The sequence below is a fragment of the Pithys albifrons genome, chromosome 3 (genome assembly GCF_047495875.1).
Source record: "Pithys albifrons albifrons isolate INPA30051 chromosome 3, PitAlb_v1, whole genome shotgun sequence".
Taxonomy (NCBI): Eukaryota; Metazoa; Chordata; class Aves; order Passeriformes; family Thamnophilidae; genus Pithys; species Pithys albifrons.
The window spans coordinates 78,896,849-79,140,641 of NC_092460.1; the positions used below are offsets into that span (position 1 = coordinate 78,896,849).

General features: G+C 38.5%; 1 protein-coding gene across 7 annotated transcripts; it reads left to right on the forward strand.

The window, feature by feature from the left end:
- Nucleotides 1-104,583: 104,583 nt before the first annotated feature.
- PTPRZ1 (protein tyrosine phosphatase receptor type Z1) lies at nt 104,584-242,916 on the forward strand. 7 transcript variants are annotated; one of them, XM_071552484.1, is made up of 31 exons: nt 104,584-105,140; nt 145,460-145,525; nt 180,999-181,178; nt 182,974-183,125; nt 184,588-184,683; nt 184,941-185,007; nt 188,511-188,668; nt 189,208-189,358; nt 195,578-195,762; nt 196,503-196,629; nt 202,769-202,812; nt 205,504-209,050; nt 212,551-212,695; nt 219,331-219,422; nt 222,677-222,762; nt 225,033-225,053; nt 225,219-225,315; nt 226,754-226,836; nt 227,510-227,644; nt 228,630-228,764; nt 229,794-229,957; nt 230,651-230,731; nt 232,224-232,359; nt 233,284-233,430; nt 234,077-234,170; nt 234,481-234,554; nt 235,505-235,633; nt 236,822-236,968; nt 237,263-237,405; nt 237,981-238,116; nt 240,289-242,915. In XM_071552484.1, exons 1-31 carry the CDS (start codon nt 105,083-105,085, stop codon nt 240,427-240,429), a joined length of 7,017 nt encoding a protein of 2,338 aa, XP_071408585.1. In that variant the 5' UTR covers nt 104,584-105,082; the 3' UTR covers nt 240,430-242,915. The 7 variants fall into 7 exon arrangements, with proteins under 7 accessions (XP_071408585.1, XP_071408587.1, XP_071408586.1 ...); XM_071552486.1 differs by lacking the exon at nt 230,651-230,731 and having other exon boundaries at nt 240,289-242,916; XM_071552485.1 differs by lacking the exon at nt 225,033-225,053.
- The last annotated feature ends 877 nt before the right edge of the window (nt 242,917-243,793 follow it).

Below are 243,793 nucleotides of genomic sequence, written 5' to 3' on the forward strand. Positions count from 1 at the left end.
ATCTGAGAGCTAACCACTCGTCTGTCTCGCTGGAGAGGGACTGGGAACTACTGGGAACTCACTCCGCAGCCAGCCGGACTGTGACATTTGACACTGCTTAAGTATAACTTTTCCTCCTGGAGGAAAACCTGCTGGGTTTTGGTTTTGTTTTTTTTTTTCTTTCTCTTGTGGTGTTGGGGAAGCAGTTTGCACTAGTCTGTTTATATATAGCAGTTAAGAACAGTTATCCTTCTTCTATTAAAATTCCTTTTTTTCTTAAATTTGATAAAGAGAGGCGTGATTATTGTGGAGAAGGCCCCCTCCCCCGCTTGTGGGTAAACATTTTGGTTTTTTTCCCCTCAAACCAAGACACGGTGTTAATTTTGTTGGTGGACACTCTTATAGGCATCAACTATTATTGACTGACATGTGAGCCTGTGGTATTTAATGTTTTTAGTTAACAGTAAAATCCAGTGAATAAAACACTGAGCTTTCAGGGAACATCTGATACTAACGAGTACTTGGGAGTAACATATCACTCCTGCATTGTACAGGATGTACAGGATCAGACTGTCTATATTTACAAGGCTTGAAGAGACTGAAGGAGACTGAAACAGCCTGAACAATATTTGCTAAGCAGTTGTCAGATTAACATTGCACTCATATGCCAATCAACAGGTAACTGAGATGTTTCCTGTCATTCCTCCTTCTTCTGATGGCCATGACTGCTGTGGAGGCATCACCTCAGTGTTCCATCCTCCCTGCCTGTCACACTCCCATATGTTCCCTCCAGCTCCTTATGTCTCTTCATCTCTAGCTTCCATGCAGTCAGAGCTAAAGTTGTGATAACCAAATGGCTAGAAGGATCATATTACTATTATGGGTATCTTTGCCTATGGAACCTTTCATTCCTTTTTTTGTTTGTCTGCTTATGCTTTCTTTTACCGTTTGTTACTTCACCTTGAAAATTACTTTGACAATGTCTTTGGTCTCAGCCCTGAGTGTAGCTTCAGGAGATAAAAGAATCCTGTTTTCTGTCAGAGATGTCTGTAACTCAAGCAAATAATTCGGTACATACTCCTCTTTACCTTGACTCCAGAGTTCAGTATGAGTGTCACTGGTCAGTAAGCTCGCTTGCAGGAAGAAGTGATACGCACAAAGCATTCATCTCCTCCCTTCTTAAATCCATGGTTGAAGTAAACCTTATATGGCATAAAACACCCCAGAGAAACCAATTGACATGATGGACCCCCCTATCCTCTCTGCTCTGGAAGTAAAAAGACAATAAGCTCCACCAATTTGCCATCAGATGCCCACTCCAATTGAAATCAAAAGCTATTTGAGATGCTCTATGGCATCCCACATTGTCATTAGCTAGTGATCCAGAAAGGCATGTTATCTTTCACAGGTTTTCAACAGCTGTGTTTTATTTGGCATATTAAGCATCTCTCATCTGCCATACTGGAAGCAAGGATGTTACTGGTAGTTTCAGGTAAAAATCTGTCTTAGCTTTTTCCTCATGCAATTTATTTCTCTGATGGCAGAGGAATGCTGTACTTCTGTGAAGAGACTAGAATTTCCCTAAGAACTCCCTTAAGACCAGATCTGCTGCCATACCCTCATTGGCTTCTGAATAAGTATCCTCCAAAATGCAGTTTTCTTCCTGCAGAGCAAGATGGGGACAGGACAGGGTTAGTGTTTCCAGGATTAGGAATCTTCAGAAACTTGAATAAGCTTCCCTACCTCTGGAAAAGACTATCTAAATCTGTATTGTCCCAGGACCTGAATGAGGCCATTCATATTGAAATGACCCCAGAAAAACTTGGAATCTAGATGAAAACCCTCTGCCAAGGGCAACTGAAGATTGATTCCACATCTTCCTGTTTTACTTGGGGAATTCTGTTAACAGGATGCCTATACAGTTGGCAATTCCAAATGTCTCAAAAAGGACTCCCCTTTTTTAGCAACTTTTTTCCCCTTCTATGCTTTTGTTGACTTGCAATTTAAGCAGCTCTTCAGAAAAGGTTTCAGACTTACAAAAGCAAGTCACTCAAGGGGGTGTCCCCTAGTTTTACTCCCCAGTCCATTCTCAGCCAAATCTTTTTACGCCAGCATTGTACTGTGTCTGTCCCTGGATTCAAAAAAAAAAAAAAAACCAAACAAAAAAAAAAAAACAAACCAAAAAAACAATCTGAAAAGCATAGTCGAAGAGGCAGAACATTAGTAAGAGATGGCTGACAAAACCCCTTTGACAGACACTCTTGTATCCACAGAATCGTGTGAAATAAGAAAGTGATAGCAGCATTCATGTTAGGTATATTTTCAGGATCAGGCATGTTAGAGAAGTGGTAAACAACACAAGCATGAATGATTTAGCATGCACAACATGAACCAGAACCTCTAGGGAACAATAAACTTAAATCTGAATTTGTTCTCTGCTTCTAAGATGTGCTACAGGTAGACATGCACAGGATTATAACTATTTTTGCCGGCAGTCTTCAGACCCTCTTATATCTTATTTCTCTTAGGATCCTCTATCCTATATAATCAGTGGTTATCTAAAACTGACTACAGAGGAGCCAAGAAAACATGACAGGTGGCAGAGGAAGACACGAGGTCCAAAGATCCATTTACCACCTGATACAAGCCTGTGTCATGATGCAAACATTCACTATCGCCAAGGCTGTTTGAAAGTTTCTCATGTTTTCTATGATTTCTTGCTTAACCTTCATTTTGTTTTCCTATTACAACCTCCTGAGGGAAGATAGCAGTCCAGTTAACAGATCAACTGCCTCAGTTTCTGCTTGTTTCTTTATTTTCTCCAGTGGATTGCTGGTCTCTCAAACCGAACATACTGTGCAGTACAGACTGCAGACAGTCTGTAAGCCCCACAACTGATTCTGCTGCCTTGATAGTCACAGAAACATTGTTGTCATAGCTCACAAGGCTGGACTAGTGCCAGCTAAATATAGCTTTAATGGGATCACTTTCCCTGGTGACTGAGGCGGCTTAGCTGCCATATGGTCTCTTGGGGCTGCTTTTCCATTAGTGCCATGAAAGTGAATTGCCCTGCCACAAGCTGTAGAAGGGGAGATCAAGAACTAATATTAAGAACGAATATATGAAAGTACAAGATGTCAGGCAGATTTATAGGTTAGCAGAGGAGTCATTTGTCATGAACCCTAAGTCCTAGTGAAAGATGGCGGCAGATGAAGGGACAGAACAAGTGAATTTCACTGTCCTGTAGCATATATCCCTTCTAATATGGAATCTACAGGCAGGTTATTTATCTGTGTTTCTTCAGTGTTTTTAAAACTCTTAATAACTAAACCTTTAATATAACTCAGAGGGGCCTGTAGAAACTGTCCAGCAGTTTTCAGAGAGTGAACTTTGGGAATATCCATGGGAATACTGGAGAAAATAATCCTAGCAAGAACCAGGGCTATCCTGATGAAAGTAGCTATTGACTTTTCATCAAATCCTTGAACTGATAATTAAACTAAGTGAGATAAAGAACAAAGTAAGTGGTATTAAGTTGTGATCAGTGATAAATTCAAATGTCAATAATCTAATTAGTGCTGTTTTCCTTGAGAGGCAGCAAGTAAGAAAATGACGGAAGATTACAGTCTAAGATTCAGACTATGCTTCAGAAGTGCCTGCTGTTTAGCAGAAACCCTATGCAAAGCTAATTATACATTCATACCTGTCCTTCCACCACCACATTTCTTCATGGAAGACGTAGTTTTACTCTGCCACTCCAGAGCAGCGCAGACCTACATGACTCCACAGACACAGCCTGAGAAATGGAGTATCTTAGTTTTAGTTCCTTGTTGTTCAGAGTCAATATCCATATATCAGTGCATTTTCTGATTGATCCTCCTGAGGGAAGCATAGGCAGTGCCCCAAGGAAGATGTTTTCCCTTTCTGAGACACACACACCACCATAGCTTAGAGATATTATCCTTGCCAATGAAAGCACTCCTCCATCAGCCTGCTTCCACCTACATAAGCAGTTTTGCTGGCATAAGGATGTGAAATAGAGGATATGATCTGTTTACCCTCCCTGTGATAGCAATATTTTTAGCACAGCTGAACTCTATCAGTTTAACTTGAGGATCTCAAGCCAAATGTATACAAGCTTTAGCCAGGACAGCAAGTGCTGGCTAAGCCAGCATAGTTCCTAAGGAATTTAGTTACTCCACCAAATGCCTCTTATAGACCTGTTAAATGAAGAGTGGGGATTTTTTTTTTATTTTGTTCGGCTCTTTTGAGAAAACTGTGAGCTGCAGTGAGGAAAAACCCCTCCTGCTGCTGCTTCTCGGCGTCTCCACGAGAGGGCTCTGCTGGCGTGTCTACATGGGTCCAGTGATGAGGGAGTGGGGCCACCTCCTGCAGGCTCCTCAGAGGCCTTGGAACTGCCTGGTTTCTCTAGGACAGTCCCTCGTAAACTATCAGGTTGGTTGAAAAAACCTAAATACACAAAAGTCAAATCTGAGAAGGGAAAAAAACCCCACAAACACAAACCCACCCCCAACCCCCAAAACAAAAACAAAACAAAAAAAACACCTAAAAACCCAAACCAAAACAAAACAGAGGGGGGACAAAAAAGAAAGGAAGAAAAGAAGGCTAATCCACCATTTTTTCACCTGAGGATGTTGGTCTTGACCCTGTAAGGAGGGGTGCCAGTGGGCCTTTTTACAAAATAAGGGTCAAAGTTTGCCATGAGAGGTTGAACCCTGCCATCGGAAAAACCCAAATGGTAAGTCACAAACCTTGATCTCCAATTCCTTTGACTTTTCTTAAATCTTAAAGCATTATTAGGGTTGATCTTCACAGCTGCTGTGTTTTCATCAACAGTGTAAATCCAGGTGAACAGAGTTCATATCTCTCATCTGGACAGTGCAATGTTTAGTCACTTCATAGCAGGAGCAAAACAGTGATTTCGCTTTCTTTCTTGTTTGCCAGTGTACGACTGACCTCATACTCCCTCATAAGTGAAAAGTTCAGTCTGTGTAACTGAGCATAGATGAAAGGAAAACCAAGGCAATGGCCTTCATCAGTGTACTCCTTCCTGCACTGAATGATTAGTTTTCTGAAACAGAAGTTGACTCTGATGTGCACAGCATCAGGAAAGCGAAACTAGGTCACTCTCATGCCTAGAAATAAATCATATGTTTCACCATTGCAAGGGGTTGGCTTTATATATTGGAAAGTTGTGGAATATTATTAGTTTTCTAAAAATATAACTAATTCCTAGTTTTCTGTCTAATAATTACTGAGGTTTTGCATGCCTAAGGCTGAATACATGTGGAGGTTTTTTCTAATTCTGTAGATATAAGAAATATTGCTGTACTCTGCAAACTGTGTTTTCAAGATGTTCTTGTAAAAAGAGCTTCAGCATCTTGAAGTAACTGTAAGCCTACTATTACTTTTTTTTTTTTAAATGAGTGTCATGAATTTGAGACCTCTAAAATTTTATTTAAATCTCATGGACATAACTGAGGTGAAGAAATCTGTGATATTTCTGCAGGAATCAGGAGCAATAATGAATGCAAAAGACTCCTCAACTTGGGCCAAGCTAACTACAGTCATCTTAGTTCATAGCCTGAGCACTCATGTAAGCACAGAACCCACACACCAGTTCATGCTCTGACTCACATCTGGAATGAGACCACTGACTTTCCAGGCAAAAAAACTCATGTCCAGGCTAGATCTGCCTCATGCACTGTCTTTGCCCTTGTAGACAGAATGGATACATCCAGCTTGACCTCCAGCCCAGCAGACAGATGGAGAATAAAAGTAACACCAAATGTCTATTATACTTTAAGTACCAGGGGGAACAAAGCTGTATGTGCCAGTCTGTGGTGTCCTGGCTCAATGACCGCATTGTGCTATGATCTGCCTTGACAACTAATCATAAATTTTAGCTGGTTCAAAATGCAGAAGGCAGCTGCCTGCTGCTTCCTCAGCATATCCCCAAAGACGTGCAGTGCACTGCATCAGGCAGAGCACCCTGTGGCCCTGCTCCTTTGTAACCATGGCCAAATGTAGCTCGTGGAGTGACACATGCCTTTGTCTTTTGTGGTTTTAGAAGGTTTTGCTACTTGCTTAGAGGTTAGTGATGAATCTCATTTTGGGATCAGTAGTAGAATGTTAGCTCTGAAAGAAGGACTGTTCTATGAACTCAAATTATGGTACAAAAGTCTCGCAAAAAATTGAATCGGAATTCTAGAACTTCTTTCCCCATCTCCTTTCCCACATACATATGTCATTTTGGTCTTCATCACAACTATTGAGTTTACCTGAGAGGTCTAATTGAACCCTATCTCAGCTGAAACTCCTGAGTCTTAATGGCTTGGTGGTCTGGAGGAAGGACATTTGACTAACACTTGCGTTAACCCTGGGTAAGTGGCCTGCAGCTCATAATTTCCAGATCATGCTGAAACTCCTTCCACTTCATTTGGCTTCTGATGAAGGATGTTGATGATGAAAAGTAGCATTTTGGAAAAAAACAAAAGTTAAAATCTGATGTTTGGCTTTTTGAATTTTATGTTGTGTCACTCTGGATTTGATTGACTTTTAATATGTAGTTTTTCCCAAATGCTAAGAGGCATATTTTTAATGAACTGGAAAATAAAATTATTAATTGTCAGTGTGACTGTTTAGAGATTGGAGTGCTTAGTCATTCTTGACTCTGTGACATTTTTAAATGTTGCATGAGACTTTTGTTGCATCAGTTCTACTGAAGTCCTATCAAATCAGACACCTTACTTCTTCCCTCTTAGAGACTGACAGGAGGAAAACAGTTACTGGAATTAAAAGACCACACATGAGTCTGAAGAGGTAATGCATAAGGTTTTCTAGAAAATCTAGAAGGGATTAAAATCTTAATAGTCAGTCTGAAACTGTGAAGTGGTGCTTATGGAGCAATATTTTTCACTTGGCAGGCATCATTCCAGCACACTTGCAGCTAGAACTGATTCTAGCCAAGGTATCTATCAGTCCAAGTTTAAATACTGTTTATTTCTGGTGTAAGGGGAATTTATGGAATTGAGTAAACCCTGTCTTGGTATTCATGTAATTATTTTTAAAATAAAAGAGAGAAACAGAAGAAAGAGGAAAGATCATCCATGGCAGTCTGGCACACTACACTCTCTTCTGAGTAAGGAGTCTATGTATCCAGGGACAGACTCAAATGGAAAGCGCCGCTTAGTCACTAGAGCAGTGTCCTTTGCTTTTGAAGTACTATCATTTGGGGTTTCGCCTGCTCTCTGAAATTCCTAGGATAATTCTGCTATAGGTGCTGCTATAAAATTCAGTGTTGAGGATTGTGTTCCATTGTCTTAATGACTTGCTTTTCACATTCTTCTGCACCTAATTAGATTCAGATCAAATGAAGTCATAAGTGCCTAGGGAGAAAGAGAAACTCTTAAAGGGCAATTGGCTCAGATAATGCAAGCCTCTAAGGGGAGTTTGAAGCAGATGCAGTGATTAATTGGTTATTTGGACTTCGTGGCTAAACTGTTCTGACAGGACAGGTATTTTCATGCTAACTCTCCATTGCAAAAGTTGTTTGTCTAAGAATAGTGCAGTATCAAAACGAAGAGATAGCCATTTTTTGTGCACATGGGGAGTGTATAAGCAAAAACAGTATATGGAAGCTGTGCTCAATATTTAATAAAAAGATGTAATAATTAGTGTGGAGAGACTAAGAGCAAATTTCTAACACCTACAGTATGCTGAATAATTGCCCCAAAAGGGGTGATGTTAGGATTGGTATGCCAAGTAATAAACATTTAGCTGAAATTAACTGACATCAGTAATTTGGAAGTAAATGTTGGAAAATGTAAATTCTTCTGTATTGTGATGAAGTCTTAGATAATATGCATCTAACCAGCAGAGCAATGGCACTGGGAGCAAATACACGTTCCAGCATTGAGAAGACATGCCCTAACACTGGCACTTGTTGCCTCCAATTCTTTATGGGAATAAGAGTGTTCAGATAACCTTATGAAGTGTCAGTCTGGCCCTATTCTGTTCTAATTAGACAGTGTTAAAAAGAAACTCCATGCCCTACAACTTCTATTCAGTGTTACAATGCAAACTCTCGACTTCTGTTTCGTTTACTAATTTGGGTGCAAAACACCTTCATCAAGAGAAGGAATTTCACAACTGTGTCCGAGGGAGCTGGAGTTGTTTAGCCTGAAGGTTTAGGTTGGAGAGTAGGAGGAATTTCTTCACAGAAATTGTGATTGAACATTGGATTGGACTGCTTGGAGAGGTGGTGGAGTCACCACCCATGGAGGTGTTTAAGACTAGACATGGTATGCAGTACCATGATCTAGTTGACATAGTGGTGTTGGGTCATGGGTTGGCCTTAATGACCTCAGAGCTCTTTTGCAATCTAGTTGATTCTATGATTCTGTGATTCTGTAACTTGGTCCATTCCAGGCTGTAACTGTATACCCTTTTCTGTGGTATAACTTTGGCCTTTGACTTTTGGTGTCATTGTTAGAGGACAGATTGTCTGGAGTTTAGCCTCTAACAATCATGTCCAGAATTTCTTTGGGCTCTGGTATTGGAAGTACTTGCATAAGAGCCTGTCTTGTAGCTGACTTTTTCCCAACATCCCCCTTACAGCCACATCTTTTTTACAGTCAGTCTTACATCTTGTCATCAGTTCCTTAATTTTTCCTTGTTTTCTTTATTGTTCTCTCTTTATTATTGTTTTGCTTTGCCATTCCTTTTCCCTACTGTACTCTCTACCAACTCATGCCCTCCCACGTTAATGTTGGGGTTGTTTTCTTTTTAAACAAAACACACATGAGTATGCACAATGCCCAGACTAGTAAGATTTCTGAAACAGAGGAGAAAGACACACATCCACACGTCCTATTTTGGTCTTGCTTCTCTTTGTTCCTCCCATTCTTTTGATTTTTGGCTTGATATGTCATGAATAATCAGACCATATAAATACTTTGGAGTAGGAACTACATCTTTTATCAGTACAGCACCTATCAAAATATTGGATGCTATATAAAAGCTACAAGAAGTGGTTAAAAATATTTGCCTTAAGAAGCCAGCGATACAGGTACTTAGCATTCAGACTTGATTATCTTTCTTTTGTTAGGCAATTGGCTCTGAAGTAACAACAGCAATAACAACATACGAAATTAGTCAGCTTATATCAGTCAAGGGACTGCACTTGGTTCATTTATACCTTGTTTATATGGAAAAAAAAAAGCAAGGCACCTTTACTGTTTTTCTGAAAAAGAGTACTTCTACACTCAATGTTATACACTTAATTTATAAATGACAAAGTGCTGAACAAATCTTGTAAGATGCAAATACTGCTCGAATTACATACTATAACATGTGCTTTGAATTTTCCTGTTTTAATATAAGATTTTGCTGCTATGCATGCCCAGTGATAAGCTACGGGAGTGCCCCAGACACTGAATCCCATTACATTCACAGGCCTTGTGCTCCCTTTTACCATATCACATGGTCAGCGTGGCAAACACCAGTCTTGCCCACAACTCATTGGTTAGAAAACTTGTCCAGGATATTTGTTCTGTGGGCCTGAGCTTGTGCCAGGCCTGAAAGACAAGTTTCTTTTCATGCTTGCCAGATTGATGTGACCACTAGAGTATTTGCAAGGCATGAAGGGTGTTACAGCAGGTGTGAAGAAGGCCCTGAACTGTCCTGAGAGGGACAACAGAGAGCTCATACTTACTGCAGTCTCTAATATATACAAAATATAACCAGAACTTAAAATATAAATTTCCTTTGGGGTTTTCATATATTATCCACCTACTTTACACCACCTAAATCTTGATTTCTGTGCCACTAGTCCTCCATTCATTCCCTATAAAATCCTGTTGGGGCTACTGAACACTACTCAAAAAACCAGATACCTAAGTTTTAGCATGGCAAAATCAGAATCCTTCCTTGAAGAAGGCCTATAAATTTGAAACTAGAATAATTAGAGCATGCATTAGACAATGCACAAAGTGAGGTTTTTTCAAATTGATTGGTTGTCAGCTACTAGTAGCTTATTTCAATTATTTTTTAATTTAAAACCCTGATGTGTTGAAAGAAAAAACAAGCCTGATCTTTTTATTTTGTGTCATACTCTTAAAAGGTACGTTGTAGGAATGTTCCATGCAAAATTAGATGCATAACCTTTACAGCATTATGAATAATGCTGCCTTATTAAAAGTGAATCAGTCTGAAAAAAAAAAAAGTATTGCACTCTTGCTCCTGGAAAAAATTTTGCATTTTATTCATCTTTTGTGATGAGCATAGACCTTCAGGTTATCATTTTGTTTCAATCTAGTCTTACCTTTCATGTTGTAGACAGGATCAAGTTTTAGCAAGCACTAAAGGGAATGTGGTTAAACTTCCTTTTACTATTTTTTTAATACAACAGAAATATGTGAATGAACTTACAGCTCTGTATTTCTTTTTTTTTTTTCTGGTGCTATACAACACAGCAAAGCTAGGAAAAATAATCATCCCCTCCTCAGATATGAGGGCTTTGAATCCAAAATAAATGAAATAAATGAAACTTTTCAATTAGATTCGTGCTTCAAGAGCACTTCAGCACAGGGCTGGTCAGCCATGATACCAAATATAACCACCAGTCTTACAGCACCCCTAGGCCTGTTTAGCAGTGCAGTGAGCACACAGGATCAGGGATTCCACCTGATTAGAAACAAAGTAGAAAGAAACAATCCAAACAATATTCCTTCTTTCTATGTCATATAACCCACTCACATCACAACCAGCTCCACACATACACCACCACCACCACCCTCACCTCCCACAGCCAAGGTAAACAGCCTAAGCAAAATCCCTGTTAGGTTAAATCCAGGTCAGGCCCCTGACCACATAGCAACATAGGATAGGTTTCAATTCAGGCTCCTAAATGAACTTTTGTCCAGTGTAGGAATTTAAAGGTGAGCTCCTTACAGGGTGTCTGACCATCTGTGCTGTCAAGAGACCTTGGCAAGAATTCAGTGGGTATCAGCTAATATTCCAGGTACCCTAAGATATTTAAGGTACTTCCATGGAGCTGGCATGTCTGTTGCAAGACCTAAGGGAGACTTATGCCCTTCCAGACTGGTTCTGGAAGGCTGGTGGGGACATGCATAACACTAGATATTTGTGATTAGCCAACTGAATATGAATGTAGACTTTTAAAAGGTGTACCTGTGTTACTCTCAAGCTGAATCCCAACCCTAAACTCACTTAACCTACAGCAGAAAACCACTTAGAATCACACCAATGAGCACTAGGGATAAGGCCTGTGCAAGCTGCAGGTATTACTCAAAAACAGTGGGAGTGGAAACCTTCTTTCTTTACAGCAAAAATACTTACTTTTGAGAGTTAAAGATGTTAAAGGAACTAGAGCCAGACAGTTAAAAAAAGCCACAAGAATGATTAAAGAAGAAATGGGTGCCGAGTCAGAATGTTATTTAGACAATAGCACTCCTTGACCCCTTCAAATCTTTCACAAACACAAGGTATCTTATTTAGCTAAAAACCAAATAGTTTTAGTTTTATACTAAACAGAGAAGTACAGAGAGACCTCTGCAGCCACGCTAACATTCAGTATCTTCAAGCAGAACTTCAATGAATGGAAATCTCTTTGTGTACTAAACCAGGTTTTTTGTAATTGTCATGTTATTAGTAATAGAAATAGCAATAATATTTTACTTTTGGAATAGAAGAAACTATTAGTTCCCCTTAAGTGCTGCAAAGCCCTGTCATGAAAAAGGTCCAGGCCAAGATGAATCTTCTTTTCTTGACTATGGTCTCTATCTATATACATATTAAATTATCCTGGAACATTTTCTATGATTAATTCATGTTCCTTTTTTCCACAGGTTAGAGAACCCTGACTCAAAGTGCTTCTGGACTCAGCCTGTGATAAGCACAGCCCTGAATGCTTAGCTCCCACTGGGGCCATGCTCTCTGGAATTGGAGGGAAGTCTGACAAACGGGACTGTAAGAAAGCTGAGGTAAAGTCCTCTCCAATTTAAAGGACTAAAAGGACATAAGTTCAAATATATGTGATTTAAAAGAAAAAAGCTGTTTTTCAAGAGTGAAAACTGTTGCTCATTATAAGACTCTGCAACAAAATAAGTGGATAACCTGAACTGAGTAAGAATAAGAAGTCTAATTCCCCTGAAATTTATGAGTTTAACCTCAATTCTTTTTTTCTGTGTTTTGATCTTATTTTCCCACCTACTCTCAAAAACAATTTGGACAATAACTTTGATTTGAATATTTCACTTCTAATGAAAACAAGTGTTCACATGTCTTCCTGCTTAGGTGAGATTTCTGTAAGCATCTTCCTACTGTGGGGAAAGGAGAAAAACCAGGACTGTAAACTGCTGGGCAATGTTATAGTAGTTTTTGGAAAGGTCCTCAAGGTTTGTATAGTCCAACTTTTTTCAGCAAAAACATGATCAGGACAAGATGGCCCAACACCTGCACAGGTGAATCTTGGAAGTGCCATGTATCAGGCACCTCTCCAGGCATAACAACAAGATTGCAAATCAAGAAGACATAGAAGTATAATAAAACATGAAAATCAGAAACTCTACCATATGAAAAAGGAAGTCATATCTTCTTTGGAAACCCATGGTTCTCTCCAAGAAGATGGAACCTCTGCAGGTACATTGATTCTTTACCTTCTGAGAATTAGCTTCAACTGCCTACAAGGGCTTCTGAAAGAGATTTCACAAGGACTTAGAAAAACCTAAAAAAAATTTAGTTCCTTGTTAGGCTGAACAGTGTTAGGGATGATAGACACTTCTTCTAATAATTCTGTAATAGTTCAATATTTCACATGAGGAGGTCCAGTCCTTTCAGGAGAAGGCACTTCATTTATCTTCAAACCACACTAACAGACCAAGCTTTTTTTCTGTAACAGATGCATTTTAATGTTACAAGTGCAACTAGAAGGTAGTGAACTTCTACTGAAAACTGTTTCTGAAAAAATTCAGACAATGATGCTTGAACCTGTTTGATTAAACTTAGCAAAGATGTTTAAAATTATTAATTTCACAGTAGTTGGCCTTCAAGCATTGCATGCACAGTCTCCAAAGTTATGAAGAGTGTCGCAAATCTTGTGACAAAGGTAACATAAGATGCAAAGGTAATGGAAATGCTAAATTGTTAGTCTGTTTCATTTGTTGTCAGCTGAATGTCAGCTCACAGAATTATCACTAAAATCAGCTTAGCATATCTGGTTGTTGAGTTCACCTCGACAGCTGCCATCAGGAGCAGAGAAGCCAATGTGACTTTTAACAGTGAGGATAGCCCTGGTCCTGTACCTAACACTAAAACATGGCTATGACACAACAGCAGAAACGGAGCTGGTCAGAGGTGGTCTAAGTTTATAATAAAGAAATTAAGAGAAATTGGATGTTTCAGAAGAGTACTATTAAGAAATGTACAATTAATATTTGAGTATGAGTAAACATAAGACAAAGACTTTTAAACTTTTCTGAAATTTTCAGTATGCCATTACTTCCGTTTTTATGGAAAAAATATTCCGAAGTCTTCAAAGCAATTTGAAATCTTGTATTTATTTGGAAAAGAAAATCATGTCCAATAATTCATTAGAAGTAGGGCATTATTTCTTCCAGATTCTTTTTTATCTTTTTGTTTTGTTTTGTTTTGTTTTGTTTTTTGGGGTTTTTTTGTTCTAGTGCAGTCTCCTAGATGCCTATACTCAGGCTTTTCTCCACACAATATTGCTTTATCCATAAAAGTAAAATACAGACATCACATTGTCAAGGCAGTCATCCTCTAGTTTTTCCACCTGTGTTTTGCTGTATCTACAGAAATTTATTGAACCTGGAAAGTCTTACATTCACAAGATGAAACAAAAGCTCAAAGTTCATTTTAAAAAACCCCAAAACTTGAAAGGATAAGCCCTAATGTTATGAAAGAGCTTGCAAGCCTAAGCTTTAATACTCTGACAAGAGATTACAGAATTAAAATATATTTTCAAGTCAATGCTCAATTACCTAGGAGACCTCTAGTTTCATGTCTAGAAGTGGACTTAGTTCATTATTTCTAATATTCGTTTGTCAGCATTCAACAGTTAAGTAAAAATAGGCATTAAAAGGACCACTTTTAAAATAAATCACATACTTAGTGCATATATAAAGACAGAATAGGGTATAAGGAAATCAATACTGAACACTTGAACCTTCCTATGAGTCAAAAAGACCACTCTTAAAAGGCCCTGTTTCTTCAGATATTTTCAGCATGCAGCACTTTGTTTAGTTTGATTGATCATTCTAAGAGCAATAGGACCTTTTGTGTGCACCAGTGTTTGAAAGATATTACTAAATTGGCAGGAGATAATATATATCTATTCTTAGTTAAATAGACTTAAAATCTCCAACCCTTCTTTAAATCCTTGACAGTTTTGAATTTTTTTTCTCTTTAGCTCAGTTCTCTGCTAACTCAATTGTTTAGGTTGGTTGTCCCTGCCAAATGGAAAACAGCAATTTTCTGTAATCTGCAGCTTTTAAAGTATATTTCCTATGATTATCTGCTGCATGGTGCTCCTCCCTGCAATATCAGCTTTGTAATTTGCAATGGATTTCTAGTTGCTTTAGAGTGATCTGTGATACAAAAGCATTGAAATATTTTTCATGAATCTTCAGGAATATCTGATTTAATAGCAAGGCTATAGATTTTTACAAGCAAATGTATCTTACCTCAATCAATTCTATAGCCCTTTATTATGATATTATTTCAATTCCATCTCTTATGGATAATTAATACTCACAGAAGTTGCATGTCTTCCTTTAGGGACACCTTTTGAAAACCAGTACATTGTAGTATGACAAAGTGGAAAATGCATCAAAACATTCTGGTTTTCTAACTTATAAAAATTCATGTAGTTTGGAAAGACACTGTGATAAACTGGTTCTATTGCCAGCAATATGTGTTACAGAATCTAACGAAACTCCAGAGAGAAAGGGATGCAGCCTGACAAAATCCAGCTGCTTTTCATCTGTAGCCCGCATCAAGATCCTTCTCTTTTAATAGGAAAAGAAAGGTAGTTGTAATAGGAGACTCCCTTCTAAGGGGAGCAAAGGACCAACTATGCAGACCAGACCCAACGCACAGGGAAGTCTGCTGTTTCCCAGGGCTGTGGGTAAAGGACATTACTGGAAAACTCTCCAGTCTAGTAAGCCCCTCTGATTACTATCCATTGGTGATTATTCAAACTCGCAGCAATGAAATAACAAAGGGAAGGCCAAGGGTAATCAAAAGTGACTTCAGGGCCCTGGTTGATTGGTAGAGGGATCAGGAGCACAGATAGTAATTTCCTTGTGTCCTAGTACAGCAAGCCAGGAGCAGTTTATCACCATGTGGGTGTGACCAAAGCTGTGTATTCTAAAACCCTCTATGTCATTTCTCATGAACTGTTAACAATTGACCATTTGCAGCAGCTGCCCAGGGCACACACAACCCTTCAGGATGTAAGCTGGGTCTTAAAGAAACCTGTGAGATAAGAGCTGTGATAGCTCCCCTCCAGGAAGTTGTTAGCACCTTCACACCCAGCCCGAGGGGGCGTGTCTGCCAATGGGCGTACAATGATTCCAAAAATACCCCATGACTCACAGAGTCAGATCACCCCTTGTGAAACTCCCCATCCTGGGGGAGGTACTGGGTCTTCCCACCTGAACCTGAGGGGATATAATCTTGGGGGGTTTTGGGACTGGGGAAACACTCATTGGACCCAGAGGAGGACCAGAACCTTGACCGGAAGAGACCCCCACTCTTCACCAGATTGCGACTGTCATCTGCACCAACAGATTTTTCACTTCCTTTTACCTTGGACTCGTGGGAACCACGTGGGGCTCAGTATAGAGGCTAACCAACCCCATTGTGTTTGTGCCCCAGGGTGCTGGGTTATACTTCTGGGTTTTGTGGGTTAAAACCAATTTCTCTTTGTGTCATTGCATTTATGGTAATATTGTTATTAAATTGTAACTCTTTTGTGTTGGGTTCATTTCTCCTGACAGTTTACCTTTAAACCAGCACACCTTGATTCTTCTGGTAAAAAGGAATAACACTGACAGGAGTAGGCAGATCCATCAGGTCAATGAGTGGCTCCAAGACTGGTGCATTTGGAGAAATTTTGGGTTTGTTGACTATGGAATGATCTGCTCAACATCTGGTCTACTGACTCCACACAGGATGCACCTTTCTCAAAGTGGAAAAAGAATTTTAGCATGGAAGCTAGAGGGACTCATTGTTAAGAGTTTTAAACTATCCTGGAAGGGGGAAAGGGACAAGACCGGGCTCTCCAGTGCTGAGCCATGGGATGGTGTGGCAAAACTTGAAAAAATGATCACCCGTGGGATACCTCAGTCTGCCTTCATAGGATATTGGTTACAATGTACCACACGTGAAAGGTTTCTCTACCAATGCACACAGCATGAGGAACAAACAAGAAGAGCTCCAAGCTCTGGCCCAGTCCCAGAGATTTGACATCATTGGCATAAAATTGGATGAGAGCTGTGACTGGAGTGCCTTGGATGGTTACAGGGTCTTCAGGAGCAATAGGCAGGGCAGAAGAGGCAGAGGGATGGCACTGCAGGTAATAGAAGGGTTAGAATGTATGGAATTCACAGCTGGCAGTGGCACAGTTGGGAGCCTCTGGGTAAGAATCAATGGGCAACCAAATAATGCAGATATCATTGTGTCAGTCTGCTATAGACCTCCCAGCAAAGATGATGGCACTTGAATTATCCTTTGAGAAACAATGGGACATTTCCAAGTCAACCACATTTGTTCTTATGGGGCACTTTGACTTGCCAGAAATTAACTGGGAGCATCACACAGCTGGTACAATCCAGAGCAGAAGATTTATAAAATCTGAGATCTATCAGTGCTGGTCACTTTTCAAAATCACCTTCTAAGGGCACGGGAGCAGGCAGTTCCCAAATGCTGGAAGTCAAGCAGATGAGGCAGAAGGCCAGCTTGGCTAAGCAGGGATCTTCTCTTAGAAATGAGGCAAAAAATTAAGGTGTATGGCTAGTGGAAGCAAGGTCAAGTGACATGAGAAAAATTCAGAGATGCTATTTGCCACTGTAAGGAGCAAATTCATGCAGCCAAAGCTCAGGAGTTGAAACTGGCCAGAAATCTGGGGGACAATAAAAAGAGTTTTTTCCAAATATATTAATGGCAATAGGCAGTATAGAAATATCATTGGCCCTTTACAGAATGAGAAAGGTCACCCAACAATCAGGAATAGAGACAAGGCAGAGGTGTTTAACACTTTCTTGTTTCTGTCTTCAACACAGGTGATGGACCAAGAGGGTCTCAGTGCTCTGATCTGGAGGACCATGGTTGCAAGAATGATCAACTCCCATTTAACCCTTTATTGTGTGGGATCTGCTGCTCCAGCTGGATCCCTACAAATCTCTGGGGCCTGGTGGATTCATCCCAGAATTCTCCAAGAGCTGGCTGATGCCATTACAAAACACCTCTTGCTTTTTGCACAGAGGTTCCAGCTGATTCACCTTGAATATTGTGTGCAGCTTTAGGCACTGCAAATATTAAGGAAAGATATGAAACTATTAGAGAGTGTCCAAAGGAGGGCAATGAAGATGGTGAAGGACCTTGAGGGGAAGCCGTATGAGGAGCGGCTGAGGGCACTTGGTCTGTTTATCCTGGAGAAGAGGAGTCTGAGGGGAGACCTCATTGCAGTCTACAGCTTCCTTGTGAGAGGAAGAGGAGAGGCAGTCACTGATCTCTTTGCTGTGGTGACCCGTAACAGAACCCAAGGAAATGGCCTGAAGTTGTGTCAGAGGAAGTTTAGGTTGGATATTAGAAAGATGCTCGTTGCCCAGAGGGTGTTTGGGCACTGGAACAGGCTCCCCAGGGAAGTCGTCACAGCACCAAGCATGGCAGAGTTCAAGAAGTGTTTGGACAATACTCTCAGGCACATGGTATGACTCTGGGGGATCCTACTGTGCAGGGCCAGGAGTTGGACTCAATGATCCTTGTGGGTCACTTTCAACTCAGCATAATCTGTGATTCTGTCAAATGCCTATTTTGCAATACAAATCATGATCAAACTTTTCTGTGGATGTGAGAAATCAAGTCATGTGACTTATTCCAGTGAAAAGGTAGTCCCATTTTGCTGAGGAGATAGTTTTTCGCATTATTTTATTTGTAATATACTCCTAAAAAACCCTCAAAAACAACTAAAAAAAAACCAACTCCCAAAACCCCAGTGAAGAATCTTTTTTGGATACTTATTGTTCTTCTGGCATCCTTTTATCTTCATTGTCTACATCTTCTTACCTTCCTTTTCATTAGGACAGAGAAGAAGAAAGCATCACAACTGTTGCAGTTTGGCTAAGTCCCTGGGTAGCTGCAAGCTACAAGTTCTCTGCTGTTTGCCATGAAAATGCTGAACATCATCGATTAATATGCCACTAGTCTCACAGATATGTAGCTGAATAGAATGTGAGAAACTCAGGCAACTGTTTGTATTGCATGAGCTATAGCTGGATTTCACTAGCACTCCACCAATAACTCAGTGTATTAGCAGAAAGAAAAGCATATCAGAAACAGGATGGAAGCTGTTATCAGGGTACTTGTATGTTTTCACTCTGGGGTGACAGAGCACAAGAGTTGATACCTCAGTTGCTAAAACTTATGTGCAAGAGTAAAACAGCAAATAATTCATAAATTCAGATGTTTTTTCTAACTGATTATGAAAGTCTATGAATATATTTTTTAATTCTGCAAACCTACGCATCTTCCATTCACTCATTGTAAGATCAGTAAACAAAATGGAACCTGATTCATGTGTTATTTTCCAAATTCCATTTTTATATTGAAACTAGAATGCCGCAAAATGAAGGATTAGTGATGATTGTCACAATGAGTAAAACAATTTCCTACAATATATATTTCTCTTGAAGGTCGGTAGTGGGAAAGAAGGGTTTTTCAAACAGTCACAGGGCTAATTGTTGTGTGCTCTCATTTTGAATGGCTCTTTAACAGAAAAATTTTGGGAAAATGTACAGAGAAACTAACTTAATAGTGGATCCCTCTTACAATTTTTTGGTTGGTTTTTTTTTTCTCTTTTTAATGTTCTTTACTTATGCTAGGCTAATGGGGAAAATTGGTGCAGCTATGGCTGAATTGTCACTGGGACACTGTTAATTCAGTGAAAAGGAAAAATGTTCTTTACAGATGCCAAAAATTTACTTGGGCACTAGGGGAGAGAAGCACTTGAAGAGAGGTTTATTGCAAACTACATCCTCTACTCTGAAAGCCTCCTGGACTGAAAGGGTCAGAGGCTAAGGGGGCTAAGAGAAAGGTTTTAATGATTAAAAATATTTCTGCCTCATAATTAGGGGGAAGACTAGAAAATATTCGGGTGTCTCTAAGAAACATTTCAAGAAAGTTCATTTACATAAAAATGTCAGTTAAACAAATGTAAATTCTTAAAACCTTACTAAGGAGGCCATCCTCATCTCTGAGTTTATAATACACGATGACAGGTCCATAAGTAAGATTCCTCCAGCATATTCCCCCTCAAAAGTTTCATATATTCCTTTTGGTTTTGTCACAGGGATTTTAGAAGCTCACTTACACTGTGAAACAGTTAAACAGTGTACAGTTATATGAGCATTAACAATTAATACTACAATATTCATTCTATATAGAGTCTTTGGTATAGTGTGTGAGTAGTCCAAACTGTAATGCTTTGCAAATGAATATGAATAGTCAGCAGTGAGACTGAGCTGTTACATCACACCCAGGGAATTATTATTTACCATATGTATAATATTTTCGTCCTCAGAGAGTTTCATGATGAGCCACACATTCATCTGTGAAAGACTCCTCAAAGCCAAGAAGGAAAACATTACCATATCTGTTTCTAAACATGAAAGACTAAAAGACAGAAGGGGTAGGGAAGCTAAGTGACTCACCCAAAGGCAATCAATAAAAGAAAGTCAGTATCAGAGACATAATTATAAGCTGAGCACACCTAATTATATCTAGAAAATGTTTAGAGGAGGAGCCTGAGGTCATGCAAGTCTACATGCTTTTGTCAGCATTTTAAATAAGAGGTTGTGGTGACCTTTGGAAAAATCCAGAGAAAGAACTTCTGGATAATATTATCCTTAGTGCAGCCCGCCTGATCCAAACACCTCTGTAACTCCTTTCAGCAATGTTTCCACCACTCCTTGCAGTATAAAGAACATGCACAGAATTATTCTGAGACTTCTGTGCACCTTTGCCCTATGAGTGAGTGGGATTTGTTGACAAAATAAATACTTCTGCTGTCAGCTATATGGATTCACCAGATCAGTTAATGATGGGCAGCCTGCTGTGTTGGACCTGATAATTTCCTATCATAAAAGCATAATGTGGGTGTTGATGCTACCTCTGCTGCTCATGATTTGACAGTGAGGTGCCATTTTCCTATCTCTGTTCCTTTTATCCTGTTACTTCCATCATGTGGAATCTCTCTCTCAAGTTCAGTCTTGGAAACACACTTCCCTGTCTGCCCAACAGAAGAAAAACTCCTTTGCTCATTACTTCATAAAATGTGACTTTGACTGTTCTTCATGATGTGGAGATTCATCTCATCCTCTTAACACCATTGTCATCTCATATCTCTAGTTCTTATTAGCTTCATCACACAAAATGTTATAGGAGTTGTACATTGTTTTACATTCTTTATAGCCCTTCCATAAAGCAAAACAGTTCTATCTCATTTCTCACAAACTTCACTAACAAATTTTCGAAACTTCTTCTGTGCCTTCTATCTCCAATCACACCTGTGCAGTTCATATTGTGCCTCTCTCCTTTCTACACCCACTCTTCTACAGTGCAGCTAAAGAAAGATCTTACTTTCTCCTCTCCATCTTATTCCTTTCACTCAAACCCTCTGCATTCCAGCAAACCTTCCATTTCAGCACTCTTTCCCTGCTCACCAAAAGCTAAATACACCAAGGATCTTAGCATAATTGAGCAAGTAAAATGATTTGCAACCAGGCAAAGGCTTGAGGTTTTGAAAAAAATTTATGCTATTCAGTTTTGCCTGAACCTCAGTCCAACCTCCTCCACCCACATATGATCAACTCCTTGATGATTTAAATCCTACATCTATCTAGCAAGACAAGTTGCACTGTTGATGCTTCAGCAGAATGCTTGCCTTACCTCTACTCATTTTTTAGCACAGTGATTGGCCACACAAATAAATGTTGTACCACTCTCTGTAATTCTGTTCCTTCTAACTTATCATTCAAAGGTGGAAGCATCCAGCGGATCCAGGGAACTGAGTGAAGGAAGGATGTCCTTGCTTTAATGGATGAATATACAAAGCTTAGACATCTGTTTTCCATAGGCAAAAAAGGCAAGGATTACCAAGATGTGCCAGCTTATTTATTCACATGAAAACATAAGATTTCAGGTTCTACTTCTTCTGAGTTTTTGTATTTGTAGTCAGCACAGGGACAGCAGTGCACAAACATACAGTTAACCTCATTAACCATTAGCAAGCCCAATTTAATTAATTCATACTGAGGAGTTTGTGGAAAAAATTACAAGGAAGAAGCCAGCTTGAAGGATTGAATTCCCTACTTTTCAGAAACAGTCTTTGGTTTTGTTTGGTTTTCCTATGCTGTATAACTTTTTCTTTCTTAGTTAATGAAGAATAGTGCAGACTGGAAAGCTGAGCTTATCTCTGCTTTCAATGGAGAAACCTTGTCAGTAGAATTTGTCGATGATTGAAAGAAGTAAGCCCACAGAGACTCTCTGGTGGTATTCTTTTCTGAGATGAGTCTTTTCTGTTTGCAGATATTTCCAACAGTTAAAGGAATTCACTACTGAGAGAGAGTCTGAATGGTTGAAAAACACTTTGCAACCCTTCAGGAATACAGAGGAGACAGTATCTCTAGTACTTTGAATGAACATATCACTCTCAACTTCAAAGAAATTAAGATGTTTTCAACCAGATGAAGATCCAATCCCATAGGAATTGCCTGTTGTGCCAGTGTTTGGTTGCTGTTGCATGTCTGGCTTTAGCTGATCTGGATCAAAAGGGTTCCTAGTCCCAGTTGCTTCTCACTGTCTTCTCTGAAGGGTAAACCCACTATTTCCCATGCTCCCCCTCTGATACATGTACATAATTGTTCCCTAACCCAATTCAATCAAAATGAAACAGGTTAGGGAAAAAACCTACTATTTTAAGTGTGTGAGCTAACCTGGATCATTTTGACTGAACTGGGTCAGGGTGTGATTATACATGAAGTTATACCAGCTGAGTGTAAAGGCAGAGAAGTAATCTATTTGCTTGGCTTAGTAACAGTCAGAACAAGCCATAGGATTGCAGCTATATGTGATTTATTTGTAGACTGACTTTTGATGGTGTAAATTGGCATGTGGCCTAAGAGATGTCTCACAGTGCACAGCTTCCTTCCTTTTGGTGTGGTTTCTGCATAACTGAAATGCCCCAGCAAATGCTCCCTAAACCATAATGGAATGGTCAAGCAGGCATTTCAGGTCTCCCAGCATGCTGGTGGCTTGGGAAGTTCTGCTACACACACTAAGTACTGGCAAAACCCTGTGACTGAAATGGTTTAGAACAGTGAGATTCAGGGTAACAGCTAACATGTATGTCTTTTGAAATCAGCCCAGTGGGTTTTTTTCTGGTAGACAGAGGCAGGCGTCTTCTACTTACTCTGAAGACGAGAAAAGATTTGCTATCACCATCAGCATGCAAATGTTACTGTGCCCTGTCTAACAGATTTAAGTGTTCTTCAAGAGGAAGACAGTTAATGTTGACATTTGCGTTTAACAGAAAGAACAGTCTTTGTCAACAGCTCATTTTATGTAACAAGCTTGTACTCTGTCTGACCTTTAATTGAGTAGAAGGGAAAACCATGGCACACTCTGTGGGGACTTGGATGTGTTTTGTACACACAGAAAGCTAGGCCTTTCCAGTGTTGGGGCTAATATTGTTGCTCTGAAGCCTGTTCCCTGGGAATAAAAATAAACAAACCTCACATGTTTCAGTTTGTTCACTCTGTAGCATAGAAAAATTCTTGCAACTCCTGTTCCTCAGTTTTGTATTATTCAGGTACTGTACTAACAAGAGTACAAAAGTATAGGTAGTGTTCTCCCATATAAAATGACACTCTAGGAACCATCTGGGTAACAGCAAAATTCACCCTGGTGTTCCCATCTTTTGTATAGGTTCCTTTTAAGTACTGTAAGGCTGTAACAAAGTCTTCACAGAGTCTTCTCTTCTCCAGCGTGAACAATCACAATTCTCTCAGTCAGTCTTCATAAGACAGGGGATCCAGGTCTCCAATCATCTTCATGGCCTTCTCTGGATTTGCTCCAACACATCCCTGTCCTTAATCTGTGGTCCTCAGAGCTGGATACAGTACTCCAGGTGAGACCTCATGAAAGGGAGGAGAGGTGCAGAATTACCTCCCTCAACCTGCTGGCCACACTTCTTTTGATGCAGCCCAGGATACAGTTAGTTTTCTGTGCTGCAAGTGCAAATTGCTGTCTCACATCCAGCCTTTCATCCACCAGTACCCCTAAATCCTTCTCAGCAGGGCCACTCTCAATCCCTTCCTTCCTCAGCCTGAATCACCTGAGTTGCCCCAATCCAGATGCAGGACCTTGCACTTAGCCTTGTTAAACCTCATAGTGTTCACTCGAGCCCACTTCTCATGGTCTTAGGTGAATCAAGAGGCTGAACTTCATGCAACTCTGAACATCTAATACAGAAGTCCAGGAAATATTACTAAACATTAAGGGTAGCTGCAAGTTAGTACTGTTTGAAAATACTGTCTGAGAGCTTTGATTCATAGTATTTCTCAAATTCAGCATCTCTTCAGACATAAGGGTTAAGTCCAGCTGTTGGTAGTTTACACAGGTACAGCTCTGTGAGGAGCAGGCACACTCTGTGCTGTATGGACTCTACAGTGGGTTGTTAATCTTTCCCGCAGGAGAAGGGTGGACAGCTGGAGGCAATAACCTCTTTTGCCATTGTAGTTATATCCATCAGAGACTGTGAATCAGAGCTCTTATTATTTTCCACATGAGTGTTCCCCATTTATGCTCTGATGAAATGATGCATTCAACAGAAAACAAAATGAAGTGCTGAAACCATTAAACTCTTTAATAGCAGGAGAATCTGCAACTTTTTGTCATTAATCTGCCATAATTTGTAACTGCTGTTGATGTCTTTCAAAATACATAATATTGAAATGTTATTACTGAAAATGCTACCACAGAATTATATAGATGCACAACCTCATCTACACCCAATTTTGCATTCCTGACCATGTTGTGCATTGATGTAGGAATAACACAAATGTAAACTTTAAACAATATGGTCTGAAAGTAAAGCTTAAATTCCATAAGTCTTTTGGACTTTTTCCTGAAAAGAAACTTTTCAAAATGGGGGGTGGGGGGGTGGGGGGTGGGAGAGGGGTGTGTGTATGAGAGGAACATCACCTGTTTAACCAATGAAAAAGGAGAATCTGGTTATAAGTCCAACTTGAGATGAAGTGAAATTTCAAAATTAATCACAAACCTGTGGCTTATGCTGTGCAATTTAAGACCAGCCTGACCCTAGAGGAGTGGAGAACTGCACCATTTACTGGAATGGGAGCATGCCAGCTGCTACTCTCCTTATGAAGATAATGCTTGCACATCTGGCGTGCTAAGCCAGCTTTGCTCTTTCCTTTGACACAGCACCATTTGTAGAATTACCATAAAAATGTAGGATACAGCAGACCTTTGAAACAGAAGCATAACCACCTCAAAGCACAGGTTTTGTGAGCAGCTCTAGAGAGCAGCAGACTGCTAGTCTTGCAAAATGGCCAAGATTTTGACTACTGTGTGCAGGACAGCCTAGGTTTGCTGCTGATGATACTATTGCTGAGAAAGGGGTCAAGGCAGGTGAAGCAATAGTTGCTGCAATGTGGAGTAACTATAGTGCACTACCTTTTTCCAGATCTCTCATTCTAGCAGCAGTGGTTGTCTGTCCCTGACCTCCCACCTTCTTAACAACAAAACTTATATTTTCCTAAGCTGGCTCTGAAATGGAGAGTATTCTAGAGACCTGTACAATTTATACACTGCTGTGTAGACAGCTCCACATTACAGTTTAAAAGTGAATATATTTAAACAGTACAGTGCACTGTCTTGCAGAGATATTATCTTGGCTCACAGAAGCATAAATTAATAGTTTCCCACTGGGGCAAGTTTGGATGATGCATCATTCTGACATGGCTATAACCCTGGCAGTTTTTGAGTCAGTTCAATTTCAGACAGTTTGGATATTCTGGGCTGTGTGATGTGGATTTATCCTTTGTGATCTCCCTGCCCTTGTAGCCTCAGTACCTGAGCAATGACCTACCCCAGGCAGGTCCTAAATTTGCTAGAGCAGCTCAGACACTGAATATACTGAGCAAGCAGATGGTGTACTCAGAATGGTTTAGATGTCATTTTATGATTAAAAGCTCTGTAGTAAGCATAACTCCTGCAACAGGCTACTCCTGGGAGGCATTTATAAAACCGTATATAAAGGGCAGAGGTAATGCATGTGGGTGGTCATTAGGCAGGAGTTCTAGTGTGGGTGGCCCTGGAGAATGTGGAAGACAGACTGGGAGATCATGTGGCACTCAGAAGTGACATCAGATAGTGGAAGAGTAGGCAGTGATGAAGGATTTGCACACAGAGTAAGGAGTCTGGTGAGTATTCAGAATGGGTTTGAGTGTAAGAAGAAAGGCTCAAGTAAGTTAGGACAGGAATTTAGATCTTTCAGAGAAGGAAAGTGGAGATCTACCCTGACAGGGATGCTGGTACAACTTGTCCACTCTACCAGCAATCATTCTGTGAGACACTCCCTGGTTTTGTTTGCTGGGAAGGCAAACAGCAGATAATAAGTCAAAATAATTTTGTGAGTATTACTTTTCCCTAAAAGGTAAAATGCTAGGTAATTTTTAATAGGTTTTTAGCAATAATTTCATGGAGGGAGAAGAAATAGACTTGTTAATCATATGTAGTATAATCAGGTTTGTTTCTATTATTCTGATTGGAGGACCAGAGAGAGGAAAATGGTTCTTCCATTCTCTTCCCATCCTTGCTGGCACAGGTCACATTCCCAGTCATACAGTGAGGAACTGCTGCAGCAGCATGTGTGTCCTCACTGCCTCTTCTCAGCTTTCTGGTGTAAGCCATCAGCCTCCTCTCCCAGCAAAGGAGAAGCCATCAGTAAATCAGTTTGAAAGGAACATTTGAAGTGACACTGTTACTAGTGTTGTAAGTGCTGCACAATGGCTGCATGGGAAACAGGTTAATTCTTCCTGTAGCGACAGAGTGCATGAGAAGACTCAGAATTTTGTCATATTGTCCTAGTCCCACAAATACAGCTATATATCCCATGCTACATAATGTTCAGAAAAAGTTGTTCAGCAGTTATCTAGCTCTTGTTTTCTACAGAAGCCTGAATTTATCAAACTCCAACCCTCCACTGCTCTTTCAGGAGCTGTGTAAGGGGAAACTGATCAACAGTAGTGGTTCACACTGCACATATGTATATGTACTGATACATATTTTGGTTCTCTTGCCATATCTTCATGAAATTTTACTGTATTAATATGAAGGCATAGTCAATACAAACAACAATGTGCCATGTTTCACTCCCTGTGAGGATATGCCAACTTACTACACATAATGAGGTACTATGACACAGGGGTGTTTTGTCTCAATTCCTAGATTCTCCAATTACTCAGAGTCTCTAAGCTGGAATTTTCAGGAGCTCAGCTTTTTCTGAAAGTTGGGCTTCATGTAGTTTGTTCTGAAAATTGACCTAGCCTGAATCTCTAAGTACTTTTCCAAATGCTCCTGGTCTTTATTTTCTCTGCTTTCAGAATGCTTTGCCTAAATGCCCTCTCATGTAGGACATTCAAGATCCTCCCCACAATGACCACACCTAAAAGGCATAGTATTCAAACAAATGCATAATTAATATAATCAAATATGCCTTTGGCTGCCCTGTATAGAATATTCTTTTGGCCAGACTTTCATTCATAGATCTTTTCTATTCCCTTGCCTTGAGAACATTCACACCTGGAGAGTCCAGCTACCAAGAAAAGAGCCATCAGACTATTACGACCTTTCATCCTTTTTAGTTGAAGCCGGAGTATTAAAGAAATAAAAACATATAAATGTCAGGATGAGAGATTTTGTAGCAGTTTGTTTTATATAATGAAATTCAAAAATCAGATAAACAAACAAAATTATTTAACAAATTTTGATGTTGAAAATTTATTAGTATGTATAAAAATCATACTACCTTAATTATGTAACTATCTCAGAAACACTGCTTTAGAGCAGCAGAGATGATGGTTACTTTCATGTATTTTTTTCTCTTTCCTAATGTAAATACTACATAAATTCACTACTGAAATTATTCTTAAATCATATGCTGATGAATGAGCACACAGCTATTAATGGCACATAATTTACAGTGCACATGTCCACTGGAGTATTTAGCAATCAATGCAGGTCTTATAGTATGCCCTATGTGCTTTGATTTTCTCTGTTAGATGATTGAAAAATATTCATTAAGAGATTTCTCTAATGACCTGTGTTCAAGCATAAAATAGGCCACTCCTTTTATAATTTAAGTGTGGGTTTTGGAATATAAATATCCTCCAATTCCCTATAGGTACCAACTTCAAATAGGGATTTTGTCTTAACACAGATTTCAGGATCTTTGAAGGGTCTTTGAAGTTTATAATTGGGTCCAAGCTGAAATGTGATGTCATTCATGCAAATACTGAAGTTCACACTGCTTACGGTGGGTAGAAAATATGCACTTTATTTTTTTGAGATATATCCCCAAAATTACTTGGATAAATACTTGGGTAGAAAGTTGGGAGAATATTCACATTATAAAATGAGTACAATATCTTCTGACACTCTGGTCAGTTAATCCTGGATCCTATTCATACACTCACATCAGTCTTACTTTTGTTGTTTTCCATTAAGTTATTAAAGAGAAAGATTGTTTAGCTTTAATTTATTCTGTTTTCATTTGCAAGGCACTGAGAATGCTTAAACCCTGAAATTGACAGCTTTTTAGAGTATACATAAAAGCCAAATATTATGAAACCAAAACAGCATTTTCTCATCTACACAGGTGAAAACACAGAGTGGAACCGCCCTCTGAAATACCAAACTGCATTGCTGTTGTGCCTCTCTGAAGTCTGTTAAAAGTAGAAGCCTTTGTAACATGTCCTGAGAGTGTAACAGATCTAAATTTCTGACCCCCGGGGAGGTAAGCCTAGCTGAGGGCATTGCTTGCCAGAAGTGGCATTTCTGAGCTGGATGAGCTCACTAAGATTTGCTGTCCCTTGCAGAGTTGAACAGTGGCAGGCCTGGAGCATTCTGCTTTGATTAAGTTAAATAGCTAGTTTTGTGATGAACTGAGGGGACTGAAGCTCATTTCCTTTACTACTTCCTCTTTAGTCATGAACAGTTCATAGCTGACGCCATATTGAAAACTCACTTCAGCTTCAAGCTCCTCCACAGATATCCAACTAGACTTCAAGCTGAGTTGCTGCACTCATCACTGCTTCAGCTTGCTTTAGGAGAGACAAAGGAGCCTTCACATGCTGGAAAACAAAAAAACAAAACAAAACAAAACAAAAATCAGGGACAGAGAATGGACTTTGGCACAGAAGTTTGGCAGATGTGACACTGGGTCGTGATGCAAAAATCCAAAACCAAAACCAACAACGCTTTGTAGACTCTTGTGTCCATCAGTGGCTCCAGGGATAAGCACAGAATAAGGCTCCCATCAGAAACAGACTGTAACTTTGGAATGAACAGAAGGCAGATCCCCTTCAGCTACTGAGCCACCTAACCAAGCTGGAGAGAGTCTGGTTTCAGATTAACAACTGATCTAGAGAGACAAGCACATAAAGGCTCTGCTCCCACAGGAGTGCTCTAAGCATTAGGCTATAACTACATTTCTTCATGCCTCATCTTCTTTTGTATCTGTGATCACTGGCCTCCAGCTGCGCATTCACATTCTCTGAAATATGGGATGCATGAATTCAAACTACTCTTTAGCTTAGAAATCGGAGTAAGACTTCTTCCTTCCCAGGAGAGCACCTGAGATGGTGAGCTTTATAGTGAAAGATAAAACTTCTGTCACCAAATTCAATTCAGCCATGGTTACAGGTAGCTATCCAAATTAGAAAGAAAAAAACCCCACATTTTTGTAATATATGCAAGGTATTAAGATGATTGAAGTCTACTATTAAGCACAGAAACTTTCTTCTTTTTCTCAGCCAAAAGACTCCGAGGAAACTTCTGACACTGAGTGTATGGTCACATCATAATTTAATCACTTCTGCCTTTTCCTTTGCTGAAAAGTCATCTTGGAGGATGTAAGCTCTGCTAAATGCTACAAAATCAAAATGCCATTAGTTATATTGTCAAAATGAAATTCATTAAACTTCCCAACCAATCATAGGAAATTGTTCTTCAGTGTCATTGGTGTGGTCAGAATAATTTTTCAATTAATTTTCCATAAGGAAAAATTTCAGGTTTGGGAATGAGCAGCAATTCCTGCTCTTGTAAGTCATATTTGTTTTTTCATTGTGTCAATTTTATTGTAAAGGTTCAAGGACATAGTTTTCAATTGCTGTAAACTGGCAATCTATTCACTGAAATACAGGAACACACCAGGTAATTAGGAAAATCTTGACAGGCAAAAATCATCTGTGCCTTCAAACCTGAAATCAGCATGAAAGCTTGTTTCTTGGACCAGAATTCAGAGACAAAAAAGCCATTTTCAAGATGATAACCAACTCATTTGCTTTTGAAGACACTTTCAATGACTGTCTTCTATTTTTCTCACATCACTGAAAACAAGCATGAATTCAGTGCTTCACCTTAAAAAAACTGACAGCTTTATAGCCTGACTAATCCAGAGCTATTTCCAAGATAGACAGCAACTTTAAAGATGAAGTTTGCTGCAATAAATACCAAAACAACTGATCTTCTGCTTGTTCTTTAATTACCATTCAGCCAGGGCTTTACAGTTGCTGCTCACAGTCCTGTGTGGGTTATCCACAGCCACCATTCATTGTGAAAGATTTGGTGTACTTCTTTAGCCATTGTTCATCCTGGCACAGCTTTATGCTTTGAGAACACTCTATGAATAATCATGGAAGTAAATGAAAAAATGCTGGTGAAATATGTACTTCTAATTGAAGAGACCTAAACATTTTTTGAGCTTTTCCAGTGCTTTAGAAACCATGCTGAAAATAATTTTCTATGGATATCTGTCTGATAAAGAGAAAATGGCATTTGGAAGCATTGTCACATAAAGCTTATATTACAAGTTCTAGACAGAGGGATAAAACTGTATGGTGGGACTGGCCAAACATGCCAAAAAAGACACAGTAGCCTTCCTTTTCTCCGCATTCTTTGTAGAAAATCTGTGTTTGAGGGCCCTTCTTCATTGTTATACCTATGATAAAGAGAGATTTGAACTCAGGTCACTACTAATCTGCCACTGTCAGTTTATAATTCAATGGAAAGGAGCACATGCAATGACAAGGTTAGAAGGATTCAGTTCTCCTCTAGTTGTAAGGATTTCATGTGTATGCCATTGAACCAATAGCTTGGAGTCGATACATGAAGAGTTGGTGAAACAGACCTCTCCCAGTTCTCCCTACTTTTGATAACATACTGAATTGCTAAAATGGCATGCCTCCATATTGCCTCAGTATGGTTTATACTCGATTTCTGCACCAAACATGAGAATCTCATCCACTTTTTGAGGATTTCAAGTCTGAGTAATCTTACTCCAGAAATGTTTCACTGTCTATGGCACTTTTACATATTTTTTCATTCTCCTCAACACTCAAACACAGTTCACAAGACAAGTATGGGGTTGCACTTCCTAATGAGTTGGCAGAATTTATTGCTTACTACAGGAAGTTTACTTAACTGTGCGTAAAAGCTGTCCATGCTATTCTGCTCAAGCCTACCACCTCTGACAAGACTGTCACTGTATTTCTACTTGCTCTTTTTTCAAGATGGCTATTTATCTGCAACTGAGGAAGCCCTCATACAGAATCACAGAAGGCTAAAAGTCAGAAGGGATCACATTTACAGGTGTAAGCCCTCTCCTACAGATCTAATTTGAGGGCAAGAGAAGATTCCCTAAAGGTATGTGAAGGCCAATGTTGAATCAGAACATAGGAAATTCTCTTCAGTCTCATGTAGGCATGAAGGTCTGTTAGAGATGATATAGTTGTCAAAGATCCTCTTATCACAAATTCATCAAGAGCAGGACTTGGTAGGAAAAGTTTAAATGGGGGAGAATAAAATAAAGGATTAACTGACCCAGACATGGAGGGGTATAATGGCTTGCATCTGTGTACATTCTATGGGTGGGAGCAGAACCTTAGGGAAAATATAGAAAATTGATTTGGGTATGAAGTAACTTCAGCTCCTGCAGGCTTTTTCCCTCTCACTAGCTAAGAAGAGTTACCACGCTGATGGGCAGACTGGATAAAGGACTGTAGAGAGGCTACAACTGCAGTCAGCCACACTCTCTGTCCATTGAACCTCACCAGGCAATGCCACTGTGTATTGCTCCATGGACACTGCACAGGAGTGTACAGTGACCCCCTGCTGTTACATAATAAAGGCTTCTGTTGGGCTAACAGTGTAAAGGTTGTGTATGAACGACAGCTATGCGTTGTGTGGTTGTCATACTACAGCTATGTGTTGTGTGGAAGCTCTGATCTGAAATGACCTGGAAAATGCATTTTGCTTTGCAAATGTGTTCTGGCATGCTCTAAAGCACTTTAAAACAGTCTCTTGCAAACTGGAAGGCGGTTTGGCACACTACTTCAAACAAACTTATCAAAGAAATACCTGTGGTAGATATGTCTCTAGGCAAAAAGCCCCACAGCACAGAGAATTAAAGTAATGACCGTCCTCTGCATTCCCATGTACTTTACCACTTTGGAACTCAGTGTTTTAGGAATTGAGTTGTAACATTCCAGCAAGCCAGAGAACTATTGTTCTTTACTTTGATAGATGAAGAAGCTGAAGCTCAATAAAGGCCAAATGACTCACCGATATCTAGGAGTATAAAACCTCCCTGAAGTAACTAATACAAGAGTTACAAAGCAAACCTAACAAAAAGTTGCAGATATATATACATATATACGTACATATACATATATAAATATATATTTTAATATATTTTATAAATATATTTTTAAAAATATATATATAACATGGGTCCTGCCACTCACTTTCACCAAAACAATGTTTGTCCTATTGGCCTTGTAATTGCTGTCATTCATCCTGTGTTTTCTCTGTACTAAGTGTTCAATCCAGACATTTCCCAGTTTTGGATTACATAATCTTTTGCACCAGAGGAATCTCAGTTGAATTCACAGCTGAATCTCATTGTAGATGTTTTTACAGAGGGCATCTCATAAATTCTTCTACTCTTCTATTGTGAGGAAGAAAAGTACACTGGGAAAACCATTTTTAGCTAGCTTTATGGTTCTTTCATAGTCTGTGTGGGATTCTCCCTGAATAGTCTACCAGTCTGACTGTTTTCAAAGAAATGTTATGCAATAATTCTATTTCATTTGTAGCTCCCTGAACACCACTGTGTCTAAGGTGTCTCCTTTGTGGCTAAGTGGAATATAAAATCTCTACCTCAATTCATTAACATTTCCCATGGAAGTCCAGCTCTGAAAAACTTTTTTTTAAAGGCTAGCACAGTATATTAAGTGTCCAAAGATTTCAATGCTGTTGCCTTTGGATACTACATAATATAGTTACCAAAATATGAGGAAAATATAGAACGAAAAATGCTGCTCAGAAATCCATTAATTAGATCATTGCTTATTCAAGAGAAGAGATCTTTTATCTCCAGGAACTCAGGCAATTACGTGAGGTCTGTCACAGTACACCACAGGGGCAGTCAGCTGATACTAATGAGTTTTGTGCTGTGGTTGAGTAAACAACCGGTCACCACAGTCTCATTAAGGTTCTTCCATTTCCATGTTTTCTTCCCAGATGCTGGGCTCTGTGGTCTAGTAACATGTTAAGGCCTTGTCATTATTTTGTGTCTGCACATATCATTTCTGTTTGTTCCTTCTGCTCTCTACCCACACTGCTTTGTCTGCAGTGTGGTACTGGTGCTGACCCTGCCCATTCAGCACTCACCCCATCAGTATCATTCTTTTCACATTCTAGCACAGCTACCACTGAAAGAACAGCCATGTTTATAGACGTGCCTCTTGCTAGAGCTTATTGTACCAGCAATGAAAATTCCTGTTACAGAGAATAACTCTTATCATTTCTGGTCAGGACAGCAGTTGTCACAACTGGATGAGTTTTAGTCTGCTTTATAATGATCATTTACAATAAAGTATCTAATTTTTAAGTTACACTGACAACACTGTAACTTCAAGATGTTCAAATACCACAGCATAACTGATTTTCTATATACCTCTAAAGCACCTAGGGTTTTTTCCTGTATCAATTCATATTTTATCAATATATCAATAAAATTATGTGCTCAAAAGAAATAACTAAATATAAATCTGTTTCAACATTTGAATTCATAGAGATAGTAAAGATTGGCTTTAAAAGCAGATACTCAGAGTAGTTTATGGACTCTGGGTCAGACTGTGGGCTCTGGAGTATATGAACCGTAACTTTATCTCAGTGTCAATGACAACAGATGTGTGATGTGAGAAGCTGTAAGAGACCAGAACCTGAAAAGCAGAGCTGGCCAGGGAGATTTGGGTAGCACTCAAAAGCCACTCAGAGACTGATGGAATCAGCTATTCTGCTGAAATCTAAGACCTTGTCAAATTGGATCAATATCACTAGCATTTCATTTCCAAAGAAAATTAGACTATATCAATATACCACTTTACATACTTAATTTCTTAATCAGAATATTTCAACACAGCTCCTTTTATGTAAAAAGAGATTCCACCACTTAAACTGAGGTACCTCTTGCCATTTGAGATGCACTGGCTAACAGCTGCTGCTCCAGATAGGAGTAGGGCTCCCATAGTCCTGTGTACGGTTAATATAACATAGGTAAATAGATACAGTTACAAACATATGCATCGGATGTTTGTATTTAGGTGACTAAATCCCAGCACCGATTGTCAATTACTGGGTTTAATGCCTGGATACATTTCAGCATCAAGGTTATCATCTTTAGACTTCTGTTGCAATTGAAGATAAATATGATTTTTCTTGGGTTTTCATCCTCAAACTTATTCCATTACATCTTCCTTAAAACACATTTGCTCCACCTTTTACATATATATTGCTCGCTCTTGTGCTCCCTGAGCTATAATGCATGATATTGCATTGTTTCTAATCAAGAACAAATTTTTTTCATAAACAAGTATCTCTAATGTCTGTCTATGTAGACTTGCTTTGTGACTGCTTAACTAAAAATAAAAAATCCAAATTAATACACTTATTTCAACAGGAAAGTGTTTTCAAAGTAGATAATGTCAGGAAAATGTACTCTCATTCTGAGTAAGATCTGTGCTTAGACTTAAACAGAATTCAGTTGTCTTGAATATATATATATCCAGTGTATCCAGTCTCAATCCAGGAGAATTATCAGATGCATGCAAAGCCTTAGCAATTTGCACTTAGTTATATGAAACAAGCTTTTTCTTGTCAAATTCTTTTCTTTTTCCAGTGTTTTCTTTCTTGAGGTAACCTATTCCTTTTCAAACTGAAGCCTGCCAGACCACAAACTGTTTTGTCATGGAGAGAACCCTGGGGTATGACTGAATAGGCACAAAGAACATAACAATGCCCAAGAAGTAAATTATACTTCATTTAAGCATGTTTAAGCAGCAGAACCTGTCTCATCTCTCAGCTAGAACATATTTCACAATAAGCACAAAAAAAGATGAAAGGGTGGGAAAAGAAAATACTGGCCGTTTTAATACCATCTGAAATGGTAATTTGCTATGAAATTAACAATAAGGTAAAGAGAAGTGCTCACTAACTGCATGCAAAAAGTACTGAGCCACCAATTTTTTAAAAAACAAAGATTCAGATTATATGTATCTTTTATGAAACACAGGGCTCAAGGGGTAGAGCAAATTCATGAACTGTGAGGGCAGATTCAGGTCTTACCTTCAGTTTCTGCTTTATCATAAGCTTTTTAAATAATTAGAGAAGTCACCCAGGGACTAGACAAATGAAGGGGTCTTTAATTGACCCTTAGGCTTCTGTAACCCATGCCAGTTTAACTGGAGTACACATTGCATTTTCAAAGACAGAGTCAAGCCCAGTCTTATGTATGTGGCTGTTTTCTTACCAAAGACTTAGACCACCAATTAATTGTGCTCAGATAGCCAAAAAGCTGTCAAGGTAACGATTTGTTTTTTCCCACTGATCTTGGCTACCGCAAAAACCACTACAAGTGCGACAGACATATAGCTTTATCCATCCTTAGATAAATTACATGTTTTTACATGTCTTTTCCTAAGGAGTGACCAGCAGTTGATATCCAGTTTTTGAAAATCATTAAAGATAATTACATTTTCATTTATACTAGTGTTTACACTATTGAAGAATCTTATCCACAAACTAATGGCAAATATTTTCTTTGATATGAACACAACCCATTCTTCTGTTATGTAACTTGAACTGATTTTTAGCTTTGTTTCCCTTTGTGTTTTTACTTTTGTTTTGTTTTGTTTTGTTTTTTCCCTATAGCTTTAACATGAAAACAAATGGGAGTTCTGGTCAATATAGTTACTCCTGAGAGAGGAATTTAATCTAGTGGCTCAACTAGTACATAATTTATCCTTCTTCTTTGTCTTTTGGATATTTTTGCCTGTGGTTTAAAAATGGTTTAAAAATGAACTCTTTTTCTTCAGTAGAAAAGGTCATTGTGCTCTTGTAATTTTCATGCTATATCTATAAGGCATACCCATTTTGTTATATCTAGTCATCCTTAACCCAAGCACCAAAAATTGAAAGTACAGCACTGCCTTGTGCATATGTGGAACACAATGAGGAACAATCCAACCAGACATTGAGAATATGAGAGTGTTACAATGTCAAGAAACTTACACATTAATTGCAATAAATGTATTCCAGAAAGACGTTTAGATTCTTTAGCTGATATAAAGGAAAATACAGATACTTATCCAATTACAGTTAAGATACTATTACAATCACATGGCTTCCTAAAGTGCCTTGTTTGGCAGCAATGTCTAGATAGACATTGTAGCAATATATCAAATAACACTCTATGATGCAACATGGAATAAAACAAAACCCCACTGTCTTTATCACAGAAAAAAACTTACGAAGAAAAAGAGGGCATTTTATAGTAAATATTCCATCTATAAACATTCTCTAAAATGCTGCTATTACTTTGGCTATCCTTAAATTTCCAAAGTTATTTTCATGTTAACCTTGTTCTTAATTGGTTATAATGTTCTGAAAGATTCTGTTTTCAGATTTAATGTCTCTGTGTTTTGCCTCAAATCAATAATATAAAGTTTGCATCCTTTAAGGTTAGTTTTTATTATAATATTTATGTCTCCATGGTCATTCTCTCTCTTCTGACCTGGGCTGAAGTGAGTGTAAGTACTATAACCTAAAATTGCATTCAACAGCAAACCTTTGTGCAGCAAAACTGTAAATATGTGCAATGACCTTTAAAGATCATACACAATGAATTTTAAACACACCTGCAATGCCCTGTAAGCCACAAACAAAGAGCAGCTTTTATGAATAACTGTGCAATGATGGGTGTACTGCAAAGGCAAAACATCTAAGTACAAATACTGTTGCAGTTCTCAAGCTGAAAAATAATGGTTTTACATATACAGAAGGGGCTACTTCTAATATTTCAGGATTCATACTCTACCTCCCAATCTGGTGTATAAAACTGCATTTTCTTGGTCCCATTCTTTTGCCTTGAGGGCCAATTGCACCATACAGATCTGTACGGTTAATTTATATTTCTATTACCCCAGCTCCATATCTTTATCTTGTAATATCTTTCCAAAAGCATATTTATCTAGACATATCTGTTTTCAGAGTTAACTAGTGCTTCTGGAGAGAGTGTAGACCTTCAGGAACGGATGAGATGCTTCTTCCCTCAGTATCTTGGATACAAGATACCAACACTGTAAATAGTTCACAGCATCTCCACTCTCCTGTTTAACTTAGCCTGCATACTCTTTGGAGCAAGGATTAGGGCCTGAATCTTCTTTTATACCCCATTCTCAAATCTGAGTAGGTCCTCTGTTCTACAAAAAGTATAACATTGAAGAACATTTGAATAATTTTCTTTCCTATTTTCATCTTTTTTTGCCAACCGTTAATCATCAATGATGTTCAACATAACTAATCATCAGTATGCAGGAAGTGGTGCACTGACATTTAAATGTGATGCTGAAGGCCCATGAAGTAAATGACTTTTGCCTGTTAACATGATACATTTATCTTCTCATGTAATGTGGGTTTTATAGTGGACAATGGAAAGCATTTTCTATAAAGTATGACAACTGCTGCCACTAAAACTAATGGCCAAGTATTCATAAAGGTACCTTTAGGGGGAGGAGGAAACCAAAAATTTTCCTTCCCTTTAGTGACTAAACAGAGGCCTGATTCTGACATTTTTACATCCTTATCAATCATCTTGCACAACATATTTTCTGCTTTTTGCTCTTCCCTGATTACCATTCTGGACAAATGATATTGATTTGGTGTTCATGTCATTGGCCAGAATTTATACCCTTCTGCCTACATAACTTGGGAGTCCTGAGGTATAAAAATCTATCAACACACTTTCAGTGCTCAGTGTGGAATGCTCCCTTCACACAGAATTGCAAACCTGGGAATGATTCCACTAATTAGATAAGTCATGTGTGCTCTTAAGCTTTCTTGGTATGAAGAGAATGAAGCATTTTGCATTTCCTTATCCAAGACTCCCACTCTGGGTTTATTCTTGAGCACATCACGATAACTGAAAATAAACAGATATAAGAGGTTACAAGGTTCCCAAAACATAATTATATTCTATGTATAACAAACACGCAGATCTAGAAAAAAAAACCCCAACACACCTGTCAGAATTCCCCCATTGTGTTTGCTTTCTCTTCAACACTCATTGAATATGCTGGTGTCCTCTGAGAAATCCAGGATCCTTCATGATTTATGTGCAAGCTCCCACTACGCTCATGACCCTCCTTCACTCTCAAGTAGGGAATTTTTCTTTTTTCTTGTCTTCTTTCACCTGCTATGGTGAACTACATGAGACTGGAGTTTAGTGTAGGAATTGATTCACAATATCTAGCATGGAGGAAGTCCTGCCATAAATGGATTTGTGATGAAGATCAACAAGCCACTGATAATGCTTTAACAACTGATGTTTTTAATGTTGTTTGAATGTACAGAATGTCTGGTAAAATGTCTTTTTGCAAAGTCACTGCTTCTTCTTCCCAGAATACCCTGTTATCTCAGGGCTCTGGAGGAAGACTGCGACATGTCTGTTACATGAACCCCCCTCCTATTGAATGTAATCCCCTTACTCCCACTGGCCCAGAGCCAAACTCCCCTCTTGTCTCTTATTGGTGGGTTTGAATCCCTCCAAAGTCCATATAAACCCCTGACCATGAATAAACTTTCTCTTTGTTCTTCTCCCTCTCTGCATGGTCTCTGTGTGTCCTTCTCTGGGGCTCTCAGTGACCGCGTGGTAAGGGAAGGCAGGGAGCACATTTTCTCCTAGGGAGGACTAAACTCCAGGACTAGGAGAAGCATCATACCATTGCAGATTGCATCCCTATAACAGACAGCACCAACGAGGCAGAAAGAACCCACAAAGGGACAGTTTAGTGATGTGATGTAAAGTTGGAGAGTGAAAATTTGCTCGCCCGAAATATATCTGGCTGCAACATCAGAGGATTTATAAAAGAATCATATGATTCACTCCAGTGTGAGCTGCAAAACTTGAAATAGAGAAAGAAATTAAATCCATGTAGTTCAGGCTGCATGAGGATGATTTTGAATATAACTGTAGACAAAAATTTGTGTTGTATGAATTCATGTCCCTTAACTGTTGTCCAGAATTCCTCTGTCAGTGTTACTTCTCTTTGTATACCAGTTTTTAATTATGGTAGCTATCAATGGCAGTTGTTCTCTCCTTGAAGAAATGCAGCAGCTTCATATGTTGGTTTGCAGCAGAACAGTCAAAAAAAGATAATTTTCTCTTGAATTTGTCTTTGCATACTGTTCTCTTACACAAGCAGAAAAGAACCCCATATTCAAGTCAAGGTTCAATCTGGACATGGCACACATGGGTAGTCCCAAATTCACATCAGTGTTAAAATCTACATTTGGACATATTCTACAGATTCTTAGGTGTAGATTAGCATACGTTTGTAGTTTTAAATCCCTTAATCCAGTAGTTTCTTCTGAGTTATTAAATAATAGGTGTTTTTATTACAATAAACGTCAGCAGTGATTGCTTTTTTTATCACAAGATTTACTACAAGATCTCTTAATAACCACATTTCATTTATTGCTTTGAGGAACAGTAAAGAAGCGTAACCCTTTTACATGCTTTCCCAAAAGTTTTCACAATACACCCAAAACATTCACATTAACATCTTTCCTATCAATCACCACTATAATCTTTTTCATACACATGAGCATTTTCTCTCTGTTTCTGCTAGAGACAACCCTTTTTAAAAAGAAATTATTAAATAACGCTAAGTTCTGCTGTTGTTTTAGAATATTTGTTAGAAAATAATTTGCTTTTGTAGAAATAATTTGCTTTTTTCTGAACTGACAGGAAGTCCCTGCCTAAACTAACACTACCCGTACTAAAGGAAATCTACACAAAAAAAAGATCAACTGGATCCTAGTAAATATCTACCTCCAAAGACATGTGAAGAGACTGAGAATACACTGCCCATGTGTCTAGGTTAGGTCACAAGGAGGTATGTAGAAATGGCTATGTGCTTCTAAGTCATTATAAATTCATTTTTCGAATTTGAAAATCTTTTTCTATTTCTTCATTTCAGTTTACAACACTTTAAAGTTTTTTTTGCTACCAGAAAAATAAGGATTGTGACTGTGACCTTTGCCACCATTTTGTGTCAAACTGCTTACTGAATTTCATTTACTTCACATATTAGACAGCAAGTTCTTTGCAGGTAGTATAGTGTTATCTAGGTACTACTACTTCAAAAACTGTCAGCTTCCCTTTCAGAAAATACATGTTGACTTCTTCTTATTGGTTTCTACTGATGTCATGTAAAAAAATCTAGTGAGGTATTTTTAAGGTTTTTTTATATTTCGCTTAGTATTCCACATTGCTATGTTCTACTTGAAAACTGGTTAAGAACAGAAGACATGCCTGTACTAAGGGAATATAATCTCATTGTAAGGAAGGATTTACAGCATCATCTATGGTAGTTTTATACTAAAAGGTAATTAGAGACAGATTGCAAAACTGTCATTTAACATCTCTTTTTTTAGTAAACATGCCTATTCTGTATAATAAAAGACAGTCCAGCTATTAGAAGCACAACACAAAAATAGGTCACTGGTGGATTACTCTGATGCTGTGAAGAGCAGGGGTTTGCAAATGTCAGTCTGTTTTAGTCCTTTGAGAAGGTAGCATGAGAGTGATTTTACTGAGCCAAACTGGATACAGAGTTTCTCAAGTCAGTGTTTTGTAGTAAACATACCCAAGAAACATAGCAGCAATTAATCAGAGTGATTAAAGTCCACAAGAGTGTAATGCAATGACAGCTTCTTTCACTGTTGTCTTTCACTGATTTTGGCTGAATTCAGTTACAAGAACTGAACAAAGATACACATGAACTATTCTGCATATTCATTAAAAATTTCAGATTGAAGATGTTTGTCTAATTGTTCTTTAATTTATTTCGCATGGATACAGTTTCAAACAGGAATGATCACTTTAAAAATGAATTTCTAATAAAATATTAACAAATAAATATATGATTTTCTCCTTGTGAACAAAGATATTTCCATATTTTACTCATCCACCTTGGGGAAGGAACATCATGTGATCACCATGTTCCAGCACAGTTCAGAGTTTGCATATTCCTGCAAGTGGTCTACATTTAAAAAATATTTGCAAAAAGAATCAGGTGAATAAATTTGAATTGCAAAAATCTTTCATTTTTAAATTTAAAAAAGACAAAAGACTCATAATTTTCAGTTTATTTGACTATGAAAAAAAGTTAAAATAACCCATTTATTAACCAAGGATTAGCTACTCAGATTTATCTGAGATATTTTTTATGAGTAATTCTCAGTAGAAATGCAGTTCTTTCTTTTTAGATATCACAGATTATCACGGGAAAAAATCAGTAGTTTCAGATAGTCAAATGATGTCAATTATTACTTTCCTAACAAACCACATGTGTAAATAAAACATAAGTCTTGTTGAGCTGTTTTAGTTGCTTATGGCTTTGTTATGAGGATGATCACTTATAAAGAAGTGAATGTTTGTATTAAAAGGTAAATAACTACTTATCAGATCCCTTGGAAAAGCTGGTAGCCCATGGCCTGGACAAGTGTACCCTCTCCTGGATTAAGAGCTGGCTGGAGGGTCGGGCCCACAGAGTGCTGGTGAACGGAGCTGCATCCAGCTGGCGGCCGGTCACTAGTGGTGTTCCCCAGGGGTCTGTGTTGGGTCCAGTCCTGTTTAACATCTTCATTGATGATTTAGATGAGGGGATTGAGTCCATCATCAGCAAATTTGCTGATGACACCAAGTTGGGAGGGAGTGACGACCTGCTGGAAGGCAGGAGGGCTCTGCAGAGGGATCTGGATAGACTTGAGAGATGGGCTGATTCCAGTGGGATGAAGTTCAATAAGGCCAAGTGCTGGGTCCTGCACTTTGGCCACAACAACCCCCTGCAGCGCTACAGGCTGGGCACAGAGTGGCTGGAGAGCAGCCAGGTGGAAAGGTACCTTGGGGTACTAATTCACAGGGAGCTCAACATGAGCCAACAGTGTGCCCAGGTGGCCAAGAAGGCCAATGGGATCCTGTCCTGTATCAAAAATAGCGTGGCCAGCAGGACCAGGGAAGTGATCCTTCCCCTGTACTCTGCGTTGGTGAGGCCACACCTTGAGTACTGTGTTCAGTTCTGGGCCCCTCAGTTCAGAAAGGATATTGAGGTGCTGGAGCGAGTCCAGAGAAGAGCAACAAGGCTGGTGAAGGAACTGGAGCACAAGCCCTATGGGGAGAGGCTGAGGGAGCTGGGGTTTTTTAGCCTGGAGAAGAGGAGGCTCAGAGGTGACCTCATCACTGTCTATAACTACCTGAAGGGAAGTTATAGCCAGGTGGGGATTGGTTTCTTCTCCCAGGCACTCAGCAATAGGACAAGGGGGCACGCGCTTAAGCTCTACCAGGGGAAATTTAAGTTGGATATCAGGAAAAAATTCTTTACAGAGAGAGTAATCAGGCATTGGAATGGGCTTCCCAGAGAGGTGGTGGATTCACCATCCCTAGAGATTTTTAAACGCAGATTGGACGTGGCACTGAGTGCCATGATGTAGTAAATGAACTAGAGTTGGACCAAGGGTTGGACTCGATGATCTCGGAGGTCTTTTCCAACCCAATCAATTCTATGATTCTATGATTTCTGTAAGCCCAGGCAGGCTATACTGATAAACAGCACATGCATAACTTGCCCGAACAACTTTCTTATTCTGTTTCTATAGGGTGATCAAAAGGTTTTCCTGGGTTGGGCTGGTTGTGTTTCAGCATGTCTTGTATAAAGAATTGACCTCTGTCTTATGTAATGTGCTTGATTCCTTCTTTTTCTCAAAAATGCAAATCTTGTGATACTACATGATAAACAGCTGATTAAAATTAGTATTTCATATCGTAACTTGTATAGTACAACATATTACATCTGTAGCATTTTTGCAAACTATATGAAACTCTTTACAGGCCACTATGAGAGAAAATATATTTCTTCTTTGTAATCTGTCCCAGTTTCATCTGGAATAGAGTTCATTTTCTTCTTAGTAGCTAGTTCAGTGCTGTATTTAGGATTTAGTATGAGAACAATGTTAATAACTCAATGATGTTTTGGATTTTGCTAAGTCAAGGACTTTTCAGTTTCCCATGCTGCACCAGTGAGAGCTGCACAAGAAGCTGTGATGGAGCATGGCTAGGACAGCTCACCTGAAATGGCCAAAGGGATATTCCATAGCATACAACATCATCACCAGTATACAAACTGGAGGGAGTTGTCCAGGGTCCACAAGCTTTTCTTTTTTTTTCTTATTCTCCTTCCCACCAGGGGAGGAAGGAGTGGTGAATGAGCTGGGGTTAAACCATGGCAAAAACCTCACGTTCTTTAATTCTGTGAAATTATAGTCTAAATATATGAAAGTAAGAATATATGAATTTGCTTGAAGGAATGCTTTGGCTGCAGTTTAGGAACAATTCTGTGCATGAAGTAGGAGATGGTTCCCTTTCTCTAAGAAAGTATTAAAAAACTAACCTTGTACAAAGCAGAAGTCATAGGCTCTAAAAAATCAGATTTGTTTTCAATAAACAGATTTAGGATGCCAAATTTTGCAAAGGCCAGTTTTATCCTACCAGGACAGTTTCTCAATCCAGTCAAATTCTAATTTGGGAGATGGGAGTTTTCCCTGAAATCACTCACCCAGATGACCAGTGAGCCACACGGTTCATTTAATTCAGTTTTGGTGCATATCCATGAGCCAATTTTCCAGCATACAAAGAGAAATACCACCAGCAGTTGCAGAAAGCCAGAGGCTATGTGGCTTTTGGAGTAGCAGGGAGAAGTTAAATAGACTGGGAGCTGGCTGCAGGAAGAGGAATCAGTGTCTTGGATATTGGGATGAAAGGCTCAGAGCTGGCACTAGAAACTATATGTTTCTGGCAAAAGGGGCTATAACAGCCATGAAAGAGCCTTGTGGGTGGCCCACTAAAAAGGGAGAGTTACAGCTGGGTCTGAAGGAGACTGGCAAAAGAGGGTTCCTGGCTGTTAAATTCTCCAGTCTGCTATGTTTGTAGCAAGGCAATGACCTACAGGGAACTGGCTGGACAAACTCCGTTTCTACACCCAACAGGCATTGGGCTGTTTTTGGGCTGAATGAAGTGCAGTGATCTAACATTGGCTGGTAACTGTTTGTATACATACACCATGAAAAGAATTTTCTTGAGAAAGGCTTATTTAAACACTACTGTAATCCTCTAGATACTAAGATTGCACAACCTCCATAGACAATCTTTTCTAATTCTTTACTCACATTAAAATTCAAAAGTATATCCAAATATTAAAATAAATAAACATAGCAAATCAATCTATGAACATAGCAAGTTAATCGAGTTACTTGTTTCCCTACCCTCTGTGGACTTACAGTACAAAACAGAATTATTCTGCTAACAAAACAAGTCAAAACAAAGAACTGTTAGGATTGGAAGGTTTTTCACATCCTTTGTCCTTTAGTTTGCTTATATATATGCTGCATATAACCATACCTGTCCAAACATTTTATGGGTACTGTTTTGTAAAACTCTTTTCTTCCTGGCTTTCTCTAGATTTGCTTCAGCTCCATCTTTCTCTAAATAAGATTGCCAAACTAAATATAGTACTCCAGGTAAGTCCTCACCAATGACAGATAAAGCAGAACAGTGACCAGACCACACAAAATGACATCTTTTTACAACAGCATGACACAGTTCATTAAGAGTTAGCATGTGAAGATTTGTAACTTCTAGGCCTGTTCCATGTTGTTGCTGCCAATCAGTTAATGCTCTTTTCTGCATGAAAATCCCCCAAGCAGTATATTGAATTTCACCTTTATTGAAATTCACTTTTTCATACCAAATGATTCTTCAGCTGGTCAAGATCATCTTCAACGAACCTTGCCTACAATCTCCAATCTCTCAGTTTTTAATGAAAGTTCTTTCCAAACTATTTAAAAACTATTCATCCAAGCTATTAAAAATTGCTAAAGAATATTGAGCACAGAACAGAGCTCTAGGGAATGTGACATAATACAAAATGGTTGACAAATAGCTCTGGAGCAGATGTGAACATTTAGCTGTGAACCTGCCAAAATCATCATGTATACATGACTTCCTTGAGAGAGAATGTCATGTGGAAAGATCTCAAAGGCCAGAAGTCAAGATACATCCTTCTGCTGCCCCTTTCTCTCTCTGTTACATGATTTTCTCTGGAGAAAAACGAAATTGCAGTGGACTAATATGTTTAATTCTTGTAAAATGAGTTGTCTTTTTTCTTGGAAGATAATTATTCTTTAAAGACTGAGAATATATTTTTAATAATTTGCTTCTGATTTTTCCAGTCCATCAAAATTACATGTTTTTATAATTCTATTCTACCCTTTTTCAAAATAGAAAATATCTATGTTATCAGTTTCCTTGGTTCCTATGATTTCTGGAAGGAAATTGCTGCAGGATTAGGAGTTGTTATAATACATTTCATCAGGACTTCCCAAATCTGAGAACATCTAAAATATTCTCAAAGGTTTTTGACCCAAGGGTTTTACATTTGATTTTTCATTTTTATTAATTTAATCATAATTTTTGTGATACTTTAAAAAAGACTTTGAATTTCTCTGTTCATTACTTTCTTCCTTCTTCTGGTAAGTACTGGGCTCATTCTTGTATTTTCTTTTCAGTTACTCCTAAGATAAAATCAGAAGATTTTCTTCTTGTCTGCTTTCTCTTGTTAGGCACCTAAGCTTAAGCATTCCATTGTTTTTAATAATAAAATTTTAACAGTAGTAATGTGTCTCAACTAGCTCAGGCTCCTGGCTCAGTTGCATCATTACAGCTTGTTTCTACAGCTTTCAGCAGTTCAGTCTCTGTTTTTTGGGAAGACAGCACATTAAACCTATTCATTTTTGTGTATCACATTGTTATATACATTGTGTTTTCAGCCTCTACTATTTAGTCTGTTGCTCAGATAGTTACATGAAGGTCAGGACAACAGGAGATTCTTGTATCATAACAAGATAGTCTCATAGATTATGGTGATTCATCATCATAAAAATCATAAGCTTACTAAAATGAAAATCAAAAGTGTTTACTGCTTTGAAACTTGCTACTTAAATGAAAAGAGAACTCCAGCTATGTTGAATATCTCTTAACACACACTGGAGAACTACTTTCACTGTAAGCTAAAGTTACTTCCTGCACAGTGAACTGGTCCTCTTTCTCTTCTGTTGAGATTCCCATTCCCATGAGGAAGGAAAGCTGTGTGTCTTTTGTATTTTCCTCTGCCCTGAACAGAAAGCCTTAGGTCTTGCCTGGCATAAAGGAACTGAAGTAAGTAGACAGTGTATGCAATAGGGGCCTCTGGGAATGGTTTCAGGACTTTGTATTTCCTAGTTATTTTGTGCTTTTTTGTAAAAGAGTAAACATTTCAAGTTAATTATTCAGAAGGGATTTAGGTGGTGTTTTCTTTAAGTTCTACTGAATACAAATGTGTGGAGGGAAAGAAAAATCAAGCATTCTGCTTTGGTTTTCTGTTTTTTTCACTGGTTACAGTGAGATCTTTGAGGAGAAGGACTGTATAGATGTGTGGGATAATCCAGTTTCCCCTCTTCCTGAGTAGGCCTTTCATAGGAAGCCACTTTAAACCATTACTGGAAAAGGGCTATCTTGAGCCTACTAAAGGAGAGAAAAGAGAAATACTGGCAAACGAGGAGCCATGATAAAATCAGAGGTGACTCTGCTACCAAGTCTGGGTGTCCTAGAGACATTTCTACAGCTAAGAAAAGACACTGAATACATTCCAGGAGATGGTATTATGGAAATGTGTGACATATTTTAGTAGTGTAATATCAGGATAAGGCCTCAGAGTGCAGAGTGAATTTACTTTCCTGAAAAGAAATTCTTTATATGTAGGTGTAAGAAAGTAACTCCTTAAATGCAAAAATTGAGGCAGAAGGCATCTTCTTCTGGATTATCACACTGAGGATACAATATATGCATGCACACAGATGTTTGAAATTTTAAAAACCCCAGGTAATTACTAGAGTCATGACATGCCCCAGCACACTTAATCTGCATGATGCCAGAAAAAAACTGTTTGACCCCAATAGAGTGAAGCCTCCCCCAAGGACTGTTGGAATTGACATTTTCCAGACTAGTGCTTCTGGCAGTACATGGCAGCAGATGGCCAGCCAGCATCCCTGGGATGTGACTGACTGTAAAACAGTGCCTTGAGTTTGCTTCGTTATTGTAAAGACTCAAAATTCAAAATATATGTGTTTAGCAAACTTGTGAGACTGCTTATATGGTGGTGAATAAGAGGTGAAAAAATGTTGTTTCTTTACAAGATATTGTGCTTTCTAGAGAGACTGAGAACTTCAGACTTGGTTTTTCTAAGTAACCTGCTGAGCCCATGTGTCCTGATTAGGTTGAAAAACACTGAAGGGTCTTAGTAGGGTCACTGTCTTTCTTCAGTGTGCCCACAGTGTGGTTTAGGTAGTGAAAAGCTCACAGTTCCCAGGAGAACAGAGACTGCTTCCTTTTGTGAGTGGGCATTTTGGTACTCTGTCATTCACCCATGCTGAGTATTATTCCACTCCTATGTTTTTATGGATTTGGCCTAATTCTATGTGATACAAAATCATGTGTTTATTTTTCAACACTGAACCACTATGCTGACTGCAATACAATTACTTTTTAATAACTGATCCCAGGGCATTAATTCTATTTCAAAGTATTGTTCCAGATATTTTTATAAGGATATTATTTTATGGTTCACAAAGTGACAAGTGGAGACAGGCATAAGTTGTGCAGGTACTGGCTTTCAGTACATGAGCTCAGGTATACCTCCCTGTCCTCTTCTCATCATGATCAGTGGTGTTTCAGGGAAGAATTTTCAAGCCAGAACAGCTGTTTCCAGGTAGATTTCAGGTGCATAAGTGAGACAGCCTGGCTTCTTGACATTAACCGTATGAAAATAAAATACTGCAAGGGAGCACAGCTCTTCTTGAGCTTAAAATTAAGTACATGTTTAAGAATCTCCCTTACCCGGAGCTTGTGAAGAATAGTCCCACAAACTGAAACCAACAATAAATGGGAGTAAAATACTTACAGCAGAGCCCAGATACAAAATGCAGCATTGAAAGATAAGGATGAGCTTGGTGTAAAGAATGTAAATACATTTAATTCTCTTTATGATAACACTTGTATGTTTGTATCATAGGCTTGGAATGTTGCAGCAACCTTGGAAAAATTGGATGAATTTTAGGGATGTCCTCAAGAAAGCAATGAATTCCTAATTTGCATAGAAAGGGACAGAGGTAGGGACAGAGGTAAGGACAGAGTCAGTGCAGACAGACATGAGACTTGAAAACTTTTTTGGAGGTGAGTTAGAATTATGTTTTGCATTTTTGTTTTTTACTTTTGCCATTTTGTTTCCAACCCTAATATTAAGAATTTAAGATTTTCTCTTGCTCAAATAAGCTTGCTTCAGTTTTCCCCATCATCTTTTCAGTGCTAGAGTTGAGGCCAAAGGAAGTTGACAAATTCAGCTCACGTTCTTTCTCTGAAGGTAAAGTATGCAAGCATCAGTATAATGCTCCCTCCATGAGGTGCACCCTGACATGGTGCTAAAAGCTCTCAGCCAAGCTGCAAGGGTCAACCGGGGCCTGGGAGTGCCAAGCACTGCATTGAGAAAGTTGTTCCTGGCAGACACAGAGAACACTCCTTCTTCCAGGATCAGGTAACAAAGAAAGACCCCTCACAGCAGACCCCTGGGGAACCTTTCAAATCAGTCCATGGCTGCAAGGGAAAATGTAGCAGCTTCCAGCACAGGAGAGAGGGCTGAAACTAAATTAACTAAGATAAAATGTCAGACTCTACTGATTTGTGAGATTGTGATTGAAAAAAAATATTTACAAACACTTTCTGCAAAGGTGCTACTACTGTAAAATATGAAATAGAAGGTGTTTTCATTAGAATTAAGAGGCAGCTCCATTAGTCTAATAATTCCAAGAGAATCAGTTCTCTAGTCAATCCTCTGGCCTGAGATGCCTGCTGTAAAATACTAGTTTGTTCTACCTATTCTGAAAGGTAATGAAAGGTATCTAGTAGTTTGCTCACTCCAGTAGACATTGAAATGATAATGTTGTTTTTGTCACTTCAGTCTGTAAAGCTGCTCTCTGTGTTGTCAGGCTCATGCTTTAGGAAAATCACTGGGGAAACTACTTGAAAGTCTGTTTATAGGCCAGCCCCAGGCTTTGGAGTAGGTCATTAGTGCTAAGGAGCAGGCTATCAGGGTAAAACACTTTCATGGAGACTTCATGGAGACCATAAAAACATGTATTACAAATCCTAAAGTAAAGTGTTTCTTACCTGACACTCATGCCTAGATTCAGCTTACTATCTCCAGACACATCAAAGCTAGACAATAGACCCACCTGTACCCAGTTCTCCAAATTGAAGTTGACTGTTATATCCTTCTCCCCTTCCCCACATGATCCTCTCCTACTTATGAACCATTCAGCAGGGATTTGTGCTTTTTTTACTCAGTGTTAAAATAGCAACATGAACACTGTATTTTCTAAATACAGTGGTGTGAAATGTTTCTATTTGGGATAGTCTCAGACCAGATATCACCAATACTAACAAAAGGAGAATCTCTTTCAGAGCTTATCTGATATTTTGTGTGGTACTCATTTCAATCCTTTTGCCCAACTCAGGCAAAGCATTTAAAATATGAAAAAGTGCTCATGGTGCAGTAAAATAAACACTACCACCATTTGAAAACATGGGGACAAAAGTGGAAACCAGTGTGCAGAAAACCACAGAGTGCATTAAAAATACTTTTAAGTAAAGCCTTTCAGAAATTCTAATAACCGCCTAAACAAGCATCCCAACTCTGTTTGGAAGAAATGGAAAACAACTGTGCAAAAAGAAACCCATACTATGTAGAAGATATTTAAGTGCAGAACATAGGGACAAAGTAAGGGTAATTCCAGCTTGAAATTCGAAGTGTAACAAGTGAAAAGGCATAGCTTAAAATAATAGTGTCAAACATACAGGCCTTCCAAAATGTCCTAATTAAGCAAAACAGGTTACCCAAGAATATTAGCATCAGGAAACAGCTCCAGTAAACTGAGTACCCTAACACTGTAACTGATAAAATATTAAACTAGTATTTTTAATCCAGCAGCAGTCCAGGTTAAGTCATGAACTTGTGGGTTAAGCACATGCTACTGAAACATCAGAACCTGAATTTTACTCATAAAATATACACTCACAGAGAGGTTATCTTACACAGAGTAGGCACATACCTACTGAAAGTAGGCAGCCGTGCATGCAAAATTACCTCCTGTCTGTGCAGCGCAAAGGAGCTACTTAGATCCCTTCTGTGTCTAATAATAGGGCTCAAAGGAGAGACAGCTTGGATACTGTGTATTGCTAATAACTGGAAATGGTGCACTGGAGCCTGCATAACTGACTGTAACAGAAAGCGCTATAGCAATGCCTGTGAGGAACTACAGCAATAAAAACAGAACACTGAGCTGTTAAAAATAGCTCATACTCCTTGTCTTTAAGGCTCTTTCTTACAACCCAAATTAGACATGTGCAAATTGATTTTTCAGTTTGGTGGCAGTTTCAGATCAACTTGAACAGATTTATTTTCTTTTTGCCAGCAAAAAAAAGCAACATTAACAATATTTGGTGTTCAAGCACTTCTATATTTATGAAAATGATTTTGTATCTATTCTTTTAGGATTAGTTAGGAGGACTTCAGTTATTTGTTTGCTTGTTTTTAATAAATAAAGAAGAATTTTACTTCTGCAAGGCACAATCATTAAAAATTTTATTAAAAAATAATTGAAATTTGATCCCAAAGTCCACAAATTACTTTGCTAGACCTAAAATCTTTCCTCTGAGATTTTTCCCCCATTCTAATTTGAATGCAGGCACAGTCTCCATTATTAAAAACCTTTACTTTTTTCCCCCTTAATTTCACATTATTAGAATTAATTCTGCCCTCATGTAAATGGAGCAATTTAGCTTTCACAGCCACACTGTCCTGAATGAGAAAAGCACCTGTGGTATGTCCTTACTGATAAGGAACCTGAGAAGGTATTTGTATTACTTTTTGAAAACTAGGTTAACAAAAAATATTTTAAAATTAGCTAAACATTATTTCACCAGTTTACTCCTGCATTCCTGTCCTTCCTCATTAGTTTCTCCAATAAGTGTCTTAACTCCTATCACTATAAGTCTTATAACTCTGCAGTAACTTCCAGATTTTTCCAAAATCCTCTTTGTGCTGTGGAGGGTCCCCACAACAGACTCTGAGGGAGAAGTGATTGAGGGTGATCTGTAAATTCCCAATCTACACTGCTAATTCCTAAACTGAGGAGTCCTCGGGGTGCTTCTTATCTCCAAGATCCAGATCGATGCTTTTGCCATAAGCTGTTCTTATCTTCAGGTGATCCCTGGCTGTTTACAGCTCTCCCTGCACTGATTATTGTGTGGATGAGATCCAGGCATATGGTAAGGAGTAGTTAACTCTTTACCAAAAAGCACCCCAAAACATCCACAGGAGATGCATAATAAGACAGTAATTGATTGCAGCAGAAATTGAGGAAAATTGACTTTGTGACTTGGACAAAACGAATAAACTGAAGAAGAGGAATAAAAAATAGAAAAAAAAATCAAATTTCTTTAGCAATTTTGGCTGCCACTGGTATCAACAGCTCCCAGGATTTTCTAAGAGTGATAATGATTGCCACACTGCTTCAACAAGTTGCCCAAATGACTTCATATTCTTTCAGTTTCTTTACATTTTTCTTTTCCTTGCTTCAGTTATGCATGACTGAAGACAAGAGTAAAAACATTTCCTCCTATTTAGGGTTGCTAGAGAAAGCTCAGTTCAGGACATTGAAATCATAGCCAGATCCAGAGCCCTTTTTTTAAAACCAGCTTTTGGAGAATCCTGTTCCCTGCTGCTGACTCTTTTCTGTGCTACTGCTTTGGCAAACTGCACCTCCTCTACCCTTCAGAGGATCCTCATCATATGCAGACTGAGAAATCCTCAGTAGGGAATGAAGCACTCCTTGCCATCTCGTCTGCCAGCTCTGCATGTAGCTCCTGTTTCTCCTCTCTGTCTGTTCAGGCTCAGGTTTAGAAGACCTTTCTCCTTATCAGAGAGGGTCTCCATGGCTTTCCTATGGTTAGGTCCAGCTCCAGGTTCCTGGTTCCAGACCCAGTTTCTATTCTCCATTGGCTAAATACAGGTCAGCTTAAAACGACTCTAGGCTCCAGAGCTGTTGACTGAATCTACACTGACTTTTTTGGGAGCTTCGACACCTAGTTAAGTTTAATAAGTGGACACCTAGGCATGTGTCTTATTCTGAGAGCTGTGGCTGGACCCTATAAATCTATGGCCTTTTTCTCACAACATCTTTTCTCTGATAGGTAGGACAGCCTTTAGACTCTGTGACTGAAACTACTCCAGCAATTGAATTTAGAGCCATATAGTCTTAGATCTGAACTGCTAGCTAATTTAGGCAAGCTAGACTGTCAGAATCTAGCCATTATATTTGGATTGTACAAAATCAAAAAAAGTTTATTAGATTTATAGTAAAAACTACCAGATGAATTTATAACAAATGGAAAGAGCTGTCTGTGAGACTTTCGACTGAGAAAAAGGTTGGGTATCAACATTTAACTGAAGTTTCTTGCGGAGGTAAACAGACTTGTATTTATATCAAAGCTACTCATTCAAAACTATCCCACACTATCCAGCCATTCAATATAATGATCCTAGTCTAGTTGCTGCAGCAGGAGTTTTTATCACTGCACAGGGTCCATTCAACTTACACATTGAAAGGAGGTTCAAGAGACACCTGTCACTGATGCTTTTGTTCAGCCTTGCAAGTCTGAGCCACGTTGACCAGACATTGTGAGAGGATAACAAACATTATCTTCCCAAAGTATTTAACACATTTCTTCAACTTCTAGATTGTTAGTCTGCTAGTCTTCACTGTAAAATCAATGCACATAAAATGAACACATACATGAATATCAGCAGCATTAAAAGAAGCAGTGTCAAGAGACGTTGAGAGAAATAGTAGATTATATCTGACAAAAATGTCTGTGAGTTCTTAAATTACAGTTGGAAAGACATCAGAGGGGCAGGGAAATTTAGGTCTTTTTTACTGTTCTGACTATAACTCTAGTGACAAAATTTTCCCTAACACAAAGTAATCTTGACAAAAAATCAGCTCTACATATCTAAGCAATTGTATCTTGAACTCTTTCAATATGATGGCAAGCATTACAAGATAGAAAGGTAAAGACATTTAGCATGGAAATCTGTGTTTTGTTGCAAACAGACAGACATTGTTATATTATTAAGTTGCAGGATTCTTTTCCAAAATAGAAATATTCTACAAAAGAGATTTTCATAAACTAAGTGGTTTATCTTGCTATCTGTAAATTTGACTATGTAAATTCAACTTCCACTACCTTCTCGAAGAGTTTAAATCTGAAAAACATAGACCTGAAATTAACACAAAACAACTGGTAGGGAAAAGGGTGATAAAATTACAAGGAGGAATGAAACCATGCAAATCATCAATGAAATTCAGTGTCCTAATCACAGATTACCCAGAGAGCTGTATGGCATTTGGGGAATTCACTGTAGGGCAGGTTTAGCCTCATACTATCTCCCAGAGCAGGAAAGTAACTGGTGGTGTTCAAGGTCTGTTGAGAGCAGGGGCAGCACCTAGAGGTAAGCTTGGACTCCAGGTTTCCAGGTGGTGATCCCAGTGGCCCAAGCTAATTGCTGTCAGGCTCCTCTATTCCATACTGTGTCTGTTGGGAAGGACTTCCCTGCCTAGCAGAGACCCTCTGCCCTGGAGCAGTTAGAAGTTATGAGCTCCGGGGAAGAAAGGTGAGGGTGACAACAGAATTTAAAAATTCTAGTGAAAAAATACCTAGGAGCCAGGCAAAGAGGAGAGGAGGATGGAGTTGGGAGAACTGCATAATGAATTATAAAGAAGAGACAACTTAACTGCACAATGCTAACAAATAAACATCAGCTTTAGAGGGAATGTTTTGAGAACTGGAGCACTCCTGCAAGTAATGGGTCAGTGCTGCATGTGACAGCAAAAAAGAATGATTCTTGTTTTGAAACCTTGTTCTTGCCCCTGTCTAAGTCCTCTTCACAACATAACACTAGGAAAGACCTGTTAAGTGTATGAAACAGCTGCTACTGTGCTGTGTTGTTTCACAGAGTCCTTTCATCACCAAAATATATAAGGAGAAGGCCAGGTTTATGGCTAAGGAACAGACTGCTTAAACACATACCTAAATTCAACTGTTCATGGTAGTAGGAAAGAAGCCTGTAACTCAGTTTAAATCCACATAAGTGTTTTCTGAGGACAGGTGGGGTATGGAGGTGGTAGTGCGAACCCTCTGACCAACACTGACAATAACACAGGGGAGGTCATATGAAGCTACAGAGACATCAGACTTTAGCTGCTTTCTTGATGCTGCTTTTGAACTCAGTGATCTTAAAAGGCCTTTCTAACCTAAATGATTCTATGATTCAGTCTTAACCACTGCCAGTTAGTCTGTTTATTCATTTTCTGCAGCAGTTCTTGAGTTTCCCCTTCTCATGAATAAGGGAGTAGTGGAGCACAAATGAAATGTGAACATAGCACCTAGAGGGACCACTGCATCCTATAATCCCATTACCACCATTGATGGACACCATGCACTAATCTTTCAGCATCAGGAAGGCTCTAAAGTTCATTCAGTCTCATGGGAAGATTAACTTCCAAGGGAGAACTGTGTTAAATTATCTCTTCTACTAATAAAAAGAGCAGATCAGCCAGAACATGCTTGGAGCCTTCTTGCAGGCATATCACAGAAGAGTAAAAGCAGTGTGAAAACCACAGTCTGACAGGTTGAGTATTTATTTCAGGGCAGGAATGTAATGCTTTATTTTTCATCCTCCTCTAAACATTGCCTTGGCAATCAGTTTCCTTTCAATTACAGTCTTTCACTATATCCATTGTTTTTCCTGTATTTAAATCTCTTCATCATAGGTCACAGAACCACAGAATGGTTTGGGTTGGAAAGGACACTGAAGATCATCTAGTTCCGACATCTCTGCTATGGACAGGGACACCTTCCACCACGTTGCCCAATCCAACCTGGCTTCAAACTTTCAGGGATGGAGCATTCAAAACTTCTCTGGGCAACCTATTCCAGTGCCTCATCCCTCACAGTGAAGAATTTCTTCCTAATATCTAACCTAAACATACCCTCTTTAAATTTGAAGCCATTCCCCCTTCTGTCACTACATGCTTTTATTGTGGGCTTCCTTCAGGTACTGAAAGGCTGCAACAGGATAAACCCAAAGCCTTCTCTTCTCCAGGCTGAATAATCCCAACTCTCTCATCCTTTTTCTCATTAGAAGTGTTCCATCCCTCTAATTATCTTAATGGTTCTCCTCTGGACTCACTCCATTAGGTCAGTGTCCTTCTTGTGCCAGGGACTTCAGAGCTGAATCCAGTAGAGTTCTTCAGGTCCCCTTCTTCTGCAAGATGTGTGTGTGGGGTGTGTGTGTATAAACAATATATGCAATGTTGACAGCTGAGAAAAGGAAAATTAACGAATCTTGTTGCTATAGGACTTATTCTTCCTTACCCAGTATTCTCCCTACTATTTGTTACGTTCAATTCTCATAGCAACGTGAAAAATAGTTAATAAGCATTTGCTACCTGAGAAGTGGAGTACTGTTCCATCTCTCTAATTGTAGTTGATGCTTAAAATCTGTAAAGAAATTAGTTGTTGTAACAGCCACTGAAACTGTGTTAAAAATTTTGGGAAAAAATTAGTCATGTTATAAACATATCACACACATTCACAGTTATTCTATCCATGTTTACTAAAATCTACTGGGGAAATGTATAAAGTATCTCAAGAGGCAACAAGATGATGGTACTGACAACCAGCTGTGTTCTGGGCAAGCATCTTGATGACTGGGAAAGGCACAAATGCTTTGCCAGCTCTGCTTCAAGACAGAGGAAGAAGAGTGAGAAATGCAAAATCTGCCACAGATAGGACCCTTTGCACCTCACTTCAGATGCCTGTAATGTAAATGCCTATATTTGAAGTAGCCATCCCCAGGTAATTTTACCTAAACAAATTATTTGTATGTAATAAATATATGTAATAATATATGCATAGTAATATTAATGTATTATGTATAATACATTAATGTATTATGTATAATACATTAATATACCCACATTACAGTACATTACTTATGTAATATAACACATAATATATGTAATAAAACTACTTTCCGTTGCCAGATCCAGGGATCAGTGAGACTCATCAGTTGCAAGCTATGTGTAATTATATAGGCTAATTGCGGCTGCAATTTCTCTAGTCGTAACTTTGTAATTTTAAAGGTTGGAGATCTTTTCAGTTCCCTTGAACCACACCTACTCAGGGAGCAATTCTAAAATTTTGCCTCATGCATTTATTTATTGACATAATTATCATCCCACTTCAGTTAGCAATGTTTTGATGTGGCTTCTGAGGGCTCAGAGTTGAGCATACAGGGAAAAACATTCTTTCCAAAAAATGCTGATTTTGGCCTACGTAAAATATTTCTCACAAACATGAATGTCTTTCTGGAATAATCACTCTCTTCTTGCAAGTAACAGGTACATTGAAGAAACCTCAATAAGAAGGACAGCATATCTCTGATCAAAGCTAATCACAGTGTAGTAGAAATGCTTAAATTTTAATTTTTTCCTATATTTTCAATGCAATTCCAAAATGATCTAATTCTCACTTCAAGAGATCTGAAATATATTTCATCTTGATCAAAGGCAAAACCCAATGTTTTCATGTCCTTATTTCAACTATCATCTTATACTAAATATTAATGTGCATTCCATCATAATGTTAAAAACAATTATTGTTTTTTATTAGTAGACATCACATTGGAATTAGCATTTTAATCTTATCTACACAGAGCCTTTTGCATGCATGGAGATGGAACATCTCAAGGAGACTTATCCAAATTTTTCATTTTTCCAGAATTTTGAAATATTTGGCTTTTGATCCCATTTCACATCCCAGAGTTCCTTGAGAAATAGAAATTCAGACAAAGCCTGGTGAAGTTTCATGAGGGGAAGTAATACTCAAGTACCCTGAAGTCTACTGAAATTCAACTACAACCATTTGGATGAATTGTAAAGAGTTATTCTTTCTAAAAACTGGTTGAAACTTTAAGTTGTGTGACTGTGGCAATCCACTAAAAATCCATATGATGCAGACCAAATATACTCCTTGAATAATTGTATCTACAGAGAAGACATAAAAATCCTGTGCTATTTGTACAGTAACAAATTAAGAGATGATGCTTCATTCAGGTCTCTCTGAATCTCTGAATAAGACTTCGAAAGATAATAAATTTAAGCCCCAGAAAGATCATTGGTAGTTTCAGTAATTTTAGAAAATGGGAGTGAAAAAACAGCTAAATGGCAGCCCTGAGAACTAAGTACTTAGATGTTATCTCAGACCCTGATTATAAAGACCAAAGAGCAAAACCTTCCAGCAATCATTAGCGTCACAGGAGATTTCTTTACAAAGATCATTTAAATCATACATGTGCACCTAAATCCTTTCTCATGAAAATATCTTCCTTCTGTCTAAATTTTCCCAGAAGTATAAATGTTGAGGCACTGGTCTGCAAGTGGAGCAATTAAAAAGAAGATTAAAAGAAATTTAAAGAATATATTTTCTTCATAACTACTCTTATAACTGCTCTGAAGATCCTCTGAGTCTCATTTGATTTCCCCAATGGATTTTTAGTCTTTTCCTAGTATCAATATCAGTCAGAATCTCTCCCTGCAGTGTAACACATCTGTTCTCAGGGAAAAGAAGAGTAGACAGATACAGAGCTTGTTCTAAATCAAGCCAGAACTTGTTATGCATTTTGTTTTCTGTCTTGCATTCCCACAGCCATAGAAAAGACACAACAGGTAAAGAAATACTCACTATGGAGGAAAAAAAACCCCACAGAGATTATAAACTACAGTGAAGCCATCTAGTTCTCATACAAATCAGGTATATTTGAATAAGCAGAACTCACCATTACTGGAAAAAATAGATTTGGGGTTTCAATTTTTTTTTCCAATGGCAATTTAAGACTTTGGGGTTTTTGTGTTTTTGTTTGTTTTTTTTGTTTGATTTTTTTACTGAGAGTGAAACAATAAAGAATTGCTTTTAAGACTGAAGTGATCACAAACAGTTTATAGAGTAAGGGAATCTTGCTGAAGCAAAATCTTTATGAGGAAAAATAACTGTATTTGTCCAAAAGAATTGCTTATTTCAAAATGTAATAGCTTAAATCCTTGAGGGGTTAGCTGAGCTCTCACTCTCCTAGAAAACAAGTTATATGCAAGGAACACAGAACTGGCCCAATTTGACTTCAAAACCTCCTTATAGCTCTTGTAATTTAGTCATCCAGCTCAGTTGCTACTGAAATGGCTGAATCAAAATTATCTCTACAGTTGTCTCAAATACAAGTTGCAGGTAATGGAAACAGAAAAGAGTTATCACAGTTAGAATTTTACTGTCAAAACCCTTTCCCAGCTTAATTAGCCAGTAATATAAAGTGGCAAAACACCTTCTACAAACTTTGCTGGCCAAAACCCTACATCCCACCTGCTATGAAAGAACATAGTCACAGCCATACATGTTTGCTTTCTCCTACTTGGGTCCAGCTGCCGAGGCAAGCTGAAACCTTCACCTGATGCAGGGTGCAGCAACTCATCTCTGACAGGCCCATATTTTTTTCAAGACTTAGAACCTGCAGTTGCCTCCCTTCCCCTTAAGGACATACCAGCACTGTGGGCTGTCAAATGATTCATTTGTCTTCAGCAGCCTTATTTAATTACCTTCACCTGCTTCTATATTAGAAATTACATCGTCATTCTTCTCTTAGATAATGAAACCTGAGGTACCTGGGGAGTTGCAGGGGAAAAGAGAGTTCTCCAGCTATGAACCAGCATAGGAGAAGTAGAAAGAAAGGTAGTAGGAAATCCGACTGATATTGGAATACACTAAAAAATGTCTGCAAAAGACTTAACAGGATTTAAAAACTGAAGAAAAGACTGGGAAGAATAAAGTAAAAAATAATGTACAAATTCCTGTCAAAAAACTCAGAGAGAAGTAAAGATCAGCGCGCTACTGACAATGCTATGCAATCCATGGGAGTGAAATTATCATGGAGTGAAATTACCTTATCCCTTTGTCACTTCTAGAATTGCTATGCTTCAATTTACATTACCTAATCTACTACTCTTCATCAGAAGATTACAGAACATTGTCTTATGTGACTTTGAACTCAAAATTAATCTGCACCATTTGAAAATTTAGGGGCCTGTTTTCTGCAGAAAAGCAGCAAAATAAAGTTGGTTGCCTTACTTACTAAATGCATGCTATCTTATGAGCCTTTAAAGAAAACCAGAAGAAAAAGAGGCATTTATCCTAAACTCATGGATAGAAAATTGACCTCAATATTATTTTAGTACCTAGACTGGACTGAATAACATGTCATGCACTCTATATCATCTAGATAGTGTATTTAAAACTTTCAAGAGTTTGTACTTAGTTTCCAAGACCTTCAATTTCCAACCTGCAAATGTATGAATGGACTTGGACTGCATCTCTGTACTGAGATATACTTCTGTCCCTTTGCTTGCTGTAGATGGAGCACCATGCAGTTTTGTCTCAGGCACTTCAACACACTCAAGATGGGAGAACAGAAATATGTTCATGATAACTCAGTAGTGAGTAGTAGCAGTTTGCGAGATGAAACATGACATGCTAAATGCCCTTCAAGTCAACTCATTTGTAGGTTTGTTGCCACTGCTTAGCACCAGAACTGACAGTTTCAGGGTTTGGGCAGTCTGATTGGATAACTTTACTGTTTCAGCCTTTGGAGGAAGCACAGAAGATAGGTGGCTTGATGTCCTGGATAATAGCTCCCAGTTACAGCAAACAGAAACTGAAGGTGGGATGGCTAACATTTGCAGTTTATAATAAAGGCATGCTATAAGAGTAATTATGAGACTTAAAAATAATCTTTCCTCCTTCCTCATCAGCACCATGACTCAGTCTGTCAGCTTTCACTAGCACTCCATCTTTCTTCTGACAGACATTGCTGTCCTTTTTCTCCAGAATATACAGGGCAGGTAGTTCCACCCTTTTAATTCCCTGAAACAAAAAATTCTCACTTTCTTTCCAGAGCAAAAACCTATGTACATTTGGAATTTGGGGTACACGGCTGATGAATGAAATGACACATAACTTCATGATGGCCATTACCTGCAATGATCTGCAGGTCGATATTTTACTTGGCAGTCAAATGAGCTCATATTTGCTTTCAACTTTCTGCTTCCTTGGGAAAACAACTCTGACTCAGTCTATGACTCTGTGATGCCATGTGCACTGATCACACAGTTTGATTTGGGAAAAAAAACAAGATCAGTCAGCATTAATCTCCTAAGCTCTGAATGCACTTGCATAAATGGCATCAGTATGACAACCATTCTGCACATGCTGTGCTCTGATGTTTTATAGAACCACTCCTGAATAAATTGTTCTGCTAAGTCACTTACTCATTCTGACCTTAAGTCAGAGTAACTGTCCTAACAGTTTAAGTCTCAATTAAAGAGCTCAAGTTCTATGCTCTTCACCTAACAGTAAAAAAAAAATACAAGAAAGAATTGATTGCTGTGTAACATAATAGAAACTACTATACATTTATACATGCTGAGGCTAATTACATTTGCAATTAACAACCAACGAGTGCAAGATGTAAGTTTGTATGTCATTAAGAAATTCTAGTCATATCAAAATCCACAAGTCCAGAGCTTAGACTTAGAGAGTTATACAGACACCTGAAGCCCTCTACTGAATTATATCTTCAATACTTTAAAGCACGTTTATTTTAAATATTGTATACTAAAAGAGACCTGACTGAGGGCCCATGGCCTGCTTTCAAATCTCCAAATACTTGTTTACAATGCTTCTCTTCAATCTGGAACATAACTTTCATCCCTTCCTAACCAATTAGTACTTTTTTGTTGCCTTCAGAGAGTACTCCTGTACTCCATTCCTGCATTTTAGTGTCATAGAATCATAGAAGGACCTGAGTTGGAAGGGACCTTAAAGATATCTGGTTCCAACTTCTCTGCCTTGTACAAGGACGCCTTCTGTTAGACCAGGTTGCTCAGAGCTCCATCCACCCTGGCCTTGCACACTGCCACAGTAGGTTCCCTGGTCAACCTATTCCAGTACCTCACCAAACTTACAGTAAAGGCTTTTTTCCCCAATATCTGATCTAAACACACTCTCAGTCTGTAGCCAATCCCCCTTGTCCTGTCACTACATGCTCTTGTAAAAGTCCCTCTCCAGCTTTCTTGTAGACTCCCTTCAGGTACTGGAAGGACACAATTAGGTCACCCCTAAACCTTCTCTTTTCTATTCTGAATAAACAAAATTCTCTCATACATCATCCCTCTATTCAACCTCACATCTCTCCTCTGGACTCTCTCCAACAGGTCAATGTCCTTCTTATGCTGAGAATCCCAGAGCTGGAAACAGTACTCTGAGCGGGAGTCATACCAGAGAGGAATAGAAGGGCATAGTTAGTTCCCTCAACCCGCTGGCCATGCTGCTTTTGATGCAGCCCAGCATATGATTGGCTTCTTTCAAAGCTCCCAGTACTTCCACTAAACTTTTTCAAGACACACACTACTACCTCCAGATGCTCGACTTTCTGACTTGCTTTTTACCTCCCCACTGGAATGGCAAGTCCTCTGCTCTAAAGCATCTTCATCTTAAGGAACTACATACTCCCTAACCAAATTCAGATATTATATTTCTACGAGGTTTGCAATAAGCTAGGTGCTGAATTCCATAAATTACTAGAATAAACTAACACTTCTTCAGTATTTTATTCAAGACTCCCTTGAATCATACCCTGCTGCTAGAAACATACTGATGTGCCCATGTGACTGTGTTTCTGATGTTATAATGCATTGAATTTATGACTTATCTCTATTTTAAAGATTGTCAATATGTACACAGATACAAAAATATCAAGAAGCTTGTCACCACTTCACCTTTTCAAATCCAGTTTACATGCAATTTGATGTCAAACACAGAAGGCTTATCAGATCATAAATGGTGAATACTACTGACCATGACTAATTTTTGAAGTCTCATCATGGCAGGAAGATTGAACAAGAAACTGGTTGCACTTTTATTGAAGATATAAATTTGTAGCAAGTAATGCTTATTTAGTGATGTGAGGTATAAAAGAAAAAACAATACACCCTAATCATTCATGTATCAGGTACAGTGTGTCAGTAAGATAACTGCATCCCAACAAAACAACCATATTTCAGAGGTGCATGTTACTGTCAGATTTTACTAAGTTGATGATAACTACATGTGCAAAGTATGTTTCCATAATCAGATGCTCTGATGTGTTTCTAAACCCAGAAGTCAATGACAGGCCCCCTATTCAAGTTGAACAACTTCAAGTCCTAAGGCAATGAATTTTAAAATTGTACATTCCTGAACAAAAAATTCTTCAAGAATAAAGAAATTCTCATACTCTGTTATTTATTTTGCCATAAATAACAACTGAAAAACATCAAATATCAGAAATTTCCAGTGACAACACTGGTTTTCCCAAAACTCAGCTACCTATGTTTTGCATTTGTGGGGTTTTATGTATTTGTTTGTTTACATTTACAATATAGAATGATGACTTGCATCATAAAAATACATACTCCACTTTATTGACAGAAGTGAAACCATGGGGAGTGAGTTCCACCATAGACAAAACTGCATAAATGTCTGAAGTTAAACATGAAGAATCAGAATTTTTGTCAGTCAGAAGTCATGAGACCTAAGAAGGCATATAAGGCAGCATGACCTGTTGCCCAGCACAGACTACAGAACATTATTGTGTGATCTTTCCCCCATGTCAAGTACTAATAGATAATTGATATTCCACCTATTGAAGGAGTTAAGTGAGGGTTAGGGTTAAGCAAAATAATATATAATATCACAGGTGATATATAACCCATTACTCTAGAGCCAAGAGAGACAACAGATCATTGACACCACTGTAGTGAACACATTCCTCTTAAGCATACCAGCAAGGCTTGAAGTTTGAATCACACATCATTTCCCTAGAAGTTTTCTTCCAACTAACACATCAGAATGTTAAAAATATATACCCTCTACCTAATTATCTGTTTTAACTTCTAGACACTGCCTTTGCCTGCTAGATGAAAGACTGATTGCATCTACTGATCTTATATGTGTTTATATAAACATCTAAGTTGTGCCTTAATTTTCTTTTGATCACCTAAATAAATTAAGAACAAGTCCCTCATTGCAACATATGAACACTTCATAAACTCTGTCACCTTTTTGATAAATGATGGCTTTACTGCAATGTCTTCACTGTAAGGAAATAAAAATAGAAGTATACCCTATTCATTTCAATCAAAATTTTAGTGTTTACATCTAGCTTAACTTGTAGCAATTAAAACTATTGCAAACAGCTCTTAGTAGGGTCAAAAAGGTCTTTCTAGTTTTCTTTCTCCAAATGCACATCAAAACCTCCAACTCCCTGCCTAGTGCTGTCAAGTTGCTATATAAATATTTGCTCTGTTGTCTGACAGTAAGGAAGAAGGAATTTTGCGCCGAATAACAGTTGAGTTGCAGTGTGACCATTGCAAAACACAGTACTGTGGATAGAGGAAAGAGAAAGTTTTACTGTGAAGACATCATAAAACTCAACTGTGGCAAAACCAGCTGAAGAATCACCATCCAGATTTAAAAAGTCAGGTGTTCAAAACCACCTTTTGAATCATGGAATATGAACATGAAAACTTGAAAACAAGACATCCCACAACTAAGGCAGCTCAGAGAAGCCTCCCACAATGTCACTTAAAAACAGAATTGTGTCAGATTTCTGCTCATAACTGTTGGAGACAGTCAGCTCTGCCAAGTAGCAAAGAACTTAATGCTCTTTCAAACTACTGAGGTCTTGTGAGAGCCTTTTTTTCAACCTAGCTACATACTCTGAAAGGCTGGACTTTCAGTGAAGTGCAGATCTGAGAGGAAGAATATTTATTGATCCTTCTACTCAGCAGAAAGTATTAATTCCATGCTGTTTGATCTTTCAATGTGGTGTGATCACAACTTCAGATATCCTGACATCCTTAAATCCATAAGATTTACTTAAAATTTGAATGAGAGAAAAGACAGATGATATTATTTTTCTAAAAGTACACCAAATAGGAGTATGCATTGTCCTGGTTAGGCAGTTTGAATTGTTTGGTTCTTGAAGGACAATAGATAATACTATGCTTGACATACTTTTTCCAAAGAGCACAGAATATCTGGTGTTAAACAAGCAATGGCAAATTATGCTGTACTGCACTACACACCAGATATGAACAGATTGTTTCATATATTAAAAAACAGAAAAGAATTGTTTGGCTAAATTAAGATTTCATTTGGACACATCGCTTTCATTCCTTTTTCTCTCCTAGTATCACCATAATATATAAAGTCCTATCGCGAGGGACAACAGATTGTTAAAGACTGCATAACAGATTGTTTCAGCCGTCAATAGAATTAGACCTGGCACAGTCAGCTTGGAGATGCCTTTCCCTTTGTTGGTAAGTCAGATCTTGGCTTTCTACATTCTTAGAGCAGCTGTATAAAAGTTCAGTTATGACCAGTAGTTTCAAAGTTTGCATTTATTTGAATATAACTTACAAGGGGCACACAAATATCTAGATATCCAGATAATATCTTTTTCTTTAGCAGGATAAGAGAGCCTCCATTCCCAGATACTACATTGCAATGAAGGATAGGGGTTTATTATCATGAGGTCTTTGCTGTGTACAACTCCAATAGCAAAATGCACCCTACAGCACAATGTAAAACTTAGGATAGATTGATTCCTGTAAAGGTGGAAGGTATTATCAATGCTTAAGGTAAAAATCTTCAGAAGTGCCTAAATGACAGGCTGTTGAAGTCCCATTTTCAAAAGTGACATAAGCACTTAGAAACAATTCCCACTGAAGCCTCATTATTACTACAGCATAATGGTTACTTCATTTCAGCTGAGCAACAATAACTGCTACACCTGATCTGCTAAACTCTCCAAATGAGGCTTAGGTGGCTCTTCCTTTGCAGGTTAAGTATAGTCAAACTTTTCTTGCATCCCATGTAGCTTGCATGCAGTCTGTTATGACACATGGCAGATGATTAAGCTGTAGTAACTCACCATTAGCAAGTGAAATCATGGGACCTCAGAGCTTACAAATATGTAAATTCAGCTCATGAGAGGTTTCTGACTCAGCCTAAAAAGAATTTCACCCAGAAGCTCCTCTGACAATCCCACAGCAGCTCATTGAGTAGGTATCTGAATGCATTTTCTTGAAAGCTTGCTTCTTTAGCCTAAGAAACAGCTACAGATTTTCAAGACTGAAATATTATTCCAAATATTCTTACACATAGGAATGTATTTTAATATTCTTCCGAAGGCAATGTTAACTAAGAGTCTGTGATGCTTTGCATTCCTTTATTTCTTCTACCTATGTCAGGTTATGTATATTTTGGAGTAGCTATGTCTCTGTGTGAATGCATGTGCACATATGTGTATGTGTTAAAACCACAAATTGTGAAGAACAGTCTAAAAAAAAGATACACTAACGGGTTAATAATCCACCTAAAACTGTGTGGGTGGCTAAATAATTCATTTGAAATATAGCTCACTTCTCACCCACTCACAAAGGTGTTACTGAAGGCATGAATTCTCTTTCATATTTGGGAACAAAACAAGGCTTATTTTTTGTCTTTTTATATGAAATGCTAAAAGCAATGTGAGAACCCGTCTTCTCAAATACACACAGAGTTCTCTCAAGGATTTGTGCAACATCTGCTACTGTGGGCTGAGGCTATCAAACAGTAATGTTAATATGAACTAAAAATATAGTATTGCTAATAATACAAAGTAATAATGTATTTTTAAGGCTTAGGGTATCTACAAGTGTATAACCTAAGGCAAAGCCTGGAGTTCATCTGGAGAGGCAGAAAGAAGACAGTCTCCTGTTTACAGCAGTAACTGTTGTCATTTGTAGCATTTCAGCTTCTCTGCTGCAATGTGATTCTGTAAACAAGATATATTCATTTGTTCTAAATGTATTGCTCTGTACATGAGGATGGATGCAGTGATCCAAAAGGCATGTATAAAGAATCACTGGTATTACTGTAGGATCACACTAGTTAGGTCAGAATATGCTGGATAAAAAGACTTTGTTTTCATTAACATGGTTAGCTTTCCAGTGGTGCTAGCTGCAACTGGATATCTTGCTTTAATGAAAAGTACACAGTATTCTCTATTTACAGAATTTAATTCTTTTCAGATTGCTGGTGCTAGATAACAAAATCTTATGAATATTTTATATTCCTGTGTAATAAAGTTCTCACTCAAACAGGCTTGAAAGGGAGCATCTTGTATTGGTTTTGCTCTTCACATAAATATCTCACATACCCTATCAATCATGACTACCACCCTGTTTTTGCCTCCTCTACTATGATTTTTAGGTAATTTTAGTTTGAAAGAAACATGAAAGTCAGAAATTACAAGGAATTTTGTTTTCAGAAAACATATTCTAAATGTGGTGGTTTGACTATTTTAGAATCGCATTGATAAATACAGGAGAATACTTCTGACACAGGAAAGGTATGCTTAGCCTTCAAGTTTAGGGAAGTGCTAATTGAACTACATGGAGAAACAACCTCAAGGCATTCTCTTTCAACAAGACACTGTCTTCCTGGCAGTCACAGCACAATAAAAGCAAAGTCAAAGTGGTTTGTTTGCACAAGGGTTGACATAATACAATTTCCCACTATACCTTATTCTATGGTGTCTTGCTCATCTGTTCATAAGGTGGCACTGTGCGCAACAGGAAAACTGTTTTTCAGGAAAGCATTTTCTAGTTGATTCTTTTGTTACTTAGAGACTCATCTCTCCCTTACCTATGCTAATAATCAAGGAAACCCATGAAACTGAACTCTAAATCTTAATGCAGCTCAGACCCTTCATTTGTGTAAGTCCATCTACAGCACAAATCCAGTTCAAATCCAGATGGACTGAGAGGGAGTCTTTCCACTCTGTTTTAGATCAGGTTCTGAATCCAGACTTGGACCGATCATTTTTCTGTATAAAAGCCCTTCCAATTGCTTTCAAGTTGCCTTCTAAAAACATCTTTCTCTTCTATGAGAAGAAATTCTGAAATCTTCTCATTTTCTTCATGCTGTGAAATTACAGTACATGGTCTTTATGGGCAGTGTATGATGCAACTGGCAAGTGTTAAATAGCTGGCCACCCACTGTGGAATAATAGTGGATGGTTGCAAAAGCACAGTAAAAGTCCATCAAATAAAAGGCCAGAATTCCTTAGACAACAGTTAAAACCCCAGGGATAACTCAGTCGAGCATCACTTCCTGCTTAAGATAAATGACGTTAGTGTACAATAAAACAGACCTAGACGTATAGGGAAAATGCAAACCAGACCCAAAATCTAGATGTGAATACGCCCCATGAGCTGTACTTGTTATCTCTCCACAAAACAATACATAAATATGTAGTGTCGCCTGTTTGGAAAAACAAAAAAGCACTATATAAACCAGTTTATAATTTTTTTACTAGTTTCTCATTGCAGCTGGTGATTGCTAAAATAGATGATCTCATAGTCTGCTGTGTGGCTGCCAGATAGCTTGCATGCAGATAGCCTTTGTGCTGCAGACCATTGAAACCTGCATAAAATTGGCCTTCTTTCCTTAATAGAGCTGCATGAACAAAGATGAGTTTGTTGCTGACCAAGAACTGAAAGCTTTGTTTTGTAAGACTCTCTGAATGTATTGCACTTTGCCAAAGCAGAAGGTTCTCTATAAAAAAAAGAGAAAGAGGGGCAGAGAGAAGGAAAGAGATAGAGAAAGAGGCAGAGAGAAAGGAAAGGAAGGAAGGAAGGGAAGGAAGGGAAAGGAGGGAGGGAAGGGAAATGAGGGAAGAAATGAAGGGAAAGAAGGAAGAGAAGGAAAGAAGGGGAGGGAGGGAGGGAGGGAGGAAAGGGAAGGAAAGGGAAGGAAAGGGAAGGAAAGGGAAGGAAAGGGAAGGAAAGGGAAGGAAAGGGAAGGAAAGGGAAGGAAAGGGAAGGAAGGAAGGAAGGAAGGAAGGAAGGAAGGAAGGAAGGAAGGAAGGAAGGAAGGAAGGAAGGAAGGAAGGAAGGAAGGAAGGAAGGAAAGGAGAAAGGAAAAGAGAAAGAGAGAGAGAAAGAGAAAGAAAGAAAGAAAGAAAGAAAGAAAGAAAGAAAGAAAGAAAGAAAGAAAGAAAGAAAGAAAGAAAGAAAGAAAGAAAGAAAGAAAGAAAGAAAGAAAGAAAGAAAGAAGAGGAAACCGAACAAAGTGTGTACACTTCTGTATGGATATTTGTGACTAAATTTGGCTGAAACCTTTTCTTTTTTTTTTGAATACTGGTCACATTTCTTGAGCTGAATAAAAATGAAAAAAAAAGGAACTTTAATTAATGGTATGCCTTTTGATTTGTAGAGCAAAACTGCCAGAGCAGATGTACCAGCAAAGAGGATTAGATTGTCCCTTCTCTGACGCGCTGAAAATTTCTTTTTTCCCTTGTAGTAACCCCCATTGAGGAGAGGCTGTCTTTAGTGTCTAAGATTCAGCACTGCTAAAGAAACTGTTGTATTTGGGTACAATAGGTAGCTCTCACAAGACTAGACAGAATATGTGAGGAGAGAGCTAATATTCCTTTAAATCCAAAGTTGATTCCACTTTAGTATTTCAAAAAGCCTAAATAAAAGAGAATTTCTAAGTCAGAGTTCTTTCAAATCTCATCAAATATGTATTAAAGTGAATTGTGAAACAGTCATGATGAATGTTTTTCCTTTTCAAAAGCTCAAATGATTTAAAGAAATAGTCTTGGACCTTTTATTTTTTTAATTTATGTTAGTCTATCAATTCACCTATTTCTGAGATCTTTGTCTCCAGCTGTAGTTCACCTTTAAGCATGGTGGAATGATGAAATGCACATATAACTGATGAATTTTATATACTCAAATCAGGCCTGATTAACAAATTCCTTAAGTATTTGATTTTTTAATATTTAAAATAGTGTATTTAAGACTAGTTTGCAAAAAAACTGATCTCCACTTTTATTTGTTTAACCACCTTTGCACTAGCTGTGAGATAAGGTGTATATCAAAAATTCTTTTTACCTAGTGCTTGCTTAGGTTCATTTTGAATTTCTTCTGTACTGAGAAAAAAAAAATCCAAACAGATTGCATTGTAGAAACATATCAGACTCAGCAATGCATATGCTAAGGAGGTGAGTGTACAGCAGCTTAATTTATCCAAAGAGAAACTAAATGCCTGCAGGAATCACAAGAAATGGGGGGAGGGAGGGGGGGGGTGTTTCACATATTATCTTCTACCTATAAACAACATACACCTACTGCTCCTGCTACTGTAGTGTCAGAAGCTTTATATTGGCATCAAAAGTATGCACAGCACAGAGACCATCAGCAGTGCACACATCATTGCCAAGGAATCAGAACTTTTATTTAGCCAACTGTAAATCCTGTAGAAAACAAATAGAAAGTCAATAAAGTAAACTGGCAAATCAAGTCATCAACTTTACAAAGGTATTAAGCTGTTTTACCAACCTCCCCAACATCAAGACTCTGGATGGGTTTATGCAATGGTATGACCAACATACCAGTAAACAACTTAACTCAGGGAAAGGGCTTATCAACATCAGCTGATTCCAACGTGTAGATAGTTTGTCTGCAGTCCTATCTTCCACAGTTACCTCATATACAAATAGTGGGTAAAAATAAGTATGTGGCTATTTACCAGGGATGCCCTGCTCTCCCCAACCCAGCAGGAAATTGCTTGGTTGTATATCTAACTGTTGACCCTTACTTTCAGCTTTGATATTTGGGGTGGGAAGAGGTGACAGTGGGGGAAGGGACATGAGGGTAAAATTTTTACTTTTTGGCAAAAAAAATGGATATTCTATGAAAATTTTATGTCATGTGTGCAACTGATCCCTTAACTGCCCATTTTAAAACTTATCAGTTCATTACAGCATAGACATTTCACCAGTTTGTAACAAAAATCCAAGATTAGCAGTAACAGGGATTGCAGTTTACATAGTGCACAGAACCAAAGAACAAATACGTAGACTCATTTTAAGAAGTTATTAACATTTCAATTAGTAGCAAGATTCTGGCTGTGAATTGATGGTGTAGTAAAACTCCTGTGATAATGATGAGAAGCAGAGGATTCAGGCAAGGAGAAAATTTTCCTTTCCTGTAGAATTTACTAGATGTCACTAAAATTCTTTTCAAGTTTATTCCTCTTTCACTTTGAACATGTGTTTTCATGTACAATTTCTTCATGTATGGTTCACATTTTTTTTAATGCATTGTATATTATTCATGGGAATAAATATTGGCTATAAAACTGTGCTTTGGTTTGCTTAATTGTAAGTATAACACTTATTAGGAAAGAAAACATACGTTTTTAACATCCAGCTATGGAAAGACCTGCAAAACATGGCTTCCTTTATACTGGGTTTTTTATATCCATAGTGACAGAACTAGACTTAGCATTTGGGACATGTGCATGGAAATTAAATTAGAAACAGAATGTAATGTGAATAAGTTTATCGCAGTCACATTTCTGTAACAGCATTACAAACACTTTACTTGCACTTGCAGTGTAATGAAATTCGTGATTCAGCCTGTTCTGTTAAATTATATTCATGTCTACATATGCAAAGACCTGATTCTTTTCCTTTTTTTTTTTTTTTTTTTTAATTCTGGAGCAGAGTTAAGGTGGAGTCAGTTAAATCAATGCTTGTTTATGAAGCACTACACTAATTCTTTGTTCCTTGCACTTTTTATTTTTTTAACTCTGTGTTGTTCGGTTTGTAATAAATACACTGCTCTACTCCAATACCTTAGCTTCACTACCATGACTGACTGATTGATTGATTGATTGATTGTATCACATTATTTCCTATAGTTAGAAAAGGTAAGATAAGACAATGACGTATATACTGATAAGTTAGTGCAGTATCTACTGATAGAGTAATGCAACCCCTTTATATTCCAATGTATGTTCTTCCAATTAATGCTGCTCACTTGTTGTAGTCTATCGAGGTACTGTAAGATATCTTCCCCTTTAAAAATCCCTCAACAACTTGACGGTTTTGGTTTCTTTATATTCAGCTTCATCCCAGTCTTATTTTTAGCACATCTCTTTGAAACAAACTCCAGAGATTTCAATTCACTTTTAAGTCCAAACCCCATACAGTTATTATTCCATCATTTATCTAAAATGCAGAATATTCTAATTGATTCTGAAACTCCTTCCTCTGCATTTCATGTTATATCTGCTAGGATAGACTTTTTCCATAGTATATCCTATGGTTTTTTTGCCCCTGCCATCAAACATAGCTTTTCAGGTTGTGCGTTTATGGTTTGAGAACTAATTTGTGCATTATGTTATTTGATTCAGACACTGTCCTTGATAATTTATAGGTTTTGCCACGAATTAGAAAATAGTTGATCACTAGATCTGTACCAGAAGTATTCTTACTTCTTTACTCTGTGTGACACAAGAATGATTAGCAACGTAAGACTTACAGATGACTATCTGTCTCCAGCACAGTCTCAGGTAAGTGAAGAGACATCAAACAGACATAGAAACAGGTAATCATGGAAAAAAATTTCCCAGTGGCTCTGGCTATGCCTGCCAAATCAACTTGCAAAGCACAGAGCTGGGTTGTCAGGCAAGTGTTACCCCATGAACAGCAAGGTATCCAAGGTGTCCATAGTTTCTTGGGCAGAGTAGGGCAAACTAGAAGGGTTAGTCAGGGCTGAGGCAGAAGTAAGGAGTGAGAGATTGAAGGTGTTTTACTGCAAGAAAAAAATAAAGCAGGTGGGAGAAAGATCAGAGATCCAGTTGTGTTGCTGTGTGATGGCAGCTCACACAGAGAACCAACATAAAGCTCTTTCCCATGCTCAGCTTCTCTCAAATACTGCAATATGAGAGATAATATAATCTTTGGATACAGAATATATTCCCTTCCCCTTTTTAATGGACAATGAGCCCAACTGAGGCAGGTAATTCAGTCATAGATGTACTTCCAGTTGGGCACCTGCCAACAGCAGAAGGGAGCAGAAGAGGTGTGCCTGAAAGGGGAAGGATTCTGTTTCTTTTTCTGGAGGAGAACATTGGATTTGCTTGCTTTCTACACACTGCACCACCCTTTGCCCCGTGCCATTTCAAGGGAGCCGAGCACACTGTAATCCAGGACAGCACAGGACTGGGGGCCTGGTCACCCTCCAATAGGATCTGAATAAAATAAAATCTTCCTCAGATAAAGAAGACCTGGATTCAGGGTTTCCTGTTTCCAAGAATAACTGGCAGCATATGATGCAAAGAGGACACAGCTGCTGTTTGAGATTTAGGCTTTAGTTTTCAGAGTAGGTCTTAGATTATCAGCTGACTGGAGTTGTGTCAGGCCAGCTGACATTGACTGCTACTGCCCATGGTATTCCATACCATATTCTGATGTCATCTCAAGTATAAAAGTGGGTGTAGGAGATGCCTGGCCAGTTCTTTCATGGGTGTGGTCCTGGTAGGATGCACTTGGCCATCTCAGGAGGGATGGGAGGACAGGCTCAGCGCTGGCATAACACCATGTTATCTTAGGGAAGTAAAATGTTTATTCTTAATTTTCTCTTTGCTTGGGTCTGTCCCTGGGGATGTTGAGCTCTCTTAGGAGGTGTCATTTGGGGTGCTTTGTGGGTCCAGGGTAATTTGTGATTCGTGTTGAGGGGGAGTGGGGAGTTACTGTTCCTTTTTACTTTTGTATATACGTGTTACATTGTAGTTTTACCTTTTAATTTTTGCTCTTCTGTGTAAATATATAAACCTGGTTTAAGTTTTAGGGTTTTTGCTTCTTTCCCTTTTCCCTTGGTGGGGGTGGGGGGAGGGAAGCTCTGCCTCTGTGTTTGGGTCCTTGCCATTTTGCTGGATTAACCCAACACACATGCCTAGGGAGATCAGTGCCCAAGGGCTGAGGTAGGGAGTTAGGCTGGAAAGATGCTACCTTGCTTCATCTGTCTTTCACAAAAAATGTTTTATTTCTATTTATTACAAGATCCAATTCTGCCAACTTAAGTGTCATTGAATTAGCCCCTTGAACTGTGAATAAGTCCATCAAAATTAATCAACTTTTCTAACATACTGATGTTGAATTCACCGTAACCCAGAGTAACAGAGTCATGGCCTACAAAAGAACATGATTTACTTTGTTACCCACCCATCTCCTCCTGCAAGAACCCCACTTACTGTCTGTTTTCTGACATTGAATCTTCCTCTTTTTACAGTTCAATTATTCTTTAAAATGTGCCATAAAAGAACTCTGTTCATTTTCCAACTTTGCTGCTGCCATCAGGGTACTTTATATCCCTGAATGAAAGGTCAGGACAGATTCTAAATTGGTATCAATTGGCAAAAATCCATGTGCTTTCATGGAGCTGAGTCTATTTACATCAAGTGCTTTCCTGGCCTTTCAAGAACAAGATTTTATTGTTGTTATTATTATTATCATTTTAAAGGCTACCAAAGCAGCAACATTTATGCAATTCAGTTCCTGAAATTTGGCTTGTCAAAAGAAAGTAAATTAAAAAAAAAAGCCACTCTACTTTCTCTTTAATAATTTTTAATTAAATCCACAAGGAGAAAATTGCCACTCTAAAAATAATTGGGTATATATTCTTGTTCTTGCATGCATGAAAAATTTTTCAGCAAACATGATTGCATGAAATGTCCCTTATAATAGGCTCAGTGACTCTCACAACTAATTGTGACATTATTTTATAGGAAAAAGTTCATAATGTTCCTTCAGCACTGAACCAAAGAAACAAATGTATTAATACATGCACAAAAGTTATCCTCAAGCTAAACCCCTGCCTCTTGCTCAGAGCTTAAATCTGCCACTATGCCTGTGTTGAAGGGAACAGAATTCAGAAAGAAGTCACAACAGACAGGTTCCATCTTGAATGGATCAGGAGCATGTATGGCTGTTCCTTGGCTCCTACATACTGAGACTTTGGGGTTTACCACCACACTGCAGCTTCACGGTGTGCAGTAAAATGCCATTTACCCTGTTCAGGGGACCCTGGAGATGGAGCAAGCAGGTCCTCGCTGCCACGGCAGGGTTCCTCCTGACAAGTATCTTGCTCTTGGGTTGAATTCCGATAGCTCTTCCTGTCCAAAAGTAGCACAAATTCACATGTGTCTACAACAGTAGGTGCTTGGTTTAAGATAGACTACCAGTTTCCAGGCAACACAGTGACCCTTTCTGTTCAGTGCAATCATTTTGTTACATGTAATTGTATATACTCTCTCTGCTTTAATGAGAGACACCTAGTAAATTATACAGGGAAGCATTTCACAAAGATGAACACAGGCATTCTGAGAAACTCCAGCTGTTACTCAGCAATATTTATTATTCATGTCATCCTGGTTTTCTGTGTGAGGCATTTCACATTGCTACAAAGCAGAAAGCAAAGATAGTATCAAATGAGGCCTTTTAACTCTGGATATAACAGTTTAACTGTTCAACCCTATGTCATTCAGACAGGTTACTCTTGGTTTAATAGGGCTTTGGCCACCTGATGAATAGTTTACAGTATGTGACCACATAAGCCCAAGAAATTCTCTAGTGCAATAATGGGCTACATTTTTCTGATGGATAGTATTATCTCTACACAGTACATTTTCCTTTGTTCTAGAAAAGGGCATAAGTGTATGACAGGTCAAGAAAACTATTGCTTGCCATTGACAGGCAAAAGCATGTGCTCATGTGTTGGATCCAGTTATGTTGTTAATTGAGGGTATTTGCAGGAGAAATGGGAGGTCACTATAGCTCATAGCTATGTGTGTACATGCAACAAACATGAAGAGGGACCATAACAAAAAGGTAGGAGAAGGAGAGAAAAAATAAATTCCTCTTTCTTTCATTTTCATTTCTGGCTGACTTCTGCTCTGGGTGCTGTGGTACTAGAGAAAAGCTCAAAAGCCCAGAGACACATAAACACATCCACTTGGCCCACAGCAGACTGACGTCACAGTCTTTAAACAGGAAAACAGGTAAACTCTGAAACATGAGCCCAGGTGACCTCCAACTTGTTTGATTTCATGGCACACCATGTTGAATGAACATTCCCAGCCCAGTTAAACAAATCCTTTCTGATATTTCTCTAGGATATGCTTTATTGAAAACTGTACTTTTCAAAGATTGCACATTTGGTGACATCTTTTTGCCCACAGACAAGAGTTTTGCAGACGAGGTAAGAATGGATGCAGAGAGGAAAATTTCCCACCTCCTGCAGAAAATGAGTGACGATTGATAACAAAAAATTTGGCATCACTGTATTTAAGCCTTCAGGTCTGTGGAATAAAAGCACTGGATTCATGATTAACAGCCAAAACACATAACATTCTCTTCAAAGTACAAAGTGATGTATTATTCAATAACATTGTGGATATTAGGAGAGTGGGCAGAGCTGTGGTGAGTAGGCAAGAATTATGGTGCCATATGGCAGCTAAGCACACACAAAAACAGCAGCTGCAAATCCACAGCAGCAGCAGCAGCTGCTAGAAGGGACTAAGGGAGAGGGAACCCCTGAAAAAGTCCTGGAATAGAAAAGTGTTATGATGTTAGGAGTGCCCATGCAGCTATAATCCTTCCCAGAGTTCTGAATATGGGTTAATCATTCTTGCTAGTCACTACAGTGACTGCAGTGGAGCAGGGTCAAAGAGGTATTTTCCTGGTTATGACTCTTTTGACCCCCAAGAACCTCTCACCTGTCTGTGTCACTTTTCTGACTCCTGCCCCTCTATTCTTCTTAAGATGTCTCCTGTGCTCTTATGATAGGAAAATAACCTTGTAAAACCAGTTCTGTACCTAGTCTGGAAGTTCTCTATATACAGCTTTGAAATCAGAATGTAGTTTAGGTGTGGCACACAACCAACAGTACAGCAGAGGAGCCATGAGTCACTTCTCAGCCTCCACTCTTCAGCCCCTGTTGGGTGCAGCTACTTGTGGTAAGGGAGAAAGGGAGATACATGCAGATCAGCATTAAAGAACGACACCTTACCAGAGAGTTGCTCAATCAAAATAAACATTGCAATAGCTTCTATGTACATAAAAACCTATTACAAAAAACCAAACAAAAAACTCAGAAAAAAAACAAAACAGAAGGAAACACTGTGATAATGAAAACACAAGCCCTTACAAAAGGAGTATTTTAGCCATAAGAGCAACCAAACTTAAAGAAAATTCCCAGGAAAGGCAAATCCATTGAAACTGAACAAATTGTTCCCTTGCTTAATTAGCCTCATCATAATATGTTAATCAATGGTAAATGATTGTTTGTTAGTGGCTACAACTCTTTGCAGCCTTTAATTATCCACAAACTTCCTGTAAATCACCACCATCTCCAATCAAGCAGTAATGTACCCACTCATAACTCTGAAGCGTCATAAAAATCTTTGGTGATTTAAGTGTCTCATCCAAGAAGCTCAGCCTTTTCCCTCCAAAGTCAGGTATTCACGGCAGATTAGCATATTTGAAGAAAATCAGACTATAGATGGGGATAAAGGCAAGTTTCACACAAATTTACCAGGCAGCTGTTTTTCTCTTTTGCTTAAGAAACACATTTCATTTGTGTTGAAAAAATTTATGTCCTCATTTCATTTTGTATGTGGTACATATGGGAAAAGCTTCCATGTGGAAGCAGTAATCTTAATGGATGCTCCCCTTTGGGCAAACACAGGCTTTTAATGGGAAAAATGCTGAGCAAGATGCCATGTACCTTGTCTTGATGAAGCAAAAGCATTCTGAAATGAAAGTTTAGTTTATATCCAGTGCACCTTTTTTATGATGTTAGCTGTTAGCTTTTATCCTCATCACAGGCAAAGTTTAACTTACAGATATTCATATCAGTGAATGGGAATTTAAATCAGTTAATAAGCACAGTCCATTAAACTGCCAACCTAACCCATGAAACAGGAGATTATAACTCCAGTTTATTCTTCATCTGTCACTCATTTCTTTTTAGGAAAATGATTATTGTTTTCTACATGGAGTCAGACTCAGGGGTGCCTGATGAACTGTGATGAAATGAACCTGGAAAACACAAAGAGTCAAGTCATTCATTACTTTCTCTTGTACACCACTTGTAGACAAGGTGCCAGCTGCAGGAAAATCTCTTTCTGCCCCACACTTGAGTTGTAATAGGCCTATTATTCAGTGCCAGGCTATGGTTTCCTAACTTTTCCGGCATCAGCTCAATAGTAGCATCAGCTGGGCATTATGCCATATACATCAGCTATGCCTCATTTACCCTCCTGCTCCCAATTAGCTCGATCATGATGATAAAACCAGGCAAAAGACCTTTGGATAGAAGGCACATATTTATTTGGCCAACAGTCTAGTAAAAGGAAGGAAGGATGGGGAACTCATAAAGGGGAGGAAGCGTGGATTGTGATCTTGGCTGTTCTGTGAATGCTTTGTGTGGCTGACACTTCTCTCAGCCTTCTCTTCATCTTCCTCCCACAACTGGGATCATTCTTTGCTTTGCTCATGGCAGTTTTGTGAGCCACTCAGACGTCACAGTGATAAGACACAGAAATTACTATAAATAAAGAAGTCCAAGAACCTTAAATAACACTTGTGTTCATAGATCTACCGTTACTTCCTGATGTCTGTTCATCAAAAATCTTTGCTAAATTTCATGTGATCATATTTTGTTTGCTGTGACTGTTAGGCTGTTAGCAATTATCTCAGTTACAATCCAAAAAGCTGAATGTGGTTATTTTGGGTAGAAGTGAAAAACCTGCTTTAAGACCTTTGTCCAAGACACAGGAGCAGACATCCCTAGGTCTGAGATACAATCAGAATTTATTATATGCTGGGCAGCAAAGGGCAATTTGCAATTCCCTGCTATTAACTCCATGGCATTATCTGGCAGTGGAAGTGCTGGTCAGTTAAATGAAAAGAACTTGTATCTCTCTCTGATCTCAGTTTCAAGGCAAATAAATTGAGAAAAAGGTGCTAAATACCTCTGCAACAACTATGAAGAAAATGTGCACCTGGAAATCTCCGGAGCTCATATTTCCTTCATTTTGGCCTTTTGGCCCACTTTCTCTAAGCTGTTGCTCATCCTCTAAAAAAATGCTTTCACCTGCATGATCCATGGTCCCCTGAAATGAGATATTCTTTTTAAAGATAATGGAATTGAATTAATGTTGTGTGAAGTTGTTCAGAAACATTCAAGGCTGGCATAAGCACTCTGGGAGTGCCAGCACCCAACACAGGGCATATTGCAGCCTCAGATTATGAAGACACAGCAAGCGCCAAGGTAAAGGTGCAGACCAAATGTCTGTCCATTACAGGTCAGGAAGGTGGTGCATGTCAGCTGCAGATCCCATCTGATCAGGCCTAGTCCCTGTCCCTTCCCACCATCATTCAAATGGTCAAGTTCAGATCTGAAATGAATCTTGTTTCCTCATCTGCGCCTCAGGCATTTTTCATGTATGTGTGATTTTGGCTGTGACCCTCTATTCATCAAAACAAATGACAGCAGAATGAAAGAGAAAAAGAGAGTGATCTACATGTGATGCCATTTTATGCCATCTGGAAGTAATTATGGAGATGCATATGGGAAAAACACTATTTAGAAGGCTTCTTAAAATGTTTACCTATAAAGATCTACTAGTTCACTGGTGCAATCTTTCCTAGCAAGAATAATTCTCAGAATTATTATATCTTCTAAAACTCATAAGAGCATTTACACCTACATTATTTAAAAGTAATGTCCGTGTTCTACCTAAACAGGCTTTCTGTGGGAGGTACTTAGTAGAGAGCAAATTTCTTACAATGCCTGTGTATTTATATGTGACTTTCATTGTCCTGATTCAAAGACTCTGAATTTGTCATGCATAGCAAGAAGATATCCTACTATTCAACTTCACTGAAAAGTTTTGGTTATTCCTTAAAGATCAAATGCAAATCATTATCAAGTCTGTAGCAATTAATTTCATCTGCATTGTAATGACTATCTTTGCCTCTGTTCACTTCCATGTTTCTTTGCAAATCAGACTAACACATTTGTTTCTTTCTAGCACTCATAATTCCAACCATGTTCAAAATTAACCTAAACTTTCTTTGAGAATCTTAGGTTCTTATCCAGAAGACTGATTTTGCATCTTTGAAATATTCTCAGAAACACTTACCCAAACTCATTCTAGGATTCATGTGATCCCATCCCTCTTTAAAGCAACCATCCAAAAGGTATATCCTGTGATGCCTTGAACATTCCTAATTTTCCTAAGTTTTCTCACACAAATTAAGAGCATTAACTCTCATGTTTGTAGAATTGGGCACTGAATTTCTACATGACCTGAGCATGAAATATAAGTATATAACCTGCTGCAAACCATTGAAGTGAATAGATTCACTTAATTTAAAAAAAAAAGACTACTCCTGTTACTAACATCCCGAATCTTTCCTTCACTACTGTGTGTAAGATAGAATGTCAGTGGAAAAAAATACATTTTAATTTCACCAGTATTTTAAGTGGTTTTAATTTTTCCATCTCTAGACTTTCTACCAGGGCATTGCAGCCTCAAGCACTCTGTCATAATTTCTCAAGTAATTAACAAGGAGATCATTTAACTTGAGCAAAGCTTTGAATACACTCATTGCTCTCTAACATGGGAACATCCACAAAATGCAATGGTTGTGCAATGGCATTTGTACACAATATCAAATAATCTGGAACACCATATGAAGAATATACCAAAAGTCACGGACAGGATGTCTCCTTTGCAGCCAAAATGCCGGTTTTCAACTGAAATACGAAGTGGAAGAAATACTTGCTTTCTTAAAAAAAGTACTTTGGTGCCAAACATTTTAGAGATATTGTTGAAGAACAGTCCTTCCTCACATAGGGGTTATCCCTGTGAAGCTGCCAAGTTCAGTGCCTTTATGGATGATTTGCCAAGTAAGTGCCAGTTGTGTAATATATGCTGTAGCAGGCATGGAAGCAGATTTTACTTTCATACCCGCCTTCTGAATTGGCATTCTTTGACTCTTTTGTGCCAGTGTTGCTTCTCTTTCCCATTCTGTGCCCTCTCTTTTCACTGGAATGCCCTCTCCCCTCACATAGAAGCTGAATGTCCCGTTGTTTGCTAGAAAGCAAGACTTGCTGAATATGGGGTTTATGAAAGTCACACAGGAAAGACAGACTATTTCTTGCTACATACCTTATTTACATGGTTAGCCTACCAGGAGTGATTATTCAAATAAAAAACGCTTATATTTTGTCACATCTAGCTGTCTACCTTATATAATGGGGATGAAAATGGCTCTTCTTTCTCATACACCCTTTCTGTCTGCATGACTGTCTAAATCTTGCTTCATTCTTTTTCTGTCCAGAATCTTGATTGTCTTCAGATGTCTTTCTTTTAGGTTTTCAAATTTTCACTGTTTAGATAAATATTTTCTTACTTTTCAGTTCTTAACCATATGGTTTTAGTCAAGTCTCTTAACAACTCCACACAGAGCTTAAGCACTTCTTTCTGAATACTGGCACTTACGTGTATTCTTTCAAGTGGTAAAACTGGATTTACGAAAGATTTTAGAATCAAGCGATAGTAAGCAGGTAGTTCTATGCAATCAAATCACAAAAATTGTAGCACAATATTAGAATGTTTCAGCAAGTTATATGCAACTTTGTCTGGCTCAGTTGGAGAGTGAGATTCCTGCTTTGTGTGTGTTGCTTTAAGCCCAGGTCTACTGTAGACTATGACATTCTCCTTCTTTGCTATGGTAGCAAAAGGAAGGGCAGGTTGAACAGGAACCATATCTTTAGAGTCCCACACCTACTCCTCAGTGGCCTGAGTAGGATATCAAGTTTGCATCCTCTGAAGTCACAAAGGACTCCTTCCAAGAGCCAAGAATGGGCTGACACACAATATCACTCCAAGGGTTTGGATGTACACAGAGGTTGCATCATCTGTGCAGGTCTTCACTCCTCAGTCAAGGAGTTGTATTAGTGAGCATATGTGCTCTGATCCTGGGGCAAGCATCAGGTGTTTCAACTTAGATTGCATCTTTTTCACTGTGGCCTAATCAAACTCAAGCTTATTCTACAGTGTTTATGTAGGCAACTACTGCCACTCAGACAGCGTTTGGTCACATGCTAAATATAGTGGCATGATGGGATGTGGAGTCTCTGAGTCACGACATCTTTACCAAATGTGTCTAAGTTGGATCATTTAAACTGCTCTCTAGCTCAGAAAAGAGCCTGAATGTTAAGTCAACCAAGCAGACTATTCAAGTATTTTGCATACATCTTTTAGCCAGAAGAAGCAGAAGGACCTCATTGTGCAGGACTCATCAAGCCTCCAGGGATTTGTGAGATCCAGTCAATACATGCACTCAAGGGTGGCTGCTGCCACTGCAGAGTGTCCACTCAGCAGTCATATGCCTGGTATACGCAATGTCAGGAAGTCTTCAGAATGCAAGGATTTTATCATGAGGAATTGTACTCGGGAAATTTTTTCTTTGGAGGCAAGTATTAGTTACTCATCTATTAATGTCTACAATCAATAGGAAATAAAAAATAAAGACTCACTACTGGGGAAGGAAAAAAAAGGAAAAAAATGCATTGAAATGCCTGGATAATATCCTTTTTCGTTTCTGCTTAGAGCAACAGCTTCATCTAAGCATATGTCAAAGTAAGCTATTAAGAAAGTGTGGGTATTACTCAGTTTAGACTCCCTGTCAGGCTTCTGTGTTTCTGGGTTCATGACCACACAGAAACAGAGGAAAACTGAGTACAGCATTTGTATGGGGAGAGAAGGGGGATGAATAGAAAGTCATTAATTTCTTTGGAAATGTTATTAATAAATAAGTCACTTCCTTTAACATGAAGGAGAAAGCCTGCAGATGCTAATCTTTGATGTGTTTTGAATCAGACTTTCCCTTGCAATGCACTTTGCTATAACTGACATCAGAAGAATTGCTGGTGTAGCCATCCACTATTCTTTTCTGGACTCTAAACAGATAGAAACCTGGCACAAGCTTCTCAGTATTTCTTCCCAGAATTTGAATGTACAGCAGAACTTTTAGCAGTTTAAATAAATTTGGAGGAAAAAAAAACCAAATCAAACTTACAGGACACTTGAGAATGTATTCTTGCTTATGGCAAAATATATTTTGTTCTAATTTAAAATTAAATTCTGTTAAGTCAACTTTGTGAGTTACTTTCTCAGTGGGACATTTTATTTCTCCAGCTCTTCCTATAGTAAATTAGTTATTCCTTTTTTATAATAACCACTTTTTATTAACTTCCAGCCTATCAGAGATTGTAACACAGCACTCAAATTATTTTATTCTTCCAGAGACTGTATTTAAACAGACGTTTCACTTTATCTCATTATTTCCACAGTTATATAACTCAATGTATTCAACACTTATGTCTAAGTAGTTAATGTGTAGTATTACAGCATTAGTGGTTCTTCACAAACAAAAAAATAAGAACACAACAGGATTTGTGATTTTCTTAATTTCTTCAATTAATTTTCTTAAATTCATGGGATTGAATAAAACATAAACATTTAAATATTTGTAAAACAGTTTATTTACTGCTAAATGTTCCATCATCTTTCCTGTAACTTTTTTGTAGCCAAAATTTCTTGGAACAATTAACTAACTCTTCCTCTCTTTCTCTCTTCTTCTCTTTTTCTCTCTTTTCCTCTTCCCTGTTCCCATCCTCATCCTCACCTTCTTCCTTGTTCTTTTCCTCATCCTCTTTGGCATTCACTTTACTTTCTTTTCTTTCTCAACACAAATTAGACTCAATTTATGTCTAGGACCCATGAAGGTCCTGCTCTCCCAGATCTTTAAGAAAGCCTAATAGCCAGCCAAAAAGAGACTCAACCTGAACCAAATTATGCAATAGGCTAAATGATGCGAAAGGAACTAAGTCTCCATGAGACTTCTGTGTGCTGACTCTCTCAAAGTTACAGCCCATGCTTTGCAATGACACTGACTCCTATCTTTTTGCATGCCAATATTAAAAGGGAAACTGTACTTGCAGCTGGACTATTATGCTCAAAACCAGAAGAGACAGGATAAATTTAGCTTTTCTTTAGCTAAGAAGTGCAACAAAAGTTTTTAAGAGTTTGAAATAAATTAATCAGGATGTTAAAAAAGACATTGAGAAGGAAGATTTTAGAACAATTATGAGGAAAGCTATCCAATCTAAAACTTGCTGTGGTTGCAGCTGTGCTGTAAGTAGTTCTCTTCATAAAAAGAATTTATTTTTGTATATCTGCATGTTATTATCTGAAATGCAATACTTGAAGCATAAGGGAGTGCAAATGTGAGGTGAGAAATTCCTAACACAATTCATTAGTGTATCTAAGCAACTAAGCAGAAGACTGGATGTGCTGTCTCATGGCCTTCTGAAACTTTACAGCACCTGCCACTCACCAGTGTAGTCCACTGTGACAACAGACATAAAAATGGGGAATTTGATAAATCTGAGTTCAGGACAAGCAATATGATTAAGCTGTGCTTTTAGCAAAGTAGACCCATCGTATGAAGTATTCAAAAGAGCTGCTGCAGGCTGAGAAGAATTAAATTTCCATCTCTACTTCATTTACCATGATGTGCCTCTCACTGCTTTCTTCTCTTCCTCAGCCCCACTTTCCCCTCCTCCTTCCCCTTTCAGCTCCTAATTCTTTCACTGCTTCCCATTCAGGCCTTGCCCTCTGCATTCAGTTTCTGCTTCTCATTCCCCTTTGCCCACTCCCCGCCCTGCCTGGTCCTTTTTGGGTTCAGTTCTTCTTACTTCAGGCTTTTCTTTCCCTGAGGGATTTGAATAATCACTCCTTCTTTTTTGATCTCATTGTTGTCTCAATAGGTCTTGCTGCCTTCCACCCTCTCCTCAAAAGGTAGGTTTCCAAAGAATGTATTTGCTCCAGAAAGGAGTAAAGGGACCTCTGAAACTCACTGACCCTTCCTAAATCGAATGCCCCTTTGAGTATTACAAAATTAGGAATTTTTCTATTTTATGAGAATGTTTACTTTGTTAGTGAATTTCTTTTGTAATGAGCACATTAAATTCCTCCTTAGCCTTAAAAAGATGCAACTCTGACTCCTACTCTATCATGGTTAATTTCTAACTCCACTTGGCTGAGGGTCAGTTTTAATAAGGTTGATTTAGTCATACATTAAATTTTATATAAAACATCAGGTAAAGGAATAGTCTTACTAAAGGCCAAATAAATGCTTTTGTATTATATGAATGGGGAATCCAAAACAAGGCTGACACACAGTTTATAGTCTTGACCACATTTTCAAAATGCCCTTCTAATCTAAAATCTGCAACTATGCACAGCTAAGCATCTGGTCACACTACTTGTACAGAGAAGTCTTTCACATCTGTGCTTTTTTCTTGCCATAGGTCAGATCAAAGAATGAGACAAAAAAAAACCCCAAGAATTTCATAAAAAAAATTTACAGCTTTATTTCAGGGTCCTAACTACTGCAAATAAATTAGAGAACAAACAAAAATTAAAATAAACAGTTTTCCAGCAATTATCATAGGCTGTCTCTTCCTTCTTATCATATGTAAAAAAAAAAAGATAAAAGAAAAAAAAGAAAAGAGAAAAGAAAAAAGAAAGAAAAGAAAAGAAAAGAAAAGAAAAGAAAAGAAAAGAAAAGAAAAGAAAAGAAAAGAAAAGAAAAGAAAAGAAAAGAAAAGAAAAGAAAAGAAAAGAAAAGAAAAGAAAAGAAAAGAAGAAGAAAAGAAAAGAAAAGAAAAGAAAAGAAAAGAAAAGAAAAGAAAAGAAAAGAAAAGAAAAGAAAAGAAAAGAAAAGAAAAGAAAAGAAAAGAAAAGAAAAGGAAAAAAAAGGAAAAAAAAAAAGAAAAGAAAATTTTCAGTGACATGTAGCCAAAGCCACAAAACAAGAAGATCCTGAGTCAAACTTCTTCAAAGATCAAGGATACAGGCATAAGGTATTCAGTCAGCCTTTTTGCCCCTTAGGTATTCTTGCAATTGCAAACCACTGCAAGTTTGCTACAGACCTTATAGCTAGGTGAGGAAACATCAGAACTTTCCCTTTTTTTTCCTTGCAGCACCCAATCACCAGGGTACTAAACAATCATTCCAAAATAAAATGAATGCAGAACCATATGGTTAGTTCTAACTACCATCTTGCAGAAAAAAATCGCTCATGCTTCTGTTCTGTACTGCAGATGGTTCTGATGGACAGCACATTTTTACAGCTGAGGAAAATGTGAAGACAATTCTGAAAACCTATTTATGGAAGACTATGCTTCTTCAAGACATAGCAATAGGTAACCAGAGAGTATCTTTAAAGAGTTGCTATTTCTATTTTATATTCCACTCCACATGTAGTACCTGATCGTGCAAATGTCTTAGCAAATGGATATCTTTTGACCACTGTATTGCTGCATCTAGCCTTAAGACTTCAGTTTCTTCTATTACTTTCATCTCAGTTCCCAGAATTCTCCTTTCTACCTGCAATGCTGAACCTATTGTTACTTGACCTTTTTGAGCATTGGGAAGTATGGTTATTTTCTCTTCAAAACTTGGTAAGCATGACTTCCTGGTCTTTTGAAGGAACAGTGGTCTTTAGTAGTTGCAGAGTGGACACATCTGACTCATCACCTTAACTCTGTGGGATGTTGACTAGACCAAAAAATAAAAAAAAAACAAAACCAAAAACAAATCACCAAAAAAACCCCCAACCAAACAAATAAAACCCTTAAACAACAAAACAAAACAAAGAAAAAAACACCCACCAGGAACAAAAATTAGTCCAAGATCTCTTTTCCTTTACATTGGCAATTTCCATTATCTCAACAGTTGTCTTGTTAATAGAAGATGTAAACCAATTAGTAATTTTAACTTTAAGGGTTTAATTTATAGTTTTCTTAGCTACTGGACAGTAATGTCTAAAATATGCAATTTACAGATACCACAATAATGCCAAACAAAATTTTACTGCAAAACACACGTATTTCAATTCAAATGTCTCAGAATGATGTCTTCACAAAACACAGGAATATTCATTTTAACAACATAAAAAATCATTCTCATGACATCTGCCTGTGAGCATAATATTATGAATTTGAGTCTGCTTCCTGTGAACCCTGAGGAAGAGAAATCCAGCCCATTCATGCTCCTCCTTCTCTTTGCCCTTCACAAGAATTTAAATAACATTTTCATATCTACTTTTACCACTTACATTCTGTTTCACAAATAAACGTTTTTTGTGTAAATGCAGATAGTACACTTTCACAGGCATTCCTGTTCTACATTCATTTTAGACTAGTTTGCATAATTTTCTCTTTAGGGATTCTTACGAAGAGTGATGGGGGATGGAAGTCTGGTTTTTTAAATCCTCAGCCATGAATTCCATCTGTTGTCATGGCACTGAACCCAGTGTTGAATAGTAGCCAGCATTGCTTTTGATGTTCTGTAGGATTAGTACATTCTGATGTTATTGTGCAACATTATTCATAGGAATAGCTCTACCTGAGCTTTATGCAAACATTAACTTGCTAAATTAATAAATAAATACAGTATGCCATGAAAGTTCACATTCTGGGGGTATTCCCTTGGACCTTTACTACTTCTGTAATGACTCACACAGAGGTTTTTGCAATTACTCTTATTTCTACAAACACAAATCAAACATATGCAGCATTTTATTAGAGGCAGTTGAGAAACAATATGACCAATGAAATATAACTGATGATCTATAGCTGGTGAATTGATGAGGCAAGCTTTATTTTTGTAGTCTTCTAATAAAAATATTTCATGATTGGGCTCTACTTTTGAATCTGACATCTACTGAGAAAGTTCCTCTAGATCTTAAACCTGTGAGGAGTCAAATATACAATAATTAGAGATACTATTCAATTCTCAGGACATGCACATTGTCCTGTTTCAGACCTTCAAATGTCTTGACACATATTAATCAAGCCTTCACAAAAGCACATAGAGTAGAAAAGCACTTTTTTGTTGTTGGTTTTTTTTGTTTTCTTATAAGCATCTGTGCTGCATAGGAGTTTTTCCTGCCTTTTTTTTTTTTCACCAAAGGCTGTCAGTCTAATAATACTTTATCTTGTTATGGACACACTTTGAAAAGATTTCCAAGTTCCAAAATGGAGTTTCTGGTCAAAACAGAGAACCTTTCACCTCAGCATCAGCTCAGAAAAAGGACATGGAAACAGTTTTCTGCAACAGATAATTACAAAGGGTAGCACACTAACAGAGGTCTGCTGCTTCCCTTTTCTGTCTCTAAGAAACCAAGTTTGCTCTTGCTTCTCAGAAAGTAGCCAGGTTATACTGGACCAGGGAAGCAGCTGGCCTAGTAGTGAGGGAAAAAAGAAGTAGCCATTGACATCTCCCATCCTCAATTGTCCTTCCCTGTAGGAGCAGCAAGCCCGTTTACTGTGCTGTTTCCTGAGGAGAAGCAGTCTAGCACTTCATCCTTGAAAAAGAAACCTTCAGTTTTGCCTCTGAAGCTAAGTGGTCCTGTCTCAGCTCTGGCCCAGGAGAGTAGCTTAGTGGGTGCATCTTTCTAACAGAAGCAGAAGAATTAGGTCTAAAATGCAGACTGGACTCTGTGGATGTGGCATCCCACAATGAAGGCAAGTGCCTTGCTACTGACTGTCCTCTACTGCTTCAGTAAAATGTTTTAGAGAGTGCTATCCTGCACTCTGCATCCTGAGACAACAAATAGTAACTAGATAATTATTTTCTTCTCTAACTTCTGAAATATTACTTGTTTGCAGCCCCTTAGATTTATGCTATTTCTTTCCTAGGGTCATTATTTTCATATCAACTACAGGGTTCTTGAGAATAACATTGCTATTTACTCTGGCTTTTCTGCATGTGATCCTCTTTAAATACAACTATGCAGTAAGCTCAGATGGTGTTTACGTGGAGTAAATCCACTGATTTCAATCGCAGTGTCCTGAAGGTACTTCAGTGCAAGTTAATGTTATTGAAGTAATTAACCAGCTTCCAAGGGGGAAGGGGTGGTTGGATTTCTTGGGCTATAGGATGGAAGACAGAATGGCAGTATGCTCTGCTGAGCAGGTGGGGTTTCAGCTGTGGATGTCTTGCCCTATCAGGATGAGCAGTCAGGCTAAACTTTGATTAATCTAGTGAAGCTAGGGAACTTTAAAATTGCAGTTACAGATATACCAAAACCACCTGTTACAGAGTTAATAGAGGTAATTTCTTGTTTAATTTGAGACAAAATCAGCATGATTTAGTGTTCTGTGCGTGAACTGGCAGAAATGTAGAAATGTTTGTTTTAGAAGAAAAAATTCATCATGGCCAACAGTATTGTTTCTCCATAAGGAGTTTTCATCCATATCTTCAACTCAGACCAATAAATGTATGTTTCAGTTGCAGCTAATATATCACTGTTTGTAAATATGCAACACCACACACCAACTGGGAGAGAGATGGACAGTAAATTGGTTTGGAAGCAGCACAGCTTAGCCACTGTTACCTCAGTGCCCAGGAACTACAGCCTGCAGCACATGTGTAACGCAGGAATGGCATTAGCTTGGAAACTCTGCTGAGCATCAGCTGCATCCCTACATACCTCTTGCTTGAACCACTGTCAGAGCAATCCAATATGCTCAAATATTTGCTGTACAGGCTCTCTGTCCCCAGGGCTTCACCATACATCCTTCGGGAGGGCTGAGATTACCATGGCTGGAGATATGGGTGTTAACTGTACCTTTTCTTTTCAGTGAAGGGAGGGAACAAGAACAGACCATCAGTGAAGCGAATACAGATTACCATGTCTGGAGATGCTCTTCTCTGCAGTGGTAGTCCCTTCTGCTGCTCCATAGAATTAAGAGAGTGGTAGAGCACTGACAGTGACAGTACTACACCGACGCCAGTCCAAGGTCAACAATGGCTGTTTTACTGGTTCATATGCGCCACAAAGAAAGAGGAGAAACAGAAAGGTGAAAAATGTGTAGTTCATTTGCAGGTTAGTTTGAATCTCATTGAGGTGAAAAATCTCTTCCTGGTATCATGAATGCCATTCGGTCCCTGCATTAAGCATTCGGTTCAGAGCACAAAATACAGACACATTTCATTTGTAGCTTGTAAAATTAAAGATTGCCTTTTCACTGATGATTTGGTTTATAAAACACATCCATTTTAGGCATTGCACAGGTAGAGCTCTGCGAGCTGAACATGAACCCACGAGCTGCGTGGTAAGGAGGGATGCATATGTATTAGCAGCAGGCTGTATCAGCACAATTGCTTTCCTTTTTCACTGTCTTAGTCCAATGAGTTAGACTGAGCTGCTTTTCAGCAAATAGAAGTTGGGCTTGGTTTCCCATGCCCAGAGAAAAGACTCTCATGTAGTGAGGAAGTGTCCTGATATCTAAATGTGTGGGGTTTATTCAGTTTCATTTTTGCAGTTGTTATTGTCACAGGAACCCATGGATTAAGTATCACTGCAGGAGAAACATTAGTTCCAGGGCCAGAACGATCCTGTCTTCTCTCAAGGACCCTCCATGGCCACTAAAATTTTTATCCTTCTTTTTAAGGAGAACTAAGAGATAGTCCTTAAAAAAGAAAAAAAAAGCAAACCAACAAAAAAAGGAAAAATATGTTGAAGGACTCTTTTATTCCCCCAGTGTTTTAATAGACTACATTGCATTATTTGCATTTTATTTGGCTTTGCACTGCACTGAGATTGTCTTCAAAGATAGGAACCTTGTTGTTAAAAAAGCACAATTGTCTAATCTGTGTCAGTTATGCTGATGGATGCTGCAGATATCTTGATATTATGGTGCTCAGTACTTCAAGCTCAGATGGAGCTTGAAGATCAGCATAAAATTATATTTATAATGAAGTTGGGAGCAAAGAGTAATTAATATGTACTTTTAAGAGGTTTTCAAAAAGTGGCAGGAAGTCTATGGATTTCTCTTCTCAGGGTATATCACCAGCAAAAGCTTTAGAGGTAACCTATTTTCAAAAGACAGAGAAACATGAAGACAGCAAGACAGAGATCTATCAAAGCAAAAACATTTAGGGCAAGATTATGAAGTTGTTGAGCACTTACATGGCAAATCCCATTGACTTCAACTTCTCACTTGCATGAGAAAGGGTTACGCAGTTCGGCCTTTGTGGGATAGTGGCCTTAAAAAATACACATTTGTCACCTTTCAGCTGAAGACTCTCACTAATTCTATGCAGAATACCTAGCTAAAAGAAAATCAAATAAGCATGAGGTTTTTTCTCTATGTATTTGTACGGAGGGGTGAAATCCTGTTCAATTTAGAAAATATACCTCCTAGTCTAAGATTTAAAAAAAAGAATTGCTGTCTGCCGTGTTTTATTCCTAAAAAGCTGAGCCAATCTTTATAAAACTTATACAATTTGGAATCAGTTTCTGAAATGTAGACAGATTCAACAGGTACTCCGAAATATTTCCTTTCATGAATAGAGAAACAACACAAGCATTACCAACAACAAACTGCCTTTAGTAAGTTTGCACTAGGACAAAAAACTGTTCCTTGACATAAAAATAAAATACAGAGGGCTTTCCTTTACTCACTAAAAATTAGTTAATTCCTGAATTTATGAAGATTTTAGAATTAAATGATGCAGATTTGGTTTTAAAAGCTGCTCAGGCAGTGAAAGTGAACGTGCTGATTCAAGAGGTCTTTTCTGTATATTCTTGAGGCTATTATGGATGCCAGACAAATTATGCACCAGAGGCCGAATGTTTACTGAGGTAGTCAAACATTTCAGGGTAAACTTTCAGAGATCTCATCTCTTTTAGTGATCCTATATTTTAATACATGAACTCAATTCAAGACTGTTTTGTCCTTTGAGGATTTTCATAAATGTTTTGGAAGATCAGCATACAGTTTCAGTTGTTTTTAGATAGAATTCAATTAAGGTAAAGACACAATAATACGGGCATGGCTTTAGACATAAACAAACAAACAAAACCCCCAAAAAACAAACAAAAACCCCAAACAAACAAAAACATACAAGCAACAACAAAACAAACAGAAACAAAAGCAAAAACAACAAGAAAAAAAAACCAAACCAAAAAACCCCCACCCTTGATAGAATTGCTTATTGTGGTATTGGAGATACTGAAGAAAAGAACCATGCAAATTTCATGGTGGGGATGAACTAGGTTATGTCTGATGCTACATGTTTTAACCATTCCACCAGTGTTTTTCCTAATCTTTCTCTCTTGTTGCTGTTAAAGAACAGCATGTCTCATTATGTATTATTTCTATGCCTCTACAATCTGGCTTTCAAAAACATTTGTTTCCCACTTGGACTCTCCAAAAGCAGAAGGAAGTGACATCTTTTAAAAGCGTAAGGGCAGTGCCTATTCTACTAACAATTTCAAAGCTCAGCAGGATTCTCTACGTGCTAAAGAAATTCAACACAAATACATTTTGCAAAGTACAGGGGATTAGATTAAACCATGAACTCTTGGAAAACAAGGGAGCTGTACCACTGACTTTACCACAGGCCAGGATTTATACCTCATTGCATTGCATAAAAGATCTATAAATACAATCAGAGCCTGGATTGTCCCTATAAACAAGAATGATGCACCTTGTTCTGTAAAGACTCAGTATCCTTACTTGAATGGAAATGATGACAGATTTGGAGTGGGAAGATGTAATGCTACAGCAGCATCAATGCCATAACTAAAATCCACAGTGCTTTTCACAAAGATGTCCTGGGACTGGACAAGGACTGTCTTATCTGCATGGATCCAGCCCTTGTAATTGTCCTACCTGAACCTTGTGAGAATATTTCTCACAAGGAAGTGGTTATATAGGGGTTATGTGGATAGTGTAGGAAATATTAGGAAAAGAAAGGCCATCTATATTTTCAGAGGCCTTCTTATCCCAGGCTTGACATAGAAGAAAGCATTATGAAGCTACAGCCCATGCCAGAAGTATTGCTGTGTTTTACAACAGTCATCTAGCCTCTGGGGAAGAGATGTATAGGAACAATGGCATTTAAGCCCTTTTAATTTTACACAGTACCGTTCAGAAAATCCATCTGTCCTGAGAAAGAGTGATCTGTGTGCCTCCCAGAAAAAATTATAGCAAGTCCTAAGGTAGGACAGACACAGTCAATAGTATAAGGAGCGTGGCATTTTAGGGCATCATGGTTTATGGTACTGCAGTGCCTCACAGCCAGCTGAAGTACAACCGTCATGTATAGCCCAGAAAGGTGGGGAAGATGAAGCAGCTGTGAGATGAAAACTCTCAATTTTATAGATCCTGCACATTTGTTGTCTGTAACAATTAGACTTAATACAGCCCCTCAAGATTTGAGTTACAAAAAATCATTAATTTTATGACAAACATTCTTGCCAGTATCATAAATCAGTGGTCAGTCCTACTTTCATCTCAATAAAAAATGGAGGTGTGATCCTGTTTTCCGACATGGGCTCTGATATCTGCACAGGGTAAATTGTGCATTTTCAGTTCATTTGAGCAGTTGACGGAGCAAACCACAGGTTTTATCCCAATCTTTGGTTTAATTGGAAGCCTTCAGCATGTACTCTAAAATTGTGGAAAAGGGACCTGTTTTTCAGAGTTCTACCTATTCTAGTTACGGAATTTGTCAGGCTGTTACACACAGCAAGTATTTTAAGGCTACTTCTGACATTTGGATAGTTAGCAGATAAGGGAGGCCTTTGCAAGGTTGACTGCCCAGCTCAGCACCACTCAGGGTGAACTGAAGTGCAAAAGCAACTCACACCACTCTGGTGATGTTGGTCATAGGGAAAGAAATGTGCAATTCTGTCACAGTATTTCAATTTTTTTCCATGCTCTTGACTCTTGCTGGAGACTGAATGCTAATTTAAGATTAAAAAGTTGAAAAAAAATTGTGTGGGAACTTGCTGTACTACACACACAGACACACACACACACACACACACTTCTCCACACTTCTCTCGTCCCTCCCCTTTGAAAGTAGCTATCTTGCACATCAAACATTGAAAGGTATTTTTGGTATATTCACAAATCACTCAGGAGATGAACAAGCTTATTTGTTCCAAATGATGAAAGTTCAAAGTATTCCATTTATGCTAACACTTCATTAATGTAGCCACTCATGTGTGCTATTCCTACTTACTAAGCCTCTCTATCTCCTATTAATAATAATTTAGCTAAATATGCAATGTTTCAACAAGAGTATTTCTACTTTCATATGTAATTATACCAGATATAGGTATAGAACCTTGATAATAATCTTACTTTTCACAAAGTCCTTATATAAATAGAGCGTGAAGCTGCCACAAACTACACTAAGTGCTGCATAGGCTCTGTTTGTCTGAAAGACTTGTTACAGAGCTTTCTGTAGAGTACTTATGACTGAAAACCTCCATGTGAGCAGAGTAGCATTGGTATCTTTCCTGAGCAGATAGCAACCTGTAGAGCAACAAAACACTGGAGCAGAAACACAAAACGACTTATACAACTTAATGAGTCCCAAGCCTTTCAGGCAAACTCTGGCAGTGGAAAAAAAGGCAGTGAACTTTGCAAAAGAAGTGGGAAGAGGACTTGAATGTCCCTTGCCCATGTGAGACCTTCAGCTAGTATACAAAAAGTGGCCATTTCCTTCTTCAGCTGTTTTCAGAAGTTACCTAATTGCTTGTACCTTAAGGGATGATTTAAACCAAAACAATTAAACCTTGGCAGCCATGGGTGCCAGATCTGTTTTTAGAACCTGTTACAGCTTTGTTCACCTCTGCTATAAATGGTAAATTTATTTCATAAGTAGACAACTTTATGCCTCTCCTCTCCAAGTCGAAGAATGGTCCCTTTATTCCTCCTTTTCCATTCAAGTATCAGTATCACATCTTCCCTTTTTTCTCTGCACATTTCTGTCATCTCACTGATGATATCTCATTTTCCCACTCTTGTGCAGCATAGCCCACCTTCCCCATATACAGCACAATCAGTCCCCAAACTGCTCTGTACAAACAGCCTTCCTTTCTCTCCATCCTCCTGATTTCTGGCTACATCAGCCCGCCCGTGTTCTCTCCCAGCTGCCTGAAAAGCAACCAAATCCTGTTCTGCCAAGCACTACAGCAGGATGAAAAGTATCTCCTCATCTCCACCAGGGAAGAAGGAGGAGGGCAAACAGAAACACACATGATCCTAAGTACATGGAAGGACTGCATTGTTGACTGTACATGGGCACCAGTCAGTCCCGCAGAGAGGATATTAATCTTGAGAATGAGGGAATATCCACCCATCCCTAACCTCTAAGAGGTGTAGACCTTACCTCAGGGCCATGAATCTTACTCCAACAACTAGACATCTGAAAGCAGTATGGAATGAAACTCAACACCCCCACATCAGTGTCCCTTTGGGGATTTAGCTACTCAGCACTTCCCTGAAGATGACAAACCAGGGACAAGATTCAGCTTGAAGATGATAACTGAGTGCACATACCCATGTATAGGCATCTGGTGACACTTGAGAAGCCTTATGAATGAGTTCAGTGCAACTTCTTATGGCTGTAAGTCTCATGTAAGTCCTGCAGCAGGTCCAACAGCATAGTGTGCAGGTCATTGAGATTCTCAGACTCTCAAATAGCACTGAATGCCTATATTTAGGAACTTGAATTGAACTCTTAAATGTTTCCATGTATATGAGGTTTGTAAGTTCTCACAGTGGTCAGAATATTTACTGTGATATTCTATGTGTCTTCACTCACAAACTAAGCCTCCCCACTGAGACAATCTAAAAGAGAATCAGGAATTTGGCTTGGGCTTTTCAAGGATAACCACAAAACAAGGCAGCCTACTGATTCTAACAGGATGAAATAAACCTGACACAAAGGATTGATTCCCAGTATTTTACACAGTATATTGTATAATTATATCTGTATTCAAATTTGGTACTTTTTATACAGTTACCTAAGGAATCTAGACCTCACATAATTTTCTGATGCTGCTACCTAGGCACTGCTGCCATTAAGAGTTGCTCTCCTCAACAGATGCCACTATTGCCCTCCAGTGCTTGTGAAGTTTGGGTAACTCTCATGTAACTTACCCTTAACCAGCTGTGAAACACAGCCAGCCTTCACAGTACTATTTCTAACTTCTGACAGCTTCTCACTCTGTTTTCATTATGTCCCACAACATAATGTCTCATGTCATGTTCAATTAGCTGAACCGCGAGCCGGGGCTCTGTCATCTCCCTGCACACTTTACACTTGACTGCTTAGCTTTTGCTTAATTGGTCCCTAACCCTTACCTTAACTATAAAACTTACTAAGGGATTTATTTTTCTCCTAAAATTTGGTTCCATGGTGTTAGGGTGAACTGGCAAAATGCCAACTGCCCAATACAGAGTGAGAGCCCCCCCCAGGCCCAAGGGAAAGGGAGGGAAAAAACCTAGAAGTACAACTTAAAATGGCAAGGTTTTTATATTTACCAGGAAGAGAGAAAATTAAAAACAAACTACAATATAACCCATATAAACAAATGTAAACTCCACACGAGTTGCCCACCCAATTAATACAGATCAACCACCCCAGCTGAGAAATGCCCAGCAAGAGAGGGGAAAATCACCAACAAAAAAAAATGTCTACTTCCCAAACCAAACAGCTGTGAAGTGGTGGCAAGGCCCAATGCTACCAGCACTGTGAGAGCATGTCCACTCAGCAATCAATCATGAAGGAGACTGAGCCAAGCACCTCCTACACCTGTTTTCATACTTGCTATGATATCAGATGATATGAAATATCTCTTTGGTTGCTTAAGTCAGGTGATGCTTGTCCCCCCTAACCTACGTAAGACTATCTGGGCCTGCTAAACTGAGGCCTACTAAAATTAAGGCCAAAACTACCACACATGGAAATGGTTACATTTTTTCCAACTGTATTTTAAAATAAGCAAATGTCATTTGATAAAACAATAACCTAATGGCACACTCAATTGCAGGCAGAATATTTTGATGGTCTGAGCAAACACCATTGTTATCTCTTCTATAATTTCCTATTTAAATCTGCCATAGTTTCTGTCATCAGCCAGAACCATACCTATCATTAACAAGACCTCTAAGGGTCTCAGATGTCTGTGCAGAAGGAACCTATAACAATGTAATCCAAAAGTGTTGTTTGGCTCAGAAAACACAACTGTTCTTTCTCCAGTGGTTAGTAGGTTCCCAGAAAAAAGAGGACCATTATACAACACTTTCTCCAAGTAACCTGTAATCACTAACTAATTCTGAGTTCAGGAGATATACTAAAACTGATGGCACATGTTCATCTAATAAAATTTAGTGAACCTTTCTTCCAAACTCATGTTGGCCTGTCCTTGAACTCTCATAAATATGCTGAATTCAGAACACCATTGTCAAGGACCTTCAAAGGCCTGACTTCATCCACAGGAAGAATGTTGTGTTTGTAGCCTTTTTGAGCTTGGCTCATGCTGGCTTCATTTGCTGGACAAGGAGCAGTCCCACTCTCCACAGTCTGGTAGTGTTCTACAGACACTGGTCATAACTTGTCTCTTTTCCAGACTGAGGAATCCCAGACTCTTTTTTTTCCCCCTCAAATTTCTCAAATATATTCCTCCTTGTTCCCTAAACATAGAAGCCACCCCATGTCATCTTTGATCACCCTTATTGTTCTTCCATGAAGAAGAAAATTTGGGGATTTGAATGTGTGTGGTGAGGAGAAAACAAAACAGGAAAAACACAGAACCTAAGGAATAATTTTGTATTCAGTCACAGTTGGAGCTGGCAAGACAGAAGAGGATTTATAGGGTGGCATAAGTAATGTTCTCTCTTTTGTTCTCTATTTGTTTTCCAATAACTATTAAGAACTGGGTTTTGCCATATTTTTGATATCTACCAAATACTGAGAAGTATTTTCATACAACTGTTTATCATCATCCCAAATCCCAAATACTGGCTAGTAATAATAACCTCAGATCTCATGATTTTCCTTTAGAATATAGAAATATTTTCTCTACATGCATCACATTTTTCTCTGTATATATTAAATTCTATATATTTCAGCTGCTACAGTTGATAGGCACCTCTGAAGATTTTATAGCAAAATAAGATAAATCTATGTTTACTGATCAAATATTCCTCAAATTTCAGAAGTTACTCTTCCAACAGATGTTCTGAGATCTTAAAAGCCCTTATAATGGAATGACTGTTTTAAATGCTTTCAGATGTTAAGAAGAAATACTGTTTTATTTGGTTATTCCTTTTCCCACTTGAGAAAGTTGTGTATTTTGTTTCTGTGTACTAGAATTCAATGTCTGCCTCTGTTTATTTTTCCTATCAATGAACCAGCAACATGTGGTACTGTCAAAAGGAGGATAAGTTGTGAATAGCTTGTTTTGTGAATACCTTGAATGCTGATAAATAGCTGCTATTTTGATATGGGCTATGGTATATCAGCATACCCTTGTTGTTGGTTTGTTGCTGTGTACTTTTATGTCTAGATGAATAATAGATTTCAGAAATGCTTACATATTTAAAAACTATGAGAATAATAGCAGTCAAATGCAAGGTCAATTCCATAATCTAAGAAGCTTCTTGATACAGCTAAACATGAAACATACCCTGTAAAAGTGCTACAATTTGGTATAAGCAAAAAAATGTGGGAAAAAACTTCTAAACATGCATTTAACAACAACAATCTGTCCTTCATTTTTCAGCAGTGAAGTGTTCCTACTATTCAATACGCATTATTTTAAAACTTCTTTGTGCAGCATCATCAACAATGTTTACCCAAGCATGATGATAATGATAAATTGTTCCAGAGTTCATATCTATTGTGCTTGTAGGTCAGCACTTGCTGTAAGAAGATGGCCACCAGACTCACAAATGAAAGAGAAAAGAACTGATAAATGTGAAATCCACAAAGAAAATACTATTTGATAGGATCTGTGAAGATGGAAAACAACTTGCTTTTGGTTGGAATTGGTGTAGTAAATCTTAGTTTAATGGCTGGTTCCAGGAAAATTTATTTATTTATTACCTATTATAAAACAGGCTATTGTTAAAGGTTGCTGCATATATAGGAACAGACTGTTTACTCTGCATGATCAAATGCTTGAGTATATGTGTGTGCCTTTAACATATATGTTAAGCCTGCAGTGGATTTTTCCATTTTGGCCTGATGTTTTTTCAGGTATGCATTTTGATTTTTTTTTTGCCCAAATTTCCTGTCAGGATGTACACTGTCTTTAAAAGGAGGCAGCAGAAAAAGAGCTTTTTAATCATCAACACCACTGAAAACAGTGCCTTATTCTGCAGTTACTGACTGAAAGAACTTTCTTCACTGGGACAGAAAATGTTCCTTTACTCTCTGTAATGAGAGCTTTATTGGTGGTAAGAGCAGGAGGGGAAGAGGACATGTGAAATTGTAGACACAGCTCACTGTGTGAGTGACATTAAAGAGAGTGGGCTTCTCACGTGTTGCAACATGAAGGGCCAAATTCAGTGTCTGGGTAGGCTGTAGGGAGGCTGGTAGATGCTTTGCATCATGTTCTCACTGTCTCTGGCATTTAGGCAGACCCACTTTTACCTGGACCTCCATATAAAGAGAAGCAAAAGCTAAACCTCCCAGGAGATCACACTACCCCGTGTTTGGAGACTAGAAGGGAATTGGATGATAAATAATTCACTCCTGCCCAGTCTTCATTTATCATTTCAGGAATTAGTCTTATCTGTCTCAGCGGGAAACTATTGTGTTGCTAACAGGTAACTAAGCAGCGGGATGCTATGCTCGTGTGGCCGTAGCTGTGCCTTGTGTTCCCAGTTTTACATTTATTAATCCAAGCATAAATGAAGAGGAATGCTATCAGGAGAATAAAATCTTATAGTTATTTTTATTTTCTCTGTTGCCACATAACAGGATGGAAAATAACCAAATGCCCCTAGAAGCATATCTGTTTATCTAGAACACAGGAAGGGATTTGCAACTGGAGTAAGTGCATTTTACAACATGACCATGGTGCTCTCAGAGCTGAAAACCTAGTCAGAAACTCAGTGAGTGGTGCATCTTTCTTCACAGAAAAGTTTAGTGCAGAAAAAAATAGTAGCAACCTTCATGAAATATATTGGAAACACTTGTTCCCAACAGGTGTTGGATAATAGGAGGGGGTGTCAAGTAGAAGTGTTGAGTGCTACACAGCGGAGAGGTAAATTGTGATCAAACAGCCACAAATGAGTATGAAGGAAATGCAGACAAGTTTGTCTCAGTGTTCATGTACATACATATACATACGTATATATAAAACAAATCGTGTTCAAAGTTTGCATTTCAGTCCATCATTGCCTTCTTCTAATACTCTATAACCACTCTCTTGGTACATGGTCTGATTAGGTGATTCTTCAGGTGACTTAACAAGGGGCAGCTGTTTTGACACTGAAGGAGTAAGCCAGGTACAGACTGGCTTTGCCAGAAGAGACGAAGTTTGTAAAGAGATGTGGTTTTTATTTCACAATCAGATGATAAAGCTGGGAGAAAAAGATATCTAAGATTTCTAGCCCACAAATCTTTCATTAGATCATTTCCTTTGCCAAAAGACATGATGTTGAACCCTTATCCATTGCTAGGCCCAATAGATAGCTGTCTGAAAAGACAGGTTTAAACCCTTCTTTCTTTAGTGCATGTAACAGTTCAGCTTTTTTCAACTGCTTCATACTGAGAAATAAAGTAATAAAAGCAGACTATGTGAATAGCCTCTATCCCAGCCCTTCCCAGAGTCTGTTGCACCTGGTTGCTATCAAACTGTCAAGTTTGAATCTTTTTCTGAGAAGAAAATATACACATCTACTGTCTGTGGGTTTAGCTTCTAAAAGCAGTTTAGTTACATTTATTTAGCAAAGGGCCAAATAAGGGGTTCAAAGTCACCCTTTCTCTCGTCTTTCTGTGTTCTTGGAAGCAACTGAATTCAGAAAGTAATGCCTCAGACCAAATAAAAAAAATGAAACTGACACTAGATAGAGTGCAAAAAATGGAACTCACTTAAAATATGGGAAAAAATAATCTTTTGTTACCTGTTAATAACTTTTTAGTGATCATGAAACTCTAACATGCCAAACAAAACTTGGTTTCGTATTATGTGTCTGAATGATATTCCTAATGATGGTACTCATTAACTATTGCCAGGACAACACATCTTTTGCATGCACGTTTTTAATATTTTGAATTTGCACATGTGTTTCTCCAGCAAATTAGAAAGAAGGAAGTCCATCAGATTCTTTTTTAACATACTGTACCATATATAACAAAATATACTGGTGGTATAACATTCGTGCAGAGAAGGGAGGAAAGGGGGAAAGGAAGGAGGGAGGGAAGGAAGGAGGGAGGGAGGGAGGAAGAGGCAGAAAGGAGATGAAAGAAAGGAAAGAAGGAGGGGAGGGGAGGGGAGGGGAGGGGAGGGGAGGGGAGGGGAGGGGAGGGGAGGGGAGGGGAGGGGAGGAAGGAACTCCATGTAAATGCAAAAAATGATTTGACAAATATCAAAGACAGCACTGAAAATAAAAACATTTACCACAAGAGAAGATAAATGCCACAAAAAAATTGACATTATGGTGAAAAAAACCATAAGCACTCAAAGCAAGCTAGGGAAAAAAAAAAAGCTGAGGGAGACATGGAATGACTGATCCTGGAAATAAACAAGATTGTCACAATACAAAGGAAAATACAGTATCAACACTGAGAAAAGGTTCATTTGAACTGAGAAAAAATGTAACAACTGATAAAAAGAACAGATTTGGAGAATATAACATCAGAAAAGAAAGCTGAACTTTAGGAAATTAAAAAAAGGAAAGGCTTATCAAAAGGGGAAAATGTTAACACAGTAACTAAGGGACCAGTTTTTCATCAAGATTTGCTAATGTTTCATAAAAGTATAAGTAGAATACTGTGTCATGAAAGAGCAGCTTTATGTAAATCCATAAAATAAGTGAGGAAAATAAGTCATATTTTCATTGCTAAGTCATCAATAAGAATAGGAACTTTTAAAGAAATAGAAATCTGCAAGGTTAACTACAAGTCCTTTTCATGTCTGCTAGCTACTGTGCCATGTTGTGGGTTATCTTTACTTCATACAGGAGAGAGAGGAAACAGTAATACAAATGATGTTTTTAGAGCTAGTGAACTATTTTCTTGACAGATTTGTTTATTTCCAAATTAATTTTTGTGAATTTGGCTTGTCACAGTAGAAGCTAAAACATTGTGAACTGACAACTGAAAGGAAAGTTGAACAGTGTCACCCTACCACAGCCAAGCGTTTTGCAGACAACAGAGAGTTTCCCCACCAACTATTCCTCAGTTCTAGATCCAGAGGAGATTTGTAGTACTTGGCCTCTATCCTGTGTATTTTTTAAACCACTGACATCTGTTCAAATCTGCTGTAAAGTACTATTACATCAGGATATTATCATTTAATTCTTATTCTTACCAGGTATGTATACACACTGAAAGAACAGAGACAAACCTTCTAATTCATTCCTACTATCTCCGTATTACAGCCAATAAAACTGCAGATAAGTTGCTTAGTGCAGACATTTGTGATCATGTTTTAAGGATAGTAAATTCTTGATGTAAAGGTTTGAAATGATGGAAAGTTAACACATTCACTGGTGATCTGTTCTAAATGTTTATCATTAACTTTGTAAAATATTAGAGTGTACTGCCTACTGGAAATGAAAGTTAACTATCAGCATGATCACCACGTTCAATCCAGGTTCTCTCTGTGTAGTAATTTGCTGTGGAAAACTAGGAAAGAGTTGTGCCACTTGCAAATGCTGTGCTTGTCCTTCACCGTGGGTGTGGTCAAGGTGAATAACTTGTTCACGGCACAAGCAAAATGGAATTGTTAAAGAAACCCTGTAAGGTAGTGAGCACCTACTTGGGCAGGTAATCAGGTTAGCAGCTGTTAGGAGGCAATCCTTTAGCATTGTCAGACAGTCTTTGACCACAGCTGAGGACTTGATGATTAAAAAGGTACCAAACTGATCAAAATTTGGTCCCAGCAAGAGCAGAGGAAGAACATGGAAATTGCTGCAAGCTCATGTGTACTCAGAAGTAACACAACCAAGTTGTCTACCTACCAGCTTGAGAGAAAAGCCAAGCAGAGGTATAGTCTGAGAATCACACATTGTGGCAGTTCCACAGGCACTGGCTTTCTACGGTATAATATAGTAATACCTATACATACTGCTATGCAATATTTTAGTATTCTTATTTCTACTGAGAAACTAAGCCAACTGCAAAATGGTGTTGGAGCTGGAATTTGTCTCAAATACATTTCTATTTGTATCTTATCTTGCATATGTGTATCAGTGCGTTTGTTCAAGTTTCCTTGTGTATGGGTTTAGAAATCATTTCAGTTGTTTCCTGGAATTTAGGTTCTTTCAATAACATAAAAATCAGCTGACTAAAATCTGTAACATTTTCCCTTAGGAAAATCCTAAAATAGTTTTTTATTGGTGGAACTCAGCATATGGAACTGGTTTCTCCCCATTATACCAAAAGTCCATTTAACTAGAACTGTCACTCAAAGTTATTCCTTCTCCTAATGAACCAATCTCTATTGTACTTAAGCTCTGTAGTATTCTGAAAGATGCTGACCTTGCATAAGAAGACCCAGTGGCAGTCTGCTTTCCAAATTACAATCGACTGCTTGAGCATCTCTGGCACTTCCTCCACTAACTTTTGTTCACACAGAAATTTTCAATTGGCTTCATGCCAGTATAGCCCATAACATCCCAAACAGTCAGGTAGATAGTAGGCGAACTTTGAAAGGCAAAACTGACACAGGAGGGTGTTTTCATTTTTTGTTTTCATCGAAGGGACAAGCTGTCAGATGTGGTTCCCGTGCCAGAGGATGGAGGGGCTCAGTAGAGCAGGGTACCTATAAAGCACAAAGAGGTTTTGCACTTAAGTTCCCCACCATTAAAAGTCGCATCCCATCCGTGCAGAGTAGACCCTTTCACTCGAATGCTAACAGTATCACAGAGACCATTCACACGGCTTCTGGGCTGCACTTCGGCGGGCCTGGAATGAAGGGGAGGACCGTGCATGCCATCTTACACTCTCAGCACCTCGAGTGTTTGTCGGGGTATTTGCATCCCATGAGAGATCGGCTCGGCGTGGGAAGGCCGTGGGAAGGCCGGCGCAGCCCAGGAGACAGGGCGTCCGCTCTGGATCGGGGTGCGCGCAGGGTTGGGGGTCACAGCCGGGGCCCCGCACCGAGCCCAGTCGTTCCGCTCTGCATCTCCCCGGCTCGCCGCCCGCACTTCCCATCACGGGGAACCTGCTGTTTGTTTGCCTTCATTTTCCCTTCAGGTTTTGGTGGGTTTTACATTCTTTTCTTTCTGGTCTTGTTTTGACTTTCCGCAGAAACGGTGCCAGTGCTTGCGCCCTGACCCACTTCGGCAGATAATGATATTCCGCGGCTCAAACCCCTTCCCCCGCTGTCCCTCCAGTTTCCAGGGATCACGCACCCTCTCCGCTCCCTGGCGCGGGAGCAGCCGACAAACGGCACCTCCTTCCAGGCGGCTGCGCTCGCAGCCCCGCCGATGCCCCGCGCCCGTTCCCACGGTAGCGCCGCAGTGGGAGCCGGCTCGAGGCCACCGCTCCCTACCGGGGCTTCTGCCCCGCAGCGCTGCTGGGATCCGCGCCCCCGAGGTCGTACTGACCAGCTCCGCACCTCGCTGATCTCCGAGACCTCAAGAACCCCCCACCAATCCCCCGTCTCCGCCTCGAAATAAACTTTTTTTCCCACGCCGAGGGGAAGCTGACGGTGTCCCGGGGGGCTGCCCCCGCGCGGAGCCGCTCTCCCCCCCACTGATGGGGGAGCTGGGGCGGACTTCTTAGGACCCGGGGCCACCCTCTGGCCGCGGTGGCGTGAACCCCTCCCGGCCCCCGTTCCCTCCTGCCGGTCAGCGGGGCAAAGGGGGGGTGTCTGCCCCTCCCGCCCGTGGGGCGCGCCGCCGCACTCGGGTGCGCGCACACACACGCATACATATACACACACGGACACACACACATACATATACACACATACATACACATACATATACACACATACATACACACACATACATACACAGACACACACACATACATAGAGACGCGCGCGCGCACACACTCGCACCCCCGCGCGCGCACACGCCACACTCTCACACGCGCGCACACGTGCGCGCCCGCCCTGCGGAGCGCGGTCTCCGCCCCCCCGCGCGCACACACACGACACACACACGATATACGCACACACGCGACATACACGCACACGGGCAGACACATCAAGGGGACACCCGCGCACACGCACCCGCCGGGGCACACCGCACGCCCGGTGCTCCCCGCAGCCACTCGCGGCCCCGCCATGCGCTGAGCGGAGCGGCGGCCCCGCCAGCTCCCAGTGCCGCTGGTCCCGCCCGCCCGCGGCGTGGGGGCGGCTGCCGGGCGCGGCCGCGGAGCGGAGCCGGCTACCCGCGGGAGAGAGGTGCAGCAGCCCGCGGAGGCAGGCGGGCAGGCAGGAGGCTGAGAGGCAGCCGGGCAGGCAGGCAGGAGGAAGCGAGGGAGGATTTGGACATGCTCATTCTCGGGCGCTTGGTTGCCTGCATCCAGCTCGTCTGTATCCTCAGAGTGGGTGAGTGATCTTTGCATGAATTCATCTTTGGGCTTCGGAAGAAGTTTTCTCCTCGGGCTCCGATACGTTTTGTTCCCTCTGATCCCTTTTGCTTAGGGCTGCAGGCGCAGTTCCAGGCTGTTCACACCGTGAAAACACGCTGTCAACGCCACGGGTGGAAGCCTTTCTCCTACCCCTTTTACCTCAGCCGCCTGCCACCGGGCTCTGCGGATGCGCGGTACCCACGCCACCCCCGGCAGCGGCGGGCTGCCCGCCTTCCTCTGCTCCACCTGCGCGCCCCGCCGAGCCCTCGCTGGGGTCCGGCTCTGCTGGGCTGCCTGCATCGCGGGGGAAGGAGCCGGTGTGCGCCGGTGACAGCAGGGAGAGAGAAAATCCCTGCCCAGCAGTGCTGACATCGAGCTTCTCCGGGGACGTGGGATGTGAGATGTTACTTCAGGCTCTCTCATAAACTCTTCCGATGAGAATCGGGGATAGTGCAAAATTTCACTCCAAAAAATAACTCGTTCTTCGAAAACAGGCAACGTCAGTGATTGCCCTAAATCATGCGAAATACAAGTCGTTCATTCACGGGGACCTCTCATACAGAATATGGATTCATATATAGATTTTAGTGGTACTGCTTACATAACCTAATTCATTTTCAGCTCATGCAGATCTGTGCAACTGGAGTGCATCCTAAAAATCATGCAGTGCTCTGTTATACTGTGCGGTGGTTATTACAACGAGCGTGAGTCAGTTGATGCTGTTAGAAGTGTTCTCTTCAGTACTTTGTCAAATAAATACTAGGAGCTTAAGTGGTGGGGTTTGTATCTTATTGGATAATAGTTTTGAATTTATAAGCTTGTATCAAATAGATCACTAGAATATACTAGTTGGCTGCTTGTATTTCAATATGAGGAACTTGGGAGCTTCAGCTCCTTGTGTACAAAACCAGTCCTACAATAGGTCTGTGGTGATAAAGTAGGCACTAACCTACATTTGTCACCCAATAGGTGGTGCTGCTTCTGAAACCATGGTAGCTCTATAAACAAAGATCGGGGTTAGGTTACTCGGAGTGAAAACAATTTTGTACCAAGTTCTGCTAGTTAGAGAAAACTACTTTCTAAAATTTTATAATATGAAAAATATCTCCGTTTAGAAAATACTGTGGAATGGTTCAACTACAAACAGGATGAATGTAACTGACCTTCAGTTAGAATGTATGATTTTTGTAAGGGCTTTAACAACATTTTAATGTCACTTTTAAACTAACCTCTTTCTACAAACAGGGTACTTACTCCCATATAATTCTCTTATACTAGTTTGGCAAGAATGGTCTGTCATAAAACTTCTGATAAGTTTTCATAATGTCTTTCTTACAGTGCAAACCCATTTCCTAAAATCCAGGGCACTCCCAGGAATATTTAAAGGAAAAAATTAGCAGGTGGTTTTATACGTGTTTGAGAACAGATCAAGTATACCATGATATGATCCATAATGTAATACAAGTCAGTTCAGTTTTGCAAAGAACTTCCCTGTTCAGATGATTCTATCACATCGGAAACAATGCAAGACTTAAACAAAACTTTTGTAATGAAACTTTTTTTTAAATTTTATCCAGTGACTTACTAGAAATAAGGTGGGTTTATATAATGTAATATTCAAGTGCATGGTGTGTATCTGTAGGTTATATTCATGAATTTAGAAGATCTGACAGGATAGAAAAAGGTTTTTACTTACAGCTGAGGTATAAAGCAGCTACTTTTTGTTTCTCTAGACTGATACACTATTGTTTTCAAACCTGACCTGAAGAAGACCCCCATTCTAGATGTGATAGATGATTTGGTCACAGTGGTGCATCATTCGGAAGAATCATAAGCTAGATTGCTCAGTTTGTTCAACAGCGTGATTCTTCCAAAAAATGAATACCCTGTACAGGTTATTAGATTAATTTGATCAGATTTCTTTTGAATTTGTTCCTCCTTGAGTATCTCTTCATAACTGAATATGCTATAATGTGATGGCATTACTTAATAGAAACAAATATTTTGTTAGAATTCTGATATTACATCCTTTTGTGGATTTTTTTACCATAAGAAAATGAAAGAAATTACTGCATACTACCAGTGTATGGTTCCAAGGGCTTGGTAAGAGAGAACTGAGTTGGACTGTCTGACTCTTAGCATTAAGTATTTCTGGTACAGAAGAAACCAGACTCAGGGCTGTGTGAATGGATTGTTACTGGAGAGCATGGCAATCTGCTTTTGCATTATGCCTCATTTGCTTGTAGTTTCCAGAAATGTTATTGAGTCCCCAGCTGATCACATACAGAGCTCTATAGGTGGTCCTTTCTAATGAATCTGTTTGGGAGATTTGCTGCTGCCTTTAGAAGATTCATCAGGAAAATCTTTCTCATATGTGTTTGGAAAGACAGGGCAGTCAAGTCAGCTTCATTGAAGAACACACTATTAGAGCAGATGGAGGCAAAAAGCTCTTGTGGGAGTGACAAGATGGTGACAGTTCATTCTCTGTTTTACTGAAGAAATGCTTAGGAGCTTGATTACGATATCCCTGCTGAGATGCTAACAGCACCTTCCTTCACAGTGTTACTGAAGCCAAGTAACTTGATTACATCAAGTACTGATGTAATTATTTATGGAACAGGGTATTATCTGAGTATTCCAGTGAATGCCATTCAGTGAAGTTCAGTGGAGCTACTTGTGGAGTGAGGTGCTATTCAGTCACAAGCAAGGGCTTATGAGAAATCCTATGCAATTGTTTGTGGATGCTACTATGGAGTTAGAGATTTCCTATTAAGTTCTTTCTGTTATTAAGATTAAAGAAAAAATAACCCTTTGTGGACAATTGACTTGTTTTTTTACATTGTTATTTTGAATGAGTAAATGAAGTTGTAATCATCAGCCTGCATATGTCTCAGGCTGAAGATATTCTCTGAAATTCTGCCCTGCCTTACTGATGTGTTCTATATAACCTGAAAGTCAATGGGATGTGCCCTTTTTTTGCCTTTTGTCTCACTGTGCATATGGAAAAAGTATCTGGAGTATTTTCAGTAAGTAGACTATGAATTTGTGTAGGCAGGAAAATGTTAATAGAAAAAGGAATGTTTTAATAAATTACACTCTAATTGTGGCTAAATTTGAGTCAAAGAGGTGTAAATATTTAGGCAGAAGTTAAAAATATTCCCAGCTCTCACCAGTAAAACATATGGGCAGTTTCTCCAAATAACATAAAAATTGTCACCAAAACCAGCTCCTCTGCATCTCACTGCTGTCACTGTCTGACCTGAACCAGGGTTTTGCCTTTCAAAATACCACTAATTAACGTATGAATTGCTTAATTAGTTATGTCTCAATTTAATTCCTCACTATCTAGAAAAGATCTCTCTCATTTTTAGTTTCTTTCTGGCATCCCTGTACCATGATATTATTTGCACAGAAGTAGTAACGTTTCCCTAAATACTTTAATTTTTATACAACTGACATCAGGACTGTATTCTCAAGCTAACCAACAGCATGCATCTCACTATCAACATGAAAGCAACTTCTCTGTCCTCTTTACTGGCTGGTCAGAACTAATAATAATGAGAATCTAAAGGACATCACCGCTTTAGCTTCCTAGATCCAGTCATGCTTTCTATTCCTTCTCATGTCCGTGTGTTTAGATTCAGTAAGCCCTTAGACTGTTAGGGAAGTATGGAATCAGATCCTTCTTTTTTTCACTAATCTCTTATTTTAACATTATTTTTGTAGACCAGTTACTTGGCACACTTCAAATGAATTACATCACACTAGTATTACTGTATATTATTTCTAATGCTTTAGCACACTTTATGCTTAAGATTATATGTTCCTGTGGGTGATGATACATAGCTCCTAAGGATTGATTTAGTCCTCCCATATCTAAAACATAAGAGCTAAAACAAAAAAGAAGAATTTTAGAACCATTTAATTTTTTGTTCTAGCCATCTATATTATAAGCATATATATGTTACGCATTTTTTGTACCACAGAGATTTATATATACCAAATCTAAATATAAAATATGGATATATTTTACATTCAAGTACTGGCAGGTATGAAAAGTTGTACAGAAACAAATGACATTTTAAAATTAATGTCAGTGTAACCAAATATTTACTGAGTATGCTAGTCTGTAGGACATCTCTAAAATAGTTAAAGCTATAGTTTCCAATGTTGTATCAATACAATTTATATGGAGAGTTTTCTAAGTTGTCTTTGGCCTTGTTACCTCTCTGAATATACCCTGCTATCTGAATTCCTGGAGGGAAACTAAATAATATTTAAAAAAATAAGATGGTAATTTGAAACTAGTGTCATTATAATCTGTATTCTAAATGATGATGTTAAATTATGAATGTAGGCACTTGCCCATTTCTTAAGTAAGGCTATTGCCTTGATTTTCAGTGTTTGTCACTTAAGTGGCCACTTGCCACTATGAGTTCTGTAATTAAGAATTTAAGGGTGAACAGATTCTGTTCTCTCGCTGACAATTTCAATTCCTCTTCAAATGTGCTGTGCTTCTCAGTATTCCCCGTAGGGTCTGGAAGTCTGTGGTAGTTCCGGAGCCCCCTGCTCCCATTTAACAGCTTGATTCCCACAGCTTCGTGCCCCATTTATGTGGCTTTCCTGTACAGGACATCCTTTGGCTATTCAATAAGCTGCTTTTCCCATAAAGACAAAAGTTATCTTTTTGAATACATGTCAAGCCTTCTGTACTAGAAAGATGAATTTACAGGAAGAAAAGCACTTACAGTATTAAATAAACAAGATCCACTAATGAAAGATAGCGCATATTTCAAAGCAGCTGGGACTATAAATGAAACTTTGCTCCGGCAGGTTGTCGAGGAACTCTTTGCAGCAGAGTACTTTTGTAGGAAGGTATCGTGCTGGTTGCTTGTTGAGTGCAAATTACTAGTGTTGGTCAAATGAGTCTTGAGGCTCAGATGGAAATAACTGAAGATTTTAGAAACACAGTTTATTTTACTTACTTTGCATCACTGGCTGATATTGTGGCATTATATGATAGAGGTGAAATCATAGACTTTTTACGTAAAACAGGCACTGTGTGAAAGTGTCATGAAATATTTTAGATGAGGCATGCTTCTCAAAAGCTCCTAATGCCATCTACTTCTAGCCCATACTTGACTTTGATTTTCTTTGATCCACCAGAAGTGGCTGTATTTCATCCTATAAATCCGTATTTTTCATTACTAATTGAAGACATCAGGAGCTACTGTTTGAGTTAGCTGATTTCAGTAATTTTTACTACAATTTTTATTGTGGTAAAAGTCCTGTAGATGGCAGAAGTACTGTCCTACATCTCAGCAGTGAAAGTGAGATCCCAATGGAACTTAGGTGTCCAAACCATAAATTTTAATCAAAAGGTTCCCTGACTCAGCCAAAACCTGTCATGGCTTCCAGAGAAGCTTTCAGGCAGCTCTTGTTCCTCTTTTGCATGTGCCTTACCTGATCTTATGATGTGCTTCTCAGTGCCTCTTTACCTTAAAAGTTTCATTGATTTTCAAACCCAAATGTCCTTTCAGATGACTTTCCTGATCTTTTAAGTCAGTGAAGCTTCTCTAAATAGATGCTGGCAGAATCAGGTGTCTTAATCTGGCTGCTTCTGCTACTTCTGTTTAGGACAAAGGACAAGGTGATGGCTGTGCCACCTTCTCATGTTGTAGCACAGTGACTGAAGCATTTTACTAAGACAGTCTAGAGAGAGGGCCTAAAAGGATATGGGTTAAAAGGATATGAATCTACATCTCCTATCTCCAAACATTAGCCTTTGTCAAATGAGAAGACTTTTCATACTTCTTGTTTAATATGAAGCATTTTAGCTTAATTTTTTTAAAAAATTGTAAGAAGTATTTTGAGAGGGTACAAGATCTTGAAAGAGAAACCTATTGAGGGCTACTAAGCAGTTAGAAATCACCTCTATTTTAGGAATTTTTGGAGCTGGAACATAGGAGAGTTTGCAAGAAAATTTCCCAGCCTATAAGTTTGCCTTTTTCTCACTGTTCCTTAAGTCCCTCCTTAAGGTTTTGGAGGCAGGACTTTGAATTGGTGGGATATTACAGCAAAAGAAGAAACAGGAGTTCTTATGCCTGTGCCTGCTCAGTGTTTCCTTATCTACTTGCTATTCATTATCTTTATCTACCAATTTCATTATCCACTGCCTTTTCTCTGGTTGTGGACTAGAAAGAGGAGGTTTTGCTCATTTCTTTAAAAGTCCCATATGTGTATTTTCAGAAGGGAGTTCTAGGCTGCACTTCTGAAGAACCAACCTCCCAAAGGTGGGCAAAGCTCAAATGTGTTTCCAGCAACTCAGAATTTTACATCAACTGCCCTGGTCAGCTGAGTGCCATTTGGGCAAGCCAGATGCTTGTTACTGCACTCAGCAGCCTTGATCACCTAAAGGCAGTGGAGCAGCTTGAACTTCAGGGCTCTATGGAGCCTAGTGCCTAACAGGTGGATGATTCAGCTAAATGCCATCTTGCACCTGGGCTTTTGTCTAGGTCAGAGCTATTGAATACATCACTTGCCCCACACCTTCAGATTCAGAAGCTAAAAGCCAGATTAGATGTGGTTTGGCTACTTGCCATGTAAAAAACACTATTTCCTTTTCTAGATTTTTGCAACATCCAGCTGGACACACCAGGTAGGGTTTTTTTGCTACTGCCCTTTATACTTCCCTAAACTTAGAGACTGTAGTTAGCTTGGAATTTTTCTCTGTGATATTGAATTATTAAAGATCATACTGTGCAGATAGAATTGAGCAATTTATGATATGAAGATATCAGGACTGCTCACCTGACTAGTGAGAGATTTCATTAAGAGTTTTCAGGAGTAGTATATCTATTAGTAATTTGTCTCTCAATTGTCATCTTCATTGCCAAAAGATTTCTGCTAAGTATTTGATTACCTGAAAACCGAAGTATAAAGTGGGTAGCATTTTAAAAGATATCTGTCTTCACTGCCTTATGTATCTCTGCTGAGATAGGATAGCAGTAAAGCAGTGATGAGTTGGTTAAACAGTGACATCGAAGTGGTGAAATAAGAGGCATTATGAGTACTTTTACTACATTGAAATTGTATTACAAAAATTTGTCTTTGAAATTAAGGCTGTTGTATAAAAATAAAACAAATAAAATATGTCTTAGTGAATCAAGACATATGTTGGTCTACATTCCCTAACAGAATGTGACAAAGAATTCCTGATTCATTTAAAATTTGCTTGGGAACCATAAGTTCTTATTCAGGACAGATATTTTTATTTTTTTTAAATAAACTATCCATACCAAATTAAATTTTCTCCTAAAGAAAATGGAAGATTTTATTGAATTCATTCAGATTTAGATTAGTTTATGTCATAATTCTTCAGAATACTTTTTCCAATAAATAATGCTATTTTTCTAAGCTGTCAAGTCCTTGGAAAAGGTTATGGCTAGGCTTTGTGAATGAAGATTTTGGGAAGGGCTCTACCCACGTGGGTGTGCCCTTCCAGCCAGCACAGTGGATTTATTAGGTGAGGCACAGCATGCGTGAAACTGGCCCCACCCTTTAACTCCTAAGGTTCATCTGCCACGGCAGAGCGAGCTTGGACAGTGACAGTGAAGTCCTCAGGACTGGAAGCTACAGCCCCTGGTATTGCCTGGAGGTCTCCCATCCAAGTACTAACCAGGGCGGACCCTGCTGAGCTTCCGAGATCAGATGAGATCAGGCATCTGGTTGGCATGGCTGTAGATGGAAAAGATAAATTTGTAATGTTCTTCAGGGGCAACTTATACTGAAGAAATGGAAAGCTTTTTGGAAGCTAAAGCAAACTATCTGAAGAAAAATTAAATCTTTAAAATCAGTGTTTTATAAAAGACTTGATTCTTCAATTGCCTTAGATGCTGAACTCCATAATTTCAGCAGAAGTTCTCAAAAAGAAAAACAGCTGCTTGCTTAGACTAAATAGCTAATGATCAGAATAACAGCTGGCTTTATAAAAGGGACCTAGTAGTACTCCAGGCAGTTTGTCTTCTAGCTCCATTCCCAGACTGACCAAGCACATTTCATCTATTTCTAGCCATTTGGAAAAGTCATTTCGTTCCAAGTGTATGCCAGTTATTTTTGTCATTTCCCTTTGAAACTCTTATTCTGGTAGTCATGCCTAAGTAGGATAACAAGCAAATTTGCCAGGCTGAGACTTTCTGGGAGGCTCAGAAGTCTTCTGCCAGCTTCTTGGAGTTAGGTGTCTGGGAAGTTTCATGATACATGGTGCACTTGCCACACAGCCCATCCACCCATCATCTGCACAGAGTTTGGGGTGAGTCTTCTCTGATCTGTGCCTACCTCTTTCTTTGTAATCCTTCAGTTTAGTCACTAGCTTTGCATTTCATGTATACAGCAATGTTGCAGAAAAACTTGGGGTTTGTTGTTTGTTTTTGGTTTTTTAGCATACCTTAGGTTTATGTTAAAACCCTTGTCTATCACTGTAGATCCACAGATCTCACTTCTGCCTCATACAGGTGAAACTGTGTACAAATAAATCCTGGATGAGCATCAAGGAGAAAAAGTTTCAGAATATCTACCTAAGTTTCAGGATAGCACAGACAAAAACCTGAATGACTCTAAACTGGCAATGTGCAAATTTAAGCAGAAAATTCAAAGAAGGTTCCTAACCATTATAGCAGTGGGAGTTTGAAAAGTCTGTGCAATGGTGGTAGTAGGAGCAAAAACCAACTTGTTTTTTTTTTGTTTGTTTGTTTGTTTGTTTGGGGTTTTTTTGTAATCATGAAGTACTGTGTTTTTTTCTGAGATCCTGTGGCACCTGCAACAGGAGAGAACCCCATCAATGATCTAGTAGTGTCTGTCAGTAAGTACCATGGCACAGTTTCAACTGTGCTAAATAGGAAAAGTGAGCAGTGTGCACCTGGCTGTGCCAGCCAGCTGCCTGATAAAACAACATCAAACACTCATTCCTCATGATGATGCATTTGTAAGCTGAGGTACTGAGGTGCTTGCTTAGCATCTCAACTACCACTCAGCATTTTAAAATGCACCACATCGTAAAACTTCATAAACCTATACAGAAAAAGAAATTATATAAATAGGAGACTGTATATCATATATACAATATAAAGTTGGGACACTTAAAATGTACATTTTGTGTTAAATTATGTTATTTTGAGGCGTTTGGCCATTCACTATTTTAAGTAAGATTGCTTATAGAAGTACAAGGTAAGAAACCTCTATTGAAGAAAATTACTACAATCTCTCGTGGTTGTATGCCTTCAGAGGCTGGGGATATAGTTCAAATACTATATTGGAAAATCTTTGAGAACTGGCAGTGCTCCCACTCTCTCACCTGAGTGAGCGAAATTTCAGTTCACTGTACTCCTGTGTCAAATTTTGCACTGGCTGAATTCTGAGAGTATTCTCAGGTTTATCTGCCCATCTCATTAATCTTCTCCACGTATACCTTGCACATTTTCATATAAATGGTTTGGCCTCTCCGACAGCCCCATGAACTCTTTTCTCACCACAAGCACCTTTCTCCAAAGACACAGGTAGTAACATGTTAGTCTACTCATGTAAAATTTCTCCTGCAACTTTGTAAGGGTTCTTGAGGTTTCTGCACTTCTTTTAATATATAATTCTTACATATCTGATATAATTCCTCTTCACTGTTTCTTCCTCCTTCCCTGTTTGGGATTCAGAAAAAGAGATTTGTATTTTGCTTACTGCTCTATCTATATGGTAAAGTAAACCCCAAACACATAAAACAATATAATATATATATTAGACTTAAGCAAGCAGGAGGTAAAAAATATAAATATTTTGTTTCTTTGCAAGTTTTATTTTCTGTACCATTGTCTAAACACTTCCAAAGGTTTAGTTTTTGATATCCCTTGATGAAAGACAGAAAAGACATTTCTGTATTTACAAGATACATATATGTTCGAGCTGAGGTCAAGTCAGTATTGCATTCAATAAAATATATTCAGGAATACTTGGACTAGAAATTATTCTTTTAATCCATTAGTGAAAAATGAATCCATGAAAAATTCCCAATGATTATGCAAAGCTATCCTTTAATCTGAATCTTTTGCATTTTTTCTGTGGTTTGTGCTATCCACTGTGAGATTTGTAACACGTGAATCAGCAGACAAAACAGATTTCCATGTGTCAGTAGCCATCACTCTCTGTATGGGAAGATCAACCTTTTTGTGTGAGGTGATAAGACTGTGACACAAAATCTTCTAAAGATTTGCCTGAGCAGTGGATGTATTCATGAAAAAGAAGGTTTAGATTAGATATTAGGAAAAATTTCTTCGCTGAAATGGTGGTCAGGCATGGGAACAGGCTGCTCAAGGAAATGGTGGAATCACTGTCCCTGGAAGTGTTTGAAAAAACATGTATTTGGCACTTGGGGACACGATAAAGTGATGGACTTAGTGGTTGGACTCGATTAGCTTAGAGGTCTGTGAGAAATGATAACAGGAGCAGATATGCACTGTTCATTAGGAATATGCGTGCATCTTAAATGATCTGATTAGCTTTTGCAATTATTAGGGTGTTTAATGTAGGAAAGGAGATTTATTATATTGAAACAAACTGCAACTGCAGTTTAGAGCAGATTAAAAATACCCTTATTGTCCTGCTGAATGGAAGAAAATTGTTTCAGCTAAATCAGGTGAAGCTAATAAAGTGGTGAGGCATAACAGATAGTTTCATCCTATATGCAGTCAAGTGAAATACAGGAAAATGTATGTGGAATGACCAGAAAAATGTAGTCCTGGTTTTGGTGAATAAGGTAATGTGACTTAATCAGCTTTTTCTAATATGATCTGCACAGCCTATCTCAATTTTAAACAGTGCATTTGAATAAAACTGTGATCCAGGTTTTCGTGGTTTGGTTCCTTAGATTTACAAGAGCTTTTCTAAACATATGTAACCCTTGGATCTGCTGTTCACTTGAAAATGACAGGAAATTCAGCCAGCTCAGTGTATCTTTATAATTCAATCAAGGAGGTTTTGTCAGCTTGCAGTGGAACTCAGAATGCTGGGTTAGATACCCAGGCTGAGATTCATAGCAGCTACTGCTGCACATACAAGCCTGCCTGGTGAAATACAGACCAGTGTAGATGACAACGTGGGAAAAAATAACTAATTGGAATATGCATCTCAGGGCCAGGCCATATATTGGGATTGACTGTGCTGAAACACCTTATTTAGATGGCTAGATCTGATAAAAAATGTTGTGGATTTCAGAATTGTTGATCTTAATACCCCTAAACCAGCTAGAAGGTGTTGATACTGGAGACTTTTCATCATCATCTGATAATATAACATCTGCCAAAGAAACAGGAGATGTCAGTCCTAAACCTTTCCCATGTGTGGGAGTTTGAACCATAGCAGCGGAGAGCAGTATGATCCACAGTATGACAGAGCACAGGCGTTGAGGATGGGCAGCACTGCTGATCTGTACCCAGGCTGAAGACGGGAATGGCAGAAAGGTGTGAAAGAGAAAACCTAACTATCCAGTCTAGTGGTTGAGATAATATGGTGCAGCACAGCAATTCCAGGTGCCAGACTAGATTTTTGCCCTCCTTTCTTCACTGTGCCCCAGCTATCCTGCTCTAGAGCAGCAGCGGCTACTGTGTGCAAGCAGCAAATGCCTGATCTCCTTCTGCTGTGGCTTCCCACCATCTTCACCTACCAGGCCCTCCCACACCACTGTGACTCCTTGGTGCCAATAGGGCATCTCTCTTGTGGGACATTTGACTGCAGAGACAGCCTGTACTGCTGGAAGGGCCACTCTGTGATGGGTGATAGGAGACAGGCCAGAAAAATACGTTCTGTAAGTTGGTTTAAAAAGCCTTGGGTCAGCAGGACCATGCTGGAGTGAGACGTGAAATTCCAGTGCCTGTCAGTTTGATTATTTCTGTCTTTTGTCTAGCTGCTATCCAATGTGAAAAATACCACGATTTCTGTTTGTATCCTGTAGTTTTTAAAAATGCTGAAGGATGTTGCTGTATCTCCTGGACAGGTCAGTCTGGTGCTTATCTAGGTCTTCTGGACATCTCTGAGTAGTCATCTGCTTACTTGGCATCCATAAACTCTGTGCATCTTTCAGTCTTGGACTGGTTGCTGATTTTTTTGTGTTGCAGAAAGTGAACCAGTTAGGCAAAGTGCATTGTATCTCTCCCAGAAAAGAAAACTGTGTAGCTGTATTATTATGTGAAAACTTATGCATTTGCACCACCCCTGTTGGAATAGCAGGAGGTTTTCAGCCACAGGCAGGTATGGCAACCAAGTGAACAAGAGCTGCAGTGTCCTGTAAGAAAATACAGCATGTGCTCCTTTTTTTAGCAAATCAGCTGCTTTAGATGGCATAAAAGACAATGGATGCATTTCCCTGGTCAGTCACTAAGCTTCTCCAAAGCCCTGTATCTTCAAGGCTTTCAGCTGAGGTGGAGTATATTATACTGCTCCCAATACAGCCGAAACTTTAAAGGCTTAGTCAAACCTATAACTAATTAGTGCTTGTGTAAGACGTAGAAGATATAGCTCACTAGATGAGCACTAAGTCTGTTGTTAATGATATTAAAGCTATGAAACAACTTCCTAAACCCCATTGAAATTGGCAATTATAATGTTCTGTCTTACATGGGAAAGCTTTGATCACTTCAGAGCAGGAAATAAATGTGGGAAATACACTGGCATGGCAGAGGGCCAGAAGAAGATTTGCTGTTGCTCCTTCTAAAACTTGATTTGCAGTAATTTCAGTATTTCTGTGTTGCCTAAATGGCTGTGAAAGTCCTAGGAAGTAGTTGCGTGTGCTTACGGTATGAAGATAAGACTTAATTGATGAATTTTACTTTGATGCCTTCTTAATTTTAAATTTTTTTTTTAGTTCCTATGCAATTACAAGGCTACATTCTGACAGAGCACTAGAAATGAACTGAATGAAAATATTCTGACTTGTTCTGTCACAGATACTTAAATAGGATTTAAACAAAAAGAAAAAAATGCTAGATTAAAAGTTATTTAAATATGTCTGAAAGCCTATTGTTTTCTGCTCCTGGGTAGGAATATTTTGTGGAGAAACTAACGAACTACAGTCTGGAAGACTGATTTTTGTCATGGTACTTTCTGAGTGCAAAATGTATGAAAATGTCTTCTGTCTTTGTGAAGTGCTTGTTGTGGCTTCAGCAATGACATCCACCAAACTGTTTCCCTAACTTAGTCAATCTTTCATGAGGTCATTAAAATTTAAGAGATTCTTTGGTATAAAGTGTGGTGTTTGCTTGTAAACTTCCTACGCCTCCTCAAATAACTTCCAGTTATTAATGTGTAGAAGAAGGAAAATAACATTTTAAGAAAATAAAAAGGCATTATAGAAAAACTCTGCTTTTAAGGATGTATGGATACTTTTAAGCAAGTGTAATGCTCCCGCATTCAAATAATGCTGAAGGCATCTTCAGAGAATTTTATTTACTTTGATTAATTGCCTAATAAACTCTCTAGTGGATGTTTGATTAAGCAAAAAGTACTTCAAGTTGATTCTTGAAAGTTCAAATATTGTTGTAATGGTTTTATATCATAATGACAAAATAAAGGTACATTGAAGTAAAATGAGGGGGGAAAAGTGTATCTTACTACTTGTCCATAAGCTTTCCACTGAATGATTAAATGTTAGCACTGTGCCCATTGATGCAATACTGATACACTTCAGAACTTTTACAGGCATTTGGGAAATTTATAGCTAGTTTATGGGAAATACAGCTATTTCAATGACACAGTATACTTATTTCATTGCATAGATAGATTAATCCTCTAACTGGGCTTTTACACATCAGATATTTAAATAAAAATGAAATCTGTGGTTAAAGTGACATATGGAGTTGCTGTATAATCAGGAAATTGCTATAATTTATTATTTATGTGTCAACATCTAAGTACATCTGTCAGTGGCCAGGGTTTCATTGCACGAGGTACTGTATGAACACAGAGCAGGAATGTGACACCTGCTCAAAGAAATTTAGAAATAAAAAAAAAATAGAGAAAATGCTGATAGAACAGAGAAAATGGGTGTTGCAGCTAAGAAAAATTGATATATTCATCAGTATAAAAAACAATTGAGTTGGTGAATCAGCAATTTTTCACATCTTTTCTGGCTCTTCCTGTGAGTGCCACTTTTCAAAGAGGTATTCAGCGTATCTGTCTCAGTTCCTCATCTGTAAGCTAGAGGTAGTAATACTTTACTCAAAGGCACTTTATATGAACAAGAGCTTGTTCACTGTTCTAATGCTCTTTCAAGAGTTAAAAGGTTGGTTCCAAGTCATATGTTACATGGTAGTGTCCCAATGTGACTTGATAGGACCCAGAGTGTACGTGCAGGCAGCATCACTTGCAGTGACCTGGAGTCCCTGGTGCAGCCCCTTGCATGCCATGTAAGACGTAGGCAAAACTTAGAAGTGAGGAGAAGCATTCACCTGAAAACCTAATGTGTCCTGATGATTCAATAGGAAACTGAAAATCATGAGACTTTGGAACTGAACCTGGCAGTCAATTCAAGCACGTCATTTGACTTTCTTTGCTTCAGTTTGCTGTCTATGAAGCTGAGACAATAAACCCATACTTTCTGATATAAATTCTGGAACAAAAGTGCTATGGAAATACTACTATGTAAATACAGTGTGAGCACTGGCATGTGTGGAGCTGAGATGCACTGCTTTGGATGACAAGACAGCCCTGTCAGCATAAGCATAGCCTTCCTAATAGTGTATGACTTCAATTAACAGAGACTGTGTGTAAATTTGCACCTGAAAACTTGAGTTAAAACAGCTGATCTGAGCATTTGTTCTATGGTGGATACTCTGACCATAATCCTAAATGGAGATTCTTACCCTGTGTGTCCAACTGGTACTAGAAACCATGGGCTGCAACAAACTGATTCCTCATAGTCCCAGCCTGAATGTCAGCATGGAGAAATGTAGGAAAATCAGGTAGGCATTTGGTTTATGAAACCAAGCTCTAAAATCTTACAAAAAGAACAATTATATGGAATGGAGGTACCACTGATGTTACTTTATCCAATTGCTGTAATTTAGTGTTCATGTGCTGTGCATAGCTAAAAGTGTGGTAGGACAGTCATAACATGCTGAAAAATTAGGCTTCATGTGTAGCAGTCATTAAAGCTTGAGTCCACATGTCATGTTTAATAATAATAATAATAATAATATCCTATGTCATTCTTTCTCATGCTGCAGAGGTGAGCATACGAGCACGAGTACAGGGTTCGTGGCTATTGGCCACTGTTTTCTATTAGTTGTCATCTCAGTTCCATAAGGTCTTGCCACACATACTGCCCAGGTGGTCCCTGGTGCTGAATCAGTGGGTTCAGCTTTTCTCTCTTGTGCCATCCATAGTTCCAGGTAAAAAGGCCACGCTTCAGTGTTTGCTGCCAGTTACCACATTGCAATGTCCTAATAAATTCTTGCTGTGTTCAGTTCTGACTTCAGATAGGTGATGCTTTGTACCAGCTCTATGGAATTCACTTGTAAATGTTGACTTCTAAGTTGTGACCACAAGGGCAGGAAAGTACTGACATGGACAAAAGCTTTAAATTGGACAAGTGAGCAGTGGATAACAACCTATGTTTATTTTTACTCTCTTCTTAAAAAAAATAGCATATGTTAAAAATTACTTGACAGACCAGTTCAGATTTCTGTTGTCTTCCAGAAGATGATGATTTATGAGGAGAAAACAGTAAAAAAGTGGCAGGTCCTTCTGCCAAGAGGATGACTTAATGGTAGTTTCCAGAATCCTTACTCTAGAGTTTGTAGCAATCAGAGAGAGATTAAAAGAGAGAGAGGAAGAGAGAAAATGAAAGAAAAAAATAGGAAAAAAAAGGGAAAGGGAGAAAGAGGAGGGAAGGAGGAAGGAAAGGGAAAGTTTACAAGCCCAACACGTTTGGCACTTGTTCAACTTCTGTTTATCTCTCCTCTTTTGATTCTGGTGCTGCTGCATTCTGCAACTATTCACCATTTGCAACTACTAGAAAAGGAGACCAGAGGAGTCAAATTACTTCTGCTGTGACTGTTATAGACATCGTGTCACCAAACCCAGAGTGAAATGAAGTAACTGACCCCCAAGCTTTCAATATCAGGTTTTTTTGATAACTTTTTTCCACATAGTGAGGAAAATGAAGAGGATAATGCTACCAATTTCTTCTTCTTGTTTAATAAGTGCTGTCAAGTGGAGTTTATTGCAGATCAGTTTATGAGATGCTCATTCATCACAACAGGGGAAAAAAGTAGTTCAGAGCAAGAGTTGAGGAGTCTTCATATGTTTGCTTTTAACAGGAATTGTTTATTTAACTTCCTTGGCTTCATCACCAGTGATCTCTTAAGACACGTAGGTATGTAATACTTCTACCCAATACACGATGAATCAATTACAGAAAGATACTTGTTGACACTTGCAAGGAGAAACTAAGTGATGCAACAAGAAGAGCAGTGGTGGGTTTAGGGAAGGAAGAGACATCACCCCCCTGCCCACTTACCCACACCTGTCCACTGCCCTGGCCTTTGAGGGTGACCCTTAACCCCTTCCCTCATCTGCTCATAGGGAACCTTATGCACTCCTCTTCCCCTCCTTCTCTTCCTTAGCCCCATGTCTGGACATGACCCAGATTTCCCTTCACAAAATCCTGCTCTTCTAGAGGCATGGAGAATTCTTGTTTGACAAGGTACAAGGGAGTACTGCAAGGCAGATTCTGGGTAATTGTCACTCACTGCCTGTGACAAGTATCCATAACTGAGATTATCATATAAATTCTCTTTGTACAATGTACCGTCTTAATGCAGCTCAAGTCCTTTGTTCTGGCACTATGACAAATCATTATAGTAGTTGTTAAAAAGTGAGCACTGACAGTGATATTCAGGCTGTAATGGCCACTGTAACCTAAAAAAACCCAAGGAGCTTTATTGTTTTCAAAAGAGAAATATGTGTTCTTAGGATGAAAGGTAATTTGGTTGGAATAGTACATTTCATTTGTAATGAGTGCATCTCCACCTAATGCTGCTTCCTTGCACAATATGCAGAACCAGGATTTGATTGTAAAACTGACTGCTCCTGAGCACGGCACACTGCTGCCTCTATGGACAAGATATAGTTGTGCATTATAGATCAGACAGGGACTACTGGTTTTCACAAAAATGTATAGACCTTTGGGAATAACTGTCTTTGTGAGGGAACAGCTGAAAGGAAATTAAAAGCCGTGGACTTGTAAGGACCATAATTGGGAAGGGTGCAACAGGGAACAGACAGGCTGGCGTGGCATCTAAATTCTGTAACTTAAGTTTTTTTTCAGGGAGAGAATATTTAGAAATAAGTTTCAGCTAAAATTCACAAATATTTTAATCGGAGAAAACAACTCTTAAATTCTTTTTGATGCAATAACTTCAATGGGTGCTATTTTAAGAAGCCACCCTAGGCTCTAAACATGAAGGAACATGGGTTTCACTGGGTTGCATTCACTCTAGAAACTAAAACTGCTGTTATGCTTGCAGCTTTAAAGAGTAGCTCTCTCTTCTTTTTCCTCCATGCCAGAATTCCATGATGGCTGTGATGAGTATCCTAGTTTTCTGTGGGAAAAAAAACTGAAAGGGAAACAACCTGTAATTAGAGGTGGCAAAAGGAAAGGCATACTAGTGCAAATTCTGATCTAAACAAATCCTTCTGCTCAGTTCTAAAGTGCATCCATGGAACTTTTGATGTACATCTGCTAGACGTTACAATTTTCTGACATACATTATGTGACAAATAAGTTTCTGAGAGCAAGGTAATATTAGAGTGTTGTGGTTTAACCTCAGCCAGAAACTAAGCATGATGCAGACACTCACTCCCCCAACAGGAGAATTGAGGAGAGAATTGGAAAAGTGAGAAAAACGCATGAGTTGAGATAAAAACAGTTTAATAGGGAAAGCAAAAGCCACACATCCAATACTGTATATTACCAATACTGTGTTCAGCAAAAATCCAAAACAGCCCCATAACAGCCACTGTGAAGAAAATTAACTCTAACCTAGTCAAAGCCAGCAGATATCCAGGAGGTACTCTTGAATTTAAGTGACTCAGATGCTGAGAAAGAAATAAGAAAAAAGGTTAACTGCTAATGCAAATGACTGTATAGCAAACTAAATTTGAAGAAGATTGATTCCATTTAGACATAATCATCTTTCTTTGATGTAGGACACTATCCAACATATGGCCAAAAATGTGGAGTATTCAGTGTCTGCATGAGAACCACCTATTATTTTGTTATTCAACATACACTGGTGTAGCCTTGCAAACCCCATAAACATAAAAATAGGTATTAAGTTACCAATAAGACAAACAGAACCTTTTTTTCCTGTTGGTGCATACTTTAATTGTCTTTCCTTCTAGCACAGGAGCTAGGAGGGCTTGATGACAGAGCTTTAAATTAGCTTGGAAGGGGACAAAAAAAGTCTGACCAGTGATGAGCAATGTGGATGATGTGTCAGAACTTGAGAAAACCAGTGCTCACAGGATACTCAATCTGCTTCACAGAGTATTGGCTACAATGTACCACACTTGAAATGTCTCTATACTGATGCACGCAGCATGAGGAACAAACAATAGCTGGAAGCTTTGGCCCAGTCCCAGAGTTTTGATATGACTGGCATAAGTCCTGTGACTGGACTGCCCTGTTGGGTGATTACAGGCTCTTCAGGACTGATAGGCAGGGCAGAAGAGGCAGAGGGGTGGCACTGAATGTAATAGAAGGGTTAGAATATATAGAGCTCACAGTTGGCAGTGGCACAGTTGGGAGCCTCTGGATAAGAATCAAGTGGCAGTGGCACAGTTGGGAGCCTCTGGGTGAGAATCAAGTGGCAAACAAATAATGCAAATGTCATCATGGGAGTCTGCTATAGACCTCCCAGCCAGGATGATGACCCTGGCAAATTATTCTTTAGAGAACTAAGGGACACTTCTAAATCAACTGCCCTTGCCCTTATGGGGAACTTCAGCCTGCTGGAAATTAACTGGGAGCATCACACAGGTGGTACAATCTGGGCCAGAAAATTCCTAAAAAACCTGGATGACAATTTCATGGAACAGGTCCTAAGGGAGCCAACTCAGAAAGATCACCTCCTTGATCTGCTGCTTGTCCACAGAGTGGGTCTTGTGAGCAAAATGTAGAGTGGTGGCTGTCTTGGCCACAGTGACCACAAAGTGATCAAGTTTAAAATCTCTGTTGACAGAAGAAAAAGTGCCAGCAAAACCTCAGCTGTGGACATGAGGAGAACAGACTTCAGGCTGCTCAGGGAATTAGTAAGTAAGGTCCCCTGGGAACATGTTTTTGCAGGTTCTGGAGTCCATCAGTGTTGGTTGCTTTTCAAACATCACCTTCTGAGTGCACAGGAGCAGGAAATTCCCACATGTTGGAAGACAAGCAGATGAGGCAGAAAGGTTAGATAGGTTAGATATGAAGGAATTTGCTTTGCTGATCATGACAGGGCTCAGCCTGTCAATCAGAAGTATAGGAAGAGTATGCTGAGAAAAAAACCCCATACAGATAAAGGTAAATTATGAAATCTAAATGTGACCCTAGGGACTAGGAAGATAATGATGTAAATCAAATATGAGATGTGGGCTGAGACACAAATGTGTTAGTGAATAGTGGAGCTTCAAATTGATAAAATAAAAAGGAAATGTTTGAGAAATGATCTGTGTGTTATATGTGGCCTCAGTGAACAATTCATCCATCCTTCGGCCCATTGCTGACAGCTTGTTTTCCCTGGGGAGGTAATTTGATGGCAACAGCCTGCCCTTAGCTGTCATTTTTACAGGGCTTGAGAAGCTTATTCCTTTTGCAATTAGGCTTATTGTGCTCACCTGGCACTCAGCATGCACACAAATAGGTGTCTGCTTCCTCTGGGAGAGAGATAGCCACTAGGAGTAGGTCACAGCAATTAATGTGGCCATTAAAAGCTCTTGTTCTGCTCACAAGATAGTCCTAGGAAAAGGGTCTGAATGCTTTGACAACTGCAACCATCCCTCAGCCATTGCCAGCGTTGATTCTTCTGTGACACAGGACCCTGCCCTGGCAGCAGCTGAAGTCGTGAGCCATTTGCACAGGGTTGGCCTTTGTGCGGTAAGGTGTTTGAGAACAGTTTATACAGAGCAATTGAAATATTAGAAATCTAGGAAGAAGTGCGTACGGAATGATAGTTGGCAGGAAGGTTAAAGAACATCTTAAAGTTAGCAAAAACTAGATGAAAAGCCACGATCCCTTCATAATGCTACACTCTCTTATGAAAGCCAAGATACACTTACATGAAATTTGGAAATTACAGTAGAAGGGTAGGCCCTTCTTAGATTTTTTTTTGCTTTCTAACCTCAGCTGTAAGATATGTTTGATTGATGCTGCCATGGGTCCTTTCCTTCAGAATACAAGAAAGGGGAGAGTTAATGATGATCCATATATTCTAACCATTCAAGAACAAAATACCTTACCCCTTTGGGATGAAGACTGGAATTTCTTTTCTCATGTAGACTTTGATAGGTTTATCTATGTCTCATTGAATTCAAGTAACTATAATAATGTCTCCTGAGAACATTTAAAAGGCACCATTCCCTTAGGTTGTATGTAGCCAGCATACCACTGAGATGCATCTTCCTTTTCCAAAGAGAGAATGTACTTCCTGCTACCTTTATATGCCAGTCTCTTAAGGTGAAAAAAAAATAAAAAAAAGGTTGCTTTCTCATTTTATTCTCTTATTTTACTTTAGTATACTTGTGCAGAAACCTGTGCTTTGGAAAGAGACAATAGTCTTCATCACAGATTATAAATAACTTCAAATAATCAACATTTGGAGCTTGAAAAATTTGCATTTCCCATAAATGAGACCACATATAATTTATATATTGATTTTTCAAAGAAAGACTATTTTCCTTTTATGAAGGGACCTACTTTGATCTAAGTCCCATGAAGCTGATGGTAAAGCTGAAGTTACAAGTTAATGATATGGAATACCAGAGAATATTACATGAATTGCAAAAAGCTATGTGGTTATATGAAATATAGTTGCCATTAGTCATAGGTATTTATGGACTGAAGAAAGATTTTTCCTAGTTTCTTCTCCCAACCATCATCTATTTTGTGTATGTCCTTGGGCAAAGATAATTAGAAATGCAGGATTCATGTCTTTTTCAGATGGGGGTTAAGAAGCTCAATTTCTTTCCAGATTCCTTTTAAGAGCAGAACTTAAGGTACAGCCTCAAGATTAGATTTGAAGTCCCAGAGAGAGGTTACTGCGTTTATGCATGCATGGTTATTGATGTCAGTTTAAGGATTTTTACTTACTAGAATTCTCTCACACACAGAATAAAAGATTGAATAATTTACTCAGTGCTGCTTACTAAACTCCCTATTTTCCTTTACTAAGAAATGTGTATCTTATTGTTTGGAGATAATTCTTAAACCCTGTATTAAGAATGAGCAGATAATTGAGGGCATAAGGACTACTTTGCTTTAAAGGAGAATAGGGTAAGTGAAAAGTTTCTTCCAGTGTATTTGTGGAAAATGTGTTCAAGCTAATTGAATTGAGGACATTTTAGATAATGATTCTTTTTGTACTCCAAGATCATCCCTGAATTTAATGATCTCAGAAAAATCAGTGACAAAACTTCTGAACCTCTAATGCAGCTCCATTTTTTGCTGAGAGGCTTGGGTGGCTAAGGGAGACAAGGAGGAGCTTTGCTATTAAAATTGTTAAATGATAGTCTGACTTAAAAGTAATTCAGGGCTTGTCAAAGAAACTAGCAATTAACTCTGAACTCTGTAAAATTTCTATCCTTAACAAAAATCAGTTCAATTTGTATTTATCTTTATGAGCTATATAAAAATAGGCTGCAAATAAAGAAAAGTATTTCCTTTCATTAAACCCCATGAGTACTGTTAGATGGAAAAGGGCTTTACTACGAAAATATTGGTCAACATAAAACCTCAGTGTGCTAGGAAAAAGCCCCCTACAAATATATATTTCATTGTTGAAAATTCCTTCACTTGTGTACAGCAGAGTGACAGGAGGGGTTTCATAGGAGCAGAAGCTGCGGAAAAAATGTGGAAGTCAACAGAGGGAGGGTTTTGTGGAGGGAAGACACAATGTCGAATAGTCCTCAATGAGCTGAGAGGAGTGGAAGACTAAATAAGCTCACAGTAAGCTCAAATATCAACTGAAGCATTTGGGACAGACTGTCTCCCTTGGTGCCTTTGGAGTAAGTCAAGCAAGCGTAAGACACTGATCTTCATGATGTAACAGCCTTCCCTGGAAGGTTAGCTTAACAGGACCAATCCAGATTCCTCAGAAAGATCTGTTTTTCTCCTCATGAGGCATTTTGTAACAGCATGTGTATTGCTTTTCAGGGAAACATTTTGAAAAGATTTCATGTCATTTAGGTGCACAATATCCTACGGTAGAAACATTTGAATTTGGAAGACTGAAATCTCCTGAGGTCTTTTTTTAAAATTAATTCCTAGTAATGATATATAGTTACTGTAAATCCAGTAGCTGGGAGACCCCATCCTGGCCTCTTCTCCTTCAGAGTCCTTGAATGCAAAATTGCAGTGATGTCATATGCACCAAAACTGATTTTAGCGTCTCTTTTTAAACAAAAACATGGGTCTAATAGATGTACCCTCCTTATGTTTGTAGTAGTCTAGTTATGGCAAAGTCAGAATGCATTGAGGACACCTTATTGGTCAAGTGAAGGTATTATATCTTTGTTTTGGTTTATGTGACAGATGCACTGATGTGACTGGCAGAGTAATTTTTTTAAATAAAAAGTTCACTATTATGGCATAGCAGAGTAGCATTTTTATTATACATAGGATATTTCCAAATGGTTTTGATTTTGCAGCTAATTAGCCTAAGGTAGTTAGGTAGTGATTATTTACTTTAAAAGACCATTTTAAACAGTTACATAAAATATTTTTCCTCCTGTTTAACTAATTTGCAGGTTTTTTACTATAAACTGTATTTTAAGAGACAAGAGAATGTATTGTTTTAAAGTTTTATCACAATATTCATGTCAGTGAAAGCTTGTCTGCCTGTTTGCTCTGCAGATTTATGTAAATTTTCAGGGACCTTGTGTGAATGGAAGGAGTCTGAATTTGTGTCCATGGTAATCTACTCAATATGTAGAGGAAGTTACAATGGCCTTAACCCATGAAAAGGATCAGTTGTTTTCAGGGAAAGCAGTCAAGACATGCTTTGAATTCAGATAGTCAACTTAATCAGAGCTGGGCTTTGTTTTTTAAGGGTTTCTCTTTGAAAGAGCTGAATGCTGGTCACCTGCTACAATCAAAATACATCATTCATCTGTAAAGGGGCATAAAAATTTAAAAGTTAGCTGAAGAATGGATACATCCCTGAAACAAAGGGGAAAAAATACTTCAGTTATTTACAATCTCTACTTGAACATGTAGAAGCATGAAAATGTCATAGTCATCTGGGCTCATTACCTGCCTACAGCCACTGGGAGCTGGCTGAATTCATACTGTGCTGCTTTAGGACTGGGAATTCAGCAGCATCAGTCCTCACTGTACCTCCACCATACCTTCCTGGGTGTAGCGGGACACCTGCCTGGATAGGAATGGCCAGCATACCTGAAAGGCAAGACAGAGGGGCTTGAGCAAACATGATAATTCAGAGTCATATGTCAGCCATCACTGGACATAAGAAGAATTCAAGTGTAGTCCTTCAGCTCATCTTACTTTTCCTCAGACAAAATGGTTCTGCTAGTACAGCTCACAGCCCTGGTAATAATAAAGATATGGAAACAATATTCCTCATTTACCAATATAAATCACACATGGCATCTTCATTGAGCTTTTTTCCCTGAATTTAAATGAAACTACAGTACAAACATTAGGAGGAGTAGTAATAGGCAACCTGTGTTCATTTGGCTATTCAGCAGAAATTAATTTGCAGAACTGAATAATACCTGTCTCAGCTTTGTCTGTTTCAGCTAGTGAAACTAAAAGACCTTTCTGCTCCATGTCTTAATTAATTTGCTGCAGGATATTCCCACAGTGTAGTGGTAGATTTGTGTTAGGGATGGCTTGCTTTTGATGATGATGAGGATTACAAGGTAAAAAATAATAATTACAATAATGTAAGGAACAGTTCAATGTCTCTAACTGAAGCATGTTTGTGGGGTTTTTTTGCAGTAACTATCTAGTGCTACTTGAACATTTTATACTACTGTTAGCTGAATAAATTTGCTGAATTGCTGAATGAAGCTGCATTTAGAGAGCATTATAACTACATTTCCTGGCCTTCCTTGAAAATGGCATGACCCAACAGCTTTCCAGTAGGAAAAGGCAGATCTTTCAATGCAGAGCTCTCAACACAGAAAAAACAGCTGGTGCTTGCCCCTAATAAAATTTAAGAGCTGTAAGTTCCCAGAATTATTTTTACAAGAGCTGCTGTGCTCTGTGCATATTCACTTGTGGAGATGTTTGGACATTAAAACTATAATGGGAAGCATGGTAACTGCTCAAGGCATAAGGGAGAAGATCACTGACAGATTATCACAGTGTAAGCAATAACATAATCTCATCCAGGTAGAGCAAAAACAGTTAAGTACTGTAATGGCTGGGATTTTTACTGAACGTTTAAGTTATCTTTCTCCACGGGAGCAGAAAGTAGCAGCAAGGATTTCCTTGCACGTTGCAACAAAAGATGAGAGCATAGGCAGAGGTGTACTGGTAAGGAATATCTCAGGTGTCTTTACAGGAGGCATAAGGATCCCTGGCCAGATCAGGCTATTCTCCTGGTTCTCCAGGTCAAAGACAGTTGGATAAAGCAAAATGTCTAGAAACTGTCTGAAGGAAAAAACAAAATTATAGCAGTAGTCACCTAAAGAAACCTTTGTAGACTAGTTGGATTTTGAGAATGGACTGTACAGTGAATAGTCACAGAATTGGGCCATTTGAAAAATACCATTGCCCGCAACATAAAGTGTACTCTGCAGCATTGGTTAGGCCAAAGTCTGCTCTATCCTATTCTCTTACAAAGGCAGTGAAATGCAGTGGTGTCTAAAACCAGCGTTTGATCTTTGAACAAGATGGATAATGCAACACAAAAGTAGGAGTCATGTAATCCCCAGATTTATAAGGTAGCTACAGCTGGTGGTTCTGAGATTTTTCCATTTATTAGGTAAATCAGTCATGTTTTGCTTCCCTGATGGAATTTCAGAGTCTTAGGAAGACATTGCTAAAATGGATCTAAGGACACATTTCCATGAATTGAAGCAAGGTAAGAGTCAGTCATATCACTTAGTCCAGCCAGCTTCTAAAAGTTAACTTTGTTGTTGCCCTAGATGCAAGTAGAATGTAATAGCAGTTGCTTTTCATCTAGGACAAGTAATGCCACTGTTTCAAACACTATGGATCATTCATGTATGGTATGCAAATAGCAGAAATGTTGAGTCATCCCTGAATTCAGTATTGTCTGACAGGCCAGTGCAGATGTTTCAGAACAGGCATGAAATCCCACAGTAGGTAGAAATTAAATACTCCCTAATCTTTCCTCATTACCTATGCCAGTTACTTTATAAATGTGTTTTGATAACTCCAAATATTCTTGATGTCTTTATAGCTATTTCAATCTTCATTAGGCTGTTATCCTGAACAGTTTCTTGCAGTGATAATTGCCTAGGCAGGTGTGAAAAAGTATATCCTTTCACTGATTTTCTTCCTTTCAGCTTTCTTGTTAATGCCCCCACGTGTTCTTGTTCTTGTTCTTCCAAAGAGAGGGGAACAAAAGTTCCCACTCTTTATCTTAGCAACATTAATTATTCTTTATGTTTGTTTTCTTTTCAAAATAAGCATTCTTAATGTTTTCTATTTCCCTTTATTTGGAACTTTTCCATGGACACTTTCATCAGTGTTCCCTTTCACCCATGTTATAGTGCCTTTTTTTTTTTTTCAAGAAGGCATGATCAGCACAAAATGCAGTTTTCCAGATAAAGCCACACTAAAGATTTGTGTTAAGGGGGAATAGTATTTTTTCCTCACTATTTCTCACACATTCCCAAATTTTTGCTTGGACTCCAGCTGTACACTGAATTAAGAACTTGATTTAGACAGGGATGCCCCAGTCTCTTCTATCAGCTGTTAAAGTTAATTGACAACCCAACAAAGTAAAAATGCCTTTTCTTTCAAATAGTTTTTACTGCCACATCTGTCAAAGCTAAACATCATTTGGTGGTGTTACAATTGCCTTGCTTGTTACAACTCTTCAAACTGCATTGAAACCAGAGTCTACCCAATCTAAGCAACTGAAACATCAGTGCATCACAACATTTTGCCATATTCTTTTGGATTTTTTAACCAACTCTTTCTGGAAAATTAGTAGACATTTTTAAGACTTTTGAAATGTGGCATTGCTATCTAAACTAGAAATATTTTTATTTTGGGAAACTTTTAAAATAACTTGTGCATTTTAATTGCTAAAGGTTGTTTTCAGTGTACTAACTAATTTGCCACCTTGAATGTCAATTTGAATTATGGTGCAATCATCAGTCTTTTACTCATCTATCGTTCACTGGGTGACCTGTCTGCTGTGCATGTTGTAACAAAGGCTTTGACTTGTTTATGTTCAAGTACTTTTCAGATTTTCACCTGTAGCTTTCTCTAAGCTTTGTCCTGTTGGGCCATTTGGCCATTTTACATGTGGACATTGAAGTCTTACTGGTTTGTTGTATTGTGCTGGTTATTTCATCTTGCTACCCCTTAGGAATTCAATTTGCTTTTCTTTGCTAGACTCTGGAACATAGCCACATATAAATATAAGTATAGTATAAATGTATGAATGTATATATTTATAAATACAAAACTCTCCAATATAGTTAGTCCTCTGATTACTGTCTGCTATTGGTTGTCAAACAGGCAGCGACAAAATAACAAAGAGGGCAATCAAAACAGACTTCAGGACGCTGGGATGATTGGTAGAGGGATAAGGAGCACAAGTAGCGAGCAATAATACTGATTCTTCTGGTAATGAGCAATAATACTGATAGGAATAGGCAGATGGATTTGATAAATGATTGGATCCAAAGTTGGTGTAATTGGAAAAATTTTGCCATTTTAAACCATGGAAATATCTACCCCATATCTGGTCTGTTGACACCTGATGGGATGCAACTTTATCAGAGGAGAAAAAGCCAGTTGGTGTAATCTTTTTGGACTTCAGTAAAGCTTTAGATACTGTGTCCTTCTGGACAGAGTGTTCAGCAGACAGCTGGATAAACACATCATTAGATGGGTGAGCAATTGGCTCACAGGTGGAGCACAGATGGTAATAGTGAATGGGGGAACATCAGAATGGTGACCTGTCACTGGTGGCATGGACTTGGATGACTTGGATGCAGGACTGGAAGGGAACAGTAAACAAGTTTGCAGGTGACACAAAACTTGGAGGAGCTGTTGACTCTCTCAAAGGCAGGGAGGCCCTGCAGAGAGACCTCGACAAATTAAGAGCGCTGGGCAATCTCCAACCAGATGAAGTTCAACAAGGGAAGGTGCTGGATTCTGCACCTTGGATGGGGTAACCCTGGATGTACACACAGACTGAGGAATAAGATGCTGGAAAGAAGTGCCATGAAAAGGAATGTGGGGGCCCTGGTTGATGGCAAGTTGGATATGAGTCAGCAGTGCCCTGGCAGCCATGAGGGCCAACCATGTCCTGGGGGGCGTCAGGCAAAGCATTGAGAGAAGGGATTGTCCTCTGTTCTGCAGTGGTATGGCCTCACCTCGAAAACTGAGTGCAGTTTTGGGCACCACAATAGGAGAAATGTATTAAGCTATTGGAGAGTGTCCAAAGGAAGGCAGTGAAGATGGTGAAGGGACTTGAGGGGAAGCCATATGAGGAGCAGCTAGGGTCATCCTGGAGAAGAGGAGACTGAGGGGAGACCTCACTGCAGTTACAACTTCCTCACGAGGGAAGAAGGAGGGGCAGGCCCTGATCTCTTCTCTGTGGTGACCAGTGACAGAACAGGAGGAAATGGCCTGAAGTTGTCTCAAGGGAGGTTTAGGTTGGATATTAGAAAGAGGTTCTTTACCCAGAGGGTGGTTGGGCACTGGAACAGGCTCCCCAAGGAAGTGGTCACAGCACCAAGCCTGACAGAGTTCAAGAAGTTCTTGGACAATACTTGCAGGCACATGGTGTGACTCAGGGGGTGATCCTGTGCAGGGCCATGAGTTAGACCAAATGATCCTTGTGGGTCCCTTCCAACTCAGCACCTTCTGTGATTCTGTGCTTTATATTATTAGGGCTCACACTTTGTTCTGGTATAGTCAACTGTATGTTTCTGTTCTCTGAACAGCTTTTTTCCCCCAAGGCAGTCTCCAGTGCCTTTAATTTTAAACCCTCCTTGCTCACTTAAGAAAGGGAATTTTAGTACTCTGTTCTTTTTTCTGTTTGGGCCTGCACCCTTAATTGGAAGCATTTAAAAGAAAACAAGCAGTGCAAGAGCTTCTTCTAAGTCTATATGGAAACTTTCAGGCTGTGCCCTATTCATAACTCTGCAATACTAGGTGTGATGTGTGTCAGGCTTCCTCCCTCTCACAATGGCAGAAGTGTCTAAATGGCCATAGGACAAAGGGCCCTAATTATGTACCCAGAGGGTATTCACAGAAGATACTCTGGATCCAACCTATTGAGGTTTTCCCCCATACTATAAAACCGTTATATAAATATTCATAAGAGAGAGGGAGGCAGGCAGACAAGCTCCTAATTAGTGCCTTTACCCAGGGTTTTATTGCTCTACACCTAGACTGAGGAGAGGATGTGCTTATCAAGGGCTTTGAGGAATTTTGGATCCTGAACTGGGAGTTTGGTGTTAAAAGCCCTTTATGGAAGTAATTCTTCATCACTGAAAAACCCAAACCTCTTAGTTCTGCTGGGAGTTAAGATCTGACTCAGCAAAGAGTTTAGGCAGGTGCATTCCCAATGTAGGAAGACTTTGTCAGTTCTAGTATAAATTCACAAGCCACTTTAGATACATTGAAACCTAAGTACATGATTCAAGCATGCTCATATCATTAACTCACGGTAAGTTTTTAGATAATGTTTTTCTGATTCTGATTGCTGTTAATTGATGGAACAATTCATTACTCTATTAAATGGCTATAAAAATAATTCAGTCTTGGTACATGAGTCATTGCAAGTAAATGGAAACAAATGTAATAGTTAGGTACATTGTAATTAATTTGTTCAGTGTTTAGTTTCTAGTACAAATTTGCCTATGAACCACAGTGAGATTCTCAAGCTCCCAGATTCTCATTTCAAAGATTTAATTTCTCACTATTAGAAAGTCACACTCAATTTGCAGTTGATTATTGAGTGTTCACAGCTGACTGTCACAATGTATGACCTTTCAGTTATATTGAACTAATCTGAGCCTAGGAGGATTCATGCAATAAGATTCTCAGTTCAAACTGTGTTATACATTCAGTGTAGGATTGCAAGTAACAAGAGGTCAGAACCTCCATTTTGTGGTTCAGTGAACAAATGAAGGCTTTTCATGGAGTGCCACCACCATCTGAGACCTGGGAAAAGGCTTTTTTTAGTGCCTTAGTGAAAGGTTGGATTAAATGGGGAAATAGTTATTGCAGTTAAGTGAAATTTTATGTTTACAGTGATTGATTAAACCATGTATCCATCATGTTATGGGGTTATTATTTCCACATTTTGAGTCAAACGTTGTTCAACTCAGTTTATGTCTGCTTACAGAATTCAACAGGGGTTAGAACTGAAAGAATATGAACTAACAAAACAATGTTTTTAGGTTGTTCTTTTCTGAATTTAGAAATCTGTATTTTGTCTGCTATTACTGTTAGGCAAAAACGTAGACAAAGTAAGCATTAGGAGGATGGGTAAGTGAGGTTTTTATGCCTATATGGTGGTTTTGTGTTCTGTCTGCCTTCACGTGGGCCTTATATATCTTCCTAGTCAGATTTACCTTCCCCCTCCAAGATGAAGACCATATTCATTAAAAACAAAGGAGCAAGATACATGATTATATAGATCATGCAGAATATTGGATCAAAAAGTCTCAGTCTCTATTTCCAAGTATTATTAGTATCTGAATTCCAAAATTGTCTGTGAAGTTTCAGTTTTGTGGGTAATTGGCACAGGACTAGAATGAGATTCCTATTTCCCTCATGCTACTCTCATAAACCTTGAGGCAGAATTTGACCTTAAAACTGTATCACATGGTAGATACGGTATAGATAAGCTACTGAAGAGAGCTAAAAATAAAGTCAAGAAAGACAATGTGAAGAAAATGGATTTTAAGTTATCATCATTTTCTTTGATATCCTTTTTTTATGAAATCTGCATAAGAGAAAAAAACAAGTGGTGATGCTGATGTATTTAGCTATCGTAATCATCTCAAAGAGCAATCAGTACAACATGCTTTCAGCAGTCTGTGAGGTAACAATATTGTTCTGTAGAATGATACACCATATTTGTGTATGTTGGTGTAGCAGAGGACCAGAGACTGAGCATTTGATCTCCAAAACAAGAGTAAAATGTGCTGGTCAGCAAGTATCTAGTGTGAGCCCTCAGTGCCTGGATTGTGTGCAAATACAGCTGTGGTGTCTCATTCTACTTATGTGGTGCAGCACTTGACAAAACATGGAGGAAAGACGAGACCATCCACTGGAACTTCAAACCATCCCCCTTTTTTGTTACTTTTTTTTATGTGACTTCTTTTCCCAAAGTAATAACAGGAAGTTAAAACAATGTAATTCAATCTATTCATACTCACAATTTTTTTAAATCAACTTCAAAATAGCTAGAGTGAAGTAATGAAATTATATCCCACCAAAAGTGGAGGTCTTACTAATTAAACTTGGGACTGTGTTTCTTTGATAGCTGTAAGATCTGTATGAGGATTATGGGAACCTCGGCTCCATCCAACAGCACCACACCCCCAGCAAACAGTCAGTCCCTCCCACTGCCACCACCTCTGAGCAAAGCTCAAAGATCTGCGAAAAACTCTAGCTGAGTTCACTAGACTTTTTTTTGTCCTGAACCTATGTGACACATAGTTCGTTTTCCAATAATTTCTATTTTTAGGTTATGCCATAAAGGTTAAATTCAGTGCATTCCAAATATCAACAGATATGGGTCAGCCTATTCAACAGTAAGTCTCCAAAGGCTTTTGTAATTTTATACAGCAGGAGTCAGACTGAAAAGCGACACAGGCAGAAGACAGATACCCAGGTCTAAAGTTACCCAAATACTGAAAATGCTGAGAAACAGTTGCCTGACTTCACAGATACCTCAGTTCTTCTCCTGAAAATCTACTGAATGATTGAAATTTTGCTTTAGAGTTTGCTGAGAATTTCTTAGCCTGGCTATCATGAAGCAGCCTGGAGCCTGTTTCATATCTTAAGACATGTTTCTAATTTAAAAAAGTTATGATCTTTCAGGCACCATTTATAAATTAAATATTGTCAGAACAGGTTTAAACACATGCTTTCAGCATTACCTCCATGTAAGATATTACTGACTGATTCTCCTTTTCACTACATCCTGCTGGCTTTAGAACTTCATGTGCATTAGGAGACAGAGGTGCTTCCTCCTGTTCCTGGGGAGATGTGTATCTATGGAGAAATTGCTCTACGAGAGCACTCAAAAGGCAAACATAATCCATCTGCAAAGACAGGATTGAAGGTACTGCCCTGTGCTCCTGGTGAAGGGAGGGAACCTGAGTGCAGTGGGAGAAAACATAAGTGTCCATTGTGACTGTAGTCAGAGAACCTTAGGGTAGAAGGTAGTACAGATTTTGGCTCCTCACCTCACTGTGTTGTGAAATAGAGTATCATGAAATAATTTTAAAGTAATTGCATTATTCTGATTATTTTCTCTGTGATCTCCCTTATGCCACTATCTTAATAATTCTGCTGTATTCTAGTAAAAAAGAAAATTATTTTAAAACCCCTTAAAACCAACAGAAACATAAATTGTGTTTGTTTTGACTGTGGTTTGTGTTTCTAATGTGCCAGTGTTTGCCACATTTTTCTCTGTTGTCTCTACCAATCATAAGACACTGTTTTCTTTTCCATGCAATGAGTTGCAAAAAGGAAATGACTAAAGTAAAATAGTAAACATGAGATTTAAAATGCGATGTAATCGTAAGAAATTGCAGTATGTGTATATATATATTTATATACCCCTTTTTGACGAATCCTTATAGGTGAACATTTATCCAGACATACTGATGCATACATAGAATTGTTAGGATTTGTCAAAAAAAGCCAGGTTCTATGCTGGTTTTTAGTTGTATTGTTTGCCTTATGATCACATATTTTGTATGAAACAGAGACAGATATTTTTATAAATGTGCAGTTGTTACTGTTTGTTCATGATGAGCCTTGGAACTTTTCAGTCTTGATGATGTGTGTGTCATTTCTTCAGTGGAGTAGATTGATGTTGTTATGGTTCTATAAAAGTTATATGGAATAATCTGTATATTTATTCGAATACTTATAAGAAAATCATCCAGGGCAACCTGTCTCTTCCCCTTTGTTATTGAAAAATAGTTTCACTGAGACATTACAAGTAAATACCTCCCTGAAGCAAAAGAATATATTGTTATCTAAAGAGCCACCTTTCAGGAAACTTGCTGTGACATGACTGGAGGAGTAATCATTTTTGAAGAATTTGCAATTCCAGCATCAAATAAATAGGAAAGGAAAATATTTAATAATTAAAGACTTCCTCCTTTAAAGAATGTATTTCTCTCAATACCCTCTCCACCACCACCTTCCTAGAATCCATTCTAAGGCTGTTCATTGGAGTCCACAAGATGATTTTAACTATTGAAGTATTTTGCAAAAGAGAAAGTTTCTAATAGCTTGACTTCACAGTCTCTACTGTGCTAAAAAAGCATTTATTTCAATAAATGCTTCTTTGAGATGACTTGCCTAAGGTCTACTCTCAAGAGTTTTAGATAGATATTACCAAAGTTGTAGAGCTTTACTGGTTTGTAGCTCTTGCTGCCATAAAAGTCTGTAAAAAAGACTCCGAGCCAAGTTTTGTGGGAGATAAGATAATGGGCAGGCACTTTAATGAGCAACTCCGCTCATCCAGTGTGCTGGTTTAAAGGCGAACCAGCAGGTGAAGTGAACTCACCACGAGAGAGGTTATAAGTCAGAGCTAAAATTTAATAATAATATTACAATAACAACACTGACACAAAAGGGAAATTGCTTTCAACTCACAAAACCCCAGCAGTATAACCCAGTGTCCTGGGGCACAAACCCAAGGGGGTTTGTTTGCCTTTGTGCTGAGACCCGCCTGGTTCCCCCCCAGTCCAGAGCAAAAGGAAATGAAAAACCTGTTGGTGCAGGCGATGGCTGTAGTCTGGTCGAGAGCAGCAGTCGTAGTCTGGGCGAGAGCGGTGATCTCCTCCTGTCAAGGTCCTGCTGCTCCTCTGGATCCGATGAGAAGTTCCCAAGGTCTTCTTACCCACCACTTATGTACCCTCAGGGAGCACTCAGTCCCTCCCCCTGGGCAGGGACTCACACAATGGGTGATTAACTCTGGGAGCCAGGGGGTGTTGAACTGTTGGTGGCCCATTAGCAGCTCCGCCCCCTCAGGCTGGGTGTGAAGGTGATAATGGCTCCCTGGGCAGCTGCTGCTAATGGCCCATTGTCCTTGGGGAATGAATAGAGGGGGTAGAATACACAGCTTTGATCACCCCCACACAGGGTTAGCTGGTCCCTCCTGCTGAACTAGGACATCCAGGAATACATAGACGCGCGTGCCTGCAAGCTCTAAGTTCTATAGCTTTTATAATATAATCTATCCAGTCACTACTGTCCACATGTCCAGTTCCACCTCTGTCCCCTCCCAGTTCCCACCCTTCTTGAATTGGGGCTGGGGTCGTTGGGTCCCTCTGTCTTCATCCATCTCCTCTTCTTCAGCACACAAAGGTTCTTTGGACGCTCTCCAGGGCTCCGGGTCACGCTGTTCCATGTTTATGTTCTCTCCGATATTCTTTAATCTAGTCCCTTGAGAATAAGACTAAATAGCTGGCAGATCTCAGCTGCCTGTTCTGGAGCAGGGGTAGAGATAGAAGGACTTTATACTATAAGCTGCTAAATATTAATTCACTAAAATCTACAGCATTACATTTACTGTGTTCCTAAAATCTACAAAATATGAAAATTGAAAAATCAAAAAAACCCCTTCGGCATCACTTTTAATAGTAACAGGCAGAGAGGCCTTGAAGAATCATAGTAAAGTTTTTTTAAAAAACTTTCCAAAAGGCAGTTAAACGTGAACTCAGGGATTTTGGATATAGGAGTTAAATTTGTTTTATTTTTCATTGCACTTGTATCACAATTTTTCTAGTTTGTTGGAAAGGAGATTGTGAACGCTCTTAGCCTTAGGTGCAAACTATAAGAAATAAAGCACATATTCTTCATTCCTATTATATTTATTACAGTAGTTGACACATTTTTTCTAGAAATCAGAATCGTTTGTCTGTGGAATACATACATATTGAAGAAGATCATACAAATAAAGTTATCTTTACAACTTATGTTTAAACAAAGTTCATTTGTGTTCATGTCTTTCCTACTTCTCTGGTAGTGCTATCAGAGAGGTAAATTAATTTTGAAACAAAATGCCTATAGTTTCACTGACTTGATTCAATTTTTGTTTGTTCATATCTGGTCTGGATTTACTTTTTATTTATATGACTCCATGAATTTACATGTGTTGCATTAAAAGACTATCTGGATATGGGAAAAGGAATCTGGGTAGCGTCAGTTACAGAAAAGAGTGTCTGAGGAATCACTGCTTAGTATTTCTATCATAAACACCAGCTTGCCTCAGTTCATACACTGGACAACAATGTAACATCTTTGGAGAAATTACAGTCCTCTTAAGTGCCTTCTGATTGTGGTTTTGAACACCTTTTTAGGTGCTTAAGCAGCAATCCAATCATCTAGTTTTACTGGATTATCTCATTCTATAGTTTCTTAAATTATTGATATATCTTTGTGTTTAGCCCAAGAGCTTCACAGGCATTTAATTTTACTCACCTGTGCCTGTTCGGAAATAACCACTAGTAAGTGCCACTCTCCCACCTAAAACCTGTCCTGTTAGCTTGGTTTCAGTGAGCAGACACTCGAATGCTACATCAGTGACTAGAGAAGCCTTAAAACTTGCTATAGCTAATGCTTCAATTAACAGGTGATGGCTGTGTAGGAAGCTGAAGTCTATCAGAACATTTGGATGCACATGATCTCAAGGGAAAGGGGACAGCTAACATTTCCTACTACTTTATCTGCAGTCAGAGTGAAGGTGGCAGTAGGTAACTTAAGCACATACTCCATAGTAGCCTTCCCAGTTTCGACTGCCTGCTTAGGAAGTACAGGGCCCTTCTAAACTTCAGGCATGTAAAATTTCAGAGGGGAAGAACCTAAGTTGGTCAAACCACAGCCCTTGTTAAATTTGAATATACAAATGCACTAGAAAATTGTGATTACATGTGATTTATAAATCTTAGCTGATGCTATAGGGATTATACTTGTAATTCATGCCCCTGTTCACTGTAAAGTTGTGACAGTTGAAGTAAGCAGAGTGCCTATTAACACTCTGGTGCTTAGTAATAAATAGTATTAAATTAAAACAATCAGTCTTTTTCTTTATTTGTTTTTTAAGATTTCAACACAATTTGTGTTCGTAAATACAATAACAACTGCCAAATTTCATGAAGGGAGAGTTTTGTCTTTAGTGCAGGAAAATCTCACTTGTCAATCTGTATTGAAATGAGCAGCCTACACTCAAGCATAATGAAAGGAACTGACTCTTTATATTCACCCGAACATGTACTGATGTCTGAAATAAGGCTACACAGAAGAAACTGTGGTGAAAAAAAAAGAAAAAAAGGATTTTAAATTTCCCGAAAGGTGTGAGAGTTCTCAGACACATCTGGACAAAAGATTTAGACTTTCAGGGAGGAAGAATATATGAAATTGTAGAGGCAGGTTATTAAAGCATTTTTGTGCCTTTAAGAATTTTACAGATGGCATTACAAAATTAAATAAATTCATAAGGGCAAAACCTTACTCAGGCACATGTAGATCGTTCTTTTAAAGGGATTTATAGATAGCTACTGCTGTTACCATACCATTTCAGTTTGTTCTGCAATTCCTAATTCTCCAGTGAGGAGGTGTGTACCTTAAACTACAAGTAAACCTGTCTCTGACAATAAAAACTGCCTAGGTAAGTGCATTAAAATACAGCAAATAATGTAATGAGAATTTCCTAGTATAATCCTCCCAATTTCATCAATGGACTTAGTGAGCCAAAAGTGGTGTCACTGTGTTTATGAGGTATTTGTGGATTTCTCCTTCACAGATTTTTAAATCATTTCCAAACCTGTGTAAGCTTTTGATATTCTTGGCTTCCCCTTTCTGCAGTCAGTAATACCAGTGTACGTAGCAGAGATCTCATGAGACGCAATCTGTTTAAAAGAAGAGTTTCTGTATTTCTCAAAGAAAAAATTGCCATATTTTTCAGTGACTGCTCACATCCTTGCTGTTGTCCTGAGAGTTCTATGCATTTTCTTGGCCTAAGAACCATGAGTTGAATCTTGCACATGTAAATTGGAATTCCCATTAGTTTTAATAGCAACACAGCCTTTATCTCCACGACTCTAATACATTGCCATTATTCACTTATTGCTTTAGAATCTATCCTCTTTGTTCCCAATTTAGATTTTGGGACAGGAGGAAAACATTGAGTGACACCCGACTTCCCAGGATCAAATCGTGTTTGTCATCTCAATGTGTAGTTGATAGTGCCAACCTGTACCTGTAGTGTACATGCAGATCATCAGTGCCCTGTTTGTAGATCTCACAAATGCTGACATAACATGTCCCATTTCCCATAAATAAGTCATTCTGATGTCAGAATCTCATACATGCCAGCTCCACTGCAGGCACAATTCAGGTTCAGGCTGAGCAGAGGTAAAACCATAAGGAAGTTGTCCTTTTTCCTCTTGAGCTGGTATGTCTTGACGCTGCTGGGGCACAGAGAACATAAAGGACAAAACAGAATTCGTAGGTTTAAGGTCCAATTTCCAGTTTTCTGACTCATTTTTCTGGCACAGTATCAAATCAAGAGGATCTCCCTCACAGACAATTCTTTCTATTAATCATTAAAGCAATGAATTTTTCACCTTTAGATATGCATAAATACAGACTGAGAATCAAAGTGTTTCATCCACAGCGGTAAATCAATCAAAAGCAACTTGACCAAGGTCAGTAAGTGCAAAGAGAATATCAGACTCATGTCAGAAGAAAGAAAACCTAGTTATTTTTACTTTTTAAATGGGAAAAAGTATCTTCAAGATCTTATGACTCCTAGCATTGTGCTTTGACCAGAGATCATCTTCTGTCTTTGTGACTGACCATGCGACAAGAGTCAGTCACAAATCAGTCAGTCCTGCTACCCATCATGAGCAGAGGAGGGTTTGTCACCATTATTCTTGACTTCGTGGGCCTCATTTGCTGGGGTGCACAGTGTTTGGAGAGAATATAAAAGGAAACAAATCTCACAGCCTCAGACAGAAAAGTTTGGCTTAGAAGGGAGTACAAAAAGGGGGAAGAAAAGCGTTTAATGGTATCTTGCATAACTTTTTAACAGGCATAGAAAGGTAACTGTAAAACTGTTTAAAACATGGTACTGAAACCCAGCTGCCCCATCCTATAAATAGATCAGTAATCTATGGAAATAGGTTCAACAGCTTCCTGGAAGCAAGAGAACCTATTAAGAATTTTTTGCTTCATAGAGCATCACCTCATCCAATAAAATTCAAACTATTTTGGCCACTGGCTGAAGATGTCAGTCAGTGTCACAGGAGTCATGCAGACTCTCAAGCTGATCCAGCTTAATCAGTATCATAGAGTTACATATAAAACTACAAATTTTACATCAATTTTGCCCTTTTTTTTTAAGATGTTCTTACTGTTACCATATTCACTTAAATTATATGCAAGGAATTTGAATACCTTATTTAAACAGAAGTACTTGCTGTCATATAACATCAGCAAAATTTGTTAATTTGTCAATTTTTTAACTTAAATTAAAAAGTGAAATAAAATAATTTTCTTCCAGCTGATGTGAACAGTTAGCTGGTTAACACTGACAGTTTACAGAGTTATATAATGAAGGTTGTATTTTCCAGGGCAGTTCACACAAGCAGCTCAAGGGAACAATTGTTGCATGAGTTCGTCCTCACACAGAACTTTCCTCTGCTACCTCTACTGCCAGCTTTGTGCTGGGTATGAATATTCAGTCAGTTTCCAGAAAAGATTTGGTTTGCTTCGCCAGTTTTGCCACATATTTATAGTGTAAAGAGACAAGATCAAAACCACTGACCGATTCTTGCTGTGAGTGGACCGTAGCCACACAGCTGGTGAACAACAGAGGAAAGAAGGTGTGTGAACTCCTGACACCTCCTGGAATTTTTCTTAGGATTTACTGGGTCTATGAGTGTGTAATGCACCAAAAGAGTGAACCTTGCCCTTTTTTTTCTTGTTCATTGAAGCTATCACTCTGTCCATCAGAACTCCTTGGGGAATTTTAAAAGTGGTGGGAAGCTCTCACGCCCAACCCCTGCTTAGTTTGCATGTGAATGCTCAACTGATTGTGGGAATTAACAATTAGGAGTACAATAGATAAAGAAGGAAACGAGACATCAACACCTGTGAATCACAACTTACACAGCTTTCTTTTCCATAATTAATTGAAGAAGCAGGCATAATGCGCATTGACTTGGAAAGTGTTCCAAAGACAATGTTGGTGCATGTAAATCCCTTTTCAGTGCCAGTGCTTAAGGATGAAGTTTGATCTTGGTCATGAATGAATGCTGTGGATTGTTGCAAGTGGTATCTTTTTTGGTGGGGAGGGAGAATGAGAAGGGAAAAGCATTTAAGGGCAATTACATGGAGGAGGCCGAGATCTGATGAAGTTAATAAAACATTCGGACTTCAGATAGGTAGCAGAAAGTCATGGTAAGACACACAAACGTGTAACCCTGAAAATAGCAATTATGATTTAATGACCTATAATCAGTACTACATACTTTTCTGCTTTAAAGAGAAACGAATGTTATGAAACTGTTTCATTAAATTATTTATTGCAGAATGTGAGCAGAACTCTGCTGCTTTCTCAAGGAAGCAATCCATATGTGAACTCAACATGCTCATATGCAAATATTTCTTAAATAGGTTGTATTGTACTTCTCTAGAACAGCAATGAAGCTACTTAACATTGTGACTCTTGAAATTACAGTCTCAAAAAACCTATATCTGCCATTTACATATATTAATAACTATTAGGGGGCATAGTTGTCTATTTGCCAATATCACTGGATATATACCTGGCCATTGCTAGAATCATCCTGTCATAAAAAGAGTAATGATGAAGGTTATTCAGTAGTCCAAGTAAGTCAATGAGTAGTTACATAGTTATATATTTTTCTTTAGAAAAACATAACATTATTTAAAAGTATCTAGTATCTAAGCATCTCTCTCCAGAAAGTTTATGGCGGTAAAAGTAATTTCACATACTTGACCTATAATACTGCCGGTGATAGCACACAATGAAATGATATTTTAGAGTATTTTTTTCATTATCTTTAAATGGTATCGGTAGTACAAAGAGAAAATATGTACAGTGATGACCACAGTGAAGCAAAAGTTTAACTTTTATTGACTTCCTTATTATCTAGAATAGTTTCTTCCAGAGGACATCACAAAAGATGGTTTCTTCATGGGGGAGTTGTATTAATTGAAAAATGGAAAGAATGGTTATGATGAGATAGGGAGAGAGAGAGGAAGGGAGGGAGGGAGGGAGGGAGGGAGGAAAGGAGAGAGGGAGGAAAGGAGAGAGGGAGGAGAGGAGAGAGAGAGGTAGGAAGCAAGGAGGGAAGGGCAGATGGATGGACTAAAAAGCACTTCTTTTTACTTTGTATCCTTAATATGCTACAATGTTGATGGTATTTGTATTCTATTTAACTGGTACTTACTATTTGAGGTCCAAGACAAGGACAAAGTAAATTAGTCATCACGAAGAAAAACAGTGCTTATCTTCTTGGAGAGGGGCATGTCATGAACACTTCAAGTTCCAGTTAGACTTCTGGTTTTAATATTACAAATTCATTACTTTGCAGATTTGGTCTACGGATACTATAGACAGCAGCGGAAATTGATTGAAGAGATTGATTGGTCATATACAGGTGAGCAAATCCGTCTATTTAAGAACTTACTTAACTTTGATATTTTCATGTTCACTGTTATAGCTTTAAAAGCCTTATATATCTGTATGCCACTTACCATTTGCCTAAACAATTGCTGAAGGTAAAATGTAGGAATTGAAATCTAAAAAAAATGCAGGAACTTTACAATAGGAGAATATTGTCATGTCTTACATCTATTGCTTTTGTAAAGAGAAAGTTCTTATCCCTAAATCCTTAACCTGAGACCTGACTTACCTGATGAAGACTGGGCCAATACAATGTTAGGTGGTCATTTATCATCTGAGTATTACTGTTCTAGCAAGTCTGAAAAGCAGACAGAAAGGGTGATACATTGCACAGCACATTATGTAGGAAAGAACCTATCCATATACTGTGTATGAATTTTTGCACTTAGCTTCTGTGCACTTGAACATCCTTTTCAGGTCCCACCCTGACTCCTAAAAACCCAGTCACTTTTGCTCTCTCATTTGTGTAAGTAAGAAAGACATACCCTGAAATTCTTCATGACCATTGCCTCATCAAAGAAGGACTATGAAAAATTCACGATGACTCTCTTAATTTCTTATGTATAAGTCAGGCACTTTCTGTAATACTGAAAAGGTAATTTTTTCCTAAGTGATAGGTATCTTTTGCCCAACGTGAAGGAAGTGACTTCTTGAGGATGTGCATAGAGTCTTACATTTTAAATTATTTAAGTTACTGTTTCAAAACTACCAGTCTATGAAAAATAAGGACTGTCAAATTTCAGTTCTTTCATAAATTTGATTCAAAATATATTCCTATAGTTAAAGAAAATTATATTATTCTTTTTATTTCTCTCACTCTCTCATTTTCAAGACAGTTTTTATCTTCCAGTGTAAAACATACCTAACAAGTTTTAAGCCTAGAGAGAACTGAAACAGGCTAGTCATAAACCCTTCAACGAAAACTCACACAGATTGGCCAGCAAAATTCAAGCATAATTTAAATCAATACAGTATTTCATGTTCAAAATCGATCCATTTCTTAATATTGCAGTTTGAGGACTGCAGGGATAAACATCCAGGATTCCAGGTGACAGAGGGCAATCTTTAAAGAATAGCAAAAGTGGATATCGGAAGATAGAGCACCCATACTCTGTGCAGCTGCGGCAGTAGCTGCAGATCACCCTCGATGGATCACAGACACAAAATCATCTGGATTGGAAAAGACATCTGAGATCATCAAATCCAACCTTTGACCTAACACCACCTTGTCAACTAGACCATGGCCCTAATTGCAGTGTCCGGTCTCTTCTTAAACACCTCCAGGGACGGTGACTCTGCCACCTCCCTGGGCAGCCCATTCCAGTGTCCAGGCACTCTCTCTGTGAAGAACTTCTTCCTAATGTCTGACTTACACCTCCCCTGGTGCAGCTTAAGACTGTGTCCTCTTGTCCTACTGCTGGTTGCCTGAGTGAAGAGACTGATACCCTCCTGGTAGAACCTCCTTTCATGTAGTTGTAGAGAGTGCTGAGGTCTCACCTGAGTCTCCTCTTCTCCAGGCTGAACAACCCCAGCTGTTTCAGCTGCTTCAAAAAGGACTTGCGCTCCAGTCCCATCACCAGCCTTGTTAACCTTTCAATAAGCTCCAACCTGTCAACATCCTTCCTAAACCGAGGGGCTCAGAATGGGACATAGTGCTTGAGATGCAGCCTCACCGTGCCGAGTACAGGGGAAGAATCACTTCGCTGGTCCTGGTGGCCCCACTATTGCTGAAACAGGCCAGGATGCCATTGGCCTTCTTGGCCACCTGGGCATACTGCTGGCTCTTGTTCAACTTCCTGTCAATCAGAAACCCCAGGTCCCTTTCTGGCTGGATATTTTCTATGGAAAAATAGCACAGACTCGCAAGCCAGAGAATCCAGACCTGTTGTTTCTTTCCCTTAACATGTGAAATCCCTATGTATCATCGTCTCAATTCATGTCCTTTGCCTTAGTGACTCCACTGTTGGCAAAGCCTTTTTCCTCATCCAGACTTACATAGGAGCACTGTGAGCCCTGCCTAGCCTTCTGCTGCTCCTGCAACCTCCTGCCCAAGATGCATCCTGTCTCTGCTCTTGCTGCTTCACAAGGGTCCTTGTGCCCCCAACTTTCATAACAGAGCTGACTCCTTGCATGGTCAAAAAAAAGGATTTTTCAAAGCTTTTGCAGAAGACTGCATGTACATCAGGTACTCAGGAGTCTAGGTCTAGCAACTGTATTGTGAGCTGTGTGGTGTGCTTTCCTGAAATACCAGGTAATTGGTTCATGGCATTCATCATACAAAATTCAGCTTTCATTTATAAAAAGAGTGTCTTCCTTAATGTGAAGAAAAATTGCAGATTTAACACTGTGTTTTGGCAGCACAGAAGACTAGAGACTGAAGCATATTGGTTTTGATCTCATTCATTTATAATAATTTATTTATTTTATTCCTGTGACAAACAATGCCAGATACTGTATGTATGACTACTGTAGATAGCTCAGACTGAGGATTTTGTGGCATAGACCAACATGCACATTTCTAAATGGATGAACTATGCTTTGTCAGTACATCTTTTCCTCATACACCAGTTATATTCTTCTGTCTTATAATCTGCTCACTGAAAGACCTGAAAAATTAGACTTGATGTGCCAGTGAAGTGTTACAAGCAGGCCTGGGGATCCTGCAACCATAGAGTTTAATCTGCCGTGGTAAATTAACCTGAGTTGGAGCAGATGTTATTCTCTATATCAAATAAGAAATTTTGGATACATTCGCCACAGAGGGTCAGGTCAATACACTCTTTTACTGGGATAGTGCTGTGAGATGAAAGTAAAATGGAACTAGAGAATCTTACCTGTTAAAATCATCCAATATCTGAAGGTGCAGTTTCATAATAAATCAATTTCACATACTGGAAATTAGTGTGAGTCATCATCAGATTTTTACTTTTGAGTATATGCATAATGAAGTCATAAATGTTACTGGAAACATTTTGTAGTACTTCTAATGGCTCTATTTTAAGCCATGGACAGAGCCTGCATTTGCAAGCATGTATTTGCATAAATAAATACAGTGCTAAAGAGCTGGAAGGCGCTTGTTACAGGTGCATCCAATTTTTTCTGGAATAAGTGGATCCTAAAGCTAGTCTAGTTATAAAAAATACTTAACATTTCATTATATTTTTCATTTAAAAATCATAGAAATAAAATAAAATTCTATCAGTAGTATGGTATATGGTAAAAGTGAATCCAACCATTTTGTTGTAGAAAAATCAAGTGTACTGTGAAAGTTCGATTTTCTTAAATCAGTTACATAATAATTGATGAGCAAAGATAATTTAGACAGTATTTAACTGCACTACTAAGTTTAGTCATTCACATATTACTTCAAAGCTAAAGCAAGTAATATGAGTTTCAGTTATTTTCTGTCATGGAGTTGAATGATTAATTTTTATTGATGCTTTGTTTATCTGCATTTTTGACAGAAGGAGTGATACAATGTTATTTTCTATTTTGTTTTCTTCTGTTTTTTTTCATGTGGCTTGTTGATGGTAGTGCATGAAAAGTCCAAGTCTGGAAATTCACATGTAAAACTGGCAAGTGATACCCCAAAGAAGATTTTTTTTCCCAGTGAAATTTCTTTCTGTTCAGTTTTACTCTTGGATTTTTGTTCTCATTCACAACAAACAAGTTATGTGGTTTAGGGGAAAAAAACACAGCTGAAATTTGTTAAAAACAAGAGGTTCTAAACAGTCTTCCAGGAATTACAAAAGCTGATGGTGTTAAGCATTTTAAAAAGTTGAATGTACTATGTAAATGAATAGAATAGTCAGATCAATGTTCCTTGTCTTAGCATTTAAGAGCGTTATGTCCAACCTCTGCTGCCATTTATTACATTATATGCCGTTACACAATTGCCTGATAAATATTGACAATTCTGATCTTGAGGAAAGGGTGATTTTAGTATAAACTGTTTGGTCTCTGAGTATTTGAGATTAGCTCATTTGGTTGAAATTTGAAGCTAATAATGCCAAGGTTACAAGTTCAATCCTCTGTATGGGTCATTCACTTAAGAGTTGAACTTGATGATCCTTGTGGGTCCCTTCCAACTCAGAATATTCTGTGATTCTGATTTTTGTTGTTTGCAAGCAGAATGTGAATCATATTTCCTTTTTCTCTGGGGAGAAACACCATGAATCACAGAATCACAGTACAATTTAGGTTTAGAGGGGCCCTTGGAGATCATGTGGTTCCAGCTCAAAGTGTAGTGAACTTCAAAGCTGAAGGAGGTTGCTCAGCCCTTGTGTAGCAGAGTATTGAAAATCTCCAAAGAAGGAGTTGCTGCAGTGTGGGCAGTGTGTTCCACTGTTATTTCGAAGTCATTTTTTTATCTACCCAACTGCGATATGTCTTACTGCAAGTTGTGGCCATTGCCTCTTGCCCTCTCCTTGTGCACTGCTCTGTAGATGCCTTTACAGAGCAGTAGACTTCAGCTAAGAACCTCCTCTCAACTTCAGCTTCAGCTTCAGCTAACCCAGGCACCTCAGCCTCTCCTTGTACATGATGTACTCCAGCCCCCAGATCATCACAGTGTGCCTTAGTTTGTAAATAAATATCTCATACTGGGTTGGGAAGGAAATCAAACCTGATTGTCACCTCACTGGTGACAGTAACTTCCCCTGTTCTGCTAGCTTCACTTTTGCTAAGGTGGCCCAGTACAGTGTGTGTCTTCCTGGCTGCAAAGGCACACTGCTGACTCACACACAACTCATTTTCCATCAGAGCTATTAATTATGACATTCCCAGATAATTTTTAATATCTGGTGTGTCTTAGTAGTAATGTACACTGATGATACACTTCTGGCACTTGCATCGATACTTCCTTCAGTAACGATGGCTAAATGTAATGATTTCTTTGGTTTTCTCCCCTGTTGGACATTGAACTAGTTCTGTTAGACTGAAATTGCTACCTTTTTGTGTCCGATTCAACACCCTTCTGAAGATAGTCCCCTAATTTATCATTCCTCATTACTATTGCTACAGAGCCAAAACCTCAGTTATCATTTGAAACTCAGTTTGCCATCCTGAGTCCTGGAAATTATCAGAGATTGCTTCAAATTTTCAAAGTACATATCATGCAAGATACGTAGTTTGGCTCAAAAATTAAAATTAAAACTGCCTTGTTTTCAGTGGTAGCAAGAAAACGTAATTCTCTTTCTTGCCCAAACAAGATCTAATGTTTTAATTTCAAATGTTGTGTAATGTTTTAATAGTGTGGAGATTGTATTTCAAAGTTACTGCTCGTAAAGTTTTAAATTGTGTTGTTGCTTATATCCATAATAATGTATGGGTGTAATTTGCTTTTCACTCAGCCTAAAAAGTGAACAAGGTTCTGCACTATCTCAGCTGAGGCTCAAGAGAATAACTTTAACATCAGTAGCTAACTGTGCTTGTTCTGTTAAGCATCTGTTACTTCAGCTACCCCCAGTTCAATCCAGGTAAACTGGAAAAATTGAGACTTTCCCCTCAACCTCACTTTGTCTCCTTGTTCAGCAGCCATCTGCTGGGAGCATGGACAAGGTCGGGCATGCAGGTGCTGCTCCCTGCCCTGCAGCTGCTGTGAGGGTGAAGCTGTGCTGAGGAGTGTTTGTGAGCGTGGGCATGGCACACACTCCCTGTGAGACAGCTCCAGGAGCAGGGCAAAGGGAGTCAGGAAGTAAAGGCAGGGGTCTGAGTCTTAGCCATCACTGCCCAGGATGCATTATGATGGATGAGCCATTTTGTGAGCCGAATCCTGACAGCTAGGCTGTGTGGGAGGCACCAGCAGGAGCCTGCTGGAGGTGGGATCCAGGAGCTGCCTTCTGAACTGACTGCTTTATTGGACAGTTCTACCAGACCAGACTTAAGTGTCTCCAAAAAAGCCCTGGCCAAAAGCTGATGAAACATCCTTCCTTCTCCAGCTCAATAAAACTGTGTTCTGGGGAGATGATGCATAGCAAATTAAGTTCAGGTTTTTTCTTTACTAAGTAACTGCCATGGCAGTATCAGCATAACTTCGTGAGATCTGGTCTTTTTATCAACTCAAGTGAAATAAATCACTTTGTGTTTTATATTCACCAGGTATAATCATGTCTGATGTGCTGTGTCACTTGTGCGTAATAAAAAAACCCCTGTACTCATGGGCTCTCTGTTCCTTCTGTAAAAGGTACAGCATAAGAAATGGCAATAATGTACATTCTTTTATTAACTCATAAAATAACTCTGCAGAGGGTCTTCTTGTTTAGTAGAACTTGTGCTTCAGAGATTGTTGTACCTTTTCTTGCATGATAGCTCATTACATGTATTTACATACCCCAGATCACGCAGTCACTCATGGTTCCAGTGTTTGCCACTAAACTCATGGGCTAATTAAAAAGCCAATTATTACATTATTATTGTTTCTTGGAAGGCTGATGATTCAGCAGCAGAAATTATATTGTTATGCATCTGTTTACATCAGAGAGACAAGGTGTCCTCAAGCAAGAAGCTACATGCTGGCATTTCTGGCCGTAGAGAAATTCCTTTTAATGTGTGTCAGTGTACTGAATCAAAAACACAAAGCAGGTTATTCAATACAAATAAGATATCTATTCAATGTATTTGTGGATTTGGAATTCACATACAGTGATACGGTTCAGGAGAGTTTGTTTCAAACAAGCTTTCTTTTCAATGAGGAAAACTGATCTTTGAGCAGTAGAAAGGAGTTAGCAGCAAAGTGAAATTTGTTTAATTTTTATTCAGTCAATATTTGCAGGATAAGCTGACTGAAAAACTGTTTCAGAGGGTTTGGAGGAGGGAGATAAGAGAACTGGACCTCAAATTCGTGGAATTTTCAAAGTTGGGTGCTTATAGGACAGGTGTGAAGAACCAGATGTTGATATTCATAATCACTGCTGAATTAGAGCATTTTTCTTTCAATTAATATTTAAGCAATTTGTTTGTCAAAGTTTTCTGGTAAGTAACTCAGATAAGACCTGTTCCTTCCACTGTTTCACTCCTTTAATGCTATAAATAAAGGAAACTGCTGGGTCATTTTCAGTAAGTGTACAGGATCTCTTTCTAAGCATAATCTAGATTATTCAAATGCAGGAGGGTTGGTTTCTGAAATGCAGAAGTCAAAGTGTGAGGTATTTGCATAGTATGGCACTGCTGTTATGATAAGGTGTGTCCAGGGGTCAGAAAGATGTAGAAAGCATAAAATAAATGCATTTGGAAATTAAAAGCTTTTTTAGGAGTGCCGTCTTTGGGACTACACCAAAGTAAAATGAAAAAAGCAGCTTGTGAATATCTCACAGTAGACTGCAGCCTCTGGTTAAGCCTCGTTGCCCTTCAAAACAATCGTAAAAATGTCCTCATGTACATAGCACTGAATGATTTCTCGTTTACAAGTGCATTCAATCTGTGCTGCAGTAGGGAGGTTATGCTCTTGAGAACTACTGGTTACCAAATGCACAGATGATTACTTTGAGATTATCATCACCTCCGTATCAAGATGATTTATGGATTTTTGAGATTTAGAGCACAACAAATTATCACATTCCTTTTGTTTACAGAAGGCCTTGTTTAATCACCAGCTACATTCTGTTTGTTTAGGACTTTCTTACCAGCATTTTTACTCAAAGGCTATTCTACTGTATTTATAACAGCTTTGGGGGTTTTTCCTAATGAATTAAAACCCTACTCATTTCATTATGCACAGTTTGATAATACCTAATAACTAATACTCTGCAATGTACTCACAAATTTTAAGCCATTTCTCACCTTGCTATATCTCATTAATTCAACAGAAATCAAACCCTTCTAGACAGATTTTCCGTGTCATGTCTTTAGCCCAGTAAGCATTAAAGCATTCTTCCAAACGGCAGTGTTAGACAAGTCTGTGAGAGGAGGAGAATGAAGGGTACAAGGAAGGATGCTGAGGAGGAGAGGACAGTAGAGTGTGGTCTCTCTTGCTGGCAGCATAAAGCTCTCGTACAGGCTCAGGTGCCCTGAGCACTGAACAGGCTTCCCAGGGAAGTGGGCACAGCACCAAGCCAGGTTGAGTTCAGGGAGCATTTGGATAACACTCTCAGGCACATAGTGTGATTCTTGAGGTGTCCTACAAAGGGCCAGGAGTTTGACTCAGTGATCGTGATGGGTCCCTTCCAACTCAGCACATTCCATGACTGTGAAGCCATAGCCTCCACAGGCTCAGTGAGCACTGTGAGCTTGGCATTTTGCAACTGCGCTAGATTTATCAGTTGAACTGTTCCCTCCATTATTCAATTGCCAGAATCAGAGAATTTCTGTTCTGAGCATCTCTTTCAGCTGTGAAAAGTGCACAAAGTCCTTTTTGTGCGAAGCAAGGTGTTATGGGTTTAGCTAGGCCCGGATTTAGGCTTTGATTTTTAGAGCAGGTCTTGGATTATCAGCTGACTCGAGCTGGGCCAGGCAGCTGACCCTGACTCCTACTGGTCCATGGTATTCCATACCATATTCTGACCACCTCAGTATAAATACAGTGTAGGGAGGTCTCAGTTCCCATCATGGCCGAGGTAGAGGCAGGACATGTAGCTGCTGTCCTGCTGAGCTGGGTCTCGCTGCTGCCCCATTGCTACTTCACATTTTGTTTTAGTTTAGCAAACTAAACACTATATTGTTATTCTCTCCCTTTTCCTTGCTGGTTGTCTCTTGGGAAGTGTCTTTTGGGTTGTTTGTGGCTGGGGTGGTGGAATCTGTATTACTGGGTGGGTTACTCGGTGTATTGTTTCTTTTTACCTTTGTATGTGTTACATTGTAGTTTACTTTTAATTTTCCGTCTTTCTATAAACCGGTTAAGTTTTGGAATTTTTTTCCTCCCTTTTCTTGGCAGGGGAAGGCAGCTTTATTGCTTTGGTTTATACTTGACATCTTGCCAAAGCTTTAAACCAAAACACCAGGTAGGGGGATCTCACTGCATACATATTTAGCTAGTTCTTTCTGTGGTTCAGCAGCTTTACTTGGAGCAAACTCCATTAACGAGCCGTGGCAGCCTGTTTCTGCTCTCTTCCAAGAGCATTCTATATGAGAGTGAACTGCGGCTTGGTCCTGTTTTACGAGCCACAGAAACAATTGACTGTCTTCTTTCATGCTTTATCATAGATGCTACGTTTGAGAGCTAAGCTGTTTTCCCTCTATTAGTGGCTTCTCTGCCAGTGCACTTTAACTGATGAAAACTGTTAACCAGAGGCGTTTTTAAAAGGCACTTAAGAAAATTAAGATATTAAAAATGTAAAAGCAAAAGGAAGAACAATGTGTTGAATGCTAGAGAAGAGAAAGAATCGTTTACATGTAAGAAGTGGAAATTTGTTTCTCAAATTCCAGTATTTTTATGTCTGTTTAAGAAGTCAGTTCAGGGCTTGGGTGTATGTTCATAGACAGATTTCAATTATTTTTATTGGGTTAATGGCATAAAAAAGCCCACAACAACAAATACCCAATTTTACATTACCCTGCCTGAGTAACTGAAAGGGAAAAATGAAAAAAAAAATTGTTGCTGTAGTATTTAGGAGTACTGGGCCAATGATTCATAAATTCTTCTCTCCTGTTTCAGAACAGAGTGGAATTTTCTATCTGCTTGAACATGTTCTGAACCACTTTGCATATACACAGCACAGTATGATCAATCTCTCTGTTGTTCAGCTATATATTTTTCTGTCGTTTTTCAGGAAAGCAAATACTTATGGCTGAAGTACTAGTCAGTGAAAAATTACAAGGCAAGAGGTTTTATTATTATTATTATTATTATTATTATTATTATTATTATTATTATGTATCTTCTTGAAAGCTGGCTTTACAGTGAGGCTGTGGTATGTGTGAACAGAGCTGTCTAAATAGGAGCACTAGCACATTACCTCTTTAATCTGTATTTTACTTGCTTTCTTGAGTGTCCAAAACAGGTGGAAGGTGACCAGCACAAACTGGCAATAGACAATATGTAATATTTGGTTTTGGGGAGTGGGAACAAACTTTAAATAAGTCAAGCATTCATTTTCTTCAGCTTTAAGTACCTGCTTCAAACAGATTCGGTACATTATCATGGATAATCTTTACCAACACATTTAACCACCAAAAAGAGATCTTTCCACCTGCAATCCCAATGTGACATGTATCTGATCAAAATGAGAACAGAACTTGTTCTCCTCTCTGTGAAAGGGACTGATGATAATCTGTTGCATTGGCTTCATCACACATCTGAAGCACCCTTTGTAAAAATTTGTTTTTTCTTAAAGTAGCTGTGGAGCATGTGCTAAAAAGAGCTTTTTCTGGATGGCTTCCTGTGTCTCCTCACTCCAGCCCTTTCTCCAGACAAGTCTTCCTACCCTTTCCATTTGACACTTTTTGTCATATCTCTTCATTTCCTCTCTTATAGTGCAGGCATGAATTGTTTCCCATTTGCATTATAAAATTCTTCTTTTTCCCACTATCAAATGATCATGTAGGGTTTTGCTGCCTACTTCTCCCTGACATTCATTAATGGCTGCATGTAGTAACTGTTGAGTTTGCCACTTTATTTCCTGTGTTTCCAGGAAAAACTGCTTCTCCTCCCCAGTAACTAATGGAGAAAGAGCTGGCTGAATGTTTCCTTCACTATCTTGCAGTCTCTCCCAGCTGCCTTTTCCTAAATGTCAGAGACACTCTCCAGTGTGGTTACCATGGTGCTTTGAGCTGGCATGCCTGAAAGGGTTCACAAGAGCCAGCACACCCACTGGATGTTTTATAGGAACATACAGAGAAGGGGAGGGTCTTACCTGCTGTGTCACAGTTAAATAGAACATATCAAAAGGTGTGATTTTGTGCATATTCTGTGTAAGATTGGCCTCAATTTAGTGGCAGAAAAACCATCAATCAATTAAGAGTGTTCTCCTTTTTCCTCCATTTGTGGGGGTGTTGGTACATCTACAGATGTGTTACAACTTGCATACATAAAACTCCTGGTAAGCCTACCAAATCAACAGATCAGTACATAAATATAAATGCTGATGGAGAAAAGTAAGATTTACACTGTGCTATACTCATTAACTGTGTTCTATAAAAAGATTTTAAGATGTTTTCTCTTTCCTCTTAATTTATTTTGCAACCTGAAACATCAATATTAGCCAAAAATCTTTTAATCAATATGGTTTCCTGATGTGAAAGTCAATATAAATAAAGTCCATCCTGCAACCAGCCATTGGAAAACATGATTTTTTAAACGTCAGGTTTACAACTAGCAACCTGTAGATAGATGTGGAGCTAAAATAAAAAAAATCCTTTTTAAATGCTAACAGATTTAAAAGTTCACTTTGAAATGCCATGCAGCTGAGTCATATTGTTTTCTCTAAAGTGTGCCATTCATGTCGGTGACAGATTTTAAACATATACATGAATAAATGCCTTTGTTCCAAATAATAATTTACCAGTAAGATTTGTTCTAGTCACTTGTTTCAGGTTAAGTTGGTTATATTCTCTTCAACAAATGGTTAGGTAGACTGAAAACACATTGCAGTATTCAGTGATCATACAGAGAAGAGCTCTGAACTACAGTGTACTTTGTTCTGTCTCCTTGATAAATGTTTCATAGGAACAAAATATTCTTCTCCCAGTTGCTCAGCTTTAGTCCTGGTGAATGAAGTAAGTGAGATTTTCCCATGTAAGTTCCTTTCATAGAACTTCCAGGTTTTTCTTAGTGGTACCATATACGAATTCCCAAACTCCAGCACTGCTGGTACAGGCAATCATGCCATCTAACTCTTTGCATAAAATTAATTGAACACTGTTTTAAAAATAGATGTGATATTTTGCTTCATAGTTCCATGGAAAGACTATCTCAGAAACTCATTCTTGACTTTTCATAGAATTACAGAATCATTTAGGTTGGAAAAGACCCTTAAGATTGTTGAGACCAGATGTTATCCTAACACTGCCAAGTCCCCCCCCTAAATCATGTCCCTAAACAACATATCTTTTAAATACATCCAGGGGTGGGGTGGTGACACAGCCACTTCCCTGGGCAGCCTTTTCCAGTGCTTGATAACCCTTCTGGTGAAGAAATTATTTCTATTATCTAATCTACACCTCCCCTGATGCAACTTGAGGCCATTTCTTCTTGTGTCACTTGTTACCTGGATGAAGAGACCAGCCCCCACCTTGCTACAGCCTCCTTTCTGGTAGTTGTAGAGAGTAATAAGGTCTCCCTTCAGCCTTGTTTTCTCCAGACTAAACAACCCTACTCCCTCAACTGATCTTCACAGGACTTGTGCTTCACATCCTTCACCAGCTTCATTGTCCTCTGGACATGCTTCAGCACTTCAGTGTATTTCCTCATGTATTGTGGGGTCCAAAACTGGACACAGGATTCAAGATGCAGCTACTTCAGTGGCTGCTCAATTCCCTAGTCCTTCTGGGCACACTATTTCTGATACAGGCCAGGATACCACTGGCTTTCTTGGCCACCTGGGCAAACTGCTGGCTCATGGTCAGTCATCTGTCAGCCAGCACCCCCAGGTCCTTTTCCACTGGGCCACTTTCCAGCCACTCTTCCCCAAGCCTGGAGTGTTGCATGGAACTGTTGTGACCCAAGGGCAGGACTTGGCACTTCACCTTGTTGAACCTCATCCAGTTGGCCCTGTCCTATTGATCCAGCTTCTCCAGAGTCCTTTGCAGAGCCCTCCTACCCTCCAGATCAACACTGTCACAGCTTGCTGTCATCTCCGAAATGACTGAGGGTGCCCTTGATACCATCATCCAGATCATTGGTAAAGATGTTACACAAAACTGGCCCCAGCACAGAGCCCTAGGGAACAACACTTGTGACTAGCTGCCAAGTGTGTTTAACTCAGTTTACCATCACTCATTCTACTTGGTCATCAGCCAAACTTACTTGGATTTCCAAGCCAACTGTATTGGCAAACCATTGAAGTAATCTGGTTCTTTCGATAGAATTGGTTCATTTGTTTGTTCTTTGGAGAATTGTTTTCTCTTGGCAAAATTAACCTGCACTGACATCCCTTTCCTGTTTTTTTTTTTAGGTTAAACCATAATATTCTAGTCTCTTGACCCCTTTTGGTCATTGCAGTAGCTTTCTCTGCTCACTCATGGTCCAGCTAAAATTATTTTTTCTTCAAGATGGGTGACCAGCATCTGCTGAACTTATTCTAGGTGAACTGTCTGCAGGACTTTATGTAGAGACATTAATACTTTACTTCCTTTACTAGGAGCTGCATGGTTGGAGCTTCAGTACATGCTTGCCTTTCCATCATACTGTTTACAGCCCTCAGAGACTGTCAGACATGGTCTGATTCTCCTCCTCCCCCGTGTTTTTCCTATGGTGAGATTCTTATTAGTAACAAAACCTCCCACTACTAGTCTAAATGTCTCATTTTACAAATTGCATTGTCAGATTTCATACCATATTTACTACTGTTGTTCTTATGGTCAGCTGTTTTTCCCATATGCTCTACTGCACCTCCTTGTGATGGTGTGTTTTCAAGTCATGCCATCAGTGGGTGTAATTAGCAGAGCTGAGAATGTCCAGAGTTTCTTGTGTACACACACAGCCTAATACCTCCCATTTACTGCTGCTGTTTTTCTTCTTTTCTCATAGCAAAAAGTACTGTTTCATTAGATGCTACAGTAACAGGAACAAGATATTATGGTAACAAATGTGTAGTATTTATTGAGATCTCCAACATAAATACAGAACTTCTGGTTTGTCAAACACTTTCAGTAATCCTCCCTTTCTCTCTTCCTTTCTCTCTTCCTTCCTCTTTTCCTTTCTTCATTTCAGTCCTTACTTTCCTTTCTTTCTTCCAATATATCCCAACTTGGATATCACCAAAACAGCTATGTTCTCATTCAAATTCTACAGGCAAATTCAGCCTCATTCCGGCTCCATTGACTTTATGATCATGAGTCAGGATAAGGAAGTTAGTTCATGAACTGCCCTCTATCTTAGGCAAAATATCACTTATGTTGTAAGTTTATTCCCTGATCTGGCATGGTTGCATTGCAGTGATTTATAGTCTTAAAATCAATGCTTGTATGAATATTAAATATCCAGTTAGTAGCTTTATTTTGCTATCACCCACAGATAAATCCAGGTTGATAAATTCCTATGCAAATAATATTTTAATTATTGCTGTGTAAGTACCAAATTTTACAACCACTACTAACTGCCTATACTGAAATATCAAATTTTAGTCTTATAGCCGAAAGCCAACTGAAATCAGTAAAAGTATATCCCTTAACTTAAAACTGGCCTTAAATCACTCCTACCTTACAGTTATGACCAATTTATATCACATTAACAATGGAGTATGTTTCTAAACAAAATTTAAATGTATGGATTTTAGCAGTGATGGAATGGGTAGCAAAAATATTGAGAAATGCAGTGAGAATGTTTATTCTACTTTCAGTATGTAAAAATTACCAGATTATTTTAAAAACTATCATAGCAAAACTAGGAGTGATTATTTGTTGATTAGGTGAGGAATCACTCTATAATACTTGATGGCAATTAGCTGTTCCCACACAGATCCCTCATTATTTTATATTCTAAGAGAAATTACAAGCATATTAGCTTGATTCTGCAAAGTCAATCATCCATGAAAATAAAGTTGACATCTAATTGTCTTGAATCTTCTTGTTTAATATCTCTCTCAGGTGAATGGCTCAGTTTACACTTTCCAGAGCTATTGCTTCAGTTCGGTGGTAGTATCAGATCCAAATTAATGCAAGCAAGCATAGCTTTTTCTGCACAACCAAGAATGATGTAGAATTTTACAAAATTAATGGTAATATGAAAATATAAAATACTTTCATAAAGCCTTTCAAGATATACCCAAGAAAGCTTCTCCCTGTATGTGATATTCTCCACTGTTTTCACTGGTATCTTTGATGACAGAAGAGATGATACTGCACATTTGTGGAAGATACTATGCTGGAAGTTGCAAGAATTTTGAGTTGCATAATAAGAATTCAAAATGAGCTTGAGGACTTGGAGAAATACTCTGACAATGGTAACAGTAAAAACAAATAACTCCCACCAGGAAACAAAATCAAGCATATAGGTGCAAAATGAAGACTAACTGTTTAGCTGTATTGCAGTTAGCTATAATTTCATCTGAATTAACAATATGTTGTTGTTACAGGAAAGGCAATCCCGTTTTGAGGTGAATTACAAGGAATTATGTATAAGGCATGGGAGGGAATTATTCTGCTCTACTTGTCACTGGGAAGGTCTCAGCTGTACTGTGTTTATCACTGGGCTGCACACTTGTAGAAAAGACAGTGACAAATTGAGAGATGGTCCAGAGAAGAAGCAAAAAGAATGATTGGTTTCTAAGAAAGCCCAAAATCCTTAGAAAATAAATGAAGGAAATAAATGTAGAAAAGGGAATTACGATAATAGTTTTCAAATCTTTAAAAGTTGTTATAAAGTTGTCACTTGCTTTCCATTGCACTGAAGTGACAAAGATGAATCAGTTTAATTTGCAGAAGAAAAGGCCTAGGTGCAATAATAGGAAAATCTAACTGTGAGAATAGCTCAGTTCAGGTTGCTTATGAAGGCTGTGGAATCCCACTCATTCAAGTTCTTTCAAAAAAATCAGAAAAACAAGCATTAGGGATAGTCTGATTATACTTGATCCTGTAATGAAGGAAAGGACTCAGATGACCCTTCAGTCTTGCACATCTGTGATGCTTTGGGGCAACGTAAGGCCCTATTTAATCATCTTTCAGACAGTCATTGTGCATATATTCTTGCATAGACAAAGAGAATACTACCTGTCATTCCTGAAGTTACCAGATTTTCAGTCCTTTACTGCTTTGTTAATCATCAAACATTTGTCTAAGAAAATTATTATCTATGCTAGGTCATGTCCTCATTTTTGACTGTTTGAGGCTGTAGGAAAAAGAACTGCAGGGAGTATTCTGGGCAAAAGTATTTTTTTTATAAGGAGACCCAGAAAAATGTGTAAGTTTTGTCTTCTGAAAATAGAAAATAAAGCATTATTTTCTCTGAAAGCCTGATGGATCCTCATTTTGAATCTGGAACCTGGAAGGATAAGGTAGCTTTTGTTTTATCAGCTCAATTTCTGTCTAAGGCAAGTGTTTCCTGGGCAAGCTCTTGACATCGTATCCTGACATAAAATATATATTGAATTAATTTAATGTTATCTGGGTGATTTAGACTACTGTAATTATTTTGAATGGAATTCCAATGGGATGGAAACCTCTATGTGAGAACAGTAACTTCTTAAGTCACTTAGACTTGTTTCTGGGTCTTGTCTTATTTGCACGTAAAATTCAAATTTAACATGAAAGATTTCTTGTTACTCTAAGTTCATAACTTATCAATCACTAACTCTTCCACTCTTCCAAAACTTTTGGATTCCATTTTGAAATCCAAACTTCTTTGCTTTGCAGAGACATTAAAATGTATTTTGCTTTTCTTTGAATATTCATTGCAGGCAATTTGAGATTAAATTGATTTCACTTTCTGTCTCTTGGACGACAGCAAGCCTGCAGTCATGCATGTTTATTGCTTCTGTCTGAGGGAAAAGCTCTTCATGGTAAAGCACTGAGAGCAGGCAGCATTTTCTTTTTTGTGCTGTTGAGCAGCTCTGATCATCTGGACTATCAACAGCTGGAATGTTCTGACTTTGCTGTAGGAGGAGCCCGAGGGTTCAGTATTCTGCATTTGTACCGCTTTTATCCTGCTCTGTATTTGTTGGCACTGTAGACTAACAGAGCCAGTTGTTCCATCAAGCTTTCTGCAGTTTACCAGAGCAATGCAGCTGCACAGCATCACCTGTTCAACTAATGGCTTCTAGTGAATGCTTTGTATTTGTTGTAGCATTCACGTTTTGTGTTAATGTGATATAATATGAGAAATCAGCTATACTAGCATGCTGTCTCAGAACACCTCCACAGGCTCCTTCAGCAGCACAGCACATCACTGATGCTCACACATTTGTCATTGGTGAATCACTTTCCTTCATGTCACACTCTTTTGCTTTCTGTTCCTTACAGTATTCCCAGAGGTGACTGCACCATGGTGTATGATGAATCTGTGTCCCTATGAGGATAATGTTAGGTTTATTTTGTTTATCATAATGATACTGTATTATGGAGCCAGAACCTATGCCTGGAGATGGAATAGTTACAAACAGAACCAACCTAACAATATCAGATCTAGAAAAAAACAGTTGTAATCACATTTTATATATCAGGCTTGCAACTGCATATCCTTACAAACTTTTTGACATGACTCTGTAAGTTTTGTGCGTGGTTTTATAATAAACTGGCACATTATAGGAGTACATTTAGGCAGATTCTTCTTTAACCTAAGATACATTAATAAACACATTTAAGACTTGATTCTAGCTAAGCAGTCTCTTGCAATTACTGGGAACTGAAGGCACTGCAATTTACAGGCCTATGGACTTGATTAATTTAAAGGCAGAGGTGCATTCAGGAAAAAAATGTTTCTGTCACTTCCCAAACATCTTTCTTCTTCTCTCTGACATATTTCTATAACCCATGAAGTGGCTATTCTAGTTGTCAGGAATCAGGGAGGGTTTTTTGACAGCAAAGCACAGAAGTTCTGGTGTGTATGAGGAGCAGGGCTGTCTCTGCATAAGGGTATCTGGTTTATCAGGCTCAAGTATCACTTGTCTTTTTTATTTTCAAATGTAGCAGCCACTGTTGTTAATTAGTTAAAGTAAAATGAAATGTGTAGTCAAACAATACTTTTCCATTAAAAATGCTTATTGGAGTACATTCAGTTTTCTTTTTGCCTATTTGCGCCCTCCATTTTACACATTCCACATAAGTTTGCAATTTACAGTCTGCAAAGTTGCAGGCTCCTACTTGACTGTAACTACTCTTATTTAACTTTCTATAGCTCTTTTCTTCTTCCTGCAGTATGGTGCAATTTTCCTGCAAATTAGCACAGCTCACTGGAATTGAGGTTCCAGATGAAGCTTCCCCAGCTCTCAGATTACTCTGTCCCTGAATAAGACAAAAACCAGACCTAGAAGGAGAGACCAGACTTCAGACTGTTCCCTCGTCCTCCTTCCCCTCCCCTAAATGCTGTAACCACAAGGTGAAAGTCAGGCTTGTTTTCACCTGTAGAGCAAGGGTCTTGCTGCCCAGAGGCCACAGCAGCTCAGCCTTTTTTTACATTGTCTGTGTCTATGCCCTTGCCATTAGAAGTGAACCATCTAATCTGGACATATTGGACTGCCCTTTGAAACGTGCCTGCCCTCAACATAGCCAGTGCAAAGAGAAAGGCAATTAATTTGTGAACACTGGCTCTCTCCCTTCAAGTCATTTTCCTTCCGCTGTGTAGTGTATTTCACCGGTTGCGTTGGATATATTGCGTTAAGCAATGCACCAACTCAGAGAGATGGACGAAAACTTCCATACATGTTCTCCCTCAGTTTTTTCTTTTTGAGTGAAACAATGTCATGTGAATGCTCGTGAGAAAACTTCCTTTCAAAACAGGCAGTGTGATGTCAAACCACAAATATGCTCCTTCAAACCAAGTAATCTGATTTTCTTGAAAATGACTGACCAGGTTTTAAGTTGGCAACAAGCATCCTTTAAATTCTAAAAAGGACAGCAAGCCTGCAGTTTAAAGCCAAAATCATAAGCAGAAATGCAACTTATGAAATGTTGAAATTACTAAATTTCCTTAAAGGTTACTTGCATATCCACTTCTTATTTTTCATCCTCTGCTTCAGTGAAGGTTGCTTTTACATTCCACAGCTCGTAGGGGAGGCTATGCAAGAAGTCAATAATAAAATATTAATGCTATTGTCCCACAGGACATACTGTTTATACCATCACAGATGCAGTTTACATCTCAGATCAACAGGGTAATTTTTTAAAAACCTCTTTTTAAAGCAGCAGTTGGCATATGATTATAGTTGTCCACAGTAGTTATATCATACAGCAAATTAGGAAATATATGTCAGGACCCATTATTCTAATGGGGATCTTGTAAGATTTCTAAGCAATGCAAGCTGATGACCCTTTTTGAAACAATACCCTCAGTAGGGAGGAGAGAACAAAAATATTGTTGACTTGTACATGGCTGTCAAGTTAATGCTTCACAGGAACCCACAGCACTAATCGCCCTTCTTGAATGCAAGTTCTTCCTTTCTTTAGCTCCCTCATAGTTTTTCCTTAGGCACTCATGAGACCAGTGCAGCTGAAAATTGGTAAATTTGTTTACCATGTCAGCTTCCTCCATTTCAGTCCTGGCCAGATAGAAAAGAGACAACACTATACTGCCGATGCCACTTTATTTCCTGCAGTATTTGTAAAGAAACATTTTGTTTTCAAACCCAATTAAAGTAGAGTAAGATCTTACATATTTATGCTCCATCAAATGCCCAGGATGTACAAGGATGAGAACTATAAAAATTAGAAAGCAAAGGATGGAAATTTTTCATCCTAAATGGCCTTTTAAGTAGCACATCTGGAGAAGGGCAACTGCCAAATTTTTAGCAATCATCAGTAGCAGCTTTAACAAGGAGAACCATTATATGTGTAATGTCAATATTCACTCTAAGAAACTACAAATCTATCCTAATACCAAATTAAATTATGTACCAAATTAAAGGTAAGATCATGATTGACAATCTTTCAATGAGCTCTTCTTATTATTGAATAAGGACTTGTCATACCTAATCTGAAGGGGTGAGTTTATGCAGATATGCAGCTGCAGTCGAATCAAACAGCACAGGAATGCAGAGTGGACAAGGGCAGGGAGTAAAGCTCCCTTAGTACTCTATGCCTACAAGCTGAGGATTATTTGAACAGTGATTGAATGTTCTCAGGGGACATGTTTTAATTAAATTCTGCTCAGCTAAGAAGTTGGACAAGGACACAATTGTCAACAAAAATCCCTCCCTAATGTGAGACTGAATGCCAGCATCATGAGACCCCCACAGTGTCCCTCAGTATTTAGTTTTGTTGGAATGGCAGTAATACTACACATTAACAGTGCTGAAGCTGGCAAGAACAGCACTCTTCAGGCTGTGCTTACTGACGTTTATTTTCCAACCTGTGGAGTAGTGTGCACAACTTGCCTTATAAATGAGAAGGGGTGCTCAGGATGGCCATGCAGAACACTTGTAATGTGCCAGGAGCTCTTAGCTCTGATACAGTTTATGTAGCTCTGGTGAAGAGGTTTTCTTTATGATTTGACTTCATAAGTCCATATTATTTATTTCTTTACAAGGTTCAGCAGAATGGGAAAAGAGTAATATGGTATAACGTTGTCAGTGATCTAGATGCTGGCGCAGAGTATATCCGAAGCAAGTTTGCTGATGATGTAAAACTGGAAGTGCTGAGGGACCTCAGCTCACTGGAGAAATTGGCTCACAGGAACCCCATGAAGTTCAATATGAGAAAGGTCAAAGTACTGCACCTGGGAGGGAACAGCCTCAGACACCAGCACATGCTGGGAGTCAACCAGCTGGAAAGCAGCTTCACTGGAAAAGGACCTGGGAGTCATGGTGGACACCAAGTTGTACATGACCCAACAATGTGTCCTTACAGCAAAAAAAAAAAAGGTTAATATTTACCTGAGCTGCATTAGTAGGAGTGATGCCATCAGGCAGAGTGAGGTATCTTTCCCCTCTACTCAACCCTGGGTGAGGTCACAGCTGGAGTACTGTTCTGGGCTCCTCATTACAGAGTCATGGATGTGTTAATGGGGCTCTTAGCAATCTGGTCTAGTGAAAGGTGTCCCAGCCCATGGCAGGGACATTGGAACTACATGGTCTTTGAGGTCCTTTCCAGACCAAGTTATTCTGATTCTATGATTCCATGATTCTGTGATAAGAGAGACCAGTGAAGACAACAGGCACAAACTGAAACACAGGAGGTTCCCTGTAAACATCAGGAAACACTCTTTTTTCCTATGAGGCAGACTGAACACTGGCTCAGGTTGTCCAGAGAAGTTGTGGAGTCTCCTGGAAAAGCTGGTAGCCCATGGCTTGGACAAGTGTACCCTCTGCTGGGTTAGGAGCTGGCTGGAGGGTTGGGCCCAGAGAGTGCTGGTGAATGGAGCTGCATCCAGCTGGTGGCCGGTCACTAGTGGTGTTCCCCAGGGGTCTGTGTTGGGTCCAGTCCTGTTTAACACTTTATTGATGATTTAGATGAGGGGATTGAGTCCATCATCAGCAAATTTGCTGATGACACCAAGTTGGGAGGGAGTGTCGACCTGCTGGAAGGCAGGAGGGCTCTGCAGAGGGATCTGGATAGACTTGAGAGGTGGGCTGATTCCAATGGGATGAAGTTCAATAAGGCCAAGTGCTGGGTCCTTCACTTTGGCCACAACAACCCCATGCAGTGCTACAGGCTGGAGACAGAGTGGCTGGAGAGCCACTGGGGGTACTAATTGGACCTGGGGGTACTATTTGACAGGAAGCTCAACATGAGCCAACAGTGTGCCCAGGTGGCCAAGAAGGCCAATGGGATCCTGGCCTGTATCAAAAATAGTGTGGCCAGCAGGACCAGGGAAGTGATCCTTCCCCTGTATTCTGCGTTGGTGAGGCCACACCTTGAGTATTGTGTCCAGTTCTGGGCCCTTCAGTTCAGGAAAGATACTGAGGTGCTGGAGCAGGTCCAGAGAAGAGCAACGAGACTGGTGAAGGGACTGGAGCATAAGTCCTATGGGGAGAGGCTGAGGGAGCTGGGGTTGTTTAGCCTGGAGAAGAGGAGGCTTAGAGGTTACTTCCTGAAGGGAAGTTCTAGCCAGATGAGGGTTGGTCTCTTCTCCCAGGCAGTCAGCAATAGGACAAGGGGGCGCGGGCTTAAGCTCTGCCAGGGGAAATTTGAGTCGGATATCGGAAAAAAATTCTTTCCAGAGAGAGTAATCAGGAATTGGAATGGGCTGCCCAGAGAGGTGGTGGATTCACCATCCCTGGAGGTTTTTAAACTGAGATTGGACGTGGCACTGAGTGCCATGATGTAGTAAATGGACTGGAGTTGGACCAAGGGTTGGACTTGATGATCTCGGAGGTCTTTTCCAACCCAATTGATTCTATAACTCTATGATTCTGTTATTCTATGATATTTGGAGATACTCAAAACCCATCTGGACATGGGCCTGGGCATATGCCTGTGGATGACTGAGTTTGAGCAGGGAGGTTGTACAAAGAGCCCCAGAGGTCCATTCCACTCTCAGCCATTCCATGGTCCTGTGGTTCTGAGTAAGAGTCTCACACAAAAGGCATATCATTACTAAACCAGAGAAAGAAGGACATACAAGAACATGGCAAGCTAAGAGATGATAAGGGTGTGAGTCTCAATAAAAGTTTGCAAGAGCAAATCTCCACAGAAAAAGAGTTTCAAAGACAACCATGAGTCAAGGAACTATTTATCAGAACTGCAGTGTGACAGGATATTAGAAAAGTACAGGCAATATACAAAAAAAAATCTTTTTCAACAGATCTCCTGTGACTCACAGTCACAGACTGGCAGTTATTTTCTGGGAAGTCAAAAACATCTTTTCTTTGCAGAAACAATTCCATGGAAACTCCAGTTACTGAGTCGTCTAGGTTTGCTGTTACCCCACAGGGAGGTAGGCTGTACTGGAAACAAGAGATTCTGGGTATTATTCCAAGATAAAGCTCATTCTCATGAAGGGAAAGGTTGTTTTTGCCTACTGCAGAGAGGAATTATTTTCAAAGACTTCACAATTATATATGCAAAAATCTGTCTCTGCATTTTCTCAGAAACTTTAATTTACATAGTTCTTTTGCCCTGCTTTTACACTCCTGAGCTCCCACCTTTTTCTAATGTAATACATTACTCACTATTTTAGAATTGATTCAGAAGAATCATAAAGTTCATCTACGGGGGTTTTTGATCATTTTCTCAGACTGCAATCTTTGCGTAAATGTCATGCAAGTTGTTCAAGAGTGAGACGCACTTTTTGATATCTTCAAAATTGTAACAAGAGATAGAGATTCAGTACTTGGGCCTTAGAGTGCCTTGCCTGTGTGATATGCCTTAGCTAGAAACTCAGGCCTTGTATCTCCTCTTTAACTTTCATATTTTTCCACACTCTCCACACCAGTTGTCATCAATGCATACATTAGTCATCCACGGCACCTTGATTTGGGAGAAGTCATACAAAGGTCCTCAAAGAATTAGAGCACTGGGAGAGTGATCCATAACACATGATATAGATTGGGCATGGTAAGCACGAGAGTTCTTACAGAAAAAAGAAAAAGTGTTTCTGGTTGGTTTATGCTTTGCATCAAGTAAGTGAGATTTCTTTTCTTATTTTCCTTAGCATTTTTCATGTGTCCTGGTTTGGGCTTGGATACAGTTAGTTTTCTGCTTAGTAGCTGGTACAGTGCTGGCTGTGTTTTGAATTTAGTGTGAGAATAATGTTAATAGCACACTGATATTTCAGGTGTTGCTAAGTACTGCTTACCCTAAGTCAAAGGCTTTTCAGTTTCCCATGCTCTGCCAGTGAGGAGGTGCATAGGAATCTGTGAAGGAGCACAGCCAGAACAGGTGACCCAAAGTGGCCACAGAAATGTTCCATGCCATAGAGCATCAGGGTCATAATAAGCTGATGGAAGCTGGTTGGGAGCCACCAATCGGTGCCGGGAGACAGAGCAGCAGTCAGTAGGTGGTGAGAAGTTGTATTGTGCATCACTTGTTTATCTTGGGTTTTGTTCCTCTCTATCTCCTTTTTCATTATTATTATCATTAATATTACTATTGTAATTTACTATAGTTTCCAATTATTAAACTGTTCATCTCTCAACCTGTGATTTTCACTCTTTTTCTGGTCACCCTCTCCATCCCACTGGGGTGGGGGGAGTGAGCAAGCAGCTGCATGGTACCTAGTTTCTGGATGGGGTTTAATCATGACAATATGCCTTCTGAGTTTTGTATTTGAGAATATAGCAATTAGACATCATTGTTTGATGCAGATTTAGGCAAATAGAGGTTCTATGACTTTGCGTACAAGATGAAAATTTTTCACAAAGAGAACCATCAGCCATTGAAATAATCTTCCATGGGAAGTGGTGCATTCTGCATCATGGGCACTTTTAAGATTCAGATGGATAGGGTGCTGGGCCATCTTTTCTAGGCTGTGTTTTTGCTATGAAAGGTTGGACCAGATGATCACTAAGATCCCTTCCAGACTGGTATTCTGTGGTTCTATAATTGAATAGTGATAGAACTGTATCAGAAAACTTAATGCATGCAGTGCTACTTGTTGCCAAAAGCCTTATTGCATACACTAGGTATAGTGCTGGAATAGGAAATATAAAACAACTAAAAATTGATTATATGTATTAATTTGTCACAATTGCTTGCTCTAATTGCATTAATAACTGTGCGGTTTTATTTGCTACAGATGTATGATCTATTTAGATGAACAGACAAATGGTACACAAGGTGTTCTGTGGCCATCAGTACATTCTGTGACCAGAATAGTTTACTTTGCATACGGACCTAATTCAAATGAGAACCAAAACACTAGAGAAATACTACAGAAGAATTAGACTATGATTTAGGGTTATGTGTGCCAGTGAAGGCTACATGAGAAGTAATATAAGGTGAAGCTTTGAAAATCTTATTTTGCAGTAAGTTGCTGTGTAGACTTCTGAAGCACACAAAGGTTTAGCATGTCCCATTGTAATGGCACTGACAGTAAGGAACGTGTATCTTAAGTTCACAATTCAAGGTTAGACATCATCTACGTTAGGCACATAAATAGCACAAGGGGGAGTTATTTTCTTCAGAATCCACCAATTAGCAGAAAGATACCTATTTCAGCCTATTTGTGTCATTCCTGCCCTTTTCCTGCTGAATGCTCCAGCAACTGGGCTACAAGATCAGCCTTCCCTCCTCTTACCTTCTTAAGGCCGAATGATACTTGAATTTTTAGCCTCGCCATGTCACAGCACTGGCAAGGTCAGTGAAGAAGACTTGTTCTCCTTTCCTTTTAAATATTCTCAGGCCTTATCATAACAGTGCAAAATATGGATGATGAATAATTAATTTTCTATTGGCTGAGGAGGGTACTCAACTCATTTTGTGCCAAATACACTGCCTGGCTGTAGCTGCTGGGATATTGTATTAAAATGGGCATCACCTTAAAGGTACTTCAGGGCAGGAGGTGCAGCTGCAGGGCTTTGCTTTCATCTTGGTGCTGTGTGGTCTAAGGGTCACTAGACACATGCCAGCTGGGTCTGTGCCTTGGGAGATCATGGCAAGGGATGACAAGTCTGTGAATCCAAAATGCACTTTGATTTTGGTTCCTTGGATTAGTCAAAATGACAGTGCCTTAGGGCACAGGCAGTAATAGAATATTTAGGGGGCTTTTGGTGAAAATTTCAGTGTCTGTCAACTCTGATGTGGTTTGGTCTCTTGACCTTGATTAACAACATTTCAATTAGGTGTACAATAGGCATTTAATGGGGAGATTTCCCCATAACATCTTACAGGTTCAGTTGTGGCTGTCCAACTCTTTGCAGACTGAACAGAGAAGTTTCTTGTCAGAAAATTTTTTTCTATAGTAATTCAGTATATGTAAAAGTGTTTTCAAAAAAAAAAACATTTATTCAAGATAACATGTTTAGGGTAGCATAATTTTTTTCCTGAGTGTAAATCGATAGTTAAAAAAATTCATTAAAATTTAATCTGCCCTCTACAAATCTGGAAGTGTTGGAATTCTAGAATATTTGGGATTACTTGGTACTGAAGTCACTTGTCTGCATTCAGTTCCCTCTGAGGACTGGCTAATTTCCTTTATGTGAATGATAGCATAACTCTGTGGCAGGAGATAATTGCTACTCTACACTGGGGAGATGTTTGGTGGTTAGATGATGTTAGTGTATGAGGAATACCGTATTTTCCTCTCAATCCTGCCTGACTAACTTCTTGCTTAAATAAGTGGACCAAGAACCATTCGTTTCATGTATTGCACTATGATAAAATATGCTAGATCTCTTCCTCCTCGAATTATTTTACTCAATAAAAAGAAACAAACACTGTATTTGGAGGTGTAAAAAGTACCCTCCATATTTGATTCCTGGGTGACAAAAGAAAACTGCCCTTCAGGACCCCTTCTGCTTTTCTATATGTGGAAATTAAAGATTTTTTTTCTCCATGGAGAAATGAGAAAGAAAAATGTTGGCACTAATCTTCATGGATTAGATTGTGTAATTCTGTGGATTAGCCATGGATAAAAAAAAAGGATTAAGCCATTAAGGAGTTTAGTGCATTTGAATTTAATATTGATATGAAAACTACCCTACTAAACTTTTATCTCAGAGGTAGTAGGTTAGGTGAGAGTTTCTATTTGTTTCTCAATACAAACAATGCAATGAATTCTTCATTTCAGAAAAATGAATTAAAGTCTGTGCTTCTAACAGCAGTAAGACATGTTAGGCAGGTTTTATCACAAGACTAAAAAAGGTACAAGAACTTAACAGCTGAGAGATGCATCTATTGAGATGGATGTGAGACCACAATTGCTGAGAGAAGCATGAATTGTATGCTTCTGTCACAGTTGACTCTGCTTCTGTCCTCATTCCAAACATCTTCCACTGTAGGGGAGAATGGAAAAGCTGTGTAGGTAAATGCTGTTAATGGCAGTGAATTCCCAATCTGAGGTGAGCTACACCTACTGCTCAATGTCTCTTATCTATGCACTCTTGAGAATAACTACTCAGCATTGAAAGTGACTTTGAGAGTTCTTTGAGAGAGATTTTAAAAGCTGGTTGGGCCTTTTATACATTTTCAAACTAAAAACAGAGATATGCACAACATACTTATGCAAAAAATACTTCGGAGAAATACCTACTGTGTAATTTATGTAATGCTGTTACCACATCAAGACTGTTTAAAACATCTCTCAGTGGAAGGGTTGATAAAGAATTTTTTTGAGCATATGATAATCTCAAAAAAATCTAATCAGGTAATATCAGGTAAAAATCTAATCAGGTAAAATTTAAACAACATGGAGTATTATCAGAGGAAGAGTTATGTATGTCCACTGACATTGCTATGGCAGTTCTGAAAGTGTCTGTTACAAAGTTGGAAACATAATGGTAATGCTGAAATTGTACTTAGTCCAAATAAAATAATGCCATTAGTGAAAGAAGGTCTGTGGAATGTTAGGAGGAGGTTGGTTTTTAACATGTTTTAAAGAATTTTCTTTCATTTTAGGGAGGTAAAGGAAAGAGAATTAAAGTCTTTGCCACTGTAGTCAAAATCCTTGCTAAAAAGCCATTTTATGAACTAGAATTGTCTGTTTAAAGTAAAAAATAAAGTATGCTAAGAAATTCTGTAGATAAGCACACATACAGCTATGGCTCTGTGTAAGAAATCCATATGGCTCTATGTAATACTGTATAACAAATTGCTGCCCGTCATATCCACTTATCCTTACCATTATGCAAACATAATGTGTATTGAAATTCTCATAGAAGTGTGATACAAAATCCTGCTAAAATATGCTAAAAAGTAATCCAAATTTCCTATGGTATTATGTTCTTCCGGAGATATGTAGGATCTTCATTTTATGAAAACTGAAACACTGAAAATGAGAACCTGGGGAGCAAAAAACAAAATGACTGGTATGTTCTTTTGGACATTAGGGTTGTTTATCTGTTGGCAGCCACTGGGACTGACGGGCCAGTGATGTAATCCAGTAGTCCTTTATCCTTGTATTTGTCTTACTTTGGTTTATATCTGTCTAGTCTTTGCTTTTCATGATCTTAATGTTATTTTTACAGTTGAAATAAATGCCTTTTTGCTATTCAGAGGTAAACACTGACCTTTTTCATGGCTATTTATGTGACTTTTGCTGGTTCCACTAGTGTTATTCAATAATGATTTTTTGTGTATTCACAGCTGATCTGATTCAAAGCGCAGAGAACCTACTTATGATTTATTTATATAATTCAGCAGGCTTTTGTTTCAGAGCTTATGACTGTGGCCTTTAGGAAATGTATTATTCTTGTAGATAGGCTATTGCTGACACAAGTTATTTTCCTAGGTGTTAGCAACATAGTAATACATGTGTTTGATATCAAGAAAAGGTGCCCCTGTGCTATGATCTCACAGGACTCGTGGAACTAAATAGACTGCTCATTAACACTTACTGGTTCAGAAGGGAGGGAGGAAAGAGGGAAGAAAGCAGGGGAAAGGCAGAAGGAAAGAGGAAAGGAGGAAGGTCATACTGCCGTAGAAGGGGAAAGGAAACCATATTGATTTTCTCAGTGAAAGCCAATATTGTTAGTTCTGTTGAGTTGAGAACAAGATTATATACTCTCTTCTAAAATACATCATTGCATTTTGTTTCTGTAATGAGTGCCTTGTTCTGTCACCCAAGATAATTTCTAAAATAGAGCTGAGCCTACTTGGTAGTAATGGGGAGTGAAAAGTGAAGACAGACGTAGTGCCATAGTGCAAGTCATTAGACGTAGATGGTGATCTGTACTGTGGCTAAAATGAAGCTTCTTGCTGCTGAAGATGAATGTCATTCTGCTTATATCCCAAGACTACATCAACTATCACTTAGCAGACAGGTGCACTTGAGGCAGTTTATAGCTTCCTCTTTCTTTGCTGCAGCTGGGAGTCCTTTAAAGTGCAATTTTTTTTCGATCTGTTTAAAATAGGTGCTCGCTTTGGGTCTACACAATTTTTGTATTGTGTATGTGTTTCATGTGCAGCCATTCCATTTGTGATAGAATGGTACTTACATAATATGAGGCAGAGACAGATACCACCATAATCTTTGTTTGCATCCATGTTCACATCATAGAGATGATTTACATCCATATACTCTGTGCAGTAGCCATAAGTTTGGGAGTAAGCCTTACTTCCCGGAAGTACAGCTGAACTGTTCATGGGGCTGCACCATGTTCAAAAACTTGCTTTTACATTTCAAATCAGGAGTGGCTTTAGGGGACAAAGCCTGTGACTGTCCCATTTTATTCTTCTTTCCTTGCTAGCAGCATGTGAAACAGCTTGAAAAACAGGTGGGGAGTCCTCTTCTTGTGGGAGACCAAACAAGCCTTTGATATTGCCAAGATACACTGACAGCTAATTAAAAAGCACAACTGCACAGTCTATGAAATGAAGCCATAGGACGTGTTCCTTGGTGCTGGCCAAAAGGCATTCATTGCTTATATCTTAGCCTAAAAGTGAGTCAGTTCCATGTATTCCAGTTCTATTTTCAGCTCCAATTATTTGTAATCTTGGAATGATCTTTGCCACTCAAGTGTTTTATTCAGTTTCACTGTCTTAAGTATTATTTATGGTAAAGGAAATAATTGCTGCAATCTGAATTGCTCGGAGCAAGTTAGAAGTACTCGTGGCTTCCAGTTAGGTCTTCATATATGGTCAAGAATGAAATAAAGCAGGAGGAAGAATGTGTTTCTTTTTACTGGACATTTTCTCACTTGGCACCGTACCAAATTTCCTTCCTTAATACTTAGTTGAAAAATATAACTTAGATCTTAACACTGCAGTAATGATTAAAATTCAGGAGCAATGAAATGAGAATAATAGAAAACGGTTGGCTGAGTTTCTCCCATAATCCTTCTCGTAGTTTAAACAGCTATCCCATTGAGTGCCCTGCACATGGAGCATCAGTGATAATCTGTATTCCTCTAACATACAAGTATTTGATTGTATGTTTTCTAACTATCCTGCAATGGCCAGATCTTCTAGCGAACGAAAGAAGAGAAACTGCAAACAGTTGCTATTATGAAAGAGAGCTGTCCACTGGCATTTGTCCTCCTATGCCATTTGCTCACTAATTCACTTAGTCTATGACTCATCAGACTGACTCTAAGGAAGAAATAATACCAGATAGCTGTTCTATTAATAATACAGTTTTCTGTTTTATCTCAGCAACTGTAGTTTATTCTATCTGGGGATAAAGTGGAAAAAACAAAAAAATTTTCTCACTGTTACTTTTCATCTATTTTATTGAGCAATGTCTCCAGGACTATACATGTGAAGAAAGCATAAAGTTTATGTCCAAAAAATAAGGAAACAGATGAAAGAAAGAGCCTTAGTCTGAAGATAGCAAAACATTTCATCAGAATTTTCCTGACACATCTTCTATGATAGATTTTAGGAAGAGGTAAGTGGTCCAGCAAATTTTAAATGAGAAGCAGAGAAGATTAACATAATAGGGTTCAGCTGAAGACAGATTAGTGCTGTGCCAGCTTTCAGGGTATTTTCAGAAACAGTCCATATTTCTGTGCAAATAGACACAATTCAAAGAATACAATGCAGGTATGCTGATACTTAGATTAAGAAATTACAAGTCACTGAATAGAATAATAGATTAGATGTTTTGGCTTACCTGAATGCATCTAGTTGCAAAGGAACTAGAATTCTGTGTTGGTTCTGTTTGTTCTATTTGAAATATTACACCGTGGATTAAGAAAATGTGTTGAATTAATTCTCTGTCACTCTGAGTGCCAGAGAAAATCCAGGGGAGAATTATATTTCACTTCTGCTCATTTAAAAGCACGTTACTTTATTAATGTTGAACTTCGAGGGTTTACCAGCTATTTTATGTTTTTAGAGTGGACAACCAGTTGCTCCATGGGCTGACTGTCTTTAACCAAACCAGTACAATTTAATTTTTGTACACTTGACCTAGATGTTGGTAAGAAATCTAGTCTTGAAAAACCTACAAGAAATAAATCACTGAGACTGTCATAAGAAGTGGCTAAGCCTAAACCTGGATGCCAAACCTGCTTCTCTGTAGCTATGACTTTTTTAGACAATTAATTTCATCCATTAAATTCAGGCATTTTCCAATCTGAAGAATTTTTGTAAACTTTATGAGACTGATCACAGTCTGGCTGTGGGGGTAACTGGGACTTTTGGAGGGGAAAAACAAGAACCCAAAAATGCTTACAGTTAAGATCAAGACAAAGCAGAACTGTTGTCTTCTACTCAATAATATATAAAACTTGAGCCAGTCATTTTTTTATGACAATAATTTTTCCCTAGAATGCAATGTGTTATGTCATAGCCTTTGGAATATGAGTTACAGTCAGATTCACAAGATTTGTATGAGTAGGACTTCTCTTTTTGGGCCAGTAATGCATTCATCCAGATTGAGAACTGAAATAATTTTTCTGCCTCGGAGATTTAGAGACTGCATTGTGCAAGGTTTGGTAATAAGCTGAATGCCATAGTTATTAATGGTATGAAACATCCTGAGGTCTCTTATCTCCATCTCATCTGTTCATCCAGTTTGGATGCACTGTCTAAATAACGAAGCAGAAATAAATAGGGAAGAAAAGAATGAGGTCTACAGTTTGATGTTCACAGCAATATTGATTTTACATCTAAATTTAAATTTTGTCCCAATATAAGTACCCCCATGTTTTCATGGCCTTATTTCTGATTTCTTTATAAAATGTGTTTACTTGAAAAAAAGTAAAACTGAAATCTCTTAACTCTTCAAAGTGATAAGTCAATAACATTTTAGGATAAGGCAAATCCATTATTAACATTCCACACAGAGGGGTTATCTTTAATCTCCTATTTGTGCCCAATCTATATTTATAAAAGTAATTTTAATATCATGAAAACAAAAGCTGATGAAAAATAGAGAGGAAGAAATTAACTGGAGGTAAAGAATTCATCTCTCTTTTCTGCTGCCTTTCATCTATAACATAAACCTGAGGATTCATATCCATTTAAATTATTAAACGTCTTCCCTGAGCCTCCTTTTCTCCAGGCTAAATAGCCCCAAATCCCTCAGCTGCTCCTCATAAGACGTGTGCTTCAGACCCTTCACCATCTTTGCCCCTCTCAGGACACATTCAAGCACCTCAATATCTCTCTTGTAGTGAGGGCCGAAGTGGAGGCCAAAAGGAGAAGTGGATGCTTGTTGTAGGGGTGGGATCATAGGGATTACGGTTGAGGAGCATCATTATTGAACATTTCCTAGAACGAAAGGGTAGGAAAATTTTCTTTAGATGTTCTGCCCTAGGCAAGATTGGCAAAGGTTATGGTATAGGCAGCCCTTCATTAACTTGTAATCTGCCAGGTTTATTTTCCTTTATTGTGATTTGTCACTTTTTCAGAGCTGACAGCTTTGACAAACATTGCTTCCTCTGTGCACTCTTCAAGATACATTGTGCACATTTTTATTCTCCTCAGATTTACTAAGCACAGTTTTGGGGAATTCATTTCAAAACTCTGTTTCAACAGTATTTCTCAAAATGGCTGGCACAGCTTTGATTTATGATTTCCATCATAACACCTATAATAAAACAATCTGTTCTTGTTTAAAAACATTCAGTTCTTTTGCTTTTACTTTTGCTTTCAGCAAGTTATGTAAACTGCAGCAGTTTCACCTCCTGCTGCCTACACCAAATGCATTTATGTTAACATTATAGTTTGGATCAGCAGTGGACTTTTCAAGCAAATCTCCTGTCTGCACCCCAATTGCCAAGCTTTGGTTCACAAGGTAGAGACAGAGCTAGGCTGAGGTAAAGACCTTCTGAAACACATGTGGTATGGACATCTGGTCCATACCCAACCTCAACTATTTCACTCTATAAATCTACTCCTATTGTTCAGCACTATTTGCTAATATAGACACAACCAATATCTGCTCCAACATTTGCAGAATTCATGCCTAATTATGTATTTTGCTGGTCAAGTGTAGTCTGAATCATCATGACCAAAATCCAGTTCTTCATTCCTTCACAAACTCCTTTCCTTATGGGATTCCCCATAATCTGTTCCTGCACCAGACCAGAGGCTGCCATTGATTTCCTGTACATTTTATTCCATATTTTTTATCAATGCTGTAACTTCACACTGTCTTCTGGGTTGAGCAAAGATTAATATTGTTATCACTAGCTTCATGGTAGGAATTTGTTTATTACACACTGAGCCACAGGTAATGACTATCAAGTTGAAGAACTTAAGTTCTACATACAAAACCAAAAAATATAAAACTGTGGACGTTGGAAAGAGATTATAGTTCCTCTAATTTAAATTTATTTGTTTTTATTGAACTTGATAGTGGATAATTGGGAATATAAAGCGTTGTAGGGAAGATAGCAGGGAATTTAAAGAGAAGATGCTAAAATGGAATAATGACATACATCAAAAGAAGCATGGAAGAAAGTACCCAAAGGCACACTAGTGGGAGAGAGAAAAGAGTAGTGGTTTCAGTAGGTTCTATTCAGTTGTGGAAAGAGTAGAATAAAGGAAATGCATGTTGGAAAATGATTTGTGATGACGTTCTGAAGGAGAGAATGCAGATGAGCAATGGGATTGGGTATGTCAGTGGAAAGAGAACGGAGATTTCTGCTGCCTTGGGGCAACAGCAGGAGTCTGGGGAAGTCTTTGGCTGCAGCAAAAGAAGTAAAAGAAATAGAGCATGCAGCAGGGGGTGCATCCTAACTCTAGGGGGTGGCCATTGGCAAGCAGCTCAGCATAAATTGGCAGAAACTTGCCAGGAAGGGCTCTAGAGAGTTTGCTGCAGCTTGGAAAGTCACTGAGCTGTTTGAAAGCAGACCTGGAAACAAAGGCCTGTCTGCAAGGATGCACGGAGCAAGCTGAGAATTTTTTCTGTCCTTTCTGACCCCGTTTGGAGGCTTTTCTGTTTAAAAGTTAACTATTTAATTTATATTTAAATAAAATTGGCTTTCTTGGTTTTAAAAACCTTCAATATTAGTTAGAAAACTCACTATAGAACACCTGACTAGATTCAAGTATTGCTTGACTTGGGCTCAGAATTTCTTAAAGGAAGCTTTTGAGAGAGGTAAAATATTAGCCACTCTTTTCTTATGAAAGTATATTAGAAATCAGAATAGTGCACTGTTTTCTCAGGTGATAAATTCTGACAGGTAATGTCCAGGACAAGTGTGACTTGAGGAGGAGATGAAAGCTTACTCTGTGTGTCATTCCCAATAGGACCAGTGCTTGCTTGGTGTGGGGCTCCATTCCCCACATGCAGGATATTCACATTCTTCACGCTGTGACTTGAACTTTGGGTTGCTTGGCTGTTGTGCCAAACAGTTTCTTTTGTTACTATTTGCAAGAAGTCAGTGTGTTTCCATACCATCTGGCCTGCTGTAATTCTGATGCAGCAAGGTGATGCTGGTAACTCACTTGACTTGTACCTGTTGACTAATTTAGCTCAGATTTGTTTCTAGGTCGCTGGCTATCCAGATGAGCATCTTTTATTACTGCCTATTGTCATGGTTACAGGACTGGCTGCGTCTCTTCTCCCTTCTCTGAGTTTTCTGCGTGCAATATGAGGGCTGTCCTTGCTTGGGGTACAATATAGCAAATCTTTGCTGACAGCCTTGGATGAGGCAGAGTGGTCTGTAAATGAGCATTGGTTTGTCTCAACATATCCAATAGAATTTAAATATACGCACTGGATGCACTAATACTAGTTCTTAACTAGTAGTAAGTGGAAAGCTAATTGAAGCAATTACATTTCCCTAGGTCTGTGCAGTTAACCCTTGGTTTTAATTAGCCGTTTGGAGAATTACCAGAATTCCCTGTCAGGAAAAACACCTATATGTTAGCAAACACATAAATATACACAAAAATACTGTCTAATTTATATTAGTATGTTATATAAACAAATGATTGGCAGAGCAGCTGCTAGTGCATCATACTGATTTGTGGAGCATTTGTGAATTTCTTATGGAAAATAATCAAGTCTTGAGTGAAGGACATCTGTGTGTGTCCGTGTTGTCCAGGTCTGAACTGGGCCCAGGGAAGTGCTGTGCAGCCCCCATGCCCTGGGAAGGTGCCTTGCTGCAGTGCAGGACCTCCCAGCCACTCTGGCCAGCAGCTGCAAAGGGAAAGGGATGGCTGACGTGTGAGCGCACCATGCTCCATGGGCAGGGCCAGGCCATATGATCAGGCTCTCCAGACACAGCATTGCTAATGGTTTTTCTTTTTCAGAGTAAAATCCCTTTATCTTTCCCCCTCTGTGTAAGAAATTTTTAAAACATCTTGCTGGATAGCTGACTCCATTGGGCAGAATGAACATTAAGGACATTGCTATGGTTAAGTTATTTGGAAAGGATAGTTTTGCAGCAATTCCAACTTTTTTTGCATGCTGATTTCTTTAACCTGAAAGATTATTTTTCACTTATCTGTATTGTGTGTGATGTTGTTTTATACTTTCTTTAGAGACTCATAAGAATATATGTATGATGTCTAAAGTGATCAGTGTGACAACTGTTGAATGTAGGATGCAATGGTAAGTGTGCTAAGTGTTGCTACTGGCGAAGTCTAAAAGAAGGGCAGACACTCTGATCTGAGATTGCAAACTGTGTTTTCACTTTGCCTCAATTAAAAAATATATGGATGCCAGTTTGGGTTTTAAATGTATTTGCCCCAAATGTTTTGATTTCTAGGAACTTTGAACCAAAAGAACTGGGGCAAGAAATATTCAGCCTGTAATGGCGCCAAACAATCGCCTATTAATATAGATGAAGATCTTACCCAAGTAAATGTGAATCTGAAGAAACTTAAATTCCATGGATGGGAGAAGGAAACTTTGGAAGATACTTTCATTCGCAACACTGGCAAAACAGGTAAGAAGATTTCAGGTTTGGAGTTAAGTGAGATCAGAAAAGTGATATAGGATGCATAACCCACCAAAGACGTGAAATAGATCATTTTCATTTCACTTTTCCTTAGCTGGTGTATTCTGAATTTATCTATTAAATAATTTTAAAAAAAGAACAGTGATGACAATAACTAAACGTAACAGACAAATCACGCAAATAAAAATTATGTGCATGGACAGATAGAGCCAAAGCAACCATTTTATTACTATCATCCCATTGTGGGCACTTCATTGAAGCTAAAGAGTAATTTGCCATTTGCTATGAAACAGTGGTAATTATTACTGCATATATAGAGTCTGTAATGAGTATGCAAAAGTGATTTTTTAAAGGTATGACTAAATTACCTGCTAATCTGAAAACAATTCATAGCTGAGTTGAAGTTTCAAAAAACTCAGAATGGAATTCAGCTCAACTACACATAGACACCTATAATGTAGGAACTTGGATCTGAATTACTCTCATAGACTTCTTCTTACAGTCAAAGAAGAGAAGTAGGTGCTTTTATGGTGTAATTTGTGTTACCAATCTTAGAAATGTATTTTAGAAAAAAGTGATTTATAACAACAAGTGCCTATTTCTTCCAGACAAAAAAGAAGCTTATGGTGGCATTTAAATTGTCAGACAAATCTTCTTGCAAACACTTACAAATCCAGGATAGCAGTAACTAAAAGCTCCTTGTTAGAAGTACTGTTTCTTGTTTTGGGCATAAATGTGCAGGAAGTAATCTCTTAACAACTGTCTTTGTCTCCTACCAGTTCCAGTGAGACCCCTAGATCAGCCTGTTTAGTTTAGTTTAGTTTAGCGTTGTTGTTTCTGATTTCTGTTCTTGGCCCTACATACTTCCTACATACTACTCCACAAATCACTTGTTTTCCTCTTGCCTTACCAGCTGAGATAAATAGTGCATTTGTGTTTTCAAGATGCCCCTGAGAAAGCATTCTTCAAAGTCCTTGAAAGTGAACTGTCCTCTACCTCTTCTACAAAAATTCAGATATTATACATGGAACTGTTAAGCTTATTAAAATTGTCTTCAAGGTTTTAGGAAGGGAATGTAATGAAACTGAACTCCATTAGTGCTCTTTTTAGCAAGAGGTCAAGCAATTCACAATAGCTGGAGATGGGAAAACCAAAATGTGGGGCTTCAGTCTACTTCCCCCAGCTTATTCTCTTCAGAAGACAAATGTTCCGTCCCATCTACAGTTTTTGTACAACTATGTCTTGCTGAAGACCTGTCATCACCTTTTCCCGTGGGAGATGTCTCCACAGCTAAGGGGTTTCACAAGTCAGGACAGTCCTCCTGGGAACTGGCTAAAATTTTCTTTTCTCATGTTGCCTCATGATTTGTATATAGAATTATGGTAGAAATGGGGTGCTGATACGTATTTTCCCTTTTGTTAAAAACACAGGTGCTTTTAGAAAGCTATGTATTTTCTTAGGCAGCCAGTATGGTGGCTAAACCAATTTTCTGAATTATTTAGAGTAGTTCTATGTCTATTTCAGTTAATAGGAGACCAAGTGCACTTCATTAAATTATTATTTTATGAATTCCAGCATGAAATTAAACATGTCCCCCATGCTAACAGTGAATTACCACACTTCCTACTTAGTTTAAATAACCAATTTCCTGTCAAATTGCTTATAAAATAACAGAGAAAGAAGTATAGTGTATTTACCTTCTAGCCCCAAATACTGAAATATGATAGTTAAAGATGGCTGGCACTTATATTGACACTCCTTTTTTCCCTCTCAATTTATTCAGTGGAAATTAACCTGACAAGTGATTATTATGTAAGTGGAGGTGGGTTAGACACCATTTTCAAAGCAAGCAAGATCACTTTTCACTGGGGAAAATGCAACGCATCATCAGACGGATCAGAACATAGTTTAGAAGGACAAAAATTTCCTCTTGAGGTAAAGTACAGAATTGATTTTGATTATTTCAACAACTTGCCATTATGAAAAAATACCTTTATGTCTTGATTTAAGTCTATTTGCAAATACAATCATTCACTTAAATCCAAATTAATAATATCCAAATGATGGATTTTAGAAGGGCAGCATAAGGTGTTAGTCCATGGCACGTTGGGAATGTCTAAACTGTGTTTTCACACATCCTCTAAGATGACATGAGATGTCAGTTCTGCTAATCTGACAGAGTTTAAGCTCCCACTAACAGTTAAGCTCATACAATTTGAACTCAGCATATTCCACATCAGTTCATTGTTTATAGTGTAAATGGACTTCCCAAAGCTAGGGTTATGCTGAGAGCCCATGGCAGCTGCTGGACCTCAGAGAGACAAAGCACAGCCCATGTTGCTGGGCTGGAAAGAGCTGACAGGGGTGTGTGAAGGGCCATGTGAGAGCAAGTCCTGAGTGCAGCCACATTCATAGGCAGCCAGGCCAGTGTACTCCTGGCTGGTTTGGCAGAATAGCTTGCAGCAGCATGGGGATGGGGTGGAGGAGAGGAGCAGCTCTCACTAGAATCACAAGGGCACTCTACAGGCCAAACTTTCTATCTTCAACACGATATTGTGGTCATTTTCCAGTTAAAACAATGTAGTTGTGGCAGACAACTGTGCTGCTCCTCATTCCCAGCACTTTGGACTTCTATGTGAGAGCAAAGCAATAGTGCCTAGGTCGACCTGTATATGAGGCAGAGCTATGAGCCAGAAGCTTTCCCTGGGGAGTGTCATTTCCTTTACCTCATTAGCCATTCAGAAATTCCCACTCACACTCCACTAGTCCTGCCAAGACATTGAAGAGAATATTCTCTTTCATCATCATCTCATGGAAAGCTAGTCAGAGCAGGACACTCCCCCATTCATGATGGTGGCCCAGCACTGGAGGACATTTTCCAGCTGCATCTGGGGAAAGAAGGGAAGGGGTGCAACAAAATCAATGCTCATGACAGTGGTCAGATGTGGGCGCAAAGTTCTTGATAATCTTATACTACCAATGCTTCTCTATACTTAGTGCAAGGCAGATGCAGTAGAGACATCTTAAAGTATTATTCATGTTTTATCACTGATTTCAAGATTCAGCTCACCTGAGTACTCTAGATCATGAGTCCAGTATCAGCAAGTTATCTCTGCTTACTGTATTATACATGGAAAGCATTGTGCTCCTTGAAAGGAGAATTCTTGTGTACTTAATAGCTTTCCATGACAGGTTGTTTTTAGATAGCCAATTGCCGATGAATTCTATTCTTTATCTGCAGATAATGCACGTAAGATTAAAAAGAAAATCCATATATTTGTATTTAGATTTTTTGTTTGGATGTGGGTTTTTTCAAATTGGGAATATAAATAACTGCATTTATTATTTTTTTAAATTTTTTATATATGTATACATTTGAATATGTTTTTGTTTGCAGATGCAAATCTACTGCTATGACGCAGATCAGTTTACAGATTTCGAAGAGGCAGTTAAAGGAAATGGAAAGTTAAGAGCTTTATCAATTTTGTTTGAGGTAAACAAAATGTATTTTTGTGTCATTTAACAAGCCTTGAAACACAGAAGATGTTCAAACTGAATTTAACTGATTCCAGTGTGTGATGACTGAGTTAAAAATTGCATGTATCTTTCTAATTTATTCTTGCAGAAAAGCAAATGGGCAGAATATGTTTGCTGGGCTTTAAGTCATCAATAATTTTGGTAGTGAACTGTAACTTTCAAAATTTTTTTGTGAAGCTTGCACTGTTAAAATATGCAATTTCTTTTTAACAGATTGGACTAGAAGATAATCCAGATTATAATGAAATCATTAATGGAGTAGATAGTGTTAGTCGTTTTGGTAAGTTTGCCTCCATGTTTTATTGATTACTGATTAGATTAAATTCCATTTCAGTGTGATTATGAAACCCTTAAAGACATCAAGGAGCACAATTCTCTCTTGGCCAGCCATGTCTATTTTGTTCGAAATTATGAAAGTTTCCTATCTAGACTGGAGAGCTCACAATCACCAACCACATGTACTTTAACTTGAGCAAGTGCCAGATTCTGCACCTGACTGTTTGTACAAACTGAGGAATGAGAGTCTGGAGAGCACCCCTTTGGAAAGAGATCTGAGGGTTTGGTTTGATAGCAAGTTGATTATTGGTCAGCAGTGCTCTGACAGCCAGGAGAGCCAGCTGTTTTCTGGGAGACATCGGGTGCAGCATCGCCAGCTGGTCAAGGGAGGTGATTTTCCTGCTCTGCTCTGCACTGGGGCAGCCTCATCCTGCATCCTGCATGCAGTTTTGGGTGCCACAATGTAAGGACATCAAGCTAGTAGAGAGCATCCAGAGAAGGGCAACCAAGATTATGAAAGGTCTTGAAGACATGACTTGGAAGGAGTGTCTGAGGTCACTTTGTTCAGCTTGGGGAAGGGGTGCCTCATCACAGTCTACAAATTCCTTAAGGGAGGAAGCAGAGGGGAATTTGCTGATCTGTCTGTGGTGACCAGTGATAGGACCTGAGGATGTGGCATAAAGCTGCATCCGGGGAAGTTCAGATTGGGCATTAGAAAAGGTCCTTCACTGAGATGGTGATCTGTCACTGGAACAGGCTTCCCAGAGAAGTAAGTGGTCGTGTCACCAAGTATCTGGATGATCCTCTTAATCACATCATTTAGTTTTAGATAGTCCTGTGAGAAGGAAGGAGTTGAATTTAATGATCCTCAAGGGTCTCTCTTCCAACTTGAGATAGTCTATGCTTCTATGATTTAGTTACCCCAAGACTGAATATTTGTAACAACAGAAATATAAATCCATAGATATAGTTATTAGGAGAATTTTGCAACTGTTTAAAAGCTAAATCCAGGTAAATCTGATTTATTACATATTTCTTCTTAATCATACATTTCAGCATTTTCATGTCTTGTTGGAAGCCAGATGACGCTGTTGCAGCTATGCAGAATGAGTCTTACAAGAGTGAGACTGTATGAATATCAATATTCATTAGACTCAGAGGAGAGGAATTATTTTTTCAGCAGCTCCTGAAGTAATCCAATTATATTGTATTCGTAGTAGCATTATTAAAAAGAATTGTTAACAATTTTGTATTTAAGAAGTGCCTTGATGTGGTTTTGCTCATCAGAACACATGAACTTCAGTAAGGTACATGAGTAGATCTGGGCTCTGTTTCTAACTCGGTTTCACAGTGGCTTTGCAGAAGAAAAAGCATGAATGAGCACTGTCTTGAACAGGGATATTTTCTTACATCATGTCCATCACTTTAAGTAAACTATGTCTCAGTTTTCCTTTATGTAATGCTAGATTTTTTTAAAACTCCTTTAGATTGATAGATTGAAAGTGTAAAAAGCTGCTTTAAAAGCTCTCAAAAGCATGACACTAAAACCAAGACTATTTTTTTCCTCTGTAAAACAAACACTATTCAACAAATATGAAAGGCAGCAACTTCCATAAATTATAAAGACAGAGGAGGTGGAAATACAAAGCAGTTAAGATTCATTACTTTTGTGTGCCATCTTCTGTGAGACAAGAAGAAAAACGAGTAATACATCAAGGCAGGTGCTGTCCTACAGCCTTGGAAGGAGCTGTAAAACTATAAGCAGCAAGATTCAAGATACAGTCACTACATGGCACTTCAACAATGAGTAGAATATAATTTTCTTGAAAAAAATGCAAATAAGCTCAGAAAATTCAGGTCATGAATAATCAAGTTGTTTCTTCTGAAGAAAGGTGAATACCTCACAATCTGCCTTTGTGATACACATGATTTGTCCTTGTCAGTCATATCTATATTGTGCTTATTTGAATCCCAGTTGCTGAGTTCTCAAGCTCTGCAGAGGAGCACTCCTATTCCTTCTGGATAAACTCTGTTTTTCATCATTCTTTGTAGGTGTTTGACTTTAAAATCTAGGTTGTCAATCACATTAAAGGCATTCTAAAATACAGTGTTGAAAAATGTATGGCAAGATTCTAAATGAATGAGAAGTTTCATGTCCCCAAGCATCTCCATAAAATGGACTGGCCATTCATTTTTATTTAGGGAGGAATGTGTTAACTAGACACGTACTATATAGCAATGATAGATTCTGTGTGAAGATTGATTAACATTTTGACAGGAGAAACAGAAGGATGGGCATTGCTTGACACTACTAAATGTTCCCTTTTCATGACATATGCATAAGAGAGAGGGGAGGAGCCAGCTCTTAAACCTTAACCAGTAGAGTAGTCACTGTACAGAAGAAAAGCACCAGTCACTTGTAATAAACTTTAAATGTAATGTCACCAAATTTGTAAGGAATTCTGAAGGCAAAGACAGGTCCAAAGTCTGTACAGGGCTCAAGAAGCAGCATATCTCTAAAACCACAAGTTAATGAAGGGTCTGAAAATTCATTAGGTATTTAAAAGTGAATATTTACCAAATAAGGAGAAATTTAAAATCAGTAACTTTCATTTGAAATGAGGTATATAAGGATCTAGACAATTCCAGGGTATGAAAAACAGCATTTTTTTGAATGCACCAGATAAGGCAGATAATTGTAACAGACTACAAAAATCTGCCTTGTTGAAGATCATACCATTTATGTCAATTTCTGTTGCTGGACCCTGCTGCCATAGCAGCAGCAACTTGGCTTTATGTGGATAGACTTTCACCAGTTCCTCACGCTTACTCACAGCTCACAATGTATCAGGTAAGCTGCTGACCTGAGAGATGTGCTGTTATTTTCCCAGAACAATTAACAGAGTGGTCATACTCTCCTGGAGGATATCTTTGCATCCTTCACACTTTGGGTTACAGTTTTTCACTGTATTATCAACATTTAAAAAAAAACTGATCCACAGAAATTTTGTTTCTGCTATCACAAATAATATTAACTGTCAGGTCTAACACACTGACAGCTCCCCAGTCAGTGATTTTCTGCAGCAGTTTGGATCCTGCAAGAAGCTCAACAACTTAATTAAACTCAGGGAGAATTCGAAGCCGTGTCATGAGACCTAATACGGAGATTTAACGCATTTTTTTTCTTTGGAGTTGAAGAGTGAGACAAAGATTTGGCATCTTGGACATTTACGAGTAAGCTTACAGATGAACAAATTCTTGTAAACCAATATACTGTTTATTTATTACTGGAGTAACTCATTACACCTTCCCAAGTAAACAAAGTTGGCTTTGAAGTACACTTATTCAAACTAAATAGAAAAGGCTCTGCAATTTATTTGTATGTTAGTCTCTCTGGAAATTAAATTTTGAATAATCTCAAAATTAGCACGTTCCTACAATGGTAACTCTTGAAGACTGTGATTTCTATTTATTCATTGCTTCATCTGATTCTATTTTTTTTTTCAGGAAAACAGGCTGCCTTGGAACCATTTATTTTGCTGAATCTTTTGCCGAATGCAACAGACAAATATTACACCTATAATGGATCTTTATCAGCTCCTCCATGCTCTGAAACAGTTGAATGGATTGTGTTTAAAGATACCATAAGTATTTCTGAAAACCAGGTAATTTGTGTAATGTTGTAAACCAAAACATAATACGGAATACCAAGAAACAGCATTTGCCATATATTGCATTCACTGCCAGCCCAACAACACAGCTTTTCTTCTGTCTATTTAGGAGGTTTTCATGTAGCCATTAAATTAGAAAGCATATATATTACTTGTGTGCTATCTTTTCCCTTTTTTTTAGTTTAGGACTAGAATCTGAGTAATTTCTTGTCTTAAAATGGAGTAACAACATACACCAGGCTGTCTGGACTTCTGCCTCAGATAAAGAGCAGTACAAAACACTCTTTCCGTGTTCCCCAAGCCAAATGGTAGTGCTGGGCAGAGCACAGCTCCAGCAGTGGAGTGGTTGAGAAATACTGGTGGAGTAAACCATTAGATATACTGATGGTACAGAGGAACAAAAGTTCAGTGCCATGCAGAATAGCTCAACTGTGTAACTCTACCAACATCTTTTCCCCAGAGTTTTTGCCTGCTAGCAGAATCTGGTCAATTTATTATGATTTCTGACTTCTTTTTTTCCTCACCTCTTCTAGTTAGCTGTGTTCTGTGAAGTCCTTACAATGCAGCAGTCTGGCTATGTTATGCTGATGGACTACCTGCAAAACAACTTTAGAGAACAGCAATATAAGTTCTTTGGACAAGTGTTTTCCTCTTACACTGGACAAGAAGAAATTCATGAAGCAGGTACTTACTGAACAGTCATTCCTGTCTTCATAAGCTGAAAGATAATTTTCAGTAAAAGATTCATCCAAGTATGAAAATACTCATTTTAAATTGTGTAGAATGTAGCACACTGTATTATTACTCATAAATCTATCACTTCAGAGAAAAAAACTAGCAATCATAAAATATGTCAGATTAAATGGAGTGGAAAATTAAATGCTTGTCTTGACCAAGCATTCAGTGAAGATCACGTCAGTTCAAACTTTCTTGCACTGCCCTTTTAATGTGTTTCAAACACAAACAAAAGTGCCTTTTCAGAGACTGCAAGGGAATTTTGTTTTACAAATCCATTTGGTTCTTTGTCATGTACTGTGGATGCTATTACAACAGAGACTGAAGTGAGGTCACCAAATTAATTTCATGTACTCTGCTAAGAAACTAATAGATGGAGAGAATTCTGGAAGCCAGATTATGATTTCTGTTTTAGTTAAAACTTCAGGGAAGTTTGTGAACATTATATGACCAAAATAGTACATTATGTAATGGGAAACAAGATCTAGGACTAAATATGGAAGTCACTGATTTCTGTACTCACAAGCAGAGAAGAATATAGAGTAAACATCTAAATTGGGGACTTTCTCTTGCTGTTTGGAGAGGGATACCTGTAGATTCTTAAACTCAATTGCACTGAACTCTGCTTAATTATACACAAACAGATGACTGAAGCACATAGTGTAGGTGTTCTACAGATTAAAAAGTGTAGTTTCATATGTATATATATGTATGTGCACACATATGCACACAAATGCAACTATAGTATTTGTTTAATGTAGAACATTAGAGATGCATTTATATTTTCACCTTCATTTTAAGAGAAGTTAATAAAAACCCGTAGGAATCATTAAATGTCCAGATGTAAAAGCTGGGACATGAAGGTCAATGTCTCCAAGAGTAAATAGGCTTATGTATTTTATGTTTAATATTGTGTAGTAGGCAACAGAAAAAAATAATCTTTTTAATCCCTTCAGAGGATGCAAGAAAAACTACAAGAATGGGTCTTAGGTAGATAATTGAAAAATTATTTTTCATTGTGAAACCTAGAATCCCAGTTTTCTCCTGCTACATTCTGTGTAGGCTCTCATTAGTCAGTAGGATTAAATGTTTGATTTGTTGCTGTTGTTAATATATTTCTTAAGTAGAATGAAGTTTCATTGGAAAAGCTAAAAGAATTTTCTGTTCTGTTATAAACCAATTTCAGCAAATTATTGTCAGAAATTTTTTCACAGTGTCATCCTCAATGTTCTTGATGTACTAGCACTGTCTTACAGAGGACATGGGAGATACTTTGTTCCCCAAACCTGCCTATACATGTAATTTCCCTGTGTGATATATATGTATGTATGTATTTAGGAAAACTGAAATAGCTAATCCTTACAGCTATACTTCAGGATTCAACTAAAAAGTGTTTTCAAATTATAATGCTTTACCTCCACCAACCTCAGCTGTCATAAAAATCCACTTATAATAGAAATCATTGTTTATTCCTATAAACATGAGAACCATCATGTAGGCTGCTGGGTCCTTTAGGTGACTTCCCATCCGTTCCTTCTGGTAAGGCCCTGGGAGTAAGGGCAGAAACCTGACTCTTGTTAATCTTCCTGGATTTAGTAAAGGTATAAAAAACAATGGGTTCTTAAAATTTAAGACTGACAATGTATAGTGGTAAAATGTGTTTGTCGGGCTGTTTTCCCATGAGAAATACAACTCTGTAAAGTTCAGCAGTTGCCTTAGCTAAATTTTCTTGTGAGACATGGGGTCAGGGCTCATGCCTTTCCCCTTTCACATGCCTCAGTTGACATGAACAACCATTCTCGGATTCCATCCAAATGTTTGTGCGGGACACTTTGCTGTCCACAGGTGCCCAGGTGCTGGCAGTGGTGGGTACAGGGGTGGGCTCTGTGGGAGCCCGGGGCTGCCCCGAGCCTGACACAGACAGTTCCAGCTGGCTCCAACCCACCCACCCCAGGGCACAGCTGAGCCGCTCAGCCATAGTGGTGGCTCCTCTGGCAACACGGAGCTGCACAGCAGTGAGAAGTGAGGGGGAAAGTGTAAGAAAAAGCCCTATGATGCCCAGGTGAGAAGAGGAGGAGAGGAAGTGCTCCAGGAGCAGGAGCAGAGATTCCCCTGGAGCCCATGGTGGAAATAAGTTATCGCAGGGCAGACTGTGGAGACTCCATGCAGAAGCAGGCTCCTGGCTGGAGCTGTGGATTGTGGAGAGGAGCCCATGCAGGAGCACGTTATCAGGCAAGTCTGTGGACCTGCGTAGCACTCTGTTCCTGAAAGACTAGACAGGCTGGAAAAATTAATGAAAAATGGTATCCTGTGGGTGTAACCCAGAACTAGTGTAGGGAAACAGTCTTAGGAGCAAGGAGAGGCAGAGGCAAAGCATTATAACTGACCGCAATGCCCATTCTGTATTTCCCTGTGCTGCTGGTCGTAGGAAGGTGAAAGAATCAGGAGTGAAGTTAAGCCTGGGAAGAAGGAAAGGGTGGGGAGGTGTATGTGATTTTGGTTTTGTTTTTCACTATCCTACTTTACTTTAATCAGTGATAAGTTAAATTTCCTCACGTTGAGTCTGTTTTTTGCCAAAGGTGGTGTCTGTTGAGTGATCTCCGTCTGGCCCACCAGCTTTTTCAGTTTATTTTTTTCCCCTGCCCTGCTGAAGAAGGGGAGTGGGAGAGCAGCTGGGTGAGCACCTGGTGGCCAGACAAGGTCAGCTCAGCACACTAGTACTGTGCTGCTCCACATCCATCACAGAATGAGAGTAGACTGGGGATGCTGATTAACTCCTTTTTGCCACACATACTTTTTGTCAGGGATCTGCAAAGCCTCTGAATATCTTAATGTAAATTAAGGGATTTCAACAATTAAAAATCTGCATTTAAAAAATAAAATCTCAAACCTAGATTCAGCTATAGGTGGACAAAAGCAAGAAGTGTGGGGGAAAAGAAAAAAAAAGAAGCAAGCACCAACCTTGGGCAGCTTATAAATGTCTTCTGGTCAAAAACACAGCCCAGGCAGATTTTGACAATGATTTGACTAATGTACTCCAGTGGTTCCCCATAATGCAAATTACTTTAAATGAAATTTTTTTAAGTTACATGGGTAGTATTTTGTTCCACAGAAGAATGAGCAGAGATATGTACATTATCATGACATGATATGCAAGACCAGCATCTAAGTACTCATATGGCGGAAAGCAGAGACTTGAATCCAAGCCCAGTAGAGGTTTTAATAGGCTTCTGACTTCCTGTGAATTATTTGCTCTTTTGTGTTTTGCTCTTTGAGACTTGTAATCCGGTTTAATACCTGCAACTTCAGATTAGTAGGACTGAGAGCTCCCTTTCTTGCCCAGATTTTCTACAAGTAGGTCTCAGAGCAGAAGTATTTAATTAGCTAAGTTGTTATGTGATTTTCTTTTCCTAGTCTCTGGAGAGGGAAAATGGAAAAAGGCAGGAGCTAAGTATCTCTGTGTTACTAAGACTGGCAGGAAAGAAAAGGAAACAGCACAGGCAGAATGTCTTATGAAGGGAAATCAGAAGGGCAATAGAAATCTTGGAAAGAAATGGAGGTGAAATAATATATAGGTGATTGTCATGTAGGAATATTGTTAGTCACAGCTGAGATGAACATCAAAAGGAGAAGAACAAAGACAACTTTTTTTCTTGGGAAAAAATAGAAAAAACAGCTGGAAAAGAAAAAACCAATCTTGTACCTTTAGAAGTTCTGTAATACTGCTCTACTAGTCTGAACACAGTCAGAAATTTCAGAACCAAATTCACTCACAGGCAAAATAGGTAAAGGGAAGAAAAAAGACTGTAGAGAAGTATTTGGAACACAGAGAATCTTGGTGTTTATATCATAAAAAAGTGTTTTGAGAGTAATTTTAAACATCTTTGAAAAGAAATAGCTGAGTCATTAGATCTGTTGAAAAATAATGAAATCAGTTTAAGTCATTTGTCTTCATGCTCAGAATTGAGAAGGAAGTCGTCTTTGATGGTCCATTCCTTTTGGGAATGGAATGGAATGTACACAATTGGAGATATTTTTTTTATTTGTTCTTCCTTCAATTAGAGGAATTCAGTGTCATGAATAAAATGGCATATTAGTTAAATAGCACAGTGGATTCAAAACCTGGCAGCTATAGAATTCAGCTAATTTACAGACTAATACGGCCTCAACCATTAGCTTACACACGGACACAAGAATTAAAAAAAAAGCCCTGCTGCTTGTTTTCCATTGACTAGCTCAGACCAAAGCTGCTCAAAAGTGCCCACCTGCGTTCAGAACGGAATAAACTGCTTTTACAAATATTTTTGAGAGGTTTGAGTGCCCTCTTGTGTTCAAGTGGCAAAATGCAAATCTAATTGTGAAAACGCCGTATTTTCCACAAAAGCTTTGTGGCATCATTATGTTTGCTTCCTTTAAGAGGACTCCAGAGGATCGCCAGTTGTTTTCTTAGTTAGCTAGACAGTTTTCTTTTCTTGCTTTGTTAGATGCTCACTTTTTTTAAACAGATTATGAGATGTAAAAAATGTTCCTTCCTTTGTTCCAAATAGGGAATGACTATGTAATTACTTCTGCAAAGTTAAGCTAAAAATCTTGTAATAAAAACACATCCATCTTGTAATTTTAATTTAAGATTTATTTGTTGAATTATTCAGAATAAACTTTGTGTGCTTCAATCAGTGATTTTAACAAGGCTAATGGATTAAATGAAGCAGTAGAAATGAGGTAATAAACGAAGCAATAGACTGAATAATACACCTCTCCAGTACCTGTGGAAGTGCATATAAAAATAGTTTCAGTACATGAGACAGGAACTTCCCAAAATCTAGGGCAGGGCCAGGTAATCACTTCAAGCATTTAAACCGAATTTCCAAAAGAATGCAATTTCAAAAAGACGAGAAAAGGGATTTGTAACAGGAAATACCAGGGACCCCTGGCCTTCATTCTGAGATGTAAGAACAAATCTAGTTTCTGTGCTTTCGAGTTGGGAACCAAAAGTTAGTGAGCACTTTTGGCAGTCATCTCCATTCTTCACTCCTATGTCTAAAGACACAGATCCCCCACCAGCATATGGGATGATGAGAGCAAGGAAGGAGAATGAGGTCTCAGCCCAAATCCAAACCACCCGTTTAGGATGCAGGTCTATGTGATAATTGCTTAATTTTTTTGTATATCATAACTCACTAGTCATTTTTTCAGTGAACTTCAACTAGATAATTTACATTTTCTGCTAATATAATTTTTTCATATGGGTTAATCTACATTTGACCTTTTTATATTATTTTCAAGCCACACACAGGTGCTTGAACAATTGAAAAACAAATGTCAGAGCCTCAGCAAATTTCTAGTGCACTGGTAATCAGTATATCTGTGTATGCATATGTATATAAAAGTACCAAAATGTTCCGCTTACTTTAGTAAAATGCCGAGTATTGGAGGGGAAGGGCTGAAAGACTGGCAAGAGTCACTTCCTGACCAGCCTTCCCTCTGCTGTGCAGCTTCCAGGCACACAAAGAAGGTGTGTGTGAGCCAGGCCCAGGATTGCAATGGCCTGACTAGACTTCTGCAGCCGATACTTAAATGGTGCCTTGAAGTATAATAACATAAAATCACTATCTGCTAATGTAGTAATTTCTTATCTGCTTCCTATTTGCCTTTTTTCACTTCTTTCAGAAGTATAAAAAGATTCAAGCATCACAGAAGGGAAACTCAAGTGTGATAGGTTTACCTTTAACCTTTAAAAACAAGCTACTGTACTTTACAGTCTGTTATAGCTGGTGAGAGAGCATGCAGCACTTCTGATGCTACTCTGATGGACCCATAAGGACAGAATAATAGAGATTTTTTCATCCCCTGGTTAGATATAAGGATCTTTACATTTTGTGGTTTGTATTTTATTTCATAGGAACTGGATATAAATATTTCACAAAATATGGTGTAAGAGTGGGAGAGAGGGGACTCAGTCTGCAAGTTACCTTGCTTTTGAAAATCTAGTATTAAAATACTGGTTCTGTTTATAGTGCATGACATCTCAAATATTTTAGTGGAAAGCTAAAAATGAGGCACATGAAAGACTTGCATTAATTTTCTCAGGAGGTAGCTCAAGATCTTAGGAGAGTAACTTGTACCATTTAATAAATACCATATTCTTTCCTGTTTTCTTCCTTCCAGTTTGCAGCTCAGAACCTGAAAATGTTCAGTCTGATCCAAAGAATTATACTAGTCTTCTTGTTACGTGGGAAAGACCTCGAGTTGTATATGACACCACAATTGAGAGATTTGCTGTCTTTTATCAACAGTTGGATGGAGAAGACCAGACTAAGCACGAGTTTCTGACAGATGGGTATCAGGACTTGGTAACTGTAAACTCTTCAAGTTTCATAAAAGGAGGGGATGGCGTAACAACTCAATGTTAATTATCTTAAGGGATTAAACTGTAGCTGGGAACCAATTCAGTAAAAAAATACTAGTTTGGCTGCAGCTCACAGAAGCTGTAGTTCATTTTTTGACTGTAAAGACTTAAAGACAATTGAAAAGAACTAAAGGTCTCTCTTGCCCAGCAGAGGGAAAACCTCTGCAGATTACTGCTCTGTTTTGCCTATACTGGCTCCAAATGTTTATGACCGTGCCAATCACAGAGCTCCTCAGCCACAAACTCCTTAGTCAGTTAGTAGTGATCTGTACTTCATCGCTCACAGATGTGAAATAATTACCTACCAAGCAACTAATATGATTCAATTCAATCATCCTGCTAAAACTCAAGTTACTGATTACAGCTTCCTGTTATTTTACTCATGGGATCTGTTCCTGTAACTCTCTTTAAAAAAGACTCATAACTTACCAGACATAATGTTACCTAAGCTTCTCTTCAGCACTAAATAATTATATAGTTTGGTATCCTGCATGTAAAATACTCACAACAATTTTTTTCAAGTTGTCTGAAGAACATTTGTGACAATAAAATATAAAAAGTGTACATTAGAATACTAGAAGAGCTTTATGGTTCATATGAAAAATGTGTTATGAAAAAATTAACATTTTCAAATATTTGATACTTATTAGCATGTAAATGATTACATGTGCTTTTTTCTTTTAGGGGGCTATTCTAAATAATCTGCTGCCCAATACAAGTTATGTTCTTCAGATAGTTGCTGTTTGCTCTAATGGCCTATATGGAAAATACAGTGACCAAGTCATTGTTGATATGCCTTTAGAAGACTCAGGTAAGTGGTCTTTTGATCTTAGTGATCAGTTAGCTGAAAATCCGTATTTGAGGTAGTTTGTTTGCAAACCAGTTAAAATGCATGACTATCAAATCATGCTAAAATGAAATTTCAAAATCACTGCAGTTAACCGTCAGCATGTTCCTAGCTACTGATATCTTACATGATGTAATTCTTTGTGAGCATTGCCTGTAAAAGACTGCATGTTAATTTTTTCACTCTAAAAATACTCTGAAAAACACCCATCTGATTTCGAATCTCACAAGTATATCTTTAAGCAATATAATATAGGGAAATAAAACCATCTTTGGTATTATTTCTCTATGATTCAAGCATCATCCCAAAATTAATCCACACAACTAAGTTATTAAGAAAACAAGTGATACAACCCCAATATATGATTTCTGTCTCTATTGATGATTTTGAAATTTGATTTCTTATGAATACTTTGAATTTTATTTCAAAAGACTTGTGGTGATGGATTTCCCTTGCTTCTTAATGCTGCCTTGCAAAAAATCAAAAGGCCTAACAAACAAATCTTAATGATTTCACAGCCAGATTTACTTTTTCCGCCTGCTGGTAAATATGAAATAATTTGAAACTATAGCATGAAGCTTGATCTTATCCTTAATAATTCCCTAAATTCTGTGGAAGTTTTAGCATCAGACCAGTTCTTATGAAAGTGAGTGAGAGCTGTGTTTTTAACTAAGAAAACTGTAATTAATCATAGAAAAAAAATCAATGACTGTCTGATCATGCAAGGAACCATTTTTTATCTAAGGGCCTGGATTGTATTGTTTATTTATGTATTCTGTAAGTTCAGTTTTACACTTCTGTAAGTCTGTTTGGCTACAGCAAAATCCTTCATGATGTTATGGTGTACTTGGGATAATAGGTCAGTTCAAGGGAACCCCATTCCTTTACAGTGAGAAAAATATGATTCTATGATTCTCAGCAATCTCTACTGCATGAGTTATGGACTAATAATGGTAATAGGCTTGTAATAGTGTGGGAGGAGGACACAGCATCTGGTATAGTACATGTAATTTTTCAATAAACATTTAACTTGTTCAACACAAAGCATTTGGAGTCTTATGGAGGTATCTACCAGAATTTTCCTGTCTCTCTAGTTTTCTAAGAAGTCCACAAGGTCCTGACATTTTGCATGACATCTCGCTTTTCTTCTTTATCCATCTCTTAGATACTATATTCTTCCGCTTATTTTCCAGAATTTGATGGGTTTGTGTTTGAAGAATTTTCTCAGATGAGAGTTCCTCTATATACCCCACATCCATTTCTACATGGAATGATAAATAAGCAGCGTAGTGTTGTCATTATTAAACAGTAGTTCAACAAATCAATTCAGTGCAGTGCTGCCATCACAGCTGTAAGACTTCTGAAAACAGATATTGCAAACCAAAATCCAGTATAGTGGTATCCAGAGAATAAACTACCCTACTACTGCTACTGCTGTAACCTTTTGATGAGTTGCATACCACCCTCCCTGTGCCTCCCTTTTGGAGGAGAGGTAGATGCAGGGCAGGAAGAGAGACTGGAGCCCTCGGGCTGGGTAAGCACTGCCCAGTGCACCTGCAGTGCAAGCAGATAGTGCTGGGAAACAAACTCGGCAGGACTACAGTGGAACATTTGGCAGCCACTGCTCATGGTATCCACGTTGTATCCCTGCTGAAGTCATGCAAAGCAGTGGCTTTGCATTCATTCCAGGAGAAGAAAGAGTGAAGGTCTTGCTTTGGAAATCCATACTGGAAAATTAATTTTGCCTTCCAGTATATCAGCAGAAATTTCTCTTGAGATTTGTATGCAGTTCTGACTGAAGGTCTGATACTCTTCAGTCTTTTTACATAGGCGCTCCATTAATTTCACTATTTATATTTTAAATTTTACAAAATATAAATGAAAAGAGGGAGAAGGTTTTAAACAAAAATTGAATACCAAAATTAATATTTTGCATGGTTCACAAAAAAATGTTTCTTTGACATGTTTCCTGTCTGAAATGAAAACAAAGTTATTAAATCTACTTTGGTACTTCTATTTTGGCAATTCCACAGTGGCACCTCTGAAAGTGTTGGATGAAGAAAATTTAGGGAACAATTTCTCCCATGTAACATGATTCTTATATGTGCACATTAAAAATAAGTTGTATAAATGCTGTGTCAACCCTGGATGCAGTTTTAAAATATGAAAAAACTTCCATCCATTTCTAATATTAATGTTTATTAGCATACTTACTTTTACTAATTATTTACATCTGAATTAACTGCTGCAAAAATTGCAAATATTTCAAATATTTAATTTTCAATATTCATAATATTAAACAAAAGAAAGATTTGTTAAGAACAACTTGCTGATTACAACTACAACATCAAATTGATTTTGTGATCTGCTTTGTAGATCTTGAGGCAAAAGGGGATTTCTTGGAGCTCCTGCTTGTGAATTTATGAAAGAAAAGTTATCTTCACCATGAAGACATGAAATAAAGTTGACTCACATAAAACACAAATTAAATCTTTAATTTTCAAGAATTAGTCTGAGTAAACCAGTTTAATTAAGAGGAAATTCACTGCAGTCACCTCCAAATTGGTTAATATTCATGTTAAGAGCTTAGAGCAAGGCATGAGTCATTAGATGGGCCTTTTCTGGGAAGAATTCTGCCTTTGGAGTGGCCACTTCTACTGAGGGAAGTTTCAGTACACAAATCTGCTATTTAAAAAGCTCAAGGCCATTGTTTTAGACTTTTTGTATTGAGATACTTGCAAGAGAATCTTTCTCATGCCTTCTCTCCTCCCGATCTGTGTGGCTCCCATATGGGGTTAGTGAGAGCTCTGCAGGCATTGGTGATCTACAGATAAGGTTTAAACCCTCTTATTCTCAGAAGTGCTTTGTAAGAGGAAGAACCTTTCTCAGGCCATGCTCTCTGCCTCAGTCTATGAAAGCCTCAGGAGCTCTGGTGTGACTTTGGGCAAACCACCATAGTGAAAACCTCTTTGGGATTTTTCTAAACTCTTCAGAGTGGCAGCCTTTCATCTTGTAGTACAGCGTGTGTGCACATTAACTTGTTTCCAGTTAACCTCCACTTAGTAAAAGTCACCAGATATATTACGTGATGTAACTACACAACCTCCATTGAAGGGAATCATGTAGAGAGTGTTTTAGTCAGCTTTGACAGAAGTCCAACCTTTTTTTACAAATTTTTTATTTGCTATTAGAATTGGATTTTGAAAAACTGTTTAAATGTATGCTTTGACTCCCGAAATAACATCTGTATAGCTCTGAAGGTTCTGAAGTAGTTAGTTGTGTAGTTAGTGCTGGTGTTACTTACATGCATTTGCTGACACAGGAAATGAAAACCAAGAATATTACTCCCTGCTGATCTTACTTTGTTCAGATTTTAGTTGGTGCTTACCAAAAAAAGCCCCATACTATCTCCTGCATGGCAGCTCCTGCTGTCAGCAATGCCTTGTGAGGGTCTAACTATGCAATTTGTTTATAACCTGTCTTTGAAATTTGTCCTAAAAACCACTAAGCATATATTACATGTCTTAATTTAGGGGATGATTTTTTCTAATTTTGTCCTGATAAAAGTAGAAATCTGAAAACTAATTTAATCAAAAGAAACATGCTTTACTTTTGTTCCTACCATGCCATTTATTAGATAAGTCACTACAGAAAGGATAACAGTTTATGTTGTGTGCATTATTCTACAATTACGAATCAAATTGTTTGAAGAGATTTTTTTTAAGATTTGCATAGAACATAAATGTAGGGAAATGGTTACTTTTTTTATTTCATTCTGTCGTTTCTTCTTCTATTGTTAAAATGGACTATGAAGAGACTTCTACAAAAACTTCTAACTAATGATTTCATTATTTTATTTTAAAGTGTTAACTATAGAATAATCAATATGTGGTTCCAGAAAAAATAAACAAGCTTGTTCATCAACCTACATCAATGGGTTGTATTTGGAGGTTGTGGTTCTTCTTGTTTGGGGCATGTTCATATATTTCTAATATCTCCTGTCAAATCCAAAGCTCAGCAACAGGATTAACAGAACTTGTGTAAGTGTGTGTCTCTCATACTTTCAACAAATAAATTTTGTATGACCAACTAAATTTAAACAGGCTTTATAAAATTCTTTAAGATTTATGGTTGTTACTATATGGTTTGTATGTACATGATATATGTGAGTGTGTGTGAGTGTGCTAATGCCTCTATGGAGAAAATGGCAAGAAACTTGTAGTTTTATGCTGGTAGAATTTGAGACCATGTGCCCTACTGTATACTCTAGCACAATCAGAATAATTTATTTTTCTGATTGAGTCTGATTAAAGCTCAACTCAAGAATAGTGACCACAGAAAGACTGGATAGAATTTTTCTATGTTATACACATATTTCAGAGAGTGTAGTATATAATACGTGGCATGGGTCTACTGTGCGAAGACTTTCAAACTAATGTCTACAATATTTAATTTATATCATTGAGAAGCCAGGGAATATCATTATCTCGTCCACCCACTCCTCCCTCCACTCCCCTGCCCCAGAGCTCCCTGGGCTTCCGGGAGTCAGAGGTAAGATAATTTTTATCTTATCTTCCTAATGAGAGGTCAGTTCAGTACATGGTAATTTATAAATGTTTGTCACAAAAAGAAAAAATTTATTAAGATTTTGTGCTGCAGCATTGTTTAGCCAAAATTTGTTTACATGCTTTAATTTACAAATGAAACTGTTTGAGCTTTTTATTTTGATAAACTTCATCTAGTGTGTGTTTCAAATAGCACATCTCAATTTGTTTTGAAAGGTAGATATGGACAGACCAAAGAGAATACAAATTAAGTCGTAGATCCCCATCTGACTTTGCAGAGATGAGAAATATGAAGATGACATTCTTATACTAGTGTATTGAGGAAATTCCATTTGGAAATTGTGGAAATGCAGATGTGGAGCTGTGTGTGATGCTGTTGTTTGAATCGTTCCCCACACTGAGACTGGCATTTTCACTTAGTGCACGTCAGCTCTCAGAATATGTACTAGTATTTGTGTGCAGACAGACTGCTAGAACATTTCTTAGGAAAAAGCCTTAGAAAGATTCAGAACAGGAATGGGCCTTTCTGTGGACCAAAAGAACAGTAAGAGTCATTAGCACTGTGGAAGGGGTTAAATTTCCTCACTGGAGACCTGTGCCACTTCTTTTCAGAGAATTGTACGTTTCCTTCAACCTGCTTTGAAACTTTTCTTGCTGACCACCATCAGAAGTACAATATTGGATTTGGCCAAAAATACAGAGAGAAAGAAGGCAAGAGACTACCTCTGAATTTGGAGAGAAGGATTTTCACCTGGACTATAGGAGATTAATTTCTTAATCCTGTTTCAACTGTTATTTATTTATGAAAAAAGGGAATGACTCAAAAGCCTCTACAGTAGTTCTTCAGAGAATGCCCAGCACCTGTTTATTAGGGTCTTTTTGTGAGGTGTGATACAACTGGCTTTTTGCCCTTAAATAAAATCAAGTGGAGTGGGAGTTTGAAAAAAGGCCATAAGCACTAGCATCTTGGAAGGATGAGTCTCTTTGGTCTGCTCTGACACAAGTAGACAGCCTGCTGCATACTGAATATGATGGCATGGCTGTTACTCTAGTACCTAACTCCAAGCCTGGGTGCAAAATAAGAAATTTACTGTATGAAAATTATAGAACAGGTAGTTTTGCAAGAGTGTCTTCAGATCTTTCAGATTAAATGCAGAGAAATACTTGGTTCCTAGACTTACTGTTTTTCTCACTTCTGTATTTTTGCATTAAACTGTACTTTCTCATGGAAAACGTTTTCATAAATTTGCTTTTCCCTGGCCAAGATGTGGTTCCTCAGTGCAATTTCAACATGTGCTGCAATGTCAAGTTAGGGCTGGGCAAAACTGTTGTGGCTGAATGTGTCCTGTCTAGATGCATTAGCATTGCTACCTTCAGTTCTCAACCGGGCTGCTGACCACTCCTTCAATCACAATCCTATAAAAAATCTTGGTCATGGTCTCAATAAACTTATTGACTAACCAGTTGAGTCCTTCCAGAGTGAATAATTCTGTAAATATAAAATGTTGGATGATACGGTGTGTATTTTTGTTTTATAGAGGCTGACCTCATTCCTGAACTGAGTGAAACTGAAGAATATGAGGTATAGCATTCATTTATTTTTAAGAGAGTATTTAAAATAAATACATTTCAACTAAATGGAAATGGTATTCTGTGAAAATTTACAAAAACTATGTCACTGAGTGTATTGTCTGCATTTATGTATACATACATATATATGCACTTATATAACCTTTGAGCTATATTTCTCCCTAGATAACTCTGCAGATACCTCAGTATTTAGTTCTCTGGGACTGGAGATGAATGATGAAATAAATTTCTAATAATACTGCTAAACAATTCTCCTAAGTATGTTTTAAAATGGCGCATCATTGCAATCACCTCTGAGTGAAGTCTGACAAAATTATTCATTTAGCAGAATCAAAACTGTCACCCAGTGTAAGGCTTTCTAGTTTGTTTAAACAGAAAATTGACTTGGCCTTATGACTGTCTTATCATGTAGTAGGCTGAAGTAAAGGATAAAGGTAATTGTGCTGAATAGTGAGATTCATGTGTGTCTACTATCAGTGTGCTATGGGTTGAGTAATTATTCCAAAATTCTTGGAGGGTCTTTTGCTTCTTGAACTCAAGTTAGACTTTACAGTATAGCTCTGTTATACACAGTTTTTGAGATAACATCTGGAGGCTTCGTATTCAGTAACTAGGCTTCTGGAGTCCCAACAAGGGGAGAGATAAAACTACACAATTAAGTTTTTAATAGTTTCTAATACCAACTTTGCAACATGGACGGTTCCTTCAGTAAAACCTACATTTGTATCAAGTAATTCCTCAGAATTTTTAATTTATACTTTCAATCTATGACCTCAGTATTTTCACTGCATGACCCTCACAGTATGATGCTAATAACACTGAGGTGGGTTTGAGTCATGTAAGGGCCATTCACTTTAGAGTTGAACTTGATGATCCTTGTGGGCCCCTTCCAGCTCACAATATTCTGTGATTTACATGAATTAATCAAGTTCTTGGAGTTAAATAGACAGCCTGTGCTTACCTGTCTACGTATTTACCCTTCCTTCCATTTGTGCACACTGAGTAACCAAAAATACAGTAATTTCTCTGATGTAAGCTATATTTTTATATTATTATATTGCAACTGTCAGGTTAGCAACCAAGTGCCAGTGAACCTCAATTGATTTTTACTTGAACCAAAGAAAGTTTAAAAGTGCAGCCATTGCCCTACAGAAAGTAGATTTTCATAAACAAGGAGTGTCCACTCCAGCCTGGGTTTGAGGACACAGTGTCTAGGTGCTGCTGCCCCTACGTTTTAGGTATTTAGCCCTTAGAATGAAATCCAAACCTGAGTTATGTCTGAGGTACTCTGTGTTGTGTGAGTGCACTAGAGGTTTGTGGTACAGAAAGGGACTATAATGTGAAGACAGCTCAAGCCTCATGTAAAGCCCTTGCTCTAGTGAGGCTGGGTAAAAGCTAACAACTCTTGTTCACTGAGTGCCTCAGTTAACAATGTATTCAGCAGCTGTTTATCTTGGGCACTTTCTGTCAGATGCTGTTATTTTTCACACTATTCTTCCTGCTGTGTCCTGTTCAGTGCAGGAGTGGGACATCTACTTAATGTAAACTATAGTGGAAGATGGGAAGTTGTTAGGTTGATAACTGTGCCTCAATCTCCTGGTTCCTCAGTGTTTTCTGTCAACACTGTGCTTTTGAAAACATTACAGGACCAAGCCAGATATTCAAAAATAAAAAGGAGTTTGGACTGTGTTTTGCAAGCGGCTCTGTGCTATGTGTGCACGTCAAATCAACTTCCTTCAGAAACTGAAGGTGCCCTTCAATCTAGTTTGCAGAGCAGTGCTTGGGGTGATTTCATTGTGATTCTGGTGTAGATGGAGGAACAGCAGAGAGCTGCAGGTGCTGGTGTGTCTAGGTCAAAACAAAAATGCGTGCTGAGTGAGTTAGATGCTTCCGTGTTATGTCTTTTGATTTGGTGCATGGAAAGTTGGAGAGAGGATAAAAAGATGTGAACTTAGATCCTCAAGGACTGCCTAAATCCTGATTGTATTAGGCACATAATGTTTTTTTCTTTTGGATCTGTTCTTAAAAGTCAAGACTCTAACACAGATTATACACAAAGGATTATTATTGATTGTTATTCATGTTCAACAAACAAAGGGTCATATCAGGGACTAGAGCATATAATTCACAGCACAGTCATGCTGGCCCTTCTGAAGTCTTCCAGAAAACTCTGAAGATTCAGCAGATTTGAGGACAGGTCATAAATATATTTTAGAAAATCTGTTATTATTACAATTAAATCTACATCAGGATATTAGTGCAAATCTCTAAGGGATTCTGATAGCGAAACCATTTTTTTATTGGTTTGTATACAATATATACTGTATTGCATATACAGTTACATTTTATTAGGAAATAGGTAGAACGGTTTTAATAAATAAATACTATGAGGGATTTTTGTCTCTAAAACACAATAAAAGTAGCACAATATTTAGAATTTGTTTGGACACAGGATTTTTTTGTTTTGTGTTGCAAATAAGTAATGTTTTTCAAGAGAGTAAAGGATACTTGTTATTGCGGAAATACTTTGGTTTAAGACCAACAGTTTTTTCAAGTGTTGTCTTGATTTGTCTCTCTTGTTTTGTGGAGACAGGAAAATGTATTGTTACAGTTTTAGTTTTCATTTGGGTATAGAGTCTATAAACATTTTTAATTCTCTTCGGCTATGATATTTCTTTCCAAGGATGAAGTTGATGAAAAGGAAACAGAAGTGGATGAAGAAACTGCAGTGATTCCTAGCACTGACAGTACAATAAACCAATTGAGGAGAGATTTCCAGGTGATTACATCCAGCTACAGTCAAGAAAAAATGGAGGTAAAACCCAATGAAGCTAAAACAAACAGATACTTAACAAGAGAAGACTTGCATAGTAAGGATAATGTTTTCAAAGCAGTCTATTACGCTACTTCTCCACCTGTTGGTGAAATTTCTGAAGAGGAAGGTCACTATTTGGAGTCCCAAACAATTACTGGAATTCCTCCTCAACTCATTGACTCCACCAAAGGCATAGACGAAGAATACATATACCTTTCTTCAGGCACTGAACCAACAAGAATAACCACTACTGGCCACAGGGACGAAGATTTCTTACTGTCTCCTTTTAAACCTGATGAGGAGTCTGATGACTTTTGGAGTTCAGTTCCTACCACTTCTTCAGCACAGCTAGTTACAGAGGAGACCTCCCAAGAAGATACCCTTCCTTCAGGAAGTCCAGATACAAGTGTGCATGATGTTCTTTCACAAGGGTCATTTAAGTATGTTTCAGAAGGTGTAGCACCCTCAAGCTCTGATGGGCCTCCAAAACATACTTCAACTGATGGAAATTTATGGCTTCACAATACTACAGATCCAGCAACTCAATCTGTTGATACATTGGCTAGTAGGCAATTGTCTCAGACCAGTTACACTGATGCTAATGTAGACGGATTAAAGCCAACTACAGTGCCCTATTCCAGCAGCCCAGTGGTTTCACAAGACACTTCAGATGCGGATTTAGAATTGCCACATTATTCTACCTTTGCTTTCTCCTCTGCTGAATTATCACCTCACTCTATCTCTTCAAGCTCTGGAGAATTTGATTCTGCTTCTGCTGCCAGTGAGGTACTCTCTCAGACAACTCAGCCAGTCTATAATGGTGAGATACCTCTTCAACCTTCCTACAGTAGTGAAGTGTTTCCTCTAGTCACCCCTTTATTGTTTGACTCTCAGATGCTCGACACTACCCCTGCTGCATCAGATAGTGATGTGACCTTGCATGCTACACCCATATTTCCCAGTGTTGATGTGTCATTTGAACCCACCCTGTCTTCCTATGATGATGTACCTTTGCTTACATTTTCCTCTGCTTCCTCCAGTAGTAAAATGTTTCACCATTTATATACAGTTTCTCAAATGTTTCCACAAAGTACTACTCCAGCTGTTGCAAGTGATGAGGTGTCCCTGCATGCTTCTTTGACGTTGGCAGAGGGTGATATATTATTTCAGCCAAGCCTTGCTCAATATGCTGATGTGGTGTCACATCAGACCAGTCATGCTGCTTCAGAGACTCTGATATTTGGTCATAATAGAACTCACATATTTTTTCAAGTTGAACCATCCAGCAGTGATTTAAATATGCATGTACTATCTACAATATCTGAACTTCCTTATGCCTTGTCTGGTAATGTGGGCTCCCTCCAAAGCTTTACTGTTTCCTATGACTCTGCAGAATTTGTGCATGATTCTGTTGACTTATTTCGTCAAGATCCTTTATTTAGCAGCTATAACAATGTGCCGATGCATAAACCTTCTTCTGTAATATCGCAAGCTGATACTTTGCTGCAGCCTACACACTCTCTATCTAGTGACATGGATTGGTCTGGAGCATACTCTGGTAGTGAGTCCCTTTTGCCTGATACAGATACTTTGATGGTACTTAATGTTTCTTCCTCTGATTCTGTAGATGAGATTCCATATGAATCATCTGGGTTTAGTGATGTTAATAAGGTGCTTCATAAAGGTGATGTTATATATGGAAATGAGAGAGAACTGAAAATTTCCTCCTATTTAAGTGAAATGACTTCCAGTGCTGAAAGTGAAGTGGTACATGAACTTTCTGCATCTGTTTCTAATAATGATGTCATTACGCAGAATACGTCTCTGCAAGAAAGCCCACTTCCTGTTTCTAGCACAAAGGGAATCCTTCCAGTCTCTTTTGCTTTTCCCACTACTAAGGTATTTGATCACGATATTAGTACACTTACAGAAAATCACCTCTCTGTTCAGCCTTTGCATGTTACAACTCCGGCCTTTGATGACACTTTGCTTAAACCTATGCTTAGTGCAAACTCAGATCAAGCTCTCTCTGCCCCTGCTTATAGTAAAATGTTGTCCTCAACTCAGCCATACTTTACTGAGACCTCAGCTACATTAAATAACGAAGCATTACTGCAGTCCTCCTTCCAGTCTTCTGATGATGGCACTCTGCTTAACACAGTTGCAGTTGTGCATAGTGATCCAATATTGGCTGAAAGCTCAAGGGTTCATAAAGATAGTTCTACATTTGACCAAATATTGCATCAAATGGCACCAGGTTTTGCTACAGCTGAAAGCACACCGCATTCTACATCTCTACCTTCTGTTGCTGGTACGATGTCAAACACTTTTAGTAAGCCCACCGCGTCACTTCATGGTTTATCTGTTTCTTATCCAAGTGAGGAGTATGTTTCATCCAGTTTGTTTAACAGTGAAGTTGCTCAGAAGGTTATGCCTTCATTGTACAGTAGTGATGTTTCATTCCAGCTGACCAGTTTAGAAAATATAAATGCCTTTCCCCTCCAAACAGCAAATGCTGTAACAACTCCTTCCCTAAGAGGTGTAGTTACTCCTACAGACAGCCATATTTCTTCAAGTGTTTTTGAAAGAAGTGAGGCTGCCAGAGTCTCTTCAAGTTCCACATTTGGTTTTGGTCCTGTTCATATGCCTGCAGTTGTTTCTGTTTCTGATGTGTCCATTCATCACACTCTTCCTTTACCAAATGTACATATTTCATTTATGGCTTCCAAAAGTGAGATCCCCGAAACTTTGAGTAGGTTGCTGGCTCCTTCTAGAGAATCCTCTGGGTTGTCTCCCAGTATCATGTCCAGTACTGATTTTTGGCCTCCTGTAGTTGAGGATGACTACAATGAATATGATGATGGCTTCCCTGTAAGTAACTGTATCTCATGCACTTCCCATAGAGATGATCAGGATATGTTAGTAGAGGATCAAAACACAAAGGTAAACAATAACAAGGATGAGAGTAACCTAATTATAAGCTCACATTCTGAGAAACCTGAAGAAGAGAAAATTTCAACTGCTGCATCAGACAGTCAGATAAACCATGCCACGGACAGACGTAATTATACATCCATACCAGCTTTGACAGCAAGTGTGATACCTAAGAAGCACAACGACCCAACGCTTTTGGAGAACCATATTCAGATGTCTAGTGTCCAAGTACTAAACACATCAGAATCTAAGTCTTGGGCTGTTTTTACAAGTGATGAAGAAAGTGGTTCTGGCCAAGGTACCTCAGATAGCCTTAATGATAATGAAACTTCAACAGATTTCAGTTTTCCTGATCTTAATGAGAAAGACACTGAAGGGTCAATTGAAGCAGGTAACTCAGAATTAACTCCTGGATCATCACAGTCATCAGCCTCATCTGTTACTAGCGATCACTCATCAGTATTCAACATCTCTGAGGCAGGTTAGTTATGGATAAGTCTAATGAATACCATGGAATGCTGTGAAGGGATTACTTTTGTACTGTAGAGAATGAGAAGGTTAAGATAATACAGCAAGAACATAACAGTGCCAGTGGGTGTGATTAAGGAAGCAATTGGGAAACGGGTGCATGCTGAGGTGAATGCTGAGTGCCGCAAAATCTAAAGCCAGAATTTTTTTCAATGCTAATAATTTTATTTTAGTTTTAAAGGTTTGAGAAAGACTTAGGTTCTCTGTTAAATTCTGTCTGTACAAAGACAACTGCTGCCCTTATGGAAATAACACCAGAGGGAAAACATGCCTCTGCCAGAGGAAACATACCTCTGAGATTCTGTTTCAAACTTACAGCAGCACATTGTTTTGTATTTTCTAAGAGATACTGAACAAGGAAAAATGCTTGTTTGATTCTGATTCATCTTAACTCATAAAAACATTCATTTTTTTCTTACTGTTCCACTTTCAGATTACAGTGAGATGCAGAATTTTTGTACCAGATTTGCATATTCCCAAAATAGATCCAGATTCTCCCTTACCTGTTTATACTTAGTGCTATTTTAAAATTTATTCCTCTTAAAGTCAGAGAGTATTTGTGACCTGTGATTCAAAGGATAAAGTCAGAAGGCAAAACTGATAATGTATTTCCTTTGTATTTAAAAATGCACTGTGTAAAATCAGTATTCAGACACATTGATTTGTGTTTCTTCTTGCGTCAGAGAATTGAAAATCTAAGAGTCAAGTCAGAAACAGTTTATGATTTTTGAAAGAAAAAGCAATCAACAAATAAGATTGAATTGGTATTTTAGAAAATAAATTGAACTTCCACTGAGTACTCAGAGCATCTGTAGAGGGCAGTATCACTCAATTAAACCAACTAAGAAATGAAATCCACAAAGTTTGGGAAAGTGTCAGCACAGACCTACAAATAAATACACAGTTAAATCACATGAGGTCATATCACTCATGAGCAACAGAATACTAATATGAAAAGGTGGTAATGTGTAGCTAGGACTAGTAGAATATGAAAAATAGAAAAAAAATTAAAAGAAAATAGAAGACATATTGAAATTAATAGGAGTCCTAACAAGTGTTACAAACTGAATCAATAAGTGAATTAAATCAGTGGGTAAGTATTTAACAGTTTGTGTCAAATGCATAGTATTTCTTTAAAAATAAGGAAAAATAACATAAATATTTCAAAACCTATGTTACTAATATGAAATTTACCATCAGATACTTAGAGCTTATATAATGGGTGTCATTTGAATTTTTACCAATAGTAACTGAAAAGGAATTATACAATACTGGAGAAGGAGTACAATAGACTTAGTTTTTCTTCTAGATATTATTGAAAGACTCTATACAATATAATTTCATGTACATTATTTATTCCAATAAATGATGCCAAATACTGTCTTTTAATAAACTGAAAATTCAATTTGAGCAGGTCTAACATGGTCTACTGTAAATCAAAGACATATTTGCATAAGTAAATTATAAAGAAATGTAACAAAAATAAACATAAAAGAACCTCTCTGCCAAGAGCTTATGTATACATTACAGTGGATTTACCAGAAATTTATGACATTTCTTCTTGTTGTGACCACTACAGATAAAAATTGTCATTTAAACTTTTCCCAGTCTTGTAGTTGGTGATGCATAATTATGCTTGTTCTGAACTAGGACCTTCTCCATAAGATCTCTATGGCTACCTAAACCTTTCAACTTCAGTTGAAAAACTAAGAGAAATTAATGGAAAGAACTATGTGAAGGATCCAAACACATCAGTTATTAGAAATCAAAGAAATCTACTATAGATGAGACTGCCTTTACAGCCGCCATCATTGGAGTCATATCCAAGTAGGCAAGAAACCCCCTGTTACAGGAGAAGTCTGCACTTCATTACCCATAGGAGGAATCCTAATAAGATTTGGTCATGCAGTGTGAAAGAATTCTGTCATCACACAGATAAGATTGGGTTTTATGCTGTGAATTAGTCCAGAACTGGATAAACAAGTATGACTGTTCCAATGCGATTGTATTGTTTTCTCTTGTGCATACATAAAGCTTTTTCTGAAATCAATAGGAAACACTGTTTTTAACCCACACACCAGAAACTCAGGGACACATTTTTCAGAGGTAACTTGTGCTTTCAATCACTTTGCGCGCTGAGCTGCAGGATATAAGGAGTAATGACTGATGTGGGTGTTGAGAGTGCTTTGAATTAAAACCAGGAAGACATCTGCAAGATCAGAGTCTAGACCTTTTTGCATATAAGGTCCTAAAAGCCTCTAAATGCAAGAACATGCAAACAAGCAGAGAGCTGCCTGAAAACCTCTACTGGTTGAAGCCATTTGTTTTTTGGCATCCTATTTGGAACATATTGTTTGCTGTCTTTGGTTGTTGTTTTTTTCAGATCCAACTCCACTGCTTCCTCTGTTTTGTGTGAGAGCTTTTCATGTAGAATTGGTCTCTTGAAACCCCAGTGCAGGGCACCTGATTTCTAGACAACAAAATTCTGCTCCTGTGCAGAAAAGTAATTGAATTGAGACTGTTCACAAAAGCAAAAAACATTCTAAAGGTTTAATTCTAATGAGTACAAAAGGGCTTATTTCTGCATTGTAAGTCATATAATGGTCGCAGATCACAGTAAACTGTAAAGATTGAAAAAAATTAGTTATGTCAAAGTCACAGCTTTTAAGTGTTTACTTTTTGAGGTATGACCAAAGCTAAAATGTCAGGATTGGTGTCAGCCATCATTATGTTTCCCTCTATAATGAAATTATAAAATACATTGTTTCAGTTTCCATACAGATGTCTGTGCTCAAATATTTTGTTCAGTCAATACTACATGGCTCACAGAAACATGGAATCTAATCAATATCTAAATAATAATTTGATCCCCTGTAAAGATGGAGGTAGGGAATTTGATTTTGGTTCCAATATAGTTGAGGGAGGAGGTACAACCATTGGATTCAAAGGATGTATCTATAAGACAAGTTACAGAATGGGCAATGGATTAAAGTACAGAAAGTAACTGCAATACAGCAAGCACATAAAAACTATTGTAAGAAAATTTTTCTATTAAACTATTAGTCAGAGAAGTAATTTGCATTGAGTGACAGTATAATATCAATTCCAATGCACATTGCAATATTATGTATTCAGATATTTAACTCATTTGACTTTCAGCTAATAAACAGATGAAAATAAAAAACTTCCTTCTATATTTTAACAACAATCTGCTATTCTTACATAGAGAAGTCTCCACTGCTGGAAGGCTGAGTCACATAATCTGAGTACTTTGCTTTACGCTCTATCTGCTTATTTTCTGTAAGCTGGTTTGCAAATGTATACACTTTCTGCAGTACGTAGTAAAAAATAGAGGTAAGTGATATTAAGTAGTCTCATTATAAGACACATTCACTCATGTTATGCATTTCTCAGAATTTAAACATGGACTGTTTCAATTTTCTCTGACTGCAGAGGCAAGTAATATTAGCCATGAGTCTCGTATTGGTCTAGCTGAGAGTCTGGAATCAGAGAAGAAGACAGTTATACCACTTGTGGTCGTATCAGCCCTGACTTTTATCTGTCTAGTGATTCTTGTGGGTATTCTCATTTACTGGAGGTAAGTTGTTTTTTCTTTCAGTTCTAAAGAGCTCTGATTTGAAAATATGATTGGCGTTACTGAGCTGGTTTGTAGGAGGGAGACGATCTTGTCTCTCACCATGTCTTCGTATTGCTTTCAGTGCCATAATGGTGACAAAATAAGGTGATTTCTGGCCAAAATACTCAACTGCAATTCTTTTTGTTTGCAGGGGGTTTAACCAATGCAAATAGTTTATTTCCATATTGAGAGATCTTAGTAAACAATTGCTTGTGATTGTTAATACCTAAAACCAAGTGACTAAACAGAGCATTGGGAAGAGCAGGAGGGAGAAGAAAAGTAAATAGCATGACAATAGATTATTTTCTATCTTTCCAAACCATTAACAGTTTAAAAAGGTAGTTGTCAATTTAGAATGATAATCCATGGTCCTCAACAGGACTATGTGAATAAGCAATTAATATAGTACTGTGGGAATGTTCTGTAGCTGACAAAGAAATGGGATATATATAGTGATACTATAATAGAGTAACTGTTTGAAGATCACTTACCAAGCAGCTCTTGCAAGGTTCTATGATTAGAAAGTTGTTCTACTTTGTCATTCTGCCAAACCAAAATTAGCGTCCCCAGCTCCAGACTTTCCAAGCTTTCAGCAGGTAACTAAAGATGTGTTTCTTATGGACACACATGCTCAGGTTTCAGCATGGTTATGTTTCTCTGACTTGATAAATTGATAAGCTAATAAGAAAAAAAAATGGGATAAAGGGAGTTGATAGCTGTAAGAAGTCATGATAACGTAATCAGTGAGGGCAAAAAACTGGAACCACACTGTGAAAAAACCAGGCCTGCTAGCATGGCACAGATCTCTTCCATACAACTGAAGTCTCTTCCCTCACAGAGGGTAAAAACAGAGTGGTTGCATTCACATCACCTACTGGGGATGGTGTCTGCCCTATGCTAACTCCAAATTGTGTCAGGCATTGTATGAAATACTGCAGGTTGGCCTGAGCTTAAAGCAGACCAGGAATCCAGTTGGCCATGTGGCAGTATGTGGCATTGCTCCAAGCCTTTGACACTTCTTTCATTGGTTCTAGTTAAAGCCAGTCCTACTAGGGACGTGCATGCCTAAGTTCTCAAAGCCCATGCCCTTTCTCAGGTGTGGAGGTTGTCAGGGAGGAAATGCAGCACTGGGCCAGAAGGGGGAAATAAATTGCAAAAACTTCCTGCCACAGAGGTTCTTGTTGTTCAGTGATTGCCAGGAGCCTGATACTGTTATTGCTTGTGCTGTGCTAACACAGAAACCAGCAACGAGCAACGGGACCTTTCTCTTCCAGGATCTGTATAAAGAAGGGGGAAGACACACTCAAACATCTCACAGATGATTCCAGAGCTTGTTTCTTCTCCCCCCACCCCCACTAATCCTGCTTAATCTAAAATGCAAAAAAATGGTGGAGAACTAGTAACTAGAGCCAGACTGCACTTTCCGGGCTATTGACTGCTGTAATCTCTATGTTTCATGTCAGGGCTGTGCTTAGTGACTTTTCTTCCATTCTCCTTCCACTGGTTTTCTGTCAGCCTATCAGGTTATGTCCCACATGGGGACAGAATACATTCCATCCTTGAACAGACTAGGCTTGAGGAATTGAGTTTAGGCTTCCTTTGTTCCAGGCAAGTGTGCTAGTGAATCACAAAGCCATCGCTGTGGTTAAAGACACTTCTGAACAATGAATCTTCAGAAAGATTTTTTTCTACTTTTCAAAGTAGTAGTTAATTGCCATAATAATTTCACAGCTCATTTATTAGTTTATGCCTGGTTTGATAATTACACTCTCCATCCCAGGCTTTCCAGCTAACCACTTGCTTACTGAGAATCTTTTCCTGTCTTTCATATTATGCAACATGAATGTTCATATTCATCTTCCAAACGATTTCATCCCTGATTCCAAACCATATATGAAATCTGTTTTATTTGCCAAAGAACACCATCCATTTCAAGACCCAGACTGTACAGTGCAGTTCTAGTAATCCTGCACATTACAAGCTTGGTTTTTTTGAATAACAGTGTGTTCATTTTGTATTTTTTCTCTGGGAATGAACAACTCTGTAAAACAGGTCTTTCAAAATAAAACAGAAATCCCATTAGCAATATTATCTTCTCGTCTTGAATTTAATCTTTTCTGTATTTCTTGTGTATTACAAAATAAAAATATGGAGCTCTTTTGTTGTAAATCCTCAACAAAATTCTCTTGGCATTATGATAACACCAGTAACTATTTCTTATTTCAGGGAAATGAAGCATAAAGAGTATGTACTGTAGGTAGGACTTTGTGGCCCTCATTCAAAGTTGCCAAAACCCTCACATCTTTTTAAAGCCTGGAAAAAAAAATCGATACTAACTTCATTGCTATTCAGTTTTTATTAAGCATGTAAAATATTACTAGAAAGTGTAATATTTTTTATGGTTAAGTTATTTTTAAATAATTGACGTAAGCTGTCAACTTTTTTCCTAAATGCCTTTTTTTAAATTTGGACCAATTATTTTCACTTATTAAAGTTCACAAAAAATTTAAGTTTGCAAGAAGTTATCCTATATTCCGTTTACAACATTAGTCAAAAAAAAGCATTGGTATATCCTAGCTGGTGGTTTCCACTATTAGCTCCTAATTTGAACATGCAGTCTCTCAGGGTTAAAGAAAGACAAAATTATTTTGTTCTTCACTTGAATGACTTGTATTACAAAAATAATTCTGTACCATCTGTTGTTTGTGTTTTGGTTTGGGGTTTTTTTTACATGAAATTGTTAATCAGCACTTGAAAAAATTCCTCAATCTCTTCACTATCTCATTAGGCATAATTTCAATCTTTTTTTAATAAAATATTCATTTCTCTGATGGAAATGAAAACTTCTAATGGCAATATTGTCTAAAGATTGACTAATTGCCAGTAGGAAAATACGCAGTTTTGAACTCTGTTTTTGTGTATCTTTTGTAATTCAAACAATTTTTATCAATTTCATTTTCCTTTAATTTCTTCAGCATGATTAAGATTACAGTGAGGAAAAAAAGGAGATTCTTTAGCCTGTTTAATGATCTTTTTGTCCAGATAGACTTTTTTTAAAGCTTTAGAGAGAATTTTCTGTCCAAATCTAGTGTCTGTCCATCTCTATCAGTATATGTCTACTTGACTGAGTCCTTGCAGCAGAGATGCAGCAGGAATATTTAAATGTAATTGTGTTGTTCTTTCTGCATGGCTTCATTATTACCATTTTTCTTAATTAATCATATTTTTGCTGATCAGTTTTGTAATGGTCATCGTAAGAAGGGCTTGGAGAATAGTAAAATGGTAACAGTTATCAGTGGTAATGGTACCATTCAAAATTATTTTTCAATGAATATATGGGAATTGTAGTAAAAGATTAGCGCTAATAACATGAACCACAAACTGCTAATGCACTTCCAGCTACATTTAGACTGTAGCTGTAGACTTACTGAATATCAGTTGACTGTCATGCAGGCTGTTAGACATTTCATGACAACAACACTTCAGAAATGACAGACAGCACCCTGAGCAGACATTTAAATTTTAACTTTCCTCTACCACCTCATATCTTTGAAACATAGCTGTCAGAGAATGTTCATTTTCTTCTTCATGATTCGAACTGATACCTTGAGTCCTGTGATAAGTTTATGGGAACAGAGTTGAGAACCTTCTCAAAGGATCATTAAACTTGCACATGCGAAGACACTAAAATCAAATTTAAATTCACAAAGGCCACATTCATCCATCCATGAAGGAAAAAATTTAAACAGTGTGACATCAAATTATAAATAAAAGTGTTAATAAAATCTGAAAATTGAAATTCCAGTTGGCAAACACATAAAAATTAATTGCAGCCATTTAAAAATTGAATAATTGGCATAATTTGATCCATTGGGGATCCATTGGAAGATCTTTTGGGTCCATCAGATCTTTAAATTATCTGAGCCTTCTAAAAATAAATTCTACTAAGTGTTTGAGAATAGCTATTGGCAGATAATCCTGTGAGGTCAAAAGACCCTGAAGTTCTCAGAGAGACAAGTAACTGTGCCTCTAAGACCATTCTTGGCAAGCAGTGGATGTGCAAACACATCCTCTCATCTTCAGGAGATGCTTCTTGACTTCCAAGGAGCCTGAATACTAGAAAAACTATGTCCTCCACAGTCTGAGGCTTAGTCTTGTCTAAAGGAGTTCCCATGGAAGTATTCATTCAGATATAGTGTCCTTCCTGTTAGACCGAAGTGCTGCTGCTGCTGCATCCCTTCCTTCCTGTACACATCCAGACACTGTAATTATTTTGATGGCTTAGCACATCTCTGTGTCTAAACTGTGTGTTCCAAGAAGCGCTGTGTCTAAATTACAAGTTACAGTTTTAGGTTGAAGATCTAAATGCTGTGATGAAAGATGTAAATTAAATAATCAGGTTAACATTGAGTGATAGGACCTTTGTCTGGAAGTCTGAAATAGTCATCACTTTTTTCATTAACAACAAGTGATAATTAACGATATGTGGATATTAGCATTAGGTTTAGTCAAGAAGGCTTTCACTGCTGATGCAGAAGCAGATGGAGTGCCTATTTATGAGTCTTATTACAGGTTAAGTCAACTGCTATGAATTTGTCTCCCAAATGTGCTAAGGGTGTAATTTATTTTCAGCCACAATTAACTTGTTAGAGATTAAAAATACATTGGCTCAGTGACGGATAATGAATGTATGGCATATTATGAGAACATTTTAAGCACTGCTTTAGATGTGAAAGCCATTATACTAATTAAATTCTTTATAGCTCAGTCTTTTCTCAAGCAAGGAGGTGACAAAACTGTAATGTTCATTCATAAACTTTAAGTATGATCATTGTTCACAAGCAGCAGACATTCAGGGGACAAAGGGCCAGACTTCTCAGTGTTTAATGATTTAAAGTACTTTGGTATGTTTAAAGTAATTTTAGTGCATTCTGGACATTTCACACACAGTCCTGAGACAACTCTTGAGTCTTATGCCAGCAGTGAGACAGCCTCTCTCCTCTCAGCAGAGACGCTTTAAAAATTAGAAATGTGTTGCCAGGTACATCCTAAATATGTTCTCCATCTGCATCCAAAATTGCCATTCCTAAGTAAAACCAATTACATACCAGATAGTTTTGTTCCAAACATCTCATGCAAAGCCAAAGCTTCTCTGTAAACATCACAGATATGCTTTTAGAGGATTCTAGCTTGACTTCAAATTTAATTGTCATGTAAAGCACCAGAACTATTTTGCACATCACAGTTTTCTCTTTAATGTCCACTTTTTCTTCTGTTTTAAGAGAATCTATATTGTACACAGACAGAAAATTCCCAGTGTATTCCAAGATTATGGGCATGTGCCCCAGATGCTTAATTCAAATAAACTTACCAAAGTCTTTGTTATCTACATTAATAATTCTAAAAAGCATAACAGCAGCCACATATTCCCTATCTATTTCTCAAAGTATCTTCAAAATTCATTTTTGCTCATAACAGTTATATGAGGGGGTTTATGACTGCAGTAATAGAGGAATGGTACAGAATTTAAAATCATAGTGATTACACAAACTAGCAAACAACCATACAACAGCTTCTGCTTTGAAGAAGCAGAATCTTGTAAATATAAAATGAGACTAATACTTTTGTGATGCATATATTTCTTTTTAAATTTAATGATTAGTGAATAATATTTCAAATAGATTAAGTGACCCAAACTAAAGATTGTTATTAGCATGTCTAATCATATGGAGATTTTTTTAATTAAAGAGGCTTTGCAAAGCTTACAGCAGCAGTTGGTTATTCATTCCCTTGAATAGCTTGGACTCTTAACAGATGCTTTTCCTATTATCTTCACATCTGGATTACAGCACAGATACAAATAACATTGTGGGTCATAGTCAGGGTTGATTCCATTTCTATTCATACTCACTGTTTTTGCAACAAAGCCGTCATCTCCTGGAGTTAGAAATTCCCCTGTTTCTGCCTGTCAACTTTGGGAAGTCCTCCTTGGTTCAAGTTCCCTCAGTGTTGTGATGACATTATGAAAAAATTGTTTAGCCCCCAGTCATAGTAGTTCCATAGCCACTGTTTGGCTCTTACAGGGCACATTGTCTTTTATTGCATTTCCATGTCTGCAGTAGGATCTGTCGATGAATTACAAGGGCTGATCTCGTACACTGCTCCATCTTCAGGCTAGCATAATCACATGAAAGGGAACAGTAATTACATATATGAATTTGGATAAGCCAGAAAGAGAGTGGTATTTTTTGTACTAGGAATTGTGCAGCATCTACAGTAGCTCCTGATGCAGAGTTCCTCTTTCATCTGTCACTATGTCTGATGCGTGCTCCATCTTCTGCCTCTGGTATAGGTAAAGTTGCATGAACTATGTATTTATGCAGATGTAACATATCTTCAAGCTGTAAGCATCATTTGGTGGGGAATATTTATATTACAGCATATATTTGACACTCAGTGAAAACTGGTTTTCAAAAGTGTGATTTTTTCTTTCTGACTTAATGATGCCAAAAATTCCAAAAGATCTTAGATTATATTTTGGTGAGCTTTTTGATTTGGGTTTTTTGCAATATTTATTTATGTTTCTTTCCTTCTAGGAAATGTTTCCAGACTGCTCACTTTTATTTAGAAGATAATACATCACCTCGTGTGATTTCTGCTCCCCCAGCTCCAATCTTCCCAGTCTCAGGTATTTCTGGCAGCTGTTCTGTGGATTGGTGTTAGCTGTTGGAAGATGTTGCTTTATATGTGTTAATATGAATTCTTCACGTACTGTAACATCTGTAAAACAGAGATTTTTAACCTCTTGTAAAAATCTGTGTAAACACAGATGCACTTGATGTCAGCAGAGACTAGTGTTGCTAATACACTCTTCTGTAGGTAACACAGAAGAGAAATATCCTCACCTTACAGAGTAGTCTCAAAGATATCCTGTGCCCCTGTGCCTTCTAGCCATTTGAGGTGTAGCCTCACCAGAGTAGCTGTTCATAGTGTAGCCATCTGAGCTACACTAAATAGCTCTAGTTCATATTCTCAAGGTAGAAGTTTACACCAGCAACGTATTCTGCTGTATTTCTGCCGTTAATTGGATTTGTCACCATTGTATAGAATATTTCCTATTCTTTTTACCAGCAGGCTGAGTATATGCCTCATCTGTCCGCATTTCATTTGCAATTACGTGTTCTTTAATATTTTACTAGCATAGTTACAAAGGTTAATTTCTCTCTGAGCCTCTCATAAAAATTATGCAGAAGTTTGGAATATTATTAGTGTTTTCTGGTTCTATATCCACCGCATTTATTTGGAGAAATTATTTTTTTCCTCCAGAAACGGTATCAGAGGAGCACAGGAAACCCTCCCAGCTTTTTCAATCTGTGTAGAATGAAAGTACCCTAGATAGATGAATTATGAATCAGATCCTAAGCCACATTTTCACATATGAGACAAAGATATCTTGTTCCACAAATAATGTTTTTGCAAACTGTGCTATTGCATAAGGAGATACATTCCCATGGAATGACTAAGGGAAGAAAATCAGCCGTTGTGTAGTAAACACATTTAATTAAATAAATCCTAAACATTAGGCTTCAATTGTAACTGAATTGTAGACATCTTTAAATGTCTCTTACACTGACTGCCATTGTTAGGAGATGCATGACCTTCTACTAAATGGTTAAAAAGCAGAGATATAGCTTGATTTCAGAAAATGTGATTATATATGGATAGCAAGTGGCAACCATTATTGGAAATCTCTGCTCTAACACTCCATCATTAACTATATTGCAGTACAAATGTATAATTTTCTTGCAATTTTTCTTGACCTTCTCACCTCAGAGAAAAAGTATTTTCCATTGTCATAATTGTATTTACAGTTATTCTGAGTGCTTAAAATACATGTTTCGAAGCTGGAGGTTTTCCTTCTGAAATGCTGATAAATATCAGAGAGAAATGTTTTTCTAAGTGAATGAATATTTTATGGAAAAAACTGCAAGCACTGAAGAAATAGTTTATTTTACATGCAACAGATGTCAAGTGAGCAGTTTTTGTGTTTTCTATTCCACAAATGTTGCAGCAGTGTAATTTTACAACTGAGTCTAATTGCAATATAATACCAACAAAGGCTGTAGGGCAGGAAGAGCATTTTGTAACTGCTAAGTTTAATTCCTGTGGCTATGACCAAAAGCACACTCCACAGATCTCGTTATATATTAAGTTTTTCTTTCTAAGGATTTCATTGGCAAAGAGAGGAGATCTGCAGTTATTCACAGAAAATGCCATGGCACTTTGCAGAACAATTCAAAGATGCATTCCAATAATAATGAATTGCAGGGTAGTATTCAGACCCACTATCAAACTCTAAGCAGTTTGAAGTGATATCTGCCATTCATATATGAAATACATTGCTGGATTGAGAAGTGATTGAATTGGGAGATTAGCAGTGGCAGCGAAACAAAACCAGAGAACTCTTTTTTCCATTATTGTCCTCACTCAGAGTCATTTGCCTACCCCTCTGTTTTTTTGTTTGCATATCATTAAGATAAACACTCTATGCCAGGTTTCATCTCCAGTGTGAAGATAGCATTACACATTTGTTCATCTTCTCTTAGGCTTGACTGGATAAATTCATTTTTTTATATTCAGATCCAGTTATGTGAGTGGAAGACCAGATGGATCTTACTACAAATCAAAAAATTCTTGTTGACTGAAAACTAAATTATTAGGTGGGCTGAATGCTGAACATCTGTTGATGTAAATAATAGGTCCTTGTTCAATGTTTTTGATGTTTTGTTCTCATATGAAACAGTGATGAAATTACAGATTGTGAAATAAACATATTTTTAATTCATGAAAAACTTTTAAAAACAGAAAAAAATTACTTTTCAGAACAAAACTGTGTGAAATAATGTCATCCTTTAACAGATAACGAACAGATTACTCTGTTTACACAACATCTTTGCAGGAAAGAGATTAAAAGTCCCAAAGATTTTTGACATGACCCCTGATGAATGTTGTACACAGGAGTTTTTTTCTGTATTTGTATACATTAAAATGGAGATGTCCCAAAAAATAAATATTAGAAGGAAAATTCAGACTCAGGACCCCAGAGTTACATGAATCACATTAATTCCTTGAGAATGTATATCTTCTCTTTGTGAATATCCAGAAAGTCTTAAACATAAATCGTTTACTGAAAACTTGAAGTATGAGGCCTGATGTGAACATTTGCAGTTACTAATGCCAGGATCAGACCTATGATCAACAGGTAATCATAGAATCACGAGGAGGATGGGTCAAAATTCTGTACTCACTAATGCAGTAATTAATTATTATTTCCTTTGGATGCCAATGCAAACATGCAGCATGTCAGTTAATATTAAGCTACTGGTATGATGCTTCTCTAATTTAGTAGACTTGAGATGATGCAGGCAGCACATGTACTGGATCAGCATTCCAGTGCAACACTAATCACTGTCAAGCACCCACACAACTCTGCCAAATCATTCATTCTTACTCTATCAGTATTATTCAGAGCTCTGATCCTACACTCTCCCTTTGAATATCTTGTCCAAACAGCTAATCCTCCCATTTCTCCTTGACTTCACAGGGAATTCTGTGTGTTCTTCTATTTACAGACAAGTTCAGCATCTTGCAGAATCAGCACCCTGATTTGGGGGGCTTAAGGACAGAGCAAGTCACCTAGCAACGCATTTTCTTTATCTTCTTTCCAAATAATCATTTAGAAATGTACAAATGTTAGATAAATATTTTAGAAATATTAATGGTGTTAAAGAATGTTTTAATTTTTATGGGAGTTGTATATCCAAAGTTCATGCCAAAAATTTTATTTCAGGATGTGTGTGGATTGCCTACATATAAACTTCTTTATATGTCACTGGCTTTTTATTCTTTATAAATATATTTTTGTCTTTTCCCACCCCTAAGATGATGTTGGAGCAATTCCAATAAAGCATTTTCCAAAACATGTTGCAGATTTACATGCAAGTAATGGTTTTTCTGAAGAATTTGAGGTATGGCTCTATGATGTCATCTTTCTTCTTAGCACATATAAATAACGTTAAGTTTAAATGGCTGGAAACAAACAACAGGGCATTATATTCTGACTTGGGCACTATTTTCATGAATGCATGTAAATACAAGTGTTGTGGGCCCAGTAAGGAGTTAATGCATAGACTAGGGAGATTTATAAAAGCTAACAGGACTGGAATGCAAGTGGGAATGTTTATTACTGTGATAAAATGCTGAATGATTGTGTGAATAAACTATGCAAAGATAATGCAATGTATATGGCTTATCAGATACAGTGATAGATCTAAAGCTTTGCCAATACTAATGACAATTGAGTTTTGCAGAAGGTGCCCACATTGGCTTGTTCCATTTACAGAGAAAATAAAATGGAATAATGAATACATGTGGCAAGACTTCTGATTAACAGGGGAGCTAATGTAGTCTTCATATGTAGTAGGGAAAGATTCACAGTTCCTTTCCTAATTATATAGTAATTATATAGTTCATAAAAGGTATTTCAAAACGTTGAAACATACTCTCTAATCATATAATATTATTATCACCGTATGGAACTAATGAAATTCATTGTTTTTCACACTCATGTATTGCAATCATTTTAAAGATAGATATGTTCTAACTTTATTCACATAAACGTTAAAAACCCAAATACTATAATTAGAGCTTTTAACAACAATTTTTTACAGAAGATTTCTAAGAAAATCAGTCAGTTGGGATAGAAACAACTTTTTTTATTGATCTATATTAATTTAAATATGACTGTAGTATTCCTGCTGCAAAAACAGGAATAAAAAAAATCATAATTTTGCATCTTTTGGTTTTACTTCTGTTTCCCCAGCCACTGCCTTGTGATCTAATGGACCAAAAATTTAATGTCCTTCATGTAACCGTCTTCATTAGCATTTCTTCTTCAATTCATTTAACATTCAGAACATCCATTTGACTATTGGACTGTACTTGTGAATACTTGGGAATGTCCAGTACATACTCATATATTACCCACGTGCATATGCACCGATGGGACTGGCCTCCAGCTAGACTGGCTATTAATAAGAGCAGATGTTGAAGGACTGTGCATAAATGCAGTGGTTACAAATATCTTTCACAATTAGTCAGTACAGCAATACAGAAATCGGATCATTCATCCTAAATTGATCTTTTCCTACAATTGTACTTTTCCTGAACTACAACCAAATAAATTGCATCTCACTGAACTACCACTGGCACTGTCTGAAATACTTCGTGGTAATCTTAACTATCATGAAAAAAAAAAGTCAGTGTCTTCATCATTTCTGGAAGATCCTTGTTGGCTTTACACACTAACCCAGAATTAGTGTCCTGTTCTTTTCCCTACTGAAGAAGAACTTACAAGATCAGGAAAAACTGAATACAGTCATTGTCTTTGCAGAGTTAACATACCTTTGAAGAGTATGGGGGTGGTTCAGGTTTGGGGTTTTTTTCTTTTTTTTTTAATATTACTATTAAAAAACCTCATTTAAAATCTAATATTTAGACCAGTAACCACTTTTCATATATATATTTAAATAGATGAAGGTGATTGATATTATAAGGAATTATCAAAAGTGTTGGGAAACATTATTGTAGTACTTTTAGTGACAACTTATTTGTACTTAACAACGTGGACCTTATAAATGCTTGAGTTTCCTGTCAGCTAAAGTAATCAGTAAAATAAAATTTAATTTTGTGAGTCTTGCAGGCTTTGTGCCTGTCTCTCTCTTTATAAAATTGTTGGCTTCAATGAGAAACTGCTGGCAGCCTGAGTGAGGGCTGTAACTCTGTCCTTCACCAGAGTACCATGAGGCTGACAGAGCAGCACTCAGTCCTGATTCAGTGAGGATTTTGCATCTGAATGCAAAGAGAGCAAAAGCATTCCACAAAGAAACTAATGCAGTTATAAGGACCAAGAAAAAAATCCAATGAAAGTTAAATATATAGATAATCTGGCTAAAGTCTGTGATGTTGCTCATGTGTATAAGCTTTCACTGGCCCAAGGTCTAAAATTACAGTTAAAGATAGGAAAACAGATGTCAGAATTTAAACTGGAAAATTATCTCTTATTTCCTTTAGGAGTTATGTCGAAATATGCAGTTTTGTTTGTTATTATGGAGATATATATTGCATGACCATAAGTGTTTTCCATATAGTAATTGTAACTTATATAAACACTTATCCATTTGTTCTGTGCCATGGAATTTGATTTTTTTTACTTTTTTTGCATTCATTCCCTCATTAGACACTGAAAGAGTTTTATCAGGTAAGGAATTATTTCACTGCATTTTTTTTTTTAGCAATGAAGTAGTTGTAAAATATCATAGATAATTGGGTTTAAGGTTGTGGTTCTTTTCATGCTTACTTACTGTATTTTAAGATATTTTATGCATCATAATACTTACTAAAGTATGACATACTTTCTTTTCAGGAAATCCAGAGCTGTACTGTAGATTTAGGTATTACATCAGACAGCTCTAATCACCCCGACAACAAGAATAAGAATCGATACATAAACATTGTTGCTTGTAAGTAAAGGCATCACTTGGTGTTTTGTTAAAGAAATAATTACAGACAAGTACAGATTTATATGTTATTAGAGGGAGCAAAAATACCTCTTACATTTAAAGGTCCAGCTCCTCTTTAGCAAAGCACTTGGAGAGGAGTAGCATGAGATTTCACATCTCTTCAACCTCTGACATTCTGCTGCTTTGATGAGCATGTGTTAGTAAGACATATTTGTGTCTTCTGCAGTGACCCAAAGGGAGTTGGGAGGATTCAATATAATGCCATTATAAAGCCAAAGAAGTTGTGTTTTGATTGCCAAAATTAATCCATCTTTGATCTAGAATAATGATGATTTATCCGCTTTAGGAGCTTCACAATCCCTGGATATATTTACTGTCACATATAAACATAAATGTGCTGGGTTTATACTGTATTGTGCCCTGCAACAATGTAATAGAACAGCTTCATTAGCCAGTACACATGTTTTCTCATTGCATCACTCTCCCAGATTTTTCTTCTCTGAAACACATTTATTCCGTTTTGTTAATCTCTCTTTGAAGCCTCTGGACTTTTGATCATTTTGGTGGCTCTGAACATTTTTTTTAACTCTACATAGTATTTCAACTTTGTTCTGATTACAAGAAGCTCTAAACCAAATCGTGCTCAACATTCTCAGCATCACCAGAGCTTAAAGAGACAGAGTCAGCCGCTCTGGCAGAAGAAAATGTAAACCAGCAAGAAATTTTATTCCATCTGCCTAAAGATACCTCTAGAGGGACAAAAAGTCAGGGATTTTCCTCTGCCACTGTGTTTGTAGCTGATCGTACAAAACGTGCCAGCCCAGCCGCTTTTTTATCAAAAGGCAGTGCATAGGCAGCTTAGGGCAGCTGAAGTAGCAAGAATTGTCCTCTGTAACTGACTCAGGTCTAGTTCTTACAACCAGTGCAAGCTGCAGAAAGCTTTGGCTCACCTTGAGGTAGCCACTGCTGACACTCTTCAGATGACCAGCATTTTCAAGGTTCCATTGCTCTCCAGTGTCCGCTCTTTTAACTTGGATTTAATGTGCCTCAATACTGGTGCCTACTCATTTTGAGACATCCCACTCTGCAGATTTGGCAGGCATGACACAGGACTTAGGGAACACCTGTACACCTCAACAAGCAGCAGCTAGAGTCTGTAGGGGAAATATGTCACAGTACCTAAAATGACCCAAGGTGCTGCTGTTCAGGCAACTAGATGCTGAATCCCTTCAAACTTTGGATTCATTAGATTATTTTTCTACAAACTAGAATTCTGAATCTGATTCATACGTAAGCAGAGGATGTTTGCATATGTGATTGTTACTGTATTAATCTTATGTATTGTCAAAATATATTTCAATATTTTTAAGAGCATTTCTTGTGGAAAGAATATAAGTCTTAGAGAAAACTGCTTATCTTCTGCCTTGTTTTACTACAGATGATCATACTAGGGTTAAATTAGCACAGCTTGCAGAAAAGGATGGAAAACTGACTGATTATATTAATGCCAACTACGTTGATGTAAGTGCCTTTTTCTTTCTGCCAGCCTATTTTTCAGTCTTTTCTGTAAAAAAAATTGGAGATGAACAATGTAGTTTTTTAAAAAAGTAGCATGATTAATTACAGATTTTGTAAAAAAAACTCTCATGGTCCGAGTTAAGTCTTTCTTGAATCCGTCTGGATATTGTAGCAGCTGCAGCTCAGCGAAAGGCATTTTGAAACAAAAAATGTTCTGTCACATCTGAGTAGCTTTAGAAGTATTTCTTATGTGACTGGTAATTCTGTCTGAGATAATCTCCTGGGAGGAAGATTCCATTTGGCTGACAGCCTTATCAAGGTACCATATACCAGTTTTCGTTACCTAGTTATTTACATGTTAATGGTCTTGATTCATATTTTTAAACGAGTATTGTAACAGATGTCTTATAATCACTATCATGTCAACATTCTGCCAGAACATGGGCACTTATATATATCCTATTGTTGGACTGATAAACGTTGGCATAACAATTGTATTTGTATGTCATCTGGTACCACAGTGTTTCTGTGATTTGGATAGTTACAAATTTAAAAGTGCTTAAAAGCTTCAGAGAGTCTTTAAAAATAGATACATAAAATGTCATGTACTCCTCCCAACCTCCTTTTGCTCATGGACAGTGATTTGACAAGTGTCATTTGCTGTATTTCAATTTAGGGCTACAACAAGCCGAAAGCCTACATTGCAGCTCAAGGGCCACTAAAATCAACAGCAGAAGATTTCTGGAGAATGATATGGGAACATAACGTAGAAGTTATTGTGATGATAACTAACCTCGTTGAGAAAGGAAGGGTAAAAGTACCTTTTTCTGTTATTTATTTCTCTGATGTTCATAGATCTACCCGTAGCAAACTTCTGTCTCTTAAAAATCTGGTTTAGGCATTTATTGAGCAAAGAACAATAGTTTGTAGTAGTTTCTTGTTCTAGGATTGTATATACAGAAGTATAAAGCCCCCTGTTAGCATCCAGTGGGACCCACAGTTTGTTTCCTACTACATGAGTGGATACACATTTCTCCAGTGAGACAAAATGAGGTCAAATCCCACCACAGGGTGTGTGTTTCTCTGGTTGTGAGACCGGAGTAAGTATGTATGTACCCTGAGGTCACAGTAGGAGACATTGCATCACACTTGCCAAATACTGGCAGCAATGCTTAAAAAGCATGTAAATCTTGTCATACAACCTATAAAGCATCTATCGGATGATACAGACACAGCAATTGCAGACAAGAGAGTACCACTTCATTTATAACACTATGCAATAAACATGCACTTTCTATATGACCAGCCAACCAAAAAGCTGAACATCACAACTCTCTACTGTATATTCTGACCATACACAGGCTCACTCTCACCCTCACTGATCAGACGTACATATACTCTGACGATAAACTAATCAGAAGCCACATACAACTCTGCTGAGTTGAATGTTCTTCTGTTTTTCCTATAGATCATGTTATTTTCCTTAGTTTTTAGAGTGACTGTAGAATGGCAAGTTCCACAAAATTAGAGCCCTTTAATTCTGATAGTATGATTTAAACCTGTCTTTTGTTGAGTATTTCAAATAAACAGCATCTTTGCACAGCCCTCTCTCTTTACAGCACAAAATAAATACATTATTTGTTCTGTACAGAAGCTCATGTCTATTATAAACTGGGTATATTGAGAGTCCCTATACAGTTTTGTGCTTGACTGTGCTTGACTTAAATTTGAGCATTTCAGGTTGTTGTTTGACATTTTGTTTTCTTTTTCTCTGTTTTTCATTTGTTTACTAACAGAGAAAATGTGATCAGTACTGGCCTGTTGAAGGTAGTGAAGAATATGGGAACTTCTTGGTTACTCAGAAGAGTGTTCATGTACTTGCCTATTACACTGTGAGGAATTTCACTCTTAGAAACACCAAAATCAAAAAGGTTTGTGGCATCCTGAAAACATAGATGGGCAAAAGGAAATGTTAATTTGCTCAGAGTGTTTTAAGGCAGTTGGCAGCTTTTTTCTGTAAAGCCGAATTCTGTAGATCTCAACCAGCCAAGATCCTTGTCAACTTCAGTTAATTTGACCAAATCAACAAACTGTGAAGACACTGGCTGCTAGTACTGGTGTGATGTAGGACCATCAGGGAAAATGCAGTGATCACATTGGAAAGCTGATGTGGACTTTGCCTGCTTGGTGAGCAGGATCATACATTTGCAGGAGAGCAGCTAGAAGAAAATGTGGTATGAATTGAATTATCCACCTCAGCTCTCCATTTTCCTTTTTAAGGACAGGTGAAACCACACCTTGTTTTATTACACTCAGAACCAGCATGCTGTCAGTTCAGCAGCGTGATGTTTGTTACTTTGAGGGGGATTCTGAAAACTTAGTATCTTCCACCCACATAAATGTCTGAAATACCTAGTCACTCATCCTCCCTGTTTAATTAATGCATAACATGCAGCATCTATCAGTTTATTTATTCTGCCTGTTTTAGGAACCAATCTTTGAATAGATGACCTGCTTTCTGAAGGCATCCCTGCCTCTGACTTCCAGTTAAGGGAGGAAGCTTAAAAAAGCAGCCCTCACAAGGCTATTTGCCTTCTAGATCACTAAAACTGAGTGAGATGAATCCTACTCCTTCTGTTCACCCAGCAGAGGAGCAGAGTGGCAGAAAGAGCTGGTGACTCTTAAGACCACCTGTAATTCGTTATCCCTCCAGTGTTCTTAAACTTATATTTCTTTATGGCTTTCTAAGGGTCAGCGTCAAGTCATTTTTCCACTCAGCAGGCAAGCTGATGGGACAGCAGCACTGGCCTTTCCTCCCCTCTTTGAAAGCTGGAATATTCAGAGGCAGGTGGCATGCTTTTAGCTAAATAGGGACACTTGCAATTCAACAGCTATCAGGTATGGAAATAAAATCATGAAGATGTGGGCTGCTTACATATGAAATTATTTTTCTGTTGCAGGGTTCCCAGAAAGGGAGGTCTAGTGGACGTATAGTAACTCAGTACCATTATACCCAGTGGCCTGACATGGGTGTTCCAGAATATACTTTGCCTGTTCTCACCTTTGTGCGGAAGGCATCGCATGCGAAGCGCCTCGCTGTTGGGCCTGTTGTGGTTCATTGCAGGTGTGGTTTTTACTGCTGCAAGGTTTACTCCACTTTTGTTTTGCAGAAAAAACAAATTTTTCAGTGGTGGGCTATGCAAAATTTCACTCTCGCATTTAACAATTCCCAGTGGAATAAAATTAATTTCTTAGCTGATATTTCTCTCCTTGGTAAAGCCAATTAATCAACTGTCTATGCCACTTTTATAAATCTTTTATAACAAGATGAGGCTGCTCTGCACTGTGTTCCTTTTTTTTTTTTTTTTTTGCAAAAATGCTTTTCCTTTTACTTTTTTGCACATTTCTATGCTGCTCTCTTGAATGCTGTGAGCTTACCAGATACATATATAGCAATAATTGTTTCATTTCTGCAAATACATTATTAGGATGCTGGGTGCAGGGATACTCTGTAATCCTAAAAGGAGCTCTGTCCACAAGAGGAGACTCACTCGCTTCCTGGCTGAACTATAACTGCTGTTTTTAACATTACTCGGGGCTGTAGCAGTCATTTGCAATGGAGGAGCATTCTGGAGAACAGGTTGAGGTCTGCATGTGCTGCAGTGTGCAGGCAGGTGTTCTGTCAGTGTTCACTAAAACTGGCAGCTCAAGAAAGATTGCTTAAAAAGGGCTTGTAGGGCCCGGAATGACTTCACAATGCCCCTGAAGGACCGGGTTATTGAAAAGTATATAAGCAGGTTCTGGTTTTCCACTGTAGTACCTCACCTTTGATGGAACATTTGGAAAGAGAACTTCCTCATGAATTCTGTCCTGGAGCTGACTCTGAGGAAGCCAACAGGTAAAGTTGCCTCACAAGTGCTGCAAATGAAGATATTTTATTCATGGGATGATCTAATCTGACTGAAATATGTTTTTAGCTTGGAAAATGAAAATTCCACATTTTGTTGTTCTGCTGCTATCTACATCTTGCGTTTTCATGGGAAATTCAAAATAGCCCAAAATGTCAAGTCTGAAATTACTGAGAGATCAGCAATACATTATAAGTCAATTAAACTGAGTTTTTGTGTGGCTTTGGTCGACCTCTCCATTGGGTCATAGGTATAACTTACCTCTGTCTGTAGGCAGTTAGCTTTTAACTAACCTGATCCCATGCACTATGGAATTTCAAAGGAGTCATCTCATGTTAAAAGTGTAACTTTGATTTATCTTTACAGGCTATATGGAAGACACAGATGATGAGCATTAAACTTCTTTTACCTGTTTTTATGTTTTGGTACTTTTCACATTTTTTTTATAACAAGTACAAATGGTATCTGGTAATCTTTGTGTCTAAGAGTGTATTAATAACCTTGACCTTCCGGTTTCATGTAATGTTTATTTAGACTGTTTATTACAGCAATCTGAGCTCACACTACTTAGGCTTTGTGCCCCAGCCGTGGAAGAAATGAGATGACTGAATTAGCATGTATGGACTGAGCTTAGACCTGCCTGTAAAGGACCATGCAGACCCAGCACATTGCTGGCTCTCAAGTTACATGTAACTGTACATGTAATGTTCATTCCTAATTTAGAAAGGAATTGCAACCAAATAATTCCCAGATATGACTAGATAACAAAAAATGACCTCTTGACGTTTTACTTCCTACACAGATATGTTACGAAAGAAAAAGTTGGAGTTTAGTCTTCTGATAAAGCTGGGTTTATGCTAAAGTAATTAGAGTTCATAACAGGAATTAGTTGATTAACCCTTTCTTCTCTCTTTTACCTTTTTAAGAAGGGTTTCAACCATTGCTTGCCATCTTAGCTGTATCTGAAGAGCACTAAGCTTTCTCCTTTTTCAGATATACTCTCAGCAGCGCTTCCATTCCCTAGGATTTTCGTCAGTCCAGTGTCTTTGAAATCTCCTGTATCTGTAATGGGTGGCATAATGCAACTTTCCCTTTAAAGTGGGGTTTCAACACAGAAGAATTTGAGCACATTAACTGTGCCCAAATGCTGACATATGCCACCTTTTCTAGGTATACTTGATAAAGTATCCTAGGGAATATCAGAAGCCTGAAAATTGCAGACCTGCCAGAACCCCTTAGTTCTGTTTCAACCAATGGTTTAAAAATCATTTGAGAAAATTATCATTAGATCTATTCTTGCACAGAAAAAAAAAGATTATTATCAGCCTTGAAGTCTTAGCAAAGTATATGTACAGCAAAATTAATTCATTTGTAGAGGAAAATCTTCTCTATGCAGCAGTATGTTGAAAAAGTGATCTGTAAGGAACCATTCTTTTCACTAGTGTTTTACTTCAGGCTCAAGACTATTTTTTTGTTTTATAGTGCTGGTGTTGGAAGGACAGGCACATACATAGTGTTAGACAGTATGCTGCAGCAAATTCAGCATGAAGGGACAGTCAACATATTTGGATTCTTAAAACACATACGTACCCAAAGGAACTACTTGGTGCAGACTGAGGTAAGAACTAAATATAAATAGTATGAGATTATTACAAACTATTTCTGTTGGCAGGAGGAGAGATGATGCAGTCCTCTTTTTAGCACCATCAGGCAGATTGGCAACCAGTTATAAGACTGGATTTTCCTTTTTACTTTCTGTAGTTTTATAGAGACATCCTTCTAGGCTCACTTAGAACAATGCACTAGAAATTACCTTTCTGTAGGCTCTTAGGTCTGTTTATTAGGGAGGACTCAGAAGGAAGTCTATATAAGTCATGCTTTCTGCAGCAGTGCTTTCTTGGCAGGCCTTGCATTTTTGTCATGGAGGGTTTTTTTCAGGAAACACCATTGCCAGGTGTTTGGATCTTCACCGAGCCTCATCAGTTTCTGTTAGGCAATAAAACCTAGGAAAAAAGGTGTTTCAGACAGAAAATTATCCATAGATGCTTTAAACTGGAGATTATTTATAGAATAATGAAAGACCAAGAGAAAACAATAAGGGCAACAGCAGGGCATTTGATGTCAGGTTTCAAGAACAGGTGGCTAGATTCCTCAGTGTCTTTCAATAGTATAAAAGGTAATCAACAGCCAGGGCTCTTGTTCCAAAGGATGTGAGAGAGAAAATAGAGGATGGCCATAGTGGCAGTACTGGCTTGAAAATTTGACTCAAGGCTATGCTAGCATTTTTGACTGTATTCTGTTAACATGAGATATCCCAGGTAGAGGGAATTCGTATTTTATATACATATATAAAATGTAATTGTCAGTTGTGCTTGTAAATGAGTATTGTCACTGCAAAGAGACAGTCTTTGCTGTAGGGGATGACATTTGAGAAAACTCCCCTGTGAAGAAACACTGACCATATCAGAAGTGGCAGCTTAACCAGAGGTAACCAGGGGAATCTGAAAAAACTGAGAGTTCACATTTGGTTTTCTTCTCCTAGGAGCAATATATCTTCATTCATGATGCACTGGTTGAAGCGATACTCAGTAAAGAAACAGAAGTCCTTGAGAATCACATTCATGCCTATGTTAATGCTCTCTTGATACCTGGCCCAACAGGCAAGACCAGATTGGAGAAACAATTCAAGGTGAGCTCTCTGAGATATTCACAGGAAAATATTTAGGTTTGCAGACCTGAATGACTTGAAAGAAGTAGGTATATCAACACAACTTTCATTAGTTTTCTCTACCCAAAATTTAACTGCTGAACCTAGATTCAGATCAACTGAACAAATGCATGCAGTCCGTTAGGACAGAAGAATTATTTGTGTACTCTTAAAAAAAGAATCCACAAAAAAAGAAACAAAAAACTCCAAAGAAACAAACAAGCAAAAAGGAGCATGAGAAATAGGGCAGTAAGTAGATAAGTAGATTTTGCAAGATCTAACTACATGCCTTTGCAGGAAGATCTCAAAGGTAAAACAACTGTCTGAAAAGATTTAAATAATGTCATGAGCCATCTTGAAGAATCGGTGTATTCCCCTCAAGTGTACACACTGGCTAGAAGACAGACTCCACCTTCAAAGATATTTTTATCCATCTAGGGTTCAAGAATCATTGGAACTGCTAAGAACAGTGAAGAAAAAATATTCTGATGACTTGCTAAGATAACTAGGTACCTAATGTTAAGAGAGACAGTGAGCCTGTAATACATGCACCCATCTGTTTAATGCAGCTTATGAAGGAATGGCTTTTGTACAGTTACCTGTTTTCTTTTAAATGTCATTGTTTCAGCTATTGAGCCAATCTAACACACAGCAGTGTGATTATTCAACTGCACTCAAACAGTGCAACAGAGAAAAGAACCGAACTTCATCTATTATTCCTGGTAAGCTTGTTCAAATTGGCTTCTCTGGGTGGCAAAATGTTTATGAACCTTGTGTGTCAAACCTTTAAACTCTCCTCAACAAGAACTGAAGGCATCTTCATTGGTGTGGAACAATGTGGCGTAAATTACTTATAGTGAAGAAGTGACTTAAGAATTACATATAGGAAAACAAAATAGGTGGCTCGGTAGCACTTTGATGATGATGATGATGATTGATGGAGCTTAGTGTTATCATTACTGTGAGATATGTGAGATTAACTGATACAATAAGAGTCATTGCAACACACCAATTCATAACTTTTTTTTACAGTGGAAAGATCTAGAGTGGGTATCTCATCACTGTCTGGTGAAGGGACAGACTACATCAATGCTTCCTATATTATGGTAAGTCCGTTAATATATTGGTGAAAAACAATACATAGCTGTTTTCAGAGCCACCATGTGTCTGAGTTAGGGTGGCACAGTCGTGACTTTGAAAGCTCCTTGTTCACTCTGGCTGTAAGAGTCACAGGAAGTACTATTACCATTATTATGGGGTTTAAGTTTGGTTAAGTACATTGCATTTTAACAATCTGTAGAAATAGAAATCCCATCATAGTTTTAAAAACTGGTAAAGGTCAGTGCCTCCTATGGATGGATCTTTTGAGATGAACTAAAAGTGTTAACAAGTTAGTTTTTAATGGTTGTACTGTGGTTTGCCTTCCTACCTGCTCATCTTACAGAGCTTTTGCAACTGGCATGGCCCAAGACACTATAGCTCATCACCTTTCCATTATCTTTTTGTTCTTGGGGTTTTCTTCAACATTTTCCCCTTTTGTTTGCTGAGAGGGAATGGTTAATGCCTCCTGGACATTCAGGAAAGCTCTCTACAGTGGTATATGTACATGATCCTTCATTAGGTGCACTAGTGCAAAGGAAGTCTCTATTGTGGTAAGAAGTTCATTTGAGACATCTCTACAAATTAGGAAACTGCTTGGAATTTTTGCAGATCTTTCAAGTATTCAGATACTCATTTCAGGCAGTCAGCTCCTCCAGAATTCTGGATAATGTATTTTTATTCTGAGTTGGCTGTTTGAGTCTTGTCTGATCTCTTTTGTCCTTTAACTTTATAAAATTTCTTTCTAAGTTTTAAAAATTATTTCAGTGTGATTGAATTTATTCTTTTCACACAGAAAACACTGCAGTGGAAGTTTTGTATTTCTCTAGTATTTGCAGGATACCAAAGACACAATTGTACAATGTATTTTCTAGGCTTCTGTCTCTGTCCACTAGAAGCTTCCTTTAATCATTAATAGGTGGGCATCAATTCTGAGTCCATTGATTTTTTTTTGCAGGGTTATTATCAAAGTAATGAATTCATTATTACCCAGCATCCCTTACTACACACTATCAAGGATTTCTGGAGAATGATATGGGACCATAATGCCCAGCTCATAGTCATGCTTCCTGATAGCCAGAATATGGTGAGTTTTGTGGCTGATGGTTATGGGGTTATCTATGAATTTTACTAGTATTAGCATTTTGAAATATGGAGGACATGAGAAAACACCTTGGGTTATGCCAAAAGCAATTAAAAATTAGTAATACCAAACTGAGTGTAAAATCCCCAAATCTTCTAGTGGAAATGTAGAGATCCTTACCTGGGCAGATTGTGATGGACATGAGAAAGCATTTAATCATTCCTGTATAATTTATGAAAATAGCCAAACAGTGGAGGTAACCATTGTAAAAGGTTAGTTGTCACTCCAGGACTTTTACTTCAGATGTCATATGGCTTCTTCAGCCATTATTAGGTAAGGGCATAAGTGTGAGGTTGTTTCTTGCTGGACACCAGCTTATGGGACCTGGTCAGGGCCAGGAGCAATGGTGGCCAAGAATTCCCTCACATATAAAAGAAGCTCCTGAGGATCACGAATGGTGAGGAGTGCTGGCAGCAGGGTGGGCACACAGGGCATGGGGAAGCAGTTTGTGCAGAAGAGTGTCTAGGAAGGGCACTGAAGTCCTGCCAGCTCAACCAGGGAGCAGTGGTATCCACCCAGCAGACAGCCAAGGCCTCTCTGAGCTCTGCATCCACCATGACTGGAATCCTACTCTACTTTCCCTGAAACAGAACCAACAGGCAGACAGGACACATGACATGAAGAATTCCCTATCCATCTGACCATTTTAGTCGTTGAAACTATTACATAATTTTCTTTAAAAAAAGACAAATCTCTTCATCATTTCTGCTGTCAAACAGAAAAGGATGCTCTCATGAGAACTTCTTTCTGCACTTTCAGATAATCCCAAGACCACTTAAGTGCTGCGTGCAGGCTCCTGTTACAATACACCAGCTAAGTTTATCCTGTGGCCATGGCTTGCACTGCACAGCACAGGACAGCCTGAAGGCCAGGCTGGATGCATGGCACAGCATAACACAGCAGGCTGATGGCTATGTGGATCCACAGGGTACAGTGGTCTTTGGTCAGGATCACTACAGAGATGTCTGAAAACCATCACTTGCCATGATTGTAATCCTACTGAAGTTTTGATTTGTCAGTTTAAATCTAGCTGGCTGGATTGATTAAATACATGACACAGTATTATGCTGGATTTTGTATTTTAAGAGCTCAACATCACTTACCTTTATTGTGTCTTTTTTTTTCGTGGAGGCTGAAGATGAATTTGTATACTGGCCAAACAAAGATGAGCCTATAAACTGTGAGAGTTTCAAAGTTACTATGATTGCTGAAGAACACAAATGTCTGTCTAATGAAGAGAAGATCATAATCCAAGACTTTATTTTAGAAGCTACACAGGTAACACTGTCATAAACATATAACTCAAGATTTGATTTGTTAAAGATAATGCCTACATTTTGTTACGTTTTCTATGGTAAATCATTGATAAAAATCCATGCCCTAGAAACAACCATGGAGGGAGTAACTTCTATAGGTAATATGATGACATGGGGAATAGGGTATTCCAACCTCCACAGCAGTGGGATTCTGTATCTGAAGGCTGGAGCCAGTCTGGACAAGGATGAAGGAAAAGAATAAAGACAGTCAATATTTTACAAAATTGATTTATGGTTGTTTTTTTCACTCATTTAGGATGACTACGTACTTGAAGTGAGGCACTTTCAGTGTCCAAAATGGCCAAATCCTGACAGTCCTATTAGTAAAACTTTTGAACTGATCAGCATCATCAAAGAGGAAACGTCCAACCGTGATGGGCCCATGATTGTACATGATGAGTAAGAACTGCAGCTTTCTGTTTGTTTTGATGCTTTTTTTCTGTAGAGCCATCATTTCACTTCATTTAGAGTGAAAGCTGCTGAAACAAGGCACAAAGTTTGCACTTAACAGTAGTGCTGTGGCTTCTGTTTCAGCTGCATCAAAAACAAAACCACTTTTATTTTATCATACTTCATTTCAGTTTTATCATTTTCATACTCCGGATGGTTATCAGGTAGGAAACTGGAGAGGAAATCAGTCAGCACTTCATTTTCTGTTACTGAAAGAAATAAGATTGTTTAGATGAGGCATCTTGCCCTTCTCCAGCTGTTCAAACATGGCCAAAAAAAATGAAAGGCCTTCAAGATTTGGTTGGTAGAGGCCTGTAGGGAAATAAGTCTAAGAAGTTGTAGCCAGGTGCCGTGAAAGTTTTTTTCAGCCACTGCTGGGCAGACCTATTTCAGAAATTGCAAAGGTCACATGAGAGAAATTCATCTTACCAGTTTACCCTGGATTTTATATTTTCTCCAGTTGTAAAAATTGATCCAGTTTCTAGAGATTTTTTGTTTGTTCTGTTCTGTTTTACTTTACAAAGGCATGGAGGGGTGACAGCAGGCACTTTCTGTGCATTAACAACTCTGATGCATCAACTGGAAAATGAGAATTCAGTGGATGTTTACCATGTAGCGAAGATGATAAATTTGATGAGACCTGGAGTCTTTACAGACATTGTAAGTAATAAAATATATGCCTTTTTTTAATCTATGTGTAACATTATTAGCATGCTTAGATCTTAGAGCAACATTACTGAACTGCTGGCATCTTAGTTACTGCATCAGTTAAGCAAAACTGTCCTCCAGAGGTGCTATAGTGGACCTGTTGCCTATTCCAAAACAAAGAATTTCCAGTGAAAACCTGTTTTGTGGTTATCAAGTGGTCGTATTCAAAATGTGCAGAGCTGCTTCCATCATGTAAATTAAAGTTTTAATTCAGCAGGAATAAATCTGTGCTCCAAGTAGACTCTAGTTACCTTTGTTTTCCATTTCAGGATGGACTTCAGTCTTTCATGATGTGTTGACAGCATTGTCACTGTGCTTGCAGAAAGAAAAAAATTGTGAAAAGTGTAATAAATAAGAATTACTTGCTGAGGCAGTGTCCTACAAATAAAAATTCATCACAGAAATTAAAATTATGAACCCTGCCCCTTTGGTCATATCATTACACATCTGACTGCTACAGCTACAAATGAGTGTAATAAGAACAGTTAAAGAGTGAAATGTTAGGGTTAGCATTATCAAATTTTTGACAGCAAGAACAGGACGTGACACAGGATTGACAGATGTGTCCACCTCTTGCCCTGCCCCTGTAGCCCAGACTGAGGAGACTGGCAGACAATGGAGTGAAAATGGAACTCTTCCCACCTCAGCAGAACCATCAGGACCTTTCACTCCTCTTGCCCCAGGATCCTCCAGAAAATGCCTAGGCCCTTTATCTCAGATTTCCAATTTCCCATCCTCTTTCTGCAGGTTTTCAAATCTGTGGCAGTTTCTACCCCTTATCTCTCAGCCCAAGCTAATAATTCAGACCCCAAACCCCACTCTATTTAGCCTGCCTTACTGTTTGTCACTCCTTCCATCACAGAAATTCTTTATCCTTATATATCCATCCTAGAATCCAAAATACTCCTCTGCCCTTTCTAGTGGGTCTGGCTGAGCTGGAATTTATTTTCCAATAGTAGCTCTCACAGTGCTGTGCTCTGCATTGGTAGCTAGAGGAGTGTTGATAACAAGCCCATTTTTTGGCTACTGCTGAGCACAGCATGGTAACATTCCTTCTTCAGTGAGGGTGAGATCCTAGGAGGGGAAACAAGTAGGCCAGCTGACCCATGCTGACCAAGGGGATATTCCATACCATATGACATCAACCCATATATAAAAGCTGAGGCAAGGAGGCAGAATGGAGGCATTCATTGTCTTGTAATGGCTGCCTGCTGACAACCATCACGCTTGCTGGAGCCCTGCTTCCCAGAGGAGGAGTGGCTGACCATCGCTGCTTATGGGAAGCAGATTAATTGCCAGCTTCTGCTTTGTGCGCGAACACGCTATTTTGCTTTTCTTTCTTTCTGAACAAATATAAACTGCCTTATCGCAACCCACAGTTTGTGTTGGCTTTTTTCCCTTCCACCTTACTCTCTCCACTGTCCATCTGGGAAGGGTTGTGATAGAGAGCTGGGTGGGCACCTGTTGTTCAGCCAAGGTGAACCCACCCCACCTTTCAGAGCATCAGAGCTTTCAGCTTTCAGAGCACCTGTCAGCACAGCCTTTGCTGTGCCTGCACTCCCTGCACAGAGCATCCCAACTCTCCTCCTTCCCAGCCCATACTGCAATCCAGGTGGCTTCTGGCACTCCCCATTTCCCATGCATCCAGTTGAGACCTTCTGCCCCTTTCTGGGCAGTGGCCTTCTTGATGAATTTTCTCACAGAGTCTCATCTGTCTTTCTACCTCCTAGTCATGACAGGATCTTCAAAAACATGATGAGTAACTGCGAGGACTAAAAAGAAAAAACCTCAAAAAATGAGAAAAAAAGCCAACAGAAAAACAGTTGCCCTAATCATGTCCCCAGATTTGCAATTGACTTTAACAAGAATCAGATTCAACATATAATATTTCTTTAAAAATACAGCTTTCTCCCCTAGCTGTATTGTGTTCCTAATGTGCTTTACATTGTGTACATGGGGAGCCATTAGTCAGAAAATCAATAAAGCTGCTAAGTAAGTAACAATACATTGTGGAGCACAGTATGTTAACAGACTGACACATCAGCTGTTAATTAATTTGAGTAACAGTGTTAAAAAAAACCTATTTCTGACAACATACTGACTGTATCCTCTTTTCTTCTCCAGGAACAGTACCAGTTTCTGTACAAAGCTATTCTCAGCCTTGTCAGCACAAGGCAAGAAGAAAACCCTTCAGCATCTATGGACAGTAATGGCTCAGCTTTACCTGATGGAAATGCAGCTGAAAGTTTAGAATCTTTAGTTTAATTAACACATTAAATTAAACACACACATCACTACATCACTGGAGTTTACCATTATTCAGTTTTATACTTAGGGTGGGGAAAATCTGTCCAGTCTCTCCATATATAATCAGGTCCCAACCGTTGCTCAAACCAACAGTCATTTCTGTTACATACGACTTTACTGTGGAACTTTTATCATTAACAATGTGTGCCTTTTCTTGAAAGATTTCTTGTAATACATTGTTATGTCTGGACTAACTTGATTGACTTTTACAGTGTTTCTAAGAATTGAACTGTGGTATGTTTTTTTCAGTATTAGTTTTTTGATTTATCTGGCTTTACTTTTAACTATAATTACAATATTTATAGATGTTAGGGAATCCTCAACTACGAATATGTAATGGATTTAGTATTTGATTTATTTGCTGTATTTATAACAATTTGCATTTGCTAGGAATATAACTTTTAATATAGTAGAATGTAAATAAAATACTCTTCTACATAACATTCAACATTTTAAGACTTCAATTAGACATTTAGAATTGTAATCTGATACTTACTGTAAATACTGCTACTTCTGTAGTGATCCATGGACCAAATTTATATTTATAATTGTAGATTTTTATATTTTACTACAGAGTCAGTTTTCTAGTTCTGTGTAATTGCCTTGTTAAAATTATGTAGTCAACATGTTTTTATTTTAACAAAGTCTTCTGATATATAATTGTGCATCTTAAGCAATTTACCTTCATATAGCTGCATGTGATTTTAACTTTTTGTGGGAACTAGAAATCACTTGTTTTGAAATGAGAAGTTTTTATGAGAATAACATTGTACTTGGCATTGTTAAATTGTTTTTACCTATGGCATTGCAAAAAATAAATATAAATATTCCAATCTGTCCTGAGCAGTCTTCCACATACAGTACAGTCCACTGCACTTCCATACTGTCTTCACTGGGATGTAGGAGAACTTTTACTTACAAGCGTAAGGATTTAAGGCTGACCTGCAGATGGCTGCTCTTCCAATGGAATCTACAAGTTTAGACAAGAGGAGACACTTAGGGAAAACTTTTGTGTTATTTAATCTCTGCTCCACTCCCACCCGTACCCATAGTGTCCACATTAGCTCCTTTTTTGGGCTCTCTTTGCACATCTCCGAGTCTGATCACCCACAGGCTAACCCAGGCCTCCCAGTTGCCTGACCAGCCCCCTCACAAGCCTTCTCCATGCTGGCTTTGCTTCAGTTCATTCATTCAGCTGCTGAACCCTTTGCTGCCTCCCTTGGCAAGGCAACAGCCAAACTCTGAGAAGCAATAAAACAAGTGATCACTGCAAGAACAAAAGCAAAATGTTTCAAAGAGGCCACTCCATTATTTTCTGAACTCAGAAAATACTGATTTTACTGATTGTACTGAAGGTTGCAGCACTGAGGAGGCTGGAGGAGCCTGGAGCAGAATAAGGTACTTGTTTGAAATTAACACAGGCTGAGAGCACAACTATGTTCTCACTTTAGTATATACAGTTGCTACGTGGAAATACTGGGAACAGAAATGCTGTGGTGGAGTAGAATACCACATAAACTAATGGGACCCTGTCTTAGATGAAAACTAAGCATAGGAAAAGATGGGTCTGATGTGGGTTTGGAGATTTTAGTCAACTGATCCCTAAAGTAGGGTTGTATGAGGGATCTCAGCATGTCAATAGATAGATCTAGACCTCCCTCAGCAGCATGGGATTGAGGATAGGTGGAACTGCAACAAAGCCAAATAAATTCACCTTTAGAGGAATCTAAACAGCAGAAACTAAAAAATCCTCATACTGTTGATACATGAAGTGAGCATGAAGGTGCTAGACCCAGAGACAGAATGGCTAGTAGTAAGACAGAGGTTCTCACGTGTTGGAGGAGACCCAGGGTTTATACAGTGGCAAAAATACTACAAGAGATGGATAGACGAGGACACCGAAGTCCAGGAACCCGGCTCCCCGAATATGGAAGCTCTGCGAGAGATTTATAAGGACTCTAATGCCACGAGGCGCCGCTGGAGCCTGGGCGGGGGCTGTCCCTGCCTCGAAGTGCCTGAAGCCCTACGGTGACTTTCCCCGCCCATCTCATTCTCCCATTGGTCCTTGTGCCGCTCCTCCCCTCCCTCCTTCCCTTCGTTTGCATGTACCCAATGAAGTGCGTTACTCTGCCCCGTCTCCGCCCCTCTTCCCCGCCTACATCCGGGGAATTCCCATGCTCTCCTCAAAAGCCAGCGAGCGGCAATAAACTTGGCTTTTCCTCGTGGATTCCTGGCAAGTGCGGGCTTGTTCCGTTCGGGACGGTCGCCGGGCCGGGGGCGGGAGGAGCCGTCCCTCGCTTCTAAGGGGCCTGATCCTAGGGAGCCCTGCTTGTCGCTTTCCTAGACTGGCTCCTGGAGGCGGAAACCTCTCCACCGTATCGGTGGGATATTTTCAATCCGCTGATAATCACGCTCTTGTCCTCTTTTACTAAAAAAATAAAATCATATAGACAAAACAATGTATCACAGAATCATGGTGATGTTTAAGGTTGGAAGGGACCACTGGAGGTCATCTAGTTCATGTAACAGATAGGTGGGTTTTTTTGTAAAACATAAAAGGTTAATGTGCTTGAATTCTCTTCTACACTTGACCACTTCTTTTTTTAAGCACAACAGTGTAGTCCCAGAGGTTATGAAGTGTCTGAATCCATTGGAATCAGGAGCCCAGAAGTTTCCCCTTTCCTGTCCACCAGAGATGTGGGCAGGATGATGACTCTTCTGTCTCAGCCCAATGCCCCTGTGCACGTCCAGCCACACAAACGTGCATACACACTCAGAGGGAGAACACATGCATACATACACATAAGATGGTCGAAACAGGATTCATGGCACGGAGAATAGGACTGGGATTTAAGAAGGGGGCAGGACAGAAGGCAGTGGTCAGGCACAGGGCACAAATGTGCAAAGGTACTGCCCAGCAGCCAGCATACATCCATGCAAGTACCTTGTACCCCTCTTCTCTCCTTGTCCCCATGCTTATTATTTTCCTGTTTGCATTGATCCCTCTGTTTCTCCAACCTTCTCTATCTCTTTGCAGATAAACAATCTTCTGACATAATTACCTTTATGGGTTATAGTTTCCTTACAGCTATACACAACTGTGAAAACTTGGACACTGCCACTTAGGTCATCTCACCCATACGTGGTATTACCATCAGTTCCTGGGTATTTCTACCCTTGTAAGCTTTTCTTTCCAAAAGGTCTCCACCAGAGCTTGGCCTTCCCTCATGTAACTCCCCATGACTCACCCGTGTAGCACCACCAGACTTCATGTCACTCTTTCTAACACGTGTCAGCTGCTTGCTCTTGCCTCTCCAACAGT

Bases quoted from the DNA above. Each gene is read 5' to 3' on its own strand.
- PTPRZ1 (XM_071552484.1), top strand. From the start codon at position 105,083: ATGCTCATTCTCGGGCGCTTGGTTGCCTGCATCCAGCTCGTCTGTATC. The intron at 184,684-184,940 runs GTAAACAAAATG...TCTTTTTAACAG, and splicing joins CTTTATCAATTTTGTTTGAG to ATTGGACTAGAAGATAATCC. The intron at 229,958-230,650 runs GTGTGGTTTTTA...TTTCCACTGTAG, and splicing joins CCTGTTGTGGTTCATTGCAG to TACCTCACCTTTGATGGAAC.